Source organism: Malurus melanocephalus, unplaced genomic scaffold (assembly GCF_030028575.1).
Source record: "Malurus melanocephalus ecotype Western Australia unplaced genomic scaffold, MMel_1.1 scaffold_14, whole genome shotgun sequence".
NCBI classification, from domain to species: domain Eukaryota; kingdom Metazoa; phylum Chordata; class Aves; order Passeriformes; family Maluridae; genus Malurus; species Malurus melanocephalus.
Genome location: NW_026623246.1, coordinates 4,409,627 through 4,678,996, shown reverse-complemented (window position 1 = coordinate 4,678,996; position 269,370 = coordinate 4,409,627). Strand labels below are relative to the sequence as shown.

Below are 269,370 nucleotides of genomic sequence, written 5' to 3'. Positions count from 1 at the left end.
ATCACATTTAAAGGGCTGGTTAGCTCAAGAGATTGTTAATAGGATACAAAACCTTTAACATCTAACCCAGATCATTGCAGATGAAAAGCTATGACTATTCAACAGTTTTTTCATGTCCCATGACCTAACTTAGTTCCTAAAGGATAAATGATTGTATTCCTTTAAATTTACAGAATGTGCTTTTCAGACTCTTTTTATCTGTGTGAGTAATACAGAACATTTGACAAACATGAAAATCATTTAAAAGCACAGTGGTAATTAATGAATCCAATTAAATCTTCAATCAAAAGAATTTTGAAATTTTCCACTCCAAAACTGGCTCCAGTGTCAACAAGCCCTTAAGCAGAGGTAAGTGTTACAGTAATCAAAGAGCAGAAATTCCAGAAAGTAGGAACAATTTAGGAAACTGACAGTTCTTCACGAAAATGTGCCCCTATTGGTCCCTCTCATTAGACCCAGGAGCTGCAGAACTATTAACCTTTGAATGGTGATAATCTAACTCTTGCTTATTGATTCATATCCAGTAGGGAAAAAAATGTTACAATAAAATGTGTGAGGCCTTGTGTTGAAATTTCACAGCTGTTTCTRTTCCACAGGGTTTGAGTTAGCAAAGTTTTAGGATTTTGCAGGCATTATTTTCCATCTAAGAAAAGTCCTATGTTAGACTCATGTCTCAAATTCATTTTTTCTAAAGTGCTCTTGATTTTTTTCAAACAAAATAYAAGGAAAAGATGTATTGGAAAATTTGGGTTATAAAACCTTATAAATTTCTAAAAAACTGCACTAGGGAAGCTCAGGGACCAAGTGATAACTGCAGAGAAGTATGCAGCAATATGTGTCCTAGTGCCAGCAGTTACTTAGAGAGTTCCCTTATCCTTTYCTTAGAACACACGGATCACTAAAATAACATTAAAGGATTTTGCTTACATGCAGTGATGTCAACCAGTAAGAAGGTGCTGGGACATCTGAGGATTGCTGCATTCTGCATGCCTGGGGGCAATTTAAAGGGCCAATCTTGAAAATGTGTAGGTAAAGATCTGGCGTCACGGAAACTGCCATTTCCAAGTGTGYATAAAATATCAGTCAACCATGAAGCTGGCCTGAAAATTGTGGGATTAAAAAACTAAACTAAGAAATTAACACCACCAGTCACATGGTAATATTGGTCATGTGGGTTATCTTGTTAGTCACTTTGTTAATACAGCAGTTCCCAAAGTAACTGCTTAGAGATTTTGGGGTTGGCACTTCATAGTTTTTTGCTACATCTTTTTGAATCAGTTGTACGGGGGGGTCTCGCTGTATCCTGGAGCAGCAGTGCCTTCAGTTTGCCTTTGTGACATGCTGTGTGTTTATTGTTACATTTGTAGATCTTTACAGCCCCTGAAGGTTTAGGTGATCAGCAGTCTGACGTAAAATACCTATTAAATAAATACCACTATTGGCACTACTAAACACAAGCGTACTTGTATATGTTTATAAACTTTGGTATATTAATAGGACTGTGAACTAGTGAAGTATAAGCAGCATCGGTGTATTGATAATTGAAGCAGGTAAATTGATGTTTGATATGTGCATCCAATTAGCATCTAACATCCAGTCTCTTCAGTTCATTGCATTCCAGGTCCTGCTATTTAACCTTTTTTTTTTTTTTTTAATGGACAAATAAAGGTCTTTTATATCAGGTGATAAAAGAAGACTCAGTATTGAACAAGTGTGTTTTTTCTTCTGCCTCTGAAGAGGTCACAGTGCACAAATGGAAGTGTCAGCCAGCAATGATAGATGTGATTTTGTACGAGTGAAATGGAGAGGGAATCGGTCTTGTTCGGTAGCCAGAGCACACACATTTCTGTAGAGGCACTAAAGACATTATGGTTTACCCAAGACCAACTTTTCTCAAGACTGTATCAGTTCCAGTAGGCCTGGCAAGAGTCACAAGGCACTGGATCCTTAATCTGTCGATTAACTGGATGTTGAGATTACCATTTGGAAAAATTAAACTTCTAATCCTCATAATATGTAAGGAACTATAAAATGTAATGGGATGGGAAAAAAWTATAATCTAAGCATTTTAATGAGTTTTGTTTGGGGATACCTTTTTTTTTTTAAATAACTTTTTTAAAAGCAACTACCTTGATTTTGAATGGAAATGGCTTGTGAGGTTTGCAAATTTGAGGCTCAAAATGCTATTCTGAGACAATTTCAAGTTTTGAATACCACATAATGTCCAGAATACTGCCAATGGATAAAGAGAATGTGTTCAGCTTTTTTTTGTTCTATATATTTTTTTTCCCTGTTTCAGACATACCAGGAGCTTGCTATCAGTCTATTCCTTCCCTTGGAGGCAGAGATAATATGCACTGCCAGACTTCACGTGCTTTAAAAATACACACTTCATTAATCCCAAACAGTTGAAAAAAAAAAAAAAAAAAAAAAAAAAAAACAAAACCCAAAAACCTAGAAAATTCTTTTTCTCTCAAGGAAAAAAACAAGATACAGATGCAACAAGAGAATGACAACATAATCTGAGAATAACCTGGAAAGCTTGTTCTGAAGTTTTTCTCCATTATTCTGCCCATATTAGTTTGAATTCCTCAGCTTCCTAATCCAGAGGCACRCCATAAATGAGTTTTATAAACAGTTTCCTATTTGTGAGCCTGTCATTAATCTTTGGGGATGTTCCAAAGATAGCCCTTGGAGGATTTGGATTTGTCTTCTTTTTCTCTTTAATCCAGTTAGGGAGTATAGCAAACAGTGACACAAACAGGATTACGTTTGGAAGGGTTCTGTGCCTGGCTGTGTGAGTGGCACACAGACACAGACACACTGAGCTCTCTTTTCCTGCTCTCCAGTTTGCTGCCTTCCAAGCTGCTCCTCCTCTTCTTATCTGGTTGATTGCAAGCATATTTGAAAAAAACATATTTGTTTTGAAAAAAAWAATCAGATTTAAAGAAAAAAGAAATAAAGGAGGAGGAGAGAAGCTGTGTACCATCCTGATTTTAAACTTCTTTGATACCACACTTGTGTCCCAGTGCACTGATGGTTAGTTGGATGTGCATTTCCTATTTCCTGAACAAAAAAAAACAGCCTTGTAATCTTTTCTATTAACAGGAGCAGAACAAATGTCTTCTGGTCCCACAGAGTACTTTCAACATTTATGTGGTGACGGTTTTTTAGAACCAAATTGTCATTAGGATTTTGTARGTAATAAGCACTTTTTGAAATAAAACCATGTATTTTGAAACACTGAGGGTAACTTAAAACACTGAAATGAAATACAAAAGGTACTAGTATATTGTCCATCTCAGATTACCTTCAAATCAAGGCAAAGAATTTAAAACAATGAAAAGTTGTTAAAGCATCAATTATTCTGTTTTCCTGGAAGTATTAATTGCCTATTGATTGTGGCAGCTTGTGTGCTAAATGATCCCATTTGCTCTACCCATGATCATCTCTCTCCATTATTTCTAACTCCCTCAATTTCTTCCATTAGCTGCAAACTTTATCAGAAAATACTTTTGCTACCCAGCCATTGTCAGGAATAAAATTCTTTAGGAGAAAGACAGATTGATGCAGACTTCCATTAGAAACATGCCTGGTTTTGAATGGTTTTTGATCTCTTAAGATTTTGAAACCTACATGTAGCCAGTTTCCAATCTGTCATATGGTGATGGACAGATTTTATAGATGGRCTCATATAAGCTACCTAGAGTGACTGTCTTTGGTATTTCATGTAATTTGTTACAGGTAGCAAGGGTTCACATTTAAGAAGTTACCTGATAATATATTCTGTCGAAAACACTAATAAGATAATCAAGATAAATTTAATAACCTTTCATGTTTTTCTGACTAGATGCTTAGTTTTCAAATGTACCTTATCTGTACTATGTTATGATTTGCATTAAAATAAAAAAAAGTCACAGAATGCATTTTTTAAGTTTATATGTAATTTCTACATTAGGTAGTATTGATTTTGCTGCTATACACGTATGCCTCAGATGGTATCTGACATGATTCAATATGAATTGTAAGTCACAACAACATGGCAATGTAAATCATCCAGATTAGCTCTGAAGGTTCCAGTAAATAAGGTATAAATTAAATGAAAAAGCCAACATTCAAAACTGCAAAAGCAACAGTCAAAAAGAGTCAAGTGAAAAATTTTCTCCTTTACATTAGATAGGAAAGAAGACTGTACTCTGTGTGTTTGTTAAATAATACACCTTTGCAAAGCTGAGGTAAACTTATCTGGCTGTTCTTTAAAACATTTAAGTTGCAATTAGTATAATGGTCCAGCAGTTTCTGTGTCTAGCTGCCTTCCAGTGCCAGAGTTACATCTTCAGTTTGCCTTTTAAAATGGCTTTTGAAAAGGGATTGTTAAGGAAACCTGCAGAGGAGCTGTAATGGATGTAACCCTGTGGAAATTTTCAGTCCTGAAGGTGAAAATGGTCTTTATGAAAGTGCTCTAAGGTACAGGCTGAGCAGCAAGASCTGTTCCTCACACTCAGCAGCCTTGGCAGCTGCTAATGCTGAAAAGTCTGAGAGGAATGGCTCATGCAAAATGAAATTTTATTTCAATTCACCCTGAATTACAAACATCATGTAGGTGCTGGGTTTTTCCTTGTWGAGTCCTGTGTGAACTGGGCTTTCACAAAGAGCACACTGTCTCAGGGGGTGAGACAGTGGGGCTGAAAGTGCATTGCTGGAAGAGGAGGTAGGRCTGTTTCACCCCATGTTGCGAATGCAGCACTGAGAAGAGCAGCTGTTTTTAAGATCTGGCCTTATTCTCAGGCAGTCTTAAGCACARCCTTTTCTTGACTTTGGGATCATAGTAATGTTCTCTTCATCTAAGYTGTATATACTATATATAGTATATAATAAATATCTGTAATAATTTATAGTAACTAATGCTCTTCCCACTTTCGTCACCTATCTGTACACTATTGTGAATCTACAAACACACTTTTTGGAAAGACCAGACARTAAATTCTTATTCCAGATGTCAAGCCAGTCCCAAATAAAGAATTAGGATGAGAAAGTTTATATGGGGTTGTCTTACCTATTTCTGTCTGTTACAGTGCTTTGTGCACCTTATTTTGGTGGAGCTAAAATTGCTCACTGTTGGAGGCCCAACCCTAGACTGGCTAGCTCACAGGTTTGGTTCACAGCTGCGAAAATTTGGTGTTCCTGCTGCAGCTTCTTGGCCTCAGGATGAGAGTGTTTTCCTACCCTGTTGTTGCCTGACACAGTCTCCCGTGGAGAGCATCCTCAGCACAATCCACGACTGTCGCCTTCATCCCTTTTAGCTAAAACATACCAGCTAGTCATTGTTTTCACACACAATGGAGACAACAATGTGATTTTTGACTGTTTTGCTAAGCCGTGCAGAGGTCAGGGCTGCTGCTGCTATCCTGTGTGCACTGCTATMCTCAATCAGCCTGTCTAGTGCAGAAAGGCTGCTCCCGGAGATGGTTTTGCGTCCTGAGGTTCTGGTTTTGATTGTGGCAGCTGCCTTACTTAGCAGGCACGGCGGGACACGGAGAGAAAGCGAATCAGAGCAGCGGGGGAGGCTGGGGCTCACCGCCGGAGCGCAGCGAAGAGCAGGGCCACCCACCGCTCCCCTGCTGCCGTCTGACAATTGAGCTGCGATTGCTACCTCCAGCTCTGCTTCAATCCAAAGAAAGGAGCCATGCGTAGCAGAAAATTGAATACAAACTTTCCACAAACGCAAACAATTTATTTTTGGTTTTGTTTCTGGTTTGTTTTTGTGGTTTTTGTTTTGTTTGTTTGTTTTGTTTTTTTTTTCCCCTGGGTTTGTTGTTGTTGTTGTTGTTGAAAAAGGACTGCATCTTAGGAAAAATCAAAGTCTCACCTTGGAGAGCTTTGAGTGCATTTCCCATGCAATGCTCTGTTTGTGGGAGCCTGATTCTATGCTCCCTGGACCTGTCGGACTTGAGAAGAAACTCCCAAATTTGTTATGGGAAAGCTGTGTCATCTAGTTTAGTGTTCAGAATGCTATTGCATGCGAGTATCGAACAGAGAATTACTATGGTTGTATGAGGGAGTTCACTGTGGCACTGTTTTCTGACTGGGGAGTACGTCTGTTTCTGGTTATCAGATGCACAGATTAAAATTTACATTCCTARCCCCAATGCCATTCAAGGTAATAGTAAAACTTGTGTTGGTTTGGAATGGGCTGAGGACTGATCCTTGACAAGCAATACTTTTAAATGAAAATGAGTTGTTTCCCTTACTGCATTTTTAGATATGAGACAACAATAAGGAGCAATACTTTACACTTTCTGGCACTGTTTATTCCCAGGATTTATGAATRTGCTGCAGTCTACATGCACACCATCAGCCCATTGCCATAGGTGATGCAGTGGGCAGTAGAGATCTCCATGCTCACAGAGAGCAGGCAAGAATTGGTTTTTGAAATCTGATACAGAAGACCCGCTGCACAGAAAGCATTGGATGRCTGTCTCAGAAGGAGCAAGGAGCAGGATATGATGTGTTTTGCACCTGCTATGCAGCAGAGAACAATTTGCCAATTAATTCAGGTAGAAGAGATAACATGTCTTGGATTTCCTGCTCTTAATTTATTGAACAGCTAAGCCCTTGGGACTAATAAAAACTATTTCATCTGCCTGCAGGAGGTCTACAGTTTCTGATATAGTAGAAAAATTCCAGCTCTCAGGATTGCAAAGTATCATTAACTGATGCAGACTTTGCATAAAGAGCATTTCTGGTGGACCAATTAAATAAATGTTCTACCTTACCTTCAAAGTATGCTCCCTAATGGGCAAAATGATAAACAGCAAGGTACCTGGGTGAGCATTTACTCATTTTCTTGCCACTGTTCCTTGACCATCCATGAGAAAACAAGGAAAGAAATAGCCTTTCCATCACTTTTTTTTCTGGCATGTGATGCCAGACCCAAGACTTTCATTTCCTAGACATTTTTAACGTGAGATTGCATCCAAGGACCTAGGTAACAATCTCAATTGTCTTAGGTATGAATACAGAGGACTCGATGTGTTTAATTAGGAAATAACTGAAAATAATTCACAAAAGACTAACTCAGTTGCTAACTTCTCTGCAGCTTCATTAATACAAATTGGAAGAACAGGTAATACAATAGAAAGTCTTCTGGCTTGACAGCAAATTCCCAGAATCTTCTCACTTTCAAACTAATAAATAAATCAAATGTTCTTTATTCATGAAGATGGCAGTACCATCTTACAATGCTTACTCTGATGCCAGGTGCAGTTTAACTAAAACACAGGTCCTTTTTGTTTTTCACTTGGGTATAGAGGGCTTATGGAGGTCACCAGCTGCTCTAAAAGTGATAACATTTTTCTGAAAAAGGCCATTAAAAAAATCAATGTTGAGTAAATATTCTTGAAAGAACTGGGGTTTTTTTTAACTAATTTTAGTTTATACCACATGTTTTGAGCTTCTCATTTGGAGAGCCTGTACTGAAGCTCAGATGATTATGCATCTTCTGATTTGTGGTCTTATTTTGCAGTTACTCTAAAATTTATTTCTCAAGGTACCAGCGGAGTTACGATCAGATAGACCAATGAACCACTGTCCTGCCTCTTCTTAGCAGATGTGTTATCTTTTCCTCTCTTTTCCAAAAAGGCATCTCTTTGTTTAGTAGTTTGAGGACACATCCTCAGTCTGTAAAGTTTGTTTCACAATGTAGTGAGATTTAATCTCAGTTTTGTCATGAGATTCATGACTGAAAGCTTCAAATCAAGCTGCAGACATGTCTGGGTTTTAGTTGAAATAGTTGTGCTTTCTTCCACAGACAGCAAGYGTTATCCTCAGAGATGTGAGATGTGTCACACATGAGATTCATCTTACAGCAAACTGAGAACTAAACAAAACCTGTTTGGTTTGCAAAGTAGCTGATGTCWCACTCTATAAAACCTTCCAAGCTGAAATGCCTGGTGGTCAAGTCCCCTAACAAAGAATGAAGTGTTTTTCAAAGGCRCAGGAGAAAATCAGGTTTATGTCCAACCTCCAGCTTTCAAACAGCTTCTGGGAAGTCAGTGTGATTCATGTGGCTTCCAGGCAACCCTCACTGGCAGTGCCTTTCTTATGATTCTGGCTGGACCTGCTAAAAAAATAATTTCAGCTTCTTTCGGGCTCCTTTGTGTCTCCTTGATGTTGGTCACCCTAGGCCAGAGGCTCAGGTTTGTTGTAATCCAGGTTGGTTGCCTTGGATTTCCTTGCCAGCACCTCAAAGACTGCTAGCAGGATAAGGGCCTCTGCTTTTGTTCTCTAGATAACTCTAAATAATTTTTCTTCTCAGGTATTATATATTCTGCAGTCTCTAAATCCAACTAGGTAAAGTGGGATGATCAATCACATTAATTATTATTCATAACTTTGCCTCTACAACTTAACTTGAGCAGATTCCTATTCAAATAGAGAAACAAGAAAGTTACATTAGATAGTAGAAATCTTTGTATACAGTAGAAATCAGTGTTATAAATAACACTGAGGGTTTTTTTTTTTAGTTTTCTGTCTGTTGCCTGAAATCTTTCTCAAAGGGGAAAGTGTCAATGGAGTGKTTTTATTTACTATTTTCTTAATAGTTTGACATTTTTCCCCATGTTTACAGTGTACTACTCTTCGTATTTACTATTTCTCCATATCTCTGGATCTCTGGGTTGAGCTGTTRCTTGCTTTGTTGTTTTTTAAAGAGACAAAGATGAAAATGTGGAGGACAGAATTCAAGGCTCATTATTTTAGAGATGCTCCTCAGTGCCAATACAGCTTCACTCTCAGCTCTTCAAGAGGGTGACTTGTGAAGAATCCAGCATGGCACACTTTTATTCATTTTTATTCATTTCACACGGATCTGTAGACAGCTTCCAGCTGTTGCCAAAGCAGAATTAGGTCTGCATTGCTACTGAATGACCTGGTTCAGCACCACCAAAAGATTTTTGTGAGCAGCTCCTATTAATGCTATTAGGAATGTGACATATTAATCTCTCATGTGCAGATGAGAGAACAAATCCTTTCAGCAGAATAGAAATACTGTTAGTGTTTGAGGAATATAGGAACCTGGACCATTTAACAACAGCAACAACCAGCAGAAAAATACTTTTGTCTTGTTAGTACCATAGAGACTAAAATCACTACGGGTACAAAGAGAATGCATTATGTCCCTCCACTCTTCCACCTCTGCTGGGACTTTTTTTGTTGTTCTGGCATATTGTTAAATTGCAACGGCATTATTCCAGCTTCTAAGAAAACCTGGGAATGCATAATATAAACACGTAGCCCATTGTAGGGGCACAACTGAAGAGAAGACAATGCAAAAACAAACAGAAAAACTAAGGAAATAAAAAGGTTTTAATTATCTTTGTTTTTATAAAACAAACACATTTTGCATTTATTTATTTAAGCATGTATTTCCATGCTGTATTCACGTGTGCTTATCTGTAGTAATCAGCAAGTTACTSTCCAGGTATTTTCTGGTTTTATAGTGTGATTTCATACCTTCTTCCCAGTATTATTTGTTTACAGTTGAACTCCTTCCATASAAACAAAACAAAGATTCTTCCAAAATCCTGCATCTTTACTTTTATCTGGGAACCAGTCTTACCAGCATGTCTTTMAAATTTCTAGCTCTACTGTTAAAATTGTTAACTCTAAAAGGGAACATTATAGGGACAACTGTGAGGAAGATCTCCTGAGGTGCTTTCCAGGGGATGTGGAGCCTTGTCTGATTGACTTGTGGGCAGCACTTCTTACTGGGAATGGGGAGTTAACCAGCTCAGCCAGTTTTTCTGCATACATTTGAATGTCAAATATAGTGACGATTTCAATAGCATTTGCTAAATACATAAAATRTGACTTACTGCTGTAGCCTTATTCAAAGCCAATCAAAAGGACAAAAGACACCAGCTAAGACAAATCTCCCATGGTGCACTGAAATAAAAGTCACCCCTATGCAAAGCACTGGGTTCCTTGGTGGTCTGCTTTGGTGCTGGCTGGTGTTGAGTCAGGAAGAACATCTTGAGAGCTCTGTCCTGCTGTCTGAACTGAGAACACTGCCAGTGGGAGTGAAACTCAGAGTGGCTCCTCAATTTTTGAGGACCTACYTTACACAGCCTGTGGAGGCCTTGGAGGTCTTTCAAGAAGCTGAAGATCCCAAACAACAAAAACAGGCATTTCTTGAAGAAATGAAATAGCTCATAAAGGAAGAGCTGGCCAGCCACACTTGAAGAAGCTCTTCAAGCACTAAAATGAGGTGACTGTCATACWTTTCTTGCACTGCTACAGCTGCATGAAATTTATTTCTGTTTATACATTTTAATATACAAACCTGTGATGGTTCTGCATGGCCTGGTTCTAGGTAAGGCCCAGAGGTGGCTTCTTTTACCAAAAAGTGTAATCTGGCCCCACTAGAAAAAGAACGAACACTTGTGAACCCTTTCCAAAAAATAGTTTCAAAGTGACAGTACATCTTTCACTTACATCGAGTCCATTTACTATCATTTTCAAATCTATAAAATATATTTTCTTGTGATTTATACTGAAGTTTTTCTTTGGCTCCCCTAATTTGTCTTCTGGACTGGAATCCAAGCAGCATCCGTCATGCAGTTCTTTAGCTAGCCCTGAATCTTTCTGGCAAAGACAAATCTCAGGACTCTGGGAGTTTTCTGGTTTGCCACAACCCTGCTTGCTTTCCCATTCTAGAGCTAAGAGTGGGGCAGCTTCTGGGGCTAATTGACAGACTACCTTCTTGGTAAGGTAGTCCACCCTAAATGGACTTTCTAGGTTTTGGCTATATAAATCTACCCATAAGCTCCCACCTGTCTTTCTGGATCTGATCTAATACCCCATGGGCAGGTTTTTTGCTATTAAAAAAAGGAGTGATAACGTATGTGGATTCAATACCAAGTCTGGGAGTTAGCTGCATGGGTCTGGTTTGYCTTACTAACTCTCTTTATGAAGGACTCAGTTAATCTCAGATGTGTACAGAAGAAACAGGCATTATCAGTGAGCTGGAGACTGCAGTAGAGTGCTTTCTCTGTGGCTTTGATCTCCTCACCAGCATCTCAGACTTCTGGCAGGATCAGGGCCTTGGCTTTGGTAAGGAGGGAAGAGGCTGCTGTGAGATGCTTCATCTGTCACTCAGGCTAGTAGTCCTATAATTTATTTCCTTCCCCTTTAATCTGTGTCCTATAGAAGGTCTAGAATCTTCAATTTTTCACTTCTGCCTTGGAGCTGCATTCTTTCCCTATGAGCTGCTAAGATAATTTCTTTCAACTGCAGAAATGGGAAGAGGACTTTGTAATCATCTCGGATCTATTTTGCAACATTAGCCTTGGGCTTGTATTTGCATTCAAGGCCAACCTCCCAGTTTTTCCTGCTGCCCCAGTTTTGGCACTCTGTCTTGAGCATGAAATGAGCCAGGTAAGGTAAGTCAAGAAATAGCAAAGCCCTGGAGGATACACTTGGCTGAWGCTCAGCTCCTGTCTTGGCAGGGCCCATGGCCATAACTTTCTTTGATCAAGTCCTGTGAGGTTCTCTACTCAAAACTGGATTAAAAGGAAATAGCAACTTACCCACTTGAGAATACCAAAACAAAATTAATGGAAATGATGATATTCTGGGTGAAAAATGCTGTGTTTAGGAGTCCCAAGACAGTGCAGCATTASAGCCAGACACCTGGCTGAGGGTATGAGTCTGGAACATTCACGGTGTGTGTTTGTAATTTGGTAAGAACTGTCATCAGCTGCCAGAGACTGTGACATCCACAAATGAAATCCAGGGGAAATACAGAAGGCAAAGTATATAAGAATTGTCCAAGCAAATACATTTCTGTTTGTATCACCAGAAATTTCACAGGAGCAGGGACTAACTAATCACATGGGTTTGGACAGCCACGCACCACAGACCAGCAGTGCTGCAGTGGAGCTTGAACTGCAGTGTGCTCACTCAGCACGGCTTTCCAGATCCGCGAAAAACCCAGAGCAGCAATGGCCGTGGCTCCAATTTCCTTTGCTGCATCAGCTGACAGCAAATATCTACACCTGCCCTGTGCAGAGCTGTAGGAAGTCAAGGCCAAAGCAGTAAAGGGTATTTAACAACCAAGGCAGCCCAACAGATGTGAGATCCATATATTGAGCAGTGAGAAAAATGCATGGCAACTTTTGATGGAAGTTTTCAGAGGCAAAGGGCCAAACTTTCTCATGCTTGTTGGGTGAGAGACAATAAGTCCTGGAGAAGTTAAAAGAGCCATGATATGTCAGGAAACTAAGACAGCAGGAACTGCAATGAGACTGCCTAACACACATCCTGCTGCCACCAAGAAAGAAAATTGGGCTGTGGAGACAAGATAGAGAGCTGCAAACAGGAGAGAGTGCTGAGCCTGCAGGAAAAACAGAAAGCATCTTTTTTRTTTCTATCTGGTGATCCTTCCATCTTAGCAGGGGCAGTGCAGGCTGACCCAGCCAGGCTAGGACTGTGGAATAGCCACCAGAGTAACGGGCTCTGTGTGACAGAATGAGMTCTTTGGTCTTTCTGTTTTGTGAATAAAAACAAGCATTTAAAGTTGATCAAGAAATGCAGTGTTAGTACCTAATATGCTCACTGTCTCCCCTTCTACAGTATCTGTGCACAGTATTCCTCTGTGCTGTTGGATTCTTGTGCAATTAAATAATTGTACAATAATTTATTTCAGGCAATTGACTTTTACCAAATTTTTAAAAATTTGATTTTAATTGCTGTGTTAAAGAGTCACAAGTCAATGAGTAGCCAGGTTGAATGAATATTCAATGAAAATATAGGATAGTTCCTCATCTACAAAGGATAAAACCACCTACCTATGGTCTCCATTCCCACATCCCCACAGCTAACCAGCTGGCAAACAGAACTTAAGGGTTTATCAGCACCKCTGTGTACATTGTGCAGTGTCTGCAGGCAGGATTCCAGGCATTATTGATTTCAACATCCCAAGCGTAACAAAATAGCATTTTTAAACCAAACTTTTCATTTAAAAGTACACATATATGCATATACTGCAGGTGGAGAGGAGGTGGTTTGTAACTCTGGATGGCATTAATCAAAGCAGTACCTTCTGTCCAGGAAAAATCACATAGTGAACCRTAGGAAGAAATATTTCAAAGCAACAGAGTACCACAGAGGGCTTTGAGCAAGTCTCTCTAGAGCACCACAAGACAGAAAAGCCAAGTATCAGCTTTTTGTCTGTCAGTGAATTAATATGTTGTCAAAGGTCTGACCACTGCTAACCTGTCTTTGTATGGAACAGAAACCTCAGCAGCTTTTATCTCACTCCATGAGCACTGACTCATCTTTTCTTCCTACATTAAATATCTACTGRACTAATCTAAACCTTCTGTAAATGTCTCTCTTCCTTAAAAGAAAGGGGTTTTCTGCATTAGTTCTGGCTGCATTTTTATGAASCAAGATAAATGAGAGTTGTTAACACCCTCTTCAAGCACTTATTCAGGTTTCCAGGCTTGAAAAATCAAGCTAAGTATATCAGGAAGAAGTCTGCATTCAGCACACACAGCATCTCTATCACTGGATCATAATTCCTCTAYTCTGGGATTAAATTCCAATGGACCTTGTCCTGCAAATCTTACAGAAAGTAATTAATCCAGAGAGGCAATATGAAAAGGTATAATTTGGTATGAGAATGAAAGATCACATACAGGGGACCAATATGTATCTTGATTTCTCTCRCACTTGCTGARGTGTTAGGACATGAAGAAGTCCAGKTGGTCTGTTATCTCTGCCTTTTCTCTAAGTGCTCAGCTAAACTTTTGCTTTASTCTGCTCAAATCCCTCTCTGGAATCAAAAATCTATGACTTTAAGTAACTTTGTAACATCATCAGAACTTTTTTTTAAACTACTGCTTATAAAGAAAATAATAATTTTTCTATAAGCAAGAGATAATGTTTCCCAAATTATATCTGCATATACATATAAAGGTGTTTTCTGATACTGTTTTGGGTTTGTGTGGCCTGGTTTTGGTAGCAGTGGAGGGAGAAGGGGTCAGGCTACAGGGGTGGATTCTTTGAGAGTCTGCTAAAAGCTTCTCCCATGTCAGACAGAGACAATTCCAGATGGCTCCAGACAGACCCAACGCTGCCCAAGGCTGAGCCCATCAGCYATGAAGGCAGGGCCTCTGGGATAATGTGTTTAAGAAGGAAAAAAAAAGTTTTGCACAGAAGCAATTGTAGCCAGAACAGTGAGAATATGTGACACAATTGATTCTGCAGACACCAAGGTCAGTRGAGGRCAGGAAGGAAGGGTTTCAGGCACCAGAGCTGAGGTTCCTCTATGACACACAATGAAGGACAGGGTGAGGCAGCTGTGCCCCTGCAGCCCAYGGAGGATCCAGCCCCACACTGGAGCAGGAGATGCCCCAAGAGCTGTGATCCTGTGGGATGCYCAYGCTGGAGCAGCCTGTTCCTGAAGGACTGCAGCCCATGAATGGACCCACATTGGAGCAGGTCAGGAAGAACCTGGTGAGTGTGGGAAGAACTGATGGTGGAGAAATTCATGGATGACTGTCCTGTGGCAGGGACCCTCTTCCCCAACTGGGGAGGGGAAGAACTGCTTAGAGAATCAAACTGAAGTCCAGGAAGGAGGGAGGGGTGGGGGGAAGGATCTGTTTTACTTCTCATTATCTTACTCTGATTTTGATTAGTAATGAATTCAACTAASTTCGCCAAGTCAAGTCTGTTTTGCCTGTGATGGCAACTGGTGGGTGATCTCTTCCTGTCCCTATCTTAACTTATGAGCCTTTTGTAATATTTTCTCTCCCCTGTCCAGTTGACAGAGTGGCTTTGGTGAGGCCCTGGCCTCCTGTCAGGGTCAAAGCACCACAGACATACAGCCAGGTTGACTTCACAGCAGTCTTTAGRTTGGTTTGGGCTTTGCTTGACTACTTGGAGCTTTGTGGTTCACACTTGGGAGAGTGTACACATTTGTTCAGTGCGTGATTAATTTTCCCCTATTAAGATTCACCTTGAAATTTCAGTCAACAATACAGTAAAGCAGAACTGCAAATRCTCTGATCAGCTGTATCAGCACCAATGTTGGCAAAGGGTATCCTAAGGGCTTAATTTTGTTGCGGTATAGTAAACTGCTCGAGTCAAATGCTCTGCAATAGGGGCAGGTTACAGCTCACACCTGGCAAATGATGTGAAACAGGCTGAAAGCTGTAATGGGCCTACAATTACATGTGTCTTGTTTTTCAAGGAATTACTTCTGCCCACCCACAGTATTTTTTAAAGTGAAGTACTAAGTGAGCCCATAATTTAATAGATCTGTGTGACATATTTTAACAGTCTAATGYTCCAGATGAGGCAAGGGTAATGGCAAGTCGCTGTGCACATATGTGCAAGAAAAATCACTTTAGCCACATCTGAAATRGAGTTTGTTGCTGTGACTCCTTGAGGCTGATTACAGTTCATACTGAGATACACAGAGGATTACCACAACCAGGTGAAATTTCAGGGGGCATTTCACTACAACTGGACACATTTATGCAAAGACAAAATGGGAAGTTGAGCCTAATGATCCTTTCATATGCCAAAGGTATATGTGGTGAGAAATCACAGACAATCCCAAATTTCTTCAGTGCCCAAAGTACTTCTCCTTGTTTTATTTTTGACAGTAACATGGTACCTCTAAACCATTCTGAGGTGCCACATCAGACAGACAGGGAAGAAGAATGTTACCTGCTGCTTTTTTGAAGGATCCAAATCTYCTTTACTCAATCACTAACCCAGGCTGGCCATATTTATTTTAGAACTCATACAGTCACAACGTACCCAGGCAAATCTGGAGAAAAGCAGTGCAGCTAGAGATAATGCCAGGGATCATAAATAATAACACTTATTTATATAAAATCTCTGAAGACACCTGAAGGTAAAAAGTGGCTATGGTAATTTAGTGACTGTTAGGTCTTGTATATACCAGGGGCATATAATTTTATTTGTATGTTTACTGTTTCCTTTTTTAGCTGTATTGTTCTCCAGAATGCTGAGATATTTATTGATTACACTATGATTTCTATAATTTCAAACTCATTTCTTACACAGAGGTCTCAGGTCACTTTTCAGTTCTTGTTTCCTGCATGTCCACCCACAGTGAAAGGAAGAACTCTATGCATTCAGGACAGAAGTTATCTGCCCTGGCTAGTGAGAGATGCTCTGGAAAGGCTGCAGTGACAGTTGGCTACTAGAAGGCATTATCTACTGAATTACTGGCATTTCCAGACCCAGGAGACATAGGTGCAGTTTCAGCCCTGCAACCCCCAAAATGAAATGAGTAAAACTTCTGCTCATGTTCAGCCAGAGGTCTGCCCAAGGGGCCAAGAAGGGCAATGGCATCCTGGACTGTATCAAAAATAGTGTGGCCAGCAGGACCAAGAAGATTATTGTCCCTCTGAACTCAGCAGTGGTGAGGTTGAAGCTTAAGTTATGTGTCCAGTTCCGGACCCCTCACTCAAAAAAAGACGTTGGGGTGCTGGAGTGTGTCCAGAGATGGGCAGTGAAGCTGGTAAAGGGTCTGGAGGATTAGTCCTATGAGGAGTGGCTGTAGGAGCTGGGGGTGTTTAGCCTGGTGAAAGGGAGGCTCAAGGAACTTTATTGCTCTCTACAACTGCCTGAAAGGAGATTGTACACAAGTGGGGTCAATCCCATCTCCCAGGCAACCAGTGACAGGACAAGAGGACATGGCCTCAGCCTGTGCCAGAGGAGGTTCATGTTGGGCAACAGGAAGAATTTTTTCACTGAAAGGGTGTTTAAGCATTGAAATGGATCCTGCAGGGAGGTGATGGAGTCACCATCCCTGGAAGTGCTCTAGAAACAGCTGGGTGTAGCACTCAATGTTTTGGTTTAGTTGACACGGTGGTGTTTGGTCAAATGTTTGACTCAATGATCTTGGAGATCTTTTCCAACCTTAATGATTTTATAATTCTCAGGGAGCATGGCAGACTGCAAAGTGCCTGGGCTTTCCATGTCCAACCCTGTCTGCTCTTTTTCCAGTGAGTGGAAGAAAGAAGAGTCAGGACCTAAAGAGCCTTTCCTACACTGAAAGGCAGCCCTGCTTTAGAAATCACTGGTGCCATTAGGARTAATTTTTCAGACAGGAACCATCAGGTGAGAGGGCAGTTGGTGGCCAGTGGTGAGCGGGAAGCAATGATGTTTCTGTCTCCTTGGTGCCTGCAGCACTGTGCAGGGGGCCCAGCTTGCCCTGGCCCAGCAGAGGGCAATCCCAGCAAATAACTCAGGATTCAGTGCTGTTGCTGGGGTTCGATTTCCCTGTGAAAGTGAAAGGTTGAAGARGTAATACAGCCACAGCTACCCAGCYGCTTGTGCCTCCTGTGACCCCKGCTGCCTGCACTGGSCTGTGGGTGAGTGAGAGGTAGGAGCTGGGAGCATGGAATGTGAAGAAATGGCCCCATTTCTGCCAGTTTTGGGTCAGCGTGTGACCTCAGGTACTCCTCCTCTTTCAAACGTTTGTTGGGATCAAGCCCTGCTGGAAAGAAGARTTCTGAAAAGCAGCCAAATTCTGCAGACATTGGTATATGGAAAGATCCTGGAAGAACCCTTTCACACCTTGTTTATGCCTCCCTTTTCTTATATACCTCTTTTGGACAACATCAAAACTTTTCTAGGCCTGCCTGGAAAAAATATTTGCAAGTAAAAGAAAATCAGAGCAGCTTAGTAGTCAGACAGTTCCTGGGTGCTTATTTCCRCTAATAAATGAAGTGACTCACTTCTAAGCCTCCAAGTACACTGAGTTTACTTTCCCACGCACTGGCATCAGCAAACATTTTTACYGTAAAGCATATTAGCTTGTCATAAGCTTTTTTGCCTATAATTTAATGCAATGTGTGCAAACCCCTGCTCATCTGCACAGGTGTTTGTTTGTTTGTTTGTTATCCTACGCCGCTGATTAGCACTAAAAGCTGGAGATACCTCAGAAATCATGCAATACCAAGTGCCACTATACCACTTTTCTATATAGAAGGGAACTTAATTGTTCTTAGCAGTACAAACATKCATGAGAGATCACTGAAAAAAACACATACCTATTTGAGGTAATGTTGCAAGAAGGCTTTTGACGGTCTCTCCATCAGCAGCACTGCTCAGCGAACGACCTGAAACAGTTGCACTACAGCAGACAAACCTGGCATAGACAGAGTCATGGATGAATGCTGTAAGGTCTGCAGTCTCTTGGCCAGCCAAAGGTGATTAACAGCAGCACAGACTTGTGTACTGTTCCTTAAAAGCTGCTGCAGGAAAGCWGGCTGGACAGGGCAGAGATAATTCCAGGAAGCACCATCAAGTGGAGATCTGTAGCATTAGGAGAGGGGTCCTTTCTAGGGACACCCCTTGTTCCATGTGAGAAGGRGGCATTGCCTGGGATGTCTTGTGATTGTCGTACAGGCTGGCATTTATCCCACACTGCCAGTGGGTTCAGGAGAGAATAGTCAATGGCCTTTGAGTTGCATCTTCTGATGTTTTATTTCTGACTTTTAGTGACAAGATAAGATCCGCAAAAGCCCTCAACAAAGGAATACAATTGCTGAACCCATCTCTTCACCCCATCTTTGGRGAAAATTTACTAAGATGCAAGTGTTCAAGTAATTATTTATCCCAACCCTCCTGCAAACATGTATGTATGTGTGTGTGTGTATATATATATACTTATATATATATATGTGTATATACATATATATGCATGTGTGTGTGTATAATGCATATAAATGTATGTATTCCATATCATTTCCCTAAGAATCCTGTTGTACTATGTCTTATCTATGCTCATCAATGCACAATCAATTCAAATGTTGCTGAGATTTTAGAATTGTTTAAAACTGWGTTCATGATTAGGTACTTCACTGGCTCATTCAGCAATACTACTTCATTTCACAGTCAGCCTAATGTGAGTTAGAAAAYCAYGTAAAATCATCAAGCTCATCCCATAAAYCCTATAGAGAAGGAAATAATCACTAGAGAATCAATTTATATCAGCTGACTATTGAATTAATTAGTAGAACAAGAAAGATGAGTATAAAATTTCTACTAGAAATAATTTCTACAGAAATCAATAATACCACCAATATGTTGATCATAAAAGGAAGCTTGGTTTTACAAACTCTTGCACTGTAACTTTTATTTGAAAACTTCTTCAAAACAATTTTTTAACAAATGAAACAAGTATTTTTGCTTCATTTCACAGTGTGTCATTAGGAAACAAAGAAAAGTCTAATGCTGTCAATGATACAGTGAAATGACTGAATCATTTTGGAATATAAATACAATACAAGCATGCCCTTTCAAACCTTTTCCTTTATGCACTGTGTGTATGCCATTTTGCTGAGTACAGTGACTTTTGCTGAGGACTTTGGGCTCTAGCAAGAAAATATTTTGGCCACATATATAGTCACAGAAATTGGTAGTTTCTATCATTTTGTATTGAAAGAACAAGGAAGGAAAAAATTGTCATTTTCTCATTCCAAGGAAAGGGATGCAAAAAACAGACCAGAACAGACCAGGAAMAGACAGATTATTGAAAGTGTCATGATGGAAGGTTCACAGAGAACTGCAGAGATGGATTATTTCTGCTGTCACAGAAATAACTTTAAAATTTTTAAAATTTAATTTAAAATTATTTAAGATTTAAGTAATTTAAAAATCAGATAGTAAAATTTTAATTATGTAAACAAATCGATGTTCTGATACCACGGCAAAAGTGAAAACATGAGAAAACCCCCCAACATTTTGAATCAGTCTGTTGGGATTTTTGGGGGCTAATGTTTGTTCTGAAAGAAAAAGAAATTACAAATGGACTGGGTTGAAGCAGCCATTTTAYATTCACAGAATTGAAGATTGGCACCTGCCTGCTCCCTTCTCATGTGGAATTGCCCTTTCCCCAGACCACTGTGTTCATAACACTCTTTTTTCTGATGTGCTCCCAGCTCCTTCATTTTGATCACAGTGGAGCATGTGACAGTGGTTCTTGTCATGYCAGGCCAGAAGAAACTCCTTGCCMTCAAGCCATGTGTGTCCTGTGCCATTCAGAGGAGTGGTGGATGTGCTGATCCTTGGAGGTGTGCTGTGTCTGAGGCTGTGCCAGTGCAGGGYGGCTGCTTTCATACAGATTGACATCTGAGGCTGAGAGGTTGTCCCTTTGTGTTATTGTACAAATACTCTGCAGAAGAAAAAGGAAGACTGAATGTGCATTTATGCCTGCCTTCGATTTCTCAGTTTTCCACTTTGTGTGTCCTGGACAGACAGGCCCTGCAGCAAAAATGGCCTGCAACAATAGCCCACTCTGCTGACAAAGTGTGTGAGATGTGGCAGATCAAAGAACCAATTTAATGTATGGACTGTGGCAGAAATCTGCTACTGATAATATCTGCTCATGGCATTTGAAATTTAAAGATATCCCAGCTTCTGGGAGCCTTTCTCTTTACATTTTTGAGTGTCCTTTTCTTCCACAAACTTTGGTCATGACCCAYTATTTTGTCCTCTTCCTCTGAACTGTCAAATTGTCTTCAAACAAAGAAACATTCACAAAAGTTCCTCAAAGGGATTCAGCTCAGGARAATTCAGCCCCTTATGTCCAGGGCAGAACATGTCAGTCCCAGTATTTCCATCCTCCTCTCTGGTCATCCTGTGGTCCATTCCAAAGCTTTGACAACCCCCCCGCCTCCTTACTGGTGTGGAGAGGGTCATCATTAAACTTTAATTTCCAAGTATAACCTGCTCTGGTAGGTCCACATCTCCTCAAAATCCTGGCAAATCAGATCCTCCACCCCAGTTCAGCTGGGAACACATCCAATGGGAGTGCCAATGCCTCCTCCACACAGGCTGGCTCTGCCTTCAGGGCAGCTGCCAGATGGGCAACAGACTCATGACACAGTTCAGGTGATCTGTGCTGTACCAGGGAGGTGCTCAGAGTCAGGGAGAAAAAGTCCAAACTTGATGAGAATAACTGTTCATAAAGGAGAATGTGAGCATCATAGGAACGGTGAGTTTGGGCCATTGTAGGGAGGAAGGAGGGGCAAGAAAGGTGAAATGGCATCAGTGAAAACACTGGCTTTTCCATGGAGTGTGGAAATGGCACAGCTGATCCAGATAAAAGTTTAAAATATTAATTAAAAGAGTAATCTGGGAGGCAACTTCATACAGAGTGATGGTTTCAATGCTTTGAATCAGGGGATGATGTCACTTCTCTTATGAACATCTTTTTCYCTTGGAAGGAAACACAGGGTATTTCACACTGCCACAAGCCTGGGAACAGCTATTGCAGCACACTGGGACAAGCACAGAAACGTTTAGGCTGAAACCTCAGTTAGTTTTATACAGTCAAATACTTAAAGTCTCTTCTAGAAGCTGGTTGACTCCCCGGTTTTCACACAGGGCTTACCCACAGGCAGTGAATGGAGCTCAGTGTTTTGCAGTTGCATTCTACCTTTGAACTTGGTAATTCTCTCATCTCTTAATCTCCTTTTCTGTAGGAACTGGCAGCCTGCCCGGCTTTAAGCAGAAGCTCTGGCAATGATTTTGCATTTTTTGTGTGTGTGGCTTTTTCTTTTTTTTTTTATTTTAAATTTTTAGGGCACTGCTCAATCTTGAAGTTTGGATCTCCCTACTGATATTCAGCTGCAATGACAGATACAGGGAAGAAAACAGTTACAGTCAGTTACAGTCAGTCCAGTCTGTCTCACGGACAGCTGCAGTTATTCCCCAGATTCCTATGAATCGCATGATTTCTTTGATTGACATTTGGGAAAAGCAGCAGTGACAGCTATATATCACAGCTATCTATTGTGGCATGATGAACAGATACTTTCAATGATTGCAGCAGATCCCAGGGACGTTGTACACAAGATTCAAGGTATCTGTCCTCTGATTAGATGTTGTGCTCTGCTTCCTCCCTCATAGAGGTGGCAGACACAGCAGTCTTCCAGTTTACTTCCAGGTCAGATACATCCAACTCACATTTGGGCTTTCTGTCCTTCAGGTTCTCACTCCATGTTATTACAAAAGTTTTTGGTGGCAGGTTTTTAAATGTATGTTTTGAGATGTAAGAGAAAATCTGGAACATCTGGGAGTTAAATCAGAATTGGGGTCTTCCTTCCTGAAGCCACAGCTTTTTGAACATTAATCCCATGGGTTTTGTAAAGGATTTTTTTTTTTTTTTTTTTCAGTGGACATCAGGGCTCATAACACTTTCCCCAGACCATTAAAAAAGAGGAAGCAATCCTCTATCACTCCTCCAGTACAGCTTCTGAAGGACTTTGGCACATTGCTCCTGGATAAAATCTGCCTGCTTCCTGAAATACATCCTGATTCTGATGTGGTTCCTGATTCCATCCATCCAGTAAGGTACCTGATCTTCTTCCAAGCAGTGCAGAGGAGGATTTTCAAGGGTATGAAGAACATCTCCATCACTCCTGCAGCATCACATGAAGTATATTCTTAACAGAAATACTGTGGATGAAAATAGCATCATTGACTCTATGATGACAACAGCGCTTTTGACCTTGGGATTTACTTTTCTACTCTCTAATGTCCCCACTCCTTCAAAGTTATAAAACTGTACAAAAACCTTCACTATTTTTTGTTTCTTTTTTAAACAGCATCCACCCCACATCAACGGTGGGCATAAAAGTTGTGTCAGACTCACAGGTACAGGTACCAGTAAGCTGTGAGGTTTGAGAGATGTCTGGTCAGCCTCCCTGGCACTGTCCAAGGAAACCACAAGAACCAGTAGATCAGCAGGATTTGTGCGTTCTGTAATAAACAAAAATAGTTATTAAAACATCTTTCCTTTGAAATTTTCAAAAGCTCAGTGTTATGTCAGCTGCAATAGGACATCACCTTCAGGTTGAGACCTACCCTACCAACAAAGCAAACCATCCTCAAAAATCCCCAACTCCAAATATTAGATCTTAGATTTTTTTGGCTGTGCTAATTACAGTCAACATAATGCAGATCATCAGTGAGACACAGCCTGAATACCCCTTCTCTGAAAAGGGTGAGCAGAGATCCAGCCAAATGGAGTGATTTTTGTAAAAGAAGCAGATGTGGAAGGATGCTGACATTGATAAGTCTTTATCACACATATCAGCATAGAATCATAAAATATGAAAAATGGTGAAAACAGAAGTCAAAGGCAAACGTCTATGAGATTCATTAATCAATGATAAGGAATGGAAGAATATAAGACATATGAAAAAGCACAGAATAATGACTTTGGCACTTTATCACATAAGACTGCTATATCATTTCATAGTAAGCAAAAAACAAAGAAAAAAAAACCAAAGAAAAGGTTCACATTAGCACAGTTGACTCCTTCTGTCATAAACTGTGAGACGTGAAAGAATTGTTCCTGCAACAAAAAAATGGGGCTGTTACAGGTGACTGGATGGCAACAGTGGAAAGCCCTCAGCATGTGCAGGTTTCATCAGTGGTGTAATAGCTGAGAAAGACAGAAATGTAGAAATCCATAATAGTAAAAATTGTTCCATAGTTTCCATAGGATGATCATTGCCAGCCTAGAGATCAAACTGAAATTATGTGTGACTCAAAAGATTGGTGTTTCAAGAAAATATATTAATCAAGGCTTTTTAAAGCTGTGCAAGAGAATTAAGATGAACAAAAGGTGTGTGTCAGAATTCTCCTACATCTGTGGAGAAATTCCCAATGGAGTCATATTTCTGCCCAGGTGGCAAATTGAAAATGAAATTATGTGTTTTAAAGGCAGAAAGAGACCACCATCTTCCTTTGGTAATGACTTCCTGCATAATATAGCTGCAGACTTTCACTCAAGAGAACCTGGTGTCCTATACAGAATTTCCTTACAGGGAAAAAAACCAAAACAAACCAAAARTAGTTCATTAGTGTGTCACCTTGTCAGCAGATACTGAAATTTGCCTTTTGTCAACATGTTTCTGGGTAACATTTCCATCTCAGTCTGTAACAGCCACCAGTAGAACCTTCCTACCTAGGATGCATGTTATGAGTGCACTTTCTATGCAAAAAGAGTAAAGAGAGGGACGTCTAAAGTGAAGTAAACTGGGATGTTCTCTAACACTATTCTTGTTGCTTTTTCTGGAAGTATCTCCCCAGCTTGTTGCACCCATTAGAGCCACAAGCAAACAAGTCAGCAAACATCTTTGACTCTTTAGAAATATCAGCCACAGAAATTGTACTTCTATTCTATTTTCTATTCTATTCTATTCTATTCTATTCTATTCTATTCTATTCTATTCTATTCTATTCTATTCCATTCCATTCCATTCCATTCCATTCCATTCCATTCCATTCATCTTGTACCACCCTTCTCTGCCTGCCCTGTCTTGCACAGGGCACAAGTGTGTCCCTGATGTGCATGCCAAACACACGTTCCCTGCCATCACAGCCTTCCCCTGGTACCTAAGTGCTGAAACACACCTTCCTTCACAGCCAGCACCACCCTTCTACCCTCTTCATCCCCCAACTCCCTCTGCCCTGCACCACAGCTAACCCTGGCCCCAGCTCCTCCACACCTTGACCCCTCACTACTGAAATTCCTCTTGAAGCTGCAGTTTCTGGAACCAAAGAGAAATTTAGTGGATTAATAATATGTACAAACGTAAGTGGATTAAAGTAATATCTTATTCCTGTTAATTTTGTTTTATCTATGGCTGAAAAATASCTACACCAATCAGAAAAGAAAACTGCCAGTGACAAGGCTTTTGCTGGCAAGGCTATTCCTCTGCATATTCTCAAGGATTGAAGGCAACCCCATAGAGGGGGAGTTCAGACAAATCCTATCCCTCAAGCCGGAATCACCTTGAAGCTTTAAATATCAAACATTTGTTTAGAAGAGAGGCTCAGAATACGTAAGGAAGACCTTTCAGAAAGTGTATGASAAACAAAATGTCTGTATTTGGATTACAGGTTAAGAATGCAGTGTAATTTAATCGCTTTTTTTACTAGGGGACACCCAGTCCTACAAATGCCCTAAAGCAGCCCTTTACAAGGGGAAGGAGTAAATATGATCATGCAGCTGAACTCTTCCATTTGCTGCTAGATGCCCAGAAACCAGAAAAGGGAACTGCAAACCCTACTTGACATGCAAGCCCCTTTTGGTAAAGGAAAGCCCTTGTTTATGTAAATACCCCTTTCCAGTAATTTGGAAGCAGCTGATAACCACAAGTGTTTTAATTGCCACTGCACTATTTCAATTACTGATTTCTGAATTGTTCCCATCTCTCTATGGACATGTTGCAAATTATTGTAATTTGTTATGATGGACAGAATTAGAATGGCATCTATTAGCACTTCTATAGATGAAAGACCCTCATAATGTCTATTAGCAGCCCTTGCAGGTGATGACAATGATGGAGGGGAGGCACACCATTCTGCATCTACTGTGAGCAGTAATTCAGCTGCTCAGTTCTAAATAATTACTCTTTTTTTTAAATTTGTCTGTCTTTTCCCCCTTTGTCTCTCTTCCAGACATAAATATTGAAATGTGTAAGTAAACTCAGTCATCCTAAAATTTCAGTAAAAAGATTCTGCAGTATTTTACTACATCCAAAATTATTCMAAAATCTAGCATTTTACCAACAATGAGCTCCTCATATACTTAATGCTGATTTTTGAAAATTTGTTTTGTATATTGAAAGGGAATAAGTTAGGATTCTAAAAGGTAGCAGGAGGCCTATTACACAGTGGGTGGCAACACAGAGTGGCATAGGAGAGAGACAGCTTCTCTACAACCTTAGTGACCCCTGCAAGCTGTAAAAATCAATAAGGGAATCAAACCAATTAAGGGGTACTGTGAAGTTTACAGAGGCTGAAAATGGAACTRAGGGATACAGCCATTGATTTATTATCGCAGTGTGATCCCAAATAATAGATTTATAATTCCATTGTTTGCCACTGGATTCTTTTTCTTCTTTAAAGTAATCAAATACAAGGCCCTCTTCTGATGCAGGTGTATTAGATAATTATCCTTGTGAAAAGGTGCTTTTGTCCTTCTTGCTCTTTAAAATACTTGAAGATTCACTTAGACAAAAAACAAGTGACTGAAAAGGGCGTATGGCGCAGTAGGTGAGAGCAGCATTCTCGCTCTATTTCTGAGTGGGTGGAGGAAATGTAACTGCTTTTTAAGAAAATAAAATTGCAAGAAATGTGTTTCCTGCTATCAGTCCTTTGCTAATGATAAATTCAGAGAGCATTCTCCTGAGAATTATTATGGTCTTGGAGCCATGCAGAGGGCGGCACCAAACCCGCTCACTTCTGTGACATGTCCATTGTCCTAGTGACCTGGCAAGGGTCACACCTCTTCACTCAGCTGCTCTGTGCTCCTGCTCCCTCACAAGACTCCCTTTTTCTTCTATGCACCCAAACGAGATGGTTTCACTCTGAACCAAAGGGAMCATCCTGCAGCAAAGCAGGTGTGAGGTTTTCGGGGGGACTCTCTGGTTACAGTACAGGAGCAATGACTTGCTGAGGTGTTCTGCTCTGGGGCACTGGCTCTCTGATGTTCAGTCCAACAACACTGGTACAGGGCTCCCCCTTCTCTGTGTATTTGGCTTCACACTGCAGAAATGTGACTTTTTCAGTTTTGATGTTAAATAGATACACACTTTAATGAGGAGATCCTTCCCTCGGTGTCACAGCTGTGCTATGCAGGAGTGACAGATGCTTGCAACCAAGATATTGCAGCCAGTGCCYGAGGCAGCTGCCTCAGTTTGCTTTGAAATACCACCAGATTCTGGGGAAATGTTCCAGAATCATCTCATCTTTCAACCACTCTGGTTGCHCTTTCTCATTTTTTGGACAATGGAATGCTCCAGCCCAGTGTAGGTACYCTCCTTAGATGGGAAAATTGCTCATGTGTTGCCTTCCTTGGATCTCCAAACTCAAAGCTACTATGGAATACAGGATCACTTTGGGAAATTAATGGCTCCATCCTTTGCAAAAATCCCTTTCTCCACTTAGTATTTCATTAGAGATGTCTAGTTCTACCAAAGAGGGGAGACACAATTGTGTGGTCCATGTTGCACTGTCCTCTTTACTCTGGTATAGAGGACTCTGTACCTACACCAAAATGCAATTTCTACTCTGAACTTTTTCTGAACTCTGTTCCTTCTGCTGCCTGCCTGTATCCTTTTTCTTCCCAAACAAGATCTATTCACAGAAGGTAATTTTTCTGTCTTGCTAACACAAGCACAGGGAATGTCTGGAATAAAATACAACATAGCTGGCTATCACAGTACAGGCAAATTTAATTACTTAATCCTTTTCTAAGGGAGAGGGGCTATGAAGACATTGGAGAAGCAGCAGGACTAGGATAAAGGTAACATTGGGTTTGGGAATGATGGAAGAGGTGCACTGAAAGGTCATGAACACAACAGCTTTGCTGCTGCTATGTGAAAGAGGGCAGTAAGTGCTTCTGGGAAAATACATCACAGCTCTTCTGCTTCTCTGCCAGCCTTCACATCTTCCTTCCTCAATTCCAGGAGTTGTCATGCAGGGCTGTAGGGCTCAGCACAAGCAGAGCAGGCAGCAGGGCCATGGCTGGGTGACAGCCACACAGCGATGCAGTTGTTTACCTTGTCTTTGTGGGTCCTGAAAGTTTCTCGTAAGGACACAGAAAGTTCACAAAATCAAACTGGAAATTGTGTGTGTGGAGRTATCACCCTACATAATACAGTTTTCTCTAAAAATCAATCTGACCTGCTTGCAGACCCTTAAATTTTACCAAATACRTGTAGATTCTGCCTCAAGCGTCTAGAAAACACTTTAAATTACTTTGGCCGTGAATAATGGGAAGTCCYGAAGATTACTTAGTTATTCTTTGCAAATGCATTAAAGATAAAAAGTGCCAATTACATGTTACTAGGAACAATATATACACGCTTACRTGTTCATTTCTGTAGAGAAAGGGGCACTTTAGTTAAAGCTCAGAAAGTGAAGGGGAGGGCGTGCAGATGAACTGATTGCTATCAATTGTACTCCCCTCCAGTCAGCTGAGATTCATTTCCTCATTTTTTTGCCAATTTAACAATGCGACTCCACCAAAGCCAGGCACCATCACAACAAAACTGATGTATTTCTCTGGCCAACTTCTCTTTAAATTGCATCTTTATCCTTTACTAAAATAAAACCATTCATAWAGAGTCAATTCATTGATCCCAGTGACACTGAGGAGTTTCAGCCTTGCTAGAAGCTAAGTGGCACGAAAGTTATACTGAATTTGGGAAGCAGCTTATWTACATGGAAGAGCCTCATTGCTCAGCTATAGTCTATAGTCTGTGGGAATCCAGCAGCATCTACTGGATGTTGACACCCATGAACTTTGTATTTTTTTAAGTTTTCACAAAAGAACTAAAATAGTTGCCAGATACCAAGTGGTTTCACAAAGCCCTTRCTCAGCATTGCCATAATCCTTTTTATAAAAAGACAAATACATTTGGTCTTTTGCAACATACAGAACAACAGAAAAAAAGTAAAATAGCCCACATTCTCGCAAACACACAAAAAGGATTAAAATTACCTCTTGAAGTATAAATAAATTACAAAAATGGGGCTACTTCTTGTTAAAACAGGTCAGAGTTATGGCTTAGTTCAGTGATGATATACAAAATCAATAGGTGTAGCATATTCCCAGTGATGAACTATTTTCAGGTTTTTGCTAGATACTAATTAAAATGATAATAGCTATTAGTTTAAAACTGTCTTAACATGACTGATGCAGTTTCATATTGGCTAATAATATCCCTCCATTTGTTTCTCACCCATTTATATGCTACCACTTAGTGAAGTGTGACCCCACCAGATGTGCCTGCAGAACTGAAATGAGGGCACAGAAGCAGCGAAAGCCTTGCAAGCCTTTCAGCAAATTGACATTATTGTGTATATAGGAGGATGCAGGGAGAACAGCAGTTTGTTCCTCCACCAGCCTCCCACTGCAAACCACAGTCGTGGCATCCTGCTGAGCTGAAAYGCCTTTGTCAGGAGATATTCCCACTGGTTTTGTGTGAACTTTTAAGGATTCAAATTCTTTATTGACAAGAGGAGTTTAATCTCTACTATATTTACATATTTTATTAGAATCCAAGCAATTGTCCTGGGTGAGATTAATCTATTTTTCTTTATCTGGATACAAATTTTGAAASAGAGAGGATAAGAAAGATGTTTTCCTCCCCACACACCCCCATTCAAAGGCCACATCATGGGAGAAAATGCCAAGATACATTTTTTTAAAACCAGTATAACACATTATTGTCCAAATTATGTTTGAGTTTTTTTATCTTAGATACACAGCTGGTCTTTACATTACAAATACTTGTGGATGCTGATAGTAAAGTACAGAAGGATCATCCACTTTTGGCAGCAGCTCCTCACACAGGCTCAGTCCTCAGCTCTAAGGCTGAGAGATGTTTGTAAGTCTATGCCCATGTGTCAGAACTTGGTGGCAACACCTGGAAAACCAGTTTCTTTACTACATGCATTGCTTTGCTCCAGGTATCTCAGCAGATAATGCCTCAAGGATGCCCTGCTGGTAAACAAGCTGGGAAATTGCCTCACCACCTGCAGATGAGGAACTGCCTTTGCTTTTGTTCTGSTGCTCGGGGAAAGGAGCTTAACCCTCAGACTGCTTCCTTTCTCCTCAAAAACTTCATGTGTTTTATGTGGCAGGGACAGCAAAGGGCAGGAGTGCAGCCATAACCTGTGTATGAGCCATACAGACACAGCTGGGGGCTACAGAGAGGAGCTGGATGAGGCACTGGTTGGGCATGGATGGGGAAACCTGAACAAGACAGCCCTGCAGCAATCCAGCACCAGCTGGCTGCTACCCAGACTCAAAGGTGAGCAGCTGAAACWCAGCAAATGGAGCAGTTTTGAAATCAAACCTTCTTTAATCAGGGAGAGCAGTGGAACAAATGTAATACAAAATGTCCTTGTTGTCGCCTGAAAATGTAAAATCTTGGGTTTCTTTTTGAAATATTYGCCCTGCTTCCTCCAGCTTTTGCAGGTGTTAAGACTGGGTAGTTCAGATATTGTTGATGGGAGGGATCCTTCCCCTTTGCAAKATTCAGCAGTGAACACAGTGAACACAGCAGTCTTTTCTGCCCCTACAGGAGACTGGTCTGTTCGTCCTGTCACTCCCATCAGTTTTGTCTCAAAATACCTGTCAGTTTCTCWTCTAATATCATGTTCCTGACATGAGGAATGATGGATAACTGCTCTCTTTGTTGGCTGGATGAGTGGCAYGACAGTGGCACAGCTGATGAGTGAAGCAGTGGATGCTGAGGGACAGATTTCCATGCTGCCCACAGYTGGTGGCCATTTTGGGCAGTCTCCAAACATCCAAGGCTTATCAAAGCAGCTGAGGTGTTCCTGCAGAGCTCTGTTTCACCCAAAAGCAGGTTCTGAGTTCTCAGGATGAGAGGTGGTTATGATTTGTTTAAACTACAGTGGCATTGTGGACACACGTCCACCAGCATGGCACAGAAATGCCCCAGTGCAGGAGAAGCCTTGACTGTGATAATAATCAGCACTGGGTCCTCAAGAAGCAGGAAAAATYACATCTTGTGATTCCCATGGCCAAGAGCATGACACCTTGATATGAACTTTSACTTAATCAGTTTTGAGATGACAGCAGGATCTGGCTAATCTCTGGGACGTGTGGTTGAAGTGAATTATGTAAAAAGCAAAATATTTACAGCACTAGAAATAGGAACATTATTTCTAATAATGTGGAAGAAAATGTTGCTTAGTAGCAGTTCTTGTCTTCTCTTTAGCAAGGCTAATCTTAGTCTTCATTTGTTTTTCAAATGACATTTTTATCCAGTAAATATAATATGAAGCCAAGGAATAGAAATTGCACAGTTCCTGGCAAACTTTATTCTCATCTTGCTCAATAATYATGATTGTAATGATTTTATTCATAAGTCACATTAAGTTTTTCCCTATGATAAAATTAAATGCAATAGGAATTGAATGATCTGTTCCCTAATGCAAAGCTAAAAGCAATACATTTTGCTCCTACATGAAATAGCTATATTTATGCTCTGGATAGTCAATGACTGAGTCAGAAATAGCTATTCTGATGARCACTGGCATTCAACTCTTCCTTTTCTTTCTGTTTGATAGCAGAACAAAATGTCAGTCTAATAAATTAAAGCATAGAGATCTCTATCTACAGAGATCCCAGAATGTCAGAAAGATTGATACTAAATTGCTGGATGCAGAGTAATCAATGCCATCTGGGAAATCAGAATCCAAAAGTCAAACATGACACCGAACAGATTGATTTGTGTCATGTTTTATTATAAAACATGTGCCATCAGCTCTTTACATTTCCATCAGACTGAAGGGGATCAACTTCAGGACTAAGTTTGGTGTGAACATTTTGTTGAATTGGGATATCCTGTAAACCCAAAGGCTGAAGATATTTGGTTGAAAATTTTGTTTAATATGAAGTTCTTACAAATTGAGAGAAACTCTGAAAACCAGACACGCAAAGAAAGTACCTGGGGTCTGAGGTTAGCATGCAAAATGAAAAAAATCACATCTTCTCAGTACACTATTGCATAGTGAATGTACATTGTGCTGTACCAGGACACCTTCTGGAGGAAGTGGGATAACTGCATGAAAGCCAAATAGTCTTTTCCCATTGGAAGTGAAGCAGACRATTTTTGGAGGAGTAGGGCAAGCAGACCACACTCACTCGGAGCTTGACACAATCCTGAACCTGGCAAAGGAGTCAGAGAACAAGAAGTAGGAAAGGCTGCAATGACTTAGATCAAAAACCTGCAGCCTTGGGAGATGAGTGACTGATGTGTTTGCAAAAGGCATTGCAATATTTTTATATTTGCTTGGCATTTGTGAAGGGTCAGTCTTCTGAGTTCATATTTGTCACATACAGTAAACTGAGAAGATTTGAGGGAGGAAAACTTCATAATAAATCTGCTAAGGTTCTATGAGTAGAAAAGATTCTGTAATAAYAGTGGCAGCATTTACCTGAAATATCTGTATTATTCCAGAGAAATGTTCCTGCACAATTTATGGCTGTGATGTTCAGCAACTCACCAAACTTAAAACAGGTTTGATAATGCTTGAATATTACATATTTCTTTAATTGAGGCCATGGCATGTCCATGACACAAATCTTGGAGAATAAACATYCCCACCTGCATTTTGAAAGCAAAATTAGTTAAATGCATGGGATCATTGAGCATAAAGAGGATGTATAGTCCCATCCAGGTGTCATGGTTTAAMCCCAGTCAGCAACCAGACACACAYGGCCACTCTCTCACTGCCCCACCAGGTAAGGGTAACACCTACAAAACTCAGGGGCTGACATAAAGACAGTTTAATAGGGAAAGCAAAAGCTGTTCACACAAGCAAAGAAGACAGGGAATTCAGTGYTCAGCCATCTCCAGGAGAGCAGGGCCCCATCAMGYGCAATRGTTACTTAGGAAGAAAWATGCCATSACTGCAAATGTCCCCYATCTCCTCCTTCTCCCTGACARCTATCTAKAATGAGCATGATGTCATRTGGTTTGGAAWATCCCTTTGGTCAGTTTGGTCACCTGTYCTGGCTGTGTCTTCTCCCATCTTCCCACTGCCCCCCAACATCTTTGCCAGCGTGGCCCTATGAAAAGCAGACCTCCAAAGAAGAGGAGTCCTCCAAAAATAGTCACTTGCCTTGCTCAGGACTCTGTGTTCTGAATATAAACCTAAGCAAATAATGGCATCTTTATTAATTTCTCTGTCTTGTTTCCAGTGGRCTGGATATCAGGAATCCATGTCTGCCTAGTTTATGCTGAACTTGTGGCCATAGGAAAATACGATCAGTATTGAAACTACATTCCCTCAAATAATGGACTTAATCACCTAATTCAACAGAGAGCAACAAGGAAGCAACACATTCAAAAGAAAAACAAGGCTTTGATTAACTTACTTTCATGTCTTTGCATGCATGTGTGTGTTTAGTATGTGTAAAAGCTCACATTTATTTGCACCCAGTACGCCTGTGGAGTACCAGACACCACGCAGGAAAGAGAATGTCCTCTTTATTGCCATGAATTTACCTCTTGAACTACAGATRGAAGAACATTAAGATTTACAAAGCTATTACAACTGACATATTAAATTTCATGGGGATGTGTATTTTAATTGATAGCCGTAAAAGCAGTGCAATAAAGGTTATCTTGCAACTATATTTGGAAATCCCTTTCATAATATCACTTAATTCTTCTAGAAGATATCTTTAATCAAAGAAACTCWCTGCTGATATTATTACATATATTTTATCTGAAAGTGACCCTATTTTATCTYGTTGTGACCTTATTTTATGCATGAATCAGCAAGAATGGGAACCCATTTACTTCCCACTGATCCTTTTACTTCATATATCTTGCACAGATTTTCTATCCCCAAATAGATTAACACAAGAATATAAACATTGGCTATGACATCTGAAATCCCTGCTCAAAAAATAGCTGGCATGTAATGGTGTCCTCGAGCAGCTGAATACAAAATGTTAGAAAATTATGACAGAAGGCTGATCTTTCTCCTCCTGTTTTCATAAAATAAAGATTTTCTGGGGGAAATGTGTGTTGACAGAAAACTGAAATAATGCTGTAGTGTCACTTACTACATATAGCATGAAATTGTTTTCATCATTAAAAATAGAAGAAAATAAAGACTGCACTTTTTAACTTGCAAYCCTGGGGTCACATCTGTCCCCAGCYGCTGTTGGACAGCCAATGTTTCYYCATCAGTACAGTCTGTCCCTCTCTGCTAACAGGTATCTACAACCTGAATAAACGTATTGTGAGAAACATCAATTTAAAAATCTCCCTAGGCTGTGTAAGAGCATCCCCATTTCAGGGAAGYATAACAGCTTGGAAGGTGATTTGAGTGGCAGTTGTTGTTGCTGTTTCAGTCTGTGCTTTCCCTCCTCCTATATTAAACACAGTGTCTGCTCAGCTGTGTGTGGCTCTGGGGAGGCTGSGCCATGCAAGGCTGCAGGGCTGTCTGTAAGGGTGTCTGTAGGGGTGGCTGTGGTGGTGGCTGTGAGGGTGTCTACAAACATGACACCTTTTCCTTTTTTCAACATGACAGTTCTTGTATTCATGAAATAAMATATCCAGCTGTCAGCAATGAACATGTGTTAGGAACTGTATCCATATTGTTCATGAAAGCATAAGTGTTAGAATCACTTTTAGAAATGAAAAAGGTGTGAAATGAGAGCCCTGGGTAATGCTCATGTTGTTTTACCTTCAGTGCTCTTGTACAGCRTGTGCCCCCAACTGCCCACGCTCCATGTCCTGCTTGCAAGACATCAGACCGTGCTAGTGACATCTGSTTACAAATAGATGTGCAAAAACATAATGAAGGGCCAGTGAGCAAAGTTATGGAGCAAATAAGGACAAAGCAAACTAAAACACCTTGATAAGATCAGATAATTTCCAGCCAKCATCAATAGATCTAGACACCAACATCTATGGTGTCACGTATTTAGAACACAAAAGTTCTTTGATGGCTACTGGACAATGGGCTTGAACAACAAGAAGTTCACCTACAATGGAGGAAGAAAGATGGCCCTGGCCTCATCATGTTCATTGGTTTCAAGGTACAAAAAAGAGAATGAGAATAAGTCACCAGTTTTAATGGTAGAGGTGATTATCAGCAGGGTCTGAGTGGTGCAGCATGATCATAGACAACCTGGAAATGGAATGAGAAAGAAGGTGATGTGGTCTGCTGATAACACAGTTGTTCAGAAAGGAAAAAAAAAATAGGGCTGGTTATTAGGAGCAGCAGAAAATCCTGAAAGTGATGATGGACTGGAGAAAAAAAAACTTAGAAAATTAGGTTGAATGCAGATAAATGTAAAGCATAACAAAAACTTGTTTGACCTGACTTAAGCAAAAACTTGGGCTGCAAGTATCATATTAAAATTGCAAGCTCAAAGTTCAACAATCAAAGAAATGCAGCAAACATGAGGAGTTACAAGAAAGGAACAAAAATAAAACAGAGAACATGGTTTTGCCTCTGTTGCAATGCATGATGTATTTGAATTTGTCTTTTTAAATTAGTTCTGATCCTCAAATTTTTGCCCACTGGGAASATAATGGAACTGGAAATTTAAACAAAGGGAAATAGAATGGTTATTGATGTAACACAACTTCCATTAGAACACTAATTACACTAGAATGCATTTGCTTAACAATAGATGAAAGAGTTACTGTATAAGAGCACAAGAGTCCTGGACAAGGTGAACATAGCAGTTGAAGAAAGAGTACATCATTTTTCAGATGAAAATTTCAGAGGCCCGAAGCAAATCAAATAAGGTTTTTTTTTTTTTTCCCCATGATGTAGAGTAAAACTGTTATTCCTTGCTGCAGAAYTATGACTTCCAAGTGTCATTTCCACAGGACCAACAAGACAAATACCATGAAGAAAAATCCACTGACAAAAATGAAATACACATTTAGTTCTCTCTCAAGTAGTGCCAGAGGTGYAATTWTTCAGAGGCTGGAATGGTAGAGYTGGAAGGCCTTATTCCAGGCTTGCYCTGTGCTTTTACTGCTCTCTAGCTGCTGGGTACTGCTCAGGACAAAGCCCTGGGCTGCTCGTGGTTGGTCTGGCCACTGATAGCACTCTTGTCAAAAAAGTGTTGAACAATAAACACGCTTTCCCACATTTTACAATCATTATCTAAATACAAATATAAGAAAGGAATTGAAAAAGTAGTGAAGTGACAAATGTGTTACCATGCAGTAACAGGTCCTGTGGTAGTTGCTGTCCTGCTGGGGTCTGTCTGGGAGTCATTATCTCTATGTGTTTTGTCCCTCTGTTGTGGTCTTGAACATTTTGACCAAAGATCAGACTGGAAAAACAGACACTTTCTGCAAAGTTAACCTGCACTGTTCAGTCTGGTGAAGAGGTCAAAACTGGTATTTTTTAACTGACCCAGCTCTGAAGATCTAGACTTTCAGAATCAGTTCCAATTACAGAACTAATTGGARCCTGGAGGACCACCATGCTCATATTAATTTACCAGCTAGGATAAATTAAAATTTTTTTCTTATATAAGATAACCAAATTAAATAATTGCTGGCCTTTATGCTACTGTTTGCAGAGAGTGCACTGGGGCTTTGTTATTCTTCTGCTATTTCTTAAGATTAATTCAGATTAATTTGAAAGCTTCTGAAACCTTTACACAGTATTACAGAGATCATGCCAGTTCATCAGCAACTTTAGTCTCAAGTTTTTTGACTGCATAACAAGTATATATCCTTTCCCTAACCCCTTTTAGAACTGTACTTCTGGTAAATTAAACACATAGAGGCTGAAAGATTCAGAAAAGTAAAGATGTATTAGGGAGGAAAAGAAAACAAACAAAATTGAGCTCCTGCTTAGTGGCTGCAGAAACATATAATCTCCCTTTGGTCCCTGGTGAAAGGCTGGRCAGCCATGGTGATAACCTATCTGACTTAAAAGAGGAACCTGAATACTGGAAAAATYTGTTGTACAGAAAACCACAAAGCATTGCAACGCACATTTTGAGGGGAAAATGAGTGGATTAAATATGAAGAAACAAGTATTCTCTTGAGAGTGATGTTTTTATTCCTCTTCTGGAACCACATACCGTGTGGTTTGTTTAATATATATATTATCTCACAGTTGTGGGTTCAAAAATACTATAAAACAATATCCTACTAAATATTGATGTACTTTTCCAGAAAATAATTATATCTACTTACTGTTGTTTTCTTGATGCGTGTGTTCTTTAAAGGTTTAAGACTGGCTAAATCTTTCTTCTTCAAAAAACAGACATTGAGAAGACAGCACTGCCAAGAAATCCTAATCAAGATTTAGAAGAGCCTGTTGCTATGGAAATAGCCATGGCATCCTGTGTCCAATATGACTTCTGCAGTGCTAAAAATAGGTTCAAAAGAACAGGAAAGTCTGGCCTGAGTAAAATAAAACACAGTAAATGAATTGCATCAATGATACATTAATGGTGCAAATTTAGCCTTTATAAATTATGCTTTCCTTGGCTCATTTTTGCTTGCAGGCAGAGGAGCTGCCTCCCACCAGGCAGGGTGAGTGCAACAGGGAGGAATGAATTGTCCCCAAGTACCCAAAATGAGTTCACTATTTTGCTGAGTATATATTTAATTGGAGTGGTTGTATCTGCTCTCACTCAGCCATGCTGACACTGAGGGTTGAGAAATCATGACTAAACTCTGCAAAAAATAATGTAGTTTTTGGAGAGCAATGGCCCCCTGCTCTGGGGGAGTGTGTGAATATGGGCTGCAGTCGGGGTTCTGATTGTTCTCATGAATTGGTAGGGCTCCATAAAGTCTCAGCCCCACAGAAAGCCTGCAGCAGTTTATTCTGCATCCCAAATTAAACCAGATGCACTATAAAGGTGTAATTTCTATCCCAACTCCAAGACATGGTAAATCTGCATCTCCAGCCCACCCATCTGACAAGTTCCCTGTGCCAGTTCTGTCCTTTCAGCTCCATCAAATCCCACCCATTCACTTAATTTTGACCTTCCAAYGTTCAATGGCTGTGCCACTTAAATTGATGCAAAAGCATCATGCTGTACTGCAAAAATTGGCCACAAGTTCAGGAGTAGTAGGATCTAATCCCAAGACTATTGCAACATCAATTCTTGAGGCTCTCAGAGCCCTTCTTTAGTTTGATTCTTAGTTAGAATCAAAGATTACTGAAGTTGAAGATACAAATTATCATTTATGTCTGGAGAATTAATGTCCTTGGAGGTAAATCAGGATGATTTGCACCTCCTTCTGGTCCTGGCTCTGGATGTTTTCCATTGCAGGCAGATCTCATCACTTTGATAACGCTCAAGAATGTGGAGTCAATTTAAAGATGAAAGCTCAGGTTMTGGAGTGCCAAGCACAATGTGCAGCACATCCATTTTGGGGCTGTTCGTGGACATATGGAGACTGTGGGTGCAATGGTGACTGAATTCCTCACAGCAGGGGCTTTACAGCACTCCCACATGCTGGGCAGGATTTCCCTGTGCACATATAGTGCAACTGTATGTACAAAGTGCAAATGCTGCTTTCTGTGTCTCCAGCACCAGAATATCTGATTTTTGACCCGGGCAATCATCTGACTGCTGCAAAACCTTCCAGCAGAATTACATGTTTTAGGAGAAAGATATGATATTTGACCCACAACATGGAAAAGCCCATATATAAAAGCCCACCTTTATACAGGGTGCCTAAATCTAGTGTTGGCAGATGGATCTTTAAAGTCTTTGGCCTGTGTATTATGAATTCATGTTTTAATATCCAGCTGATCCAATGCAGGTCCTTGTAAGCCATCTTATGCCAGTGATGWCTACAGTGAAACTACTTTTAAAAACTAGAACACAATTGTCTACTCATCTCAGCTGAAATTTGCACCTTTAAATTTTACCTGATAYGGCCTCAGGATCAAAAAATAAACAGGAAGAGTTAAGTCCAATGTTCCTACAAGGACATGCTCTAAAAGCCTGATTATCCAGATGGAACAGATAAATCTGTTACTCTTTCTCTAAATATCAACACTGCATAATTAGCAGCTGCTAAAATAATGGAAGCCAATTGAAGAAAAACATGGGATACTCTACATTCATTTATTAAATACCTTATGTTTCCAAACAGAGCTTCCCATATTTGCTGCAAAACTCTGTAGCTTCATGCTTTACACAACTGAGCAAAGATGACAGCACTGAAATGAGCTATTACTATTTCCATCAGGAAGATATGGGGAACTAGTCTGTGTCTTTGAGGCRAAAATATATATTCATCAAATGAAAAAGCTTTAAAAAGCGGTGCTATCTAAGATATCAGCATCCCGTCTCCCTTGGAGACAGCTAAACCCCATATTTATCTAAATTATCTTGGTAATATGACAGAGTGATTGCTCACTAATGGTCAGTAACAGTTTTCTTTGTCATTTTCCTAGTCATTACCTCCTCAGAATGAACTCCAGAATAAACTGCTGATGCATCGTGACTAGAATATAAAGCTTATCATCACAACAGAAACCATTTCTATTAAACTCACAAACCTGTACATTGGACTTCTGACATTTTCATTTACGAAAAATAATACCCCTCTATTACAAASTCTAGAGATGAGCTCTAGATGAGCCTAGAGATATCTTATTCTTAAAACAGAAGTAAAGTAATATTTATTTTGCAYAGCTGTCTCCTATTTTCTTTCTTTTCACAGGTATTCATGCATGGGAGGCACATTCTGTGCAAAGCAAAGAGCACAGTTCAAACCAGGCTAGTTTTGTAGATACTGTATTTCACAGCCCATTCAGCTGCATTTTTAATTTGGATGCTTAAGTCTATTTGCCCTTTTTCAGGAGCTGGAGAGAATCACTGATTACACAGTCTGCCCGAATCTCATTTTCCCTGCTGAGTCTGAGAAAAGCCCTCACAGAAGCCTTGTGCACGTGGCAGCTGCTTTACTCCTTCTCTCAAAGACTGGAAATTTTCACTGCTGACATCCATTGTCTTTATTTCAAATTAAATGGAGCTGATTTTTTTTTTTTTAGCTGCCAAGGCAGAGGAGACAAAAAACTCAATCAGAAGGATACAAAGTGCTGCCATGTGTAGCAGCCTGACTTTGACATAGTGCATCAASCTGAAAAACAGTGTTAGGATGACCATAAAGGAGGACCATAACCTCACTGTTACAACAAATGGATGTGTACTGATTCTTCAGGGAGTCCTAAAGGACAAAGACCCGGGGAAATGCTGTGGAGCTTCTTTCCGCACTGAACTGTTTGACTTTCTTTTCTACAGGARGGGATCCTGTCTATTTGATGGGCAAATGGTCACAAATAAGCTATACATGTAAAAAGCTATCAATAGTTTTTTTAAGCTCTGCTGTAATTAGAAGGGAGGAGAGAATCACAGCTCGCTCTGACTCCCAAGAAAGTGAGGCCCTGAAAAGTCTATATTTCTAAGTCATTAGGGCACAAGGAATCAAAGAGATAAAATTTTTCTTTCTCTTATAACAGGCAGCCAAGCCACATGATTTCTCTTGAAGTAAAGAATTTTCCATTTATCTTTGCTAGCCTAGCTTGACCACAGAGTTCAGGTCAGGACCATGGGRGTGTTCAGATCAGCTTGACCATGAGCTCAGGTCAGATTGTTGGGGTTCATGACTATGGAGTTCAGGTCATGTCCTCAGTTTAGCTAAACCACAGGTGCACAATTTGCAAATGAAAAAGAGGGCACAGAGCTTCCTGAGGTGCCTTTCACAGCTGAACCCCAAGAACAGGCAGTGGTTACTTTAATGCATCCAAGTTTTCCCCAAAAGTGCCATCTGGYGACACCATGAGTGCTCCTATGCCCAGACCACTGGAGCAGAGAGCTCAGGGAGGAGCAGCCTGAGCTGGGCTTCTCTGCTGAGCCACACCCTGGGCTGTGCAATGCTCCCCTCACAAGGTTTGGCTTGCTTGTGACAGTGGATGATGCCMAACACATGCTGCCAGCAGCTTTCAGGCACAACTTTCCAACAAATACAGATATATTCTTTCTTTTTTTAAGGGAGGGAAAGACATGAAGCTGAAACCTGACCATGATTGGCCTTTTCAAGTCCAGCTGCTTCATTTCTACTGCCTTCCCTTGGAACTCAGTGGTGAAGATTTGCACATTTCTGTCTGTGTGCAAAGAGTAGATCTCCTTGGCAGCAGGCAGTGTATTTACCTGACAGGACAATGAAGGACTGGCACACAAAGGAAACATTTTTCCCCACCGAAGTGTTGGTGCATGTCAATTTAACYTCTGTTTTCTTATTTTCAAAAAGCCATCTACCATCTGAATGTGATCAGTCTCCTTGAGGACTAAGAACCAGGAGAGTGAATCTGTTTCCTGTGCTGAATGGGCCATGAGGACAGGGGGAGAATGTTGTCCTGAGCCTCCCTCCAAGGAGGGAGGGAGTTCTGCCTTCAACATCTGCAGGAAGAATTCCCATTATATCCATGGATTAACGTGAATTTACTTGTTATTTATTATTCTGAAACTGGATTAATTTATAAATTTTCTACATGGAGGGTAAGAAACACAGCAGGAACCTGAGASTGTAAGACCAAACAGGCTGAGCTGGACAAAAGCTCAAGTGAGCTCATTATTGTATCTCCAGTGCCCAGCATTGCATGGGTATCCACATTTGGCATTTTGTGCCAGCACCCGATTCCACAGTTTAATTATGGATTCTGTAGCAAATTACTTCATCTTCTGAGATTTGCTGGAAATGTCATTCAATGTCCTTTAGTTGCTGCTGGTGAAAAACAGTCACTACCTTTTCACCTTCCCTATACGTCTCTTTCCTAAGTCAGGAGTTTTAATCTGATCTTGTATGGAACATATTCCCATAGACAAGATTTGAATGTTAAATGACTAATTTGCAAATCAAGTAAGTTAATGAAATGTTTTTAAATAAAGCTAATATGCCTCGGAAGAATACCTATTTTAAGATGGAAATCAGTTCAGATAGCACTGAGATAGGTAGGATTATTTTCACTGTTTGATCCTTTGCTCTTGGGACAAATTAAAACACTCAAATATTTGAAAATATATAGATTGCAATAAAGAAGCAGTAAAAATATCAGCAGGAACCACCTAAGTATGTGTGGGAGAGGTGAGCGAGGGCGGGAGGAAAGGGAGTAGGAGTTTAACCTACCACAGAAAATTCCCTCCCCAAAATCATTTGAATGAAAAAAGAAATGGATCTGTTCTATATATTTCCCATTATAATGAGCTATTTTTTGCTTCAGGCTGCCAATCAATTCTGCTGACAAAGACTCCAGACTTTCAAATATCTTGCATCATGCAATTGCACAAACTAAAATTAAATGTAACAGAGGGTTAAGAAAATATATTGAATYTTTTGCTAAATTTATGAACTAGAAAAATGGCAAGGGCTAATTTATAAGAAAATAATTTAATTCTCCAAGGTGATTTAGTCTTTCATGACTGTTTCTGAGAAATGAGTAGGCTTTGTAAACAAAATAGCCCTTTTCAAAATGTGCAGTAGATCTGCAGGCAGATGCTTTGATCCTTAAGGAGATTTTAATCCATGTTTGCACAACCCTGAACCCAAGTTTCCAGGTGGCCTTGCCTGAGGGGAAAAACAAGGTAGGGAAATAGGAATGCATGAAAGAAATACCACTATCCCAACTTGGTGAAAGAAGTCTCCTGAGAAACCAGCCCCATGGCTGGAGTATGCCCTGCTGGTGACACCAGGGTGCCAAAGGGGATTATCACTCAGGAACAAGGGCTGGGGGTACCTCAGGGCATCCCCTCTGGCAGTGAGAGAACACCGTAGCCACTGCTGATCACATCGGGTGCTTCCCTTACTAGTGAGGCCTATGAAGTGGACAAAATATGTCCTAACCTTCAGTATTACAATTATGGATGTATTTGCAGGGAAGCTGAATTTGTAGGAAAAGAAGTTTTGGTATTTTCAAAATTAATGGGWGGCCTTTTTGACCTTAAATGACATGCACAATTCTCTAATCCTCTCAGAAGCAGCCTCGTCACACCACACAAACCATTTAGAGGAACTCCAGGCCACTCTAAAATCAGGGGGCATATGATTAGCATTAAACCAAAAAGCATTTTAATCCTGCTGCAAGATTAAAAGGGTGCTGAAAAACAAAGTGGTCTTCCGGTTTCCCTCTGAACAAAACATTTCATTTCACAACAACAGGAAGCCCTCAAGAAGAAACACGTGCACATTGGGGTGGATGAGTGTGTGGCTGGAGGACTTTTCAGCTTTTATACATCCAGCTATCAACTCCAGGGCAGCTGCTGCAAATCTGCATTGGTGTCACCGAGAGCAGCCCCTGGTCTCCAGCCATCAGACCCTGCTCAGTTCTCAAATGGCTTATCTGTAGCTCCCTAATAGAGAGGCTTACAAATAAGTGGCTCAGCTTGGTAAAAGCCACTTTATAAGCTGCCTGCTACAATACAAAGCTTCCTTCTTTGATTAAAAGGTACTAAATTTATGGGAAGACAGCAGTGGTACGCCTTCCTGACATTTATTGAGAGCACACTGATTTATGAGAGCCGAGAATCCAATAAAAATGTATACTTGTGTCAAAATCTTTTTGGTGGAGCTAAAAAATATGCTTTTAGATATTTGTAAATGATAAACTACTTCMTGGACTTAGAGATGCAAACTGAGCACTTTTAAAAATCTCTCCCTACTTAAAAACTGTGAACACAGGGCTGACATTATCCTGTTTAATTATTACAGCTGGCTGACCATCARCAGCCTGGGCAATCTCTTGGTGCCATGGGATCAGAAGCGCTCTGAAGGTGACTATTTATGCAGGACTGAGGGACCTGGTGTGATCAGGCTTCTGTTTTTCACAATGTACAAGAATACCTGAAGTTCCTAAATGCAGGTCACATGCTGAAAATATAAGGAGGCATTACTGCCATGTTGCCATTCCTTTTTATTTTACATGTTGAATTTGGTCTTGGACCAAGACTGGATAGGGATTTGACCTCATTGTCCATCAGTTTGTTCTGTGTCTGTAACACATGMCATGATAAGGAACAAAATCCAGAGTGCTGTGCTACAATGGAGCACCTGTATTTATTCTCCCATCCATTTTCTATTGTTCATGGCAAATTGCCATTGCAGTTAGTGGAAATTACTGTATATTGATGGAAGATGATTCAGAATCTTGAGAGAGAGGTGATCAAAAATCAAAGGGAAACTTGCAGATTCAGCATCTTTATTACAATATAATAATATCAGAGTGCATATGTTCTTTTGAAGACATCCCATGAACATGTCACTTGCTTTGGATTCTTGGATTTAAGAAAAAATAATCTTAACCAGCACTTGATGGAAAATGTGCTGCAAGAGACCCTGGTGCTATGGTAACAGAGCTGCATGCCCGTGTGAGCTGCACTGAAGCAGGAGCCATCAAACACCGGCTTTGCTCCCATCGAGATCAACTGGAAGAGCCACTGTCATTTCAAGCATCATGAAATCACTCCTTTTGTTTCTGAGTCAATGCAGGATAGTTTTCCTCCAGATAATTTCCCTTCAAGGTAAGATTTTTAAGGGAGCATGCACGCAAATGATGCCCTTTAAATTGGATTCTTTGAAAACCCCTCCTTCATTCAGAGTTGAACACCCAGACACCTATTTCTGCATCTTAGATTTACTCACGGCTCTATTGCCCTACTTTGCAAATACTCCATAAAACACAAAGATCTCCGTTTATGTGCCAAAGATGTGAAAACGATGGACACACTTTGCTCTTTGCTCAGTATTTACAAAGCGGCTAATGGCCTTGCAAATCGGGGTTTTTGAGATCTGATTTCAGGCACCATAGTAGGTGTGTGCAGGCAGATKGCAGTTCCTTCACATTAAACCTCAATGACCATTGGTCATTTCTGAAAATGTAAGCTGCTGTGTGCATGCAGTGCTGGTGGGATCAGGGTCCAGTGGTGATTGATAACAAGTGTCTTCGAAACAGTTCCCAAATCCCTAGGGAGATTGCCTGACTTGAACTATAAACCTCTTCATTTTTTTCCTAATCTGCACTTACTTTCAGACCCTTGGATAGTTTTACTAATAACAAACAAACAAACAGACTGAAGTGCTAATTTTACATTGATTGCAAATGCAGCAGTACAACTAATTATGCCTATTGTMATAACCAGATAAATGGGTCACAGCAGAGACAGAAGGGAATCCAGCAGCTCTGTGTTTCTTGGGTATAAGAGAGGTAGATTTAGTCTTCACTTTAGGAGTTTAATTTGGCTGCTGTGCCCCCAGAACTTTAGGGCAGGGATTRCTGGCTCTCCCAGCTTCTGTATTCCATGGAGAAAGGTGTTATAGGTAGAGAACCCATCCCACCCAGGTGAGAGCCCCACTCCCTGCATCGACTGCTTGGGGAGGCCTGAGGGACCATTGTGCAGCCACTGAAACCTGCAGAGGAGGCAGCTGAGCCCCTGCTCCAGCCTGGTGAGCATCTCATTCATTCATGGGACCAGAGATCCAGCAGAGGTGAGCAGGGGATAAAGCACAGCTTTAACATACTTTGTTAAAGAGAAAGAGCCCCGTGATTTTAAAATGGTTCTAGAGTAAGCCAGTTTTCATCTTTTATCAGACAAGACAGTAGCACTCATTTTTCCCCTTTRAAAGAAGACAAATGGAGACTGCAAATAGCATTGTGGCCCTTAAAAAAATGAAGGTACAAATATTGAAGAGTGGTACTTAACAGCCCTTCARTAAAGACCTCCAGAGACATGAAAACCAACCCCAGTGTGATGTTGGAGACAGTTAAGAAACAGGATTCAGCTCTCTCAGAGAATTTTTTTGGAGGGAAATTAATCTTTTTGTTTGCAAATTTTTCCTCAGAAAGTTTTGCCGTGGCCTGCATGCAGCTGTAGTGCTCAGGATGTCATGGCAACAGTTCCCTCACAAGTGAGGCATAATTTGGGAGCAAGTGTTTACACATGCAATGTGCAATGCAGCAAGTGTCAGTGCAGAGGTGCACAACAATAATAGGATATTGCTGATGCAACTTCCTTCTACTGGTTTTGCATGTTGTTAGATCCTGGTGGGACTTCTCAYTTGATAAAAGTTAAGCAAGTGCAGGGAGTATAGCAAGAAGTGGGCCCATGTCATGATAAGAACTTAGACCATGGGACATCTTGAAGATATTTATGATGGCTTTCACCCTGCCCATGTTTGTGGTAAGGTGCTGCCCTCTCTGTCCTCTTACCCCTCTCCAGTTTCCTCCACAGTGCTCAGGCAGCCACTGCTCTGCTGCTCTCAGGAGTGGAAACACAGAGGAGTCATCGCAGGGAGGAGCAGGGAGCTGCTTCAAAAAGTCACTGAGAGACGGAGCAGCTGAGAGCAAGCTCCCATCAGTCAAAAACGTGTGTGATGTGCTGATCTAAAAATAAGCCTGCGCAGTCTGTGAGAGGTGACAGCCCATTAGAGCTCCACCTTGCCTTTGCTCTGTGTGTCCTCACAAGGCGCAGAGCAGTGTGGCTGCAGGGGCTCACAGGGTGAGCCTGCCTTGCCCTCCCGAGGAAARCAAGCAGCCACTGAAAAATGAAGGCAGATCCTGTGTGTGATGGTGTGGTGGTTCAGTGCAAATAGTTGTCTAGGCAGCAGCCTAAGACAAATCAATACCTGCAATAAGGCTCMTCATGCTCCAATAACTGCTGCAATCTCCATAGGAAGACTCGTGCTGGATGGAGGGGAAATGTGTGCTCCTGAGGGAAAAGGCACTTAAGAGTAAATTCTCATTAAGTAAAAATTATTTGCTGGTAAAAGACTAAGCTGGTTGGCAACTAGACAAAAGATGGCTGTATGGAAAGAACACATAATGTTTTTTAATAGATTCAGCTGAGGTTGGTGGTGGTGATATTCAATGTAAGCAGCACAAAAAAACTGCAGCTTTGCTTCCAAGCATAGCTACTTTTAAATTCCTTTTTTAAAATTTTCCTAATGTTCCTACAGCAGATAGCCAAGATAAATCTCTCAGAAAATAGCTGGAGAGACTATTTTTATATATTTAATTAAATATTATAAAGAAGTACACTTCTGAGAAAAAAAATGTTCTCATATTATAGTGTGTGTATGGGGGGGGGGGGGTGTTTCCCCAAATGTGTGGTTAGGCTGTTAGAGATAAAAGCATTTATGATTTTCCATATAGATCTGATGAAACAGCTTCTTCATTTACATTTCAAAGAAGGAATTGGATGGGTGAATTATGCACGAAAAGAAAATAAGACAGAAGWAAAAGAAAGAAATCAAAGTGAGAGGAGCTTCATACAGCTACAAATACCTCCCGGAGTTACCCTGGAAAGAAGTGCTCACAGCTCACTGTAGCTTCATGCCTGACAAATGGCAAACAAATTTTGACCATTTTGCTGTGGGAACAAGAGTATGCATCGTGGTTCAGGGATGAGGGGGAGGATTTCAAATGCTTTTATTACTGAGTATTGGCTTCACACCGCTAGTTAATGGCTCTCTAGATGTTCCCCTGGGAAATAACCCTTCCTCGACAAGCCCAGGGAGTGGTACACCCATGCAGGCAGAGCCTGGCTCCTGTCAATGTCCATGGGTCCTTGGGAAGCTGGATTTGATGTCCCTCGGGATGTTGCCGAACCGATGTCTCTGGCAGTGTGCTCCCGCACACAGAGGGACTCGGCATTGAGACTGCCGGGGACGCTGGCACACAGGAAAGATTTTCATCCTCCCCACTTGCTCTGGCCACAAATAAATAACTGAAAGCCAGGGTGGGGAGGGTGTCTGCCTGCGAYGCCCTGCCTCCTGCCACCTGATCTCGCAGCCACTCATTCCTCCCTCCGCTTCCATCCAGCAGCAGGAGAGAGCCCCAGCTGCAAAGGGAACAGCCTGCCCGAGACAGAGTGAGTACAATCATTTCAACGGAGCGAGCTGGACAGTTGTCAATGGAAAGGAAATTAGTTGGAAYCTAAATCTAACTAAAAGAAACTACCCAGATTACCGACACTGTGAATTGGATTAAAATTAAGTCCTACGGGAAAATCGATGGGAAGAGATAAGCAAGTAAGTCAAAATGACAGCAGAAAGAGGCAGACGTTCCCTGGGAGCTTATTCAAGAGAACCAGTCAGAAGTAGAAAAGAACATTTAATTGAGCCAATCCAAATCTAAATGGCAGAAAAATTAAGGGAAATCAGAAGAGATTAGAGAGAAAGCCCAAGGAAAATATTTTAAAGAAGGTTATAAATCAGTACACAAAACAGAAAATGGGGTGGAAATGAAAGAAAGGGAAAAGGCAATTTTAATTATGTCTTAGWGTAAGTGAAATTAAGTGYCTGGGAGTAGGTTTTTATAGGATGCATTTGTTTACATGAAAGTAGACTTTAATTGACATGAGGATGTCATTTTTCTGAAAACCGTCTGCTTTTTTTTTTACCCATATGTGCCATTACAAAGCCTCTGAAATGCATGTGTTCTCACTCCATGCTCTAAAAAACACCTTTTTTTTCTCTCTCTTTTTTCTTTTACAGGTTCATCCCTTATAGAGGAACTGCTCAAGCCTGTAGGTAGCTGGAGCTGTCAGCATCCTGCCAGCCTCCCACGAGGGACCAGGGCACAAGGAGACTGTCCCAGGGTGAAAGGCTTTACCTTTCCTTGGCTACACCTACAGTACCACTGGATGTCACTGTTGTTTCATAAAAGACAAAAATCTTACTGTGATCTTTTTGATAGATKATGTTTAGGACATAAAGATATACACGTATTTATATTCTCTTCCCCACAACTTTTCTGCCTGAAATTAGAGAATGCCTGTGCAGCCTCCTGGCTCTTGCTCATATTTTTGATGGCTATTTTTATAGACTGTGATTATGGGTCCTTTTGTGGCACCCCAAGAGGTATCTCTTCCCTAAAGGATTGCTTCCTGTAATGGTAAGATGTGGAGTGTGGCAGAGCTGCCACAATAGATTTCCACTATTTTGGAGTTTCTTTTCTTCCATTTTTTATCTCCAGGCAAGCATTTCAGCTCACCTCGGCTGGACTGATTGAAGCTGTGTTGGGGTGGAGGTGTGACCTCCCTGTGGAGCAGCAGCATCCACTGCTGTTTGTGTGGAGCCCAGAGTGGGCACTGCCAGGGCAGCGCTGCCCCTAAATCAGGAATATCCTGGAGGCGTCTGCTTCCCTGCACTGTTACAGATGAGTGTGCAAAGGCTGCCCCTAAATCTCCCGTTCCTCCTGTACTAAGAGTCAGTGAGAAACTCAGATCCTATTCCTTGCAGAGGAAAAAGCTCTTTTTTCTTCCCCATTGGTTGCCTGAGGTGGTATTTAGCTGGCCAAATGAAGACAAATAACTCTCTTTAAAGTCAGTGGAGAGGAACAGGCAATTCCAGGAAAGTGATTCATCCATCTGAAAGAACACTTGTAACAGAGAGGTGAGGTAGGTAAAGGCTTTTAGGCACCTATTTCTGCCGAGTAACACTGCAGAGACCTTCAGTGACCAGTCACACAGGAAGATTCCTACCCATTTTTCCTGGTACAGGCACTTCTGCAGCAGGGGTTTTGTAAAAGAATATGCAGACCTTTTCTACATAAACTTCACTCCATTATTAATCATCTTTGAGGCAATTTCTACATRTTTCCCTAATGCTGAACACGCCAGAAAAGGCACACCATGCCCAGTGACTCACTCCAAAAGGCCCATCAGAAGCTCAGCTGYCTCCATCCAGGGACTGAGAATGGGTCAAGAGAGCCCTCGACAGCCCCTGCTGAAACACACCAGGAGCTGACCCAACAGTGTGGCAGTATGGACAGTGGCACTGCTGTGCCCAATAAGGCTCGGTGCCATTTCATAATTAGTGTTGCAGCTTAGGTGAAGAAAAAAAAAATCTGTCAGTGGCAGGTACACAGACCTCAGTTTCATTCCCCAGCCCCCAGAGGTTTATGTGGCTCACTGAGGACAACAAAACTGTTGTTACATATTACASGACATGAAACGTAATGCTGAGAAAGTGATCCTCTATTTGCATGAAAATAGCTCAGCTCTGTAAACTGTTCTCCCTCTCACACCCATTCCAATCAACAGTGTCACAGACTTCTTCAAGACATCATCGACCTTGCCCAGCATGACTGGTCCCTGCAATGAGAGAGCAGCTGTGGACTTCTGTACAGAAGCAGAGTATCAGAGTCCTGCTCCTCTTAAGGGCTCTTAAGAGGTCAGGCAAGTCTGAATAGGGTAGGTAAGGAGGATAATAAATTCCTGACAGTTGCCTGTGTCACTTAATGGGAGAAAATGAAAAGAAGAGACAAAGATTGAGAATAAATGCCTAATTATTCCACTGAGGAGTTAASGTGTTTGGGGCTAAAGGTCATGAATGCAGGCTGGCCTAAGAGATTTGCCAATTTTAATTAAAATTGTGTTAAAACAGCAAGGAGGGATAATGTGTGCTGTGCAAATTGAATGGGAACACTCAAGTCCCTGCTGTTTCTAGCAGCACTCTTTTAATTTTGTATCCATAAATAAAGGATTGTGGAAAGGCTGCTGTCATATAATATCGCACAGCAAAATGTCTGAATGATGCAATGTTGGTTTCAGGGAATTAAAATCATAGGACATTCCTAAAAATAAGGCTTTCCAGGGTAGCTGCTCGGAGTGGGGTTCCCCTGGGATGTGATAGGTAATTCCCCCATTTCTCCTCGGCACAAACCTCTGTCATCACCCGCATCTTTTGGCTACTGGTACCTGCAGACAAAGGAAGGAAACTTGTCTCCCCAATGTGTGCACGGCACGCCAGCTGCATCTTCTAGGTCTTACCAGGAGGTTTGTACCTGCCAGGCAGCCTCGGGCACTCTGGACTTGCGCGGTGTGCGGGGCTCCAGCCCGTGTTCCCACAGCCTCGGGAGGGGGATCCTGTTCACACCCTGCTCGCTGTCGGGGCTGAGGCCACAGCCCGCGTAGCTGACAGGCAGAGCTGCGGACACATTGTGTGCATAAAATAAAGCAGCCTGCAGAGTGCTCAGAGAGACGTATGGGGCAGGATGAGATTCCCGCTGCCTCCCCCAGTGCTGTGGTGGCCGCATGATATCCCAGGGATGCAGGGAGCTGAGTAACAGCCCTGCACCCTCGCTTCTTCCCCAGCTCCGGGGCTCCTCAGGGCAGAAGGCAACACTAAAAGTATCAGCTTTTCTATATTTGTGACTGTATGCATTTTCCCCTAATTTGTTGCCATTATTCCCATCACTCAAAACGTGYTTTACAGAAGATGGAACAAGCCTGATCCTGCTCTCATGTGTTTCCTTCCCAAGCTGTTTCATGGTCACATTCCCGTGGCACCGTGGAGATCTAATCCGCCTCACGCTCGTRGCTCGGGCACTTGGAGATTGTCACGGGCTGGGAGCTGGGAGCCCTTGTTCCCTCACGCTCCGCAGCGCAGGGAGGCTGGGAACAGACTCGGGACCGTGGCTGAGCCCTGAGCGGGGACTCAGCCGACGCGGGAGCTCCTCCTCGCGGCTCGCAGAGCCAGGCGCAGGGACCCCCATTCCCGCTGSGAGCGCTTCGAGGCGGGGAAGCGACACCCCGAGAGCGAGAAGCTGATAGCATCGCTGCGCAGCATCCTTTTGGAAAGCTTTYTGCCTTTGCTGTTATCTCCACGAGTCATATGTATGCAAATTAAACACGGCTGGTAGCCGCTAAATAGGTATTTCTTGCCAAAAATATCTGCTCTATGGGATCTCCACCCTCTCGCGCTCGCAAACTGCATCAGATGCCACATAAGACATCCTCCAAAATGTGCTGACACCGATACCAGTATCAGGCAAGAAGTTCCCATCCCTCCACACTTTTCCCTTTTAATCTTTCTCTTTTTCATGATTTTAGGTTTTTACTTTTACATTTCTAAGCAATTAATTTTTTGGCTCCCATGTAGGATCAACAGGTGTGGAATGACTGATACGCTCCATCTGGTTGCTGCTGATAAGGTAATCCTGGGAGTTGAGGGCAATATCTCCAATAAGCTTAAACCGCAGCAGCCTAATCTATTTGCAAGAGAACAGCCCTGCAGCCAACATTGTTATTTCACGGTAACAACTGGGCATAGACAGCATTTTCACAGCAGAGGTAGGAGGGTTTTCACCCTCCTATTTTTCCCCTGGGAGCGATGATTCACCCGGCGTATCCCCTCTTAGAAAAAGGAAAAGCTTTGATTTGAAATTAGCCCCCCAAACCCGTGATTTCTGAATCAAATCATTGCCTTGMTTCTTTACATCCCACTCATGGGTCCTTATTTAATCTTCCCCAAAGCAATGGGGAAAGATGACTGTTGGCTCTGAGCTGATAATAAAAATTATTTTCGGTAACTGCCATAAAGCGACGATAGCTGTCGAGTTCTGATGTGGGGCGTGACGAGAGCAGTGGGGTGAGCTTGGGGTGCCCTCTGCAGATGAAGGGCTCTGTCATCTCCGCGCAGGTTTGGGTCTGTGGTGACAGTCAGGCGGCTGTCGCCACAGGCACACTGAGAACCGCCTCGTGTCCCCTCCGGGYGCTGCTCCGYGACACGAACCGGCAGCGTCGTGCCSACAGCATCACAAACCTACGCCTGCGCCTTTCCTGGCCCCATTTCGTGGGATTTCAGCCAACAGCTTTGGGGRGTTATTTTATTGWTGATTTCTGTTCTTAGCTCTCACTGTGTGCTCACCCTGTTCAAATACCTCCTCTAGCTTTCCCGAGCGGGGCTGGCAGCCGAGCCGAGCCGAGCCGCCCCGCCGACGGCAGCCAGACGGCCCTGCTGCCGCTTCCTGGGGAGCCACGGCAATTAACCCCGTGTCCCTTCTCCTCCGGGCTGCGGGAAATGCAGAGGGCATTTTTGAGCCGGTCTCTACTCACAAAAACGAGCGGGCGGTGTTGTGGCAGACACGTTTCGCGCAGGACGGGRTGATCCCGCGCCCGTCAGCCAAGGACACTGGCGTGAGGGGGGCCCCTGGCTGCGGAGCTGCCACCCCGTGCCGGACTCTATGGTCCACAATGAGCACAAGCTGTGTCACCGCAAACACGACACAGATTGCGCGGGCGGGAGTACGGCGTCATCGCACCACACATTTTGTACCTTTGTCAGCCACAGCCATTCCTGCTGCCAGCGAGCACAGCGAACGCGCTCGTCTGTGTCCGAACGGGCACAGCCAGCAGCGATCCCGCAAACGGAGGGCGGAGGGGAAAGGGGAGCATCCGGGCTCTCCTTCATCAATAGCGAAGCTTTTCCTGTTTCATACCTCGAGCTGCTTCTGTTGTCAGGCATTGCCCCACCTGCTGGTGAGCAAAGCAAGAAGCTCCCAGCGACGAGGGGGCAGTTTCTGCATCGTCCCCTCCCGCGGCCATTTCTGGTGCCCAGRGCTCCCCAGGGGTACTGGGAGCCTCTCGTCCTGCCAGTCCACTGTGGGGAATCCTCTGCCTCCACCTGCTGCGCCAGAGCAAGTACACTTTTCCTGCCCCCATGGTTTATGGCATTCCTGGATTTACCAGAGGAGAAATTAAGATTACTAGATTAAATATACATAGTTGATTCTCCGGACAGACGTTAATATCTGCTACCTGCCTTCTAAATCCCCAAGGACATCTGGACACAGAGACAAGACTTCCAGCTCCCAATAGGGATTGCCTCTGCCAGCACTTTTAACACTGACACTTTAGCAAAGTATCTCTTCCCCCTCCCGTTACCCTCCTACCCAGCCCCAGGCAGCCGCAGCAAGAGGGTTCCGGCTGCACCCACCCCGGCATCCCAGTTTTTTCATGACCCTGCCTACTCCCTGATACCATTGAGCCAGCACTCATATTGGGTGCTCAGCTGAGATGCTCCTGTTTGCAGCAGAGAGAGCAAATGAGGCAGGAGTGAGCCTCAGCAATTACATGAAGCAGTTTATGCGATGTTCACATACACGGCTTTTGGGACAAGCCCAGGAGAGGTGATGGGAGAGGTCTGCATGCTGTCAGAATAAATGAATGAATAAAGACAAAATTCTGATTACTTTTGCACCTGGGTAGTTTCACTGGTGTTAATTACATAGTGGAAATGGAGGATCCATGTAAGCAAGATTCAAATCAGTCACTGATATTTAGCTCTGCTTCAGGTCCCCTCTATAGTGTTGCTTCTGTYGAAGTGAAGAATGAAACAAAGGGGAAAACCTAAATAGTGATTAATGAAGAACAGTCCTTRTTTAATCACAGCTTTCAATTCAGACTTTATAATTTAAACTTCAGCAATTGTCTCCACAATTTTGGCATCTGCTCATCTCAGCCTACACACTATCTTTGAACTAACAGCACAGCTTATCTTTGCAATTAAGCATTCAATGTAGCAACAAATCTTCAATTTGGTGTGAGTCACTCAGCTGCTAAATCAAACAATGTGTCACTAAACAAACCAGTTTCCTCCTGACCTCATAGGATGATAATAATAACTTGTGCAACCATCTTGAGATTTTCTTGGTATAATTTGCTGGTACTTTCTGACACATTCTTTTTCATAAATATAAATGAGTTTTGCATTAGAAACAAACAATTGAGAGTTGTTATTACCATGAAAATGCAAAAAACTTCCCTCAAAACTAGTTGCTAAAAAAGCAAAATAATTTTCTATAAGTAAAAGCTATAAGTACAGGGTAAGCCAAAGTTGCAACTGCATCARCCTCGGTGGGTGGGGATCTGGACTCCTGTTATGGGGGTTGGCAGTGCTAAGTAGACAGAGTGGACATTCCTGGTGAAAACAGGAGCCCCATGAATCCATAAGCCAGACACATACCTGCTGCTCCTCATAAAAAGTGCTTGTATGGTCAGTCTGTTAATAGAAGTAATTGGTAATCCTCATCTCAATGCAGTCAAGATAACATTTGGTGCCAATAAGTACTCAGAAACTCAATTCCTGCACTGAACCAGAGAACAGCCATGCTGGGGTGGTTGTGATGTGCAGTCCCAGGGCATGGACTGCCACTACTGACTGCCACTACTGTTTCACACACGGGAAATTTCTGAGAATCTGGATTTGGAGTCATGGTGGACGCAGGTAGCTGCTTACATTGGCAGCACTGCCTCACTSCAGGATAGATGACATTCACCACAGAAAAGGCAACCACTTAGAGAGACCCTAAAAGGATGACACATCTCATTTGTTTTGGTTATGTGCATTTTAAAAGTTTAATTTTGCAAACCTTCACCTTCATTTGTACCACTGACTTGAAAGGCTTCACTTCAGCAGCCCAAGATTTTCAGGAACAGAGTCCCCTCTAAGTCACTCTGAGTTTGGAAATGTTGCAAAGTTTCTGAACTGTCTCATTAACAGACAAAAATTGAAATGAACTGATGCCCTTTACAATGTAAGTATGATGCGTACTTTCAGTACYTTTTTGTACCTACTGATCGCTCTTGCATTGTGTTTTCAGATCTGTCTTCACAACTGTGGTAATTTTTCAGAAGGTGAAAGCTGCAATGTTCATCTATCCTATGTCTCCAAGAGCTGGCAGAAGCATGCTGCATGTCATGATAAAGACAGGTCCCACAGCTATAGGACTGCTCATGCCATGATATATAGTCTTAAGGAAGTGGTACTACACAGATCACACCTCTCCTAGACAGTTCAAAAAGATGATTGCAAAGCAATTCCCTCCAAACTCATGTCAATATTATCAGTAGAAAAAAAGTAACTTCATCCAACCCCCATCAGCCAAAATCAGTTTAACCATTTTGCATAGTAGGTTTGGGTTGGGAGGGCACTCCACGCTTCACTGTGTGCTCACCCAGSCCACCACAGCTGGTGTGGAACAGGGAATCATGAGCAGGTGGGTGGCTGGGCAGTGCACAGCCTGGCACCAAAGTCACATCCTTGTTCAAGTTTTCTTCATCCCTGTACATGTTTTCTCCACCATCTCTTCAATGCACCCAGGAATGCAGGGTGGGAGRGCCACCCTCGAGAATTTGGGGCTTCATCAGCAGAGCTTCTTCATCAGAGACCACATGAGTGGCCTCTCTACTCCTAAACAGACATAGCTTTGTGAGGAAACTGCCTGTGTGTCCCACCTCTGATATTCACTTTACAATTTACCTGCTGGGAAAAATACAGGAGCAGGGAGATTTCCTTGCAGAGCTATCCCTGTAGGCACATGGGTATGGGAACATGGCAGGCACAGGGCAAGTGAGCCTTCAAAGCAGTCCTTCAGAGTTCTCAGAAGAAAAGTGGGCCAGACCTTGCAGCTCAACCCTTCTGGGACTTGACTTTAATTAAAGTGTGAGAAATCAGAAGTTCCCCTCACCCAGACGTACAGCAGAGGGGACGAGCTGCTATTACTGCTCACAGATTCAAACCCCCAGGGTGGGAGTTCCTCTTCCCTGACCACTCCTCAACTCACACAGAAACTTCTCTGGTGGCTTCAAGAATCCCTTCAGCTGATGCCCAAATGACATGCCAGGTGGAATGACACATAAAGGTGTTTCCTTTACACTGCTGACCAGAAGGAAGCTCCCCAGAGGGAAATGCCATATTATCCAGGCAGCTTTACCTCCACAAAGCCCTTGGCTGAGGCAGTGCATGATGCTGGGAGGTCCCTGTGGAAGCTATCAGGCCACTGCAGAGCAGAGGAACAAACCATAGCCCCAGTCTCTTCAAGCAGAGATAGGTATTTCATCACAAATTCCCATGGCAGCTATGCAATTTATTGTCTCTTAACAAGAAATGTTACTAAGTTATGTGTCWGAGGACAGTAAAATGCTGACAGTGAGATGTGTGGGCTGCTGGAGCTGGTGGCAAGAACTGGAAACTGATGTCACAGTGAATAGTGTGCTAATAGATTACCTCATTTTCAGTACATGAGTTGGATATGGCAGCCTTAAAGAAAAGAATTTCAACTGTTTTGTGCAATTTATTTTAACTTCTTATCATGTCAAAACAGCATTTTGCTCAGACTGACAAAGTTAGTACAATTTTATTTGTCTGTTTATGTGTCTGTTCTACCTGTGCCAACTCTCACAGGTTTTTCCTTTAATATTTTGTGTTCTTCTAAAATCTCATTTCCTGGAGATTAGGGGCATCCTTAGCATTTCAGTTTCTGCTCTACTGTATAAATTCTAGCAAAAAAATTTTTAAATCCTCAACTGCAATATTTGAAATGCATTCTCATAGTTTGGAGGATGATGTATTTTTTAATACTTAACATTCAAAATATTTATTGATGCTACAGGAAGGACTGAAATGCTCAAATACTGTGATTTACATGCCAAGTATGAGTTTTATGTTCTGGATGGCAYATACAGCCTTATGCAAGCATTAGTCTATATCTAACTACTCTGTATTAAACAACTGCAATACCATTGGTAACTTTTCCCCCTCTGGAGTTTTTAATTATCCTGAAGTTCTGTTCATTTGGAAAGCATCATTTAAGYCCAGTCAGCATTCAAGTGAAGCTGATAAACCCTCAAGTCCACCAGTAACTTACAAATTTTCTTACTCAGAGTGAACTGAAATCTTCAGTAAGTCAGGATCAGCCTGTAGAAGTAGCTGAGTAGGAATCCACAACTTATAAAATCTGTATTATCAGGCAGCTGTGGGTTACCCTGTAGGTCTGAGTGCCTCTGCGCTGCCAGGATGGTCTCACATCTGCCCCTTGTCCCTGTCCATGGTTTGTGTGGCAGTGTCACTCTAACACCTCTGCTGGGTGCTGCAGCAGGTGCAACTGGTCTTTCAAACCTCACAGTTCACAACTCTTCCCCAGCCAGAGGGGAAGGGGAATCAGCACCTTCGTGAGTGGTTACATCTGCTGTTGGCTCTGCTTTCCTCCCTTCACATCCGTAAGCCTGAATCAAAGTGCCCTGGATATGGTGGGCAGGTAGAGGCTGCTTAAATATCAGCAGATGCTGCCAAGTGCAAGAAAAGGAAGTTTGTTGAGTTTTGCATGATTATCATCAATTTCACCTGCTCAGGAATCCAAACCCACAGGTTTCATGTGACAGAGCTCTGACAGTTTGCTGGGATTCACCTTTGGCCAAAGGGTAAATGGGTAAGTGCTATCAGAATAGTGACAGCACACCAGCACGGGCACTGCTGATTCACCTGCTGGTGGAGCACAAGAAGGAAACCAAAATGCATCATAAATCTCTATGGTGGAGTAGCAATACAAGAAGGAAACCAAAATGCATCATAAATCCGTATGGTGGAGTTGCAAGGCACCCTTGCTCACAGCTGGCACAGTGCAGGATGTTGAATCGCTCGGATTGAATACCCGTAAGGAGAAGCAAATTGGTGATTGCAGTACCTGATTTAGACTGTCACCATGCCACATGTCCTAGAACATTTAGTCACCTACTTAGCATTTGTWCAGAGATGCACCAATTTTAGGAACAAACATTTAAGGTGGAGCTTTTTTAATTATTATTTTTAAATGAGGCACAGCAGACAGTACTTGTGTTTGGGGCTTTGACACGGCCTGTCAAAAGGAAAAGCTTACTAGGCTGGCTCCATCCTAGTGGTAGYACAAAACATATTTAAGAAATGAGATAGAATTTAATATCTTGGGGGGATACTTTAAAAAGATGATCTAACAGCCAGCTAGCATATTTTGCAGCTGGGATCACTTACACTCATTTGGCAATAGTGTTATGGCCATGCTGGCATCTCCTCAGCATAGCAGCCTGCCTTCCTATMATTTTTTTCTTCAGCCTTTCAATGAGGAAACCAATTGCAGTTTTGTTGTGTGAGTGCAGGAGCATGGAGGAGAAGGTCAGCCAAGGAGAARGGCTCATCCTGTTGTGTTCTGACAGTCATGAACCATCTGGGTGTAGGTTAGTATGCTCTGCATGCATGGTATCCCAATGTCRGGTGAAGCAATCATGATCTGACTTGTGCTATGCAAGGGAGAAAACACGAAGCATAGCCCTCTAGATGTCCTCGATGCAGAAAAAACTGCTTCATTTATTCTTGTTTTGAGGGAAAATAAAGAAGCCTTACAGCTCTAAGAAGAATTTGACCATCTTTTATCACCCACACAGGGTTACATTAAGTTATTCCAGTTGTTGTCCCCTAAATTTACATCTAGTACTATAATTAAGCTGAAACTCAGTGGCTTGGCTGTCTTTGACTACTGGGCCTTTGTGAGGGGGTGAATTCAGCATGAGAGTAATCCACATGCAAACCTAGATTTCTGTGTACATGTGTATCTGTGAGCTAAGCATGTAACCTGCACTACAGCAGAGTCAGTAATGTTGGTGAAGCATAGGGTGTGACTGAGGCTGTCCCAGATCTCTTTTCCCTGGCAGACTGGGCTATGTCCCCCTCAGGYTCCTAGGCTGGACTGCCACAGCCACATTGGCTGGCTGGGACTCGGGCCATGGGACTGRGTCAGGCACCTTTGCTCGCCTTCATCCTGGTGCAGCTGAAACTACTGGAGCCCACTCAGTAACTGTGATGTCTCATAAGCACAATCCCACTCTGGGTGCTGTGTAGGGTTCTCCTTCCTTTGAAAACCTCGCAGGGCCTGGATTTCACAAACACAAACACAAACACAAACACAAACACAAACACAAACTCACTGTGCCTCCACATGGGGCTGACCAGCCTGACTGACTGACCAGCACCCCCGAGGACCAAAGCACCCCTGGACATCCCTGCCAACTCCCCTGGCTCAGGAGGGGCTTCTGGCACTTCACTGGTTGAATTGAGGCTTTGTGCTTGCCAGAGGCTGCGTCTGAGCTCCAAGTGCAGTTATCTTTGAATTGAGAATGCACATGATCAGCTGAGTAGCTTTAACGTTTAGCAAGCAAATCTTATGCTGCAAATAACTGGTTAATAGAATGATTTAAACATTAGGCAGAGAAAATTCTGCTTAAGCAAAATGATATCCTTTTCAGTCTTTTACTGCATTTTGCCATCTACTGTGGTGCTTTCACAGGGAGTCACCCCTCTGCTTCCTGGCTTTTGTAGAATACTGTAATTTTTTAGGATCCTTCAAAAACTGTGTAATTAACATTGGTTTTTGTTTYCCTGTTTTCTCAAARAAGGCTCTGTGAGTTGTACMTGATGGCAGACAGCTTTCAATGTGYGTGATYTTATACCTGGGATGAGTGTCAGCTTTCAGGGCAATTTATATTAACTACCAGACAAGGCTCCTTGATGATTTGGTTTATTCTATCAGTAAATTTGCCTACATTCCTGAGGAACCAATGCTGAGCTGGCCAGACTGGCTTTCTACATGAAAAATCTAGATACATATACTGACTCTCAGTTTGTGACTGTTAGAACAGTCAATGTAGGAAGATGTGGTGGTGTTAATTTCTCAGGGGCCATGCTAAGTTTTCAAAGGAAGCAGAATGTCTAGATAACATTGCCATTGACTAAATTCCAGTTTTGGATTAGGGGAGCATCCAATGGAGCAATTTCATTGCTTGCCTATTACAGAATGTCACAGAAGGGCAACTTGCAAATGGTAATTTGTGCTGAGTGATGGTAATAGAAGTGTGAATGATCTTCCATAAATAGGCACTGTAGGCATCACAAATGTCTTCTCCATGTGTACTGATTTTGGCTGGGATGGAGTTAATTTCCTGTGTGGCAGCCCATATGGTGCTGTGTTTTGGATTKGTGACCAAAACAGTGTTGATAATACACCAATGTTTTGGTTATTTCTTAGTAGTGCTTGCAAAACATGCCTACCTTCTACACCTGCTCTTTTTCTCATGCTCCCCCCTCAGGAAGCATGCWAGCAATGGCCAAAATGCTGGGYAGGGACAGARCTGAGACARTTGACCCTARCTGACCAGAGGGATATCCTATATTGAATTACATGGTCCTCAGCAATAAAATATGGAGGTAAAAAAGAAGAAAGGGAGGATATTTGGTTGTTGTCTTCCCAAATAAGYATTACGTGTGATGGAGCCCTGCTTTCCTGGAAATGAGAAATTTTGGTTCTGGGATCTATATATCAGGTGCAGGAATTGTTGGTCTRATAAAAAGAAAAAGAAAAAGAAAAATGCTGTGTATCTCAGAAGAATGCACTCAAAAGTATCTGGTTTTCAAACAAAGAGAAACTTTTCATCTCCATCCACATATACACCTCAAAAAGATTAATTCAGAAAATACACAGAAGCTTGAGCTCTCCAGCCTTGCTGACAACAGTGTGGGTCCTGGATGGATTTCTGTGCTGGGGTATGAGTGAGCTCAAGCAGCACTGCCAAATGATGTTCGTACAATGACTTGTGGACTCACTGYGATCTACTTGTTACTGTGTCTTTCAAAGTAATTTCTTTGCAATGTCAAAGGTATTTCTTGACATTGTCCCCAGCTTGTTAGCTCCTGTGAAAGAGACAGGGAGTTGAATTTGATGGGGATTGCAGAAAACAGAGAACTGGCTGTTTTCCTTCAAATCCYTGGCAGGACTGGTTCTGTGAATTGGCAGCGTGGGCAGCCACAGCAGGAAGAATGGCCAGAACCCTGATCCCTCTCCAGGGCCACACAGGCTCTTCCACCTTTCCTCCTCACTCTGCCCCTGCCTCTTGGATACAGGATTATTCATGTTTTCTCATATATTAGGATGGATTTTTCTTTGAGTGGATCAAAATGTCAAAGATTGCATCTTTTTGAGAAAATCTAGTTTCTGATGGGCCTAGTGTTAATCTTTTCAGAAATTAAAAAGAAATAAAATAGACTTAGTGTCAGTAAAGAGTATTCCTACACTGCTGTTTTTACAGGAATACTGTAGCTTGTTTTAACTTATATTAGAGAAAGACAGGAAATACTCTGGAGTCTTGAACTTTAAGATGTCTSCATCTCTCCAGTCATCCTTGGTATTTCTGTCGTGTCCATGTCTGTGCCTGTGCTGTTCTCTGTCTGTCCCTGAGATTTCTCTTGTGCAATTTAGGTAAATCAAAATGCAAAAGTTTCAGCTGAATTTTTTTGCTACTCGAACTCTGTCTTGTTTTCACAACTGAAATGGGAGGGAGCAGATGATGGGCASATAAATGCTGAGTGTTTTAAGTTTCCCCAGATGCAGATCAGAGACATTCCAAGTTTCAAATGTGAACTAAAGGGGCATCAGGGACACGCAGCAGCTGCCAAAGAAGGGCCAGCCTGGTCATCCACATCCCTTCCCATGGCAGATGCTCTGTGATGCCCTCCCAYGTCAGAGCAGAGAGGAAACCTGCACTGGGGACCCAGCTGGCCTTTGCTGCCCAGCACATGTGTCAGAGCACMACTTGTTTTACTCAATTCTCACCCATGGACTGATGGAGAATAGGGAAACACTTCCTGGGCAGTCACACCCATCTCCAGGGCTCGTCCTGTCACATAACTGCTTGCCTCTGTTKTTGGCATGTTGTGGTGGTGTAGTGGTCTTTTAAATTGTTATATTCCGAATATTCTTGTTTGTCATCTTGGATGGAATTCTTCTGGTTTGGAATTTATAAGGGTGAGATACAATGTTAAGAAATTGGGTTTTGGACTATTCTCACTCTGGCCTCCTACTGAACTCTCAGCTGAATGTCTCTTACTGAAAGCTTTCTTTCAGCTCATTGAAAGATGCTCTGATCTGCCTTGGCAACATCTTATTAGAATGCCAAGAACAAGATCAACAGCTGTGCTGTGATTTCCATTTCTGTGCTCYAAGTGTATGACATTTGCTCACTCCAGCCCTCCTGCCACCACACACTGGACTTCTGAAGGTCACTTCCAGYCTAAATGAGGCTCTGATTTTATATCTGCTCGAGCACAGGCTTCCATACACAGSTCTGCAGCTTAAACTGAATTACATGTAATGAGGGCATTTGTTAAACAACRTGCCCTTTTGAGGTATGTCAATGCTTTCATGTTTCCTTCCATAGACTTTTCCTTGAATAGAAAATCTCACAATCTTTATTCTAGTCACACAAAAGATTTATGCATGTCTTTTTCTGAAATGAGTGAAGAGAGGCATTCTCTATGAAAAAGGGGCAGCAATGCTTAATGTATTTCCTCTTTTTTATATTGAAATTAAATCTWATGAATATTTTATATTTAATTTATCACCATACTGCCTTCTAAATTACATGTGCATGGAAAATTTAGAGACCTTTGCCACWCTCCATGTCTCATTTCTTTCTTCATAGAAACTAACATATCTTGGTATTTCCATTGCTCTTTCAATTTCCATTGCACAAGAAAATAACTAATGCAATTTTAACTTAATTTTTGGGCCTCTTTTTCATTATATGGTTTACTACAACTCAAAGTCAGGGGGCAATTTTTCATAGGGAGGCACTTGCACCAAAGGAGGGAGAATTGGTACATTTAGAATATTTTGCTTTGCCACAAAGCAGATTTGGTGTATGACTTTGACGGCAGACTGAAAGAAAGTGAATATTCCTCATAAACTTTCTGTGGAAACCCAACTTCACATGACTGGATGAGTTTGTACTAAGCCCACTTCTCTCCTTCAAAGCATGACTGAAATGCACACAGTCTCACACTCTTTGCTGAAAGATGAAAACTTGAAGCTCTAACAAATACCATCTCCTGGTCATCTGATACCTCACTATCTCTTCAACTCCTTTTGCCCTTCCTGAAAATTCGCACTGCACAGGTTCTGGGCTTCCCTGTACCCTTCCATGCCATCCCTATTCAAGGTGCATTTTAGTCCTCCTTGTGCATGGCTCAGCAGAGAGCACCTGTACAGCTCTGTCAGACCACCCCTGCCACCCAAACCTGCCCATGTCCATTTTATACAGCATTAAAAACATTCTCAGTTTGCTATTTTCATAGTAAGTGCACATTTTGAAACTGAGGCAGAAAGAGCATATAATAGCTGTAAGAGTAACAGCTGCCACTGTGAAAAACACGGCACCAAATCCTCAGGTTGAAATTTCAAACACAAAGAAAATGTGTGTGACTCCGAGGGTTTCAGCCACAGGAAGGAGCGATGGCTGTTCCTCCGCTCTCCTGTGCTGTCATTTCTGYCGTGGGTGAATAAAAAATTCTTTAAAAGCCATCATTTTGTTTTTAGTCCTTTGTGTACAAATTTTGCAGGGTGACTTCCAGCTCTTGTAGGTGGAGCCTKGCTGAATAAATGCTCCCCTTGTAGAAGCTGTCACCTATGAAATGTTCTAGTGTATCTCCCTTTGATCATCATGTTTTCAGTGATACTGTCTTCAAACTGTAGCTGCTACATACACTGATCATCTTAAAGAATACCTTTTAAGGCCTATTTTATGCTTTTATAGTGTGAGGAAAGAAGGTGGCTGCAAATTTTACAGCATTTACACTCTGGCACGTGGCATTGCCTCTTTTAGTTACTACTGTCCCACTGTTGATTCCTTAGTATTTAATTTTCCTCTTTGGGTGTTATGGGGAACAGCACTGAGGTTTTTCTAGGACCCTGGGAAGTTTTTCTCACTGTATGTCTTTTGCAGATACATTATCCTGAAAATTAAACCTTTTTTTTTGCTGCCATTCCTTCCTTTCAGGGTCTCAGAAAGCATCAGGASATGAACTGTACATGCTGTGGTTTTGTTTTGTATTATGAAGTCCCTTGAGCCCAAGGTGCCTTGCACCCAAGCAAAGCCCRAGAAGTCCATGGAGCTGCTCCTAGGAGAAAAAGAAGAGTATTTTATGCCTTTGCCCTAATTTTTTCCCTGTTCTTTATCTTTTGCTGTCCAGTGCTTGCAAACCCAAAAATGTGCTCTGGTGACTTGCTCTTCACAWCCCAGCCTACTCGGAGGGGGCTGCCCCATGGGATGATGAAGCGCTGTCCACACAGTTCTCTGCACCAGGGCTGCCCTCAGTGCCTGTGCCCATCCTCTGCAGCCTGGGCCAAGGGCAGCCCTCGGGAAGGGCATTTCCCTGGCACACTCATCCCCTAAAAYCCAGGTGTAAAACACCTGTCCTGGGAGCACAGGCAGTTCCTTTTATTTTGATTACCAAAATGCCACCTAGAACTAACTGGGCTATACAGTAAAGAGGAGAGGCATAAATACTGCGTAACAATCTTATRTAGTCACTCACTTACCTTGCATATCTCTGTTTTCTATTATTTTGTAACCATCATATATAAATAAAGGAATTTTTCCTTCCACCGCCATCCACATCTTTTACTTTTTGTTGCAATAGACTTGGAAACCACTTGGGGGAACTTTTCCCATYGCAGTTAATTACAGATAAAAGACTGTATTATCAAAAATACCTACTGATCTGACTCAGCTACTTTTATGAGCACTGAACATCAGAGAAATCCAGCAGATTTCAGAAATAACTAATACTTGGGAGGTTTGCAGATAAAGCATCCTTTAGATTGGTTACTGTGATTGTATAACTTGGAAAAGTTTGAGTTTGAATGCTTAATTAAGCATCGAAATGGTGCTGAAAGACCTTTTAGAGCCTTGAATCATGACCTACACAAATGGGGAAATGTTATTTAGTTGCAAAATAGGACTTCGTGGTGCTGTAAGAAAACTGTGAACCAGTTAATGTCGTGCTAGAGATTGTTCAGCACACATCAGTGTAAATCTTGTGTGCTTTATCCCCCTTCTAAGTCCTTTATTTMAAATCCTTTTGGGGCCCTCGTGGGCAGCAGGAGCGAGCGGGAGGAGCCGCAGCAGCGGAGCCGCTGTGGCCGAGCCTGGGGAGCGGCAGCGCCGCCGCGGCGCCACCGGGGGGAGCCCGGACCCGCGGCCAGCCCCGAAAACCCTCCCGAAACAGCCAAACCCCAAAATCCCCTCTGCCGGGGCGTCCTACAAACACGGGCCCTAAGGGACGTCCTCCCAGGTCAGATTTCTGTGCTCAGTGGTGCGGTGCTGCCGTGCCCGGGCACGGGATGGGGAYTTTGCCGGGAAGTGCCCCGTGTCCGTCACCCACAGCCCTTTGACTCTGCCGATCGCTCCCGGGTCCCAGCCTGGCTGCAGGAACCCGGCACTGCCCCTATGGCTTTTCCAATCGTTTTTCCCCTCGAATGCTCCCCTCTCTCCTGCCCGCCCTGCCGGTGTGTGCAGCTTTGTCCCGCCAGGCTGCCCGGAGTTACCTACCAGGACCACAGCATTCCTCGGATCCCAGGATCACAGCGTCTCTCATGCTGGGATTTTTTTTCACTACACACTAACACAGCAATCYAATATGCTTCTAGGAACGGCAGGATTTAAAAATTACTCTGTATGAGGCCAGGTCACATCCCTTAATACCTCAAACTACATCTAACTTCAGGAACAGCTTTACTGAAAACAAATSGACACTTAAGGCCTTAATTTATGTGGTTTTACACATATCTAAGTCCCTTTACCTGTGGCAAATCATGGCAATATCTACATACGTTTGAGTGAAACCAATGGAGCTAAGGTTCGGGGGTGACATTAAGCATGCATCTGGTTGCTATCCAGGACTGGGGCCCCGTCCCCTTCCCCTGTCCCCTTCCCCTTCTTCCCCTCATGGGGCCAAGGGAAAATGCTCTGAGCAGAATATTTCTTTGTGAGGCTGTTGAATTGTGTGGCCAGAGGCACCCTGTGCCAGTGCCCAGAGTGCAAGTGGCTGGAAGAAAAGAATGGATTTGTGTGAGAAAGAAAAGAGGAGAGGAGAGGAGAGGAGAGGAGAGGAGAGGAGAGGAGAGGAGAGGAGAGGAGAGGAGAGGAGAGGAGAGGAGAGGAGAGGAGAGGAGAGGAGAGGAGAGGAGAGGAGAGGAGAGGAGAGGAGAGGAGAGGAGAATAAAAAGAAAAAAGAGAAAAGTGTCTCTTCCAAGATTCTGCACATCTTCCAAGAGCCTTGTCAGAGGAGGCCAGAGGGACCACCAAAGTCTGTTGCTCCCTCATGCACCCCCCCAGGGAGGGAGCAGACCTGCAAACAGGTGCGAGGAGTAACAATCTAAAGGAATTTGTTAGCCTTTGCCATAAGGTAAGTATCTAGCATTGAAAACAGGAGACTAAATGCAACACATACATGCAAAGGTYGTTTCAGAATTTAGTTTTCATTTGCCTTTTTAGGTAAACACTAGGAAGTTCTGATGTTCACTTGCAGAAATCATTGCTCCCCTGGGAACTGTGYACCTGCAGAGTAGCTGAGACATTTCATGGTCTTCTGTAATTGAACCTGAGGCACCCTGTGGTGGCTAAGTGCTGTTGAATAATCTGGGGGTGTCATGTCAGCTTTTTAAAGGCAGGAGAGCATTCCTTTAGGCTGGGATGAAAGTCTTTGAGCCACGGCCATAGATGCACAAGAGACTCACTAGACCTCACCAACAGCCACAAGTGGGGGAAAAGCTCCACAGAGTGAGGAGGGAGGAGGCTGAGCACAGCAAGCACAGCCATCCTTTCAGAGAAGGGAAGGTTGGAGAGCTGGGGGGAGGAGTATCTGTCACTTTGCTGCTATTTTAGCACTCTGCATCCAGCAGCCAAGCTGATCAGAAGCAATCAGGACAGGGGTTTGATGGCCCAAAATCTGCTTCTGTGCAAAGTGGATTTCATCTGTGCCTCCCAGCTGCCAAGTAGTGGGAGATGTTCTGAGAGAGGGACATGCACACAATCATCATGGAATATTTGGCCCTCCATACTGCTGCTTTCCTTGYTGAAGCCATGGCAGCACTGTTCTTTGCACTTCCCATAATACAGACAGGAAGGGGAAGCACCCCAGGAAATGTCCTGGCTTCTCAGTTTAGCCACCTTGTGAACTGTGACCAGTGGTGATGGTCCATTCCTCTGGCTTCTTCCAAGACACACAATCACTTATTTATTTATTTATTTATTTATTTATTTATTTATTTATTTTTAAGATAGGGGTTTTTGGTAATTTTGTGGTTTTTGTCAGGTCATTGGATAAATCTCAGTGAGTCAAAGCAGCTGCCCTTGATGGAAGGTCATCTCTGGGATTTGCAGAAATTTGCGCTGTAAAGACTTGACTTTGACTGGACCATCAGGAGATTTATGCCCCAGAAAACAACAGATTGGCACTTGGTATCTCCCTGGTATGACTTTACACAGTTAACAGGAATCAAAAGTCATGACCATGCTGGAGCTCAGAGGCCCAGAGCTGCCTGACCAGCTCTTGCCAGGATTCCAGTTTGCCCAGCCGCATTGGTAGAACTAATGAGAAACTCCTCAGCTTCTGACTTGGACATCTTGAGCCTGAGGATTTTTATCACCCTTTGAAATGTTTGAGTCACAGCAAACATTATTTCTATTATGACAAATTTTTGAATAGAGATTGAAATGATAATTTTTCCCCTTGCTGTAGGAGTACAYGTTTTCCTTTGCCTCCTAGTCTAGAGGCTTAGGGTTGCCTGGTTACTCTGACTCAGAAACTCTGTGAGGTGTCTCTTGGTGAAGGAGCAGATACARTTTGGCAATTAGAGAAGCTTGATTTGTCATCTAAATGTAGAAATCCKTAGGAAAAAATAACCATTTGAAGAGCAATTATACAGAATCCACAGTGAGAAAACCCTCAGGACATACAATGGTACTGAACATTACTGGTTTGCTTATTGTAGAAGCATGAAGGTCATTAATAATATATGCAATAATTAGGATTTTTTTCAATGTTCAATTAATAGAATCCTGTTCATAGCATATATGAATTGCAAATGATATSAGAAAAACATTTTTGTTAAGAATTTCCCCATGGACTAGTGTTATAAAAAGACTCTATTCAGCCTGCAATCTGTTAATCTCAGGCTGGAGTTAAAGGTACATGATATATTCAGGYGAGGGGCCCCAGGACAGGCAGCACAGCAAAGCTAAAATGTGTCTTATCTGCTTAGGTGCACATGTGGCTACATCTATATTTATATATATAGTACAGGTGTGCCTATAAATGTGTGCAGATGTTCTTACAGTGATACATTTGTGCTGATTTGGAAATTTGTGATTGTAGAAATTATTTTATTCTGTGAAGTATTTCCTTTAGAAGCCATATTGTTTTCAACAGTTGCTTCATAGATGYTCTTTAGTTGTTTGCATTTTGATGAACATCAAAAATGCTTCAAGAACAAGGAGGGTCATTTAATGATCGGGAAGGTGAGGAATGTTTGATGAAAAAGTGAGATCTGTGGACCAACAGTTTGGCTATCCAGGGTGCAGAAAGGCTCAGCTAGCATCAACTCTAAAAGRTCAGAATTTGATTTAATGAACTTTCAAGACAAGAAGCCTTTTTCATGCAGGATATCTCTCCAGGCTTGCTTTATTCAGCAAAAAATGCAGAACAAATTGAATGACAAAAAAGTCCAGGTTTGTATATCTTACCATGTTTTTAATCAAGTGTCACAACTATACACWTAGGGTTAAATTTTGGATATCTCATGGTGTATTTAGCAGGAGTAGAGCATCATCTGGTTCCTTTATAGCCTTATGCTATGYTCAGTATTTTATCTTACATCACCAAGATCTGAATCATTGTCTGCAACTTCTGCACCACGTCTGCTCTCAGCCTCACTTTGGACACGGCCCAGCTGCAGTGGGCTCCAACACCTCCATGCTGTCGGGATCTCCCACTTCTCAGTTTGCTTCTTTCAGCTCTTAAAATGCAAGGGCTGTAATAGAGAAACGGAAAGCAACAGGTGTTTATCCTTATTATTAAAAAACAGGGATAACTCAGGGGAAATGCACATCGCTGAGGATTATTTCCAGAGGTATATAACTTGCTGCAACAATCATTTTAAGTGTGAAACTGTTAGGTAGTTATGATATAATGAGATTTTTGGCAGATCTTTGACAAACAAGAATTGTGGCTCTCTTACATAAGTTTTTTTGGGGTTTGTGGAGTTTTCTGTTCATATTTTTTTTTACCAGAATCAAATTATATTAATGAAAAAATCAGAATACATATATTTTCAGCCAGGCACAAGGTAAGCCTCCAATATTGTCTACAGGAATGGTATGTAATCTACTTACTAAGTACTGTGGAAAAAGACCAGTAAAACGAGATAATTGCAGATGAAACTGTACCCCAAAAATATTTACATTAAAATATGAGAAACTGAGAAGTATTCAGGAAGCCTTACTGTGTGAGCAGTGAGGTGGGACATACTATCCAGAGTGGTGGTTGGCAGGAATAAYTGGAGTTTATATTAACCTGAATTAGTACTGCCAGTTAAAAACTAGGTGTGCAGTTCAGATGCCTGAGGTGGATCACGGATTCTCCACTTGGTTCATTTCTGAGTCAGTCACTGGGTCAGAGGTGTATTTATGTTTCTATATTAAGGTTCATCCATATTTAACATCATTATTCCAGCCACTATTAGAGTTTTGACTGGTGTATCTTATGTTCTGTTTTCTGAASATAATATCCATGTTAACTCTTGCAATCACAAAATAGAAGGAATTTCATCAACCTATTTTGTATATTTTCACTGACCTCCTGTGTGCAATATAATTTGTCTATTAGATATTTTATTAGATAGTTTATCTAAGAGGACTTCAGAGAAAACTGCATATCAGAGATACATTATATTTTTATTCCTGTCTGTAAAAACTCCTTGTTTATTAAGAATTATATTTGTCTTGAGTGAGAAAATGATGTGACATCTATTGCCAGTCATGTTTCAGCTTACAGAAGGTGCCATAGTAAAGAGATACATTGCATTTCCAGGTTGTCTTTCTCCAGCAAATGACCCAAACATGGTATCCATAGGATTTTGGTGTTCCCTATTGCAGTGGAGGAAGGAAGCAATAACACCCAAGTGGAAAGCCCAAGGATAAGAAGGATCTGTTTTTACCCMAATTTCTCACAGCATCAAGTGCTTCTTTGCAACATGGCAAATATGATGGTACTCCAGGAAGATTCATTTAACAAAACCACCCGAAATATACACAAATTTGATACAGAAAAAACTTTCAGCTTCAAACTTGGATGTAAAAAATTTACAGAAAAATAAAGAAAACACAGTGGAGAGGAGGCTGACCTTCCAAACCCTGGGGCATTGGCAGTCTCCTATCAGAATAAGTAAATACAGATGCCTCAGTGTTGACCTAAACTGCAGCCCTTGGAACAATTAGGCTGGTGGCAAGCTGCTCTTTCCTGCATTTCTGATTTAATTTTAATACAAGAAAAGAGATTTTATTATTGCTCTTTCTTGCCTAATGAATAATCAAAGTTTTCCMCATCTTTGGATGGAAACATGCTGGGCCTAATGTTTTTTTTCCCAGTTTATGGCCACTATTAATGCATTCACATATGAATGAATCCACAGCCTCACAGGGGTGGTAACATTATAAGGAGCTCAGAGAAAGAATAAATAAATTAATAAGAGACAGTTGTAAATACACATCCACATCCACAGCTGTGAGGTTCTGGCCTCATAATTGAAGATCCTTTTTACAGATTTATCCACAGCCTGGTACACTTCTGGCTTCCTACTGTGAATTAGTTTACCCTTTTTTAAAAGTCACTTTGTTACCTATCTGGTGCATAATATTAATGATGTTCTCAGCAAATGAGGAGAATTCTAAGCACCAGTGATGACGGAGGAATAATCAAGGATCAGGAAGTTTCTAATGGGAAAATGGAGCCTCCCACAGAGAATTCTGCTTAAAATATCATCATTTACTAATTGAGACAGTCACTGGTGTTGAAGATGTTGTTGTTTTGCACCTGATTTATACAGAGTTCAATGAACACTTAAATCAGACCAGGAATCTGAAGTGTTTATTGTGTTTTTTCTGAAAGAAWATTGTGAAACGAGTATTTTAGAGATGCTGAAAACTGAGCAGCTRACACCAGTGATGCCCCAGCTGTGTGGGAAAGGGCTGAAACACTGCAGTTTCATATTTTTAGATGGCCTAACTATTCACGCAGGTATATCCACCATGAAGGAAAGATTTTGATGATTGCCTGAATTGTTRCTTCCCAGAGACCAGTACTACTGGAAAAGGAGGAGGAGATTAGAAGATTTATCTCACCGGTGCAGTGAAGGAATCCTCATGAAACCTTCAGTGGGGTAGGCATGGATTTGTAAGATTTCTGAAATGTAGCGAAGTCCAGGCTGAGTTTTCCAGGCTCCTCTGAAGGATTAAATGCACATTGCAGTGGATTTTCTCGTGTGTGAAGCTGTGAATGCAGWGTGACAGTATTCACACAGGACCCCTGGGACCCTGGAATCCATTCCTGACAAAAAGTAGGCTGCATGTATGTGTTGCTGCATGTAGGAGTTAGCTGCTTCTCTGCCGTGGAAGTATCCTCCTCAAAGTTATTTTTGTATAGCCACTCTTTCTCTCARTATGTGCAGAGCCTAAAGTTTTAATTGCCTCTGATGTTTGAGTCTTCAGGATTCATGTTTTTATGATCCTCTTTGCAGCTATTTATTTCATACAAATTCACGTAAACAAAAGCGGATCTTTTCCAATTAGTAAAGTTCCTTCATTTAAGTAAGGAAATTAAAGACACGCATTCCTATCAAGGAACTATTTATTTCAAATGTCTTCTTGCATTATTACTTAAGGGTGTAGGAGGAGGAGGAGAGGGAAGGAATGCATTTCTCTCTGATTCAACCACAGAGGTGCAAAACATAAGTGAAGCCACCCCTCCAGCTCCCTTCCTGGCAAACAATGGTTCTTGGACACAGCTTAGGATCACATTTTCATCTCATTGTTGACTTCCTCAGCATTGTTGACTTCCTCAGCATTAACTCTGAGGAAGAGAAGTAATGCCACACAGCGATCTGGCTTAGTGGGAGATGGCAGCAAGAGCTACAGGAAGCTTTTTAATGCGTTTTTGAAAGCAGCATATCAAAGAGTAAAAGCTAAGCTACAGAGGATGCTCATTGTGCCAGGACAATAGCACAGACACCCTCACTTGAGATGGTTAAGGTTTATTTTTCATGAAGCCTTTCATACTGCTGCCAGAAAATGCCATCCCACTGAAGTTGTGATTACAATGTACTGATGCACCTTTCCTYAGTAGGAGCTTCTTGAATTCATAAATACATGTGGCCAAACAAGAGATGATAATGCTCAATGATGTTGCCATAATTTCAAAGCTGCAGTCACTCTTCCCAGATTTTTTTAATTAAGCTTGGAAAAAAAAACTCACCTAAGCAAATAATGACACTCTCCACAAACAGGGTTTTAATTTCTGCAGCTCTTCTTAGTCCTTCCCTAATGGCAACACACTGTGTGWCGGCTCAAAGTACAGATGTCTCAGAGAAGCTCTATCAGGAAGAAGGAAGGTGGATTGCTKTTGCTAGAGGGGCAGAGCTGGGCTTTCCAAGGTACTTTAGCTATGAATTGCTTTGCTTTCAAAGATGCTCGTATTCTAGATTTTAAAAAGAGGCTGAATTCTTAAGTTGCTACAGGTTTTTCTTGTAACTTAAACATTTTAGTTCTCTTCAGACTGCTGCCATTTATGATGAACCTTAACCGTGTTCAGTACAATCCCAAGAACACAGCATATTGCCAGCATCAATCAAGACTAGAGCTGCAATACCACAGTCATCTATGACATTCATGTACAAAAGGTACATGCATTTTGTACATTGGTAACCTCTAAATGGGAAAGTTAACACCATCAGAACATCCCTCTACTCTGGAAAAAAAACTCTTCCAGATAGGATGAAATAAACCGAGACAGAAGCTGCCTCGGATTAGCATCTCACGCAAGAGTACATTAGAGTAGGTTGGCTTCTTTTTACACAAAAGGATTTCTAGAACAAGGCTGATGTTTCAGAGCTCCTTGATGTTTCAGTCTCTTGTCTAAAGGTCTGCCTGCAAAAAGCAGTACTTCACTCCATAGTGACTCACTTCAGTGGATAGAAGACAGAAAACCTCCCCAACAGCACTTCCTTCTGAGTCACAGTTTTCCAAAGTRGCATCTATTCAATGTACATGGACTGACTGTCATCTTACTTGATCAATTCAAATCTGGAGCATTGCATAAACACCACTGAAGAAAGGTATAGCTTGATGGATGTGCAACTGCAGTGGTGATGGGATACATCTGCATAACAGGAAGGTTACCATGCAGTATTGGCCTCCTGTTTTAGAGATTTTGGTTGTATTATTTTAAAATAACTGCTGTTTTATGTCAGGGTCTTTAGGCAGCACCTAGGAGATGAATCAGGGATAGTTGGATAAGGCTGTGTATGATTCCATGCCTGCCTATGTGTGTATTTAAATGCACATAGATACATATATGCCTCACACACAARTACATTTATATACATTTTATCTATACACAAACACATGCACAAATTATTTTTATACACAAATTGCTATGCATTTTGGTAAGCTACTCATGAAAGAGAGAGCTTGAAGACTCTTGGCAGAGAGTTGTGATCCACTGCTGTCAATTGTCCCAGATGGATTCTGGCTGAAGTCAAAGCAGCCTTCATGGGGCAGGAGAGCACAGGGAAGAGCCCAGTGGTGAGGGACTGCAGGCACAGGGACAGCACAAACAATAAGRACTTCATTCACTACTGACAGTAAACTAATTGCATTGGTGCACACTTCAGACTCTCACAAACTTCATGCAAGTGTTCCAAGCATATTTTTAAAAATAATTTAAATGGATGATTATCATTCTGGAATATTGGGGGAAAAATTACAGTATATCCATTAAAGGTCAGTGGAAGTTTAGCAATTATAATTATTGACAAACCTGACATACAAAGGTGTTTTAACTCATAATTAAGTAGCAATCCTGCTTAACAGTATTCTGGGGGGGAAATGTGGCTTTCTCAGTAAACACGACAGTGGTGGCTTTTACCCCAGTTAAACTTTCAACATATACATTGCCAGCWTTGTTGGTTGAACTTGAACCTTGACATCCTTCATGAAATCAGTAGCATCACGGAATCATTTAGGTTGGAAAAGACCCTTAGGATCAAGTCCAACTGTTGACCCAGCACTGGCAAGTCCACCACTAAACTGTGTCCCTATCACATCCACACATTTTAAATACCTCCAGGAACGGTGACTTCCCTGGGCAGCCTWTTCCAATGCTTTGCAAGAAATTTTAGGGGGATGTTTCATTTGATTCCTTAGATGTGGTGTTCAGGAGAGACTAATTGTGCCCCAGACTCCATCAACTATTCTGATTTGATGTGTGTAAAGGGGACCTAGGGAGACTCCCAGAGATGTTGGCTCTTACTCAGATGGATACTGCTTTGGGTAGTCTTTGCAAAGAAAGTTGATAATGCTTCCCAGGTTTCTTCAGTTCCCTTCCTCATCCCTCCCACACATCTCTCATGGTGGAGTTCTCTCTCTTGCTGCTTTTTCCCTCAATCCCTGCAGCACATGAGAATCTCAGCTCCTCTTGGTTCCCAGCCCAGATTTGGCTGGAATGTGGTGGGAGGGGCAGTTCTCTTGTGAACTCCTGTGATCTGTACAGCAGGTTTGACAGAAAGCTCCATTTACCTGCCTGCACTGGGCTCAGCCCCTTCMCCAACCCCCCATGTCAGATGTGAGAAAGGTGTGAGAGGAGCCTCTTTGTGCACTGTGATGGCAGAGCACACCCCAAGGCTGCGGAGGCCTGCTGCCATTCAGAAACATTTGGTGCCATTATTGTATTCCTGAATKAAGACATTGACACAGGAGAGCTGTCCTTGCACATTTAAGTAGGGTTAAACAGAGGGTTTAAGTAAGAAAGCCATGGTGCTCGACCACAGTGCAGWACTGAGGCAAATATTTTACAGCACTGAGGTTGCTATGGACTGCAGCTATAATAYAGGGCAAAACACAGCATTCATGCACAGAGAAATGTATGGATATTCCTTTCTCAAAGAAAGAATGTTGCTTTGTTGAGCGGTGTAGAAGATTGCCTTCAAMAGCAAGCAGACCAGCTCTGTATCTTGGGAGGTGTGATCACACTGCATATATCACACTTGTGCTATGCCATATACATTTCTGGGGAAGAGAAAGAACTGAAATGGCTAAGTAGATGTGCTGATTTACCTCAGTGATAAGTGACATTTCAGGGRCAGAACAAAGGGGTGGTTGGATCTCTGAGTGGGTTGGAGTATGCTGTACAGTTTTCACCCTCACCATTGATGTGGTGAATCTCAGCTGCTCCCCATAACTTTACAGGAACTGTCCAGCTCTCTGCATTTGCTTGTGCATGGAGCATCATTAAAGCCTTATCTCTTATTTAGCATGACCTGCCATGACATTAGCCATATAATCYATCCCCTTCATGGATATCCATTCTCACTCTCATACAGACTTTCAGCCTTGGCAAATTATAGATCCCAAATTCATCACATCCACATTTAAGTCTTTCCAGTGCTGGAATAATACTGTACTACCTAGCACTTCATACCTATGATTAATAGCCTTAATATTCATCTCACTATACACACACATTTTACCTGATACTGATAGTATGCTAACTCCCTTAATTTCACTAATTTAAGGTGTTATTTCTATGTTTAAGACCAATACCAGTTTCAATTGAAATTGCAATCCATATATTATTTATTTTAAGCTTACAGTCATTTTACATGACATCATTTCAATTACATCCTTGATCAATACAGAGAGCATTTACTCATAAAAGAGTTAGTCAGATGTACAGAGTTTTCAAGGTCACTATATTGTTAATAAAACTTGTTAACTGACACAGGCATTAGTCATAAAGCTGAGTAAATGTAATGATTAAGCCACTCACAGCTCCTCACCATTCTGTTATATCCTGTCTTCTAAAGAGACAGTTTTTATTGTGGGGCCTAATTTAAACCTACTTAAGTCAGTGGAAAAACTGCCTGTGGCTTTGCTGGGCTTCCTATCAGGCTGCCACTAAATAACAGAGCCACACTCATGAAAGGAGCAGACAACAGGCTGGTAACTCAGGCAGACTCCCACACATCAGCTCCTGGCACAGTCTTTAGCTGTACCGTTCATCTCAGCAAGACAGATGGAGCTTGACCAAGCTCTAGGTGGAACTGTAATTACATTTTATTCCTTCAGACACCTCTTACTGCAGAAAGCACAATGTTTTCCCTGCTGTAGAAAGAGTGGAATAATTATTGTTTGGACTTGATGGGGGCTTGGTGATGCCCCAGTGGTAGGCTGGTACCCATTTTCTAGGGGAAAGAGACCAAATGAGAGAATATACACAACATGCAACCATACAAAGTGTGCAATAAAGAGAGTGATCAGTGCCCAAATGGAGACACTTCAATTTAACAAAAACCCCACTCAGCTCCTGGGAGAGGTCACAACACATAAAGCTCCCTTTTAACAATGAGAAGTACATTTCCATGTACATGACCACTCTGTACTGAATATTATCARGTACTATGTATTCTGTTTAAAACAAAGGATTTTGTCTGGCCTGTGTCTGTTCTGCATTACTCAGTCACCAATGATGTAAGATCAGGCATTTGAATTATCCTTGCCTGATGAAAAGTTAGGAGGTTGGAAAGAAGACTAAGGCATTGGCAGTGCCAATATGTACAATATAGGATGAATCACGTCCTATGTGGGATCCCACATCTCACCTAGTATGAGACATCTTGGATACCTCCAAATCTGAGATAGTCATCCTAATCTCCCTCAGAAAATGGAAAGATGGCAGCTACCTCCAGCAGGCACCATCTTCAGTGTGAAAGGAATGAYGCCATCGACACCAGGGAATGCACTGAGTGGGTCTCCATTGACCATACAAGGGCCCARAGAAGAWTCACCCACGTGTAGGTTTCTATGCRGGGAGATCCATCCAAGGCAGTCCCAAACACCCCAAAGCATCTGCTGCTGGGTACCACAAGGCAACAGAAACACCAAGTTGGCAGTGCACAATGCCACCAAAATGGGCAGAATCCTTCCTTGGCAATGCCAAACCWCTGCAATACACCCCTGAGGAAACTGAGTCTGCCTCAGACACTCAGGGAGCACAAAATCCTTCTATGAGTAGACTGCACTGCAGTCCCRAGTAGAAGCCCCATGTAGGGCTGCATACAAGAGAAAATGTCCARTTAAATGGACAACTCTCTAACCACAACCACATTTACATAACATGTATAAAAGATGTCTACAGACTCCAAAGAGCAAGGTATAAAATTCACTGCAAAGTAGCCAGAGACAGGCAGCACCTCATCCAGAAAGCTGATCTGGTTAGGAGCAGCAAGACAGAGAAATCTGGCATTACACAGAGCTGGGAAAAACAGAGCATCTGAACAGTGTCATCAGAACGTCACACAGCAGAGGGACAACAGCAGCAAGGTCAAAGGACTCCTCCTCCTGGTAGCAATAATAACAAGGGAGCATTCAATACAAAACCCAAGACACWCAAAAGATGTATCCGGAAGGTACAGCACAACAGCAGCAGAGACTTTGTCCTTCRCTGTGATTCATTTATCAGCACCACAGCCCCTGCTACAGCCAGCTGCCTCTGAAACAGCTTTTTCTGAACAAAGCAAATCCTAATCCAGCATGGTCCAAAKAAAGGAAAATCATGGGTTTGGGAGCTGAACTGCTGAAAGAAGCATCCACATGGCTACATTGCTGTCAACAAAGCGTTTAGAAAAAGGAGCCACAAAGTCTCTTAAGAACTTATGTAGTTTATGTAAGTTAAAAGCATGGAGCCTTCCTACATTATTGGAGAGTTCCTGGTTCATGCACAAATCAGCTTTGTCAACATAATTATTTTAATAATTTAAAATYMTTTTTATCTCTTTTACATTCTATTTTTGCCAGAAAAATACTCTATATATTTTCAACAACATCTTAACAGGCAAATATAGCTGAAAAAGTGAGGACTATATTTTTAGTGTCAGTGGTGTGTTCCCTATACTCACGTGATAATCATCCCTCTTCCTCTTTTGCTTTTGTCTTCCCATAATCGTAGGCTGTAAAGGCTAAAAAAAGAAGAAAATTGGCACTTAATTTTGCATGTGCATTTTCGTACAGCTCCCAGCACAACCTAAATTGATGCAATGATGCTGTCACTCCTGCCTGTGCTGCTCAGGGAATTCAGAAAGAGTGGGGAGGAGGAGGCAGAGGGGGGTTTTGCTCAGGTGAGCAGCAGTGTCTGCAGCAAAACATCTGTCCTTGGGAGAAGAGAATTCAGAGCAGATGTCAAAGTGAAGGGTGATGAATGTTCGGGTGTCAGAATGGAGCACATGTATTTTGCTATGATTTTGAAGCTGAAAGARTAAGAAAAAATAGGGGACTTTAGCAAAGGCACAAGCACAGACCTAGTGGAAAAGGCAGAGGAAAACTGTAACAGAAAGTTTCTGTGTCAGATGGAGAAGCTGAGAATAAAAGACAAGGAAGCAYGAGGGAGAGATGGGGAAAATTACATTTTTGAGAATACCTAAATTCTTAGGGCTTCTAAGTGTCTCCTGTTTTCAGTGTCCTACTTGGAAGCAACGGGCAGAGCTAAGAAAATCCCCTGAAGGAGAAGAGCATGAGCTCATTCTGATCACTCTTTGTGAGAGAAGGGGGAGAAAACACAGCCCTTGAAGGAGATCAGTAGAGAACACTAGAAAGGAGAATCAGGAAATGCACCTAAAGCTTTCTTCAAGATCTGAGTCTACTATGCATGCAAGTTGTGACACTGACATTRAACACAAACAAGCTGGATGCTTACAACAGATTTGATCTCCACATTGTGCACAGCACGTTTTTCTTCTGAGCAGAGTCAGCTCTGTTTAACAGACCCCAGCTACTTTAGTTAAGGATGTAAAGAGGAACAGCCTTTGATATTATTTATTTGAATTTACCTGGCTCCACGGAATTGAACAGAAGCAAAGACCTGCTGAAATTAAACAGACATATAAAACTGTACCAGATGTACCAGAGACACAAATACCCAAGACCCTTCCTGTGACATTTGGATAGTATTTGAAGAAGCAAGGAGGATTTTTAATTTGCTCTTCATGTGTACACAAGAATGCTGCAATAGCACCAGCAAGCTGTGCAGGTGGGCAGGARAAATTCTGGACAGCTCCTGACACTGGTGCTAAAAACCAACAAGTATTCATTTCCTACATATAAACAACTCAGGAGACTCTATGAATTCTAATATAGGAAAAGGTCAGGGCATTTCAGCTTTGGGTTTGTCTGGGTTTTATCTATTTTTCTAAGAAAAAACGCAAATTATAAAAGAGCCAAGAGGAAATTTCACACARTCTAAAATCACTTTCATTAACCAAGCTTCCATAACCTGAAAGTCGATAATAACCTGCTTTGCAAACCACCTTTTACTGTCATTCAACACTGTATAATCCTTGGCCATGTAGAAGGTGAAGGGCAGGATCATACATGGGTTTCTTAGTGCTATTAAAAGTGCCTGAAGACTACAGGATTTTAACTACATCCTTCTTTTCATCAGTAGGAAGCAGTCAGGTCTTTTTCACAGTGATGGAAAATCAAGGTACAGGGAGCCTGGGAGCCAGATCAGTACCTATGTAAAAAAATTGCCCCTTAATGGCTTGCCAAATATTACACTGGGAATTTACAGCTGGGCAGAAAAGTGAATGAGAGTGGGTTTGTCCCTTGTTTGGGACAGGGGAGATATTTCACAAGGATGGCTTTCAGTATGGTAGCATGTTTTTTAAAAATAAAGTGGAATGTTTGAAGGARATGAGGATAATAGCATTGCCATCTGCCCAGGACTTGAGCTTGGGAAAGTGATTAAAGGGAGCTGAACAGCCAGGAGAAAAAGCTGAAAAGAGCTTTAGTTTTCAGCACAATGCTTCTGGCCTCTGGCTGAAAAGAGAGCAGAAGCAAGCATGAGCTGCAGCGACATTTCCAATGAAAAGGCAAACCTTTTGTACTACCTGCAGGGTGGCAAAGGGCAGTAAGCACCTGGTGGGACCTCCAGCTGGAAAGCAGGGAACTGAATGGGCACTGGCAGCTCTTGGAATGATGAATGCTTTTTTGTTCCTTAAGGGTTTTGTGTCAGGCGGATTGCTGACAGCAGGTTTCTGTTTCCCTGGTATGAATATGAACCAGATCCTGACTTAAAACACGCCAGCTCATTCAGTGGCCTAGTTTGTGTGAGCTTGTGGCCTCTCCATCCCAGTCTGGCTGAAAAGGTGCTTATGCCATCAAAAGTTTTCTTTCCTGTTTGGCTGTAATAACTCTTTGCTGATAATGCAAAATTAATTCTGGACATAGTGAATGTGTGGTYCTGTGTGCTGTCACAGTTTCCCATGCCAAGAGCCCACCTGGCTTCCTATCAGCTTTTGTCTCCCCACCATTGTACAAGGGCACAGATTCTATTGCTGACTTTGCAGATTTGTTACTGTCATTTGTAAAGATTCAGCACAGCATTAAAACCAATGATCCAGCCTGTCAGACTGGAGTTTTCAAAGAAGTCACTGAATTCCAAGAGAGCTKGAAACAAAATTCCTCCTCTGGTGGCTTTGAAAATCAGTAATTTCTGTGTTAAGAATTAACTCTTAGTTTGACTCTCATTCAGTAACTGATAACCTCTYGTCCTCTAAGTCTTCTTTTGGGTCATATTAAGTTACGTAGAAAATATATTTCCCATGTGAGGAGACAAGAAGCAAGCAGAGGAGAGTGGGAGCTCTGCTTGAACAAGCCCCAAAATGCTGCATTGTTTGTGTAAATGTATTTCCTCTTATAACCTACCTGCTTGACACTTCAAGCATGCACACACTTTTGAAGAAACAATATCCAAATTATTTAGTTCCAGAAAAAGGCAATTTCCTGCAAGGTAAAAGCAGCATAAAATGGTGCATAAACCTCAAAAATCATAGGCAAGCATGGAACTTTAATATATATATGTGGTTTCTGCACCTTCTGTTGAAATCTATCCCCATTGAGTGATTTTTACCTTTAGTAAAAATCGAGTTTGGGGCAAGAACTRTAAGATACATACTTGTTTCACCTGAAATCACAAGTATTTTAAATAGATGGAATGTCCAGAGCAGTATTTGATCAACCATCAGAAACATACAAAAGTTTTTTCTAAGCTCCTTAATCCTTAAAATAATTAGTTCTGAAAGTGAAAGTAATAAGCAAAATCCTCATTGTTTTGTTCTGTTTTCTTCCCCAGAAATGCCAAGATTTACACATTTTCATTATCACATTTTTAACAAAATAAAGAATATGCAGTTTTATCTCATTAATTTTTGATTGTTATCTGCTTGTCCATTATATTGAGTTATAATGTTGTTCCCAAGGAATTAAGAGTACTATCTACAGTTACAATTCAGAAATTGTACCTACTACAAAACTACCAAAAGAAGTAGTTCAGCAAGTAGTTTAGTTTGCGTGTAAAAATGCTTGTAATACATGGATGAGATGGCAAATCCAAAAACCTACCTAGGCAATGATTTTGTGTAATGACTTTGCAATTCTAGTTGTAACATAGACAACAAAGAGTTGCATGGAAAGGTCATGCAATGCACARTTGTGATCTACAATTAATCATAAATCCTAGAAGGAAAAATGCCTCTAAATGACACCTAGCTAATGCAATGACACCTAATTAATGCAGTTTTTTGTTACCAATTCTTACTTAGTGCAATTTTGKTGGTCATGAAAACAGAATAAATAATTAAGTAATCAGGATAAAAATAAAAAAAGCTGTATTTAAAATTATTTAACAGTTTCTGAAGGTAAATTCCATGAATTGTGAAACTATTCTTTCTGACTTCAAACACAAATAATTTTATGGGGATAATGCTGGTCTTGCAAAGGAGCAAGATACAAATCAAGTTTAGTAGCAAGTTTCTGTAAAAGAATAAAAAAAAAGATCATCACAGAGAAAACAAAACTGGTATAAACAAAGAGARACTGAAATGTTGTAAACCAAAAGCATTAAAGTGAATATAAACATAAAAGACATTRCATACAGAGTAACACTAGCTGGCTTACACAAATCCTGTGCATTTGCCAAGGAYGTCATAAAACATGGTGTGGGACCAGAGCTGGACAGGTGGCTTCTCCAGTGCTGCTGTGATTTTCCTTTGATGATSTCTCCAAGATGACTGCTTTGGAACCTCACAGTTCTTACCCCCCTGCAGCTTAAAAAAAACTTTCATGACAATGACATCATTATAGGATACTATTTTTAGCATTGAAGTATGTCAAATCAACCTGGTTTTTATCCGTAGGACTGCACCAGTCTAAACTCCCTACCAACATCATCTGTCGAGCACTACAACTGATACTGCTCAAACAGACCCAGGCAGCCTCCAAAAGCCTCTGCCCTGCCTTGGCAACCCTATAACATCCAAACCCACCCCATGGCTGCTGCTCGTCACCTCTGCAGAGTGGGGAAAAGGCACCGCAGGGAGCCACCACTGTGGGTRTGTGCTAAGCTGATCAGCCAAATACAGGATTTTAAGTCTACTCCATGATTCAGCATCATTAAATAAGGGCTTAGCAGGTGAACAGAGAGCAGGAGAGCAAGAGGTCACAAACGTGGGCATGACAATGCGCTGTGGTGGGACCAGTGAGGCGCCTGCATTTGCTCTTCCTCTGAACATCTCCCCAACAGCCAAGAAGCAAAGGCACAGGCAAGCCCTAACTTCACAAACATTTTATACCTATAGATCCCAAAGACACTCAGTGGTTTGAATTTCATTAAAAGACTTCCATTAAACAAGCTTAGCAACCTTCTCTTTGAATTGTTTCTAAAAGCAGCTACTCACCTATCAGCAAACCTTGCCTTCTGCAGCTACAAGGCTGCAGGAATGATTCTGTGCCTTGTATACAAGATATGTTTTATACAGAAGATCATAAATGCACATTTCAAAAAGATATATGGCTATTTTTGGGTAAAATATAATTTTTTTCATGCTTTGACACAATGAAAAATTTAACCTGATTCATATATCCAGAAATCTAAACTCCAGTCATTTAATGGTAAAATATCCAGKGTTTGATTTGTTTGTACACTTTCAGTGACTAAAAGAGCTAACTCATCAATGAAAAAGAAAAATAAGAAAAATAATCTGCATAAATGTTTACTTTTCCAGGTGTTAAAAGAACCAGAAGATTGAATACTGCAACATGATAGCAGCCTGCCAACCCAGTGAAATGATCAGTACCTTTTACTAAATTTCAAGCACTGCTAAAGTTAATTTCTGAGTTGATGAAAAAGCTCCTTCAGAACAGGAAAAAGTCGGCTTCAACCTGTCAGAAATACTATTTAATTGTAAAAAAGCGCATTCAACTTGAAGTAACTTCTCTGCAGGCAGGCAGGCAGGCAGGCAGGCAGCCCTGTAATCCTGAATCGAATCAACTGCCTTTTTGAAGAATTGCATTCACAAACCAACTCCCCCCCCCACCCCATTTAGAATTTCTTTAATGGTTCCTTCAGAATCCAGTACTGATTTTTAAAAAATCCTCAAAATGCTAGAGAAAAACAGTACAATTTTTATAAGGTTACTTTCTACTGAGCTCATGTAGTCACTCAACATARGCAGTAAACCTCTTCCCAACCAGATCTAAACAAAATCATTTTCCTCTTCACTTTGTTACCATGGTAACTCTGGGCTGTGGGGTCAGGGGAAAAGCCAACTGCCTTTCTATTTCAGCAGCTGGTGTTTGCTAGGAGGGCGTGCCCAGAGTTCTGTACTGTGTAAATGAATGTGTGTCCTKTGCTTCTGGGCAGGAGCCCGAGCTGCCTGGTCTCTGCTTAGAGATTTTCCAGAGAAACATGAGGAGAGAAACAAGTTCTAGTAGTGAACACTCTTGGTAGGATGATAGGATCCTTCAGGAGGCATCCAATCCAACCTGCTGCCCAAAGCCACAAGATCAGGGCTTTGGCCAAGAAAAGCTCCAAGGATGGGAACAGCACAACCTGCGAGAGCAACCTTCTCCACTGTTTGACTTCTCAAGGTGAGAAAGTTTTCTGAGTTTTCATTCTGAGCTTCTCGTTTGAATCTATGCCTGTATCTCTCTTCCTCCCACCATGCACCGCTGTGAAGAGCCCATGTGCCTTCTCCATACCCCACCCATGGTGGGACACCCCCCATCCAGCCTCTCATGGCTGTGCAGGTGCAGCTACAGCTCCCTCTCAGGAACTGTAACAGGAGAAGCAAGAAGGTGTGTGGAAATACATCTCTGGATGATTTCCAAAGCCACAAAACTGTGGAAACAACTTCCTTCTTAAAATCTGTGAAAACTTCAAAAGTGGGGCTCAAAAGGCACCCAGCACCTGAGAGAGCAAAGCTTCCATTAGTTTGAGCTGAGCACCATGAAGGGGTTCACTGAAAAATCTCCAGACCTTATTCTTCTGATCTCTGGACTTGCTGCTTTCAAAGAACTTGTTCATTTAAAGAGCGTAAGTCATTCCCTCCCCTTCTTTCTGCCTCATGACACCATGACTCAGACTGGTTACCCAAATGACAGCATTCCAACCTGGGAGACACTGGGAGAGGCACAAATGAACACATATAAATGCTCCATGCAGGAAGCTAGCAGAACTGATCAATAGTCAGTCATTACAAAACACTGGGATGAAAATTGAAAATAAACTAATTGAGCCTAAACTATCTGAATTTATGCASACATAAGAGCATTCAGAGGTTTTGCTGGATGAAATGTCCATGTCATGTAGCACCATATCCAGGAGTGGGTGATTAAGGTGAGAGATGTGGGTGATTATGCAAATAGAATTATACTACTCATCAGCCATCTAGAGGTTAGAGRTTTAAGAGTTTTCTACCCACCATGCTCAGGGATCTTGATGGATTTGCCTTTTGTGACCTCTCCAATGATTTTTGAACCCATGATATGCATAGTGATCTGTTAAAATGAGCTCCACAATTTATTTATGACATATGCAGAAGAAAACTTCATTTATTTTAAGCTRCTGCATGATGGCTACCCTGGGTGTTCTGTAACTCCCGCTTGACAAAATCCAGCAGATTCCAGTCTCCTAATTACTTTTGAATCATTCAAAAATTTTTATGGGTCTCATCCCTCTTTCTGAGTCATCTCCCTCCTAAGGTAAACAAGTTGCACTTACACATCTGCCATTCTCTGTCTCTCATATTTTTTGTTACCACTCTTTGTATCTCATATTTGAGACAAGGAATTCAGSCATGTGCACACACAGTACAGATAAGCTACAGGATTTTTACAAGGGCATCATAAAATGTTGTCTATTTATTTCCTGTTGTTTTCTAACGTTGTGGTTGCCATTAAAWTCCAAAGAATATAGAACAGACTCCACAATTTTGACCTCAAAATTGCAACGACTGAGAAAACAGAGCTGTTTTCTTAGCCTGAAATCTGGAACACAGTGCACATCTACTCTGAAGAAAATAGAAGGAAAATCCAGAAAATGCTAATGACGTGATCTGATCACAGGAGTTGTAAAGTTAGTTACTTTACAAGTTTGACAGRAAACCTGCTCAGTTTGGATCAGTAACGACTTTAGAAAATCACAACACRAAAGCCTGCACACAGATTTAATATAAATGTGCTTTATTGCAGAGAAGTTACATTATTTACATGCTGCAACACATTACAACATAAATCTATCAAGTATTTCATGGTGGATGCTGTTGGTTGCCAGATAACATTGTCATAAGAACCACATTATAAAGTGAAGAGACTTACAGCTTTATATACTCTACAACTTGGAGTAGCTAAAATTTCAAAAGTCAAAGGCAGTGTTTGCTCAGGCCTGCCTGTTGTCATATGCATGCAAAAGCCTAAGGAGAGCAAATATAAAYGTCTTGTCCGGTTTCAGGTCTATGATGCCACCAAAGCTGATGAGAAGTGTGTACTGATTTATAGTTTAAAGCGCATAATCTTGCATAAATTATACAACTCTAATAAGATTGGTATAAATCTAATCATTTATAAACCATGGCTTAGAAATAAAGGAGAAATGCAGCTTGCACATGCATTAGAAGGACAACCTAGCAAATGTTTGTGACCTTCATGTTTACTGTCTTTTCTGTTAACAGATCTGCTAGAAAACATCTTTATAACATCTTTACTTTAGAGTTGCACTTCTCTTGGCTGAACAATGACAATGAAATTCCAGAAAAAGACATCTAAGCAATCTAGTCAATATATGCTGGTGGAGAAAAACCTATGAAATACAGAACATTATTTATGTCTAACTTAGTATGTCTTCATTAAGCAATGCTTCTAGCAGCATCATAGTGAAATAGAATAGTTGAGTGAAGTTTGGCCCCTCATTTTCTTAAATGTGAAACAATTTAAGTCCCAATTGAATCTGCAGCCCAAAGATCAAACGCTTAATAAACTGGGGAAAGCTCTGTTKTCTTCAAAAGAAAAGTTCTCCAACTGTGTCAGTCTTAGGGGATGTGACTACAACGAGCCTAAAGAACCATAACAGACAGTTTATAAGAAGTGAGGGAAAGGGTCAGGATGAAAGAAATCTAAATCAAATGAGAATATACAAGCCAATGCCTTCCCTGGTAAACCAGTCATCACTTTTTGCTTGCTCTGCAGCTGGTCTGTTTTATGCCAGCCAATGAGTGGGTTTTGTTTCTGTGTTTCTAATGAAGTTATCTTTTAGAAAAGAAAGAAAGGGAAAAGAAACGGAGCAAGTATTGATACACAGCGGTGGCACAGACACAATCATGCATGGAGGGCTTGATCCTGCCAGGAATGCAAGGGGCAGTGGTACTGTGCAGACACTTGGCCGATGTGGATCTCTCATCCCTGGTGCACACTGTGCCCCTACAGAGCTCCTGCAGAGCAGGGCATGGGCAGTGTGGCCTTGCTCAGCTCCCAGGTAAAGGATGGAGGGACAGATGAGCAAGGGCACGAGGGCTGGTGCCTGCTCCTTGCAACCATCAGTCTCCAAGAGGCAGTGAGTGCATACAATATCTCCTTCCATGATCCCTCCATGGATGCCCACTTCTACCCTCACAGTCGGGATCCCGTGAGTGAGTCAGGGCAGCCTGCCATAAACTGTCCCACCAGCCCCAATCCCAAAAATCACTGCTGAGACTGCAGAACTTCCCTTCAAGGGTGAGAGAGATGCAAGGTAGTCACCATTTCAGCACGTTTAAAATTGTGTATTTCTCTGCTCCTGGAGAATTGCCAGAAAGCTCTGTTCCTAGGACAGACTTCTTCCCATAGAAATACAGTTACTTTCTCTCAGAAACCTGATCAAGTCCCCCTGAAGCTGACAGACAAGTTACAGACAAATCCCAYGAGTGTCTGGGACTGGGAAGGGAGAATCTGAGCACACAGATCTAATCTCARCTCTTTTCCACACTAAGGACAGAGCTGGATTTGGGCTGCACAAAGTGTGATGTCCAAAGCACCCAGACTCGTATGCCTGACTCCCTTTCATGGGTGGAAGAGTCAGACAAGGCCAGGKTAACAGAGACCTAAGTCAGCACGTCCCCATGGTGGAAATGAGCACTGTCCTGGATAACCAGGTTGGCTGGGGCAGTTTAGCCACTTAATCTGGAGCTAATGAGCAGAATTTGTGAGGTAACATGTTTGGAGAGCACCAAGACCTGAGTCAACTTGTCCCCAGCTGGCTCAGGTGTTGGCACATTCCAGGTTTGGGCTTAGCAGCGGCAGTAGGAAAATCAGATCCATCTTGACCTGTCAGTCTAGACATGCCCACAGACTCCTCTCCTTTTTAAAGGACAGAAGAGGTCCTCCCCAAGCCCAGGCTGTCCAAGTCCCTCTGCTCATTGCATTTTATCTTAAGCCACTTTTTTATGATGCCACAAAAAATCAGTTTTACTACATACGTGTATGTGCATGTGTGTATTAGATATGACATTTATATATATATATTAAACATATATAAATATCTATTTTTATATATATTATATATATATTAAACAACACATTCTATTCAGTCATCCTCCTTTCATGTTCTTCCACTGAATCCCATCACTTCTCTCAAATTGCACMAGTTCTTTAGGACTGTCTGTTTTGGAGTACACATAGTATAGCCAATTCCTGTGAACAGCACTTTACTGGTACTGCATTGAGATGGCTGGGGCTGATTCCTTACTACTGATTCTCCTCAGAATCTTCAAAAAACGTCCTCAGGCCCTGATGGTGAACTGTCACTGAGACTCACAGTTGTGAATGGGCCACCTATGAATTAAGCTCATATGCACAATGAGGACTGTAGCTATTGCTGAAAAGTAGCACTGTATCAAACACTGACTTTTACTGTAAATGTACATATAAATTTTAAAAAAGTCAAAGCATTTTGGAGAGCTGGAGAGAGATGCCATCATTTCTGTTCCCAGTATCTCTTACATTTGCATATATGGGGGAAGAGTAATATTTTGGACTTCTCACTCCAAGGGCCAATCTTTGAGGTTTGCCAACAGGGATAAACAGTACAGTGTTGTTTCATGTATGCTAACTAATATATTTGCCAGAGCTGTCTGGTTTTAGTAGAACAGGTGATAATTTCTGGGGTATATTCATTGTCATTCTTACTTGAACAGGATAGGTTCAGTAGGAAATACTGAACAAGATCATCACCATCAATGTTTAAAGTAGGATTTCTGGTTTCTTAAATATTTTCCAGTCAGTAACAAAAACCCAAATAAATTGTCCTAAGACTTACCAGAATATGCAGCTAAGATGACTGAATTGCTGCTATTAACAAAGTCTATGAGCATTAACAGGGAAGTGCATAACTTACTGCATATAAAACCCCTGAATAGTACAGTATCAAACTATAAATTTAAATAACAGGGAGTAAACAAAACAAAAAAAATCACTATATAAATACATGAAAGGAAAAGAAAAAATCTCCACAGCTCAAAAGAATTTCCCAGTATGAATTACGGCTTCCATAGCCAGTGAAAGATTACTGCCTGCAATTACATATATAAACAGAAATGTCTACAGCAGGTATTTCAACTTGCAATTAGAAGACACTATCTGCAGGTTGCATAAATATGTTGTTGTGTCATATAATATCAAAGTTATTTGCAAAAATTATACAATCTGGAATGCTTTAATATGAGACACAACAATTTACTTGAACACACATTAATAAGAAAATGCGAACAATCATTTTATAAAATATTTTTGGGATACATGGAGTTAGCAGTGCTGTTTAGATTAAATACATAAAGTGAAAAGTCGTCATTTTAATAAGCTGCTCATTGATACCCCTTTTTGCCATCAGGACACTTTCTGTGCCCTACTTCTGCTGGATCTTTAAAGTCCCAAGGGCAAGGTACAGCCAGTTACGGCATCCAGAAATAATTTGGTTAAGATCGACACTGTGCGTTTGTTACCATCTTACTATTTTTTTCTTTTGAAAGAGAATTGATTTCACAAAGGCAGATTTCTTTCACTGACACAGTAAAATCCTTGGAGCAGGGACCATATTCTGGGCACTGCTAATCACATTGTTGGCACTCAACATATAAATAATAACAACATTAATGATAATTTACTTCACTTAACTCCTACTTATTTGTAGTGCTGATTCCCTTGATTTAAGTGATGCTCCTTAGGAATTTTCAGATGGTTTTCGCCTAAGTCTTCTCTGTCTTTCCTGCTGTCTTTCTTCTCAATGTTGCTACTCTCCTCAGTCCAAAAGCCTCTTATTTTCGAGGTGCTGCTGTTTTATTTGCACTTATAGCAGAGGTGTTCAATAAAGCTACACTTCTTTCTGCATTTGGTAAATCTGCTGTATCATACTCCCAAGGGCAGACTTCAGCTCGAGATGCTAAAGGTTGTTGTAAGTAACTACTTGGCTTATGGGAGTTGGATGAAAGCACATTTCCCTCAGAAGAGGCATTTTTTTTCTGTTCTGCCAATTTATTGAGGTTTTCCTTTTCTGCTCTTTTCTGGGGCAGCTCCTCCCGCTCCCCAGCATAGGTATTAGATGTATACCTATGAATATTCTCACACTTCTGCCCAGGAGAGACCTGGGACTTGGAATTTGACTGGTTTTTCTCATTTTCAAAGATCTGCTGCTCTTGTGTCTCCTGAGTGGCTGCTTCCACCTTCTCTGAACTCTTTTGATTTGACTGTTGGTGCCCCTCAGGTGTCTTCAGCTTGTGATGAGTCTTCCCCTTTGGCTGCGAAGGGTGGTTTTTCTCTGGCTCTGAGGAAGCAATAGACACATGTTTTTGAGCTTTAGAGTCAAAAGGCACAGGACCAGGAATTTGGTCATATATCTCCCAAGGACAAACTTCTCCTATGTCGAAATTGTCCTTGTGCTGAGACTTACCTGGGCCTGTGTCTGTGTTTGCAGGTGTTTGACTAACCCTTTGCTGTTTCATAATTCCAGATTTATGGGTTTTCTTTGTTTCCTCAGAGTGGGTAGAGTTTTTCCGCTGGGAATCCTTATGTTCCCCTTTATCGGAGGCGGAGTGCTTTTTGCTGGCCTCCTTACCCTTCTGCTGAGGTTTATGAGATTTAGTGCTTTCTTCTAGACTTTGTGTTTTACCCGTGAGTCCCAGAGTCTTTTCCTTGGCACTGGCAATAACACTGAGGGATTTTTGTAACACGGATGTTCTTGGATGCAGAGGCTTCTTATCGGCACTTAAGTTATGTGCACTCACTGATTTGCACACCAAAGGGACCGATTCAGTGGAGACAGCTTCAACCATTTCAGGAGCATTTTTGGTTAATTTGTTACCATCCAAGGAGTCCAGAAGCATTTTCTCAGAAGGTATAACTTCTGCACTTTCTGTAGTTAAGCCATTTGGTTCTTCTGTTTGATCCCTAACATGATCATAAGTGCTGTGGGACTTCTTTAAGGAAAATACTCTATTTTTCAAAGTCTCTTCTTTTGGCTTTGCAGAACTTGTAGAATCTGGTGTGTTTTTCTTCAGAGTGGCCAAATTCTTCACAGCACTGTGCTCCATCAGGTCCTTCTCATCCCTGGAGCACTGCCTGGTGACTGTCTCAGGGATTTCTGTAATACGCCGCATTATCGAGCGCCCCAAGCCCTTCTTTGAGCACCTTTTTTTCTGGAGATGTGGATTATTAGCAATCATCTTTTTCCTTTTATAGATTTCAAGCTGAGCATACAGTTTCTTCAACTCATCCTGCAAAGCAAAGTGAATGGCAAAACTAGTATGTACACAGTGCGTACATTCAAACAARCAGCCTGATGAATGCAAGACCTATTGCTCTAAAAAGGGCATTAAACTCCTTTCACTGWCTTTTCTAGTTCTTGAATACACCATTTTCATCAACTTGAATCCCATTTTTTTCCACTTTAAATAAAAGTTCAACCCTCGTGCACAAAYATGTTACTTTTTGCAGCATGCACAATTCATATTCATTTATGCTGTTTCAGATTTCAAAATTCTGCTGAACTCTATAGCTAGTTTTGTTCTCAGAACATAAAGTCTTTAATCATGTAAAATAAGAATAAAGCAGTTTTCTCCATTAATCACTAATCTTTATAGTTATGTATGCTTATGTATATGTTACATACAAATGACTAATTACACTGAACCCAAAAGCTGTTTGCACTTCAAGATAATTCAAAGAACCTATGTCAACTGAATAACAGCTCTTGCTGAGGAGGATTCCTCCTCCTTAGCCACCACTATGACTTTTACTCCAACTAGTAATGCAGCATCTCTTCACATGAGTAAATACTTTCCATGAGAGTATAAATGACCTGATATCACAGTCATAAAACATCTAAGCTGGCATTTTTCAGCTGATATCTGCAAAGAAAAACATATGCACACCAAACTGGAATTTTCTTGTAAGAGAAAGTGTTCTTGAAAATGAACACTATTTAAATGAATTCTATGTACCCGAATATCTTCAGGATCCAAACTGTGTTCGCTCCAGGCTGAGTTGATACTGCTGTTCAGATAGGATCCRGACCGACCCATATCAAGCTCATCTTCATAAGCTTCTGTAGCTATATCATCTCTTGGGTTATTGCTTGAATGTGAAAACTGCAATAARTATTCACAAAAAATACGTTGCCATGAGTGCAAAAGTTTGCTTCAACATCACTGTAATAGCTTACAACAGTTTTTATGGTTCAATGACCCTTCTATTGACTTGATGTGATTCTCAAACTCAAAACATTAAAACATTACTGTAAGCTTCATTGGTTTAAGTAGTGTCCTATGGAGTCTCAGTATTGTATGGAAGGAACTCTTATTAATAATGGCTTAACTTGATAAATCTTAGAGATTCACAYAAGTACAAAACATTCCTACTTATTTTGATACTTATTTGAACCTCCTTAAATAGCATTTTAATTAAGCTGGCATGAAAATACACTTTCAGACAGTATTTCCAATTAGGCTGTGAAAACGGTAAGACACTATTTTATACTACATACATCTTAATAATCCTGAAGAAAGCAATTCCTCTATTTTAGATCCTTATCCTGAAAAGGAAGACATAAGGTAGAAAGAAAAACAAAAAAGAGGAGAAAAACAAAAAGAAAGTATTGAAAAAGTTTTTTTTTTTTCTCTTCTATATTTAAGCAAATCCTTGAATCAGGAGTTGGATTGAGGTTGTCATTATTACTTTGTTCATACAATTCACTCATCTGTAGTTACTATTGTCCACATAGTCATCTGTCTTCAGGTCTTTATGAACAGAACTAAACCTTGTGAATCTTAATTATCTGAATTCTTTGGTGTGTTGGAAGAAAAGTCTGCGCAGTGTTATACAGATAATAAACTAAAAATGAAAATGTTGATTAGTAGTTATGAGTCAGCTTCAGAAAGGTCAACAAATTTTCTAGGCTAGTTTGGAAAGACTCCCATGAAGATATGTAATAAAGTACATGAATATAAAATAGAAAATACAAGACTGTTGCTAAAGACCAGAAAAGTAATTTAAAACAGAACAAGGWTATGCAGTATTAAGGCTGCCCTTATTATGATTGCTCAATGTACGTATATTTGACAGTTATCAGCGTACACTGTTCTGGCACACAGGAAAAGAGGAACAGCAGCTCCATTAACCTGAAAATTCTATCAACTCAACTGCTTAATGCTCTTTCTTGATATGCAGCATTCACCTTTACTGCTTTTGATTAATAGTCATTTAAAAAGCCATTAGAAAATCATTCCTTTTGCTGGGGTACTGTCTTAAGAAGGAAGTTCCACTCCKCTCCTGGGGACTGTTGCTAGGACAGGAGCCACCTGCAGCTCTCCTGCCCCTGGTGAGAGGACACCAGGGCTTTGCTCCCAGCACCCAACAGATGTGTCCCAGCTGCAGCTCAGGGGCTTTCCCTGCTCTCCCTGACTCCTGCCATCCCCATCTACTTGTGCCCCACACACCAATCCTGGCACCCAGCACCGCTCCTGGCACTGTGTCACGGGTGTTTCTACTCCCAGGGTGCAGAATCTGTCTGTCCCAGCCTCTGGTGGCAAAGGGTTCTCCTTTCTCAGCCTGYAGCTTCCTGCTTTAAATCCCTGCCTCTCTATCCCATGGCTACTCCAGCCTCCTGATTATAGTGTTTAATGCCCTTGCCTAAACTCTTTGTCTGATCTCTGCTAACTCTGGCAGCAGCACAGTCACACAAATACCTGGAGAAAAAGCATAGTTAGGTCCTATTCTTTCCTTCTTCCTAGGAAAGAATTCTTTCCTTCTTGCATTAATCAAATCAAAATTTTAAGTACTTTAAACTCCTGGAATTTTGAAAGCTAAAAGAAAGAATCTTTCTGAAAATAAATACTTTTTCAAAATAAAAAAATACAGGTTGTAAAGTAAAATAGCCAAATTTTACATTCTCCTTTTCTATCAGTTGCTTGTTAGCTTTATACAGAATTGCTTCTGCACAACAACGTTTCTCTTCTTGAGTCTTAGCAAAAGAAAAGAGACAGAAAACTCAAATACCTTAGGGATCAGAAGTAGCCCAACAGTGACTGTCACAGTCAAATGTGTGTGTGCAAAGAACAGCATCAGCATCCAGTCAGACTGAAGTCTTGAAGCAAGAATGAATCTGAAAATAGAATTCAGGGTTGCAATTCACTGCATTTCTCCAGTGCATTAGATTTAATATCTTTAATGATCCTTAGGTTTCTTTTCATTGAATGGCCAAACACAACTGGTTTTGTTCTGTACTGTTTTCACACAGACTAAAAATTACATCCATATGCTTTCCCTATTTGCTACAATTTCAAAACAACTCTGAAAAAAAATCAACAAACCAAAATATATAAAGAAACAACAGACCTTAAATTATACTGCGTATTCCATATTTCCCACTCTACTGAGCTGTCTTTTTGTTTTTGCTTATATTGTCACAGTTTCTTTGGCCTGAGTTATGGCAGCTTACATACATTAAGGATCTGAAGCGATGATTTTAGGTTAAGTAAGCACATGTGCTATGATGAATTGCAGTGCMCTTCATAAACACAGGATGTCCACAGATTGCAGCTACTGAGTTCAGCTGATAAGCCATCCAAGGGAGAACTGAACTGAAAAGCATTTCAGCAGGGAGCAGGGAAATGCTCTTTATTGCAGGACCGCCCAGCTCGCCCAAGAGCCTGTGAATGCTCGGAAATGAGTGGCTGAACTTCTCCAGCAAAACAGTTCCTTGCTGAGCTTTCTAAAGGAGTGGTAGAACAAGCGGTGCAGTTAAAGCTGAGCATGCTTGGCTTGCCTGCTTTAGTGARCTCCCAAAGATAGAAGCAGTAAGCAATGCAATGGATGAACGGATGTACCRCTGGCTTGCAATTTACAGGTTTACAAAAATCATTCAGATAGAAATGACATTWGCAACTTATCCAAGTTCACAGATGCACATTTTGAAGAAGCTTTTGTTAACAGAAAKAGTCTGGCATGAAACACTGGCTTACATGCTGCAATAATATAGTCATAATTACTTGTTTAATACTTTGTAAATTAAATGTTTYATGAACACAATAAAATATTCCAATYAATTATTTCTTAGAGMGATGTTGCTTTGGGGCACGTGGGAATATGAGGAGGCTCAGGCCTGAAATTTAGCATACTGAACACAACTGAACTGATGAAGATGACATGAAAAATTGACGGGTTTCTGAACGGGGAAACTGACATGAGAAACTAACAAATAACAGAGCAAAAAGTGAACAGAAGTTACAGAGAATGCTGTAAGGGATGGCAAGATTTCACAGGTGGTTAATAGGGAGTCATTTGAAAGATGGCCAAACTTCACAGGTAATTGAAGGACCTTTGAGGGAGCAGAACTTGCAAGGACAGTGGCATGATGGAACCATATCAGCRGTTAAGACTGTGATTACCTAGCTAATGGTATCATAAATGACAAATTTGAGTACAGATGCAACAAACTGTGACCAATAGGAAAAAAATAATGAGGGTGGGTTGTTTATTTGGGAAAAAAMCAAGGACTGATAGGGGATAAAGCAGATGGGGGAAAAACAAGGAAGGGGGGAAGCAAGGGGCATAAAATGGATGCTGACAGGGAAGCAAGTTGTCACTACGCCCTGTGCCTGAAGTATCTCCTATCTTCCCATTAAATCCTTCTAACGTGTGTGAGATCACCCTCTCCATGGTGCACGACTGTGTATGTGTAATTGATGAGCAAACCTCGGGCAGCACATGGGTGACATGCCCTGGGAATGCCCAGGGTCTCAGCCCAGACCCAGCTGCAGAGGAGGAGCAGGACCAGGCTGGGAGTGCTGGACCTGTGCTGCTCCCTGTGCCAGGTGCTGTGTGGGACTCCACAGACATGGATTTGCTCAACCTGCAATTGGAACCAGCAGCAGCCAGATCCATCAGACAGACAAGAGAAAGCAGCCACATCCTGATGGACACTGGATYGGGTAAACCTTTTAACAGATCCAATCCTCAAATTCTGTGAAGGCTTTTTTGCCTGTTTTATGCTCGAGACTTCCATTAAGGTATGCATGACATACGATGTCCTCAAGCACAATCACACTTGCAGTAGCCATTCAGCCCTAGCAAAGATGGGATTTCTATTTGAATGAGATTTTTTCCATATAAATTTTGKGTTTCTCAGTAATTTAAGAGAAAGAGAAATGCAGGAATTTGTTATTAYGCTGATCTGAACATAATCCAGAATCCTCTGCTTCTGAAATGGGAATACTTTCAAAGGAAAACAAGATGCAAACAGTTCAAGGTTTTACGCAGTGCTCACATCAATCTTCTCTGAGCTTTGGGAGTTTTCAAACTGGATGGCTGCCTTGGTGTCCTTCAAGGTTCCAGTACTTTCAACTTCATGACAATTCAGATATGTCATATAAATCTAAGTTTTATGTTTCTGCCCTTTCAGTTGTATCCTGAATTTGGCAGGGAAGATGGAAGCAAAAAAAAAAAAAAAAAGTAAGGAAATGGATTAAGAGCTGTGCATGCAGAAATGGACATAGTTTGAGGAGGGATTGTGTGCATTTTACTCAACCTTATCTATGAACACCACATGATATTTCTTCCACCTATCAGCACATATCAGGCAGATGCCAAGGAATCAATACAAAAAGCACATTAAAAAAAGAAAGAAAATAAGGAAGAGTAAGATCAGCAGACCTAAGGCTGCAGGCACGGGATCGTCAATAAAACAAACTGAAAGACTTAATCCCTTTGTGTCTCCTTCATAAGGCATGTATTAAAATGCCGTATTTTCCTCTTTCCCCCTCTCTTTCATCCAAGATTACATGTCTCCTGTTGTATTGTTACAAGAACCTTGCAGCCCACAAAATAGCTCTGAACTGTGTCTTCTAACATGGCTCAACACACAGTTTAGGAATATGAATTAATGAGGAAAAATTGAATGAGATGCTGTCATATTGGTTAAAATAAATTCARAAGTATTGTAAGTGATTTTTACATCTATCAGGAATGAAAAGAAAAAAAGCTTCYGTCAAAAAGAGATTTTAAACAATAACTTTGCAGATGTCTGTTTTAGGGAGTATAGATTTTGAGAATATGTGGATGGTGAGATACAGGGTTAGGAGAAGGTGAACAAGAAAAAATTGCAAGCCTGAAAAATGCAGCAAACCGCATAACAATGTTAAGAGAAAAGAGCACCAGGAAGGAACAGAGATGAATGATTTGCTCTGTTGATGTTTACTCAGAAAAAAACATGAAAGCAAGCATCAAGAAGACAGGGAGAAATGTTAGTACCAGACAGACCCAGGAACAGAGAAGAGTATTTGAAGACTGTCAATGAAGGAATGTAAAAAAAAAATCTTAGTAGATAAGGTCTGTTAGGAGGCAAAAGAAAGTGTGAGAATGTCTGAAGAAAGTCTTAAAGAGTTTTTACAGGATGGGATGAAACTCATGTTATCTTGCTCTYTTGCATTTTCAAGGACCAATTCATTTTTACACGGTAGGAAAGGCAGATTCAGTAATTTTCATGTAGCTCTAGAAAAAAACCCTTCTTTATTTGTTACTACCCAAATGATTTACAAGCATGAAATGTAGAGCTCATTACAGCCTTCATAAGAAACATGGGCTTGATATTACTAATACAGCATCATATACATTTCTTAATGTCAGCATATAAAACACTGTGCTTCATGCCCAAACCAGTACAATATCTAACATACAGCTGCAGCTCACCAGTCTGTTACACACCAGCAAAGGTTCATACAAACCAACACTCTTACCTGCTGTTTTTCTAGGTATGCAAAACAGTGAGCAGTGCGTAGATGACTGAAGACAGACAGTCATTTTGCTATACCTAATTTAACATATATACTGAACTTTGATCCAAGAAAGTATCACTTAACAATACTGAGAAAGACCCCTAATTATACAAYTTCATATTCTTGAATCCCCTGGGAACAGTTTTCAGTTTAGTAATCACTTAATTTGCAGAAACAAATATTTATAAGACCTTTCATTATGCATCCTATCCCATTCACCCATTTTAAGTTACACCATATGAAACCTGAAAGATAAATGGTTAATTACTAGATCTACAGATCACTTGCCTAATTGTATGGAATATAGCAGAGATAATGAGCTCATTGTGAACTGCAACAGCCATATAACGTGGCTCATGAAATGCTGATGGGACTGTCCGCACTGCATAGCAGAGATAAACACCCCACAAGAGGAATAAAAATTCAGCTGTGAGAAGAACAAAAAGAAATAATTTGCAATTAGTTTTATAGATGGAAGAAAATTTGAAGCACTACAGTATCTTCTGTATGTGTGAGTATCTAYGCAAAGACAATACACATATATATATATGTACACACATAGGCATTCAGGCTTTTTGGATACTGTACATGCTACATTTGGTTTACATTTTACACACCTTTTTCCAGATCAGGAACCTTTACATTCATRGTGTTTCAGACTTTCAATGATGAACTTTGAGATAATGTCTAAAAATAGCTTACTTGCTTTTATAATTGGTACTAAGTAAGAAGTTTGACAYCACTTCAAGTAACAAATATTTTTAATTGTAGCTCTGGTTCATGGTTGAGAGGCAGATATGGTGCTACTACCGGACTGTACGCTTTTAAAGACAACACTTTCATTTCAAAGGTTTATAACTTAGATATAAAAATATACTTTGTGTTAAAAAAATTCCTCCGTTCATGATAATTAATTCTGCTGGTACCCATAATGTGAGTCACTCCTGAGGATCTAATATAATTACAACAAATGATGTGTTTCTGTTAGCAGAAAAATGAGTAAAGGAAGAAAGGAAAAGAAGTAAAGAGTCAGGCTCAGCCTAATCTATTCAGTTAGAGCTAACTCATTTGCACCCAGCAGTATGCTGACTTCAGTTTCCAGTGGACAGTCTGATGTGACATCATTTTGATCTTGATACGAATGAAGTTATTTCCTACCCATATTGAAAAAATTCCCAGAAAAAAACCCCTGCAGCTCTGCCACGTAGTCATGAATGGAGCTGGTGTAGGTCCCTCTTGCCTTGCAGTCAGGGTTGACAATGGCTGAAGTGTTTGAGTGTCACCAGCAATGTGCAGTTCCATGTTAGACTCCTGCAATGCCAGCACAGCTCCAGACCTGCTTCGGAAACTGAGTGTGACCCCATTGCTACTCATGCACTGCTTTTTCCTTGTTGAATTTTTGCCCTAAAAACTACAATTAAATGCAGTATAATAGAAAATTAATTATTTTTCAGACTTATTTTTGCCAATAGTTTTTCTGTACTGTAACCAAACCCAGCGATCAGTGGCACTACCCTATGGAAGTGATCAGCAAATAATTCTGGGTCAGGTTTTGGTAAGGACACAAATGTTTGTGAACCCCACCATTTGTAACAGACTGAAATATAATATCAGTGCTGGATACCTCATTAGTACAGGTCCTCTGGTTTCTCTSCTTTTAGTAGTCCATGACTGCTGTAATTCGCCTATATTACATTGTTATATCGTCTTGAAACTTCAAAGTTTGCTATTAATTTCTAAAATCRGTAAGTGACAAGTCTGGATAAAATTAATTCAGTTACACAGATCTCTCTGTGCTATGATCAGAGTTCAATTTGAACTCTGAATAACACTTTGCCTGTTTCTTAATGAAAAATAGATGTCCCAGTTCCAAGATCATAACCTTTACTAGAACACATCTTTCACAGACCCAGCAGCCTTACCAGTTATATAAACCCAAACATCAGATGGRATATAATCTATTCATACTTCAAAACTGCTGGTTTTGTGTTCCTCCTCATCAAATCCTAACAATAATAAACTTTTTGATCTTTTGACTATATAATAGCATTACTTAGGATCTTACTGACTGTCATAATGAAAAAAAAACTTGGTATGAATCTTCTGAGACTATATGTGCCAACCTGGTTTTGAGCTCAACAAAAAGCACACTTGCAGGTATGTTTGTTCCAAATTCTCCCTACGCTTGGGCAAACTGGTTGCTACTTCCATTTCATTCAAAATTACCTACACTGTCGATGAAGTCTGTCATTCTGGTTTCTTAAAAACTCCTGCACAGMATGACCTACCAAGCCACCTTGATCCTGAAGTCTTTCCTGAACAAGTGGAATACAAATTTGGCTTCAATGAAATAAGAATAAAGGGTTTTTTTTTACAAATGTTAGCAGTCTAAATTCTTTTCTTTAGGTACTTGCCTCAGATATGCAGATTCATGGTACTGAAATTGCTCTTCAAAGAACTGTAATTTATTGCTCTAATTGCTCCATAATGATTTAGAAAAAACTGAAAAGCAGGAATGGTTAGAATTAGGCTGCTAAAGCCAAATCACTGTCTTACTGCACTATCTTCTATGGAARCACTTCATACTGACAGTTCAGCAGAGCTCCTCTAACATGCCAGAAAACATCTTTTCTCACATTTTGCCTTTCATCCAAACTTCCCCTGCTCCCCAAKACTAGCAGCAGACCTGAAGGGATGAGCGGATAGTGAAATAACAGGCATACTCTATGACATCATCCATGGTCTGCTCCCCTTCCTCTGTCTCAGCTGAAGTTAGGAGAACCCCAAGTCTCTTCCTGACTGAAAAGATCAGTTACAAGTGCTAACAGAGGCTGAGAGTTTGAAAAGGTTTGGCTTTCAAAGGAATCAAAATACCCAAGTCAAATTTCATGTGCTGAAGGTATTCTTMYGTGAACTAAAGAATRAGGGTCAAATTCTGCTGGTTTTTAAAGAAGTAAAATTGCTGTAATTTGGACGACTTACAAGAACTAGGGGGTTTCTTTTTTTTACATAGTGAAAAAGTGAAGGATAATGAAAGTGAAAAAGCCACACTTTACATTAAAAGAAAAAGCCCTACAACACAAACATTTCAATTAGCTGGGCTAAGTAGGAAGGCAGGTAGCATTTGATCTCCAGATCTGATTAATTCTGAAAATGTCACAGTTTTCAGTTTCACAATCATGGTTACAAAGACTTCCTAAGACAACAGGCAATTTCAAAGTATTAATATACTGGAGCATAACAGCAGTTTGTACCATTCAGTGCACAATGCTTTCAGAAAAACTTTACATTTAGAGCAGAGTTGGCATTCCTGTCTGCAGATAATAATTAGTGTGACATCTGGTATGGAACACAAATAGGAAAGAGTTCTTAAAACATAAGGTAAAATAACAGAGTTCCTTTACTTGCTGAGTCCAACATTACAATAATTTCATTAGCAATGACAAAACAGGACAGACTGATAGAAGACCAATTTATTATCTAAACCACTAATTAAAGCTTAAATGTATCATGTAAAAGCTGGGTTTGAGGGGGGAAGTCAAGTTCCTATAATTAGCTACAGACTATTAGTGCAATTTGCAGTAAGAATAGGAAGGTGYTATTAAATTTTGCTGTATTGTTTTTCCACGTGGCCTTTTTTTTTTCTCAGTATGAAGTAAGGCGATCTATTAATGTTAATTAATATTAACCTATTAATTTGTTACTCCAGTGAAAAACAAAGATATAACTAACTGACTAACTAACTAACTAACTAACTAATGATAGATAGATAGATAGATAGATAGATAGATAGATAGATAGATAGATAGATAGATAGATAGATGATAGATAGATAGATAGATGGATGGATGGATGGATGGATGGATGGATGGATGGATGGATAGATAGATAGATAGATAGATAGATAGATAGATAGATAGATAGATAGATAGATAGATAATTGAGTACATCTGGCCAGTTGCTGCAAGGTTCTGATGTACAACTCATCTCTGATTAGGTTTGTTTATGGGACATTTGTGACTGTTTTGCATCACATATCTTTAATGATCAAAATCTGTGAAATATGATATGAAATTTATCTATTTAGTCTATTTGGCTTGCTGAACAACTTTCCACTAAAAGTCTAGTGTACAAAAGTGACTTTCTGACCACTAATGGAATATCTTAGCAATTTGCATACCTGTCAAGAGCAAACTCAAAGCTCAAAACACATGATCTTGTTCCCGTAAGTACGATTTAGTACAAGGCATATAAATGACCCCATTTTATATGTCAAGCACAAAACCAAGAAAACTTTCCTTTCCCCTTCTGAAAAATTATGAAAATTCCTAGGAAAGAGGGCTGTCAACTACTGTCTGGACAGAAAATGCGGAGTCAAAACARTAAAACATTAAAGAGCTCTGAAAGAAACCTTGCAGTAGTTGCTCTATATTTGTCCAAACCAGGCACTCAGATTTTGGGAGAAAATCTCTGRTAGATAAGAGGTTAAGAAAAGGCACAGTTGCTTTAAAGGCATAAAGAGATGCAGATATGAATGGAAGGTACGAGATGAAAATGTAAAGTGACCTCAATATGTCATGTRCACAAATGAATTAGTCTTTAAATATCTCTCTTCTTAGTCACTATCCACTTCTTATCCACAGAACCTTTTATCTGGTCTTTGCATTATCTGATCAACCTGCTTAGTATATTCTTTGGTGTTTAAAAAGGAGGATTCTTCCTTGTCTTCATGATGCTGATTATGTTTTTAGAAAATGAAGCAATTTGGAGCACTTAGCTTGATCATCCAATACACTGAGCCAGACTCAGGGCTGATGCCACAGGCTTGTTACAACAAAACATGTCTGCTCACCTGAAATCTTTTTAGGCCATTGCTCATATTCTACATCTTAGAATGCAGGAGAATGACATACATTCACAGTTTGTGGTATGTATCTGTTTCATAGAGAAGGACAGACTCAGGGTTGTTTTTATAAACTTTAACTTTCTCAAAGGATCTAGGTTAATATATTTTCTAGGTTTTGCTAAACATGCAGTGGTCTGTGTTGCTCCGAGCAGACGGAAATCTCCATGTCCATCACTGTTTTCACTCCTGCTATGCAGATGTCTGTACCTCACCTGACTGCACAGAACTACAGAGCAAAATTCAAACTGAAAGCAGTGACCAAAGTCACTGTCCTCCCTTTAGAGATTCAAAGAAGTCATTGAGACTCATACAAAGAAATATGAAAAATCAAGAAATGTGAAAGTGCACCTTGGAACATGCCTTAAACACCAACTCTTCTCGGAGGTCTCAGCAAAGAACTCCACCCTTACTTCTACAGCTTTGGTGTGTAAGAACTGCCCAGCACTCAGATAAAAATACCATACCTGCAGCCTTTACTTGCTCTCTTTTGCATGTATGATCTTCAGCTTGCCATATTTCTTAAGAGACCAGACTCATTTAATGCATATGACAGAGCATTTCCAGGGGTAAATCAAGGCTGGCTAATGAAGAAAGCTCTGTAATTTGTTGCAGATATCATTTAGATGTCTAGTGAATGAGAGAAAAGACTGTAAGGGGGGGAGGTGGTCTAGCACACATGCACAACCGACTTGTAACTCTGCCTGTGCTTTCAGCTCCAATGCACATGAAAACAGCCCTCACTTGGGGTCCTCATTCAATCCAAACTTTGCAGTGGTGATGATTTTTTGCAATGGTGGGAGCATTTTTCTTGCCATTTGGATGCCAAATAGGCATTTTTGCTGTGATTTGCAGCAAAAAAATAAGCATACAGGGCTGTATTTGTAGCCAGTGAGACAACACATATTGTTACAAATACATTTGACTAARCTCTGTAACTAAGCCAAAAGCATTGCAAAATGGACACCCAGGTTAAATGGACCATATAACCCTAATGTCACTGTGCCTCAGCTTTGCCTGTGTAAAATGGGGATAATGCCCCCCTGCCACTGCAAACTGACAGTGGAAATAAATTTACCCATATTACTTTACCCAAGTGCAGAGCTTAAGTCTTAAACTGTGGATTTCCTTCCTGCCATGGTCAGGAGAGGAAAGTGAGTTATTTCWGACTGTCCTGGCTGCTTCTGAGCCCTCCTGCCCTGGCAGAAAATGCCTTTCTCTYCATTTTCTTCTTCATGCCAGCCCCTCGGTGAACATGGCTGTGGGCACCCTGGAGCCAGGACACCCATTCCTGTGYCCTYCTTGCACTCTGCTGTGCAGAAGCTRYTTGCAAAAMCAAGACAGCCCTGAAAGATTAAAGCCCTTTTTCATGACTCGGTATGAAGCCATAAGTCTGACCACACTTAATCGTTTAAAATCACTATCACAGGCCAAGAATAGGCCACTGCTCCCCAGAGATGGTGACATTAAAGCTCAGGAACTTGAACTTGTGACTTGAGCAAGTTCATTCGGTATTCTGAACTCCACACTGTTGTAGAATAGCACTGTTCCAGCAGTTACAGCATTTTTTYCCCCAGGTTTTAAACTCAAATTACTGATTACCACTCTACTTAAATCCATAACACAACCACGACAACTCATCTATTTCTCTACCACACTTCACTACATTTTAAATCCTGTTTACAGAAATGAAGGGAGCTGTGGATCTGGAAGCACAGCTCTTCCATCCGTTCATTCACTCAGGGTGCCAGCTGGAGCTGAGCATGCACCATTTTAAAACTGGGAAAAAATCGTGTCCTCAATTGCTCCTGTGTTGCCAGCCAACGCAATCTCTTTCTGCATCACTGTGTCCAATCTCCCACCTGGAGAGTTGCACCATGTCAAAGGAGAAGCTTTTTTCTTCAACTGAAAGGATTTTTATATATTTCAATGAACTGTGATTACAACTTTTCAGTGTTGAGTTATTCCTAGCAAATTATAAATTACCTCTATAAATTAGAGGTTTATCTGTCTCTCCCACCACATCTCAGCATCATTTTAATTACCTACGCACAGCAATAAAGAGACCAATGTGTGGAGAATGAATTGATGGTGCCCGATTCAGACTTTTTCTTTCTACCAGAATTTCCATGGCCTGTGGGACTGGTGGGAGAAACAGCATTCCTGTCCCCACACTGGCACAAGACTGCCTTGCAATGCAAAGGGACATGCTGACCATGGTCTGTGGGTCCCATGGGTTCAGGGTGCCCTAGAGATGGCTTTTGCTGGCAGTGGAGACATATACACTGACTTGAACATATGCCAGTGCTCAGGTCCCTAGGAGCTCCCCTCATTTCTGCCCTTCTTTYAGCCCTTATACTCAAGCATTTTTTAATTCCTCTACACAGATATGCTGTCCTGCCTCATGACTTCCATAGCTTGCTGTTGTTATTAAAGTCAGCTGGACACTCTTCTCMTCTCCATGTGCCCCGTCATCCTCTTCTCTTGTGTGTGGATGAAAGAGGGAGAACAGGATCAGCTGAAAACTGGCTGAGTGTGGGGCCTCTTCTCCCACATCTTAAAGRGGATGCAAGCAAATGCCAATGGTGTCCAAAGTACTTGCAGTGCTGCAAAGATTTGGAGCAGTACAAATAGTGGACTCCAAAAAAGCAAGGTGATGCAAAGACAAGAGGAAGTCAGAGCATCTTCCAGCTTCTCCCAAACCACCGGTGACTTGCAGAAGCAACTAAATATGGCATTCACCAGCATGTAAACATGTGGCTCAGGCAACACAAACATGGTTTCCTGAGCAGAAATACTTTGTAGAAATCATGCCTCAATCAAAGATTTAATCTACCATGTAACAAGGAAAAGCAACGTTACTGCAGGGGGTAATGATACACAAACTGCTGAGGCTGGGGGTGCCAGCACCATTCACTATCTTTGGTGCMGTCTCTCAAACTGTTCCAGGTTTATCTTATCCTGGAGATGCGTGACATAACTGCACACGGTGCTGCTAATGAGGAGTGTGAAAGGACTGCAGAGAGCTGTACGTGGTGGCAGGAGGAGGAGTTTACRAGCAGAAAAGGGACAGAGCTGAAGGTACTTTGTAAAACAGTGTTCTTTTCCTATTTCTGCTGAAAACATTTTACACAGGCCTTATCACTTAGAATAAGCTTTTCACAAGTGATCACTATTTTTAAATGAGAGATTTTTTGAGTATCTAATGTGAGAAATGAAGCCAGATCCACACCAGTGCTGAATTCTAAGCATCTCCTGGTTCTGCTTTCCACACAGAGGAGGCTATAAACAGTAGTCTGAAAAACCAGTCCCTCAATGTCTCAAGACAGACACTGAAAATGGGTAGCTACTGTTGACAATTCTGGCTTTAATCTTTGTAYACTGATGCTAAGGGGAACGTGCTTAAAACGCCCATTTGGCAGTTCTTTATTCACTGCATGCTCTGAACAACAMACCCCAAATATGGCACAGGGCCACATGAAATGGGGGGAACAAAAAGAAATAATAAGCACTCATTCACTGATTGCAGCAGAGGACCTGTAGAAAATTTAATAAAGGGCCTCATCAGGATGTATTACAATGCCCTAGCTCAAAACTGTACAGGCAGTCTTGATGCCCAATTTGTCAGAGCTTGTCCTGGAAMCTCATGCCCTCTTTAAATACGAAGATTATATATATTAAATATCAACAAATGACCAGTGGGAGGGAGTTCTTCTGGGWACAGTCCAAAATACTCACTTTGTTCCTTTTCCTGGCTGAAAGCATGTGATTATCATGTGGAAGCTTCGTATTTGAAACCCTCCTGATGCCCAGGACCCAAAGCATGAGCTACAGATGTGTGGGCCATGGCAGCAGCTGGACCTCAAAAAGGGGAAAAAWTTCTCCCTGTGCTTAGTTAACATCTGTCATTCACTTCTGGGCCAAATAAAAACTGAAAAACACATAGAGAATGCATAGGGGTGGGTTTTAAAACTGCCCTATCCATTCTGGGTGAAACTGGCCCTGCTGAAGTCAGGAACATCCACCTGTCAAGACTTTACCTCTGCTTTTTGTGCTTTGCATGCATGTTTATCTCTCTGCCAGCCTCTCCCTGGGGCTTTGTTCATTAAACTTATTATATTGTCTCTTTTTCCAGTTTCTGGGAAGCTCTTTTAAATCCTGCGCCGGTATCTGTTACACTTACAGGATGTTTTCCCCTCAGGATAAAGAATAATAGTTTGATTTGCGACACTGCAAGCCCTTAGGCACCAGAAGTTTATCACTTGTAGTTTTTTACTGAGTCAAAATCTTGTGGTGACAGGTAGAGGTATAGAATTTATTCAGGCCATAGGAAAAGGGCTTTGTGGGTGAGTGTTTTCAAGGCCTCAGGTCTTTCTCTGCAATCTCAGAGTGTCAGCCATGCCACGGCTTGTCAASGAGACTGATGCCCTGACCTTGAAAGGGATGCAGAAACTAACACAAAGGAAATAAAAGAATCTGGGCAAGTAACAAATAAGGTAACCAAAAGTATCCAACCCTAAGGAAATTACACACTAACTTACACTACATTATGTAGATAAAGTAAGATTTACTGAATGCTAATTTTTCTCATCAKCATATCACAGAGTACAGAGGCAATGCTAGAAATGGTGATAGCCATTTCTAGCCATGTCTAAGTCCCTACTTCTCTCACAGAGAGCATCCTCTTAAACTTAATGGAAATGTAAATATAAAACATTCACAGCAATAAAAGTCTCYGGAGATAGAGTCTAAGTAGCGTGATTAGTATGGAAAATGCTTCATAAATCCCAATTCCAATAATCTCTGGTAGCATAAAGGATTCATCTCATTATGACTTTCAAYAGAGCCTTGTTAATTCTCACTTCACTAATCTGCGACCTTGAAAATTCCCTGTCCACATTKCAATGAAGTGTTGACAGCTGAGTGAAATAGGGAGGTATTCCAGCAAGGGCTACAGGTGACAGAATACATCCCAAAACACTCACTAGATTTACATAAAGTACTGTGCCTGACTAAATGAAATTAAATCAAATCACAAGTCTTAAAAAAACTACCATCCACCATTTTTATTTTAGCATTTCAAATCAAATGGCAGAATCTATCAARTAATTTATTACATAGTATATTTTGCAAGGCTGCTGCCATAGTAATAAAAGGAGTCCTGCGTTAATGACATTACTTCTGACATATTTCTGAGATGAATTATCTAATTTTTGGGACTAGTTCCTATTGTCTGTAAGCTTTTCAGGCCACTGAAGCAATAAAAATCTTGAAGCACACAGGCACACACGCATATAAATATATATACATATATATATATACACACACACACACATTACTACAGTCTTGTGCACACATTTCCTGCTACCACTAATGAGACTGCACGGTTTACTGAAGACTTGCATTATTCTGTTCATGAGGTTGTGTGGGTAAGAAGACAAAATGACTGAACAAAAGAAATTCTGTCCAGTTTTTCAGGCTCCAGAGCTCATTTGCTTCTATTACCCCAAGTGCATTAAAAACATTAAAAAAAAAATTAAAAACTCTTCTGAAAGTAATGTAAATATACCTTAAAAAAAAAGTCCTTATTTTTTTTCAAAATTAGGCAGACAGCAATTTATGTAATTTCTTGCCAAAATTGACAATTGATCATAATTAGGTATTAAAATCTGAATCACTATTGTTAATCACCATGCCACTAGAATTATAAAATCCAGAGACTAAAAACATTTGTTGCCATTATGCAAAAATCACCACTATCAAAATAACAATGAAACTACACTGGCAAATGCAGAAAAATTTTGATCTAAAATGGGTTAGTGCAGATGACATCATCTAGTGTTTCACATTTAATTCTTTTCTGTTATTAATTTTACAACACCTTTGGCAACACTATTGCTCCATTACTGTAAAGTACTCCCTCCAAAAGGACCCAAATTGAGATGCATTTCAAAACAAGCTCCTTTCTATTCCTCTCTATGTGGTTTACTRGTGAGCATATTGACTGATGGGGTACCTTTGCCCTACAGCCTCTGAGATCTTACACAAATCAGAGAAAAGCGGAGCACAGGGGCACATTGGAAGCTCCTTGGTGGAGCTGGCAGCAGTGTTTTGCCCCATGCATTCTCATGCTTTGGCACTCTGTACACCACTCTAAGAGAATAACATTTCTCTCCATCTCATCTGCACTCTCGTGTGGAGAAGCCACCATTACCTCTTCCTAATCCTCAGCTGCAGAGCTTTGTCTGTGGGATGTCCATGGGAGAAGCAGGGGAAGGGCAGAACAGTATGAATTTATGTCAGATTTGAAAACACTGATGTATTTGAGACATTGGGTGGCCTAGGATGGCTAGCCTGGGCTGTACAAGAAACACTGACTCTAGGGGAAAGCACTGAAGCTGTGAGGCTGCGGGAGAAAGCACATTACACTGTTTAGCTGAACCCTGGCACACAGAACCCACTGTTGGTTGCAGAGTTAAGGAAACAAAAACGGATCCTTTCTCACCTTTGTACGACTTCTGCAGGGTGTCATTCTTTAGCTCCTGACTATTCCATGCACTGAAACCACATCTAACAAATACATTAAGCTGGTGCATCTGATGTTAATTTCCTATTCCCTGTACTTTGATAGGAATTTCTGTAAGATTGTGAAAGAGTAGTGTTGGAAGTTCTTTCCCTCCTCACACAAGAGCTCTGCCCAGTTGKGTGGTGTAAAATCAAAAAGCCTTCATTTATCTAGCCACAATTTCTCATTTCAGTGGTAGAACTATTGAAGAGCTTCAACAGTAGAAGAGCTACTTTTTCCTTCTGCCTTCAAAGATGAAATGTCTTGAGCACCCATCACTTTGTTACTACAATCCAAGTTACAAACCTTTGAAAGTCATAGAAGCGGCAGCATATTTAACTTGTTTTACTCCTCAACCCATTTAAAAAATACATATGCTGATACTTCTGTAAAAGCTTTTCACATGATATTAGGCAGTCTGACAAAACTTTAAGATATTCTAAAAGAACAAAAATTAAAAGGCAACAAAGCCTTTCTTTAGAAATTCAAGATAAGCTAGAAAATTAACATACCAACAGCCATCATGTAATCCCAGCGGTCTATGAGGCACATATTGAAGATCAGATGGTCAGATGTTTGCCCTTGACCAATGAGTGGAATGTTTCTCTCCAAATTTTGGGTTATTGCAGAAGTCCAGCCAATGAGAAACCAGACGACTACCAGAAGAATAACAGACAGCATCCTCATCACTCTCCCACCTGTCATATATGGAATACGCTGAGCCGTTCGGGACAGGAATACCTTCAAAACCCTGAAAAAATCAGACAGTACAGAATTAAGAAGAGCACTAGTAGTGTCACAGGAATTAGACTTTCATTTTATTTCAGTATCAGATCATTAAAAAAAAAAAACAACAATCTTTTCTCTGGCAGTATATACAAGAGTGAATTTTGGAACATTATTACTTTCATATTAATCACATTTTAATGGAACTGATTGCTACCCAGAGAGTGTCACATAGCAATRATAGAAAACATTAGCTATGCTGATGTTAGAGACACACATTTACAGGCTGTGTTGTCAAGCTGTTTTGTACCTTCCATCTCCCAGTGGAAGACTTCTGCCTTTGAGAAATGAAAGGTCATTTCCATAAAACAGCAACCACGTGAGATTTCATTCTGTTTTGATGCTGCCTGTCTGTTCAGCCCCAATCCTGCTATTTCCAGAGAACAAATTAACACTTCTTGGATATTTTTTCCACTGAGTTTGATGGTGCTGAAACAATAACCTATTCATCTTAGAAATAACTGTGGAAGGCAGTTTGCTAATTAAGTGGGGTTTGATTTGTTTAGCAGCAATGACATGTTTTTTGAGCTAGGACAGAACCATCATAAGAAAGGCCCCACCACATGTCAAGCACTTATACCATGTAGCAGMTACTGAGAATGAAACACTCACTTTAAAAATAATTGCACTTACTATTAGGTTAAGTTTACTCCCACCAAGAAACTGTTCAAGGAAATAGCACCTGTGTTTTCTATCCATCACCACCTGCTAATGCAGAAGAAGGCCCTCCTGGGAGCATGAGAACAACCAAAATTTGAGGAAATCCCCTCGGGAAGAAGGAGTAGTTTGATTCTTCACGTAGCACAAAATGCCTCTCTGTGCTGCCTGCACATGGGATCACCCAGAAGGATCTTCTGGGAGCATTGCAGTGCTTCTGACTCAGCCCTGCTAAGTTACCAAGGATGAGCACTGAGGAAAGGCTGCCATGGAAGTTTTTATGTACCCAGACCTTCAGAAGCAGACAGGCTGAAGTTTAAAGGCTGTTTTAGAGACTGGGGTGAGGGGCCTTTCAAAGTGAAGAGGTAAGCTGTTTCAGTGATTTTTGTCCTCAAAATCACAGTGGCKCTGGACTCCTGAGCATAAGCGTGTCCAGTATTGATAACCATGAAGGGACAAATTATCACTGATGTTTTGGGATCTTGATTATTTTCTTTTCCTGAAGTTGAGTTTTTAAATGGCCTTGTCAGCTCTTAAGTTATTTCAGTGCACCAAACATCAAGCCACCCTCAACCTTCTCAGCAACACAAAATCACACTTCAGATCAACATTTAGGCTTATATTTATCTTAGGGAAGGCAGAAGCAACCAGTGCTGCCTCTCAAACAACTAATAGAGCAGTGTCTTTAAAGGCAGAACACAAAAGCTTTTCCAGATGCACAGAAATGAATCAGCATTTGACTACAAACACAGGCTGCACAGTGTGCATTAGGTGAAGTCAGGGAYCTGAATATGTTCAACATTATTCAGCCGTTTCCCTCCCAACAGTCACTCCACAGGGAGTCACAGTTTTTGATCTTTCCATGTTTGATAGATGTTCTGCTCCCCCTTTACAGATGYTAAGTGCCTTATGCTGGAAGCAGACTCCCAAAGACCTCAGCCAGAAGAGACAGAAAACCCCACAGAGCCAGGCAGGCCATTTGCATCCACACTGCTCAGCCATAGCACTGCTGTTCCARGGCAGCACTGGTGAGCCCTCATCTTCTAAACTCTAGAAATCAGGAAGCCAAGGCTTCCCTCCTCCCCATTGTGAATGCTGGTCAACAGTTAGCTTCTCTGAAGGGAAGAAAAATAAATTCTTTTTTTTTGGTAATGAACTGGAAAATTTCACAGCTATAGTCTGCCATTTGAGAAAAGTCTCATTGTACGTTTTTATGAATATTGAATCATTAGAGAAATCACACAAACCAGTTGAGAACTATTAGAAACTTTTTGTATTTTGGTTCTAAAGTAAATTCTTGATGATTCTACTGAAAGTCAACATGTGAGCCTTTTATGGACATACCAAGGCAGAACACATCAGATTATTTCCAGGACTCATTTATTAACTGCTGCCTGTGAGACAGCTTTCTAAGGGAGAGGTGTGGGCTGCTATTAYATTATTTACCTAAGCACAGTGACACAAGTAATATTTTGCCATGCAGCAGTCAAACACCCTCCAATTTGGATCAAATCACATCTATTTTTTTCTCCTCTTTTTCACAAAAATAAGCATCCCCTGCCACAATCATTTCTACCTCGGCTATGTAGGCTTACATGTAAGCCAACCTTTAYACTTCTATTTTCAAACATTTTTTTTCTGAAAAGCTGCAAAGAAAGTTGGGTTAGATTAGTAATGTTGCACATCTCCTTTTCAGAGGTGGTGGCATAAAAGCGCTCAAGCAGAACACAATCTCCCAAGCTGCAATTCCCTCATCCTCTTTCCACAGTGTAAATCCRGAGCCTCACTGCTCACCACCTCAACACTGGGCTTACATGCTCTGTYTGCCCTCATCTTCCATGTATTATTGAGCATGTATCAAAGCAGAAACAGGTGCCCAGGAGTTCCCCCTCAAGGGCACACCTTCTCACCAGGTTGAAGGGTCATTATCCTTCCTGAACCTCTGACTCATAGAATCAAAATTCACTGTAAAAAAGTTGAATTGCTGCAGTGTGAGACCGAACTGCCTTCAGCAAACACACAGTGTGATTACTGGTAGCCTCTRTCAGAAAACAGGGGAGTTCTTAATTCAGCTGCCTGCCCTGATTTCTGGGTAGACAGTGTTCAAGCCCCCTTTTCCACTCAGTTCAATATCTCTATATTGGGTCAAACTAGCTATTGAACAAATGAGACACAAGAAGTAGAGCTGGTGGGCTGTGTCAATTCCAGGAAATTARATATGCCCAGGGTCATTGCCAACTGGCACAGAACAGCCAGCATCCATACTATTACCCTCAGCATCACAACTCAGCAGGACAGAGAATGGAGTCCCAATGTCCAGGATTGTTCTCAGGTGCTACTTAATTTATGAATATAGATTTTGCCCCAGATTCAAGTTCCTGAGCAAATGAATGTTTAATTATGAGTATCAAGGAAGACAAAGAGGATGGACTCCTCCTGTTCTATSTACACCCAGAATTCCTGGTAGAGCCAGTCAGTGCCCTGGTAGAAGCTCAGGGGTCTCTTTGAGACATCTGATCTCCAATCCATAGCAGAAGAGGAAACTTAACCATGTTCCTCGGCATCTTCTAGCTATACTCACTCCCACCTAAAGCTAYTCAGCAAATGCAATCCACTTCTCTCTGCTGTTGTTGGATAATCAAACAATCATTTCCAGTGACATGTCTTCAGCTCCATTTACAGGTAGATAAGATAGAACTCTGCATGTRTTTTACCTGCTTTTCTGGAAGACACAGTTGCCTTCAAGCAAAGCTGACCGACAGACAGGTACAGCCAGCATCAAAACTGACATGCAACAACCTTCCTTTTACAGAGAAAACAGAGGTGATGTTCAGGCTGAATGAACTGTCTGGAGACCACTGCACACAACCCCCAACTCTGCTGGCTGTACTGGCAGGTCTGGGGATAATTAAGCTACATGGGCAGAGGACTTTATTCAAGGTGCCTGGATCCATATAAATGCAGAAGAGGAGGGCTTGGTTGCAAACCCAGAGAACCAAGGGAAGCCCAGCAGCTGGAAAGGGAAGCCATGCTGCAAGTGGATCTGAAGCAGAGGGACAAGAGCACGCTGCTTCACAGAACCAGCTGGGATCACCAGCTTGGAAACATCGAGTGAAGCACGTGGCTGCTGCTGTAGTTATATCCTGAGATGCAATGCGTGATCTTATTAAAATCATATTCAATTTTCATGCCGAACTACCCAAACTACCACTGACWGCATAAGCAGCAGGAACAACAGGTGAAGGATCCTGCTTTGACATCAGTGACCTCGMACAGTTTGTTTATTTTTTATTTCCAGCATCTGTCATTTTGTGGCTCTACTGAGTCATTCTGTCAAACTGTTCTGTTCCAGACTGCTGATTTTTATTATGATACAGAAGCTACATCAGAAAGATAATGGGTCAAGCTCTTAGGAAGTATACTGCCCTCCTACAGGGCAGGGATTATGTTTTATCTACATTTTCTGCACTAACAGGGAATATGCCACTAGTTACTCTGAGTTTGTAAACTGCTGTGACTCTACTAAAAGTGAAAAGGTACCAGTGGGAAATGTATGGCACCATATCGATACAAAAGAATGCCTACACTTCACACTTGACACACAGACACACACACATACACAAATACTGAGTGCARGTATAATTTCCACATCAGGAAAGATGACTGAATAAAGAATATCAACACTTAAGGCCCAAGACCTCARCAATCATATTTAGAAACACTCGTACCATGAGTTACTGGCTCTTGCTGGAAAGGATAAAACCCAACTGAGAGAGAGAAATTAACAGCTTTCTAAACAACTTCCCAACTGAAAGCATTCAAATTGGTCATTGTCTAATTCGCAAGTGATTTCTTAAGACCTCAGCACAGAACAAACTAGAAGAAGATGACTGAAGAGAATACTCACTGAAATGGGGATGGTYTTTTTATTTACTGATTCTGACCACAATGAACCTGAGCAAACCTGGACTGATGGGCATGCCACGTCAACAGCATGACAACAGGATGGCAAGACCTACATCATATGCATCGTGTCCTGTCCAGTGAAAATGTACAACTAGAAAAGAAGTTTTGGCAATTGTGTGGGTGTATGAATACTTCTGAGAGATTCCACTTTGTGCAGAGCCAGCAAACTTGGCCACATATCACCGACAGCCATCAAAATATCTGAATTCCTTCACACTAGGCATGCAAGAATTCACAGTGTAGATAACAGGAAATCTCCCACGTTTTTTATTTCAGAAAAGAATTTTGTAATAGCAAATACAKGTCAGGAACATTGCCATGAAAGACAACAAATGCTTTCCAAATGCACTGGATTTTGCAATAGGTAACAGAGCACAAGTGTGCCCTTGTGGCCAAGCAGGCCAGTGGTGTCCTGGGGTGCATTAGGAAAAGCTTTACCAAGAGGCTGAGGGAGGTGATCCTGACCCTCTGCTCGGCCTGGTGAGACACATTTGGAGTGCTGTGTCCAGTTCTGGGGTTCTCAATACAAGAGACACATGGAGCTCCTGCAGTGGCTCCAGATGAGGGTGACAAAGATGATGAAGGGGCTGAAGCATCTCTCTTATGAGGAAAGACCAAGGGAGCTGGGCCTGTTGAGCCTTGAGAAGGGACAGCTGTGGGAAGACTCCAAAAATGTCTGTAAATATCTGAAGGGAGGGTKTTAGAGGATTCAGGCTCTGCTCAGTGGTGCCAAGAAATAGGACAAGAGGCAACAGGCGGAAATTGGTGCATGAATATAAGGAAGAACTTCTTCACTGTCCACCTATCATASACACCACAAGCTGCCCAGGGAGGTTGTGGAATCTCCCTTGCTGGAGATATTTGAGAACCATCTGGACRCAATCCTGTGGCATGCACTCTAGGGCACTGCTSGAGCAGGGGGGTTGGACCAGTTGACCCACTGGTCCCTTCCAACCTGATCCACCCTGATTCTCTGAAGGTTGTCTGCAGATCACTGACAGCATCATGAGCTTGCTCAACAGTTACAACATAAACCATAGGTACCAATCATACTGGAAATGTGGAAAGGGAGATTGTGCTGCAKGATTGTCCTCTCTGTACTGGAAGGATATCTGACTTCAAATCCTTACCTGGAGGCCCGTGTTTAATAAATGGAAATATTAATCTGTGAGGATACCTTGATGGCACAGTAAAAATKACCAATCAGATAATCTTGTGTATTGAGTAATGAGAGAAACAGTGCTGTCCATYTTCTGTAACAAATCATATTTACTTTCAAAAATCTGATTTGAAAGTACAGTTTCCTTGACATCTTCYCTAGAGTTTTAAAGTGATTTTCTATTGTGGGAAATTAATGCAATACAAATTTATAACGTATGTCCAGGAAAACAAGCWGTGAAGATATATTTTACCTCAGTGCCTGGTAAAATCTACCACTAGTAGGCAAAGAGGCTTGTGTTATGACTTAAAGCTAAYCTACTCAGCACAGTAGTTTCCTAGATTAGATTTAATGCTAAATGTATAAAGGTTGTCCTGCAGTGCCTAAATGAAAGCTCCTCTCTTGGATCAACACTGATAGTTTCCAGGACRTTTGAGCAGACTGAGGAAGGTGACAGGGAAATCACATGCAGTTCAAGSGAAGGCTCTGGGTATTGGGAGGCAATGGGACAACAACAGGTTTCCCACTGCAATCAGAACCACTCACTCACTCCCATGTGAGCAGCACTGGACTCACATTTTCTTGCAYATTTAGTAACATGCAAAAAGTCTAMRAAWATTATTTGATTYGATGAAAATTTATTGATTTGAAGTAGCTTTTTTTTTGCCAATCTGCAGGTATGCCTGGAGTGATCAAACAACATTATTTYGTTAAATGCAGCCTAGGATTCTGACATTTTTCAGGCTATGAATAGGTTTTATTTTCTCCTTTCACCTACAAGTCTAAATTCCCACCTGAGAAAAGCTCCATTTCCTGGTGGATTATAGAACAAAAAGCTTTCTCTGCCTGCAGCCTGTTCCAAGAACTGCAGCTGGAATCTTYTGACAGACCAGCCGAGCTTTGCTTTTCCCCAGAGCCTCCTTGCTCCCCAGCTCACTGCCCTGCTGCATCTGTTCCAGTTGCCTGCCAGTTCCCACTGCAGGAGATACTGAAGCTGTGTCTGTGTGTGAGCTGCTTTTTGAAGTRCTTTTGTTTATATCACCATGCCATCCAGGTAGGTCTCATCAGAAATGGCTGCTCCTCAGCAGGATTTGCCCATCCGGAATGGGTGCTGATGGATGCGTTAAGCGCTGGGGAGCTGAGAGGTAAGAAGGCTCAACAAGGGGACTTGCCATGTCACGTAACTAGGTTTCAGTGATGCAGACCAAGTCTCCTTATTTATTAAATCCTCATCTGCTTTGTGCTAATTATCTCTTCTAATAAACCACTTACTGCACTAATACCCCCACGAATCCTGCTGAGATTAGCAGAACTGCAGAGTGCCAGCGAAATGTCTGACACTCCGCTGTCAAACTCTGACGAGGCAGAGCTGCTACAGAGCATTCCGTAAACCATTAAATAAAAAGCCCATCAAGCTGTCCCCAGACAACTCGGAGTGACATATCACAGAATGGTGAGGTTTGGAAGGGACCTTAAAGATGATTTCATTACACCCCCATGACATGGGCAGGGGCACCTTCCATTAGACCGAGTTGCTCAAAGCCCCATCCAGCCTGGCCTTGAACACTTTCAAGTCTCCTGTTTGTCAACTGCTTGGGCTTAAGGTTACATCACACAGAGCTCATGACCACAGAATCTGATGCCTAAAGCTCCCAGGTCCTTGGAAAAGGCACAAAGCCATCTCTTTCCACGTCTGCTACTGAATGGTTAACATAGCCATTTCAATATTTCCTCCAGACAGATATGCTTAAATAACTACATCCCTCACTCAGTGAAAAATGAGGCCAGCTCCTCAGACAATTTTCTCCATAAGCAAACTGATCTTGTTGAAGTTTTTCCTTCATTCAAATTTGCAGTGACTTTGTGACAAAACCTTAACTCATAGATCCTTAGGATTCCTGCTGCTTTGGTCTGAAGATTATAAATCCTTCAGCCTATACAAGCTTTGGGAAAGTTAATTATTTGCTTTTTAAAATTAATCAAGTGGTTATTATCTTTTTTACAAATCTAAAGCCACTGAGTTCTCTACCCTAATCAAAGACTTTCAGAACAGGCAGTACAACTGACCTCAAGGTCACTATCTATCAGGAAGCTTACACTGGGAAAACAGATACAAGAACTGCCTCCTGCTTTTCCTACAACAGATCAAGAACATTTTCAAGGCTTTCCTTCGAAATTTGCTTCACAGACCCCGGTGGAGCTGAATGTACAAAAGTCAACTCTCCTCCTGAACCTGGCTCACAATGTTTCATTTAACAAAGGCTGATGAGTAAAACCAGCTGGGATGAAAAATTCCCTTCCTTGTTAGTGCTGCTCTATCTACCACTGATCSTCTACCACTGAAAACATTCACAGACAATTTCAACAACCTCTTCAATTTTCAGAGACATTTTCTAGCATCATCAGTAAGGTAGCTGGGCAAAAACTCATGCCAAAGCTTGTACTTTTGTCCTTAAAATAGTCATACCATTAACAGGGAAAGTCTTGAAATGGATGAAGTCCAAATCCAAACCAAAGTAAATGTGAGAGGCTATTAATACTGATATAGAAAGATCATGGTGCTAATAACACCAAGGTYGGAGTTCGTTCCCCTCATGGGCCCTTCAGTCAAGTGTTGGACTTGGTGATCCCTGTGGGTCCCTTCCAGCTTAGAAAATTCTGTGATTCTGTGATTTTCTTTCCTTTCTTCTCCTCCTTATGTTCACTGGCAAGCACTGTATACTTCTGATCAGAGAATGATAAACCCCACTTAAAAAAGACAGTACATTTCCAGCATTTTTAATGTGGCCAGGAAACCAAAACACCTCACTGCTTTAAGCTAAAGATGGTAAATATTCTGGTCCACTTGCATGATGTSAAAAATTGCTGCTTTAATAAAGATTTAGTAAACCACTGCAGATGTATTACATGTTCAACCACTTCTAAAAATGTAYGAGATTAATTTATTCACGTACATATAAGAAGAATATAAGGCTTTTCACTGGATCAAAACACAGTGAATAAAAATTCAGTGGACTTGAGTGAATTATAATTCACTCTACTAGCAGTTATTTKTTATGAAGACCAAACTATACATCCATAGCATATTTAAAGACCACTATACTTGGTGTTTTGAGAACTGCATTAAACAGTAGTTGGCAGCTGAAGGAAAGCAGCCATAATTTCACAGCTAAATGTTTTCATGTTCACAGACACCTCATTGTTTTACCTTTTGTATCCTTCGGTAGTGGTTAATATGATAATGTAACTGTTAGTYTGTGTGTGCTACATTGCGGATTTGAACAAGATAAAAGGCTTTCACTAAAAATATCTCATCCTTTACTTATTTTTAATCCTAATTACATAGCAAATTTCTACACTAAAGAAGAATAAAATGAAATGTRTTACTATGTGATCTCCTTTGTCTTATTAGCTGTTTTAACAGCATTAAAAACTATTGAATAGCATTCTAATAATATCATGGAACTATGCTACTGAATTTTCTAAAGCAGCACCAGAGATCCTGCAGCTCATAGGGCAGATCCAGCTTTGTTTCACCAGGGCTCACAGTTCCTGGCTGACATCCCTGGGACCCCATTAATGCACAGACCGGTACAGGGGTTTGCAGGGTCTCCACAGCCCCAGCAAGGAGGAACAAATACATTGATTTACAAGATCTAACCACAGAGCTTGTGTTTGGACTTGCCATCATAGAAGCTCCATTGACCTCATGATTTTTCATGAACATTCCACTTGCAGGAGATGAAAAGCAGGACAATTGATTTCTCCTTAGGAGTCAAACTGTATTTCCCTCATAAAGTTTCTCATGGTGATGAACTTTTCTTGTGGAACTTCAAATTCCATGTGACATCTGGCATTAGTCATATTTGTCAGACGTTAAGAATACAGTTATTTCAGAAACAATGGTGTTAATACACCTCTCTGACAGAAGTGCTATTTCTCTGTTGATCTATGGACTGCTAAGCAAGCTCACACCTGGGAGACAGCAGCAGGTAACAGTAGGAGACCTGGAGCAGATGCAGGAATCTGGGAACAAAATTGCCAAGAAACAGAGAAGACTGTGGAGAGTTTGATACAACTTCAAAATTAATCTGATCAAATAAAATCAGATCAAATTAATAAGYCAGATCAAATCAAGACCACCTTGCAAGAGCACATGAATCAAGAATTAGGCACAAGCACTGCTACTTCTGGTCTGATGCATCTCATTGCCTTGGGTTTTTCCATTAAAAAAATAAGTCACCTTGACTCACCAATCAGATTTTCTGAGTTTTGTCTTTGACTTTTTGGAGGAGGATTCTGCAGGAGCAGCTGCAAACAACTCAAAGGTGTCACTGACTGTGGGTCCAGCTGCATTTTCAGAGGATGCTYAATGGAAGTATTTTGCAAAACTAACTAGTTAAAGCATACAGCCTTGAAAAAAATTCCAGTAAAAAGAAGGAGACTAGGAAAAGAATTGTATCTGTAAAGCAGTGACCAAAGCACCACACACAAAATCTTTCRGCACCAAAGTATCACCTTGCAGATTTACTTGCAAGCACTTATTTCCTTTTCTGCTGTGAAATGACCTTCCTACACACTACTTTAAAATGGCAATTCATTATTAAAGATGCAGGAAGCAAACATCAGCAACTGAAGAGACAGGAGCCTCTCCTGTCTTTATACACTGCAACAAGCCACCATCTTTTGGAGTGTTCTTTTCCTTTCCCTTTCCTTCTGTCAGAGTGCTTCAGTGTGAATCACTGAAATTACTGTGAACTGGCTAAATTGCTTCCATTTTGAATGACCAGAAGCATGTGAATCTTTACATATCCAAATGAAGCCATATAAATGTTCACTTTTTTAACACATCATGCTCCTAACCTTATCCCTTCATTGATAATCATAAACACGCATTTCTTTTCAAGCACAGAGGAGGAGGATAAACTGAAGGGTCCAGTCTTTGATATGCTGTGCTCTCACTTAGGTACTCTCATTGCCATAGCAGACAATCAAACAGTTCAGATGTTGCTGAAAAACTTGTCTTGACTATTTTACTTCCTTTAGATGTGAGAAAGAGCAATAATCACACCCACTGGACAYAATCCTTCTCTCAGATCCACAACACAGACTGCTGTACTTAGCAGAGCTCAGAAGAGGTGCTGGGTTGCCAACACCCTCATTACACAATGCCAAGTTGACAGAAGTTAATGAAACATGTACACAAAGACATGTAACTATTATTTTGTTATAATATTTGTTGCTAGTTGCTAGTGTGCCCATTTTAATAAAACAAATGTTTACCAATTTATAATGTGATTGACAGGCAGCAGTGTTTTGTATCAACTCTACTGCAAAAGAAGCCCTTTATCAGCATTGTGTTCTCCTTCCACTTGTGGAATAAATATTAAYTTTATCTTGTGGTTGTGCTTGCAGGCATCATGGCTAAGGCCTTCATGTGTATTTGAAAGGAAAGTTTATTCTTCAGCTTGCCTGCAAAAGATAAGATTCAAACCCCTTTTATAACAGATAAAATCAGGAACATCTCCACCTGTCACAAGATGCAGCAGTGTCAACACCAATAGAAACTGAGACCATAAACAATGTTAACTTAGTTGAATAAAATTTCCATGTTAYAAAATACTGTTATTATTAAAATATTCCTCTGTGAATGTGCACCTGGAATAGCTTACACTGAAAGGAGCAAAAATGCTGGCAAGGGTATTAAAGCTCATCAGGCATCTGGGGAGTTATTACGTGTCTGGTTGATTAATTCACAGAATAGCCAAGGCTGGAAGAGAGGAATTGAGAAATTCTCTAATACAGCCCTGATGGAAGCTGGATCAATGACAGCAGGTCACTGAGGACTTTGTACAGTTGGGGTTTGAGGTGTTAGACTATGTCAAGCATCTCCTACAGAGGGGAAAGTGAGAGGCCAGCTGCTGGCATGGAGGAGCAGTGACCCTCTGTAGAGCAGAAAGTCTAACATGCAAGCTAAATAACAAAGGCTTCCACAGAAGCTTCGTGACTTTCACTGCAAATTCCAGGCTCTCAGGAGATACTTAACTTGTAGGAACAACATCACAAAATAGAAATATGCCTCTAATCTACCAATACAGATATGGCTATTAGAGGTTGCAGTACTCCCCCACCCCAAACCTCCCCTTGCTCTAATTGTCATCTTATTTTACATTCTCCACTCTCAAAAGCAACAACAAGGGTTCCAAGCCTTCATTACTTCAAACTCCCATCTTTTCTTCTGAACACAGATGATGCTGAGGACAGACATGAGTTCATACCAAGCTGAGAGTCACATCAATTTCTGACAAATTGCTCAACTTGTTTCCTTCACTAAGAACTCGGGGAAAAAAAATCGACAGTAAAGGTAAGCAGACCAAAATAGAACTTTTTTAGGCACTTTAGCACGTCAGCCACCTCTCCTGATGGAGSAACAAGTGCCTGTGCAAGAAAATGAACATCAGTATGTGCAAAACAGTTTCTCAGCTAAAGCAGAAAACAAATTCTGGCCAGAACAAAGCCAAATACCAGTAACTAAAATCACAGCAACCAAAAAGCCAGTTGTATAAAACTGACGCCTGATAAAATGCATCCCAATGGACTCCTGTGCTCGAATCAGCCTCATGCAAGCAGCACAGTACACAGCAGTACGAAAGAGCCCTGTGTTTTGGTATATAAAATAAARCATAAAGTTACAAGAAATTTAAAGAATAGTAGCCCAAAATCATTGTGTAGTGTCAGCTGYATCCGAGTAAAATTAATTTTTTTATAAGCTTCCATGATCTACGGCCAGGTAAATGTTCAATCAACTGTGTTTACTCTCATTATGTGTAAGCATGAATGGCAATCAGAAAAAGCTGTTAATTAGGTCAATCATGAGCACTTCTGAGGAAGTCACATTTTCTTGGAAACTCGTTTCTGAATGTCTATTTCAATTTAAATTTTGTRAAAATAATTAAAGTTGCATGTCTCGACAATTACTTGCTGTGCAAGGACAGTCCCATGCAGCAGCAGATTCCAGGGACTGGCTGGAAAGCAGCTTTGCAAAGATGACTTGGGGATACTGGTGGGACATCAAACTGAGCAGAAGCCAACAAAGAAAGCCAACAGCCTTCTAGACCACAGCAGGCAGAGCATGTTCAGCAAGCTGAGGGGGGTGATCCTGTCCTCTACTCACCATTGGTGAGACCAGAGCTGGAGTGCTGTGTCCAGCTSCAGGCTCCCCAGTACAWGACAGACATGGACATTGTGGAGATTGTGAAGGGCCATGAAGATGACTGAAGGATTTGACTGCCCTATAAAGAGAGAGGCTCAGAGGGTTGGGACTGCTCAGCCAGGACAAGAGAAGGCTCAGGAGAAACTTATCAATGTTTATAGATATCTGATGGCAGGGAATAAAGATGATTGAGCCAGACTCTTCTGAGTGGTGCCCAAAGTCTAGATAAGAGGCAATCGGCGCAAACTGAAATCCTGGAAAATCCATTTAAATGTAGGGAAAAACCTTGGAGAAATTCAGAACCTGATTGTACATGTCTTGGAGCATTCTGATCTGGCTGAGCCTGCTSTGAGCAGGCGAGTTGGACTCTATGATCTCCACAAGTCCTTCCCAAACTCACCTTTTCTGCCACTCTGTAATCTTTGTGAAATCAGTACACTTATGTATAGATGGAAGAAACTACATTTTCTTAGTATGCCTTCTGTTACAATACTTTTTAATCAGACTTTAAATCTTAAGATTTAATAAGCTTTAGAACTGCATTAGCATTAAAAGCATAATTAGCAGTACAAGCTCTTTTGTATAATTTGTTCTATGAGCTTCTTGTGAGGTTTGACTGAGTATTCTACAAAGCATCACAAATGATGCTCTCAGGGGTCCGCTAAACTACACATTTTCACTTTTATTTTTCAAATTTATTACTAGACAGTACTGTCACCCATTCTAATGAAGAGGGCAATGCAATTACTCATACTCSTCTGCATGGTGAAATACATCACTGCAACATACAACTTCAATAAATAAATGAAACATTCTCTTTATTTGTCATTCTGCAATAAAACACTCAAGTTAAAAAAGTCAACTGCAAGAAATACTGTATCTCATCCTCTGTGTTTCCTCTCACACACAGAGGAAGAAATAGCAGCATCTGACAAGCTGAATTCCACAAACTGTTGTTTTCTGTTTTCACTATAATGAAAGAAATGATAATGTAAATTGCAGTCAAAGGTTTAGTTGTCAAGAAAAGCAAGAATAATGCTTCCATTTAATGAGACACAGGAGAACTAATCTAAATGYCACAATTTTCAGGACAAAAGAGGAACAGTTGATTGCTATGAGATAGATAAAACGCTCCAGTATTCTCACTAAAATCAAATGTAGAAGATGTAAAAAATACAGACACAGGCAATCTACCCACAGAGAGCAGTGAGACCCTATTGCAAACAATGTGGACTGAACAGAATGGGAGCAAAATGTTATAAGCTTGAAGCTCCATACAATCTGCAAAGATAAACTAAGGACAAAGAGTCCCATCTTCACTCTGTGGTCACATACACATTAGAAGTGTTGATAGCCATGATGTTTTTTAGAAAGCAGTTGYTTAAAAAGAAATACGGCAATAGTGCTAAGAAATGCAGTGGCAATGAACTTGCTTCACAATCAAATAACCCGAAGAAGTAAACGGGAAAAAGGGAGGAATTAATAAGATTCCTTCTTAATTAATAGTCAGACATTGACTCAAATTCAGACTTGGCAATAACCATGCAACATGGGCTAATCACACAAGAAACAGATTTGGACTCTTGAATATAACAAACAGCTTAAATGTGGTGTTTCATATAGCACAAAGATGAAAATAAATGAGCCCAGTCTAACTGAGCATGGAGACAAAAAGGAACAGAACACACTCTTTGTTTTCACTGAAAACAGCCTTGGTACATGATTTGGTTCCTGTACTCTATCTGATAAGTCTTGCAAATGACGTTGATGACTCTGAYTTTTCATGCTAATGATGCATGATGRCAGACCTGAGGCTGTGCAGGGCAGGGCRTGCTGCCAGCTCCTCACACATCCCAGCCTGCTAGGGCTGCATCCAGGCTGAGAGCCCAGCAAACAGCTCAGCTTCAATGCCCATTGCATTCTGAGGAGACAGCTACAAAACCTGTCTCATTACTTCTGCTTTCCAATATCTTTCAGGGTACTCAATTTTACTGTTCTTGACAGTCTTGTGTTTAGTCCAGARATTGAGGAAATTGAGAAATTCCACCCAGGAAACCATTTTGGGATTTGGGATAAATAGTTGTTTGGGTTTGCAGAATGATCTGTGTCAATGGCTTTACTACAGTCACTACACTTAGAGTAAAAAGGTGCATAAAACAWCTACAAAGTTCATTGACTTGATTTATAAATTCTACTTCTTTTTCTTACAAAAATAACCTCACAGGTGAAATCTCAAGGTCTTTGGGTTGGGTTGTTTTTTTTTGTTTGTTTGTTTGTTTGTTTTCAGAAGGTCTGTGCACTCTGGCTGGACTGCAAATGTCATAGACACAGGATTTTCTGGCCTCTCAGTACTGTACAAGAAGGTGCTGGTCAGCTGAGGGGAACTGCACCTTCAGGAAGGTGTGGCAGAGAGCCACTGTAGCTGGTGGCAGTGCCCCTCCTGTCACGTCACACTGGACTGTGCTCGCTGGGTAAAGCAGACTTTGGCTCTGCATGATTTCYAAACACTACAGGTGGAAAACAAACAAAACACAGACAACTCTGAGCTCTCTGTGGTCAATCTACCTTTCTCAGCTCAAGCAGCAGGTTCGGTGTTTCACGGTGCCTGGAGCCAAACCCAGGCAAGCTGTGCATGTGCAAGCAGGAGCACTGAGGCGTGGGCAACAGGCAGAGCCGGCGGCAGAACTGCTGCACTGAAATCTGAAAGTGATATTTCAAACAGACACCCCAAAGAAGGTGGGAACAAGAGAGTTTGTAACATACCTATGACAAAGAATTGGTCTTGTCATTTGAGGTGGAGAAGCTGAGTCACAGACCTGGTTGACATCCAATTAAAAAAAAACAAACTCTGAATGGAACTACTGGGATCCCAGARGTAGCTCTTTAAAACGCACTAGAATTGGTCTAACAATTAAATTACCTAAACAGAAYTTGGAATCAGAAGACCTGTGGGACAAAAAGGCATGTGAAAAAATCTACAATAAACACTGCACTGCACCAGGTGCTAGACCAGACATCTATCTTCTTCAAACACTAATCATAGTGTTAGAAGAAAAAAAATGCCTTACCTAGAACAATGTCTGTGTTTGAAGGAAGGCTGAAGAGTGACMCAAGCCTGCCTTACACCCTGCACAGGAGTAAAACAGCAATGCTGCTGGCTCCACAGGAGTGATGAATGAACACTRCTGCAGTGTTCCACTGCTTTTAGGTATTCACATGACGTAGTATCTTGTGGAAAAAAAAAATCAAGTGATAGCATTTTTTTGGTAGTCCTGCCCCATGTTTCTATGCATGGCACATACTTACGTTGTCCTTTGGGAGAGACAGTTTATCTTGGGCATACCTGAATTTTCAGCCAGAAACACAAAAGCGATTTGCTAGCACAAAAACCATGCAGGAGGAACTCTACAATAGTTCTAATAATTATCCAAGACATGGAGAATCTTGATGAGACCTGAGCATTCTGAGCAAAGATAAACAAATACCAGAATGCCACATGAGAGAAATAGCAAGCACAGAAACAAAGTTCAAAGACAAGTATAAACAGACAGTGGGCATCACCATCACATTTACCACTCAAATTAAAGAGTATGAAAACAAACAGAATGGTCAACAAGGATTTTGTGCCTTGCTCACATCCGTGGTTCTGATGGTGCAGCTGTGCAGCAGAGGTGAGTGCAAATCCCAATAAAGAATGTGAAAAACAGTACGAGTTTGTTCACTGTGCTTCCAGACTGAGACAACATCTTAGGAAGCAAACAAGCTGAATTGAGCACCAGCCAATATTCCTGAGGATACACACTGACAAAGTTTGCTTACAAGATACTGAGCCACAGACAATACTGAACATTACACAGCATATATTCTTGCAAACCCTACAATTTCATACATTCATGCAGTAACAGTCAATGTCTCTTTTTCCTGGGTACAACAGTGTCACACTATGTATCAACCAAAACAAATAGCATTTGCTCCTCACAGGCCAAAGGCAGCTGACACTCACCAGAAGCCACCAATTGCTACTTTAAAACAAGTTTGACAAACACCCACTACAAGGATCCCAGAGCAACACAGGCCATTTTCTCAACTAGSAAAAGTATGATTTGCAAATCGAATAGAAACTTAGAACTGAGATTTGGTCATTGCAGCCACATTCTCCAAAGCACTTGAAGAAGTGCAGAGGAGCAAAGTCCAGAGCTGGATTATGTTAATCCGATTTAGAAGAAAAAAAAAAAAAAAAAGCCTGTTCAGTCTAAGATAGAAGGCAGACTTACTGCTGAGGCAAGATCCTGCATAAAGCAATTAAGGCTTTACTAAGGGATGGCTGGGACAGTGTAATTYCAGCTCTTTYATCAGTTTCAAGGCTCTCAGCACTRTATGGAGTTTTGTTCAAAGCCAGCAAGTGAGTGATTACTAAGGTGGTAGAGAAATATCTCAGGAATATATGATGGTCATTTCAGACTGAAGGAAACCATAGGACAGCTAGAAAATACATGGTTTAAGAAAAAATAATTTTTAATATTGAGCTTACTACATAACTTCACAAAACAGTAGCATGCAACAGGTTCTGAAAGCTTGTCACACGTAAAAACTAGAAAAGCAAGTCAAGGAAAAGAATAGAAGATCTGCAAAAATGTGCTCACAGATTCAATTGCAACATCTGGCACTAAACAGTTCATAGATTTTTAGCCTTATTTCAGTAAGACAATGGTACCAAACATGYTAATACATATCARCTTTCTTGTTTCCAGCCAGGTAGRGAGGCCCTGCAGAGAGACCTCCACAAATTAGAGGGCTGAGCAATCACCRGCCGTATGACATTTAAGAAAGACAACTGCCAAATTCTACATTCAGGATGGAGCAACCCTGGATGTACCAACARACTGGGGAACACGATGCTGGAGAACAGTGCTGTGCAAAGGGATCTGGGGGTCCTGGTCCAYRGCAAGYTGAACATGAGCCAGCAGTGCCCTGGTAGCCAGGAGGGCCAACCCTGTCCTGGGGGGCATCAGGGACAGCATCRCCAGCCRGGCAAGGGMRGGGATTGTSCYRCTCTGCTCTGGGCTGGGGTGGCCTCACCTCAAGTGCTGGGGGCAGTTTTGGGCACCACAATAYATAAAAGAYATTAAAGTATTAGAGAGTGTCCAAAGGAGGGCAACAAGGATGTTGAAGGGCCTTGATAGAAAGGTGTATGACAAGCAGCTGAAGTAACTTGGGCTGCTCAACCTGGAGAAGAAGACACTTAGAGGAAAACCTCATTACAGTTACAGCTTTCCTGTGAGGGRAAGAGGAGGGACAGACATTGATCTCTGCTCTGTGGTGACCAGAGACAGGACCAAAGGGAATGGCCTGAGTTTGTTTCAGGGCAGGTTTACATTGGGTATCAGGAAAAGGTTCTTCACCCAGAGGGTGGTTGGGCACTGGAACAGATTCCCCAGGGCAGTAGTCACAGCACCGAGCCTGGCAGAGTTCAAGAAGTGCTTGGACAACAACCATGGTGGCATTCCTGGTGCTGTCCTCCGGGGCGCAGGAGTCAGACTTTGATGATCCTTGTGGGTCCCTTCCAACTCAAGATATTCTATGACTGTAGTAAAGAATACTCTTCATTACTTTATGAAACAAAATTTAGTATTTTGSCAAGCTTTGTTATCCACAAATTTTATGAGTAATCATTTTGTGCTTGGTTGTTCATTGCAATGAAAAATGCTAAATAGTATCAGGCTTACTCCTTATCCTTCAGGTAGCCCACCAGAAACCTCCTCTCCAGTCATGATTCTTGACATCTGAGAGGCCTTGTGATACCTGTGGATCATTACAATGTACCTTCCAACCCACGGCTGATTTTTTAATAATCATGATAATGACATAATTGAATATTAAAACACCAGATACTTTCTTTATCTTCTCTTTAAACTTCCCTAGCCAAACTCAGTCTGCTATGATAAAGCAGAATGTTTTGCTACGTTAAGGTGATTAAAAAACCAGCACATGGAACCGTACAGCTGTATCAACAACATTTTTCTATAAATTAAATATGAATAGAAATATGGATGAGAATATTTTCAGGATCCCTGTGCTCTAATAATCTTAAATACATTACATGCTGCCGATTTTTTCGCTTTAAAATAATGTTTATTAGCCCCACTTCTACATGGTGCTCCAAGATTAATTCTGCACTGTGCTTTTTAACAGCTGCGCTACATTTTACTAGTTTATATATAAGAAAATAGATATTTTATTCATAAATATGAAACTGAAGCAATATACTGTCTAGTTAAGGCTAGTTATTGCTTGAGAATGGCAGGGATACAAAAAAGCTAAATAGGATTTTAATAATGCAGATTATATTGAGAAAAAAAGCYACAACACAACAGAATGTGACTCATTTAATCAAAAAGAACTGCAAAACCARGAATTTCAACTTGAATCTGCATCAYGGARGATTGCAATATGAAATTTACTGTCTGAAGCCCTGTTTTGTTGCATACCATAAAAAGAAGTAAACAAAGTAGCAAAAGTTTGCAGCAGACAAGAGACAYGAATTGTACTCATGAAATGAATTAATTAGGTTAAGACATGTTAACAAGAAAACAGACATTTCCATGACCGGTCTAATTTCCAYGACCGTGAAACTTCATTCCTTATGAACTTCTGTATGTGCAGAAATTTTTTCAGCAAGTTGAGCYGCTTCCATTCCTAACCCACCTCCCAGCCTTTCACTCTGTCCCCAGCCTTAAAACCCTCATTTCTCTGCTGTTTTCTCCAGCAGCCAGGCCCAAGGCACGATGTGTGACCACCCAGGGCACACCAGGCAGAGAAGAACCTGCTGGTGCTGCAGGTTTCAGCCTCTGCTCTGTGGGAACATGCAYAAGGTCTGCTTTCTACCCCAAAACTGTTTTTCACAAAGCTTTGTAGGACTCAGTGCATACAGCCTCAGGTGCTAAATTATGCCACTTCTAGAGAGGAGATAGGCAAATCATCGGAATAATGATAGAAAGGTTCTACAATGTAAAAATCTCAACAACTCAACCAACTATTCCTTTTCCTGCCTTGCCAACAGACTGAAATACCTAATCAGTCAGGTCAAAGCAGTAAAAACCCAAACAATTCAGTAAGGCAGTATTACACTAGCACTCTGGACACTGTATTTCTGCAACAGTCACATCTACCTTGAAAACAGATTTTCTTCCTTTCATTTCATGTGAGATGACAACCACTACAGAAATCACTACAGACCATATCCAGTGGCAAAATCCAACAGCGAATGCATCTGTCTGAAACTCTTGCACTCTTACCGTCCACAAGAAAAAAGAATAATTCAATAGGAATTAAATCCTCCCCATTTTTGAGGGCCTGACATTTTAAACAGGCTGGTTCACCACTACAGCTGATGCTCATCTCACTTCGTTTGCCAATTTAAGCTGAGKTACCCAGTAACCACTTCTCCAAGATGAGACTTCTCTCGGCAGTGTTTCATCACTGTGCTCCATTTTACTGAACCCCTGGGTAGTGGCGTATTGGCACCATGGAACTGTCACCTATTGACGCTACGACCTATGAAATACTGGCCTAGGCATAATCCAGCTCTACAGGTTCCAACTGCCAAGGCACGTTCTGCACCTTTGTGCACCACATTCCCACCAGACACTTTTACACAAGATCATCCGAATACTCTTTCCTGGCCCTAGGAGGCCTAGGGGAGGTCATATATGCCATGTGTTATGGTTAGGAATGCTATTCCCCAGCTTAGCGTACTAACATCCCAGATCACACAACGCTTGCTCACTTCCCCCTGCTCTCCCCCTGTGGCAGGATGAAGAGAAGAATTTGAAGCACAAAAAGGTAAAGATCACAGGATGAGATAAGAAAAATCCACCAGAAACAGCAAGGAAATAAGAAAACAAACAGTAACAACGATACCAATAAGGAGTGTGTAAGTTAGGGGAACAATTCCCACAGACTGCTCCCCATCTACCACCCAACCGCACGCCCTGGCAAAACCTCCACCCTGGGTCTCCCCTGCATGGGTTCTCTGCTAGCGTAAGTCTCCTCTTTGGTAAAATTCTGAAGCAAAAATGAGAGAATCACAGAACCATTGAATTGTTTAGGGGGAAAAAGACCCTTAAAATCATCAAGTCCCACCATAAACCTAACACTGCCAAATGAGCTACTAAACCATGCTCCCCACTAAAACATGCCTCAAACACCTGCATACCACCCACACTGCTTTKCTCCTCCTTTCTTTATCACCTCCAAAATCTGTAGGAAGGTCCACTACTTGCTCCAACTGTACCAGATGGCAAATCCCAGCAATGTAATCTTAGCACAGCATTTAGATGAAATGCAGAATTGCATCATAGTGTTAACATCTTRTTCTCCCACTAACACACCCATCTCACCATCACTGCTTACAAAAAATCACAGATGATGTCACTGTCATGCTTCCCATACCTGACACATTACCTTTTCCACACCTTYTCATTCTCCTCACTTTCCCTCTCCTCTGTTTCTCTTACTAATATAGGAAATGGAGATTCCCACTAAATAGAGACCCAATTATTTGGTTTTCTTTTCCTAAAATATCTGAAAGCTATTCTATATACATACACACATATGCATACATTTGTCTGTATGTATGTAGCTYTCATTCTTATGCTTTAGTGCTCCAGAACTAAGGATTCTTCATTAATACTGACACCAAGGTGACAGAAGTTCACACGCCATTAAAAATAATGAGATTATCTGTTCATAAAATACAAAACTTGAAAAAGGACATAGTCTTCAGTCACAGAAATATACTGAAAGGTGCAACATCAGCAGCTCCTTTAAACCCAAAAGGTTAAATTGGAAGCTTCATTATTTCTTGAGAGAATTATTTTGAAAAATGTATTGTTAAGCAAAGTATTGTATTTTATGTTCATAGCTCTCCAGCTAGGTTTCTTAAATTAAGCTCATTTCCATGCCCCCATCCTTCCACCCCCATAAACATCAGCTCGTTATTTTAAAAATGCACAGAGAATAAGAAAGAGGCAATTAAGGATGAGGCACTGTAGAAATTGACTGTGACAGGTGTTCAAAGAATGAATCAGTACATGACTTCCCTGTTCTTTTACTCTTTCTTAAGCATCTGCTCTTGCCTTCTTTTCTCATTTCCCCTTGATGCTTGACCCCAACAAAACCTCTGCGATCTCCTTAGGAAGCGAGGAGCTACAAGAAAATGAAAAAAGCTACAAAGAAAACAAGTRACTCTGACCTGGCTTTGTTTAACCTTCACGCTCCAATGCTACTCAAAGCACCTCATTTGTTGAGAACTACAGCAGTAAACTTTCTCATTATCATTAATAGCTACCTTTACACAATATCSGTTTTCCCATTTAACTCAGAAAAATCACAAGTTCCTTGCTGGCAATTGGTTCTTCCCCCAGGCAGGACACAGGCTAGCTGCAGGAGGGAAGSAGTGCTTGTTATGAGTATTTGTGGTGTCTGCAGTAAGCCATTCCTCAACCCTGTAAGAACAGTGGATTGGATTAGATTTGCCAAAATTTTCTACCAGATTTCTATTAGCATCACATTTTTCCTAACAGCGTAATTGCTGTGAGTGTATGTAATAAAACATCAATAAAAGTTGACTCAATCTTCTGCAAACACACTCTGGGACGGAGATATTCAGTACCAAAAAAGACCACAATATCACACATAAAGGAAAAGAATGGTCAGGATATCTGGGTGGAAAACAAAAGATGGATTCCTAGAGCAAGTAATTCTAGATTAACATACTAAATAGGTTTTTCCCCTCTTTGCATTACTTAAAGAAATACAGAATTATTCAGGTTGGAATTACCTCAGAAGGCCATCGAATGCTCACAGCAGGCTTAACACTGAATCCAGACCAGGTTGCTCAGGGCTTTATCCAGCTGGGTCTTGAAAACCTCCAAGCATGTAAATTCTTAACTTCATGAGCAACCAGCTCCACTGCTTAATCACCCTGACACTGAAAATTCTTTACTTGTATAACACTGACCCTGATATTAATTCATATTGTACAAAKTTGAAATCTCCTATTTCAATTTGTCATTGTCTTTTGTTCTCCCAATATACACTGCTGTAAAGAACATGGCTCCACCTCCCTGCAGGTGTTGGATAGCTCATGTTAGGTCCTTAAAATGCCACATTTTCTTCATGCTGAACAAGCCCTGTTARCTCAGCCTCTCCTTGCAGGACAAGTGCTCCAAGCCCTGACCATTTTGATGGCCTTTCACTGAACTCACCTAAGTTCACTGATGTCTGGACACATCATTGCAGATATGGTCTGAGTAAAGGAGAATAATCACTTCCCTCAGCCTTCAGGCTACTGTCCCTTTGATACAGTCCAGTCTGCTGCTGTCCTTCACTGCTCTGTGATGATCAAGGATGAGGATGTAGTGCATTGTTGCTTTCTTACTCAATTTTGTCCTGCTTGCTGACCCTGTCAGCACAGGTGACAAGGAACATCAAACAGCTGAATGAGCAAAGCCGAAGTGCAAGACTTTCTGCCCAATTTTTCAGCCTGTCCTCACTTCATATGAATGGAAGATCAACTGCCCAGTCAGGATCGCTTGCTTCCTCACATCATGTAAAATCATATAAACAACCTGTTTATAGGGCTGTGACAACATGAGCCACACACAGTCTCAGGCTGTTTAGCTACAGATAACAAAGCTGTAGGTAACAAAGCATCCAAGCAAAGTCACCAGCTCCCTCTCTTCTMTAGTGCTCTAGTTGATTTACTTTTTGCATCAGAAATTGTTCATTCCAGAAAATACCATGAGGTTGGGGGATTTTCTTGATCAATTTCAATGCAAAGATGTGGCCAGACACAGAATTTTACAGAGTTTACTAGCCTAAGTGTACACTTGTAACCAGGGACACAAATAAGAGGGAGCTGCAAGAAGGAGCTCTGTTTCAGTGGGAGAACAGGGGTTTCCACCTAAAATGTGACAAGTCAATAATGCATCATGAAACACAAGGTATTTTTAGTTCTCATTCAGTTTATGAGCATAATATCAAACCTCCTCTATCTATGCCAGGACAGTAATGAAACTAATATAAAAAGATGAGTGAGCATCCTTTATCAAGTATGTCCAAGTATCAATATACTGCTTATTTCTTTGCTTGAATAAAAATACTGAATGTATTGGKAATTTTTTCAATAAAGTTTAAAGAGGAGAAAGTGTTAGGATTTCATCCAGCATACACAGAAAAGGCATCAGTTTTTGAGGGGACTGTAGAAGCAGAAGCTGAAGCTGTGTCTCTGAATCTTAAATCTCTGAGTCACMTGTGAATGCATTGCCAACCCCATGGAACCCAGAGTTTGCCTCACGTTTCAGCTGGCAGATACTGATGATTGTGAGTGTGTGGCCTGTCTGYTGTGATTACATGAGGAAAACAGCCCTTGATTGAAGAGCCATAAGAAAACCATAGGCTACTATTTTACCCACCATTGCTGTGTCTCAACACCTTCAAAACATGCCTCTATGAAAACTTCACTGGGAAACTTCTGAACACTCTGAACACTTCAGTATTTTTATATTCAAGGAAAATATATTTACCTCCTGTGAAAAGGAGTTATTGCACAATTTTACAGTTGATGTGTACATGATTTTTCATTCAATCCTGCCAGCATTCACAGCTCTCAAACGGGATTAGTAGCATATAATTTGAGCAGGAAAATTGAGGAGAAACACACAGTGGGTTTAAAATCAGAAACGGCACTTGTTTATGATAATATTTGCAGCTCTTCCATCTAAGTACCCACACAGATTGCACATACTCCCACAGAGATGGAAATTAATATGCGAAATACCTGTGCAGCTTGAGTGTCACAGTTCCATAAACAGTAGCAAAGCCCAGAAGACGAACCCATCTTAGGAGAACACAGCGAAATATACTTGGCTCAAAATACAAAATGACAACCTATAGAACAGAAAGATAGAGAGAGCTTCAGTACTGCTTTCATGAGAAAGTAGTTCTTCATTCAAATGCAGAATAGTTTGCAAAACAGGACAGCAGACACATTTCAGCTCGTACTGCTGTATATTTAGATTTTCTAGTAAAGCGTCAGGATGATCAGATCAACCAGCTGGCACAGTTCTAGGCACCAATTCCTCTTTGAAGGGAGCTGGCAAAAGCCCTGTGACAGACTGTGAAGTGACAACACTTTTAAATGCAATTCCACTGACTTTTCTTAACTGAGTGAAAACATGTACCCAGAGAAGAGGATAGAACAGACAAGGACATTTTCCTTGAGCTATTCAAGTAATATGCAGCTGGCTTAATTCTGGTTTGATAGGCTGTATTTACTAGGTTACACTTCAAAGTCAMTCCTAATAAACCTAGCAAAATGATAGCTGCTCATTTTACTCTGCCAAACTAAAAATGATTGCACTAGCCTCTTTCTATCCAAAATATAAAATATTTTGACACATTTGACTCTCTCTTCCCCACATATTTTTGCCTAAGCTATACAAATCTCCCTGTGCATTATCACTTTCTTAAGGAAAATAACCTCTTTTTGTTCACCTACATGTTTTTCTAACCACAACAAAAGAGGTCCTACCAGACTTTAGCCCTGTCTACCAAGGACCATGCACAAGGACAACACTCCATAAGCAGTGACATAAAGCTAATTCTGTAGGTATAGTGCTTATAGAAGCTTCTCTATCCAGTAAAGTACCASTCTTCTCTACAACAGGGCTGCTCAGTGAACTCAGTCGTGATATGAACCTGAAGTCTATTTCTTCTCATTCCAACAGACATTGTCCCTGATGTCCTAAGGGTTGATCCCATATTCCTTCCCACACATTTGGCCCCACCAGGAGCCTGCTGCCCCAGGGATTTGTTGGTAAGCTGCCTCTACCCCACCTGTAGACCCTGCTTGGTYCAGCAAACTTAGATCCCATGCATTCAATGTGTCTGACCAGAACTTGCTAAAACAACCCAATGCACCACAGTAGACATCAATTAGGTAATCCTGGTCTAGAGAAAGCAGGCACTGAAACATTTCAGGCCATCTGTCACAGCTACATTTACAGTCAGTACATTCTGGCAGCAGAGGTAGTATTGTGCCTACTGGCTGCCACATATTTTCCTAAGTAAATGCTCTTCTATGTGGGAATTCAAGTCCAGGATATTGGCCAAAAGCCCAGGACTACATCCTTTGGGTWACATAGACTTCTTCAGAAGAGTGGGGGCAAAAATGGCAGATGTGGGTTGAGAGAGATGGAGGCTGCTGTGCTTCACTGGCAYGCTTTTTTATACAGCAGAATCAAATTGTTTCTTTTAAAAATATCATTTGCTGAATCAAACTGTGCTGCAAAATTTAATCTGTTTTTTTCACTGTTGTTAGACTGACATAGAATCACAGAATATACTGAGTTGGAAGGGATCCACAAGGATCATMAAGTCCAACTCCAAAAGTCACACCCTKTGCCTGAGAGTGTTGTCCAAAAACTTCTTGAACTCTGTCAGGCTTAGTGCTGTGACCACTTCCCTGTGGAGCCTGTTCCAGTGCACAACCATCCTCTAGGCGAAAATTTTTTTTCCTGATTTGACATGCTACAAATTTTCAGGAATTCTGATAAATTCCGCACATAGGAAAGCCAGCAGCCTTTTTCTCCTTGAAGAATCAGCTGGAAAACCAAAATGCATCCACACTGCATGACCATGCTTGGGCAAACTGAGCAACCAGCAAAAAAATCTTTAGAAATACCTGAAGGGCAGCAATGACCTCTTATCCTAATATACAGTAACATACATTAGGATAGTTACAGAACCTGAGCAAAGTTGGTAGCTCTAACTTGTCTCCTGAGTTTTGCCAGGGGGTAGAAAACACCACATTTTATCTTTGAGTCTTCCAAACAAGGAAAACAATGTAAAAAAAAAAAAAAAAGACTGGCATACAGAGACTCTGAACATTTCAAAGTTGATTTGAAAGCAGAATTTCTCAGATAACTGAAATGGGAAGGTCTGAAAACTCTCCAGGCATAGAATTTTCTGAACAAGGGCAACAGCTCTCTTTGCCATGCAATCTGACACAGCAATTTCATCTGCTGCTGCTTGCTGGAACATTAACTGCTTGTGTCTAGAAAATCTCATTGATTTGCATTGAATCATTTGTATGAGCAGCTGAGGCATTTGGCTAGATATCAACCAAGAAACCACCACTTCAAATGCAGCCTGGTGTGAGCTGGCATGGGACAGCTCACCGGGAAGGCTGAAGAGGCAAGGCTCTGCCGGAGAAAACTGTTCTCATTTTCCTATTTGAAATAGATACATCTTAGCTGCTCTTTCACCCAGTGGGGATGGATGTTGCAGAAGTAAGACTTGATCCAAGTTTGAGTTCCTTTTGGATCTTCCTGTGTTTATRTGATGGAGAATAGATACAGTGCCTTCACAAGGGCCAGTGTCCATTTTCACCCATTCTTGCACACAGTCTGTCAGGGTCCCACGCTTTGAAGAGCAAGAATTGCTATATGTACATTCTGCTTTCTTAGGCATTGCAGAAGGCTATTCTAAAAATATGTCATTCCCATTCCGAACAGGGCTCACCAGGATGTTCAGGTAACTGCCTCCTCTAAGCTCTCATCAGCATTATGTCTCCTATAAGCATCATGAATTTTAGAGGCACAATTTTTAAACTGAAAAATCTTTAATGGATTGGAGCCAAGGGGATAAAGAGACACTGCTATGGAATCCTGGCTCAATTTTCTGATCCAAGTGGAATACAATCCTTGCAAAGAATGTGGCCCAAATTATGGCTGCTGCACTGCACCCCTCCCTGTCCCTAGCTCAAAAAAAAACCCCAAAAACCCCAAACCAAAAAAAGAGGAACATAACACAGACAAGTCTTGGATCGGCTTCATATCAGCCTCTTGTACCTTAYCAAACCTCCCATTCTCTACTGTTATCCCCAGAGCTAAGCCTTCTTCAAGTGACAGCAAATATGCAGCAAAAGGTTGTTGAGCTCCAAGTGAGGAGTGTAGGATGAACACCAGATTCACCCACATACCCAGGCTGTTCTCAGAACAAGGGAATCCCTCAGTTCTAAATGACTACCCTGCCCACCAAAAATCTGACAACATTTCATTTTCCCTTTTTGCATTTATGATGCATTAGACCATGTTCTCCTCAAAAATGCTGGGAGGTTTTGCTGATGGATGTAACAAAACCTCTTTACTGTACATAGAGAAATGTGTTATTATCTGTTTTGCCAGTTTCTGGCTTCCACTTAAATACTAGACACCAGTTTCTGTTACTTTAACAACAAAGATCTGGGGAAGAACTGTTTGAAAACCAGAAGAAGATAAGCCAAACAATGGCTGTTCATGTCCCAGTTACTGCAGCTGTGCGTGAGACTTCATGAACTGTGGCTCATCTTTGTCATTTGGACAAATGCATTTAGATGTTTGCTTTTAAACTCAACGTGGTGGTTTAAGCTATTATTATCCTTGCCAAAACATTGTTCCAGTAGTCACGCTACCACTTGTGGAGTCAGAGATKGAAAGACTTCCTGAGGTCACCAGCTAACTGTCAAGTGCGTTTAGAGCTGGAGAATTACAGACACGGAAGAGGGACTTAACTTGCTGACACAGTGATCAGCCAGCTCAGTTATTCATCTGACACGATGAACAGACACACAGCTCTCTGCAGACAACAGCTGAAGTCAATAAAAGCACTCCACACATTACAGAAAATTTTCTTTATTGGGACAGTTGGAGAGTAAAAGTGCAAAGAGAACAAACTGGATAGTTGAACATTGAAAAACATAACAGAGTTCATCCATACAAAAAACTGGGAATTAATGGGTTTTATAGGTTCAGTGCCTATAAAAGTTCTTAAAAGATAAACAGCAACTAGAAAGATTGTTAAAAAAAGAGCCCTATAATGTTAATAATGAACAAAACTACATCGCAAAATCCTCTTTTGTTTTTCAGATTAACTTTACTGAGCACATTAAATGATGGTTAATTCTGCCCTTCACCTTGGCACCTAATCCAGGCAAGAATACTTTAATACTGTGCMCTTCCCCCAGATGCACAGACTGGATTCAGTCTGCCTAAATCAAATATATAATTTCTTCCTACACTGTTTAGTAAATCTGGCCTATTAATGCGAATTCTATAGATAACACAAGGATAAAGAACGGTACCTTGAAGAAGTTCAGCTTCAGCTACTTGGACAGAAGTTTGGCCTAAAGGCTTCAAGTATGCATCTCCATTGACTAGAAAGGCACTACAGCATTTATTTTAGGCAATTTGCTTCACTATATGTCAATTAATAATCTGCATCAGGAGGACTAAGCCAAGCACTTTGCAGCCAGCTGTAATGTATTTTAGAYGAGCACTTTTACTTTAATTATTAAGCCATACAAGTCACACGAATAGATCGAAAACTCATTTTCCTCTACAATCATCRAATTGCTGTACTTTGTATTGAGAGGGAATGGGCAACACTATAATGTCTCAAAAGATCAGACGTCAAAGAACTTTAAACAATACATGTACTGTCAGTGCCAAAAATCCTAAAGCTAAACATGAAAAATTTTGTGCAGGACCTTAACTCCAAAAACCCAAAAGTGTTCAATATTTTTGAACTCTTCTTATTTTTGCCCTTTGTTGTAGAATCATACTAAGGTTTAGGTTGGAATGGACCTTTAAAGATCATCTAGTTCCTAATGCTGTGGACAGGGATGTTATCTGTGTTAYATAGATGGAAATGAAATTCAGAGCTTAGAATTTCTGCATCGGCATCATCTGCTTACAGATCTGAGGTGCAACTCACCTATTTTAGACAAAAGTGACGCAAAAGTTGTTTTTTATTCTCATTCGCAAATAATTGAATTAATCTGAAAATTGTGCCCACTTAACCTGAAGAMTTTAACAGGAAAACGATGCACTTTTTCAAATTGAACTTCAGAATTTTTTGCAAGTGCTCGGCACAGTTCAATGCAGGACACGACACAGCCAGTGAAGATAATGCCTTTTGGGCTAATTCCATTAACAAGCATCTAGGAGATAGTGTGAAGAGATTCCATCTGATCTGTTCCACTGCCCAACACCATCTGCCCTTGCCTGACTGCAACAGCTGTCTAGAGCCGTCTCTAGGCAATTCTGCAACAGAACAAGCCAYCAGATACTTCCTCTCAATATCCCGCTGTGCTGAGGGATGGGCAGCCTTCCTTCTGCCATGTTTCAGTAGTTTCTTCCAACATGCAAAATACCCTCCAGGGTACATCAAGTCACCTATTAACGCTTCATTCCTAATACTGAGGAGGGATTTCCTGCAGCAGAGATGCTGTTTGCAATGTTAGATAAGCCTGCCATCCAAACTCTGTTATAACAGTCTGGCACCACACTTCCTAGGAAAGGGACCAATGCACTCGTATGTGGGCACAGTGCCATGCTAACAGATGGGATGAATGAAGGCATTCATGAGCCTGTGCACACCACGGGCACCACATTCCACTGTTGGAAACATGAGTCACAGCTCGGATCATCTGCTTAAATATTAGCGAGTGCACAACTCCTTATCCAGCCCTCTACTATCCACAAACATTTCCGGTGCATCCACGCAGCATTTCAGAGGCATGAGAGCAGCTGAATGTATAYTCAGGCTAATTACCTAAGAACACTTCCTTCCATTTCCATCCCATTTTTTTAAACCACGTGTGCTTTTTAAGACATTACAGCTTATCATAATAGGCCTGTGAGCACACAGTGCCATCAAACCCTGCTATGCTTGCAGATCTCACCATTTTAAAGCAGAGCTGTGCTGGATCATTAGCTCAATGCCTCTGTAAAGCACACATTTGCGGCTCAAAACCACAGTAACTACTCAGTAGGTTTTATTCTTGCCTCTGAATTGGAACTGAATCAGCTTYCCAGTACAAAGCAGTGGAATCACTCTGCTGCTGGGGCAGTGCATCTTGGTTAAGATGAATGTCATAGGCAAAATATTTGCAGCCTTTTAAGTAACATCTTCTGGGTTTCTTCATAAAAGAAAACAATTTTTTCCTTGTCACCCACACAAAGTCCATCTTGAAATTCTGCCTACTGAAGTCCTCTTTTCCCTGCCACTGCACTTTCAGCTGCAGCTATTGCTGTTTTCTTCATTGCCTATCTTAAAGTATCTATTAATACATATTATACCTCTGTCTGTGTTTCACCAAGGACATGTCTCGCCTGTAAAGTCTTTTGGAAGACCATGACCCAGCATAAGCACATAACCACCAGCACCAGCGTAAAATAAAAGGGCAGACTTCCCAAACTTGATTCATCAGAATGCTTTGCTATCATTAGGTTTTATTACACTTTGGATTCATCCCATCAGGCAGTAAAAACAGATCTCTAAAGTTCTTTATGGAACACATATTTTACAGTGGAGCTCATTTAGCCTCCTGAGGGATTTAACTGGAGATTAAGCAAACAGAACCTTCAAGATCATTCTGGTTTGACAAAACATTGCATATTTAGAATGCCTTTTTTCAGATAGATCTTCAATTATTTTCCCTCTTTTTTTCCCCCTTACTCTGTTCATAAGGAAGATCTCAACTAATTATTGGCAAGACATCCCTGAATAGGTTATTTGGAGGAAAATAAATACCCGTATGATTTCCAAGATGCTGTCACACATTTCCTCCAATTTAAAGAGAAAAAGTGATATGCCACAGATCCTACCAGCTCTGGAAATACTTATAAATAAGTGACTTGAACACATGGCCTGAAAATGCATTTATTCACCATAAATTCRAGCCTTTGCTTAAGCCTTAATAATGATCCAGCTTCACTGTCCCTATTTGCTTTGGCCTAATGAATTGTATTCTAAAGCCAAGTAATAAAAAAATATGTAATCCACATTTATTTTAAAAAGAGATATGCTTACACTCTGTAGACAGATTTGATCACAACAAATGAATTCTTATGCCCAACAAGGTTCACACAGTAGAGAAGAGCAATCCAGGGCATCTTCCTGTTAAAGGATAAAACYTTGCCACAAAACATTTAATTAGCTCAGGAGAGACATCAACTGATGTCCTTGCTGAATTGATTATAAATGCTAAGGGTTGAAGGGTACTCCAAGTGTCAATTCACAACCAACAAGAGAAAAGCGATACAAAGAAAGACGGCACTCCTGGTCTGTACCCTCTTTGGGGAGAAAAAAAAGCAGAAAAACCAGCATTATCAAAAGAACTAGACCTCTACTCCAGGCTGCGGTGGGAACCATCTGAGGAACTGAGGAGAAATAGAAATCACCTTGAAACACTGGATTATCACATATGTTCTCTGTCTCAAACAAAGAGATMATATTTAGCTTTTCATTGTAATAGAAAAAACTATATAGCTTCAGCTACAARCTCCTGAAATACAAGGAGAGGTTCGGTGGTACTAGCCCAGGGARTGGTGATAATAAACAGATAAAACATGATCATTCAGGAAGTCTGAGGTCTTACAGCCCAAGGGGCTACAGGCACTGAGGTGCTGGAGGTGGCAAGTCCAGATCTTAGGGGCAAATGTTTGTCCAAGAAAGGTGTCTTCCTGACCACTGCTGGTTATTGGATGCTTCTGTGGAAGCAGTACAAGACAGGGAGAAGGTCTGAGGCTCCGAAGTTCCACTGAGATCATGCCAAAATGTAGCACAATGAACAAATCACCTAACACTGAAAAATCCAGGCAAGAAAAAAAAATCTGTTCATTTTAATCATGTCCCATGTCAGGAAGAAGAGAAAATAAAGTCTGAATTGCGCACTATGCTTTCTTTTTTCTCACTCAAATGTACTTCCGCTTCACCACTACCATAAAGCAAAAGAAGTAAATAAATATTTTTCAGTGAGTCCAAAAAGTAATGAGCTTGGTTGGCCCAAATGACCTCCTTACCCACCTGCTTCAATGTGCCAGTTACATGCTAGCTCCCTCCTAACAACCTCTTTAATACAGTTACCCTAAAGGTAGCCTCAACAGCCTCAGCAGAAGTCAGTCCATAAGGACTTGAGAGTTGGCTCACCTCAGCAATTCAGACACTTCGAATTGGCTGGATGTGGGCTTTCCTGGATGTCTAAGTTTCCACTGAAATCCAGACACTGCCTCAGAAAGTTTCAAATGTGTTTAAACAAGATTCTTTAAAACAATAATAACTGCTGTGTTTGAAAATTTAAAGCCTACCAGAATCCATGTAGCTGTGTACAGAGCAAAATGCTTTTCCTGACTCACACAGGTCACCAGCCACAGCCTTGAAGAACAAAATTAATGCACAGTCATTGATCTGACTTTAAAGATACTTAGGGGCTAGCAAGRGAGTCAGGAGCCTTTGACTTCACTGAAAGGCAACTACCCAAATATTTAAAAAATATCTGGCTTCCTGTCTTCAAAGAGTGCTAAGAGCAGTGTAGATACCACTGATGTACTKCACTCTTTCATTTGATGTTTTTTAAACTTATATGAAAAGATCTTCAATTACTTTCCAGTTAAATACTGAAAGATACATGAAAATGTGGGTTTCCTCTTCAAGCAAATGGCCAGGTTTAGAGTGAAGATCATTAGACGTGATCTGTCAGCAGCAACACTAAAATCAAAGATGAGCAGATGGGGCATTCAGGGCTTCAACCTCATGCACACTAAAGCAGAAAAGAGAAGCACAAGTGAAATACAGAGGAGAAGCTGAGCTCCTTAATCATTCAAAGCTTCTATTTCACAGTTTGCATTACATTCAAAAAACATAATACAAAATTAAGAGAAATAATTTCATCAGAATGTTTTATCTAGGCAATGTATAGGCACACCAAAAATTGTTCATGCTGATGCAAAATGATAAAAGTGGAAAATCAAAAGAAGCTGCAAAGTCAAAATATCTTCTAAAATATTTGCTTCTTCTGCCAGTTAACTTTTATAATCTACTGCTTCTTTCATCTGTTCAGATACATTTTCTTCCATGCGACGTGCCACTTGGGTAAATGACAGCAGTCAACTGAATGTTCTAGTTTACCTACTTTGTATGTGAAAAACCCCCCAAAACTTACTACTGGGTGCATTACTATAATATTTTCTTTWAAAAAAAGTGGTAACCAATGAATCAGAAAGAGAAACATTGTAATGAGCTGAACCATCTCTAATGAAAAAACCCTGCCATCTCTTCAGCCTACTCATTTGCCAAACCACTGACACATTTGATTAGTAATTTTAAGGATATGTTTTTTCATTCTTTTATTAAAACCAWGGAAAATCTAACAATTTATTTTAAGACCACATCTGTGATTTTAAGAAAAAGAAATCTTTTAAAAACACAATGGTTAAGTAGTCTATATTAAAATAAATCTTGCAAGAGTTGCAGCTAAATCAAGACATAATAGACTAAATTATTCAGAGCAATTTGTCAAGTATACTTAATGCAAGACACAGGTCATAAAAAAGACTCACACGGACTTTTTTAATTTGTACCACTATAGCTACAAATATACAGGGTAAGGCTGGAGGAGGGGGTTATTCRAATATTTTCAAATAGTGACTCCTACCTGGGGAAAACATGCAGTATTCAGAGTTCCAAAAATACTTCTCACCTTAATCTAACAAAGACAGAGAAGTATTTAACAATGACTTTGTGAGAAAAAAAAAGCTGTCTGATGGTTTAGGTTCTTCAAAAATATCTATTTCCTGGCTGCATGCTCTCTCTGAACTACATATTGGCAGGTTCATGAGTCAAGGTAGGAATTTTATTGACATCAGCTATTAAGATGGTTATTTGGAAAAGATAATGGCGAGAGGCGAGGACTTTGAAACACCCTGTTAAACCACAGCAAACAGCAGGACAGAACTGTCTGCTACCATCCTCAGGACAATTTTTGTTGGTATTTATTTTGACAACAAGCAATTTAGAAAAACTCTCTCCACAAAATACTAGCCGGACACCTCAATCCAGCCCGTGCTGATTAGTTTACTGCAGACATCACTGCTGGAACTATTGACTTTTCATTTTCAGCTTATGCACCCGCAGCAACAACAGCAGTGCRGACAAGCCAGAGACCACGGTGTGCCCAGCCTCCAGAAGAAGTGCTGGGAACACTGAACACTCCATCTCCTAATGTTCCCTAATGAAGAATGGATGTCTGTCTGATAAATCTGCATTAGGTCAACTGATGCTACTGATGTAACTGGATGAATAGTAAAAATGGCATWCTCTGCTGGCATGATCTATATTAATCTTGCATCTGCACTAACCATATCAAGCAAATTATGTGATTAACATTATTAATTCATTCTGGGTAATTAATGAGGTCCAGAAGAAACCAGCCACATCTGCAAACTCAAAATTCACTCCACAGCAGAAACGATAGAAATAGGAATGAAATGTTATTTTTCTTCCTAGAAGGAAGACATCCTTATAGTTCTTATATTACAYGGATAGGAACATTGTTACCTTCCAAAAAATTGTTTGGTCAGTTTGCTTGGCTACAAGGGCCAGAGTACTCATACTTTTTTATTTTAGTCAAAAGGAAAAAAAAAAAAAGTTTAATAGAAATGTATGCAAGGAAAATATTTATTGTGTTGAGCAGATATTAAAAAACTATTATGACTGGGAAAATAAAATAAATTTAACAAAATAAATCACCTATAGTCACCTATGCRACCCAGGTGATTTTCAAAGAACAGCATAAAATTAATCACATGCTTGTATAAATGTTTGAATACATATCCACTTAGATGCAGTAATCGATTTGGTGCATTTGTTGTGGTTTCTTTTTTGCCTGTAAAATCCTGATTCTCTTTCAAAAGTTAGGCACTTTTCATGCAGATTCTAAAGCACATTGATTCCAAAATAGCAGCATAATTTGAGTGTATCTGTGCCAATGTTTTCTTCTTTATGAAAAGCAGCATAGAATTTGATTAGTATCAGTCTCCGGTGATCCTAAGCAACCCTGAAAAACACTATTGCAGAATGGTTCATATGGCATSTCCCTGAGCCATAAAACACTCCTTCACGCAGTATGTAATTCTTACTCTCTATATTCATTCTCTTCCCCACATTCAGCTAGGGTGATTTGTTATTATAATCCAACTATTTCTATCAGGACTAGGAACCTGGAGTGGATGCCTACACACCTGAGCAAGGGAAGAAAAGYGAATCAATAAATGCCAAGACAGCCAGCCCAAGCTCCCTCTGTATTCCATGGGGAGCACTGAGGGCAGAGGCCAAACCACAGCATCATTCTACAGGAACCTAAGGCAGGTAATTACCTAAGGCTGTCCTCCAGAGGTGCCTGCTTTCCTCCACAGGCTGTAAAGGGAGCCCAGGGTTAAATGTGATGTTCAGAGTCAAAATTAAATTTAAAAAAAAAATCCCTGCACTGCAAATAGCCACTCCAAAGTTCTACTCAGAGGTTTCAGCACTGCCTCTTTCTCAAGTGCAGGCAGCAGCTAGTAACCTGTCAGACCATATAAAGCCCATCCTTCAACTCTGAAATACTATGGAGGAGAACAAGCTGGGAAAAGCTTCAGAACTATTTGGCCTAATTTAATATTTATTGCTGTTTTAGACTGGGTATCTCAAAGGAAGCAAAGAACTTTAGAACATTCAACTGATTTGGAAAGAAAAGGGCCTAGAAACAAAAGATATGTTTCATGGATTTTAAAACAACTCTCAGAGAATGCGGAAACATAGAAATAAGATGGTATAGAAAATAACAGAYATAGCACATTGAGAGCCACATTTTTAATAGACAGGTGTCATTTCCATTACAGAAGAAAAATTAGAAAGTCCTAAAATGGAAAGTACTGATCTCAAGCTTAGGCATACAAATYGTCAAGAAGCAATCTCAAGCAATACATCAGCAACATAACTGGATGGACTGAGAGGAACCTGAGAAGAACTCTTCATTACAGACCTCAAAAACATTTCTTTAAGAGGTTGAAAACAACATATTTGGCTCTGAAAGAGCAGTCTTCAAAAGCTTCAACATGTGTAGGTGGCAATAAACTAAACAGAACAACTCAGAACAGAAATCTCCCCTTGGAAACACCACATGGAAGTGGAAAGTAGGAGAGATGAATCTYGGAGACTTTCAGGAAATTGAGTGTGGACTTGGAAAACTTCAGTGTCTATGGAGGTCAATGAGCAATTAATGAGAAGTCTGAAGAATAACGATGCAGGAAAGAGGGGAATCAAGTTGCCCAATGTGAAATTGTTGACTGGGAGAAACTAAGAGTAAAACATTCTCCYCCTCTGGAAAACAAAGTTTCATGACACCTCAATGATCTGTATAGTTCCTCATCACCTGAACAATCAGCTAGGGTAAAATCCCTAAGAGCTAACAGGCACATCTCATGTTCCAAATATTGCATTTGCTAACCTTTGCATACATTCAGGTTTTCCAGAATACTGCACTGCCAAATGCACAAGTAAGCTTACTAAAGAATTCTTAATTGTTTGAAATGGGCAATTTATTTTTCAAAAAGAAACAGAGACACCACAAAAACATCTGAGATGCAAGGTTGTACTAGACAGTCATATCTTTGATACTTAATATCTTTTCCAATTATCATTTAATCTTGAATCCTTTTCGTCACATGATACGAAGTCTTTTCAGATCCTAAAGACTTGAGCTCAGACACTCAGAACAACACCAGGACTTGTAGTTTGTTTTGCAATGCTTCCTCTGTAACTTAGGGATTGTCGAATGTGATTATAACTGCCATCTATTTCAAACATGCACATTAACTAYAGAGAAAGCAATTGTGTATAGGGAAAAGAACCTCAGAAAAGCCAATGTTTTATTATTTTGAAAATTTAGTGGGATTAGACAAAACAACACACCTGTCCACAGTGCAWCAATTAGAAGGTTTCTGAGGAAAGCTCCTGACAGTGAATGATTTAACCTGGAAAACAACCAAATTCGAGCTATGTTTTTTCGGTGACAACAGTTGAGGTCCATATGCTACTTTCTGCTCATACCTAAAAATAACTTAACCATTTATTGAAATAGTTATACAGCCAGGACACCACATTTTAACCAATATGTAATCTAACCAATGGGTAAAATATGTTTACTGCTTCTCTGTAGCTGGATTAATATTGGTGCTTATACCCATTTACTGCTGCTTAATGAAGCAATGTGAAATGGAACAGTATCAGCACAAGAGACTGGACACCTCTCATGCTAAAGAGAAAGCAGTAAATCTTTCTTCAATATGGTACAAGTTTGCATCTTCTGAGCCAGAGAGGGGAACAGAACCCGAGTGTCATACGCAGAAGGAAAACATTAACAAGTGGGATACTGAATAAAAGCAGTGTCTGCCGGCTGGAATTTCACCACCTATATTTGGTAATAAGGTTTGCATGGCATACCAGAAGGGAGGGTTTGAGTTTGCAGCCCTGCTGAAGGAAAGCATTTTCCCAGGCAGAAAAACTCGGCAGCTGATAAACACAAATCCTTGTCTCTCCAGGACATCCAGCTCCCTAGACAAGCAAAGCAAGCGTGCTGCTGCCTGTGTCAGCCTGAGCACACAGCCCTCTCGTGTAAAGAGTACCTCACCTGACCTCAAGGCACCAAAACGGAGCACTGCAATCTGCAGTAGCAATGCTTACCCCATGGTAAGTTGAGTGCTTAAAACATTGCCATGATAAAAATTGAAGCTGTATTAGGAAACAGATTTCCTACTAATGGCTGAACTATTCAACCATCTTTGGTCTCCTCCTTTCAGAGACACCAACCAAAATAGCTGCAGCCAGTACCTGCTGGTTCCCTCCTGTTGCTGCAGCTGCAAAAATAAAGCATTAGAAATAGCAGCCTTCCYGGGCAAGATTGCTAATTTGCATTTCTGGCACATCTCACTTTGCACGGTCCACAAAACGCGTTCATTAACAGATAACAAAACAGCAGAAGGAGGCTTTCTCCAAATGTTCCACTCCTTCCTGAGCACAGGGGGAGTCCTYCAAACATTTCTCTGATTTATCAAAGAAAAGGTCCACCTTCTAGCAGRAGAGACATATTCCACTGCAATTTGTTGCTAGGCAGTCCTCTGCATTTCACTGCAATTATTTATTTATATGAACTTCCTTCTCCATCCTCCCTACCAAGATGCTTGTGGTGTTGAATAAACAATTATACAACAAAAACAGCATAAAAGTAGAAGGGCAATACTTAAGAGCGAAATTAACAGTTGTCATCAGAACTAAGAATGAGATGGCAAACAGAAAMCAAAATAACTGAACTCCAGGGGACCAGGGGGAGACACAGCAATTTTTAAAAAGAGAAGTCAGGCTAGGCTGCTAAGATAGACAGAAAGATAGCAATGGGATAAACCAACCAAGTGRTGAAAACCCATATGGGAGAATGCCCAAAACAAACATTTCAAGACTCAGATTTAGTTGAGGAGCTGTGAGTACTCAGAAGGCCATGACCTTCTTTTTCTTCAAGGTTCTTGAACACTTACTATATATAACAAGTATTCATGATTTAAAACAAATCCATTCAGGCAGATTTTGACAGGATTGCTTGTGACAAGTCTGAGAAAAATGCATTACTTTAAACAGTCTGAGGAAATGAACCTAGCAGATTCAATGTATCATGCCACAAAATTGCATCTACTTTATGAAAAGCATACAYGGAGGGAAAAATAAAACCCATTTCTTTGAACTTGCTTAAATAACTACAAAATCTCAAGAATGTCTGCTGTGCTCTCTAGACCAATAGAGCAGTCAGTGTTTAGCAACTGGAACTTCTCTGTGCTCTATATGTTTTTCTCTTTCACTCTGAATGCTTTCAACTTTTTCCTGTTCTCTAACCTATTTCTTAATGATTTAAGATTAAACACTACTTGAAGTTAGATCAAGGTTCCGAACTTTTTCTTTCATTTGTTGAAAGCAACAGAGAATTTTCCTCCCCTTTTTACTGTCTTCTCAAGAATTCATTCTGTCAAATTCCTAGTTTAATCTGACCCATTATTATTATTATAACTATTACAGCAACATATACTAATTATGGTATAAAATATAATTAGTTAACTATCAATTTCATGTCTACAAGTTCTTGATCACATCTGATGTCTGCTATACACACTGGTGAGTCAAACCAGAAATAAGTGCCTTGCACAACTACATCATTTTATATGAAAGGCTTTTGATGTTATCAGGTTAGCCCAATTCATAGGCACTTGTGAAAAATCTAATATACTAGAGATTTTCTTTTCAAATGCAGTAAGCACTGATGTCACTTACCCTACACAGACAAGATATCCTGCCTGAGAAAAGAAGTGCTCCTTTTTATTTGTTAACCCCACAGCCAACTGCAGTTACTACAGCCCATAWAAAGTCAGCTCAGCTCACGATCAGAACAGATCAAAGTTTCTTGTCCTGCAAATCTGCTGACTTGGAATGTGTTTGGGTTCCAGAAACTCATATAAAGAGATTTTCTACATATTCTTGGCGACATCTGATATTGGCAGACACCTTACTGYTGCCAATGATAAACTTATTAATCTTTCTTAAGCCTTACATGGTTAAGTGTTTAGTGTATGTTTCTGATTCAGTGATCTTTCAAAATTCMTGGGTCTTCCAACAACTGAGCATATGATACTCTAACACAGCCTTATGAATTGAATTAATGGTTAATAAACATGTTCCTTAGGGTTTTAAAATACTTGTTATGACAGCATTTTGCCCTCTTGTAGCAACAATTGGTGRTTACTTGAACAGACAGTGCCTGCTACTATAGCAGTAACTTATTTTAATTATGATTTCAAAGATGTAAATATGCCTTAAGGCTTGGAAAGTAGATACAAGTTTAATAAGTATGGGTATAAATAGCTGACTAAATAACCCAGTACACAGACTTTTATAGATCAGCTCTCTACAGATTTCAAGGCAATGCCATCAATAAAGACAGAAAAAAGGATGAGCTGCCTCCATGGGCCAACAAACTCTGTCAGTTTTTTAAAAAACCCCTCACATTTCAAGGGTTCAGCATGCTGGTGATGCCAGATTAGGAATTTAAGAGAGAGTTGAACATTGAGAACACTTGCCAGCATGCCAGTATGTGCTGGGGATTAGGAAATKAACAAATTAAGTAAGAATATATTCTGCAATACATACAWTTTTTTTTTACTCTGACTAATGTGACAACTTATACACCTGTATTGACATAGAAGAAAAGATCTGAAGAATAAATGACAGATTCATTTTTTAAAAACAGTGGCTATTTAASTATTTCCTATAGAAAATTCTGAAATTTAAAAGGAATATTAAAGCCTAAACAGGACACAATGCTTCAAGGAAAAGGGGAAAGGACTTCCTTACACCAACACAAATTCCTTTACTTTTCTTCCTAAATGTCACAGAATCACAGAATCACAGAAAATATTATCCTGAGTTGGAAGGGACCCACAAGGATCATCAAAGTTCAGCTCCTGGCCCTGCACAGCACAACCCCTAGAGTCACACCATGAGCCTGAGAGCATTGTCCAATGCTTCTTGAACTCTGCCAGGCTTGGTGCTGTGACCATTTCCCTGGGGAGCTGTTCCAGTGTYCAGCCACWCTCTGGGTGAAGAACCTTTCCTAATATTCAATCTAAACCTGCTCTGACACAACTTTGGGTCATTCCCTTGGTTCCTATCTCTGGTCACCACAGAGCAGAGGTCAATGTCTGTCCTTCCTCTTCCCTTCCAAGGAAGTCACAGCTGCAATGATGTCTCGTCCAGAGTGAACAGACCAAGAAACTTCAGCTGCTTCTCACACGGCTTCCCTTAAGGCCCTTCACCATCCTCATTGCCTTCCTTTGGACACTCTCTAATAGTTTAATATCTTCCTTATATTTATCTGACCTTTTTTATATTGCTTGTATTAATTTCATCATGGTCTGCATAAGTACCAGCATATGCTATATAAAATATACCAATGTAAATTTAAYAGAAAAAAAAAAGAAATTAAACAAAGAACTATTAAGATCTCTATCAAAAAATGTTTCTTCCCCAAACATTGAACACACATCATGAAGCAGAACCAAACCTCTTTGCAACAGCCACTCAGCTGGTAAATGCTGTCAGAGATGATGCCCTGCTGCTGGAATGGCACCTGGCCACGGCAAGAGCACAGGGAATGCTCTCCTGTCAGAAATTCCTAACACAACCTTACTGCACTACAAAGCACCAGGACCACAGTGCACCCAAGGAACACTCTCTGCCTTTGTGGTGGATCTACCCACGTGCACCAGTGCAACACATCCACAATTTGTCTGAATTTATGTGTAGGCCATGATTATGGCTTGCATTTCCCAATGCATTTGGCCCATTAGATTACTTATTAAGCCAATGACCCTGACACCGATAAAGTTTCCAGGCATTCCAAATAACTGCTTAGGTTTACTTTTGCCTGTTTTTTGGCTTACTGCCTTTCTCACCAGCCTTGAGTCAATCTCACAMTAGACATACAAAGCAAGGACCCTCTACTGTCTTTAGTAAATAAGAGAAAACCAGAGAAGTAACCCAGTAATCATTACTTGCCAAGGTGTCTAAGGCATCTAAAGGACTAGCTTGAAAACTGACTTGCTGCTGTAAGCCACAAAAACCTTGTCTAGCATGGACCTGAACCCACCCAACTCACGCCAGTAACAAACTATGCCACGTCCAACTCCCTCCCGAGCCCTTTTCAGCTGTCAGTGTCTTGCTGGCAAGGCCAGATCAAGGGACTGAGTAATCCTGCTCAGGCTGTGGAAAAGTGGTGTTAAATTCCTGGTTAGTCTGAGAGAATCCCAAGTCCCTTATGTGTAAAGGCATCCCCCCATGAGGCAGCTCAGGGATCTGAGGCTGGCCTGTTTTCACCCCACACTAACAGAGCAGTCCAGTTTACATGGAATGCTTGAATGCATTCACTGGGACAGTCTGTACCTTATGTGCCCTGAAAATGGACAAATCTGAGTTACCAATTCATCATTCCATGTCCATTCAGAAGACAGACATTCGAGTAGAACTGGGACCTCTTCTTGCTGTTGTTCCTTCACAGCTTTCCCACTGCTCCCTGTTATCTTAAATCKAACAGATGGATGCTTTCTACTGAGAGCAATCAATTTTCTTCTGCTATTTCCAACTGCTTTGTTTATCATCTAATGCATGTCCTCTCACACAAGTTTGATGCAGTTCCACAGAAATTAGTAGTTTCATGTGGGACCAGTATTAGATTTTTTTTCTACTAGTATTTTTATGGCTTAGTCTTTTCAAGAACAACTCAAATATTCCCAGGTAATTCTCATAAAGTACCTGCACTCTCTAGCACTAGAAAAACAGTTGCATGCTACCAGTCCTTAGAGCAGATGAGAAATTCACCATTAAATGTGTCCTTGCTCACACCTTTAATAAAATATTTTTAAACACTTTCACAGTTATTATTAGTAACAGCCATTTGTAATGTGATTCGTACTCAYTGATCAGGACCCTGCTGTGCACGGCAAACATCCCTGTACCAAAGGGTTCATAATTTAAATATGAGATGAGAAACCACACATCAATACAGAGGAAGCAAAAGGAAAAGAATAAAAGATTTATCTTCTACAATCACGTAAGTGGCGTTTTAGAAAAGGAAAAGGAAGCTTGCAAGGAGTAGTGAGAAATAACTGTATGCAAGCAAAGAACAGCACTGAATGTACAATCTGGTTTTKTAAGTATCTTCTATAACATGTAGTCATGACAATGAGAGTCCTTACTGTATTAAGGTACAAGATGTCATTTGTGTCTTGTTTTCATTTCTACACTGTTTGGTTGCTCAGTTTTGGACTAATTTTCCAGCTATATTAGACCTTTTGCTGTGTTTTAATTCTTGGGGGAAAGTTCTCTATTCTATTTTCTCACGATCGTTCTTTTCTCTTTTTCTTTACATTGTTTTTACTGACTAAACCACAGACAATAAGGCTCTGGCATCCCAGCTTATTTAAAATATTAACATCAAATAGTAATGAAAATTGTGGATGATTTAAATAATTTAAGTTTGATAAATGTAATGACATGTAAGAGTACTTTAAAAAATGTTATTTTCTTGACTCACAACCTTTTGTGCAATGAAAGTCTCATTTCATCCTCTTGTTTTCTACAGGTATTTTGTCCATATGTATTACCACAGAACTTTAAATCTTTTTTTTTCGTTTTAGTTTGAAAATCCTGCCATCCATTTCTGATAAGAACTGTGATTGAACTGACATAATTCTCTTTCCTTTCCTTTCCTTTTTTTTTTCTGTTTTTCATTTTTTTTTTCCCTAGGAATGTGCAGAATGTACTGCACAACATCATGCCACCACAAGAAATCTACTTTGCATTCAGATTTCAGAGATATCAGCACATGGATACAGTATATTAGTTATGAAGAACATGGTATTTCCTAATAGCTTCCTCAAAACTTGCATATATTTCCAGATCCATGCTTAGTCCCACATAGGCAGAGGACCTAGAAATTAAATGGTTTGTATAAAACACTATTTGCTGAAAATAGTGCTTTTTATATGATAAACAGAGTTATATCCAAGAAATCAGAAAATTTATAGCACATAGGAAAAAGCAGATTTCTGTAAAGACTAATTGCTTGCTCTAATGAGTATTTTTGCTGCATCTGCAGCACTTTTGTTACTTCCAAGAAGAGCAATCTCATCTCTCCCTACTTGATGTGATGTAGATTTAGACCCAGGCACTAGACTTTTGAATGCCTCATTTTCAGAAATCAATCTGGCTGCTTTTGTGGCAAATTTTTTAGGYGTTGGCCTCCAACTTCATTTTTTTAACCCTGGCAAATTGCAAACTAGAATTTTGATATTTTTGTCAGATGACTCTACTATTATCAATACTAGAAGAAATACAGAATATCTTGTACACTGTTACTTGCTGATGCGTTTTCATAATTCTATATTGCAACTTATATGTTATATTGTAAACTTGTCTCTACTCTCATAAGTGCTTATAATACTTTTTCCAGTTCCTCTCTACAAGTAAAAAGAAGCTAATTTCCTATTTACATCAGATGATACGTGGTCTTGGGTTCAAAGCACTGATTTAAATTCCACTGATCTCTTATCTCAGAGTTTAGAAATGAAACGTTTAGAAGTGCTTCACAGTAATGAAAACTTTCCACTATCAGCATCATAATTCTGTTAAACTTTTCCAGTGCAAATATTTCACTAGTTGTCATATAATTTTGACTGCAAACTGCTTAACTTCTGGCAGTGGATATCAAAAACCATAAATAAACCACTGCCTGCATCTTCACAGTTCTCAATTTGTAGGACAAAGGCAGCTTCATCTCTTATGGATGAATCTCCTTTCTTAAGGATCTATTCCAAAAACATGAACTCTTTTCTTTCTCCATGGTAATGTATTGAATTTCTTATCTCTCCTAATCATTAACCATTAATCACCCTTCATGGTGGAACATTTAAAACTCTGAGTAGACAGTTAGGAAATACCTAATGCATTCATACATAAAAGAAGAGAGACGGAGAAGAAAAACCAAATGAGAAAAAAACCCATAATCCAGCTCTTGTATTATTCACAGGGAACAGGCTTTGAGATGGAGACTCTGTCTTTTCCTTTTCCTCTGTGTTGATGCAGAGTACACTGTYAAGTGAATGGAAGCTGGCAGGAAGGATATCCATGTTTTATCCCTCACCTGTACATTTTATACTGGTCTGTGTCTTAGCTTTAATAACTCAACCTCACATTCCAAGCCATGGTGAGTTATGATATCACCTGTTTCCCTCTGACAGCACTGGTTTGCATTGCACTCAATWTTGTACAGAAACAGCATGGCAGTATCAGCTTAGCCAAGTCAAGCCTTCCTTAGGCATGAACTGCTTCTGCTTTCATTTTGCCTCAGATTTTTGTTGGTGCAGATCACAACAACCACAAAGCAGGCCACAGATGAATCTAACAAGTTCAGCAAGATTAAAGACAAYCTACAGGCCTTTCACTTGACTGTAGCTGCTGTTCCTTGGGTCTTAGCTATTGAAAGTGTGAATAAAGAGAAAAGGCTTTTGGTGRACAAATATGAACTTGCCCCTAACTTTCACTGAAAGACACTTGGATAAGGGAAAAAGAATGACTGAAATTTATCTCCCACCAACCTGCAGTCTCTCAGGTGCTAAACTAACAAGTGAAGATAAATCAGTGATGCAAGGACTATGCCCCACAGAGAATATGCACATGGTGACTACCATTTTTAGTATTTTCCTTTCTGGCACAGYTCAATCCTGGCTCATATATACTATCAAAACCTCTTGCCAATTTACAATTGAATAAAAACATAATATATTCTCTTTCAATATCTTTCCTATAAAAGTTTTATCACATATTTTGATCTAATACATGAGTGACTTTTTTCATGGGTTGATTTTTTCAGAAATTTACGTCACTATAGTAAAATTCAAATGTGTTCTAAAGCATCATGACTATTGACTCAGTTCACTTGCCAAGTGATCAATATGGTCATCAAAATGTTTGGCTGAGAAAATRATTCCAATCCTTTCTAGCTGATTTGCACTGAGACACAACAAGGATTATATAAAAGACTATACATAGACGAGTTATATAAAATACTTTCTTCCTGTTCTCTAATTCAGCAGAGACACTGGGCCAAATGAAGACTTTCACTGATTAGATTTTTCATTTAGGTGTCCTTCAGTAATTCTTTGGTGTGGAAGTGGCCCTGTTGTGATCTCCTGCTCACATGCTCCAAGCCAARCACCAAATGGCTCAGCTCTAGAGAGCAGAGCAATGAGGATGGATTATTGAAGCATGGTTCCAGGGTTTAGTAAGGAACATACCATGAATRTGTTCAGCACAATTCTCCTCTGTATGAATGTACCCACAGTTTACCCTTTCACAATTTTTGTGTTTCAAAGATTTCTATGATCWAAAAAGAGTTGGGTTTTTCAGGACTGTAGTCTGGTTTTATATCAGTTCTTCGAACAGAATGTATTAATGTAGCGTTTTATCTACAAATTCTTATATATGTAAGTTAATTCATGCAAGTTACTTCAGTGGAATTATGAGTAAAGAGGAAAGATCACAAAATCTTGCTTTGCTCCACTCACCACAAGATTAATTTCTCTGAATGAAGGGCTGGCAAGACCGTACCACATAAGTCCCTGCAAGCTGGCAGTGCAAGATATTAATTTAAAATAAAAAGGTCAACGAAAACCCAAGGTGGTAGTTGGCTCAGGTCACTGGCTGCTGTCCTTTTCTCTCCTATTCTCAAGCCCTTCACACGCACATATACTTGGCTTTTCAATGATCCCAGACTCTGGTGAACTCAGTTCTCAAAAAAGCTTTCAGAGTAGCAAAAATAACAATACCCTCCTACAATACCRTACTGCACCTTCAAATCCATGGAAGGGGAAGATGGAGTTTTGTCATGGTATCACAAGTAATGTCACAAAGATGAGCATGGGAGTTCAAGATGTGAAAGAATAGTAACATCCGTACCTGTGCTTTCACGGACCTGTGTTCAGCCTGCCATTTATAAACCCCACTATATGTTCCAGGAACATCACATGTTTTATCACTATCCAAAAAACCTAAACCTTGTGACTTTATTGTATGCCTGCACACTGTCTGGTTGAACAGTCTCTATCCTTGCAGGTTTTTAAAACCTGTTGGTTAAAGTCCTATAACCTTGTCTTATAYAAAGTCTTAAAGTTGACTGTGCTTTGCACAGGAAGTTGGACCAGAGGCCTCCTGAGGTCCCTTCCAGCTTAAGGAACACTGGAACAGCWCACAGACACACACAAACACAGAGAACATATACACATACTCCTCACCAAATTCCACCTGGATAATCTCTTAGAATTTATGATGTTATAGCTCTACTGAGTTTCCAATACCCTAAACTTCTGTTTACAAAAGTAACTATATAGTTTACTCCTATACACAGAGATACCAATATCTAATCAAGATCAGGAGACATACAGCTCTGCCTAATCACAGTTCTTAATACGGATAATCATATGTACAATAGTTATCTCCTTGACCGTAGCTGCTAGAATTTTTAGGATAGCTATGTAGATTAGTGACAACAGAACCATGAAGAATTATCACACTGTGTATCTGACATTTCAAATCAACTTATTCAAAAAGCACAAAATATTCAGTGCTTGCTTCCTATAAGTAGAAACAGTCATAAACATTTTTTTTTTTGTGTAGTCCAGGGCAAGGACACACCTAGGAGGTTTCTGTACTTTGTAGTCTGTAATGCAGAGGCTACACCAGCTGACTTCTGTCTTTTGCATCCAAAGCGAACTGGCTCTCAAATAAAAAGCTCTTGGTTTATGGGYTGCATGTTAACTTCAAAAAGTATGCTCCTATGACAAGGACATTGACCTAGAGAGACTACTGCATCTTATGCCCAAGCATTCCAACGTWCATATAAAATCCTTGCAAAATGGTTATTTAAAAATCTGCCTTTTGCATTGGCTGCATATCTAACCCACGATGATCCAAATAAAATGGAAAGACCCTTTCCTAGAGCACTATGGAAATCTGGAGTGATTATCTCAGCGCAGGTACACTCTGTTCTGACACTGTGTCYTTGGACTTCTGTGACATCAATACCAAAGACAGACATGTTCTTTACCCAAACAAGAATAAGATGACTGTTCATTCTAGAAGTTTTAAACACTATTTAGTAAGTAAAGGCAATGATATTATACCCTGGAAAAGAATCAGCCTAAAGCATCTGGGGTATGAGAGCAGGCTTCCAGTGCTAAACGTGTTGGAAAAAGCAAATCTTACAGCTGACCTCACTGCACATCAATGTGCATGGAACAAACAGCAATTGTGCTTTTGTAACACATCCCACATTTCAGGGACAGGTTCATGAAAGTATTTTRTACTGTTCCATTTTCACATTCATTAATGTCAAAACCAGAGTTTTCCAGCGACCTTGCTCTGCTCAGGATTGCTATGACTAATGCACCTACCACAGTCTCATGCTCCCACCCCTCATGGCTCCCTTCTTCCATGCTAATGCACAAAAAGATCACTTGAGAGGAAAAAAACCCCGTATCCATATCTATCGTATCCATACGATAAGGATACGTATCCCGTATCCTTATCTGTGGGGAGAAGCTCCACAACTCCCCACTTCCTATTATGTGATTTCAGCTTGAGTATGAACGAGGAGTAAGGCAGCCCCAGAAAGTGATCTCAACATGTAACACATTCAACAAGATGTCTAAGCACAGAATTTACTCCAGGATTACTACTGAACTATTTCATGAGCATTGGGAAGCCAATGCCCYCCACCCCATAGCTCAATTTGTCTTAACTGATAACAATATTACCTTGTTATAATTTGCAGTTTGGAAAAATGGGGGAAGGTTGTAATGAATTTGGAATTTTTAGCCAAGGGAAGAGAGAAAGAAAATCCTGTTTTTAAAAAGAATACTCTGCAGCCTCCAAAGCTAGTCCATCTTATGAACTAGCTGACCTCAGTGTTGTAAGATTCAGCCTCACTGTCTAACAACTTTCACTTGCTGGAATTTAAACCTAGTACTTCTTATCTGCCATATCAAGAACATGGAGAAGAAATTATTCCCTTGGTCTTTGCATCATGATACTCACTACCTTGTATCACTGACTGTAGAAATTATATCATATCATTGTATCATGCAATCCACTGYATGCATTTTGAAGTTTCAGCTGACAAAGACTAGCAGTATGGGAATTAATTAATATATCAGATAATCCTAGTTGCCCTGGGCAGAATCCATCACCATTTGAGACAAGTACCTCAAAATTCACTTACAGTCTAAGAAGTGTTGGCCATAATGCACTTCAAGTTCCAGGCCTAAAACAAGTCATAAAAAGCTCAGTTCCTCTTCAGGATTTTTTGAGCATGGGGTGACTGTCTCAGCTATGGATTCATATGTAAGAAACAGACTCACAGAATAATTTCATTCGCAAGGGAGCTTCAGAGGTCATCTAGTGCAGTTCCCATTACAAAACAGGTGTACCAGGTCAGATTGCTCAGAGTTGGGCCCAGTCAAGTCCTGACACCTCCAAAGATGGATATTTCATGGACTCTGGACAAAATGTTCTGGTAACTGAACCCTCAAAGTGAAAGAAAGTTTCCTGATATTGTACCAGAATCTCCTGGTTTTCAACTTGTGTCCATTACAGATGTCTAAAATCCCATGGAGTCTGACCCCTAACGCAAGAAGCTACCCTCTTACAACACTGGGCTAMTGCTCACTTTATTTGAAGGATTTTGTAGCAAGTAAAGTGTCTTTAAACTTGTTGTAGTGTGTTCCAAGCATTAGTAAGACAGGGAGTTAAGAAAGGTCTAAAAGTTTCAAAATAGTTAGCATTTCTGGAAGAGGAAAGTAATGAAAATCCTCCCCTCAGATGCCAAGTACAGAAATTAAAGGACTCATCCATAAGATAGTTGGGTTTTGGCTTTCTGTTCAAAATCTAAGAAAAAAGAAATATACACAAAATCAATTAGAAACCCTAGTGTTCCTTTGGAGGAGATCCATTGATAATTGGAAAGACTAAGGAAAGGGAAAKTAGAGATTTTACTATGAGACTACAGAAAATACAAGAAATGAGAGCTTCAGAAACGTGAGCTGCCCAGCAACTTCTGAATAAAATCTATGCAATTGTAATAGACAAAGCTCATCTGCCTGCTTATAATTCAGGAAAGAGCATTGTTATTATCAGTATAGCAGAACTTGAATAATAAATTTAGGTGGAGACCATCATTTGAACTTCCCACTTGGTTAGAAGGGCATTGTAACAGCTGCTTTTCTCACCAAAAGCAGCTGACTGGTGATATTATTTTTCAATTAATGGTGTTACACTATGAATAGATTACTGCAAGTAAGCATGAAAACAACAACAATTAGTGAAAGAAATTCAGCAATGCAACAAAGTAGGTTTTGGTTTCCATTTAATTGGAGGGTAGGGAAAGTCAAAGAGCAATAAACCCCTTACAGACACACAGAAATTTGTATGCTGAAGGCCCTCAAAACAATCTGAGACAGACTGAGTAAACAGATCTAGAAAAAGCGAGAATTAGGGGAGTGTAGAAGAGTGGAGAACAAAGATGACAAATATTTAAAGCAGYGTTGAGAAAATCTAAAGGGATTTTGTTTTATAAGTAAGAATGTAATTTTGCACGGAATCCTCAAATGAATAGAGATTTCAGTTAATTAGAACTGAAATGCTGTCACTCTGTTACTTTACATTGYTACATGCACTAAGCCAAGCTGTGTAATTCCACACTTGGTTGAGTGTGAAAGTAAAGCTTTCCAGTTTTACATTCCAAATCACAATRGAACAGGAGGTGATCCAAAAGGACAACAGCCTTATGTCCAAGAACAACATCCTACTGCAATGATGCTTGTGAACTCCATTCCGTATTAATCTGCATTTCATCCTATCTGTGGAAAGCAGAAATTTGGGTGTATAAGATGTGAGATYTATATGAACTAGCCTTAGAGTTCTAATGCACTCCTCTTGCATAAAATGAGGACCAAACCAAAAAGATGACCTCTGAGCACAAATTACTGAGCCTTCAACMACATCTCTAAGTCACAAAATATTCCCAATTCTTCTTGGAGCAAATAAAAACACTAAATAATATGAAGAAGTAAATAAAACAATGGTTATGATCTAGGAAAAACAAAATCTGTGTTGAAGGTTCATGACTTATGGTCAACATGTAAATTGATAATATATGCTCTGCACTCTGTTATAAACGAATATGTGCATRAATGTCAGCTGGTGCAAACAAGACTGTTTAGAATTTGGGTTTTCTTTCTCATGTCATTCTGTTCTGCTTTGTACTCCTTTCCCAAACAACCAGCAGGTGAGCACATTTAGATTCTGTCCATGTACAGCAAAACATCGAGTTCACATTCCAAGGACTCACCTCTCCTAATTCACACCTTGCAGCTTTTCTTTCTTAAAAAGACTATGCTTTATGGCTTTCACACATTTACTGTTTCACTGTCTTGCCCTGAATCAGAAATTGATGAAAACTTTCTTACARTGATTTGAGGGACAGGGATATTGAAAAGCTGATCTTTCTGATTTTCTTTGATTTTACAAAACCATATTTTTCTGACAGATAAAATCAGGATTAATTTCTGTCTGAACATTAATATGACCTCCCACTATCACATTGGCTACATCCCTCCCCAAAATCCCTCAAAATAGAAATGACAGATATTTTTTTAATTGTTTTGTTGGTTTTTTTTTGTTTGTTTCAGCCTGTAGGAGTAGCAGCCTGATAAGTAATTTTCTGTGTAAGAAAGGAAGAGTGCCCCAACAAAGMGTGTGGGAACATAAAACTGCGAGAAGAGAGAAGCCAAGTCATACACTTTTCCTATTCATTTCTAACAGAATGTGTTCTCAGTGGACAGTTTTACATAGTAGAAGTTTGAGATGTGCAGAGAAAGATAATCTCTGGTAAAGTATCTACAACCCATTTGGGACACAGACTATTCAGGAATTTTCAGCAAAAATTTTTGTCCTCATAATATATCAAATACATCATTTTGCACTTACTGTACCTTTAAACAACCTTAATGCCAGTGGGAAAAAATAGGGGAAAATGCTTMAATGTCAGTGAAGAGCTGAGGGGATGCTTGGGTTATTGAACTGCTCCCTCCCAGAACCACTTCCTTTCTTCTCCCACTGCATTTAAAGGTTGTGGGTGGCCACCAGTTCTTGCTTCCAACAGCACAGTCCTTCAAGTAAYTGCTGGGAGAAGCCTTTTTCCTCAAGCAGTATCTCAGTATCCCTGGTGCTGAGCACTAAAGCCTGAAGAGACAAAGCCACCAAAGGATGTTCGTCCTTTGTGGAAAACAGCAAATGGAGGACCAAGGCAACAACAGGGAAATGAACTGAAGAATGGGTGACAGGAGAGCACACGGCTCTGATGAGCTGTGATGATGGCTCTGGCACACTTTGGAGCTGAGGCTGTACAGACACTGACTGGTTCTAACTGAGCATCTGCCTGGGGAAGCCGCTACCTGAYCCCAGGGCTCTCTGAGAAAGCAAAGAGGAGACAGCTGTGGAAAGGAAACCAATGTCTTGTTATGAATTTCTGCAAATGTTCCACAGCACCAGTTGAAGAAGCAGTGCGTGGGCTTTCTGTTCTRTTCACCGGAAAGAAATATGAAAGAAGCTCTGAAAACCCATGGGAGATATATTTATTGCAAGTTGTAACAAATACTTGTACAATATGAAAAAAATGCAAACTTTTGTTTCCCTGATATCTGCGAAGTGAAATATGAAAAAATAAATAAAACTATCCTACAAAAGCACACACTTTTTCTTTAGAACTTGAAAGGCCCACACAATTTAAAAAATAATGTATTAAAATTCCATCAGGATTTGTGTTTATTGCAGTATTCTTCACACATTCTACTGCAGTTTATTTCCTACTTGTTTTTCAGCTACTGAAGAGTTTTGTTATCCAGCTCATCTTTCAGTAACTACATGATGGTCTTTAAATGCACAGAGAATTCTGACTACTGAGGGAAAGACAACATAAACATATTTTAAAACAGTCCACAATTCCATCTTCGATTGTCTGATGACCTGCATGCTTTCTATCAGCTTTGTTCAATTTAAACTTTGATGTCTTGCTTAATCTAGTCATTGTTTTGGGTTTATGAGGCAATTAAGGAACTCAGCTTTTCTGGGACTTTTCAAAAGAGAATGGACACATACTTCTGTGAGTTTTGTGATATATTTCTCAAGCAACTGTAAATTTATTTTTTTCCACTTACAGGGTAAAGGTAATTGCCAATCAAATTTTCCCAAAGCCAGGGTATTGGAGATACCACATACCTTCACAAATATCAAAATGTATGCCAGTAATGCACTGAAATAACCAATCTCCTTTGTACTACATTTCAGAGAAATACTTGGTATAATCAGTATCTTCCTTTTACATACCTTGKTTTTTTTTCCCCATTGCACAGATTAGAGAGGAATTGTCTTTCAAAGCAAAAACTCAGCTTAACCCACAACACCCAAAAACTTCCAATTAAACCACTGGCAATTTTACTAAATTACAAATGGAGAATTATTACAAATATAGTAAAACATTTTTAAGTATTTTTGAGTGTTTTTAAGAATATTTACAGAACATTTTGCAGTCAGATTAAAATAGTAATTAATAAATAGTTTTGACATATATATTTTCATCAGTGTCATTCATACAATGTTTTAAAATGTCAGCAGAGATATAATTTTTTTAAAAAGTTATASTTTGACTTACTGGGAAGTACAGAAGAAGTGATCCAAAAAGAATGGTTTCCAACAGCACCAGTCCTGAAGCCCTGATACTCTGGAAGACAAAAGCCAAAACAAAATATTAGAAAATTCTCTCTCTGTGCCATTTAATAAAGGTTGACATTTTTTAATAAAAYCTTCACTTTTGTCAGTATAACACTTCCACAGTAATGTTTATTAAAGCACAGTATTAAGGTGACTGTCATTCTTGCATGATCCACACTCCTTAATTCACAGGCCTGTTACAATGCTTGTGCTTTACAAAATTCARTTTAAATATCACTTTTTCCTATGTTAAATACTATTCAATACACACTACCCRAATATGATTTCAAACTGCTAAATTTGCTCTCAAGTGTCAAGAATTAGGGATCATGGGAATCACAGACATGAATTTAACTGTAGAAATTATTCTGCACTGTTTAAATTTCAAGAAGTACCTTGAATATTTTTTACTCATTCAATATTAATGACTTGGCTTCTGTAATAAGTATGAATAATCCACAATTTTACTGAATATAGAGTGTGCTTTTAGACTGCAAGTGCATTTACTTTTTCTGAAATTTTGGTACAAAGCTGTTGATTCATTAACTTGTCAGGACTGTAAAATACTCTGCCATCTCCTCACTGACTCTAATGAAGTCTCTCCAACATGGTTCCCTTACACCTTAAAATTAAACAAAACAAATSAATTATTTTCCCTAATACAAAGTGCATTGCAATAAGTTTGATGATTTATGTACAGTGCAGCTGTCTTAAAGACAAAACATTAACACTTGTGAGTACCTGAAATGTTAAGGGTTAATGGCTTAGAGAATCCCCCACTGCAAAAGCWGGGGTGCTTTGCTGACGGTGCACGAGGCACAGCCCAGGTGCAGAGGTGTGAGCATCACAGGATGACCATCACAAACCAACCCCTGTGCAGCAAAAAGCTGGGTTTCAGCCACATCAGGAAAGAAAGAGGCCAGTAAGAAGCAGATCCTGAGAGATGGGACAATGTTTTTTATCATGGCATTGTCCTCCTTTACACAAGTGGCTCCAGCATCGTGCAAGGCACGGGCARAGATCAGTGAACTCGTGCCTCTCATGACTGAGCAACACTCAAACTATTGAAGAATCTTTTCTTCCTTATTGTGTAGAATGACCAGCAAAGCAACCAAAATGAGTTTCGTACAGAGAAGATGAAAATGATCTGAAASATCTGGTGTCCGTGTAACTTCTGTGTGGACATTGTTTTCTAAACAAGTCTTTCACATCCTGATAAGTCTTTTTTTATCAAGTTTTTTTCTGGGCAGCATGATCATAGGATAACCTGCCAAGGCARAGAACTTCAGCATTTYCAGTTCTTCTTCCATAACAATAAATTATCCCATGATTTCCTGCTCATCTGTGTTCCAGTAGCGACCATTCTCTATGAATTTTATCTATGCACTTCTGCTTTCTAAAAGTGTGGTTTACAGAGCAACACTGGAACCCAAAATGAGCTCGAATCCAGGTTTTGACTGTACTTTCACCTTGCTCTTTGATACCAGAACAGGGGGTTTCACCCAATGTTTACAGATATCACAGCTCTTCTACACAAGAGTCCTTRGMAAATGAATAGACATTCCACCAGAGATGAATGCTATCCACATTGCATGATGAAGAGAAGCTCAAAACTTCCAATACAAAACAGTACAACCATTTCTGATTAAGTGTAGAGAAAGAAAAAAAACAGGTGGGAAGTATAAGAATTCTCCACAACTACATTTTTGAAACTGTTGGTTTTCTCTATGGCAAAGAAAAGGAGTATTTTAATACTTGATTTTAAAATACCTTTTTTTCTTCCATAATGACCACTATAGCCCAAAAAGTCCAGGAAAAAAAAAAACCCAACTATCCAGCACTGAAGCTTTAATAACAGAGACTAACTAGAGAGAAGAAAACCAAAACTAAAGCAGAAGGTTTCAAAATTAATTTATTAAAGACATTTTATATTAGATATATAGGTATTTCCAGCAATCTCTAAGTAAGARGTTTTTTCCACCAAAAGCTGAATCTTACACTGTACAGCCTTTGCAAATACAGGTCCCTAAGGCATGGCTGGGGGCAGGATCACAAGTTCTTGACTTCATGGGCATCTGCAACATACACAGCAGTGAATATGCCCACGCACCTCAGGAAAAAAAGCCCTTGCTCTTTCAAGAAAATAAACAAAAGAAAAGAAATACACAATAACCTAAAGTCTCCACCAGCTGGTGTCTATCTATACAGGCTGCACAAATAAAATTCAATKATGAAATTCACAGAAATCAGTGCATTTTTGGATAGAACCCCGAAATTTTACACAGTGGGGATTTCACTTGCATTTAATACTTGTCCTTTTTTTTTCCCCCCTTTCTCTTTTTTTAACAGATGTTTGTGAGTTTTTGCATCTGTCTTGCTTGTTGGCACTTATTTTGGTTTTACTTATTTATTCCTCTGGCTGCTCATCTGGTGTACAGTTTGTTTATTGCCACTTTGTGTGTTCATTTATCTTCCAGGGTTTCATTTCTATGTTTACTTATTTGTGTCAATAAACTGTCCTTTCTGGATTTCTTTGTCTCACTCAATGGTTACACACTGCTGACACTTGAGTAGTCCTGAAATTTGTTTTGTTTCCAGCTTCATACCAACTTTCATACTAAACTWAGCTACCTATACCATTTACTTATCTAGGCCTGCAAAGAGTACTGTTTGTGATGGATTGAKTTATGCCTTGGGAATTGCTCAGTCTTCCATCCATCCATTCCATCCAGACCACATTTGAGATAAACAGTCATTCCTGATACTTGAATCTCAGGAAGTAAAACCATTTCTGTGAAAAATCACATTGAGAAAGGGAAGTTATACATGCCTCTTGGCTACTGCTAAAGAGTCATAAATAAATGCTTAACAATTATTTGCATAAGGGAAATTTTTTAAAGTGTGGCTGCCTGAGTTACATGAAGTGTAACAAAACARAAAGCCAAAATTATGTATACACAAGTACAGAAGATACTTAATTTCCATTGTCTACGGTCCTAAGCAATCCAGCATTAATTAGCACTGAATTCCTGAATGTTGTCAATAAATATGTCATAGGAATGTCAGAGTATTTTCACAGTGAAGGAAAAAAAAAATTAAAAGCCAAAATAAAACAAAAGTCACCCTGTATTTGTTACATTGTGTAATACTGAATTAACTGAACGTTAGACTTTTGGTGCCAGTCCAGGAAGACTGCAGGTTCCTCCAGGGCCACATGTCACTGTGTATTATATGAGCGTGGTACCATGGAAACATAGTGAGGGGAAAAGGTTGGCATCTTTTGATTTTTTTTCACTGTTGTTAAACAATTTCTGCCACCTCTTTAATATAAAGAATGACCAAACAGGGCTGTGATTTACAGAAAATTTCCTTTTATGAAGTTGGTTTCATCAAAATGAGCTTGCCTTTCAGACAAATGAAGCATATCAGAAATTATTAGTGAAAAAAAAAATCAGCTTTCTTCTTAGATCTCAACTTTGAATACATTAATATTTATTAAATTGGAAAGTCTACCTACTACTCCATGTAMAATTATCCACATATGGATACATGACAGAATGGTAGACAAGTAAGGAAATACAGAGAATAGGCACAGGTTTGCTCTGCTGCGCTAAGCTGATGTATTTGAAGTGACTAGAAAAATTATCATGCAAAATTGTCTCAAAACAAGTGAAATAAAAAGTGCAGCTAAAGGTACATGTGAAGGCAATGTGCTCGCTCTGCAGAGCTCCCAGGAGGACCCCGGTGTCCCTTGGGGTGCAGGTCTGGCAGATCCATCCTTCTCCACACATGAGGACATGGGAATGTGATGAGACYTTACAGGACTGTGTTCTGAGTTCCGTCTCACTTCTCTGAAAACTCTTTCTGTTCAAATTCTATTTTTCCTGGTACAGGTGGTTCTCTACTTCCATTAAATAACAGAAGTGAGAASAGATTTTTGTCAAGTTGAAAATAGGTAATCTGAAGTGGGGCTGGTTGAAATGTTTTATTACCAGTTGCTTTTCTTACTAAAATACGCCTTCCCAAAAAATAAATTCTTTCCATTATGACTACATTTTTATCTTGATTTATCTTGATCTTATGTGCTCTTTTTCTAAAGCCCATTGAGCCTTTTTCTCCTCTTTTACCCCATACACCTTTTCCCAACTACAAAGATATTGTTATCTTTCTTAGTGAAAGAGCTGTGTGGAAAAACTGAAGTGCTGATTTTCAGGAATTTTATCTCAATTAAAGTTTACTTTTAAGGAATAGAATACAGAGATTCTTCTTTCTGTCCTTGAGGCTGAGCGACAGCAAGATGTTTGGCTCTTCTGTTGAGAGGCAGAAGCTGGACTTGCCAGTCCCAAGACACTGACATTARGAGTTGCAGAAAAGAGTGAAACTGCATTTCATTGAGATGGTTAATCCTAATACTGTTCACACCTGGAAGAGGCCTACTGGGGACTAAAGAATGGGCACAAAGGCAACTGGAAGGAGTCCCCGGAACCCTGAGTTAGTACCCTGAAGCAATAGTTTCATATGTTATTTATTTTCTGGATAATAAATTCAGGGACTGGTTAGGACTGCTACCCAGGAGAAGGGAAATGTCCCTTGGCTTTAATTTCATTATTGTTGGTTGAGGTACAAAATTCAAGCAACTCATTCCCAGATAACTGCAGGGATTATTATCCCTTTATTTCTAGGGAGAAAGAGTTGTACCCCTTTTGAACATTTCTCTGCAAAATAATGAAGAGGAAATTGTGTGKCCTGCTCAACCTTTCATCACACTGACACACATTTTTAACCTATTTGAATAATGGTCTCCTAATAGAATATAGATTGCAAACACAGAAATATTCATAGCAAAGGCCAGTTTTCCAAAGACAGGCCTATGAGCTGCCACTTAAACTGTATTGACAAATTGTAAGAATTTTCTGGCATTTGAAGGTTTTGTGCAGTATTACTAAACCAAATAAATATAATCCTCATGTCCTTTAACTTCCCTTTCAAGCCTTTGAAGAATACTTACATGAAGGTCATTTTTTTTTCCTCTTACTAATTATAGCTGAGCTCAAACAGAATATAATTATTAGATTTACTTGCTACTTGAAAAAAAAAAATCAGGAAAAGCAAAGGCCATCAATCAAAGCAATTTCATTAGAAGTGCACAAGATGTCAGGCATCCAAGAAATCCCCAAATACTTTATTTTTCAATCCACGTGGCCCTTGATTCTTTCTGTTATACAAGTGATGAAACCTGTTAGGATATATCATGASGAAGGTCAGGTGTTCTGCATTCAGAAACACAGGCACAGCTGCATCGAAGTCGCACTACACCACCTGCAAGACAGACACCGGAGACAACGGTATTTGCTGGTAAAGAACCCTCACAATAAAAATGGTTAATGCCCCAGGGACATCTTTTCTTATAAGGGCAGAAATTCCTTCCTTGGGGCCATACTGCTTAGACCAAGATAACCTGCTTCTCATCAAACAGTGGTGAATATATACATGAATGAAAATCAGTAATGAGGCAAATATCACCTAAGTTCACTTTCAGTCTATTCACAGCTTTATGGTTAATTTAAAAGATGAATGTGTACAATGGCAACCATCAAAAATCTGGATCACTTGAAGTGCTGGTTTCACTAGGTTAGGCATTCAATTAACACAGAAATTAAATGAAGATCCAAAGACATCACTGGCAAGAATAAAATGCACTCTAATATTGATAGTTGCTTAATCACCAAGATATTTAATGGAATACACAAAAAATCTGAGAGAATAGGAAGCAAAATTTCAGAAGCAGGAGGTGGAGCTCAGTATGTTCCCCTGTTTAGTTTACAAATAGCTTCAGAATACCTGAAATGAATTTCAGCTTTGTTATTCAACATGACCTCACCCATTACAGAAAATAACACCAAGCTCATYAAAATTGTCTGTATAAATTGTAGTTCAATCACACAGAAATAAATAGTTTATGGTAAAATACAGGATAAAAAACCCAACCTGACTGCAAAGCTCAAGATCCATAATATCTCATAGGAAACAAACTGAGAACAATGTAAGAAGGGTTAGAACAAATCTGATAAAGGTAAAAAAAATCTTATTATTCTTTTGACTTAGAAGGCAAATGATCTACAGATGAAGATCATGATATTAATATCAGATCAGTCAGAACCTCATAATTCTGAACATTTTAAATCCAGCTTCAGTTTATTTTATTCTCTTTTACTTTACAAGAGCCTCTGCAAACTAATACTTTATGATTGGATCCAAGAAACCCTGATCCCAAAAAWGGTGAGATTTTTCAGCTCTTCAGAATTTATTATGCTAAGTAATATGTCATTAAGTTTAGATCATGCAATATATGCTTCACTGGAAATAAAAGCACATTTGTCTTTGAAGGAAATATGGCTCTGTATAACTTAATCTGAATTCCTGAAAGACCCAGCCCCAGGGAAGCTTCMAGTTAGTACTGACCCTGCCCAAGGAGAAAATGAACATGGCTGTGCCATCTGCATAAAGTTAAGTGTTTAAGACAAGGGACAGCATATGGAYAAGGGCAGATCAGTAGAACAATGGAACAACAAGGCAATACCACTTTTTAGAACTAGCAATCAGTAGTCCCAGACTGTCAGTTTCCCACTCTAAGTCACATACTTTGTCAGCACTTGAATCTGAGGATACAATATGGAGAGCCAGCACCAAGCATGAGGAAAGCATGAAAGGAATAAGAAGTGTTTTTTGGAAAAGCTAACCGGACGAGGCTGGTGTTAACACCTGTGCATCAAAGAAATGGCATTAGGAGAGAGAAAAAAGCTCATGTGGGAGTTGAAAAAAACAGATACACAGCTCATGTATGATGTCAAGAGGGAGATGCAAGAGGACAACACAAAGAGGCAGAGCAGCAAATGATGYGCAGCATCACTCAGAGCACACAGGAGCTGGCCCTGACTGCAGCTGCCAAGGCCACCTGAAAGGACACTACAGTAGTCAAGACACAAARCACCACGCTGGGACAATAAATTTAGGACTGCAGACTAGCAGGAAACATGCATTAAGAGGAAGCTCAGAAGGAGTTCAGTGAGGCTCAGACATAGCTGGAGGCACAGCGAGCTCCAGAGCCCAAAATGACGTTTGGGAACAAGCAGGTTGCTACAGTAACTAAGGAAGCAGAGCTGGGATGTCCTAGAGGGAAGCAGGAGGAGATCAAGGCTTCTTTTCTGCTACATTGAAGTTGATGAGAAGATGTCAGAGAAAAATGTMATTGTTTTGCTCCAGACAGGGGGAGGCATGGCTGGGACAAGGAAGGCAGAAAGCAATCTGACTGTGTTCATGGCACAAAGTCCTTACAAGAAGCTGACAAGTATGAGCCTGCTCCTAAAAACCTTCAACTTTCACCCAAAGAAAKGAAGAAAAGAATGAAGAACAGGCATATGTTTTAGTCTGAGTGATCTGTGTTCAGCCTGTACCACATGATACAGTCAAACCCAACGAAACAAACAAACAAAATGCTAAAACCAGCACAAAGTTTCTCTGAACATTCTATCATTAACTAAAAGTTTTGCAGTAACAAATATTCAGAAAAAATGCAAGACTTTTCCTAGAATAACATTTCCAATACAGTTTTATTTCTACTATCTGAAAGTTCTCAAGCTACATTTCTTTTCTCTTTTTCTCTTTTCTTCTCTCTGAATAAAACTTCTAAAAAATCCCTATTTTCTCACCTTCATAAGAGCTTCTCCTTAGTTAAAACTGGTTTTTCAACATCAAAATGGGGTCCTACTATTAATCCCTTAAAACAAGCCCCTTCTGCTTCAGATAGAAGTCTGCTCTTGGAGAGGAAGGCATGCCAAAGACCTCATGCAAGCCACCAGGGACTTTGCTATTGCTRTTGATTGTACAAGGAAGGTTCACAGCAGGATACAACTCCAAGACAAATAKCAGGATAAATAAATAATGTCGCTCTTATTCTGCTGACATGATAGGAAGTCTCTTCCCAGCAAATCTGTAAATGCCCATTGACGAACCCAAACTAAACTTCAGATAAATGCAACTGCCCTGATGTTGTTGCATCAAAGCATCAGTGGGGAAAGCTTATTATCATGTGACAAACCATTTGGCCTACTCTATATATACCCTAAAAGGGCTATAAATACAAGACTCAGCAGGAATCAGAGAGGAACAGGCAAGCAAAAGTCTTAGCAGTYTGTTCAATTTAATTTGTGACTCTGAAACAACTTTGGAAAAACTTCTACATGCTATAACAGTTGTCATTGTTGGGAAATACTTGCTGGAATTCAAGAATTCAATTACTTAATTCTTCATAGGYTGGTTTTTAAGTGAAATCATAGTGTAATAGAATTAAACAAATACATGCTTTCAGGGCTACAACAGTTTTATCTTTGGTGACAGCTATATTCTTGGCATGAAACCAATGAACATATTCATATCTAGATATTTATTTTCTTCACATTTCAGTCTTTATTAGGAAGTTCCTGTATTTTATTTTTCCATTCACAAGTACTTCATGCCTCTGAACTGTGCATTAGAATGCAAATATAAACTGCTGTGAAACCTTTGGCCTCATGAAGTGAATACATATAATATCCTGCAAACACAGGACAAACCCACCACTGCAGCCACACRTGCCAACGCCTGCTGTCCTTGGGAACTCCAGCAGCCACTCCCTCCTCCCTGACACTCACCTGCTGCTGCAGGGTAACAGCCCCTCCACTTCTTATCTTYCCAAAATGGCACTCTTAAATTATTTATGCAGGACTCAAGGAAGTACAGCATCCCTAAAGGCACATCTTTAGCTACACAGAAAAATTGGAAGGGACATGCAAATAACGGAAATGCAAATTCCACTAAAAACAACCATTTTTAAAACAACATCAGCAATGTCTTTAAAGCTGCACAACTGAAGACTACAGTAAACTTCCYGAGGAATCACAAGAAACTAGGCTGTCATCCTAGCATAGGATGAGAAAGAATGTGTATGTGCTGAGTGAACTATCAGGTATGCCCACCAGTACAGCGTGTAAAGGCAGCTGCTCTATCTGTGCAAGATCTCTCCTCTCTATCAAGTTTCCACTTCAGCTGAAATGTCAGAAATTGTTGTCTAGGGAGAAAAAAAGCAGAATGTGCATCAAAGATGAAAGGAATCCAGGCATAAGCACATCAAGATGCCACTGTGGAGTCAGGAAAAGGGAAAAAGGATTGGCTGATTTACATTAGAAAAAGAGGTATGTTTGCAAAGCCAGCATGCTTTAATATTTAAAGATGTAAAGATGCATCAATAGCCCATGATTACCTCACTCTGAATTACTGCCTCCTATCATGGCTGCAGTAAGGGAGAAAAGACATTCTTGATTTCTCAGTATTAGAAAGGGGAACTACAGCATAAATTTGCATGTTGCCTTTCCATCTACGTGCAGTTTTGTGCAGTTTAAAATTGCACTGTTTAGGGACTATCTTCACAGTTTTCAAATCATATTTAGCAGAACACTTGAATATATTTACACTAAATTGAAAAATGGGATAGTGGTGGCAGAGCATATCTAGCCACCCTGAACTCCAAACTGAAAATCTGTATTCAACAGAATAAAAACCATATAAAAACAATCTGCAGCTACTATTTGCCACATTTCCCTCAAGAGAAGTAAAATTATTAATTCCTGTTGATTAGTCATGTGGTCCTGTTAACTGTATTTCCCTTGATCAGTGTTCAAGATGTGTATTTTCCTCCTCTCATTAAAAATATTTGCATTCTTGTATTTCCAACAGTTCTTGAGAGTTCACCAATTGCGGGTAGGGAGGAGGGGAAGACCAGTACAACAAAAGGTCATTTAGTTAAAAATTTCCAATAGTTGGGATTGGGAAATATTTGGAAATGGTCTTGAATGGGACAAAGCCCTTCATTCCAGTGGGCTCTCTAACAGTCCTTCATCATTGTTAATGCCATATGACACCACCATTCCAAATTTCTGTTGAACTCTAAGCATTTTGCCCATTCTTTTTCAGAGCTGAAAACAACTCTTCTCAAGAGTGCTCCTTGCTACCAATTTTACCTTGATATGCTGGATTTACATCCAGAGATGCTGGCCACAGGTGCATCAGGAAGATGGAATGACTGGATCCCCACACTCGCCCTCGACTCACCTGTTTTCAGAACCTGGCAGCACAAAAAGGTGGTGACATGCAGGCAAAGTAGTTTGGCTTTAGTGCAGCTACTCTGAAGCCTTTAGCATTGATCTGAATGAGAATTCCCAGCAAACAAGACCCTTCTGAAAAATTCTAGCGTGAGTCAAGGCTGGCAGCACATTCTCATCTCTCCTTCATCCTAAAGTAGCAATTAGTCTCTTCCACTCTATGGCTGAGATCAACTTCTCTGAGCTCCTTGCCAGTAGAGGTTCTTGGCATTTCTTAARGGCACTTCCAATTCCTCACAGCAGTTGTATCCTACCTGAGAGCTCCCCGTTTGAGCTGGTAGGCTGCTATCCAAAGGTCACTTATTTTCAGCTCTTCTTTCTGATTCATTTGAAAAGGMAGCCTCATAACTGATGAGCCCTTTAAGTTCTTTGCAGGTACTGTCCTTCCACAGTCCAGTACTTTTATAAAAATATTACAACACAGCTGGTTTTCTTTCTAAGGGTCTGGTAGATTTTTAGCCCTATGTTAAGTATAAAAAAAAAAAAAAGAATCTGATTTTTATTTACAGTTATTTAAATGTCCAGTTTCTTTCTGGTAGCTTTGCTACCCTTACACTACATGTGATCAATATTGCAGTTGGTCACTTCCTGTTTGAGCTCTCCATTGGTCCACATAGCACTACTCACACAGATGAATTCTCCTATTTTCTGATGCTTTTTCTTACAAAATGACTGTTCAGCTTCTCACTTTTGAGAATATGTTTTAACATCCATGATTTCTGCCCTTGTCTAACCAGCTATTTCTGTTTGCTCCGCCTCATACTTTCTGGATGTGTTTTTTTTTGTAGTGATGTTTGCATTATTCAATCAATAATAATGCCACAGCACAGAAAGATGTTTGCTAGTATCACTTTGAACTGTTTTGTTCCTTAAGTTGTCCAACTCAAATTATGTTTTGCACCTCTGTATACAGCCATGAAAATCTGACTTCGTAGGACTGGAAATGGTTCTGCAAGATCCTCTCGTACTCGTACTCAGTCAAAGCCTTTGAAAACCAAAGAAATGAGAGGAGCCAATTCCTTCACAGACTCCTCTGATTGCTAAGACAGATAAGGCCATCAAAAGCACTGAGCCATTCCTTGTTTTGCATCCAGTGTCCCTTTACTTCTCTGACACTGCAGAAGCCTCACCATCTTCCCAGGTAAGATTCAGAAAAATCACTCTGCCACAGAAGTCTAATAGAATTCCAACATTTCAACCATTGAGGAAAAAAATCTCTTTTTCCCAGGCTTCATCACACAAGTCCCTCAGTTTCATTAAACTGGTGCTGTCAGGCTTTCTGATGGCATTTCACAAATTTTCGTCTCCCTTGAGTTTTTCAGGCTCTTGCACCTTGTGTCAATGCCAGGGCCATGGTTTACAGCTTTCACTACTGATCCGCATGAGGGCTGTCCAGAGTAAAGACCTCTTTGAAGTGATCCACACATCTGATTTCCCTTCTGTATTAGCTTTGAATAATTCTTCCTCTTTTCTCTTTGTCTGGCACATTTCCCCCATTTGCTCTCCTGCTGAAATGCTTCATCTTTTCCCATTATAGCAGTAACATCTCTACTTTATCTGTTCTATTTTTCATCTTTTTCTGTCTTTCCCTACAAAGCAGGAAACCTAGTGGTTTAGCTTCTGCTACTCGTTCTGTGCCTTCTTCCAAATTTCTTTTATTCTTATCAGTTTGGAGTTCTTTCTTCTTTGGCAAAGCGCCACATCTTCTGCCTGTGACTTCCTCCAGTTATGACTCCTGCAGTTTAATAACATTGCTRCTGAGCTGATCTCAGGGCTGCTGAGTCACTTTCACCTGCGTTTGACAAAGCCTCAAATGAATTCCTCAGCATCGATCTGAACTTTGTCACAGTATCTTTTTGCCACAATATCTTTTTGCCATTCCATTTTGCTCTTTTGGCCAATTTCAACTGCTGTTTGAAGTCACAATTTTGCCATTACATTTATGAGTTGGCAATAGTCAGATTGGTCAGTGGCACCAGCAGTTTGGACCAACTGTATATTGGATGAACAAGTTGAATTTTGTTTTGTCACCTATCAAATGTGCAAGTCTACATGAGTAACTACAAGGTTTTCAAGAAGAGACATGAAATCTAACTTAATGACTCTTTGCCAAGAGAACAAAAGATTTTCTGATTGAGACTCCAGAGTCCTGCCTCACTTCATGGCCTGTGCTGCATTATTAAAAAAAGCAGAGTGATCCTTCCCTACCTATCCTCACAAGTTTCCAACAATAAAATCATGGCCTTTAAGCACCACATGTTTCACCAAAACCACTGTCTTTAAACACCCTAGAAATATAGAAATATATATAAAATTATATAGAAATATCCTGCATGATTCCTTCCTATTTGAATTGCTTTATACTTTGGGATCATGATACTCTTTGCCAATGAGTGACATAAAGCAACTAAAAATTGTGCAATGCAGCTACTTCATTTTTTAAAAACATTTGAGAGATACCTTGATCCTTAATCCCTCTGGCGATACCATAAGAGGAACCATGAATATGTATGTGTTCATACATCAACATCTCCCTGCTGTACATGATTTTGTACCATATTTCCTGCCCTGTCTTTTCCTCTGTCATCCCTTGGTTATCTACAAAGAGTGCAGCTCACCTAACCCCTTAAGATCATAATTTTTAAGAGCTTTTGGTGGAAGACCTTGGAAGAAGTACTCTCACAGCCACATGCTCATAGTCTTCCTTCACAGAGCTACAAACACATTTGTAGGGTATCACATTCTCACAAAAGCCCACTTCCCACACTTGCCCATGGACCCAATAGTACTATTATTTACTGCCATTACTCTGAATTTGCAAGTATGTGAGTTGGATCTACTCATCTTTAGCTCCTGTCACTATTAGGGGAGTCTTTATAAACACAGATGTCACATTTCCTATCTTCCATTGCTTCTAATGCTATTAATGTAAACTTATTCTACAGTTAATAGATCAGCAATTTTCTAGACAAAAGTCTCAAGAGGATTCTTTAGAGGAACCTTAAGAAGTTCTAGAAGAACAGATGCAGAACTTCAAAGACTTGTAAAAGTTCCTCTAAAGAGAAGCCTGGTTTGTAAAAGCCAGTCATCTGGCTTGCTAGGACCTTTGCCTATTTATTACATGCATTTTGTCAAGACCTTTCACTTGTGGGAACTCACGAGCTGRTATTTACCAGGTTCTTGTAGGGTCTTATTATGACAGCCCAGGTCAGTAATAAAGATCATGATAAAATGAAAGCTCTTTCATCACATTTTGACAGGAATGCTTGGGCAGTAAATGTCTCAAAGGTCCCTGTTCTCATTGCCACTCTCTGTGGTACTGCAGCAGTCCATCTTTTGCCTGTGGCTGGTCTTTCAGTAACTGCCTTGGATCTCACACATATTCTGCACTTTTGACAAAACTAGGCTGATGGCAATTTTCCATCATAACTACTGCTTGGTCCTATACCTCTGAATAACTGAGGTATTTCTTCACTTCCCTAAAACACTTATGATCTGCATCTGTTCTTACTGGTATGTTGATTTTTTTAGGACAAAAGTCATCACTGCTGTCATAATCTAAAGGATGCCTATGGGCCTTTATCCTTTTTGTGAATTATTATACTCACAATATCACTGCCAAAGAGCCTGGAGTGTTTCATCCCAAGTGCTTTCTGCTGGCAGACTGTAACTTTTCAGGACGTTAGCTTTTTGAAGGTAGGCTTTACCGGCAGCCCCCCCTGAAATACAAGCACTGAGAAGTCTTCTGAAGCCACTTTTAGTAAAGAGGTAACCTGATCCCACTTGCCTTCAGATTTTACTGATCAACAGCCGGATCAAAATGCCACATAACTACTCTTCTTCCCGCACTGAAAAGGCCTTAATTTAACATCTTTTATCCTCAACCCCCATCTCTTGCTCCCTTAAACACTCTGAAGTTTGCTTCTTGATATAGCAGCAATACACCATTCTTTCTGTGAAAGCGTTGCATTAAAAACTATTTTTTGCAACCATTTGAATGTTGTAGTGCTATCCGTGGGAGAGGATCCAAAGAAATTCTCTTCTCTGACACCCACACAGCACAATGGAAATGAGCAGTTTAACACAGCAATTTTAATCACCGACACATATACCAATCTAATTGTGGTTTGCTTTACTAACAGTCAGAAAATCTCAAAAAGGCAGATGTTTTGAATATACTTCAATATGTGTTCTTTCATTTTTTATGATTTTACCTCCTTGGCAGAGAGTACATGGTAACCTACTAGTTTTCTTCCTTCACTCCAAATTTCTGTCATTATCCAGTCTAACCAGCAGTTTTCTTATGCAAATACTCATTGTTCTCAGTAAGTTTGCCCTTCATACAACTTCTCATTTCATGGTAAACACACACGATCTTTACCATGGTGTACCAGCAAGATAAAGAACACTAAAGGAATATCCAAGAAAAACTCAACTGAAGGACATGAAAAGCAATGAAAAATCTATCAGTTTTTATTCCTTGAAAACATCAATCATAATGGAAAGGTTTGTTAATGACCACGTAATTTTTTTTGGTCTTATGTTTCCTTCCCTCTTCCTTGTGAGATACAYGTTTAGAGAAAAGTCAACTTTATTGTAAGGTACCAAAATTGTAATTGAATCCATCTCTGGCCAACTGAATGAACTGCAATGTCTCAAAGGCATCAGTTCTCTTTCTGAGAAAAAGARTGCTGTGTTTTATGCCTGGTTCTCACTCACTCAGATGTCATGATTTCTAATAGGAAGAGGGAATCTGGAAAAAAATAAGCTCAGACTTTTTCTTAATGACAGAATCAATGAAAGATGTGTATATGCCTCTTTAGTATTGCTTTGGTAGTAAAGATTCAGATCCCATGTTTTTCTTTACTCATAGACTACTTTGGAGAAATGATYAATCATCACAAAAATGAAAATGTGCTTTTCATTACTAGCAGGTTTTGGGAAACCCAAGATTTCTGGATCATGTCTAAGATATACCTTTCTTTTTACTGTGGCAGACACGTGTATCAGAACACATGCAAGTGTACAAGTGCAAGAGTGCACACAGTTTTACRCATGTCTGATCTCAAGCTATTTGTGAGAAAACATAAAAAAATCTTATAAAACAGTATTTCAGTGTGTAAAAAAGAAGTCAAGCCCAACCTGCAATACCTGCACATCACTTTGAAGGTTTAGAAACAGTTTTCACTCAGAAGTAATGCTTCTTTCATGATGCTGTCTATGACATTAAAAGTGAGTAATTTTACCAGATTAAAACCTCACAAAAATGGAATGAAGTTCTTCTGCTAAGTTAATGTCAAGCAACTAAACAGATGCCTRCAACAAACTTTTTATAACAAAAAACTTTGTGAATACAATTAAGTCTGCAATTTGAATCATTTAATGCAATGTCATTAAATACAAAGACACTGTCAGAAAAAGAAGAGGGGGGAAAAAAGGAATGTTACTGCTTGTTCTGTGATTTCCTGCCAGGATATTAAAGTCTTTCAAAATGAGCCACACATTTGTAACACAGACACTGCAGGACCAGGAAGACTGTGAGATCAAGTGTTCCAAAAACCAAAATGGAAATACTTATCTAGTTATAGAAAGTGGATAAAGCTATTAATTTCAATAATATAGCATACTGTGTGCACACCTACGTCTCCCAAATGTAGGCTGTGAATGTATGACAGCTTCAATTAATTTCTTTTTAGTAAATTTGAAGTTTCAGAGGATATTCTGCATTTACTGAGGCAGCAGTGACATTCCATGAGACGTTACCAGATTTTCAGTGAGGTAAAAGGAGAATGTTCATTAGCTTAGTACACAAATGCTGCACCAGCRATTTCCAGACACTCCTTAATATACTCATGCTTTAGTGAAAAAGATAATAATCTTTAACCATAGAATCACATTTAAACTCTCTAGGAACTAGAATTATTCAGAAAGATTTCTCTTTGCTGTAATTATTTCCCATCTAGTCTCTCAAATATATTGAAACCAAACATCAWTCCCAGTAGTGGTAAAACAGGCTTTCAAGATCCCAAATTTCTGAAATCCCCATGTCCCCTTAGATACGTGCATAATTGGCCTGATTTTCCAAAATTACTTTGAACATAATAGTTTCCTTGATTTTTGCTGAACATCTACAAATGTAAGCATATTTCACTGGAAGACACAAATTGCTCAGCTTCTTTCCTTTTTTTTGTTTTTTTCCAAAACTATATAAACAGTTTAGGAAAACATTCCCATTTGGAAATCCCATCCTCYCCTTGAGCTGAGCTCCCTGCCTGAGAAACTGACTCTAAACAGGGAGCTATACACCCGAGATAAATGAGTGTGCACCACCCAGCGAGCAGGAACATCGAAGGAGAACAGCGGTTTACCTTTGCCTTGCGGAAATGGTAGACCACCAGCATGCTTATGAAATCCAGCAGCATACAGAGCGTTTGGAAGGAGATGATCGCCAGCCGTAAGTATTTGTCCTCCTGTGCATAGCAGGGAGTGTCATCTGTGCAGAAAGAACATCCTTCTCTGCAGGGTAGGCAGGTGTAGATTTCCTCCGACAATTCACCACCAGAAAAGCGATTTTCTGCGTCCTTTTCTGAAARTATCAGAAGAGCAAGGGGAGACACCTTTAGTTGTACAGGATGGGGAGTTCATCACTGGTCCTCTGTTGGGCTTCCTTTACCTCCGTTCTCTGTCATTAGGTTACAAAATAGCTTGGCCAGTTCTGCTTTCTCACTGAAATATCCTTTGTAACATTCAGAAAACGCAGACCAATCTAGACTTGAGAGAAAGTGAGCTTATCAATTGAGCTTTTATTTCATTGAGCTCATCAAATGCTTTCCTGTTGTATTTAAAGTGGGAGAAATCTGCACAGGAGATTCTATGAAGAAGAATTTTGAATGGGGGAAAAATCACATGAAATATTTGGGAATAAGGAAAGGATTTTACACAGACACATGAAGGGCAGACACATTAACTACCTAATGTTTGTAGTACAAGGTCTGATCCCATTTCAGWTTGTTCCTCAACTTTATAAAAATGCTATCTAGTGAATTAATGAGCTTCAAATAAGATAAACCCCTTCTTAATTAACATTTGTTCAACATGCTGTCGCAGGATTGCACTACTCTGACCCCAAAGCAAAACCAGTGCACTCAAGACTAAGTATAATTTTCAATTATTCACACAAGCACACCAAGAGGAAAACCTATTGGAAAGTTAATATTTTGTCAAGGAAAATCAATGACTCTTGAGCTGACATCTCATCCATCAAAGTGAATCCATCAACAACATGCACAGAAGAATTCCTAATTTTTCTGATCCATGACACTTGCCCATAACCCCCTGTAAGGCTGCATACCCTACAGGTAATGAATAGTGAAAGAGAAAAGGGGCAAAAAAAAATTGTTAAATGAAAGGAAAAAATTGTTTTGTTGAAATGTATATGACAGGCAAGTCCGCCTTAGGAGCTCACAATAACAAGAGAATGTGGCTGAAGGCAAATCAACGGTGGGTTAAAATGTGTGATAACTCCTCCCATATTTCACAGTTCTAGAAAATTGCTTCAATTTGTTTGATCAAAACTCTCCCTGTSAGTGAAAGTAGTGAATCATGCATTGCTGAGTCCAAGGCACAGCCTATTCCACCTGCACTGCACATGCACACAGGCTTATGCAACTCTCTCCAGACTTCTAGCTTGAAACAACTGAAGCAGAAGGTTATCTACAAGGGTAATTACTTCTTGCYTTCTCAAATCTTTGGATTTGCAGGAGCAGTCATCTGCTACCAGGCAAAGCCTGGGAAAGGGACAGAGGCCACATACCCAGGTCTGTTTATCTGGCTGCTTGTTCAAGCAGCCCCATGTTCCTTGTCCTCAGTGTAGGATACTTCACTCCCACATYCCATAGTGAGAAGAGAACAGGATGGTATTTCTCATTATGATTGTGAATTTCTCTTTGGAGCTTTATTCTAAACTAATATGCTGGAAACCTGAATATAACAGAGTAGTGCTGACTCATGCTGGAAGTCAGATTTTTAGATACAAGGAGTCAGCAAGAAGGGATCTCATGCTTTTTTGACCCAGACTGTGAGGCAGACATGGAAATCTTGGAAAGTAACTATGCTTGGGCATAGCAAGCAGATGGAGAACCTCTAAGGAACACTGAATTTGAAGATACCCGAGGACTGGAACTTCTTTTCAGAGCACCCATGGACCTCAGCCCATTATCATTCCAAGAGCTTTAACAGAAACCACCTTCTCCAAATCCAAAATTAGATCCCTGCTTTCTTAATTACAGCTAGAGCAACAGACCCACACGGTCCTCTGTCAGAGACAGAAGTCAGTCTTCCCACTTCCCATCTCCTTATCCAAAGCTTTCCGCCTCATTGCCTCAACATTCACAACCATGTCAGCCTGCTTTTCCACCATATATCTGTTCCTTTACTATTTCCATAGTTGCCCTTCAATTAGCTCAACTCTTTAAAACCTCACATTTCTGAGCCACATGAGCCATTTTTAATATACTTTTATTGTGTCAAATAAATTATTTGCATTGTCACAAAATTGCAGTATAAAAACTTAAACACTGAAAAAAATATAATTTAAAACCTACAGTTATGAGACTACTTGTCACAAATATTATATGAATATGGCTTGATAATTCTGCATGTTCCTAAACTTGGTGCACTTAATTTATTTCAGAAATGTCTAACCTTGAATGTCATTGCAAATACATTAAAATCAGTTTTGTCAAGCAGTTTCTTACATGAATCATATGTGGGACTTTTTTCATGTGGATGCTCATCACATACTGTAGGGATAACAGTTGCATGTTTGAGTAAATATCCCATGGGTATGACTTCATAACACAATAGCAAGCTTTTGTTTAGATGTGTCTGCTGTCATGTTTGGAGACTGGGATGGGCTGCCCAGGGAGGTGGTGCAGTCACCCACTGTCCCTGGAGGTGTGTTTAAGGACAGACTGGACGTGGCACTTGTTGCCATGGTCAGGTCCATGGTGGTGTTTGGTCACAGGGTGGACTCAGTGACCTCAAAGGTCTTTTCCAATCCATGGATTCTCTGATACTGGCTCTTGTATACAAGGGAAGATCACTGACAGACACCTTCTGCACTGTCTGGTCTGCCAGCCAAGGCTGATTTTTCTGTGAACATCTTTTGACTACCAAATGGAGGTGCAGGGGTCCGAGGAACAACTGTATGTGGCATTCAGTGATCCGGTCTGGTTAACAAGGTGGGGATTGCTCACAGGTTGGATTTGGTAATCGATTTGGTAATCTTAGCAGTCTTTTCCAACCTACTGGATTCTGTGATTCTGTGTGAYTCTCCCTTATAGCAAATAAAGGAAAGATTGAAAAAATAGCATCTATGTGAGATTTTCCACAATGTGATAGGGCACAGTTAACAGTTCCYGTTTTTTCCCCACTTTTTTTTTCTTTTCTTTTCCCTCCTTGGCAAAAAGAAAGAACATTTTTCAGACCCTCTAAAATAAATTCTTGGAAAAGAACTGTTCATTGCATAAAGCACTGATTGGGATCTTATCCACCCACAACCTTGCCCTGACTATATGTCTCAGGGCACATAGTTGAACACTTCTGCCCTTTTTGTCTGGTCCTGTCCCCTCACCAAAGACAATGTAACATCAATTCAAAACACAAACAGTCCAAGCCAAGCCTGGAGTTACTGCCTCTCACAGCACTGCTATGTTTCATTGTGCCTTCTCCTATCTCAGCAGCTCTTTGAGATTACAAATCTCCTGCAGGGAATAAAAACAGCTTTTCCTCCTCAAAAGATGACAAAAGATTCTAGACACTAATAAGATAGATGGACACGAAGTCACTTCTGCTCTGTGTAATGCAGCAGCGATTTTAGCACTGACACAAATGAGATGGAGGCAAACACTGTGCTCCAGGAGTTAAAACTGAAAATGAGGAAGGTGTAAAAAAATGCCGCTCTAAAGGAAAGAAGAACAGAAAAACAACCAAAAAATAAAATGGATAGAAAGAAAGGAGAAAAGAATCAAGGCAGATAGGTGGAAAGTAGGAATAGGGACACAAACCAACATGAAGTACAATAAAAAAAACCAAAAAGCTTAAATGTTTCAGCTATTCCCACTCTACCATGTTTTTTTCCTAGCTCTTCTCTCTTCCATCCCAGTCTTATTTTTCTGTCTGATTGGCCCATCTGTTTTTGAAATGTTCTCCTGAGGGTAACTGTTCATCAGCTTTGGTTCTCCTAAGGACACTTTGCCACGCAAGGGATGCCTCAGCAGCTGTGACATTACCAGCTGAGATCTTCCTGCAAAGYAAGAATGGCACCACAGACTGCTGAGACCCAGGGCAGGGATTGCTCTATCCCAAATCAAATCACCCCTTACTGCAGTCAGAACTCAGCACATGAACACAGAGAGCACAGTGCATGCTGAGCACTGCGCAGACCAAAAGACAGATTCTGCTCCTGCTCTATAACAGAGTAAATGAGGAACACTCCAGTTGCATCAGTGATGTGCAGTAACCTGGTGAGAATGCAGCTGAACCTCTTGGCACCAAAATCTGGTCATCAGCCATGGTCATAAGCCTCACCCCACAAAGGGATCACTGAAATCAGTGACAACCTTCATATGAACTAAGATATGCACATGCAAGGTTCTGTTGAAGAACCAAAGCAAAAGGTCGGGTGTAAAAAATGGGAATTCTTGTTGAAATGGAAACTACTCTTGGAAATTTTTATGCGATCATAGCAGTGTTAGAGACAGCACAGTCCCTTATTCTTACAAAAGAGCCACTGCTGGTGCAAGTAACAGCAAAACAGCAAAAGCTGAGAATTTCTGCAATGGATGGAGGATGCATTGCTAAAGAGCAAACTTCAAGGTTGAACAGAGCACCATTGTTGTGCTAAGGATTTTCCAATGCAAACCTGATTACCCCGTGAGGCAGAGAACAGAAGAGCTTCAGAGAAGGGTGTTAGAGGAATGTTAAAATGTAAGTTAGTTTATTCTACCTATATTAATAGTGCTACCTAAAAATGAGCCATTAGGAAAAAGTGCATAATCATGTACTAAAGCACTTACAGGTTAACACAACCTGGGTACATTAAAGGTGTTTTTTTCTAAAATCAATTTCCAACTCAAAAAAGACTCTGGAAATATGGTAATAACTCTGTGCCCTTCTAGTACCCAAGGTAATAATTAACACATGCARAAAAAAAAAGAAAGGTTTTACATATTTTGGCACCATCRGTTCTGAAAAACAAACCGAGACTTGGGAGGGAAATACCTTCCTACCTGGCTTCTTTTTCAGTAAAAGAAAAGCCTGAATTCCAGCTGTGCCCCTGTCCCACTCACTGTTTGGGAGCCTGCAACATGTGCAGCCTCCCTGGGAGCAGCAATATCATGATGCTTTAAGGCACAAAAGCAACTGATTTGCAGAATCTTTCCCACACAGGACACTGTTTATGTCACGTTGCAGGTTCCCCAAGGGCCACAGTAAACTATGTAGCATGTCCAATGTCTCTGCAAAGACATATAAGACAGCTATCTTTCAGACTCAAACCAAACCATTTAATCTGGGCCTAAAGCAGAACCTTTTCCCAAAAACTTGACACAAGTTTTAAATGACACTTCAGACACAATGTGCAACTGTAGTTAACCATATTTTGTTGTGGTGCAGAATCCCAGAATCATTTTCAAGATACAACACAATCCAGTTTTTCAATTGAGTGAAAACTGGTCATTTTTCTATCTATCTTCTTTCTTATGTCTTGAGACCTGCAAATCTTTGATTCCTCTTCATTTTCTCCCACTAGGAATACTTCTTAAATGATTAACATTCCTATTCAGTTTCATCTCTTTTATCATCAGATTTCACCAAGCTATCTCCACAAAGAGATCTCCAGGTCAGACAGCTTCTGTCAAAACTGCTGGCAGAATTCGTGTCTAGAATTCCTGTGTTAACACCATTTCGAACCACCAAAAGCATACTACAGTATTTTAGCTATGTCATTTTTTCTCTTCTTTTTACCAAATGCAGCTGTGTGACAGGGCCAAGCTTCCTTTGAACCACAGACTTTTACATTACTTTAGTTGTTTCCAGTCTCACCATCRCTTTTTAAAATCATCTATACTTGGCAGAGGGAGCTGCATTTGGATGAATTAAAGCAGTTCTTCATTACTGTTTCCAAACTTTGGTTACCTCACAGCAACAAAGGCTCAAATCAAACTGGCCCCCACATCCTACAATAACAGCAACTACAAACTTTCTTGAGACAAATCTCACTTTACTAAGAGTTAAATAGTCACTCTAAAGAAACTATATAGGCTCTTTATTTTGTAGCAAATGGAGAAAAAATGGAGGTATTATTTTTTCCATCTAAAGACCAATCACCCTCCAGGGGAGCCAGGTTCTTGATGCTGGCTGCAGTTGAAACCTAGGTGACTAATACATAGCAAGCATATGCATTTTGAACAACTGCTATCAAATAAAATTCATCTCATCTCTAATGATCAATGTTGTTATGATCTCTGGCCACTTTTTTTTGTGTTTGTTCTATGGCACTTGATATGACAAAAATCTAAGTTTTTCTTCATATGGTCTCTCAAGCAGTTAAATCCTAACTCCACCAGGGCTCACTGTACTTCAGGAGGAACCAAACATCATCCTTACTCTATCAACAGATTCACACAGCCCAGAGAAACAGCACTGTCACAAGGCCGCCTTCTGCAACACCTCACAATATGAAAACACAAGGGAAATACGCAGCAGACAAACTGTTGAACAAACTGCTACTTATTCTACAAATCTATACAGGAGACATGATATTATATATACATATATATATATATATATATATATATATATATATGCACATCAAGTGTTGAATAATACCAGAGGTATTCCTATAGGGGAATAGAAAAAGCTATTTTCACTCAAGGGAGGAGACAATATACCTGGTCCTGGACCAAGCTTGGTGCAAGTTACTCACTGCCACTCCCTGGATATCTCACACAAACTGAACTCACAGTGAGAGCTGATGACATGAACCTCTGGCTAAAGGATGGTGCAGAGAAGCTGGGCATGAAATGAGCCTGAAAGCAGGAGGCAGGGAAGGTGCCCTGTTACACACCCAAGCATCAGCTCTGCACCTGTGGCTGCAGCAYGAGCTCTACCAGCACAACTGCAACAATTTCAGCACAAAATCAGTACAGGTTTCGTTTTACAGTGACAGTAACAGACATCAGTTCTGGGTGTGCAGTTTTTCTGTTCTCCCTGCTGAGCATCAACCACGGTCTGTTTCTCCTGCCATGGGCAGCTCAGTCTGGGCACATACGATGTGTGTCCTGRGCATGTGTAGGACGTATGTTATCCGTACATGCAGCTCAACAGCCTTCCAGGCTTGAACCATCTCTGTTACCTCATCAGCATGTATTAGAATTTGGATGCTCCCTTCAACTCTCCTTTGCAAATGAAGTATAAAGAAAATAATTAAAGCCCACACAAAGCGAGAAGCTGGGGCATTCTCATTTCCTCTGGCTAAACAGAAAATGAGAAGATTAATTTCCAGAATACTTGTGCATGAGCACAGATGCCAGAAATCTCTATTTCCCCTTCGTAAGGCTTCTTTTCATGTTTTTTAAATTTATTTACAAATCAAATATTCTTCAAGTGGGTATGTTTTACAGGATCCTCAAGAGTATCATGAATGACAAACCAAAGGGCTAGAACTCCTTAAGTGATTATATAATCCAAGAGTTGCAAACCACTGGGATTTTACTGTATAACCCTGGCGAGGATAAAAAGGCAGCCCTGCATTATTAATGCTAGGCTCTGTTTCTTTTTTTTTTTTAAACTCAGGCAAAGGCACTTACTCTGAAAGCTGTTCACTGAGAAGATGTTGGGATGATAGAATCCAGCCTTGCAAATACATTTGTAGGCTCCAAGCACAAATCCAAGGCCTTTAATTGGCATGCACTGTGAGAAAGGAAAAAAAAAGAAAAGTCATGCAGATGATCATACAACTGTATACTCAGATGTACGTTCAAGCATAAAAACATTACAAGATACTCTGCACAGACTTCTAAGAATAAACAGACATTCCTTCCAGACTGACAGTATTTTCTCAGCAGCTTTTCCCATMGTCATCTATCACTCCTTTTTTTTGGCCTTGTTGTTTACCTCCAACAAACAGCAAAGACAGCTCTAATCAAGCCTGTCCCACTGATAAACTGACCAAGTGACAAATTTGAGTCTTGCACATTCRATCTAGGCAGGACATCAGACAGCTGTGTTTTTTTCCTGGAGGGTTTCCAGCACTTTTTCCCAGCAGAGCAGGTGGGTTTCAGACAGCTRGAGCTCACATCAGGTGAGGAAGAACATGAACAATTGCAGCCAAGCCCCAACCTTCTGCTGGCAGCAGATGCCACTGCCCCTGGCAACCACAGCAAAGTGGGGACAGCCCAGCTAAGAGAAAAACAACTGGTTAGAGAAAATAGCTGCAGACACAAATCTGACCTGGGCGAAACAGAGGAAACCTATGTCAATGSGAGCCCCATACTCTTAAACTCTCTTGCAATTTTAGGTAGTAGTATGTGATAAAAGTTTTGTTTATACTCAGCTTCACTCTTGCTTAGTTTTGGGACTTTTGACATCAGGTCAGCACACAGCAAATTTATTACCATGCCAGAACAACTACTGTCATTTCTGTGCATCAAATAGCCTTTGCCTACYACAGAAGGAAGAGACAGTCCAGCAACATAAAAGTAGGAACACTTGTAAAATGATGTTTCCCAGTACAGTTTATTTCACTTCATCAGATGAAAGCAGACTACTATASTGCCTTCCCATGACTATAGGTGCCCCTATAGTGTAGGTGTAGCATGAACATAAACTAGACACTAGCAGTTCCTCAGTGACCAATTGAATGATTTAACTAAAACAGCCTCTGTCCTCTCACCTCCATATTTTTCACTTTATGCTTGTGACTTTAGGTGTGCTTCAGTATCTAACTGCCTATGACRTGAGGAAGGTTTCAGAGGACAGGGTTCATTAAAAAATACATGAGTGTAAAAAAATCAAATGTACACCAAGAAGACAGTGTGCACTGCAAGCACTTTAGAAAAACTCAGAAAAAAAAAGTTAAAGAGTTTCTTATTATCTCAAATTTCAGCTTTGTGACATAATTCTCCCTGATGTTAGGGAAGCTACTTAGCTGTTGTTTGCCTCAGTTCCCCAGACAGCATCATCTCTTCTCGTACCCTTTGCCAATGATGTCAGTGCAGACAGTGTGGGCCTGTGGGTCCTATTTGAAAACAACTAATAAATGGGAATCTGGTATGAAAGAACACTGAACATTCATTCAGCCTTTGTATAAACATGAAAGAAAGCAGGAAAAAAAGGAAAGAGAAGGCCCAATTTTTTTTTTTTTTTCACACTTTATCTTCATCCTGCAGAAATGTGACTGTTGACAGAGCGGAGTACCGGAGAAATTGAAGTGGGATGAGTGTGTGTGCAAGTCCAGTGACACCCAAACATCTTTTAACTAACCACAAAAARGCAGCTAAAGTGGTAAAAAGACTTTTTCAGAGAAAAATTATCTTCTGCTTTCTGGCTTCTTTGTACGGTGAAGATACACACCTCTGGAGAGACTGCATTTTCTTTTTGAAGCAAAGGAAGAAAAGAAGTAGCTCCTACTGTAACGTGTGAACACTGCAGCACCCCTAGTACTATATTCAAAGTCCTTTGCCACTGAACAAATTCACAGAATCACAGAATTGTTCATATCAAATATTCTGCACGCTCTTGAATCTGTTCTGCATTAATATGAATATATTCATCCAATATTCACACCAAATAAAAGTGTGAATAACTCTTATTTTATTGTCACTGGCCAGTCTATAACTTGAAAAAGGACAAAATACTTCAAAATGCTGCTATCTTTCATTGGTCTAGAGCATTATTYCTGTTTCCAGACTTTGGCAGCTGTAACACACCTTAAAAACATTCAGTCAAATTGCTTCTTGCAGTCCACATAATCCCAGGCAAAGGTTTAATAAAGATCAGAATATCATGTTGARAGGTGGGATGGAGAGGAGAGAAAGAAGCCTAGATCCTTCTAGACGCAATCTCAAACTCTGAAATTCCASTGTGCTCAACATTGCATGGAAACAGAACTATTTACAGCCTGACTACTTAAAAGAAATTGCAGCATCTAGGCAGGAAAACACATTAAATACCATAAAGCTAAAAATAGGAAATTATTTTCCCTGGAAAGAAAAAATTTCACTCTTTTTACAAAAGATTTAACAGGCAATATTTTATTAACCAGTGGTAGTAAATATTATGGTGAAAAAGGTAATAAATAAACTGAGTATTTTCTGCTGCACAAAAATTTAGCAAACAAAGTCCAGATTTGTTTGTAATGTTTATTTACAGACAGAGGCCTTTCCTGGCTGTCTGCAGGTGAATCTACACCATACATAGCAGGCACASGCAAGCAGCTTTTGTCCAGTGGCCCCGTGGCAGAGCCTGAGCCCAAGCCTGGCAAAGCTGAATGAGCTCAGCTCACAGTACTGGGCATGGGCTCAGCCTTCCAGGAGCACAGGGGCTGAGTGATGCACAACAGGCTCTGCAGACACAGCCAGTGAAATATTAATCTGCTGCTAAGTTACTTAAGATTTGATCCATATAAACTTAGCATTGAATAAAAGCAGATATATGAAAAAGATCTGCTTCCACATCAGCAAAAAAAAAAAGGAAACATAAAACAGACCTGGTTTCAAATTTCTTTACAAATGTGAAAGCAAAGCACTGGGAATAAACCCCACCATATTCCTGAGTATTTTTGCCTCACCAGTAGCCATCAACTCTTAAAAAATTTAAATAAATTTACTTTACTCAATTCATAAAAGCAGCTACCCTAGGTTGGATCAGAAGCTCCATTTAGGCTTGTACCCCACCTCCTGTGTGCCCAGCAGCCACTGTTGAGGGAAACAGTGAAAGATGGAGGCAGCAATTGAGTGATCCTTCACCTACACACCCTTCAGGACATCACACTCCTAAATGGAATTTGTATCGCTTTAACTTCCAGCCATTAGTTCTTATAGATGGCTTGGTTACAATTAAGATCAGCTTTATCATCATGTTTGCTAAAGAGAGAGTAATAGGTRTCTGTAGAATTCACACAGCACATTTATTCCACCTGTCTGTTCCCTGGTATTATATYTTTAGCTTTACAGSATTMGTATAATGTAATGACTGCCAGGCTYAATATAGTAAGCTTTAAATCACAGGTTCAACTAAAAAAAATTAGATATWCCATGAATATTTATCTTTAAATTATTTATAAATAAATAGCTTTTGAATCAACACAAGAATCTAAAACAGTTAAGCACAACATCTAAACCAGTTTTTTMAAAGTCGTATTGGTTTAATTTTATGCTGCTTGTTGTAAAGGACAAAGTTGGCAAAATCTAATGCGATAAAGATTATCTCTGTTGGAAAGAAAATAAACCCTCCAAATAACCTGTGCAATTGCTTTGGAAGTCTGAGCCAAATCTTCCAGCACAAGAGAGACAAAGCCCTTCATMAAATCTGATTAGCCAGAAACCAAGTGACAAAGTATTCAGCAGCCACAYAAAGCAGGTGATACATCCAGAAGGGGAGAACAGGGCAAAAACAAATTAGTAGCTTAAAAGAAAGCATGTGGCATCATGTCCCACATGTAATTTAGAAACTCAGACAAAGGATTAAACAAATCCATCCTGTGGCATTCTGGAGCAGAGGGGGTAAACCAGTAATTTTAGAATTAAGAAAAAAAAAAAGAAAGATATCTTTTATTTTTTTTTAAAGAAAGAAAATGGGGCGGAAAAAGACTAAAATTGCAGCCAGCCTTGAGTTGGGTATTTCATGTTTTTCAGAGAACAGCTTTCAAAAATCTGTATTTCCACATGTACACAGAGATGAGAACACCTCCCTTTTCTAAAGTCAAGTCCTTGTTCAAAGAACATAATAAGAGCAATGCCATGATAGATAAGCTTGACAAAGATAGTACCAGCAAATCCCTCTTTCTTTGCTCTGGTTAGGGGCAGCACATAAGGGATATGCAAAGAATAATTTTGTGCCTGGCACACAATAGGAGCAGGTTGGTGTCCTGCAAGAACCCAGGAGCATTTTTCTGATCCTGTTTATGACCTGTGGTCAAGCACACTCATTAAAAAAAAAAAAGTGTCTGCCTAAGTCAGTGGCAGCTCTGTCATTGAAAAGGGTTTACCCATTGTGTTTTCTCACTTCATTTACCCTTCAAGAGCCGAGTATTGTGTTACAGTGTGTTTGCAGCCTCACACGGACCACTGAGCACATCCACGCATCCAAGAACCTTGTGAAACACCTGGGAGGTCCTGCTTGCCTCCAGACAGCTTGGTAGGCAGCCAGCCTGCCAGCCACACTACTCATTAACTTTTCTTTTCAAATACATGATTTTGTCTCAAAGAGACAGGACAGGGTTGGCCACTCYATACTTTTTCTGGAGAGTTACTCAGGCACCTGTAGCTCTTCTCCTTTCTGAGTGCATTGGTGGAGTAAATTATTTTTCATATCCAAGTTAAAAATGTGTTTTCCAACAACAAGGGACTTAGAATAACATGAAGTTGTTTAAATCTGAGTCAGTCAAAGCACAGCAAMAGGTGATCTGATTCAGCTTACAGCAAACGTAGCTGTAAGGACAATATTTCTCTTTATAGTTTGATGCTTTGCTAAAAACTTCTCAGTACTTTTAGATTTGATTTTTCATTACTCTGGTTTCGTGAAGCATGGGATGAGAGTAAAAAGTGATGGAAAGGAGTCTCAGCTCATTCATACAAATAATGATAAATGACACATGACTACTGACAAACCAYGACCAGAAAAGTGAATGTCATTCACCAAATGTAAGGGACTGTGGAGTYATTAACACCAAATTAACCTCTTTTGAAACATGGCTCAGTTTGGTGACCAGGCTGTATGTTTGAGGACACATAGGATTGGTTCCCTTCTGGTTCTCATCCCCTTCAATTCAAAGATGATGATGTTATCAGCCCACTGATGGACAAACAGTACAAAGATGCAAGTGTTAGTGAAAAAAAAAMTGTGGAAGTGGAGCATTTTGCAAAGAAATGAAGAAAGGAGACCAGAAATATGTACAAATCATTGTACCTTCTTGGAAGGTGGTGAGGGGCAAAAATTTAATTTAGCAGTGCTTGAAAGCAGGTTACATGGGCGCCATGGTGGGGCTAAGGAGCAGAAAACTCATCAACAGCTGTTGTCATGAACATGGAGAACCCATGATCAGCTCACAAACAGTCAGGATCCTTTACAGACAGATCAAGTACAGCAATTACAGCAATTTTCAGAGGACAGGTAGCTTGGACACTCGTAAGTTCTCAGTGATATTTTTTAAGACAGATTTTTCATTACTGCTAAAAATACTATGCAACCTACGATCAGACTACCTGAAAAATAAAGATCTCTTCATCTGATTGTCTGGAAATGACACTGGTAACCTGAATATAATTTTAGAAYTCGTCAAACTTTGCTTCTGGTTAACATACTAAACAACAAAATTACAATTTCTCCTCTCCTAGAAAACTGCACTGCAATTAGAGGGGAACCTGTTAACAGACACCAAAGGGACTGAGAATTTTATGGCCATTAAATAATGCAGCGTAATTAATTTGAAGGCACTTTCTCAGGGCCAGATATCCTTGGCTTTGAAGATGAGTTAAGACATTTTTCACCATTAGCACAGGTTAAACTTAATTTAGAGCAAAGTTTAATTCACTTCCTTRGTGTGTTAACTAAAAGAGAATTCTCTTCATACCGACTCTCTAACCCGTTTTTCCTATCACTAAGGTAACTGCAGGCTTTAGACATGAGCAACACTGGAAATATCAAACATTATCTGCAGAACACCTTCCAGAAGCTGTCAAGGAATATGCCAAAACACACAGAGGTCCTTTACCTCTGGATGTCTGGTTCTGCCAGCTACTTCTGCATTCATCTGTAGCTTGGCAGCAACTCTTGTGAAGTTTGCCTGGAAGATGAGCCACACAGTGAGACAGGGGATTAAAGAAAGTTGCCAAAATCTGCAAGAATGTGAGTCATTTCCGACATTATTTGGGGAGGGGGGCGGAGAGGAAAGCTCTCTCTAGYCCTGATCCCAACAAAGGATGCAGTGCTTTAAAAAATGCAAAACCCCTCAACTTCACATTACTTACTGATGCCAATTTTTTAACCAAATTCTCAGTTGGCCCATCTCTGCCAATAAATGCAGTTAATGGTCCTATGACAATGCAAACTAGTTCCACTCTGAAATMCATTTTTCACATTTACAGAGTACATTAAAAATATTTATTTACAATGCTAAAAACAGTCTTCCAYRTTTTCTTCCAAAGACCAATAGGAARTAYTAGAGAGGCCAATCCAATCCAGTAACTCATGAAGAGAATTGTGGTGCTTGAGCAAAGAAAACTTATTCAGAGCGGGAAATAGTAACAGGGAAATGCACAGCTCATCTCACAGAAGGGCACAACCAAACACCCAGCACACTGTACAATTCTTTGGAAAGTCTGACTGTTGAAGTGCTTCCAGCATGGACAGCCTGCTGGTCCTGCTAGCTGAAATGGGAAAAAAAATTGCTATAGTTTGTCCAAAAGCTAACAAATAGCTGCTATAATCAGTAGGTAATTTAGCTGCACAATTAAAAAATGGTGGGAAAAAATGGTGGAAAACAGTGCACGACATAAAAAGTTAACATGGACAACATTGCTAAACCCACATTTTCTAGTCAGCAGATAGATCTGTCATTTCCATTGCATTTCCTAGCAACCATTCATGTAATTACTTCTTYATTCCTAAAGCATGATTTTTAGGCTGATTCCACATGCTAGTACTACACTGGAAAAGATCTGCAACAGTTTGTGTCTATTTTCCCAACCCACAATCCCTTCTTGGACTTACTGCCTGGTTCCAGACAGTGCAGCAGGGATCCGAAATTTGCTAAGTTCCCACAAACTTCATGAAAATAACATCCTGGTAGAGAAGAGATACCCTCTGAGCACTCTTGCTGAGTGAGAGACTACATCAYAAGGACACACCTGTTATTAGACACCAGAGAATGCTCCTTGAGCACACCACAGTCACAATGAAAGCTTCAGCTGGCACTGGTGCTGTCCTAGACATCAGTGAACATCCTCACGGGAAAACGCAGGAAGTGTGGACTGGATGAGTGGACACTGAGGTGGACTGAGAACTGTCTGAATGCCAAATCCCAGAGGGTGATAATCAGTGGCACAGGGTGTAGCTGGAGCTGTCACCAGTGGGGTCCCCAGGGTTCAACACCAGGCCCGGTATTGTTAAACGATTCATCAATGGCCTGGATGAAGGGGCAGAGGCCTCCTCAGCATGTTCCCTCTCCACATCAGGCTGGGAGCAGTGGCCGATAGCCCAGAGGGCTCTGCAGCCCTTCAGAGGGACCTTGGCCAGCTGGAGAGATGGGCAGAGAGGAACTGCCTGAAATTCAACAAGGGCAAGTCCTCAAGAATCATCTGGACACAGTCCTGTGCCATGTGCTCTAGGATAACCCTGCTTGGACCAGATAACCCACTGTGGCCCCTTCCAACCTGATGCATTCTGTGATGTGTGGTAAAAAAATACCTTTGGAAACCAGGCTACAATAATCTGATGTCCCTGCTCCTTGGTGTTCAGCCCATATTTAGGAGTTCACTGTCCTATTTTTCCAGACTACTAAAAACTGCCAGGAGTCTTGAGCTGAGTCCAACTGTGTAAAGTTGAATAAATTATGCTCCTAGTTATAAAATTAATTCTTACTAAAATTCTACTTGAGGATTTAGTGTGAAACATRGTTCAGAAGACAGCTACATAAAGGCTCAAATTTTAATATATTTGGTCAATTTTAYGGCATTCCTTCTCATTTATATTGGTATCACATTAGACAAAAATTGAAGGAAAATACCCACCTCACTAATGCTTGGAGGAAGACACAGCATCTTCTACTACAAACAGAGTCTGACTTAGTCAACTACATGACTCTTTCTGTCTGTTTGGTGATCATTGGTAAAACTCTCAGTTATGTTCTGTCCATCAGTAGCATGCACTTTTATAACATATTTCTTTAATTTGAGAAGACAACCAAGTCCTGCAGCAGAGTGCTCGCGCTGTCCGCAGCTTGATCAATATCCTTTCATTAATTTTGTTTCATTCTGGACTGTAGCCTCTAGAGTTTGACAATGTGTCAACTCATCAGGAATATTAATCTTACAAGACACTATCAGAATTTAAGTTTTTCTACTTGTCAAACTTATCTCCATGTTCAGGCACAAGTCTCCCATCCTCAGGGTAGGCATGTCACTCAGAACTAAAGTTCAGAGCARTTTCTAGGTTTAACCACAATCTGAGCTCTTTCAAATTACAGATTCTTCTTGATTGCTTTCAATCCCASAGTGAGAAGAAGCACCATATTGTTGCTGTCAGAAAAAAACCTTCCCCAAATCCCACTGCTTGACAGCAGCAGCTTCACACTGATCTCCAGAGCCTGGATCTGCACGCTCACTCATTACGAGCCCCACAGAGGTGCTGCGTGTCCCACTGGCACCGTGAAAACAGACACCCACTGTTTGCCAGCTATTTGACAGCTCATTCCACCTCTTCTTCAGCACCAGGCAAGCACAAGGGGTTTAAAAAACGCTTTGTGAAAGACAGTTAAACTTTTGGRTAACAAAATCAGAAACAAAATGTTTATAACAACCTAATGTGAAATTAGCAATATCCTTGATAAATTAATACCCGTCTAATTGCTTATTGCTTCTCATCCAGGACACCTCAGAGATCAGCCAGGAGAGCACACCATGAAATCCTCCTTCTTGCTCTGAACACTTGTTTTTTTCCTGCAACCTTTATCAGATTTGATGAAAAACACCCTAATTCTGAGTAGTAACTGTTCCATAGGCAAGTCCTCACTTATAGGTCTAAGGTTATATATAAGGCTAACCTTGAAAATATTTCCTTTATTCTTCTGCTTCACTTATTTCAAATCTAGATTTTTACTTTTTTCCAAAGCCAGTGCAGCCTTGATGACTCATATCTCACTCCTCCATTGCCTTCTGGAGCTGGAGGGTTTGGCCATGGATGTAAATTACTCAGAAGTCTCATTCTAAATGGCTGCTTTTGATACTTAATGATGCTTCTCTCTGCCCATCATTATTYTTCTTTCAGATCTGCACTTATTCCAATAAGGCTATTCCTGTGCCCCGGTGATTAAAAGCCACTTTTCCCTGTTCTGCTCGACTGCCATTTCCTGGCCAAGCTGAGCTCCTCCTTCACACAAAGCTACAGCCAGCTTCCATTGACATTAGGAAAGCCACACACTGTAAAGCTGTTCTCTGAAGGTCACAGTSTAACACGAGCTTTGATACAGACCTGTAAAGAGCATTCAGACTAAGGGTTGTGTCCCCATATCTACAGGGGTGCAAATATTCCCTTGTCCTGTCTCCAGCGGGGAGTCCCRTGACACAGAGTCCTTCCTCTCAGATCCACAGAAATTTTAGGTGGGTATCTGCTGGAGCACATCACCCACAGCTTGAGTGGTCCCAGGCCCTGCAGGGRCTTTGGGGCAGTGTTGTGCCAGGGAATCCACGGAACAGTCCACTCATAAGGATACAAAAGCGGTTTAAAATCTTGGTGGCAGCCCTCCTCTGCTGTGAGATCTTTAAGCAGGACASCTTTCTTCTTATATAAATATGAAGTACAGATTCCTGCATCTTGAGAGCTCTTTCTTCTGGTATAAACCCATAGTACAACTGATTTTTACCACAGAAGAATAGCCACATTTAATCTTCTGAGACGTATAACACTACACATTCCAAAATGGAGGTAAAGTTCAAATGTAAGCTGGAAGGATTAAAGATACTTTTTTTTTCCCCAATTTGTTCAGTATTCTGCTTTCCCCTGGTTTAGCACTGCCCTTTTYCTGAGCCAAGGTCCCAAACCTTGAGACAGATTGCCCAATTCCAAAAYGAGCTCCTGGCTAACCCAAACAGCAGATGGCCACACCACAGAGATACAGGGCGATGTTCTGGCTTGCAGCACAAAGCTAAAGCAAATCATCAATCTCTGGAAACAGAAACTCTGGAACTTTGTATTCCTTCTCYTGGCAGGGTAACTACTGATAACACCATTTGAAACGCATGCGACTGCAAATTTGGGAGCCAGTTTCCTAGGAACCATTAAGAATGTAAGAAAATTCAGCAAGTTTGCATGTAATTATTTCTTCCACAGGTATCTGCAAGTATACAGTGGCAGAAGAGCAACATCAAAACACAGGAACTGAAGTGGCCTTCAGGCAGTAGAGTACCTATCACTCACCAATTCTGTTTCATGAACTTGCATGAAAACAGGGCTTAATGAGTAACAAGTAGCATGGTACATCAACTGAARAGAAAGCAAGCTGGTGTTTTCTCTCTATTATTCAGCAGCTGTCGGGAGCTGKTTCACAAAGCATGATGGACTGGATCTGTTCTGACATCATTAAAATTAAAAGTGAAACTGTTTTCCATTATTAATTATAGAAATGTCCCTCCTGTTTTCAGAGTTCTCAGAAATGGTGAAACAGCATCTGGTAGCAGYACACTGTAGACATATAAACCTCTGCAGACAATAGGATGCTTGGAAGAGTTTGCCTTAGACTGAACAAAATGTCAAGTTTACTTTCCATCTGACAGAGCAAACTCATTTTTATTGGAAGCCACTACAGAAATAGCACCAAAGACCTGCCAGCCTTAATGTGACACAGGCGTGCACACACWGGCCAGCTCTCTGTCATTACTTTTTAACTCTCATTTGAAATAACTTGAAGATGTGGCAACAGTTACCACTTCTATCCAATTGCAAAGATGGGGAGACCAGTGAAACCACAGCCAGGACAAATGAAGGCAGAACCAAGTCCTTTCCCACATCCATGGATTTTAGTTGGTAACATGYGGATGTTGTAAAGGTCACAATGGAAGAGGGAACAGCTTACAGGTTAGGAGAGAAAAGTTTTGATTACTAACTTCATTAACCTGCACTTTAAAGGCATCAGATTTTGTTTCATATTTATAAATGAATAATGTTCACAGTTTCCTGGGTTAACAGTTCCAAAAGAACAATATTATAGCACACAGGATTGTAAAATCACCTTACTACTATGTTTCCTGTCATTGCTTTCCCTTCTCTGTCCTTTCTTCTCTCATTCTGCTGCAAAATGCAACACATCGCTAAAGATATGGGACTTGTGACCCACTTCCCCAGAAAAGCCTCCCACCTCTTCTCCAGGAATGACACACTCTCCATTTGCCTCACTCCAACACACTCATATTTCAAACCCTTAAGAAGCAATACTCAAGTCCTGGAACCAGCCCGTTTAGTAGTCTGAAGAGCCTTCACAGTTCAAATACATTGACCAGTATTTTTCCTWATCTTCTAAAAGGGCAAATAGGACCCAAACTGGGTCTTCCAGATTTCTATCCTGAGACTTCTAMAATTCCATCTCAACCATTTCCTTTATTAAAGCAAACAAACACAAACACAAATCAGTTAAATTGTGTTAACAAATTTCTGTACAGTAAGCAAATTATAAACCAGCAAAGTTTGTAGACAAGAGTTTCTATTGAATTTTCTTGAGTCAGAGCAAATTCTCAAAAAGTACTGTCATTGCTTCACAGATTCCAGGAAGTTTCTGAATTCTGCATACTAAAGTTGTAATTCTATAATAATTCTAAAATTCTATAGTGAACACAATCCCATAATATGATAACGAAATSCAAAAGTTCAATCTTAGTTATTTTATTACAGGATTGCATTCACTGTATTATAGAATTACAAAACTGCATGAATGGACCATGGCAGAAGCTTATGGTGAAATCCTACTCTCTCTCACATCCAGTGAGTCAGCTGCAGAATATGTAATGAAAACCCTAAAACCCAGAGGCAATGTTTCAAAAGCTCTAAAAATTCAGAAAGATCAGACAAAAAAGCAAAGCAGTCTCTTTCAGCAGCATGAGAGCCCTGCAGATCTGCAGAGCCTGAATGCTTCCAGGGCAAGTTCAGAGGTTCTTGGCCAAGTTCAAAATGTTCAGAAGTTCACAGGCATGGTCGCTCCAGGACAAATGCTCCAACAGACTGTGACTGTGACTTACCTACTAACAATCCTCATCTATCTCTCACCARGGAAATGGTTCCTTTGCTTATCTGCAGGCTTCTTTCTCACTTTCTTGTGGATGAAACATCWTTTCCTTATCTGTGGACTTCCCCARGATGGGGGACTTTCTTTTTTGATCCCACTCGCAAATCCTCAAAACATGTCAAGATAAGGGATTTCATACAGCCTGGTACCATGGGAAATGTTTTGGTGAAGTAGTAGATATYCCAGGCTGTTTAGTCAGCATCATACCCAAAGGGAAATAGGAAAGGGAAAGAAAACAAAAATTAAGAAGAATTAAAAAAGRAAGGTTTCTTGCCCTAAAAAGTAGTAACTTGCATACTGTAATGTAATTATTTTGAAAGTATTCCTGTACATACAGAAAGTCACCTGACAAGCTAAATTGTACTTGGGTTTTGCTAACTTTATTAGCTCTTTTTAGACTGCTATGCTACTCATAATTACTCTGACTTGTTAAAAAAAAAACCAAAAAAACCAAAAAAAAACCAACAAAACAGCTAATGTTGGTAGTGATGCCGGTACTAACAGAGCAAGTTATAGATACTGAAATTAATTATAGTCAAACTAAAGCAAATTTTGGAAATGTATTGGGATGCACTCAGCATTTGGCTGCTCTTCAAATTACAATCCACCATTTTTATAGGCTTGTGGTAGAGCAATTTGTTTTGTGAACACAAAGTTCCCTGTGTAAGGACCAAATGGAAAGAAGTGAGTGGGCAATTAAACACCTCCACCCGCAGAGCACATCCCTGCAGCTGCAGCCAGGTGAGTGCAGTGCCCCTTCATCCTCCCCCAGCTCTCACATGGAGACAGGGGAAGGCTGGGGCTGTGTACACTGCGCCCATCCTGCTTGCTCCCTTAGGGTTTCCACAGCTACCAGACMGTTGATTTAACACAGAAAATACCTTCAACTGAATTCTTCAGCACTTTACAAAATATTATCCAGGTATCCATACAACTATTAGTATTCTTAAAACTGTCTTTCTCCCTAGAAATATRCCACAGGCTCCTCAGCCACATCTCCTAACCCCTATTATAAAACTCCAAAATAAATACACAGAGAGTGAAAAAAAAATCTAATCTTGTACTAACTTCTTAGTAATAAAAGTAAATACTGCTGTTAATTTACAATAATAAATAGGAATTGTACAAATTCACAATTGCCAACCATATTAAGTTAATATAACAAAAGGACCCCGTCCAGTATCTCCCTCCCTCATACTTCYGGTAATCTCTAAGTCTTCCAGGTAAAGCCATTTATCCTCTACTGCTGAACCCTAAACTAAAACTGAGGAAACATATTTGAAACGCAAACCAGCTTTTAGTGGCATACCAAAAGCAGCTGAAAATACACAGCAGTTCATCAAAAAGGACAATTCAGGAAATGATTAGTGGCTATTTTCAGAATCACAATAATGTGCTCAGAGCTGCACAGAACAAAAGGCATATACAGTCTCTGCCACATGAAGTTTATTGCAACAGACACTCGAAAGACAAAATGAGAAGGATCCAATTGTATTCTCATTTGCCTTTATTTTAAATAAAACTAAATTCCAGTGACTCCAATGCTTCCAGTCACCTCACTGAAATTACTGGCTAATGATGCTCRAATCAAACCCACTTGGCCTCCTTATGCCTCTATAGTTAATTTATACTCTATTTCTTTAATAAAAATTCATTGAGACTAGTAACTTATAAAAATGAAAGAATGAATATCACCTCAGCATTAAGTCCCACCTTCAACACCAGCTTCCAAGATTCCAGGAGAATGAAAAAGCAGGGCAACCTTGCTACTGTTGCCAATAATCAAAYAACACTCATTAAACCACATGATTTYCCAGGTCCMCATCAAATTCCAGCTTCGTCCATGAATACCTTCCTAAAACTGCTTAATGCCCAAATCCTCCTTTTCAATCAACAGCTTCAGCAAGCCCTTCTCCTTGCTGTAAAGTGTAAACCTGCCTTGAGGCGCCAACCAATGGCCAAGTTTTACCATTGAAACAAGTGGATTTCAGCATTAGCAGGTGGAAAAAAAATCCCTGAGATATTCTAGAAGTCAATAAAGTGGATTGTGAGATCTTTGAGGGTGGAAGAGAGTTATATGATTGTATGAGTGCTAACAGGACTTGAACTGTTATTATTTCTGAACGCACTCCTCACCATAATCAATTTCAGAGATAATGGACACAGCCTGTACTTYACTGATAGGACTAACAAAGACAGGCTCTCCTCATGAAAACCAAAGATCCTTTGGAATATTTATTTATAGYATCACTTGAGGTTACAGTAAAAGCTGGCTCAGAATATARTCACAGAATRGTTAAGGTTGGAAGGGGCCACTGGAATTCTCTGGCCCAACCTCCCTGCTCAAGCAGGTTCCCCTGGAGCACATTACTGGGGCTGTGACCAGATGGTTCTTGAGCATCCCCAGTGATGGAGACTCCACACCCTCTCTGGACAATCTATTCCAGWGCATGGTCATCACACAGTAASGAAGTTCTTCTCATACTCAGGTGGAACTTCCTGCACATCAATTTCTGCCTGTTGGCTTTTGCCCTATATCTGATTCCCTTTTTATTAGACAACCAAAACTGCTATTAGGTTGCAAAAAGCCTGTGTCTGAAAAGAGCACTAGCAGTGACAGAACTGCTGACAGCCTAGAGACACCTTTTTCCTGTCAGTAAATTAGCTGGTTTTACACAGCAGTAACACCCACCTGAGCTATGAGAATTTCACCATTTCAGTTATCACCCAGATCTCTCTATGGACAGCATCCTCTCCCTTTACTGTGTAAACCCACTGTGCTTTTCATACCCTAAGCAATTTCTCATGAGAGCTGCCTGCTGGACTGGAAATGCCATCTGCTCCAAGGCACAGGTTGGGTTTGCCCTCTCCCTCTCCTATCTGCAGGAGTTTGCTGCCTTGTGAGGTTTCCCTACCTGCACAATCTGTAATTGTTCCAGTTAAAGCTCTCTCTTTCTCTTGCCTGCTTCACACACTCCCCTTTTCAATTCAGTCCAAGACATGCTGTTTAATTTAAAGCAAAACTGGGGTAAAATCACTAAACATTTTTTAGGCAACCATCCTGGAATTCACATTCCTCACRCATGTCTTTAACTGATGTGTCAGCAGCTCGTTAGATATTAAAATCATTAGACTATTCTTCCTATTAGGATCACAMAGATTTCAATCAGGATTCAAAATTTCATCCTTTAAAATAACTTTGCAGAATTCTTTTAAACCTTTTCACAGAGTTAAGAAGCACTCTTTACTTGAAGACACTAACTTCAGATATATTTTCTCCTCATTTTCTCTAAGGAGCTGTCATGGCTGCATATGTCTTATTGCYACAACAGAAATTCCTTCTTTGTATGTGAGAATCTGCCACCTTCCCTACCCTGGTTTGCTTCTTACACTGGAATAACCCCTAGGGTTCTCATRGTTGGAATAACCACTTGGGCTCTCATGGTTGCTTTGATGGTGCAAGAAACCACCATAACAAGCAAGACAAATAAAATACAGCCCTAAAGTAAGGTTCATAACAAAGTTGTTATCCTGAGAAGATGTCAAGCATTTCTCAGATTTTGGAGGAATCATTTATACAAATATTTAAGCCCTAAAACCCAAAACATTTACCAATTATTTAGACACAATCATCTTGTCACTTACACAGAGCTCAACAAACATGTCATTGAGGAAACCCCACAGTGTAATTAACATTGGGTTGAATGACAACTGAAGAAAAACATTATAAGCAGTCTCATTCAAACCTGAAAGGCAGTATCTACTATGTCAACACTCGCTTCACCAAGAAGATTGATTTTCCCCATTATTATTCTTAATTGTAGACATGTAGCTTTCAATTTAATTTCACTGACTATTTCAATCATAGCTTGACTTTGAGGTTTTCTGTTTAGTAGTGCAGTCCAGAGTTTCACTCTCAGGAAAACAAGAGTTCAAGCCACATTGCCTGATGCCACATCTGATCTGATGGTCAGAATGGAGAGGAAAGAAAGAAAAACTTACTGTAATTTTTAGTAACTTCTTATTTTATAGGTAAAATTTTCAGAACAGTAACCAACAGTAAACAAACAAACAAAACAGTAAGCGCCAGTTCCCCTCCAATAATCATTATATTGTTTCTAAATGTACTGTCCAGTCTTCTGAAGGCCCCCAGAGGTCTTATTTTCCTGTCAGTGTTGTTAAATTTCATAGAGCAAAACAAATTGCAGTCATGTTTACCTATGTTATAATAATTTCCTCTACATTGACTGCAGAGATGCAAGCAGAGCTGTCGATGTTTCATTTTAAAATAAAGACACAACTGCTCTCTAAGAGCACAGCGCTAAGCTCTGAGATGCAGCAAGCTCTCACCAGCACATCTRAATTCTGCATAAAGTACTATTAGTGTCTGATTAAATATTAATTACAAGAATGTAGTTGYACAGCATTTGACTGGGGAAGGGCCATCAGCAAATTGCAATTTTTCTGCCAAAAAATACCTAGCACAGCACAATGTTACTTTCTGCCCTATTTAATGCGGATCGCAAGGAGCTAGTAAGTGGTCTGAAAGCATCAGTYCCACCCAGGGGCAAAGGCTACAGTCCATGGTCCTCTCCAATTTATCCCGACAGAATCCTGCCTAAAAAGYATGCCTGGGAGATGTGAGTTATTTATTTCAACAAGAGCAAGAGGAAAATGCTCCTGCCCTCCCCCAGGCTTCCCTCCCCTCCCTGGCTAATGGGGGGTTTGGGCACTTGCCCTCACACCCAGGTATCCTGCAGACTGCACAGGACCACAGCCATCTTTCCTCAGGAGCAAAGGACCATCTCTCCAGATACCCATACACATTTCTTGCAGCCATCCTAATCAGCAGATCAAACTGAAGACCCTTCCCCAGGTCCTGTTGTGCTCAGCTGCTTCATGCCCTATCCCATGTATGTGCACCAGGTCTGCCTGAGAGTGATGATGGCAGCAACGCAGCTGTGACGCCGCTTTTTCCTAACAAACCTATGCCTTTTAATGGGTATATCTCAAATACTTGAATTCTACCAACCGAGGAGAGCAGAAGCAGGGCCTCCATTGAAAAATCAGGGCTGTTCTATTTTGCTAACTTACAGCTATGAGATATAGGGCTGAAGGAAAGCTCTAGCACTACATTAGGGCAGGGCTGAAAAAATACTTTTCAACTATTATTTGCAAAATAAGAATTGTCTGGGTCATATTTRAATTATTTAACTGTCTGGATCCACTCCAGTGAAAAAGTACTGCTGAGGAGAGGGAGAACTTAAATTTTGTATGATTAAAACAAGGATTCAATAATGGCTGCAGAACTGGTCATCTCCAACTGGGCACTAAAAAACCAGGAAAACCTACACCTACATTGAACTGTAGGCATCACAGGCCTACAGGCACACAGAAGGCAGGTCCTTCTCTTGTGTTGAAGGACCCAAACTTTCACCTCCCATCCCCAGAGACTGCTCTAGCATACAGAATTATTATGGAAGTTGTTTGTCTCAGGTTCAACAGAATGGTGTAAAATAATGAATGATCTCTGGGCATTTTAGTTCAAGTCTCTCAATGTGCCTTAGAAAAAGCATCTCATCTCTCAAATGCGCCCTTCAGCTACCAGRCCACTAATCCATTCACACCTCCTTGGTGCTTCCATGCCTCATGGCAGCACTCTTAAGTAATTTATTAAGCGACACTTAGTAGGGTATAGTTGGAGTGTCCCATTTCCTCACACCAAAAAACCCTGTTACATTTTTTATCACACACTTCCATCCTCAAGGTGCCCTCTCAGTTTTCACATGTTTCACCAGAGCACTGAAATATTTTATAGCACTCACGAGAGCACTGGATGGCAGAGACACATGATCCCTGCCCAAGCAGCTCACAGCCTGGAGAAGCAGGCAGGGACAAAGCAGCAGGGCAGCAGGAGCMGTCGGTATCAGAATTCCTGAGCTCTGGGATATACCCTTCCCAGGCTTTTGCACTTAGTGCTGCATCCTCTCCTGTCTGCCCTCAAGAGCACCTGCCTTTCAGAAAGAGGAATCTTCACAGTCCTGAGCTGCATCTGCAGAAATTGCTCTGCTGGTATTTTCTTTTTTTTTTCCACTTTTAAATTTAGATCAATAGTTTGATATGATTACTACTTCTGATTAATGAACGAAGGACAAACTCAATCACACTGTTCTTCCCCACAACACAAGTCACATGAAATGCTTAAGAGTTAAGAAGTCATCAAACAGAAGTTTATGTGAGCTATTTTTCAAAGAAACTACACAATCTAAAAAGAACAGCAACTCAAAATGCATCTTTACATTTGGCTGGACAAGTTGGGCATCCTGAGGCAGGATGAACCAGCTCCCTACAACCCCAAACTACTCCTGTCTGCTTCCCCAGGCACCTTTTCTCCAGAGATCTGTATCACATTTAGAGCATTTTTGTGTCATCAGAGCAGCTGCTAATGGAGAGCTGGTAACACCCAAGGGGATGAGAAACAAGGCAGGAAGCCTGGTGGAGCCCCAGGTCTCTGGGGGAAGTGCTTCTCCCAGCTGGGGTCTGTAAAAAAACAGTGCTGCAAACAGCACCACGTGCAGAGGTATGAAACAACACCTGGGGACAGACTTGCAGAATGTTTTTTTTCAGTCCTCTCATTCTTTGCTTGCAGCTGCTGTAAATAGACGTGAAATTGTTCCATGTGATCCAACTTTTTCAGTTCCTACAATGCTTTTAGAGTAAGGGAACCAGCTGAGTTTGTTATTTTTTATTTTAGCCATTGCCTCTGCATTAAATAGGTTATGCTRAATGCTAAGGGAGAATGAACAAGAAAGATTTCTTCTTAAAAGCTGTCAGAGCAGGATTAGCCYGCTAGGAAATGAATGCCAAGGAATCTCTCACCGGGCAGCCTGGATTCAGGCACTCTGGAACTGCAGACACCCTGGGACACCACAGGCTTTTAATTGCAGACACAGTGGATCCTAGCTTACACTTGTAATTATTTGTTACTGCTCATCTCCACAGAAATGAAAGGATTTACATCTTTTTTAATAGCCGCTTTAGAATTTTCAAATACATTTTACAAAGACAATTAAAAGCATTCAGCCTGCGTTATCTAACTTCTCTGCTAGAGAAGAGAAGCAAACAAACCAGTATGATTCCCCCTTCTTTTACTAATGCATTTTTATGTTCTGCATACTTTAACTTTTAGCAATGCACTTTTTAAACTGRTAAATGGAGATCTGCAAGAGCTATTTGAAGATGACACCTAAGAGTACTGTGCCATTTCTCAGGAGTCACAGGGAAGAGTTTAAATTTTCTTCTGCAATTTTGCCCTCCTTTCCTTTCCTATGTCGTTCAACTTTCTGCTATGGTACTTGAAAACAATACTGACCAAKAAAGACCAACAATTAATTCCAGAAGCAGTGACTGCAACAGAACGTTTGTCCAGATTTAAAATASGCTAGTGCTCCAATGTCCCTGCCTCAGACAGACAACAGTCATAAATCCTAACTCATTCTTTGAAATCAGAAGCAGGTTGCTGATACAGACAGATCCAATTTCACCTGGGAGGTAATGAGGTGAAGTCATTGCATGGGAGAGAAGAAAAATACATCCAGCTGACTATGCAGCATTTAACTCGATGGCTCCCTGGTGGGAAGCATCAGCAGCAGGGGTGCAGCTCACAAGTGAAATGCTGCTTTGTGTAACACTTTACTACCCATTTGTGTGCTATAGAAATAGCAAATCRTCAAAAGGCCACAGAGGAACAGAGCTCCATCAAAGCAATCTGCAGAGGTACCCTTTGTGGTTAGTAGRCAACAATTCAGCAAGCTCATGGGCTGGCACAAAGCTTTGTCCCTTGAATTTTGTTAGAAATTAGTTTTCTGAAAAATGCCTGCCCAATCTGTGCAGTGCTTTATAGTACAGACAGAATATAAAATCCCTGCTTTTAGACCTTAGACTATATAAAGGGTGCTTGACAATAGGATTTAACATCTCTCCTGCTACTCTGGATGCCATTGTTACCATCTAAAAAAAATCTCTGTAGTCAGTACAATGAGGGAAGTCTGGTTTCTTAACAGATGTACCTCATCCTTCACTGTGAGCTCTACTTCARTCATCTCACGTGGCTGGGACTCTGACATCTCCTGCCCGAAACACAGGAAGTCACCCCAATGTCTTTTGCCTCATGAAGAGCTTTCCCTCTCCTCCACTCCTTCTCTTCATAAAATACACAGGATTAGAAAATATTTGTGATGACTTCACTGTCACATTGACRAATGGCTCAAAATTTTCTGTGTGAGATGACCTGACAGTCACACAACATGGCTGTGAATACATCTTTTCCAAGGGAATTCAGGCTAAAATTACAATAGAAATACATCTAACAGTAACACAGACTCCCCCTGCTCCTGTCACTCACAGAGCTAGGTTCTGTGCTTATTATCCCAGTGAACTATGGGCCTGTCCCAGCTTAACCTGGATGGCTGGCCTTCCAAGAGGACTATCCAGAGTTTTAACAATTATTAGATAACTTCACTTAGGTAGAGTTTCAGTTTCAGAACAGAAACATTTGAATAGCAAGGAAACACACGAATTAAAGTATCAATTTATTAAGGCAATGTTATAATTTAAAAATAAACAAGATGAAATTCAAGGTCGACTAAACCATTATTGGGTTTTGCCATTATCCTTACTGACAGATAAAAATGTCTTTGATTTGTGTGCTGTTACTCCTTCCAGCGAAGATATAGGTACACATTTGCATTTGTGCTTAGCCTTCTGTTTGAACTTTAGATTTGCTTTTTGGTGTATTGGGARATTCTAATAACACTCTCATAAGATTTTTAATTAGCAGATAGGTATTCACACTTACAGCTAAATTAAGGATTTTTTTTGTCTGGGAATGACATGATTTTTCATTTAATTTCTCAGTGGATGCAGACTGAAAGCATGTAATGCTGATATTCTCCAGCAGTRACTATCCTTAAGAGGATTTAAATTTTATGTACCTTCTTCATTTTCAGTTATACAGCTCAAAAATGCACTTATCTAGAATAAAGTGCTTATATTAGGATCATTGTATTGATTTAATAAATAAGAAGTTATGGTTTCTTTAACTCTCTACCAATATAAGTAGCTATCATTCCAAATATAGATTATCTCTATCATTATAAGAATGGTTTGAAATCCTTAAATGGAAATTTGATATCTTTTCACAATAATTTTCACATAATACTCTGGAATGATTAAAAATTTCAATGAATTGTTCATTATTTAAACTCCCACATAGAAACAGCTAAACAGTTTACCAACAGAAATAACAGTGCAAACAATGAAAASCAAATGACAAATGCCCAATAGCTGGATATTTGTAAGATAAGTAAGTATAGAACATATGRGACAAATATGTTCCAAGAAAACCAACAGAGATGGCTTGAACTTGGATTATTACATTGTGGAAAAAAACGAAGAAAAAAATATATCTACAAAGTCAATTTTAAAAACAAATCTGTACATTTTTCAGGTTTTTTTTTTAATTTCTAACTGCTATGCATGAAATAAAAGAACAATACAAAAATTGTGCAATAAAGAATTTAARTCAAATACAATCAAAGTTAGTGGTAAAACTCCTCTTGCCTTATTACAGCATTTGAACCAAACTTTAAATCAGTATCAACATGAAGACCCTACAGATTTCTGCAGAAAAATAATTCATAGCATTCTATTTTCTTTTTGCCTTACCACATAATTGGTTGCACAATATTGTTGCTGTTTGTTGTTTATTCCTTTCCCATTTCATCACTCCTTTAGACTGCTACACTAAGGTTACTCAAGTAGTGGTAGCTTCCTTCTTAGAGTTWTCTTTTTTCCTTCCCTCACAAGATTAATTGCATATTTATAGMCACCACAAATCTTTCCCAGACCATATGGGAATAATTTCAATCTGCCCCAGRATCATTTCTGTCATTATTGGCTAYTCACTCCCATTAGAAGCTGTTACCMATGTTGTTATWCACCATAATAGTGAAACCCAGTATTATCTACTCAATGCCTCACAGTCATGCTGGGGTTTGTCTCCTGCCTTTCGAGCAATTTGTGGCAGCAACAAGACCACCACCTTAGAAGGTTTTCAGAGAAACTCTGCTCATTCAAATGACACAAAGCAAGTCATCTCACTCAGTCAGATATGTTGCACAAAATTCTACCAGCTGCATTATTAGACTGCAAGGAATAGCATTTTGTGTATAAATCAGTGATCCTGGAGCGTGGAAACCTGGCCATGGAAAGACTAGAGACCATGGGTCACTCTGCCCCCACTTCTAGAGTAAAAAAAAAATCATCTTCCCCTATTTAGAATCTTTGCTCTTGCTTTACTTGCGGAAGGCATGAGTCTGTCCCACACACAGTCTATACCTGACACACGGCATTTCTGAGGACTACAGCGTAAACCATGAACACTGTGTCCCCAGCTCTGACCAGCTCGGCCGCAGCTTCTGACTAATGGGAAGGGGCTGCAACTCACCCTGTGTTTTCAGCCCCAGCCCTGCCTTGTACCATCGCTCCCAGGAGTCCCCTGGGAGGACACAGTTCCTTCCTAGATGGGACATCAATCACAAATGTTGTTCCTGGGAAAGTTGGGGAGAGCAGCCTCACTCCCCTCTTGTGGTTCCCTTTGCTTTCTGGTTTTTCCAACACAGCTCAGCAAGATGCACACCATGCCAGAGGACCATTCCTGATCCCCATCCTGTGACCCTCCTGGGGACACGCCAGCCTTGCTCTCCATTGCAGATTCCCCGGACTGTCCTTTCATGGCCATGCCAGTAGCTGCACTTCCAAATACCCTGTACTGGCTCCTTTCCCTACCATTTTCTCAGGCTATGTACCATAAACATTACACATCTATTTGTTTTGAATTCCATGACTATTCCATTACAAATCACATCCAGAGCTTCCTGTTGCCATTTTCAACTAAATTACCTGGCCTTCTTTTGATTAATTTTTTCACATAGCAATAGACTTTCTAGGATGGCTTGTCTGATCACATCTTCTACCTCCACCCCATGGTCCTGAAATTCATATTTCTGTGAGCCTTAYAGGACTGCTTTATCTGACACCAGAAGGAAGGAGACAAATTTAGGATGGCCCAGCACACACTGAAACAAGCAAGAATATCACAAGATAGTGTCTACAATTGTACAAGTCCAAGGCAGTTGCCTCCTCTTGATCCAGGACACAGGCTAGACCTGGATTTGGGACACATCTCAGTGCTGACAGTGCCTGCTCTCTGAGTAACCTTTGCTTCATTTGCTGCTGTAGTTGACCAGGATGCTGTGAACGAGGCAAAGCATTGGAGCACTTGTAGGATGGTTTCACGATTTGGGTAAGTAGGAAGAACAAGCTCCGATTCCAGTCTATGCTKCAAAGGGTATTGTAGTCGATCTGGCAGACTTGAGCTCACCCTRCCAGTGAGCTGATCCAAGATTCATCACAACCAGAGCATAGAGCCTGGGCTCATATGCCCTGTGCAGGAAGTCTCAGAGTCTCAGCTGCATGTAAAGTGTCTGAAGTCAGTAGAGTGAAGTACTGATTAAGAACATGACYTTTTCTACTGAGGTCTGTTTGGCTGAACCCCATCATAGTCAGGGATAGCTCATGCCCTGTCTCAATAGCTGCTGCGAGGAAGGTGTGCTGCTCAGGGCATTTCTTTGAGYCCTCCTGACAGCTATCCTATCACCATGTGGAAAATAGGAGTTTTCCAAAAGGCAGAGATCTGTTAAAGCCTGGGCACAAAGGATATTGGTTAAATACAGCAGCAGAGATCAGAAGAAAGGAGTAAGTGGCCAGCAGATGCCATTGGAATTGCACATTTTTGCTGCTGTGAAGGAAGCCAGCTGAAGTAGACTGATAATCACACACGATATKATCAGCCAGACAAGCATGAACAAGAAAATATGGCAGACCAACAAAGCCGATGAGTAAAAAATGGAAAATAATTCCAGGGAGAGCTGTCTTAACARTGCTTCTAAAACTTCTGCATAAATAGTCCTTCAAAGGTTGCCTCATGAGAAATCTGAAATAAATGTGAGTCAAGAGTGCTCAGCAGCCTGCAGCTTTTCWCAGGTTAGGAGCCTCCTGCACCATCCTCATGGATTCACTGGGCGCYCGTTCACCCTCCCAGCCACACAGCACGCACAGATCCCAACACCGCCCAGCCCCGGCAGCAGGAACAAGCTCTGCTGGCTTCCCTGCACGCTCTCTGGTCCCARAGCACTCTGCACACACCATCTACAGCTGTGTGGAGGTCACCCCCATCCCTGCCAAGCCTTTGCCAAGGGATCATAACAGCTGCACTTCTTCCTCTGTATTTATATGTACCAATACTGCTCCACATATTTCTGCATGGCCTAGCAAACACAAGGAGTGTTGCACACTTGGTTTTACTTGYGTAGTGCTCTATCTAAACTACTACTCCCAACGGTGTCTTATAGTTGAGTTAACCTGTAAATATTCTAGGATGCAGACTGTGCTGGTTTATTTTTAAACAGGCAACGACTGCATTTCATTCTAGCAAGCCTTTCCCTTCATTCTCATTAAAGGGAAAAGYTGTTTTCACAGGGGTTGATAGAAACTGAGTAAAGGATGCTATATATATCTTATGAATCCTGCGTGATTCYCAGCCTTCACAAGCCTTCAGAGTTAACAAAAAGCAGGAAACACCCAGCCAACATTTCAATCCATTTAGAAAAAAAAAAAAAACCCAAACTCAGAAGTGTTGGGTGTTAATATATTCTTAATGACTCCMGTAATAACCTTTGAATAAAGCTCTGAACAGTTTGATGATCAGATGGCATGCATCAAGGTGACAAGAAGTGTCCTCAGTCATAAGTCATTGCTTTCCTCCCCCTTCTTGTGATCTCTGACCCTGCTCTGCAGAGATCATACACTGCAGTTTTCCTTTAATCTAAAAAAAAACMCTTGAGAAGGTTACAATAGGTGAAGTGATAGTGCTGTAGACATAGCCTACTTCTCTTCTTGTGTGGCAGTTCTCTGAAATACTCATAAAATATGCATGTTTTAAGCTTCTTCATGGCACTGACTATTGTGCTAGTTAGCTTGATGGAAGTACTGCAATAACAAATTTAAAGGGACACCATCAACCAGATTGACTCGAATTCAGCATGTTTGGAGATGCTGGATGCTAAACAAGTCTACATAACTACGAAAATGCATGTTGCAACAAATRACAAACTTTAATTCAGAATAAACTGAATTCCTAATTACCTTCCATAAATTTGTGAAGCCCTTTCCAAAACATGACAATGCCAAAACAAGTATATAKTAGAAAGAACCATGCAAACTCTGTTACATAATCAAAATTACWWAATTTTTAAAAATTACTTAAAATGTTTTGCTATTTTTGCAAACATTCCCAAGCACAGATCTTTCTCTGCTCCACTGTTGCTGTCTTCTGAAGAGATTGGTCTAAAGAAAAGGTAATACCTCAGGGAAGTTCAGAGCTTTCCGAAACCCTTTTCTCCCATCTGATTCATCTTGAATCCTCAGTTACACAAGTCAACAAGAAGAAAGGTTAGTGTTCCATCTAAGAACAGCATTAGCCAGGTGGCATCTTACTCCTCTGATCTACTGGTTTTATATTAACTCAGAAAGAACAATACTGGACCATGGTCTCCTTCTTCTTGTGTGAGAACGCTAATTAATGAGCTATTGCAGCACGAGCATACTCACTGGAGCTCTTCTTCCAGCTGTGTTTTAAATTTAAAGTGTGATGCATCGTGAAGTTCCACAAGAAAACATAAAGAAAGGCTGCTCATAATGCAGAGGGACCTGAGGAGCGTGGAAAGAAACCTCTTTGCTACCTTCAGGGACTTGCCAGAAGTCATAAAATGGGTCAGAGTAGGGAACTGAACCTAAATCTGCCTCCTAACCCAGTGCCCTTTCTGCTGCACCTTCTGACCTCCCAACTTCCAGTGCTGAAGCAGAGCTCAGCCACCCAAGATTCCCCAGCTTTGCTTGAGTTTGCCTTGCCTTGCTCCTGAAGCCCCTCAGCACATTTACTCTTGGACAAACCCAAGATAYACACACACAATTCCTCCCCTGCAGCTTTGATGCCTACGTTCAAAGAGACAACTTGCCCGGCTCCTGGGGAGCCCTTCCAGAGTGCATGTCTGTTGTCACATGATCAAAGCAAAACCATTTTTGCTGTGACCACTTTCCTCTAAGTCCTTTGAAGAGAAGAAACAACAGCTCACAAAGAAGGTAAATATTTACCCTTGTAGTTTATACAGCACATGATCATTATCCAGTTTATTTGGCTTTTGCTATACCTGCTGACATGCTTCCTRCAGCTACTGGAAGGGAGAATGACTTCTTATTTTCAAACATCAGCTATTTCAGCCTCCTAACGACTTTTCTATATCTTTCTCATCATAACTGGCGAAGAATTTCTCTTTAACAGTCTCCTCAACTGTTGTCCAGGGAACCTGGCAGTCCAAGGAAGAACATCAGCGAATGTCACTGATGATTATAGAATAATCTATATTTTATCACCATCATCTTCTTCCTCTCTCCAAGCAGATAAACCAAACTCCCACTTAAAGATTTTCCCTCTCTTYTGTTACCCCTCTCTATTGCTTACTTAAAACTCTGCTTCAGAACATTTCCAGTGTACAGCAGATAACACACTGCTAGAGAGTAGGACAGTCTTAATGCCAGAAAATTTGGAGTGACTCATCTTCATGAAAGCAAGCCATGTGAGTCACAGCCATGATGACTCAGAAGCCTGAGAAGAAGGCACCTTTCTGGGAGAAAGAATTGAAATTGTCCTACTTTTCCAAATATATAACTTAGAGAGGAGCTTCCCATAGGGGCAGACTGAATCAGGGAAATGGGAGGAACAAGGAGTGATGTGGAATTACATCATCAAAAAGTAAAGGGACAACATGTATATTAATGAAAGAAAAGCAACCCACCAGTTACATTGTGACTTGTCATATTTTCATTATTAGATTTTCCATTTAATTTATAGCATCCTTCTTGTTATGGAAAATTAAATGGACCTAGGTTTTCTGTTGAAGTGCTTGGTTGCCTGACTCCATTGGGCCTTCAGAAATTATTTCATGAGTGACCATGGAGAAAATAAAACTTCTAAGACCTGCAGTTCATTAAAACTGTCAGCAGAAGTGGATAAATATGACATATTGAATAACAAATTTCAATATTTTTAGATATAAACATGATTAGATATTTATTCATTATGCTTCACACGTTGGCAGTAAAAATATCAGACAGGATGATCTGAAACAAACAGCATGAACTTAATAAGTCTGCTTATCATAATTTATATATAAAATAGAAATTATGAGTCTGCTTATCAGAAACTATGCAGAAATCTAAAGTCACAACCCAAACATGATGGCAGAAGGCATGCTAATTCCCATCTATGGACCACGTGTGAACCACAGCGCATGACAGTTTCCATTTTTAAACAATGTGAAGATGGTCTCATTCATTTTTTACTCTTGCCCAAAGGGTCTGCAATGCTGTTGATTAAATTGCCCTTTGAGTGCTTCCAGTGTTAGAATCACTTTAGTTTTCAAGATTCAGCCCTTGCTGCCAAATTTGGCACTAGAAATCTGATTTTTCTTCCTTCAAATTGACCATCTTACCCGTGGCTGTTCTGGCAATGTTCTTTACGCACACTGTCGCACGGACTAGACTAATAAATGGCTGTCTCTAAATACCCCCTCTTCAACCTGATTTCCATTCCCCTAAATCTCTTTTTATGTTTCAATTCCCCATATTTGACTTAAAGTTATGAAGTAATGCAGCTTCACTTAAAACATCATCAAAAAGGTTAAAGCTAATATATTTCACTCAGGAATATCTACATGAACTCCTGAGGGCCCTTCCAGTCTGAATCACTCTGTGAGTCTATCAGGCTGATAGTCAGTGTCTCAAATAAAAAGCAGCAGTCTGTTAGCCCAACAAAATTCTGACATTTGTCTGAGACCACATTACCATTTGAAGGCACAGCTTACAGCAAAGGCCTAAAGCACAGGCAATCACACAGAGGGCTGTTCAAAAGGCTGGCATAGTTCAGACACCTCACAAGGAGAGGAGGYACATAAACAAGCTAAACAGACAGGTTTCACAGATGTTCCCTGGAGARCCTACCTGTTGTTAATTATCTTGAATATTTAGGCTGACAGTCGGCAGGGCTGGCTCCAGCTGCCACTGCTGAGGACATTGGCACCCTGGCTGTTTATTCTGACTCAGACACAGCTCATGTCTGTGCCTTATCCTCATCAGCTGGCAAAGGTGGGTTTGCATTAAAGCTCAGGATGGAAAATCGATGTAAGTATTGTACCTGCCCACAATCTCTTGGCAGCACCTCATGGCAGGGGTGTAAGTCTCAGATAGCAGGGACGTGCAGAAGGCTGGGGGTAGCAGTGTTTCAATCTACCACATGTAGGTTTGCTGGGAAACAMCTGTCACATCCTGCAATTTCCCTGGACTTAAATTCAGCTAAGTGTYTGTCTTTCCATCAATGCAGGTGGAGTAATGCTCCCTTCCCGCATTTCTATTAGTACATCAAAGGTATTTGTAGAGCTTGGTAACACTTCCTACAGAGGCCTGCTCTTGTATGTGCTCCGATTCCACGATGCCTCAGCTCAATGCACCTGACTAGGAACTTTTAAACACATCAAGTCTGTCTCCAGAAGAAAGTCATGTGGAGGAAGCTGAACCCCCAGGTCCCTCTGCACAGCCAAAAAGTCCCTCTGCACAGACAAAACATTCGATGTCTCCCTGACTCTTCTTCATTAAGACATCTGTGGCAGGTGTGAATCAGCAAAATTTCCACTGGCTTATAGAAATTTTCAAGCCATCTTCTTACAGATTTTCTCCTTCAGTCAACACAGACATACTGCCCTTCAGTTCCCTCAGTTTTCCATATTTTTTGGTTACCACTTAGAAACAAGCTTGAGGTCACACCACAGAACATTTATCTTGAAGCAGCAAGTAAAGACAGCTTAGAAGAAAAAGCAAAAGTTCAAAACAAGCCAGAGTGACTTGCTAATCTGTGTGGATGTATGTGACTGCATAGTACTGCTACTTTTTCTGACTCACACTATTAGAATCAGTGGCTTGAGGGCTGCCTGCAGAAAGAGAAGCAATTGATTAGACATCCACACAATGCTCTGACACAACTGTGTTTGTATTTATAAAAGTGCTATTTCCCTGAGCACAGGAGGAATCAAACAGCGGGAGACAGTGGGTGTGTTGATGCTGCAGGACGCAGTGCAGCACACAGATACCATCTTTAACCAGGCTGGCTGGCACACCGGGAAACCGCGGTGCCGCAGCAGCGCAGGGCTCCGCTCTGGACCAGCACATCCACCCAGCTTTGCACACTAACCCCTTAAGACTTTCAAAAACAATCTTCTTCGTTAATCCCTAGCTCTCTGACTGTAGTGTTAAGTCAAAGAGTGAGATGRGGCAGGCTGAAGCAGGTTGCAAACAGTGCTGTTCTCAGCCAGTGTGCAAACCATGTGGAAAAGGTTCAAACAGTAGCAGAGGCTGAGCAGCCTGCCCATGCTCTATGCACAACAGTCAGGCAGAACAGCCAGGACTGAACTCCAGGCTGCTCCAAGAAAGCACAAGTTTCCTGAGCCAGAGTGACTCTTCCCTGATTTGGGGGGTCTTTGATATTTAAGCATCTTCAATGTCACTGCATGTCTCCCTGCTATTATTTCTCACTACCCAATGTAAGTTTCATGAGACTTCATTGCAGTAAAAGGCTGGATGTGAGCAAAGGGAGTCACTGTAGCTCAGAAAACACACTTGTATCTTGGCAAGTGCACACATATTCTTAGGGACAACTGATAAACAATTCCAGCAGCTCCAGGAGTTAAAATCTGGATTAGGCTTAGGTTTGTTCATGCTCTTGGAGGTCTGTGAGCCCTCCAGTCTCCCAGTGCAAGAAACTTTGCTCTTTCCTTAGCTCTTATCACTCCCTCTGGAAAATCTCATTCAAAGATGCTGAGTGAACAGTGAGGACACTTACTACCCCTCTGCACCACACCCACCTTTACAAGCTGCTTCTGCCAGCAATTGGTAAGATCCTGAGTTACATCAACAACAGACATGGGCGCTGCTGCCCAGAAGTGCTAAAGCCTCTAATAATCCACAGCCTCCATGAAACCAAGGCCAAAATTCATGGTCCTCACTTCCAGGAGACTCCAGGCACACACAAATCAGATATAATTAGCAAAGACACCAACACTATTCAACACCGAAATTACTTCAGAACTTCAACTCGCAAAGGCTGTATGTTTTAATTACAAAGCTATTTATAGCCTTGATAAGAGGATAAAACTAAGTCCCTTCTGCCTATCCCTGGCTGCTGAGCACATGGATGCTAAAGATCCTTCTTGCATTCAGGGATCAGGATAACCCATCTGAATTCTCCAAAACAACACTGCCAGCAAAACTAAACTAACAACTGTTGAAATCACTTTTGAATATAAATAAATACTGTTGGGGACATCTGTCTACACCTTAAGGTACTAGAGCAGTGTCTTGTTAAATTGGAAATAAAAGTGAATTGCTTTCTCTACTTAAGAACACAGCTCAGAATACAACAGTAAGGACAATAGTACAGTACAATAGTAAGTACAGTAGTACAATGTGTACAGTAAGTACACAGATAATTGTGAATGTGTTCTGAAGAAAATTTCTTTACTACCAAAACTATGCAGAAACAGATTGTATGGTGATTTTTTTTATTTACACAGGCACTGAAACATAATGTAAAGCTATGGGGATAAAAGAGTATATTTGAATGTATCTTTCAGCATCCTAGATGTCGGGCTGCACTGCAACTAGAAGAACCTGTGGGAACCTGCAGTACATCATATTCAGGAATAACCACTTTACAGTTTATTAATTCTGACAGAGTAGTTGACTGTACCAAAAATGGTCCCCATGTTGCAGGCTGGAATTACAGCATGATAATTTATTTGTACTCAGATTTTCAAAGAGAGAGAAGTGTAAGAGAGAKGGGTGACATTAGGAAAAACAACCCCTCCTGAAGTATTTTCTGTTGCAGAACATTCTTGAGTTCAGCATCCAGAAACTTTAACAGTTAACAGAAGAGTTACCAAAAGGTCAGGTAAGAATCAGTGAGAAAGTAAAAATAACAGAGCACAGCAGACAAGGAAGATGCTAAATTCAAAAGTCTGAGATGTGCCTTTCAGCATCCTGCCTTGCTAAGCCTTCCTGAATCAATAAAGAGATAAGTTAGATAACTTCCTATCACCTTGTCCACAACTCCTAGTTCAAAACATAGGTAAGTTGTGCAGCCTTAAATTCACCATTGCATTGCAAGAACTAACATCCTTCTCCCTGTCCAAGAGCTTTGCAAACAGAGCTTCAAGAAATACCATGCATGATGAGCACAAGTTCCAAAACATTTGGATGGGACTGCTCAAGGAAACATTAAGGACATCTGTTCAGAAAACTAAACTCRTATTTGTGTTTTTATATGAGTAATATGCTAAAAATGGATCGTAAGTGGCCAAATTCTGTCCTCAAACTGAAACGACTTTGGTGGTTTCAACTGCTGCATAATTATCTCAGCTGATACGCACCAACTCTGCCCATTGGCAAAGATGCTGCAATATTCATTATATTGCAGGACGAGGTGTTTTCCATGGTTGATATTCTCTCCTTTCACTGTCTTTTCCCTGGTAATTTTATTTCCTGCTAGTCTTCAGTCTACTGTATTTTAGTGATTTCACATCACTGTGCACATTTTTCATCTGTTGAGAACTACAGCTTGACAAAGCTGCACTAGGAGAAAGGCAGAAATGGAGAAAGGACATCATTAGCATACATTTAATCCACTCACATAAGTCCTTCTTTGTTCAGCCTAACCACAGAGTATAAGTTAGTCAGGGCCGTGAGTAACAAAGGAATTAAGGAATTTCTTGATGACTAGTCTTTAATTTCAGATGGTACGTTTCTCTCAGAGATACTGAGTTCAGCTACAATTTATCAGACTTGACAGCTTTTGCGTACATCTTAGAATAGATGTATTTCGTCCACAGCAAGAATTACTGAGTGACATTCTGTGCTTTGAATTATGCAGGTGATCAGACCAATTTGTATGTTCTCTTTGTGGCCTTGAAATCGGTGAGCCACAGCTAAGGCTATGATATGTGATTTGATGTGGCCTAGACTTTCCAAATTAATGTGTCACTTTACAGAACTCCAAAACAATTTTAAGGTGGCACACTTCATCAAGTTACCAGGTCCTGATTACAAGTCCCGGTATTCTTGGATAGGAACATGTTTCTCAGTTTTGGTTTAATCCAAGTCCAAAATTAGGAAATATTTCATGTATGCACAATCCATAGCCGTAAAGTAAATCAATTATCGTGTTTAGACTGTATGGGGCAAAGGAAACAAACCCACCAATATTTTCTTTCAATAACATTAGTACATTCATTTTTATAGCTATTACCCTGCAATTATTTTGAGAGAGGAATACTAACTGATTTTGTAATCTTTACCATATTACTTTTATGTCTTTGAAGAGCTCAAAGATTAAATGTTACACTGCAAGATTCAGTGAACTCAGGTTTCTACAGCTCCCCATAGAAAATCGTTGAAGGCTGGGAAAGTTAATATCTCACAGGCCAGCAGCAGCAGAACACTGCCTGTGCTAATGGAACACAGCAATTCTCAATTACCAAATGGTAGAAAGCATTTTATTCTATTTCTAGCAAATGGCATAATAGCAGACGTTAAAATCACATAACTTCATTTTTATAACATTTTTACTTTCCTTTCCCCTTATTTCAATTTGGATGCAATATTAGCAACCAATAATTCAAGAGCAGCCAGAAATAGAAACCAGATCCTTGTACTAGCCAAGAATAGCTTAAAAACATTTCAAAGGCTATGAAGCATTAACCTTCTCCTTTAATTTTTTTTTAATTGTTATGTACTGGATCCTCAAGTTATATCTGAACAGGGAGGAGGCAAGATTAGAAGCAGATATCAAAGGGTCCCATTTCACAAKTCACAGTAAATAAATACTCTGGCAAAGGCATAAATGATACAAGGTTACATAAGAATTTCCAAGTATACCCTATAAGCGCTTTCTGTAGCTGCACCATAAAGCACTTTGTAACCAACTGCAATATATTCCTTGTCTCATTGCTTTTTACACTGCAGTAACCACCGTAATGAAGAAAATATCATTAAGGCTAAATTTGAAAAAGGGAAGTAAACAGGGACCACATTCAGTCCTCTGTATCACACTCCAGTGGCAGCAAAAGGGGATAAGTGTAAGGCTCTATTCACGCCTAATCTAGAGGAAATTTAAATCTGTAGAGTTAAATCGAATTGTCCTACTTTCTGTCTCACTCTAAAGAATTCTCAAAATTGAGGAAAAAAAGATTAGAATCTCTTTCAAAAATTCATAGGAACAAAACTGAGGTTGTAGCCATCTTCCAGTGATCCCACAGCACATTAAATTTGAAGTCTCTATTTTTTCAGTACCCACACTGAGATTATCAAAAAAAAGAAAAAAAAAAAGAAAAAAAAAAAAACAAAGCAAGGATTTTTATTTAATACTTTGATTTTAACAGTCTTACCTTGTTCCACTGGTGGTGTAAAATTATATTTTGAATTTTGTAGTGCTACTGTCCAACCAATGCTTCTGTGAGAAACCATGTTCAAGTCTCCTTTAAAGCACAGTGCAAACCCAAGATCATAGGAGAACCTGGAGCTTCTCTCCATACCAGAGAAAGGATTTTTCACCACTTTGACATTACCACGAGGATCATCAAAGGTCTTAGGATCTCCTGATCATTTTCACCAAAAGAAACCACTTAAAGTGACTGAAGGATGTTGCCAGCTGCCCATAGGGATATCAGGCAGTGGGGGTTTTGGCTGTGTTATTATGACAGCTCAGCAAGGTCTGAGTTTGATATTGCATACATTAAAATAACAGATAGTCCACATGCCACAGGCAAAGCTGCTTTCCAATTAGGAGGGACTATGTTAATTGCAGAAATCTGTAGATGAGTTAAACTGATAATGATGATCCCAGTRGCACAGACAGAGTGGAAGAAACAGGTAGAGCTAGTAAAGCTAACAAAAAATAACATGCTTTCAATTAAAATACTGTACTTCTTGCCTTAAATGAAAATAACTATATCTGGAATCACAGTATATATTTTTGGACACCATAATAAGGTGAAACAACTACAGACTTTAGGTATACACAACCCATGAAGGAATAAAAGAAGGAAAATATAATTTGACATATTTTTGTGCTGGGCACAGATGGGCAGGTGGAGTGTGAAAAGGAGCAATTGCCTGATGTGACACACTGGGAGGTGTACTGGATAAGAAAAGAGCTATAAACCAAGATGCTGGATAACAAAAATGAAGCTGTGTGGGCTCCTGGAGGTGCTGCATCTATGAGGAAATTCTGCTGTTGAATCACGTTCGCATCTTAATGGTCCTGAAATTGTGGAGTAAAAAGACAAGAGCAAGCTCACACCTTGCCATGGAAAGCTGCATCATGCAGAGATGCTGCTCAGCTCCAGGAAGAGAGTGCCTGCACACAGTGAGCATTGCAGACACATTAGTAAGCCCCTTGCTGGCAGGAGTTACCAGCTCAGGACAGTCAGCTCAAAAAAAAAAAAAAGCAGAGGAAACAAGAAACAGTCATCTACTCCTTTTTCCACGCTGAAAACTCAGGGTCACATGAAAGAGCCTGTTATCACCTGCAGCACAGTCCCAGAGCAGCAGATCCAGGGGCCAGCCAAGCATTAGGAACCACTCCTACCTTCAGGGACAGCACAAGTTGACTGTAGCAGAACTCAAGAAGCTGTTAGCCATAAACAGTCAAAAGATAATCACATTTGCAGTAGACTTAGAGCAAATTAAAATGTAACCATACTCAGCTGAAGGATAAACTTTCTTAATCTACCCATGTATTTTTCTGTGACTTGTAGCGTAGATTTTCAGTCTTAACACAAATTTTTATAATGTTTCAGCCTCTAGGAGATCACTATACAGTTGTGTGTGTCCTGTCCAAAATTTGCTTTTAAGAGATCTCTTAAAAAAAAAGCATAGGTTTAGGACTCAGTAAGGTGTGGTGATAGAGAACAAGGGGAAGACTTGATTAAATTAGGCAAAAGAGAGAAATTTGCTATTTTTTTAACCCTTCTCCATAAAGCCAGAAAGCTACACAGTACCAACAATTCTCCTATTTTCTGTTCCATACAGCCAGAGACCTCACCTGGTGTTATGAGATCCTATTTTGAGCATCCTTTAAAGAAAACTGTCAAGAGGACAGGACAGCCACAAGATGCGTAGCATCCAGTCTGGCACCATGGCTAGCAGGAAATGCAGGAAAGCCCATAGGGACTGGAGTAACATATAGCATACTCCTCTACATCACTCTCCCAACTTCCAGCTCGGGGGAAAATGCAGTATTGCTGAACTTCATAATCCCCATTTAATTCAACCCCCATTTGATTTTGCTTCCCCTTCCTGTGTCCAGACAGTTCTTGAACATATGGGAATTTTTAGCCCCCACAGCACTCCCTTGTCTAGGAATTTCAGTGCAGAACTATTCAGTAAACAAAGGAATCCTCTAATGCTTGATGCATTTAGTATCTTCCTTCCCAGAATGTCACTATTATGGAGAAAGAAAGTATCTCTGGTACTTATTCTCCACTTGTGGGAGAAGGACGATAAAAAATCAGACATATCTTACAGTATAGTAAGATATAACAACAAACCAGTGTTGGAAGAGGACAGTGAAGGATGGTGTTCTCCTAACAACTCATACAATAGACCTCTTTTCCCCGTTGCATCCAAAAGGCTACAACAAACAATTAAAGCCTGTTTGTAATTGTAGTCAGTAGCAGAATTTGCAGGGCTCTGCCTCCTTGGGCTCTCATAAGAAAGTCAAATCACTGTCACAAGTTTCACAGCCAGAGAGGAACCTGAATAATTTCTSGGTCTGTCAGCCTCTTTGGGACTGATGAGGGGCAACACTGAATACACTTAACAGACTAATCAGTAAAATTACTCAATTCAAAGGAGTWATGTACATGCTCAAGTGTGTATTTATATCCAGCCACTTAACAAGAATTTTACATAAATGCTGAAAGAATATTCCTGAGAGAAACAGAAATGCACAAAATATTTTCCCAGAAAACTCCTTCCCAACTGCATTTCTCAGGTGAATATGGCAGGCAATTAAATAAGTATGTGAGGGTCAATGAGGATGGACTTAGGAAATTTAACTAATATAGAGCGAGTCCCAAGAAAGGGAGTTGAAAATAATGAGAAAATAACCAGCCTACAACAAGAAGAAAAATTGCAGATCTTTTGTCACCACAGGCATCCAATAATATCATACCATCTTGGGAGACAGAGAGTAGATTCTGCTTAAAAGTGATCATTGCTGACACACAGTGCGCAGGGCTGACCCTGCTCCCTGTACCMGAGAGGCCAGGAATGGCACAGTCTGTCTGGTGGCACTGGCAGCAGACAGGTATCAGACACCATGAGCATTCCTGCCCCATCCCAACAAGGAATGCAGCCCTGCATTTCTTACACATTACACACAAATTCCCCTGTAGACACCTAGTCCACACTATACAGAACTGGTTTTTAAAAATCTCTGAACTTCAGAGATATTCACCTATTTTAAAAACAAAGCTCCACTTTGATTTTGATGCCTATCATGTTTTAAATTTCAATGGTTTTGCATTTGTCTGTTTTGTTATTTGGAGAAAGGAATAAATGTCCTCTTCTATTAACCTTTCTTGAAACAACTGTTTCTCCAAAACAAAATACAAATCTTCAACAGCTATGTTACATACACACATATACACACAGAGCCATGCCTTTTCACACCCACTGTTTTAAAGAMAGCCCTCAGCCAAAATCAGGCACATTCCTAAGATGACTGCCAACATTCTACCCATTTAAAGAAAAATCGTGTTGTTTTCACTAATATAAAACAAGAACAAAGATGTGTTCATCAGGAATCCAAGATTTCTTCTTCTTTGCTCTCCATCTCATTTGGCTATTCATTTCTTGAGCATCTCACACTATTCAATCTCACACGAAATTCAATTTAATGCTTAAATAGGAAATAAAAATAACCAGACATTCATAACTAGAACAACTTTAGATTTTTTCCTTCTGATTTTATTCCCATTTGATTTAGTTTCAATTACTGTCTATTTACTTTTTTAGTAGCTAATTGAATTTGGGAATGATGCTTGATGACAAATTGTGCATTCTACTCTTCAAATATTATCCAGCGGGGTCTGCTGATGTTTACCATACAAGAATACATGTATTCCAAGTTGTGTTTCACTGACTCTCCAGCTTGACAAAGGCCTGCTTCACTGGAGGTATTATAGACAGACACCAAGCAAGCAAACAAGGAGATAAAATTCACCYTTTTTTGTAACACAGCTGGAGGCAGAAGAAAGCTACTTTTTCCCCACAAAAGGTACTATACCAAGCAGGGGTGAGGAACTGAGACATTTTACCCCAGTAAGGTCAGCACTGAACTCTGATCAGCCTTGATGGATTCTGTGCGTCTTGATTTTCACAGAAAAATCACACACATGTGAATATTAATAAATAAAGTTAGTGGGTTTGTTGTTCTCAGCATAGTAGAGTGTCAGTTCTAGGAAAACTCCTCCAGAAGAGCAGAAACAAAATTTCATGAGACTGAAGGCCTTTCATATGTTCTACAGAATTATCTTGCTTCTGTTATGTTAGTGAAAGCCTAAGTGAATCATATTTGCTTTCCTGAAGTTTTGAAACGTGCCTATCAAAACCCATTACTACAGCAGCAGMCATTAGCCAGCAGGAAATAACAAAACTGTTCAGACACAAGAAAGAAAAAAGAGCAAAAATTACAAATGTGCAGAGACAAGAAAAGGATAAAAATATCAATGAGCAAGTTTCCAAATATAACCAAAAAATAGTCATAGAAAACATCCATCTCCCAGCAAATGTTGATTCTACATGGGCAATGGTCACTAATTAAAAGCAAAATATATACTATACATGGACAGAGTAAACTTTCAGAACTTGGCTGAAAAAGCTAAAAATACTTCTGAACATCACAGAGATGAACATCACATCACTGAGATCTACTCTTTCTGCTTCTCCCAGGTCAACAGCTATTTTAGCACGCAGAACTGCCCTAACTACAGACTGAAAAGGATTCACCATTTTTCATGCAGTTTTCACTTTGCATTCATGACAGGATTTCTTGTGACTCACCAAGTTACCCTTTTGAAAATATTTAACTCCATCACAGCRAAGAGACGGAAGCGTTTTACTTTGGATTACAAGAGTAGCCCGGGRCAGAAGCAGGTCAGCATCTTCAGGGTAACCAAGATCCAACTACTCTGTTTGGAGTGTGGGCCAAGACATCCAGAAAAAATCATTACAACAGATACAGTCCTAACCAGCCTGCAAATGCTTCCACTGCTGATCTTAAATGGTACAAGCTGATGGAAGTTATAACCACTCACCGTGATGTGYATGCTCCAAATTACTGACTGAGGAAAAAGTGCCTATGGGTGTCTCTAACACAGAAGAAAAGCATGGTGATATGGCTACAGAGCAGACAAGAACAGGACRCAGCATCTCTTTAATGACTCATTCATTTGGCTGGACCTTATTAATTTGTAGGTCTTCAAAATTAAATGCWGTCAATTTTAAAAGGCCACAGAACATGCAATAATCAGTTTTACCAAGAAAGATTTATAATGAACAGCAATAGCTAATATTTAGAGGCAATTCCAATGCTCAGTGGATAGCCTTAGAAATACAAAGTCTTTTCTTCTGTTACTAAATATATATGCTTTTTCTTTTCCTGTTTGCAATTTTTGTACATTTTTTCCCTGTATTCCTTATGGCCAAATAGTACATGTGACAGGGACCTGTTCTGCATCAGGTTCCTTAATCCAAGGCAGTGATTACATTTCACATCCCAGCCCCAGAAACCACTTAATTTCTACAGCTGCAGCTGGAGGGAAGGGGGTGGAGAGAGTAGTTTGCAGAAAGAAAATCTCACACCATGAGAAACAGCACAAAACCAAACTGACCATTTCCATTAGGATGGCAGGACAGTCTGTTTTCAGCACTGTCCAAGCCAGACAGGGATGTCTGGACATGTTCTGTAGCTACTACAGACATGAAGCTTCACTGTACCCCAGTCACTGGGGCTGCCTGTACTGCTGAAGCTACAAAAGAAGGAGTGTACATCCAAAAGGCTACCCTGCCCTTCTGCTACAGAAACATCTGCAAACATTGCCCACCTTTGTAAGAAGAACAAAATTGTACCCAAAATGATGCAAAATTCTTCTGTTCTGAATAGCAAGCATTAACTCCTAGAAGCAAGAAATCCACAGCCAGYAGTCTGGGTAGGATTATTCAAGTCTTCTGATATTTAAACGAAAAGGAGGCTTGGCCAGGTAACTCAGATATTTGTTGAGGATACCTAATATGAATGAATAAGTTCAGTCACCTTCTTCCTCTAGTAGCAAATGCAAAAGAAGTTAATGTAAAAAAGYTTTCACTTTGAAAGAGGGACATATGGGAAACTCCTCCTGATGTTCTAGGAAATGTGGAGTTCAACTTGGAAAACCACTGTTTAAAAGGAAGGCATAATCTAGAACAAGTGCTACCAAGACTACATGGGRAAAACAGGAATTTCATTGCCAGTGAAGGAGGTTCACAGAGCATGCAATCTGAATTTTACACTTAAAGGAGAAAGGAGCTAAAGCAGATGAAAGACAGTGTCAGAGAAAGCAGTTACACATGACTGAAGGTCAGATCTTCAGAAAATCCACAGAAATCTGCTAATCACTGAATTTGAAATCAGCAAATGGAAACTCTAAAGGACTTTGGAATGATTGGAAATCAGTGATCAAAAATMATCACCAATTACTTTTGACTGCTATATCAGCAGAGTTAATTCTGACATATATTAAGGCAGGAATATTGCAGGAGTGAAGAGATGACATTAATGACATTCATGAAGTCATAATTAAAAGGCAGTGTCTTGTCTAAGCATCCAAATTTCAGAAAAGATATGGACAAATAAAACAAAAGTCTGAAAGAGCTACAGGAATGAGTCAAAGGTTGGGAGGTAATAATGATGTACTTTATTAAAAAATAAAATAACATTCAATTATTTTCATAAATACTTTCCTGCCTGACAGACTTGAAGTACTGGCTGCTTTTATCTAATAAAATGGCCTATTTTCAATTATTAGAAATTTAAGTTACATAAGCTCAAAATGTAAATAAGTTTACTATTTTTGCCAGACAGACTTTTGAAGCAACCTGTTGCCTCTTGTGGTTGGTTGAAGATGACTGTACGAAATTCAGTCATGACCAAACACTTTTACAGAAACCTCATTGAAACTGAATGAGTAATTACAAACATGCTGTAGAGACAAATGAAGYTTTTTAACTGCAATGATATAAAAACATAGTAGTAGTTCTCTAGAGAGTAGTTCCTCTCACTCCTAAGTTGAAAAAGCCATTTTAAAAGTTTCAAAATTCAGTGCATCAGGGCAACTYCAGGTAATTTATCCAAGACTCACTTCAATACCCCTGACAAGAAGCACTGGCACAGTGACTCTGACTTACATATCATAGCTGACAACATCCAGTTCAACCTGAAGTAAATATACTTGGAAAGTTTTAAGGAAAAATTATACCCACGCAGCTATAGTGTTGAACATTGCTGCCTCAGAAGGGTTTATTAAAATTAGGCTTAATTAAAATAATTTGGTATGATGCCATCTGCTATTTTCAGTTATACTTTTTAAGTTCTGTGAGATGTAACAGACATACCAGTGACAGGYCAATCAAAATTTCTTACGGTTGGTTCCAGTAACCCACCTGCTCAGGGAAGCACCCTAGATAAATACTGAAGCATTTATGGATTTGCAAGTGCAGTTCACTTCAAATTTCCATTTCTTTTTCATATCAGTTACAGATATAAAAACACAGTACTTGCATGTAATTTAGTTTCTCAAGAGCAGCAAAGAGCTGAGTTAAAATATCAATGCATACGAAATTTATGAAAACCACTTCCTATTTCATTAAATGCTACATTCAAGGATACCAATCAATTTTTTTTAGTTTTTTCTTCCATAAGTTTTGATCCACTTGGAAGTCAAAATATGTAAAAAACCTCAAAGGTAAACATTCCAGTCACTTGAAAGATGAATAGATAGCATAATCTTTGACTATCATGGAAGGAAAAATATCAAATAGTGAAGCAGGGATATTACATCATCTTCTCAGAATTGAGCCATGGTGAAGCACATCCTGGGATGTGTGCCCATTCTTGGTATATACATTTTGGGACAGGTCAGCAGCACACTGGAGTAAATTCAAAGAAAGAGCCATAAAAATGAGCTGAACACCAGAAAAGGGGCTCTACAAGAAGACTTGCTTCATGATAAAAAAAGTCTAAATAGTTTTTGAAATACATTTTTACAGATTTAAACACATTTTCACAAACAAGGCAAACTTCATCCAATTACCAAGTATCTACAGCAGAAGTTAGCCAATAGTAAGGGAAATACAGAATAAGAGACCTATTTTTGCTGAAAAACCTACCAAACAGTACAGTCCCATTTGAAATCTAAAAACAAAAGGGGTCTAAAAATGAGAGTCTCACAATGTTCCCTCCAATGAGGGAGACTCCTGGGTCCTGTACAGGGTCAGGAGTTGGACTYGATGATCCCTGTGGGTSCCAACTCAGCATAGTCTGTGACTCTGTCAATCTGTGCTGCACAAGTGGATKATGGTTTTTGGCTTTTCTCAGGAAATTACTGCACAGAGCTGTCTCACAAAAGACAYAACAAAAAATGCCTGGGGTATTCTCTTTTAGTAATAATATAAGAAGAGAATGCTTCTTGCTCAGTCCCTACCATTCCATGATTTTTAATTCTCCCAGTAATTCAGCTGGTGCCTTTGATTTCTGTTTGCTTCACCTTGAAATACTTATAGWCTTTGTGTTCTGCAAAGGTAGGAGACAGTGTGAAAGAGCAGCTGCAGTCTATTACAATGATAATACATTGAACACAGCCATGGAAACTTTCCTGAGAGCAAGAGAAAAACAATCTGAAATAAAAGTAACAGCAGATTGATGGAATGTGGCTATTCCTTCTGTAAAAATGAATGGCAGAATCCCTTAGGGGTTTTTGACTTAAAAATATGAGTCTCTTTTTAAAGTTCATAGGTAAGGCTAGTTGTGACTAGGGTGACAATGAGAATCATTCCTCCTTAGAAATAAATCAGCATCACTATTCATTAAAAATAAAATTAGAAGTCAAAAAGACGCACATAAAATSATGTACTTTTCTTGCCCTTATGACGTTTTATTGAAATATGAATYTTTATTCAATGGCAAGCCAACTGATCTTAATCAGAACAAGCTGTGGATGCAGAGGGCAGTAGATCTTATCTGTGTTAAACTTCTAGTAAATATTCTTCTTTCCTTTTTCAGCAAGGAATCCCTAGGAATCCGCTAATGCCAGACCTACCAAAAAGTACTTYACAGCCTGAAATGAATATATTTTAAGAAACTGAAGACTGCCAAGATGTGAGAGTGAAGGTGGAAGGATAAAAGAAAAAAAAATGCTTTAAAATAGCTTTCAATAATTTCTCATTAAGGAAAAACTCAATGTTTTAAGATATACTCTATATTGTGACAAAGAAATCAGCATTCCTAGATTCTGCAAGTCTTACATTAAAAACCACTTTTTTCTGTATCACCAGGCTATACCCATTAGAGCTGCCTGCAAATTGAGGTGTAAGCAGAGAAGGGCAATAAGCATCTTTCTCAGAGAATGCAATGGAAACTGTGCTGTATTTCTTTAAATTTATATTCATCATGCTTCTAGCAACAAATCCGAGATACACTTTACACATCTTTCTGAGTACATTTAAAATTTCCGTATTTCTAATGAGCAATGGTAGAGACAGCGGCCCACATTTATTTTCAAATAAAAATGGCTTGCTTTGTGTCTGTCAGACATAATTAAATTACTTAGTGTTCAATTACTGAGACAAATGCTGACACATCCATTTGATTACCACAGACAAGGCTATGCCATCYATTGTGGTATTTCCCTCAGGATTTTTTCTCTCCATATTGTTCATATTTTCTGGACTTTACTTATGAGGTGTAATATAAATCCTGTATGTATTTATGCAACACTCAAGATATCACATCTTCGGCATGAACATGAAACTACTCAGCTGCCTGTACATAGCCAGGCAGCATCAAGAGCTGTGTAAATTGGAGCTTATACAAACTGTGTTATGTGTCTTTCTTTGCTATTGCTGCTCACTGGGCTAGACAGATGAAAGTTATTTTACGGACCAACTTTTGTCACTTTTATCCTTATTAAAGTGTGAAAATACCTTTGCCTATCAAACAATCCTTTTCAGTAATACAGTGTTACATTGCTTCCTCTCCWCCTGGAGGCACATAAAAAATTCACTACAAAGATGGGTAGCCCACAAATCTAAAGAGATGCTCTTGTACACTTTCATGATTTCATGAAGGTAAGTTTTACAGTGTGATGACCTCATTTCTTCAGTCATTCCCAAGACAGACTTCATATCAGGAATCTACTTAAGCTTGAGCTGAAAATTAAGGTGGCATTTCAGTCCCACTGAGGTTTAAATCCTTCTCTGCTGTTCCTAATGTGTTCCTGACCATAGAATCAGAGAATGGCTTTGGATTGGAAGGAATCTTAAAGATCATCTTGTTCCAGCCATGGGCAGGGACACCTTTCACCAGACCAGRCTGATCAGAGCCTCACTCAACCTGGCCTTGAACATTTCCAGGGACAGGACATTCACAACTTCTCTGAGTCTGACCTAGGGCCGTGAACCCATCTGAGAAAAGATTCAAGGTCAGAGTTTTCATCCAAGGGTGAAAAACTTTAAAAGCCAACCTAAAGGTTGGCACCTTTATTGGTGGTTCTTGTATTGTCCCCAGTGTTACACTGAAATAGGGCTTTCAAGCCATTCTTTCTAACATTGTCGGGTCTTTTAAAATAGTGATTAAAATCTAACTACCCTACAGCCACTAAAGACAACACAGATAACTGTAATTAAATCCCTAAGAAAAGCAATTTCTTTATTTTTCAGTACATTCTTAAGAAAAAAAGTATGCTCAGAACCTATCCATCACAAAGGAACTGAACTTTCAAAGTCCTTAAGAACTGAGCTCTGCTTCTAAAAAGAGTTGGTGTATTTATAGTCATGCTTTCTGACCTCCTTTTCTTATTTTCTGGTGGGAATACACAAACAAAACAAAACAAAATAAAAAATTTAATTATAGTAACGGTTCATAAATAAAAATTCCATCTTGGTACAGTCAACCATATAGGGTAAATCATCGCAGCCCCTTCACAGACTGCGTGTACAAATTAGTTTGCTTACCTTTCACTACTGCTATTGCTAACTACTGAGTAATTGACAAATACTGTAGGCAAAGTGCATAAAAACACTGGGGAAAAGCAAGTTCAAAACAGCAATGACACCTGGAACATTAGAATACTGTATTGGAAATTGTTAAGATGCATACCTGCAGTTAATACTCAGTGTTAGACAGTACTGAATTATTCAAGCTATGTGTAAGTTTTGTCCTGCAATAGACCTGGATGAGAGGAAAGTTCAGGAAATTTTCCCCCCTAATTTTRGCAGTAACACACAGACAACCTCAGAGAAAGATACTCCTCAAGTTCCTTAAAGATCAAGCAATTTAGTTTCAGGTGGATAAATGAATTTAATTCTTATTTCTGCGTTCCATCCTTGGTATGCAGAAGTATCTGTACAATACAATAGTATAGTTTGACAAACGTAAACCTGATTTTGTCTCATATAAAGAASACAGAGCACAGATTAATTTTAAGATCTTGAGTTTGGATGGGTAGAAGCTAGAGTGTAGAAAAATGCAAAAATCATGAACATGGAAATCAGGTAGTAGGCACAAATATAAAACAGCAAGGAAGGAAGTAGCAATAATTTAAGATGTCTGAATCGTGTTTTAACACTTTTGGGGGAACAAAACACCTTACACATGGCAATTGCTAGAGCAATCCCTCAGGTTGAAATTGCTCAGAAACACAGGGTTTGGTGATTAATTCACAGCCTAACTCAGTTGCTTGGAATCTGCAATCAAATGCAACTAAACCCTATGCTAGCAAGGGGTAAAAGTAACTCTTTAACAGCCTATCAGTATTAATTTCCAAGCATTCTACAATTCCTCCTGCCAAGGTAAAAGTGAAGTGTGAAACAACATCAAGATATGCTCCCTACCACACAGGCATTTGTTTGGGTTTTTCTTAGAATGCTTAGTTCCCAAATCAAGTGTTTCTCATTCCATCCAAGCATGCAATTATGTATCCATTACCATCCGAAGCAGCGAAACAAATCCCAAATATTGAGTCCACTGCTGGAGTTCTGAATTAAAAGCAGATCCAGCCTTTTTGTTTTGGGTAAACTGGACACCCTGCCCCTGGTTTGACTTTTTTACCAAACAGCATTGGCAATAACATTGTTAAAATTAAAAAAAAAAAAAAAAAAAAAAAAAGATGAAAAAAGAGCTACTTAGTACAGAACCAAGGAGGGTTTATCTCCGTCATTAAATGGAAAGAAATAGATCATATACAAAATGCATGAACTGGGAGCGACAGAGATGAATAATGCATCCATTACTTGTTTGCATAATGGAGTTATTTGATCTACTCTGACTTCTCAGGCAGAGCAAAACCAAAACATAATAGTTTTCCCACCTTCTTCCAAGAAAGCCCTCGGAACTTCTGTCCTTCGAAAGGCCACAGGATGCTATAGAATAATAATGAACTTCCTGCTATTGTAAGTACAGGTGTAAAACAGCATAGGTGATTTTGCCCCCTGGGAAGACAGCAATCATTGGACACCTCTGCCTGATTTAATGAGTGAAGCTCAATCACACATTCAAGAAGCGACAAGTGTCCATTTGTGCTTAGATAGCAAGAAGAGAGAATTTGCACAGAGAAAGAAGAACAAAGGTATCTCAGTGAGGTTATTTTAATGGGTTTAGCATCTTTTTGCCCATAAACAACGTATGATTTTGTAAAAATTTAATACAGCAATTTCTCTCCAAATAAGCATTTTAAAAAGCTCTGGAAACTTCTAAATGCTTTYAAATGCCTTTGTCGTTATGGCTGTTTGATAATGTTTAGTCTTTTGAACAGCAAAATTCTGTAGTGAAAAGTTYAGTCCTAAASTGAAGTCAAGGGCATTCTCCAACGAAGAAAAGTTAAACACCTGACCAGACCAGCTTCTGTTGATTTTACATGTAGTAGCCACACCTSTGCAGGTACACATGGTACTGCCCACTTTCCCCCCCTTCTTTAATATTTTTAACTACCCTTGAAAAGATGGCATTCACCTCAAAACCAAAAGACACACTTCCTCTCTAGTTCCTCTGCAGTAGGGAACGAATGTTCTGCTTCTCTACTGAAGTTGCTCCACTGTCACAAAAAATTACAGCCAAACATCAGTGACAAAGAGGTTAAACAAGACACAACTCTTCAACCACAGCGCATTTTTTTTTTCCTCATTTCATCCCAAACCATAAGTTACCACTTGCCATATATCTCTGGTCATTCAAATAATGTTTAAAGGTTTGGTCCAGCAGCTGTGCAGGGCTGCCTGGCCTGCCCAGACTCTCACAGAGGCATATGGTATAGTTGAAAACCCTGAGATCACACGTGGACAAGCTAACTTTACAAGTGCTCATTAGTATCTCCATGGGAACAACTTTCTCTGCTTTATCTGAAAATTGCTTAGGAATCCTTGGYTCCTGTAATGGCAGAAGGATATTTATTAGATAAAAAACATCATATTACAGAACAATTTCAGTATCGCTTTCATTCCAGCTAATCGAAAACTAACATTAAACACAGGGATTTACCCATAAAAAAATACTGCCTGAGAGAAATTTATGTGAGCCTAAATTTAGAGTCTAAAATATAAGTTAGTTCTAACTTGGTAATAACAGCTTTCTACATAGTGCTCTACTGAATAAAAATGGTTCACTTATCTTAATAAAAACAATTACATTAATAGGACTGCTTTTTTCTCAGTTTAAATATTTGAAACTTAATAAAATGGCTTTTTCCCCATCTGATTTATTTAGTTAATATCATCACTATGCTCTCTCAAATAATTACATCTTGAAGTAAGAGGCTCCTGGTATTTATCTCCCATTATATAATTTTATTTTTTTTAGCTAAGAACCCTGCTGATCTCCTCCCCTCATTACTTCTTATACATGAAAGCACCTTTCATTTACTGCTGTAAATATTTAAAAAAAAAAAACCTAAGAAAGGATCTCCTCACTGTGACCTAGAAGAAGCTGAGCTGTGTTTTACAAAGCAATAGTGCATGGCTTCAGAATTTGACTGGGTGTATTGAAAAACTGGGCATCAGTCCTTTCAATGTACATTCAAAAATGAGYATTTTCCTCAGCACTCCTTCAAAATAGTGTTTTCATCTACTCCTCTTTCTCCCAAAGGATAGCTTGTCTCTGTCAGAAAGCCATTTAGTGAGATTTCGATTCTGATGGTCCTGAACATTGAGGCACAATCTAATCCTCACAGGAAGGGTCTCTCATACTATCTCTTCAGGAGAAATGATAATGAGGATGCATTTTGTAATGTGACATTGTGTGCCAGAGTTGCTCTAGTTCTACAAAGCTGTAGAAAAAAATGTTAAGAACTCCTCCCCAAAAAGCCCATTTTTACTGGAAAAAAATTGTGATGGGTTTTACATCACAGATATAAGGAATACAGACATCTTTATTGTCACAAAAATAAATGTTCCTAAAAACAATTGTAAATCAGACTAGAAGAGGTTGCAATCAAGTAGACTGYATTCAAGCTAAGGAAAAGAGAGGAAGCTTGCAAACTGCTCTTTCTTGAGACTTCACTGAAAATATTTCTGAATACAGCTAACCTTAGCTGAACTACTCTGTCAGTCTGTGTCCCTGAAAGGTATGCCATTAACTTAATTCTTGTATAAGGACAGTAATTTTAAAAGAAGGCTGTACTTAGCAGTCGCTTTTGAAGCAATTTAAGYATCTTTAGGTGTTTTGACAACTCATCAACACTCCAAAACATAACCTTTTCCTTTCAGTCAGAGCAGTTTCTTGAGTCAACTCTCACAAGATCAGTGCTAATAGCAGTTTAACGGAGAACATACTTCATACAAGTCGAGAAAAAGAGCAAAAAAAAAATTTAGTCTAATGCTCACAGTTCTGACTCTGAACTTTTTCCTTACAGATGGCCACGGTGATTTGAGGCAAATGAGCCAACTGTGCAAGCTGCTTTTAAAAGGCTGTGGAGTTTCTTTTGTCTATCCTAAAAAAGATTCACTCCATTTGTGTCTGTAGAATTTCCTCTGCAAAAGCCAAACTGCCAGTCTCAGGCAGGCATCCAAAATCTAGTTGTTTTTCTTCTTACAGACTTTTCAGGGAGAGATGTGACCACTCCAATGGTGCTCCCCAGGAGGAGCACAGGACCAAAGATATAAATGATAAAATGATTCATCACTTCTGAGATTTTATTGAATATTTTATGAGAAAAGCAAGATGACATAACCTGACCACCTGTAATAASAGACCCCATAAATTCAAATAAAACACCTCATCTGGATCCCAAGGGCATGTGAATGGCTAATAAGGATTTTCCAGGAAGTTATCTGGTCTGCAYTTAAACACCAGTGAGAGAGGAGGTTGGGCCATATTTGTACTTGATTTTCCTGGTTAACAATGGAAATACCCCCAGCATCACTACACRTTTGCATTCACATTCATCAGGGCAAAAKAAATAATCTTAAAAAGAAAAGCTGCAACTCCAAAGCCTTTCAGTGGGTGGTCAATAAAGAAAGGAGAAAAGCAAAACCAGATTTAAGGCAGAGTTGTACATAGGTACCAGAATTTACATCTGCCTACTTCCCAAAACAAGGAACCTAATCTAAACCCAAGGCTAAGCTAAGTAAAAACTCCAATTTAGACTATGACTGCAGACTCAAGAAAAATTTATACAGTTGTTTGGGATTGGTTTCTTTTCCAGAAAGGCAAAGCATGCTGTGGGATTTGGTAGGGGGAGAAGGTAAAAATAAAAGGGTCTGATTGTCCCAATTACGACATTGTATCAAAAAGCAAAAATAATTATTGGTAACATCCTTTCAAAAAGAGGAAGCAGGAAAAGGCTTCTTTTAACTTGCATAAAGGTACTCCAGAAGTCAGAATGAATGCCTGCCAGACACCAGTCTGATCTTAACAATTTGGAASATGTCCACAGAGCTACATTTACTAAGAGTATGTTGCTTGTACKGATGGCTAAACTGAACACAAAGATCAATAGTACCTGAAAAGGTGATAGAAAGAATGATCCCCTGAATGGTGAGCTGATTAGCCTTTGTTACAAGAGGGAAGAACATATCCCACCTGCCTTCATTCTCCCTCCAGGATCTAAACTGTCTCTCTACAGAGGATGCTCACAAAAACAGTGGTCATAGAACAAAGCACAACTAGAGTTCTGAGGGCCAACACAACAGGTCAGCAGCTCCACTCCTCTCTGCAAAGATCACAGGCCTCTGTTCCTCAGCATCAGACAAGGATTCAAATGGTATTAGTGAGAACTGTCTGCATGTTACAGACTGAAAAACCCATTYCTAATGTAAAGCTACTGCTATAAAAACATACCACTCTGGATTGCCTGAATAGACAATTGTAAACATTCTCACATTTGCAACCCAAAATTATTTGGGACTTTATCAAGGCGAGAAATAATAGGGGAAAAAAACCTCACAAAACACAAGGACTACTCTTTTCACCTTTTGTATCTTTGGAGAAGACAAATGGAGCAAAGCAAGAGCACAGAGTCAAATGCTGGATGTTTACAGTGGACAAGTGAGGTATTCCTTAATGTAATGAATTATTGGCAACAATGGTATCCTTTCATGCAACTCTTACTAAAAAGGGAAGTACACAGCTGTTGTACAGAATTAATACTTCTCAAGCCCTCCTCTTCTTCCATCACTCTTTTCTTGATAGGACTTTTGAAGGTTGTAACTGGCCCCAGTTTATGGGGAAAGCTTCTGTGGCCCCAGGGTGACACACACATGGTGCTTCCCATGCACACCAACTTCCCCTTCTGTCACACACCTGCGAGATATGGCAGTAACTCCTCGCGTTACACTTCTACAAACCCAAATACAGAATTAATGCAAAGCCTATAGAAAATTCAGTGCGACATAAGAACTGCAAAGTCGATGCATCTCTATTACAGYTATTTCAACATTTTTAAGTTTAGCAGCGTTACAACAAAGATATACAAAAAGAAGAAACACATTTGCTTGAGTACAACACAATGACAAAGATACAAAATGTCTCTCCATACAATCATATAATCACCGAAGAAAAYATTTTTAGGTTACACTTGTAACAAAAATAACCGCTATAATGTACCCTTTTTAACCAATTTTAGAAAGCAGCTAGAATAATCCACTTATATATAATTAAAAGCAACTCTCAATCACCTATGGAAATGAAACATAAATGTGCATTAAACATGCAAAAATATTTCTTCCTTAAGTAGCTTACTGAATAATACTTCATGAAAATTACTTTTTATAATTCATAGTCTATGTAGCAATAAAGTGGTCCCTTAGAAAGCAATCATTATTATGGAGTCGTATCCTGCAAGAAAACTCAAATTTAAAAATTAAAATTCCTTCTAATACCATGAAGAGGAAAAAAAAACAACCCAGTCTTTCCATTTTCACAAAAGTATTCCAGAATATTCATATGAAGATGATTGCAGCATTTTATTGAGACATTTATTTCAAACAAGCATCATATATTTGTTATCCATATAAAAATTATATAAGTAAGCTACCAAGAAATGCCTCCTTCAGCCAGTGTAATGCAGTATTCACTTTGACAGGCAGTGGAAAAATATGAATTGCAGAGCTGAAGCTCTGCAGGGCAAATATTTGCCCTCACATGGTTAAAACTAATTTGTGCCATGTCTTGTAYATATTGGAACCATATCATGGTAAAAGTTTACAAGTTCTGGAGCGCTGCTTTATCTGACTTCCTTTCTTGGAAGAGAGAAAAGCCGTTTTGGCTGAGCTAAAGGAACACAACAACATAAGATAGACATGATAAGCGATAGAACTAGACAAATGGCATTAAAAGTTTCTAAACTTTCCAGAGGAAAAGAAGASATGCTTTTAGTGGGACTTTGACTGGTAGATAGGTTTACAGACACGCTCACAGTGTGTTACAAAGCTGCCTGCATTACCATACAATAGGACACTCTCAAAGTGTCTTTTTTTCAGTTCTTCCACATAAGGATTAAGAGTAATACACATCTCTAATCAGGTTTTATCAGTCTTTTAAATTATACAATTTCCTAGAGATGCTACCTGAAATACGTGTTTTCATATTTCAAAACCAACACGTTTTAAAAATTCAGGATAATTCAGCACTGCTGGTATTGCTTCACTGCATTTCAGGATGAAAACAAGTATCAAAATGTGCTAATTTCAAAAGAGCCTGTAACAATTACTAAACAGCCCTAGGAATTCTCTTAACTCTGGGACAGTTTTCTATATCTTGTAGTCTATTTGGAAAAATCACATTTTATAAGGCAAAATTTGTTATCCAATTAAATGCACCACCATATCCGTAGTTTAGCTCTTCACTCAAAAATTTAACCATTCAATACTTACATAATATATATGAAGGGATAAAAATTATTTGAAAACCTTGCACAAGCAGCAAACCAGTATAATTTAGTGTTATCTCTATTAAACCAACATTCAAAGAAGTTCTGAAAATAAATAAGTTGAGATGTTTACAGCTATTATCTAAATAATAATCTGGATATATCGATTTCTTCTACTGTAGTAGAAGCAAAATGTTGAACTTGTTACAGAACAAGTGTCTAAAGCAAATGATTTCTCAAAAAGTCCTCACACACTTATTAGAAGTTTAAAAGAGAAAAGTGATGAGCAAAAGCAGTTGGCCATGAAGGAGAGTCTTGRCATAGGTATAAATAAAGCAGAGTGGAAATGCAAAGCTCAAAAGCAAGGGCATGTTTTCTGGGCATAAATCAGACAGKAAAAATGAACCATGCAAAGGATGAAAGAGCTGCTGAGCACAGAATCACACAGCAGCTGAGCCTGGAAGGCACCTCTGAAAATCATCCGGTCCCAAACCATACTCAGAGCAGGCTCAGCTAAACCAAGTTGCCCAGGTGCACGAAGACTCAGGCTCTGAACATCTCCAATGGGGGACACTCCACTGCATCTGTGGACAACCTGTCCTGGTGCCTGACAACCCTCACAGTGTAATCAAAAAATAAAAGGGGATTTCACTGTTTCAGTCTGCAGCACTGCCTCTTGCCCTGTCACTGACCACCCGTGAAAAGAGTCTGTCCCCTACACACCTTTCCATCAGGTATTTACACACAGAGAAAATCCCCAAAACCTTCTCTTGTCCAGGCTGTACAATCCCAGCTTGCTCAGCCTCTCCTCATTCAAGAGGTGCTCTAAACACTTGATGGCTGTGGTGGCCCCTTGGCTGGACTCCCTCCAGAACATCCAAACCTCTTGAACTGAGGAGCCCAGAAGTGGACACAGCCCTCCARAGGAGGCCTGGAGCAGCTGGCAAAGCTCTGCCTAACACAGCCCCAGAGGCTGCTGGCTACAAGAGCAYAGTGCTGGCTCATGGTCAGTGTGCTGTGCACCAGCACCCCCTGAGCTCTGCYCTGCAGCCTGTCCTGGGCCATGGGGTGAGGTRCAAGGCAAGGACCAGTATCCCCCCAGCCTCTGTAACATCTCATCACAAAGCTGCTCCAGCAGAAATGCCTCTGTGCAAAGGACTWAATAGTTCACAGCTCCAAATACACAAATATATAAACTTTCAGATGTGCATTTATATGATGCCCATATATGTGCACACACACGGAGGTTAGCTCTGAATAAACATTGATATAAAAACATATACACAGATTTTAGGGTTGCAAATATTTCATTTTATTAGCTGTAGAGAAAGCTCAACTTGTTGCTCAGGTCATGCTAATGCAGTTTGTTTTATTTTGAAATATAACAGTAAGACTACAACTGGTTAAGATGAAAGACATGGGACTCACTTTGTTTAAGTTAGAATGCATGGTTATCCCACTTCATGAATACTTTCTTCCCCTAGCCAAGCATATTTCAGAGAGGAAAAGATTATTAGTGTTTAGATGGAATTGGTGGTGACAAAAAAAGTAGCTATTACACTCTGACAAGAGCTCAGTAAGCAAATCCTACAATCTATTTCATGCAAGTAAATGAAAACTGATTGCCTTGAGAACAAAAGTTGTGATAAATCTGGGGACAAAATTTAACTTCAGAGGGATTCTGATCCTGTGGCAAGAAAAAAACAGTGCAGTTTAACAAACATTAAACTGTCTGATTGTCCTCTAAGCAATATTGACTTTCCCACCCCATCTTTTATAAGTTAAGGAATAATCAAAGACATAAATATCTTATTTATCTTAAGAAGTTTGTATGCATAAAATGATGTGAGGAAGCATTTCCTTTCACTACTTTCTCACTGACAGAAAGAAGAATAAAACCCTAAGAGGAGATGAATGACAAAAAAATGCAGTAGGATGATGCTGAGTAATGGCTTACAAAATAGCCAAAACATGGAAAAGCAGTTATACTCAAAAACCTAAAGATCAAAAATCAAATATTCTGCATTCCCATGTTAGTACTGATACTGAGTGCACTCATTATCTCAGATAGCAAYAGGCAAGAAAGTATTAAAGTAACAAAGAAGATGATACTAAGTAGGTTAGTAAAGAGTAGGACATTTCCAGACCAGTCCCTGATAGCTATCAGTTTACAGTCCTGGCAGATGAAAACCAGAATTAAAAATCATATGAATTACTGAGATTTAAATAAAAGCATAGAAAACCCAAAAGCAGTAATCTTTCATTTGCAAACAAGTAACCACCTCCTACCAGAAGTCACCAACAAAAATGACTGTATTTGAATGTCTAGTGCTATAAAATTGTGCATAAAAATAAAGCTAAATTAGAGGATTTTTTTCATTAAGGTTATTACTGTGATTCAGTATATTGTTTCGAATATAAAGATTCAGCAGCTATTGTCACCAGTTTTTCATCATGAGATCTTTAATATGTCTTCAATCTAATTTTAATTTGTTATAGAAAAAAGAATAAATTTTCTTTGCTAGGTTTAATTAAATTTGCTTCTTGTGTAGGTATCATGAAGTATTAAAAAAGCAGGATAAATATTTGCTACATTTGATAAAAGCTTTTTAAGTAAGACAGATAATAAGTTTTTTCTACTGGTTAAAAAAAACAGGGTTTTTTTCAAGGAAAAAAATTACTGCAGTATGTATGCATGAGCAGAATTTTCCTATTTTAACAACAAAAAAACCCTCTGCAGTGTATCACCTGAGTAAACAGATAGTTAATTCAGGCAACTGTCTGCACAGTTCACAGGAAGATGCATCCTTTGCAATGGCAGCAAGGGTATCAACAGTGTGTTTACCTAAGACGATTTTGAGTGACTTCATTTTTGACCAAAATTCTATCACAAGTCAAGATTACTAAGAAAATTATGACATTCAYCAGACACAGGTTTTAAAAATGCATCAGCATGCTTAACTCTCGCTGGAAGTATCTGAAGCATGGTGTGGGTACATGCTGTGATGCACCCTAAAATCCCAATCTGAAGATGATCCAGCCCAGGCCCTGGCTGGAGCACATCARGACTCTCAGCTCACGGGTTTGACATGTCTTTCTGCAGAAATCAAACTCTGGAAAATGTCATTCACATGCCTGGAGATCACTCTTCTATTCCAATCAGGGTGTCTTATCAATTTAGAGACAATAATCTTGCCTGTATCCCAGCTGTATGATGGGGGTAATGGTCTTTATATAACCTCACAAGGTATGGGAGTAGTCGTGCACCTTCCAAGATAAGCCTGCCAAATCTCTCTCAGAATGAACCAGATGCTTTGAAAGCAAAATACTGTTTATTTATCTAATTGCATATATCTAATTGTGCTCAATGCTACTAGAGGCATTTTTCAGACATTGTACRGTCCCGTGAATGCAGTGGTAACAAATGAGAACCCTGAATGAAGCCGTGCTCTGCTGATGCCTGGATTTGACACAGCTCCTCCCACTTCACATCTGGGAAAGGCAATTCACAGCCAGTCTGCCATGAAAACGGTGCATCCTGGCTGCAGTCCCCAGGCTCCTCACTCAAAGACTTTCTGTGCTTCCCCTGAAATTCCTTCACCTGCCCCAGCCTCAGTTTCTCAATCTCTCTCCTAGGAAGAGCTCTTCCCTGAACCCACATCCCCCTCCTCCACAACTTCCCCTTTGCTCCCCAGGTATATTTTGCTCATGTTCCACCAGCCAACTAAACTTCTGGGCCGCACCTCTTCCCTTCCCAAATCCAATGGGAAGAAGCACCAGTAAAATTAATCAGCATTGCCCAACAGGATTCAGTAGAGAAATACCCAAAAACTGCAGCCATAAATCTGAAAGAACTGGGAACAGATGCAGTGCTACCATCACCTGTYATACAAACCAAATACCTCCCTGCTATTTTAATTTCTGACAGACAGCACAATTCAGCCAACCCTCTACCCCTTTTCATGTTTTAACTCTGGGGGAAGGAAAAATAGAAGCAAATAGAATTGACCCAGATGAATTTAAATGCTCAAGTTAAGACTGCTAACTAGGATGAAAGGAATCTTTGCAAAGGTTTTCTTCTTTGAAGAAAACACTGATAACCAAGATTAGCTCCTGCAAAACACAGACTCATTTAAATTTTTTGTCTTAAAAGCAACGATGCTGTAGCTAAGCAACCTGGCTCTTCCTTAAACTGAAAGCTGGTTTTCACAGCACCTTGTTTATCACTGAGAACTCTGACAAACCTCCACCCTATTTTATGTAACAGTGTCTGGGGGAGTGCCAGATTAGATCTGGTTTACTGTCATAAGGGGACTTTTCCCATGAATGCAGATGATGCAAAGTTATTTTTAAAATATCATCTGAAATGTTCTTTGTTTCTACTTCCTGCTCTCCAAATACCCAGAGCTGTTGGAGAGAACAGATACACCTGTCTGCTTCTGAACCCAAGAAGTGCTGGCTGTTTTCTTTACCTGCACACTGAAATTAACCACTGTCCTTTCTGCCTCAGGTTTCCCCTTCAGCCCAGGATTTGACATAGCATTTAGTATTTGTTTTCTACCACTAAGGACGTTGTTTTACGGGAAAATATACCCTGACGTACGATCTCTGCTCTGGTTGGGTACTTGTCCTATCTTGAATGCAATCTGTAGYTTCAAGAATGACTATTATTTCTAAATTAGGAGCTAACTATARTTCATAAACCATTCACTCAGATTGAATCACCAAACAGCTTTCCTTTCAAATTCTACTAATTCTGACTGCACTTTTCCTAATGGATAGGACAGAAAATACATGCAAGTAACAAGTAAAMTCAGTGATCCTGAATATGACCCAGYGGKTTATSACTTCAGATGCTAATTTCTTGCCCTCCTTCCCCTCCCACAGACTGTGCACATTAATAGCCTTTTCCCAATCAGAYAAGGGCACTGAGAAGCATTTGCTTGAAAAACCTGGAAATCATTGGCTTTTTTCCCCGCAGTCTCCCCCAACTCAGTCCCCATTATAATTCTGTTTTTAATCAGCCCCSGCCTCCCCTTTTAGTTGCTTGTAACCTCACATACAGTACAATAAAATATGATGGTCCCAAATGTTTCGCTAAACTACAGAAAAATATTTTGGCTGTACTGCTCATTTGTTTCTCCTTCTCAACTGGTTTTGTGTTTGTGCAGAATAAACACACACACAGTAGGCCTGTGCATCCTTCTACAAACACAGAGATGCAGACACTGTACACAGACAGCAATGCAGCTTTCTTGTTTACTCTGCCTCCCTCATTTCCTCTGGATATTTTTGCACGCTGTCATATGTGGAACATTGTTGAAACCCAAAGGGATGTCAGCTGAGCCTGCCTCACACTGCAAGCTGTTGGCAGGCTCATTAAGGCCGGGGAACAGCGTGGAGCTGCTGCCATTGCTCACACACCAATCCTGGCAGGCAGGATTTGGCCCAGCCGATTTCTTCAGATGCTCCTCAGCCTTGACATTGTTGCTGGTGTCTCAACAAGGACTCTAAAGCTGTTACAGAAAGTGCCAGCAGTTGCTGTCAGCATGCACAGAGAAGAAATCCAATATAATAAAAGTCTTCAAGGGTTTCACACAGGGTAAAAGTGCAAGTTTTCTTACTCCCATAGTCAGCTTTGACTGTGCAGCGCACAGCACTGCCTGTACAATGAAATTAATTTGCCTTTGTTATTGGGTAACTACATTTTTTCTGTTTGTTAATTTCAGAATTGTCTGCATAATTTTATTATCTACCCATGTTAATTATTTCTACCTCTACAGATATTACCTGTCATATCTGTTGCAGCCCCAGAGAATCCAAATTTCTTGCCCACATAGCTTTTGGAGAAGCTGTTGCCAATTTGGGTGTCAAGGCAGAAGGCAGGAAGCAGAATGGAGCTCTCTGTCACAAAAATAATACCTGGCAATCAGCCTCCTTTTGGCTGATACAGTTTCTTTAAAAAAGGGAGAAAAAAGTCACAACTGAAAGAGACTTTAGCCATGGCAGCAATTTGGCTTTCCTGTGTTAAGTATCTCCTAACTTCTGCCTAACTAGGATGATCAGAGCCCAGGTACCCTGAGATTAAAGGAGGGCACTCTTGTTCTTCCAGTTCATCTAAACTGTTATGAAATCAGGGATTTATTTGTACCATCCACAAAAGAGAACAAATCAGGAAAAAATTTCCCTACACATTAGGAATTTRGATAGTTGAATTAAAAATGGGCAATCCAAAGTTCTCAATGCTTGTTTTTGCTTTGTATTCAAGCATACCAAACAGAAAGCAAAATATTTAAGAGCCACCAATCCTAAGGAAGAACACCTAAATMTAAAGGCAGATAGAAGCTTAAGGAAGATGAGAACGTCTCAGCATTTTGCCTATTTGAGACATAATATAGTGTGTGGTTGAAAGATTTCAAAATTTTTTTTTTCAAGCAAGGACCAGCACTACAGCTATTCCATCACAATACGGTTACTCTTGATGACCTTCCAAAGACGAATCCCAGTACCATAGTTAGCATCTTCTCCTAAGACTGCTGCACCAGACTATGTGAAGGCAATACAGTACTTTCAACAACAGTCTCTGTTTTCTGGTAGAACTTGGAACCCATCCACACTTTCCCTTTTTCCTGTCTAGCACATACAGACCACTGGCTTACCATACGTTTCCATAATGCACCTCCATCTCCCTCAATTCAACTGATTTTTATTTTGAAAATAAACATTTCAGAACAGCACAGAAAGCAGAAGAATTTGTCTGCCACATGTCTAGTAGATTTTAGCCACTATAAAATTAACTGAAATATAAAACAAAGCATTTTGATTGATCCATAACTTCGGGTTTTTTCTCCATTCATTAAGTCACTCTCTATGTTTTCACATCATTAGCAAAGAAAGGAGTTGTATTTCTGAAATACTGAGATTTGTACCTTTGGTTTAATGGTATTGGTAGCCTGGCCACATGGTATAGTCTAATACTGAAGTAAATACAAATCAGAAATTCACTATGGCTTCAAGTCACCTAACAAAACTAAAGCAAGGAGGAAGCAGAGCCAGGACAGCTGACCTGAACTGGCCAAGGGATATCCTACTCTACAGAATGCCATGCTCAGTATAGAAGCTGGGAGAGCTGGGCAGGAGAGGTCATTTGCTGCTGGGAGACAGGACAGGCATTGGTCAGCAGATGTACTGTCAGCCACTAATTGTGCACAGGTTTCATTTTCCATTTCTTCCCCCCATCACTTTTGTAGCAGCATATTCTATTATCATTAGTATTATTATATTTTACWTTTTGTTTTCCATTATTAAGCTCATTCACCAGTTTTATCTTTTTTCCATCTTATCTCAACCCACCAGTTTTATCTTTTTTTCCCCAATTCTCTTACCCATGGAAGTGGGGGCAGGGGAAATGAGTGAACAACTGCATGGTACTTAGTTGCCAACTGAGGCCAAACCACAAGAGACCTAGGACTGGGTTTTGTTTCCCTTTTGTTCTTGGTTGMAGAGATGCAGCTTACAATCCCACACCTCTGATGACATATTTTGCTCATAAGACAACAGGAAAAGAAGGAGAACTTGCCAAAGTACATAATCACATTTGGGATAATTAACACAGATTAAAAAACAAGGTTTACCAGACCACATGGGAAACAATATTTTCTTATAGRAAGAAACAGGAACTATTTAAAAAGTGTTCCCTTGATCTCAGAAGTCAAAAAGTGCTTGATGAAGAAAATCATATTTCCATTAGCAGAAATATTTAGTCTTAAATCAGTTTTTATCAAAGACTTCATTTCTCATTTCAAGTTTATTTAAAGAAAAAAAAATCAAAGTGAAAAATACACAAAAAGATGTTTACAAAAATTCTGAGTTCTTCTTGCTCAAAAATGTTAGCAGCTGAATTCATCAAAACCAACTGTTTTTCTAAATTTAGAAATCTTGGCTTTGATAAATTGGCATTTTACAGCAAATTAGGAAAACATCTCCCGACTTCTGGTAGATAAATGTCAACTTTCCTACATTTTAATTGTCCTTTCCAAAAGCACAGAAGTGCACAAGGTGCCTACTTTCACGGAACACAAATAGGTGCCTTTGAAATCACCTTGAAATTACAGAATTAAAAGAAAAATCAGAATGTATGTGGTTTTAAAGTGTCATTGAACACATATGACTGGCCAGAACGATCTATGATTTGCTGACAGACGCAGCCAGACACAGACCTTCAGAAGAAAGGGGAAGCAGGAAGGAGCTGAGCAAAAACATTTTAGTCAGCTCTGTCAAAATGTTGGCATTTCTACTAAGAAGGAATTACAGCATCCAATACTGCCTGTTATTCTCTATCACTCCAGAAAAAGACCATGTTTTTCTGAACGATTACCATTAGCATTTCAGCTACCTCTACTATATTTTGCAAAGCTGTCCAAGCAAAAGTGACACTGACATCAAAAACCTATTTAGATCTTTAGTGCAAAATAATTATTTGACTTGCAAAGTAGAACCTCATAAACCATTTCACTCGTAATCTTTTTTCCTGTAACTGTTATCTGTTCACAAATAACTTAGTTTGTTTTATTTAACACCAACAATTCCGAAATTTAGGCACTCCTGAAACTCATGCATTCCACAACACCTCGCACAGAAAGATTTCTTCAGCCCTACAAACCACATTTAATGTCTATAAAATAAATAACATTTATACTACAGAACACTGCCCAGTGGAAAGATCTGTCATTGAAGTGAGGTCCCTTAGGGGYAGACATACCTCAGAATTGTTGAGATGACACCTGTGTGTCCCTGAGAACCATCCCTCGCTGGAACACTGGTCAATGTCCACCTTCTGCAGATTGATGTCGACTTTGACAACACCTCTGAAAACAGAGAGAAACAGTCTTGAACATAACTACAGAAATAGGTTAAACTTCTTTATGATGCTGTAGCCTGAAAAGCAGAACTACATCTTTCTTCTAAATATGGAATTTGATAGAATGTCTAAAACCAGAGTTTTGTGCTCCCAGAGCCATGATCACAGAAACACATTCTTATTTTAGACTTTACTGAGATGYATTATGACAAGAGCTCAGTAAATCTAACACATTAAGAGTAGGGTGGCAGTTAAGAACAAGTTATATGTTCAAACAATGTAATGCCCTTCACATTTTACAGTGCAGCAAAGACCMAAAATAAATACAGTGAAAGACCTGCACCACTTTTTCTGAAGCCAGCAATCCTCCCAGCCAATTCTGAGTGCAAGGTACCAGGCACTGCACCTCACCCCATGTCCAGCAAAAGCCACATTCTCCCCTTTGCTCCAGGGAATCCTATTTCCCAAAATAACTGKCAGAAGCCTTTTTTTGTACTCTCCCCAGCCTCCAGAGACATTCAGGCCTCTTCTCCGCATCTCAACATCCTCCTCCAGCAGGCACCCAAACCCTCTCCCCAGCACACCTCTGCCAGGTGGTCTTGCAATAAAACCTGATACAGTATCAGAAAGCTGCACAAGCCAGCAATAGGATACTGATGACTGTGAAGCCAAAAACAAAAAGTTACCTACACATACAGGTCCCTGAAGGACTGTCTGAATTGTTTCAAGACCCGTACCAAGAAGTCTCTAGGATTCCGCATCAACAGTTTACCTCAAATTCTATTGAAAGAAAAGCTAACAAGCCAATTTCAAAGCTGACAATCTGTTTTATAAAAAACTAGAAAATCATCAGAGGAAAAAAGGTATAAGACTGTAGCTGCATATCTTAAAAAAAAAATTWAAAAAAAGCCTTCAAAGATTTCAGCCTTCGGAATGACACAGGACATAGAATGACACAAGACATTTACAGCACCATTTTGTGAGAACATGTCATTTATGGATGCTTTGCAGTGGCCCAGACTTGACAAAAATGTCAACATGCAACTTCCAGTTGCAAAATCATTACACAAACTCATTCATAGTGTATAAATGCTCTGTGCTGATTTCTTAAATCTAGAATTCCATTTCTTTCAAGTCAATCATTTCACTTGGGACAAATGTTTTCATTTCCACAGTCTGAACATCACAACTACAAACACCATCGTCCTTTCTCTTAGGCTGTGAACTAACAAGGGCATGGCTCAGCCTCTATCTCAGGAGCACCTCACCTCAAAGTGTGTTCCCTCTTCTAATTAATGCACATAACAAATTAATAACAGTAATAAAATAGCTACAGAGCCATCATATTTGAGAAGATACTTACAATTAGAACAGGCATAAGAGTGAGTTTTATCAAAACCAAGACAATACTGCTCCCACATACCTGATCCCAGCACARCAAGAGTACACAACTGCTAAATTTGGACATTCATCTCCAGACACACTATACAGAAACACAACCACATCACATAAGTGGCCAGAAGAATGCATTAGAAAATTACATAAAACAGACAGTAGAAAGTTGGACAGTACAGGAGCACTTCATCCCCCCCAGTCTCCTGCCTAGAATCTAAACAATCTGATGCTGGGCAGATTTAGAAATTACTTGAAATATTTAAGTGCTGGTTTTAGCAAGTTCAATTTAAAATAGCATGCACTGCACTTCTAGAATATTCTGATATATTTTTAGTTTAGAGCTTTGTGCCTTTGTACRCTTGTTTGGAACAGCAATTTCACCAGGGATGCTCAGACCATACTTCTGCCCCAGATAACTGTTTTTTCCATGTTCCAGGTGAGCAACAACCTCAAGAGGAAAAACTGCCCTACTGCACAGCCTATCTCTGTAAGATGTTGCTAACAGTGGATTACAAACCTAACCTGGCAAGAAGGTGCCTGACTCAGTAGGCAGTAGAGGTAACAGATTACTCATCTGGTCATGTGTAGATCCCACCAGGTAGGTTTCTAATATTTTCTGGACCTTTATGAGTCAATACAAACAGTAACATGTGGGCTGAGGACAGGACCTGTTCTGCAAGTGATTAATCTCCCCATGGCTGCAKAGAGGCACAAAGACAGCAGGACCAGGACCAACACTGCTCCTTGCTCTCCTCATTCATGTGATRCACCAGTCACATTGGCAAAGCTATCAAGGATTAACATCATCCTGACTACTCCAAAGAAATCAGTTTACACAGTAGGAAAAGCAGTGATGATTCAACTTTAACAGAAATACAACCCATTCTCCTGGGAGACCTCAAGCACCTTAGGAAAAAAGGTTTTACCTCCTTTGCACGGAAAGCTTTTCCCACATCTACATTTTTTTTTTTAACTTGTAGGAGAGGAAACTCACCTTTCCCTCCTCAAACAGTTCTGCAAAGAGAAGTACAGATTGCAAATAAAGGACAAATTAGTCATTGCTAGAAGAGAAGAAACACCTTTAAGAGCTTGCTGTGCGGTATCACAAGCCATCCTAGTAGGAGCAGTGCTAGCAAAGAAGGGATATAAATATTTTTGAAAGAAAACTTACCTAGAGGTTACTTGTGAGAAAGACAATACACACAAGCCAGAGAAATTAGGGTCAGTAAGGGCACTGAGAAAGCATTTGAGTATGGTCTYGTACCAGAAGTGGTGCAATTTGGAGATTTCATGGCATGATCTAGTGGGACAAGCATCAGAAAGCAGAAGAGCATCCTAACACTCAGAGCCACRTACTGGAAAGAAAGGAAAATATTTCTGGACTTCTCACATCAGAATTAACTAAGGAATTCACATCCTTTGAAAGCTCTTTAATACAATTATTTTGTTAAAAATAGATATGAAAATCAGATTCATACAGCAACTGTCATTGGAAGAAGCTTCATGTGATCATTCAGCACCATCTCAGCTCAAAGCAGACTCAGTTAAACTGGGGGGGTTTATACCTTCAATAAGGCAGACTTCACCATCTCTGGGAAACTTAATCTAGTGACTGACCAAACTCAGTGTCAAAAAAAAGTTTTCTGATGTTTAAATGAAATTTCTTGTATTTCACTTTGTGCCTCTTGGGCTTTCTAYCCTTTCATTGAATAAGGCTGAGCAAGGTCTGTCTCTCTCTCCTTTACAATTTTTCACTAGGTACTTACACATAAAATGCTCCTGGACCCTTTTCTTCTCAGGCTGAACAGCACCAGCTCACTCAGTCCTTCTTCTCTGTCAGAAGCTCCAACCTTTAACTCTCTTCTTGGCCCTTTGCTAGGTTTGTTTCAGTACATCCATGTCTCCCGAGCTCAGGAGTCCAGAAACGGACAGAGCACTCTTGATGAAGCCCCCCCCGCCAGGCTGGGTGAAGAGGAAGGATCACCCCTCTCAACCCACTGGCAGGACTGCCTCTCACAGACCAGKAGGCTGCTGGCTTTCCTTGCCACAAGCACACATTGGTGATTCACGTTAGACTGGTGCCCACCAGGAGCACATCAGTAGTGACTGACCACCAGATTGACACTGGTCATCTATACACAGAAGGCTGCTGAGCTGGTTGAACACTACTTCCCTCTCACAAATCTCTGCTGACCACTCCCAGACACATTCCTCTACTTCATGTGTTCCAGAAGGGAATGATTCCACAATGATTTCCTCCATCACCTTCCCAGGGATTCAGGTGAGGCTGATAAGCCTGTAGTTCTTGGAAGATATCCAATACCTTGGACTTTTCAGCAACCTTTGTCACAAAGGATTTCACTTTTCCACTCAGCAGAAAAGACCTTGAAGGTCATTGAGTCCCAACCATTAACCCAGCATGGCCAAAATCACCACTAAACCACGTCCCTAAGTGCCACCTCTAAACAACATTTGAATATCTGCAGGGATGGTTACTCAACCACCTCCCCGGCAGTCTGTTCTTTTGCTTGAAAACCCTTTCAGTCCCAGGTGACTTTTCCTAAAATCCACCGTAAAACTCCTCTGGCACAACTTGGAGACAWTTCCTCTTGTTCTACTGCTTGTCACTTGGGAGAAGAGACTAACCCCTACCTTGCCCCAGGTTCCTTTCAGGCAGCTGTAGAGAGTAATAAGGTCACCCCYGAGCCTCCTTTTCTCCAGGATAAACAGCCCCAGCTCCCTCAGCTGCTGCTCACTGGACTTGTGCTCCAGACCCTTCCCCAGCTYCACTGCCCTTCACTGAACTTTCTCAAACCCTTTTATGTCTTTCCCACAGTGAGGGGCTCAAAACTGAACACAGGATTTGAGATGTGATCTCACCAGTGATGAGTGCAGGGGAATGATTACTTTCCTGATCCTTCTAGACACACTGTTGCTGATAAAAGTTATTCATGGTCACAGTCATGCTCAGACAGTGTCTCCATATTCCTTCCAGGTTACCTGGCCCCACTCCCAACTGCACTAGCAATTTATGCTCATGTTTTGTCACAATCTCCCTGTAAAGCCATGCAAGCTTGACAATATTTTCATAATACTTCTTCCAGAAACACTATCAAATTCTCCCATTTCAAATGAAATGCATGTTCCTTTTGCTTCTCTTGCAMTAAAACTTCTCTCACAAGAATGTCTTCATGAAGTCAATGCAAACTTTTCTACATACACTCTTCTCCCATCTGCAGCTCTTCTACTGCACAACCTGAACTTCTAATAGGGTTAAGCTGTTCTGGTTTTCCCTTTTCTCAGAGCTTAGTGAGCTTCTGGGGTGAAAATCTACAGGAAGAAGAACCAGGACACTGCAGGAACAGGAAAACAATCTCTCCTAACAATTACAATCTGCCATAGGATTTCAATCATTTCCCCTCATGGTGCATATACTTCCTTTTTTTACTAGATCTCTGCACAACATATTTCATAGTAACATCCCAGTTCTGAAGTAGTACCAGGGTCTGAAACTAATTGAGGATACAGTGCTTTCAAAAGCAAAGTTTCCTTAAGCGTATATGTGGCATTTACAGAAAGTATCATGATGGTACAAGATTTCYACTGCGTTCATTTCAGATCCTTTGCCATTTTCAAGCACCATCTCAGACTCACAYCCCACTGCTATTACACAGAGTACACCAATATGCACACAGTATATTTTTGAAATTCATCTGTGATTAATACAGTAGCTGGCACAGCCTGTTTAGCCACCCACATTTTCRGTTATTTTTGATTCAGCATTCGGAAAATGGAACATATGGAAGAACACATCCTCCTAGAACGTATACGGACCAAAACTCCCTGTGTTATATTTATCAAACTAATTGGGAATAATTGCAGTGTTGCTATCTTGGTGGAAGCAATCAAGACAAATATCAAGGGTGTAAGAGTAGACTCTGCTTGTCAGCGTAACACATTGATCCACACTGGCAATGCTGCCTGGCTGAGCCCAAGCCACAGCCATAAGTTAATAACAATATTACTGGTAATTGTGGACCATCTGGCAGGTAAGCATATTTTGTTAATCTCCTTGTAACAATAGATATGTGTTTCCTGCCACCGTTTTACAGTCATTACACACAAAAATGAAGAGATATTTAAGGATTGCACGTCAGTGTTAAACATGCAGTTAAGAAGGAATTCGTTGAATTATACATAAGATAATCATTGAAGAATGATGTCACCAAGGATTTTCTGTCAGGTCACAGGTTTGATTTAAGAGGCTTTAATGTCTGTCTGTATTTCCAGCACTACTGTTTGTTGGCACRCTGTTCGCCTTGAAATCTGTGCCAGAAATTGATTTAAGCTTATTTTCCCAACCTACTAGCTATCTTGATAGTTTCAGTAGTTATAATATTTCATTGTAACAACATGTTGTAAAATCTATCTACAGAATAATTTTTTTACCTCTACTGTTACATCATAAAAAAAAGGCAGAAGGAGCACCTTCTCTTTCTCCTAGTCAGCTTAAGCCAAAACCGTACAAAATAATAGCCTRCCAACATTTAAATGGTGATAAACAGTATTATCCTTGTCCTCTAGACCTTCAAAATCTTTTTTGGCACAGAGGTCACCACAGCTCAACCAAACAAGCAGTTTGTCTTCTAAGTTTGTAACTTATTTTAGTGCCCATAAGCATTGTGAGCACTCATAATTAAGGTATAAGGCTGGGTTATCACACACTGAAGTGGACATTACCCCCCACATGTAAACAGCKGCTGAGATTCTTGCTGCCATATTCAGCCCTCCATGCTGTCCTTCATAAGTCCTGCTTACCACAAAAAAGGAGATAAGGAAAACAAGTTCTCTACAGCCGCCAGAAATCTGCAAATGCCCACTCCCCTAGACAAATACACACTGGATTCAGCACAGCCAAAGTTTTCAGGGCAGATGCCTTTTCTCACCACTCTCATTTTGGAGGTTGCCACTTCCAATGCTAATCTTTCACATTAATCTTCAAATTTTGCATACTACCTGACACCTGARGCTCCTCCAATGTACCATCAACTCAGCATCCAAAAATAACCCTGGTGTCAAATTCRTAAATGAGCTCCAGCTACAAGTCTTGCTGATAAACAGCACTTCTGCAGGTTCAGCTTGCTTTTAAATGTTGAGATTTAGGATTCTGCACCACTTAGACATTGTTAAACATGTAACTGTGCATATCCAGCCAAATTCATAAAAGGCTACTGGGACATGACACGCAATTTTGACCTGGTCACAGAGTTACCACCAATTCCTTACTAATAGGACAGACACTTTCCTAATTCCTCAGCCATAGCGTGACTGCTGCTTTTCAGCACAMATTCTCATAGCAGAACCAGCTTTCACTAAAAATAAACTTAACTGAAGAGTAAGGTATAGCAGTGTGGGCACATACATTAGTATTCACCTGCAAAGAAAATCCCTCTAGGCCCTTTAGAAAAGTACTACAAGGGGAGAATACTGAAAGCTGAATTCTCTATTGCCTGAAAAATTATTTTGGATTTAAATCTGCCTTCAGATTCATGGCATGCAGTGCTGCCTGCCTGGGGATTTCTCTGCAGTTTAGTCAGAGAGTTTCTGAGATACTCTGAGRGGCAGGGATGGTTTTGGTGGTTTTTTGCTTGAGGATGTTCAAGTTGCTGCTAGAATCTTGACTCTGTCACAAAGCTTCACCTTCTATAAGAATGCCAGGCTTCAGTGATGGTAGAGTGGCACTTACATTAGATTATCCCTTGAAGCCAAGTTCAGGTTACTTTTTTTTTTTTAATATTTCCATTACCATCCATGGGGTCAAAGAGGCAGGTGGAAAGAAAGAGTCCAAAGGAACAAAACACAATAGAATGAAAGGTTAGGAATACAAAGAGCTTTTGAAGTAGAAGAATCCTACACAGGAGGGATGRTCTCAGCCTAACTATACCAAATCCTGCAACCTGAAGATTTATTTAAAGGTAACAAGGTCAAAAGTAAATGGAAGCCAGCCTTAAAAAAAAAAACAAAAAATTGGAAGGCAAAAACCTGGGCAAGGAGGAACGTACAAATTACAAGAATGTAAGACAAAACCAAGACATTTTTAGAAACAGCATGTTAAAAGTGTAGGCTCTACTAATTAAAAACATTTCAAGTACCTCAGAAAGTGCAAGGCTGAAGTAGAATCTCTAACACAATACACAACCAAAATATAAAAATTACTCAGAGTAGAGACAACTTTTGACAAAAATGAGTTGCTCTCATTACTCTTGAAAGAATCAATGAAACAGAAGTCAGCTTTCACATGCAGGGCAGTTAACAAGCTGGACTTCAAAGCTACCTCTTCTTTGTTTGGCATATTCACAATGACAAAGGTGACCACAAATGGGTAGCCAGTGACAAAGTCTACAAGTTATGAAAATGCTTAATATAACCCACATCTAAGCCTGGCTGACACAGAAAAGATGCCATAAAACACTTTGGAAAGTGTTYATTCAGGAATCTGGGATCTCCCAATGAATTTAGATTCATGTAGGGAATTTAAAACCAGAAAATTMTGACACCCATAATAGATGGATATTATGTAATAAGTAAATATATTATGGACTACAACGACAAACTACATTCCAGAAGACCAAAAGTGCTAAAGCATGAATTAGACTCATGAAGGTCAGTTTAATCTATACTTACTATCCAGTCATTCGGATAAAGTCTGAAAACAATTTATTTTCATTGCTTATTATTGGTAAATTGCCTATAACAAAGATAGGAAAAATTGACATTTTCCCTTCAGTACCTGCCAGAAGCTGCTTCTGGAACAAGAGGTATGGAAGGCTTTCATCTGACCTGACACAGCAATACATTTTTTCTTACCYTTAGGAACATTTTTATCTTAGCCTGTGCTCACAAATAGACAGAACAGATGACAGTCCTGGAGCTGAATCTGAAACAGAAAGGACTGCCACATGTCCATCTCCTTCAAAAGAGCTTAGATAGCCTGCTGGGCCGGAAGTCCTGCCCAAAGGGGATGGAGGTGAAAAACAGAGGAGTTGGAAACAGAAGTTTGACCCAAAAAAAGAATAGTTCCTTTTACTGCAACTTAGCATGTGCTACGTAATTGTGGACATAAAAGCAGTTTGTGTTTCAATCCTCTCATGGCCATATTTAATTTCTTTCTTCAAAGACCCAYTTCTGTTTCTCCAATACTGAATAAAGCTGAATCATGGTTCCAAAAAGAGAAATCCCTATTTATTATTCCTTTCCTGTGTTTCATCAACATTCGATTTTTTATTTCTATCCATGACCTCATATGAAAAAGGCTGGCAGGGATATAAYTGATTGCCTAGAGAAAACTGAAAACATACTGGGGGTTTCCAAAACAGATAGTAAATCATAAAAAGCTTCTTTAACTTCTTTTTGGGAACACAAATCCAAAACCTTCAGAAATTCTAGGAAATTAATTATTCCTTTTTTATTTTTGAAACCTGTTCTAAATCTACCCACACATTCTATCATGTTAAGAGCCAGGATGTGTGATAAAAAAAAGTCAACCTCATCATTTTAAAGTATTTTCTGTATTTATACAACTAATGCCACATCACAATGGCACAAAAAATTTAGAAGCCTCCAACAATAAAAATCAATTTTCTTTTTTAGCTCAGTATTGAGACTAAACAGATTGGRGGAAACTAAAAAAGGGGACTAAAGGAAGAAACTAAAGCATGTTTAAAAGAAAAAATAACCCATTTTCAAAATTTCTTTTTTTCATGTCTAGCTCTGTTTTGGTTCTTTTACCAATCAATTTAATAGCTGTGAAATAGTTAGCAGAATATGAAATCATGTATAATCTCCAACTTACTTATTTGTCATAAATACTTCTACCTCCATAGTTTAATCYTCCTTTAGTAATGTTTCCTTAACTAAGAGTCCCATTATAGTCCAACACCAGAGTGGTCCAAGTAATTGTTAGTAGTGGAAATCACATTACACTGCTTTTAGAGAAGGAATAGCTCAATTTAATTGTGCAGTAAAAATTATCTTTGCATCAAGCAATATCTTTCCAATAACTGAGAGAAGCATCAAACTTCTGGAAGACAAAAGACATTGAGATGTAGCAGGATCTGGCCAAACTTCAGGAAGAAGTTACCTGTAAATACTTCACAACAAGACACTATTCAAAATAAAGTAAAATCTAAAAAACAAAACCAAAAACAAGCAAACAAAAAAAAAAAAAAAACCCAAAATAAATCAAAAAAAAAAAAAAAAAACAACCCAAAATTATCGAGTACCTTTTTGCCAAAACAAACATTATTCCATCGCATTCCCCCTAAAGTCCTTAAAAAAGATAGTAAATGCTGTGGTGGGCTTTGGTGGAAAACTTGCTGGCATATGGTGGGAGGGAGGAAAAAAAGTCAATGGCCATATCTTGAAGACAATTTGACCTCCTAGATGAGAAATCATGCAAGACCAATGACCAGCTCCCAAAATGTAGACACAGTACAGCACAGTATCGAAAAAAATGAGAACAGCACACAAGGGAACATTTTGAACTGCAAAAGCAGCAACTCATTCATCAGAGTTTGGGATAATTGATGTCATTGCACAAGGCTGAAACAGCACACACAAATCTGACTAACCATGCTCAGGAAATACTGGAACAAGACTTGAGAGGAAGGACCATGGCAACAGAGAGAGTTTATGACAGGGACTAAAGAAAGCCAGTTTGTGTAGTCTAGTAAACAAAGGTGGAGAAGGGACTGCTGCCTATAAAAAAGTCAGGGCAGTAAACACCAGCTAAGAGTGCTAAGTCAGATGGCAGTCAGTTCTGGACCAAAATAAATGGATGAGAACTGACTGTGAATAAATTCAGATCAGAAATCAGGAGAAGTTATCCAACCATTAGGTCTGGCATGCCAGTGAACTGAAGAGTCAAGAGGAAAACCCACCTACTTTAAAATGGAGATTTATCAACTGATTATATTAAGTGGGCTTGTAACAGCAGAAGATTGACTCAGGAGGACATTTTTTTAAACTCGTGCATTCGTAGTAGCTGACTATTTGGTCATCTTTCTTCTAGATGAAGAAGCGATCTTACCCACTTGTTTCCTGGAGCACTAAAACAATGAAGACTTCCCATTTCTTCTCCAGGGATCAAGAAAATAGTTTCAGAAAAGGAATTGTGCTTCTCACACTTTTCCACTTCTTCAGCAGGGCTGCAAAGAGGACAGTTGGGCCATCACGTGCCATAAAATATGGTTCAYTGTCATCGTGTGACAGACTGAAGCAGAGGAGGGGCACAGAGGATCTGTGACAGATGCTCCTGTGCTCTACCCCCTGCAGCACTGTAGTAGTAGAGTGATTAGGCACATTAGGTGGTGAATTTCAGCTGCAAACTGCATCAGTTTAGACAGAAGGGATKGTTAACATCGAGTGATTACTTCCAGTCTCCGTGAATCCTCATTTCTGAATGGAGCCTACACTGCATCTTGCAAGCAGGCAGTAGTAACGTTCTCTCCGTGTACTTTGGGTGGAAAGACCAGCCAATGTAGACAACAAAACACCAGCAAGCACTGCTGAGAAGCTGCAGCCAGCAAGCAATGATAGCTTATCATGGTACTAGGCTAATGTGGCTCCACTGAGCCTGAGCAGCTTCTGGTACATTTAYCAGCACAATCAAGATGCCTTTGGCTTCTCCACTTCATCTCAGTATTCGTCTACAGCATTAGCCATGGCAAGACAACTTAAACAACCATATTCCCTCGGCCTTCACTCTGGGCAGTCTGGCAGTAACCCAGTAACCTCTTGGGAATGGGAGAGGTGAAACTGAAGRCAGCTGTGTTTGCAGGAGCCCCCTGGCCTGTAACACCCACATCCACAGGCCAAAAGCACTGTACCTCTTCACAACGTTGAGAACAAAGCTTGCTGCTCTTGGCTGCCCTTTCAGAGTGTCACTGACAGCAGCACTGCAGCAGCAGCACACACTGAACATCCCCAGTAGCAGTTACTAGCACAGCCTTCRTTAAACTCTTTCCTCTGCTACGCCACATGAACAAACCCATCTGTTACTGCCACAGAAGGGATACCAAGAAGGAGCAWTGTCTCTTCCTTCTGTAATCTGAAAGAACTGTCTTTCACAGATAATCATGTTCCTGAACATATCTCACCCTATTGTACCATACCTTAAACCTAATGTAAGCAAAGAAAGTACACAAACTGTTAGAATAATATTATAGGGGCATACACTAAATTACCGTTAATGGCATCATGCCAGACTACTAAATGGAAGGAGAAAATAAACTGATTCATTAAAACGTTTCTAACAGATGGTTCAAAGATACATTGTTGGGAGAACCAAGGTAGCTGTCCCAAAAGGTGGAGGTTAATAAACACTTTATCATACAGGTCTTAAATAAGAATTTCAAGTCAAAATATTGTGTCACTCGAAGACTGATGGTGAGGGGAAATGAAGCTTACTTCAAGAGGCATCTTATAGTAATTCMCACCAATTTTCCAGTAACCACACTAGATTTTATGTTTCTATTATGTGCTCATACTTTAAACCATTTTTTTCCTCTTAAAAACTCACACTGAGGCTTTGTACCTATCAAGTATTGAAAACCCTCTGTAAATATTGAGATAAACTACAAGTCTTGGAAGAAGMCTATTTTGCTTCTGAGTAGCTGAGAAATTACTTTCTCAATATCCCATCCTATATTAAAGCCCATCTTTCATCCAGCATACCCCAAATCGGGAACACAGAAACTATCATTTAGCCTTGCCAGAATGCSTGTGTATGTATTTATAATTTTACTTGTTCCATCTGCTTTTTTAATAGTTTGGCAAAAAAGGTATTAACCCCTTTTTCTTAGAAATGCTTACAAACTCATCTCTGTTGATACAGCAAAGCTGTGTTAGCTTTATCCTAACTGTTTAGTATGACAGCGACAGAACCCTTTGAACTTGCACAGCATACTCCATCTCAAGATCTTCTAAATATGAAGTGGTTCCCCAAGCTTGGATGAGCTCAGTGAATGCCCTTCMAAGTATCAGAGTTGGAACAAAGTGACCCCCACATGGCAATCAGAGGCTGGGAAGATGAGGCAAGGAAGGCAGTGCTCTGTACTGCATCCAGGAGGACATCTACTGGTTGCCTTAGCTGGCCAGGGTTACTCCAAAACAGACCTGGTGTGTTCTGCACACCAAAGCTACCACAGCAGAAATCTACACCACTGAGATGCTTCCTGCCATCACAGGATCTTGGCATAGAGCTGGGATTGAAGCTTTAGACTCTTTGACTTAAAACAATGGTTCATTTCYTCTTCAATTAAGTCAAGATTGAAGCTTCTTTGAGTTAAGCTTTATATCAAAATTTATATTCTCAGTGAGCTGGCTGGTGGCTGCCACCACACCTCCAGCCTAGTGGTTCTGCAGGTTCTGTGAAACTCTATCCCCAACAAGAGAAAATCAGTCTACATTAACTTTCATCAAGGTAAAGAACACCATCCTGAAGTTCATCAGGTGTTGAACACTGCATTTCAATGACCTATKACGAGTTTCCTGACTGCTCTGGATTCCCCAGGTCCAGAAGAGCTCGACAGTAGACCTATTCCTGGGTTTTGGTCTCAAAAGGAATTCAGCAATAAACCTCTTCTCGGGTTTTGCCTTGAGAGGAATTCAGCAACAGTCTACATATGAGCTCATTTTACCTTAACCCTACCATACCCGTAAGTGTGAACATTTCAGAGCAAAAAGTTATTCAACAGAGAAATAAGCAGCCATTATCCATTCAGCAGATTTTCGGTTTCTTCAGGGATTTATGACTGCACTCATATCTCTTTGATCTCACTGGATTTCAGCCAAGAGAAACAGCATTTAAAAACACTACTGCCTCACCACCTAGGTGTGGCAAAATCTCTTTGGTGTTTGCTATGTTCTTATCTATCTTCACCTACTACTAATTCAAAAAGAGAAATTCTGTGCTACTCTCTCATCCTGACAAATGCCAGCTGCTTCTGGGCAGRGGGCATTCCCCACTGGACAGACATACCAGTGAACCCCTCCCAAAAGTGCTGGGGAAAAATCTGGCATCTTGTACTCTACAGGTTGCTCTCATTCTTTGAGCAAATCTGTCTTTGCTGCCAAAACACAAATACACGAGAAAGAGCCTTTTTCTATCTTTCCCTCTGCTAGTTGCAGCTCAGWGGCAAAGTACATAGAAAACAATAAAAAGTATATAAAGCAATAAAAAAATAAGCAAATCTTTAAATATGCCAGGTATTAAATATAAARCCATGCAGCTGGTGGTGTCCTAAGGAAAGCTTTCCAACTCCCAGTTCAGGCTATAGCTACATGCACTATGATAGCACTGCAGTCACCAACACTTATTTCTCCCTACAAGTGTACTGACCACTGACCGGGCTCGAGCACCCCGCAGTGGATGTGCTCTGGAGACCAGAAACAGCAGTTTACCAGCACAACAATGTTATTTCCCAGCTGGRGTCCAGCTAGCTTTAATCATGCAGTATAGGACCGAAATAACACCTCAGTGAACATTTTCTTCTTGCAGAGATAAACATCAACTGGCAAGTGCTGCTCTCCTCTCCCCACCACAAGCACACCAGGAAGGTAACCCACATGAGCACCTGCTCCAGTGGGAGCAAGTAAAGCAAGCGCTGCCTTACGGAGAAAGACGAGAGCGATTCTTTTACTGAGCAACAGCTCCCTGAGGCACACGAAGGTACAGCTCAACAGGAAGGCCTGAGGGTGCTCTGCGGTGTGACTGAGCAGCAAGTGCGGCAGGGTTTGATCAGGTCACCCATAGACACAGAATGCCCTTCGCAGGGAGGGCGGCAGAACCAAACCCCCATCCTACTTCCCCCCTCCCCTTCTCCACAGAAAGCAAGCAGAACACTCCTCCTACCTGAACTCGGGCAGGAGGTTTGGCCGCAGCCCATAGAAAGCCGCCGAGAGAGTCACCAGCCAGCCGGGTTTGTAATTCCCATTCTCACACTCCAGGTACGGTGAAGACCACCTGATGTGGTTCTTATCAGCACTGAAGCTCTCCCGTCTCTTCCAACTGTTTTCCAAAGTTTTGGGGCCCGTGTTTAAGACCTTCCTGTGCAGATGCGGCCTCCACTTGCGCTTCAAGCCGTGGAACCACTCCGTTTCCACAGAGGCGTTGGCCAGGCGGTGAGCCGAGGAGGACAAGTCCTGCAGGAGGACCTGGCTCTCGTGCCTGCTGGCCTGGAGGAAAACCTGGGGAGTGGAGGAAAAAGGCTCCGTGCTGAAAGTGATAGCGGCCCTGGAGATGTTGGGGTCCTCCTCCAGCAGGCTCCTGATCAAGGCGCGGTACCACTCCAGGTCCTCCTGCAAGTTCTGCTCCCGCGACTTATTGCTCTGGAGGATCATGTTGAGTAAGTTGGTGGCGTGGGTGAGGGTGCCCAGGGCGCCGTGCAGGGACGGGTGCGAGGTGAAGCGCGACTTGCCGGCGAGGCTGGCCAGCTCGTACCGCCCGGAGCAGTTGGCTCGCCGCAACTCCCGGGAGTCGCCCGTGTAGAGGAACGAGGCCACGTCCTGGGGCACCTCCTCGGCGAGCCGCTGCGCCAAGATGGTGCTCTCCGAAGAGCGGCTCCGCGGGGCCGGCGGAGGCTCCCGGCTCTTGATGTGGTTGTAAATAGGCTGCCTCCCTCCGAGCGCCCGCTCCCGGCCGCGCACCGCCTGCCCTTGGTCGGCGGCAGCCCCCAGCCCGCGCTGGGCGAAGAGCAAGAGGAGAAGGAGCYGGAGCAAAGCCATGTCCCCCGGTGCTGCCGGTCGCGCCGGCACGGTGAGGCGGCTGAAGATGGGCTTCGCGCAGGCAGCCGCGACGCAGGGGTGCGAACGCGCAGAGGCGGCCGAGCGGCAGCGGGGCGGAACGCGACCCCCGACCCRCGAGTCACCTGTGGCGGCGCCGCCCGCAACCTCCCCAGCGCGGGGCTCCGCACAGCCCCACCGCCGGCGCGGAGCGGCGCGCAGCCCCTCCGGCGACGGCAGAGCCGAGTCCGCCTGCGCCTCCTCCCGCCGCGGCCACCGCGCTCACTGAGCTCCTGCCCGGCACAGCGCGCAGGGGCGGCGGCGCCCGCGCCCGGCGCAGCGGAGAGTCCCCCCGCGGCGCCCCGCCGCCGCCCGCGCTCCGCCGCTCCGCATCCTTCGGGCGCCGCTGCCGAAGAGGGGGGCCCGCGGCGCGGGACTGCCACTTGCTGCGGSGATCGGCGGGCGGGACCGCTGCCGGGAAGCCAGCGCTCGGCTGCGCGAGCGAGGACGCCCGGCTGTRGGAGGATGGATGCTCACCGGGCGGCTCCGCCACGGGCAGCCCCGCACCGCGCGGCGCCCCTCGCCGCCAGCCCTTATAGGTGTACGCCAAGCAGCGGCCGCCCTATGTGGCCGCCTCGCCTGTCAGTCAGCCGGCAGCCACTCACGGGGCAGGAGGACGGCGCCGTGCGGTGCCGGGGGAGGCGGTGCTGCTGCCGCGGAGAGGCGTCGAGGCACCTCGCTTCACCTGCAGGCGGCTCAGCTCGGGACGGAGGCGGGGGAAGCGCTCTCCGCAGTGGGAGCCGTTCCGCTTTCCCGGGGCGCGGGGGTCGCGGGTGGAGAGCCCACGGAGGCTCCGCGGGCCCGGGCTGGGGCGCGGGGGTCGCCCGCGGCGCGTGGCAGCGACACCTGGTGGCCGGGCCTGAGGCGGCGCCGCTGCGGTTCGCGCCAGGGGCGAGCGGCGGGACCCGCGGGAGCGGCTGTGGGGCGAACGCAGCAGCGGGGGCCGGGTGCCCAAAACGCCCCCTCCGCCCGCCTCCCTCCTCCGCGGGCAGCAGGAAAAGCCCCCGCGCTCCGGGGCAAGGCAGCTCCARCCAGATCCGCAGCGTGGGCTGATGCGTGTCAGGGCTACGTGCCGCTCTGGGGAAGGCGCTCTTGCTTCTTGCAGCGTTTCTGGGTGGATGGCGGGGGCACGGGCTGCTCCTCGGCTTCCCCCGGGACTCGTGGGGCAGTCGGGATGCCCGGGAGGGAGGTGCTTGGCGGAGGGAACGACGTTTGGCTGAGAATCGGCAACTGCGCCTTCGGCATCTCCGGGCCCGTCGCCGGGCGCCTGGCGGGGGTTGCCCCGCTCGCCTCGCCTGCCCCCGGCATCCCGCCGGAACGGGCACGGAGCCACTTTCCCTCTCTCTGCAACTACGGTGYCTTACTGGTTGTGTTTCTGTAACCGTAATCTTTCCTCTTCTTTCCCCTTACTGTTTTAACTCCAAGATGRTAATTCCTACTGCTGTTTTCAAAACTAAGCCCTTAATCCAGCGGCTTTTAACACTGACCTGCAGAACACCTGTGTGAAGCCAAAGCAGCACAGGCTGATCACCCAGCTTTCCTCCTGCTCYGTGGAAGCCCCCCTTGGAATAACACAAATGCTTAGCAGATGTAGTTAGGATTTTCAGGATAAGCCATCATGATCAGTAATAAGGATCTAGTTTAGTAAAGCATTTAAAYATGTGTTTAACTTTGTGCATTTTCTTTGGCATAAGTGCTCACCTGCTTAATATCTTACTAATGGATGAGGGGTTTGTGACAGGGCGCAGCAAGGGGTGAATTTTAGAGGAGGTGGGCCACAGCAAAAATCTCCTAATTACATTCCACTCTCGTTTAATATACATTTCCATTTTGAGATTCAAAAGKGCAGATGAAAAGAGTAGTAAAAGAGGATTTTTTTCTTTCTCTCCCCCACACACGTGCATGCACATCCAATAAGGAGCAGGTTTGAGTTACACAGAATATATGATCTAATTTTAAACCACTGACAAGCTATATCTCCTCCTTAAAGCATCATCTTATTTTAGAATTATTTGAAACAACACTTAACAAAATAGTCACTGTAACATAGCTAATGTAAATTACATTTGCAGTGTATATATCCTAATGATGTTATACACTTTGTCTTTGCCTATGGATACCTTTATTAATTATATCACKTGTTGGTTAAGAAAAAAGTTATAAATTCTTTTTGTCTCTTGCTGCATGCAGTTGAAGAGGATAATTCACCAAGTAAGAATAATTTACTTGTACTGAACTTACCCTCAGGTGACCAGTTTGTGAGATTATTTAGAAACTGCTCGTACTGAGCAGCTCAGAAGCTGGTATTTGCCGTTTAGCACAGCACAGGGAGTCTGTATTTCCAAGTCTGCTCTGAGCAAATACCTAAAGATTCTTCATTTGCTGTGGATAAGAGAGAACTGGGGCTTTTGACAACAGCAGCTCTCAGGGCTGAGCTAAGCTACCATGGGATCTGTTACATAGAATGATATCACTGGCAACATAAATAAATGCATTTTTTAATGGTATGCCTGGGCTGATTCTCTTTATTGACAGGCAAGGGCTGCTCTAAATCAGTTCTCTGATTGAAATTCACTTCCCCTGCTCTAGCCTGACTATTAATACCTATCTGRATAGCACTAGGCCTGCTAAACGGCCCCATTTACACGTTCCCAGGATAATCAAATACCCCTTTAGTGTAKGTGCATGTTAAGTCCCTTTTATTTCCTGATCACCTCGCAATCCTTCCACRTACCCTTCTCCAGCARTACCCACTGATCCCCCAGCCCCTTKCCCGTCACTAACACCCCAGAAGTTGTAGTTCTAAACCCAAATGTTTGCCAGAAGCAAAGACCCAAACGGATTAGCACACATCTCCAATTGCTGGAAGTCTCTCTTAAGCATTAGAAGTCTCTTTTTTTCTTGTCTTATCAGTGTGCTCTGTGTTTGGACTCTGTGCTACCACTTCTGAGTCAGAGGGAGAGGATGRGGGGTTTAATGAGGACTTTCTCATTAAGGGTGCCACGATCATGTTTGAGTCTTGCACAGCTGTGTCACAGAGGATTCAACGAGGCTTTCCTTGTCCTTAAGGGTTCCTTCTGCAGTCAGCTCAGAGCTGATCCCAAACAGTGACTGTGTACAGCTGGTCCAAATTGAGACACGAACAGATTTTAAAGCCACTTCAAATGTGCATCTTCTTACAGCTTTGTAAACACTACACTATAGGACCCAAAGCCTACCATTCACAGCTCAGATCCAGGAAATTGACAGTATGGAAATATGGTATCCTCATAGATTAAGGACATATACCAAATATTTCATCTACTTGAGCTTACTAAGGACTGGAAAAAATGTAGAAACCTTTGATCATTGTATTTTTATGTTATTTTTAAAATGTATTAATGTTGCTGGACTATTATTTGTAATCAGTTGTGTGTCAGAAGTCTGTTCAGCTGTGATCAAGACAATGTGAAAATGGGCTGGGAGTCCCCTGAGACACAAGATTACTGTCACTGAATAATGTTTCCTATGCTTCTGCCTCAGTTCTGCCAGAGGTGTGGCATCMAGCCATCCACTGGTGAGGAATCAGGAGGCATCTGACCACGGTCCTAAATATTTCCGAGTTCTTACAACTCTTGCAATTGCTGCACACAATGTGCTTGTACTTGAAGGGTCTCAATTCACTGTATTACCTATCAGAATAGAAGTCAGCTCTACRTGAGTCTAATTACAGTGTAGAAAAAACAGTAGTGCGAAATGTTAGCTGTTATTAACAGACTGGAGCAAGTGTAACCTACTTTCTTCAAATATGGCCTTTGCAAAAATATCTTGGTTTATCTGAGCTATTTGAAATGCTAAAAGCATCAGAATTATTGCATAGTTAAACCAGTTGGAAGCAAGGAAAKATTATTGTAGCTGTGAAAAACATTYAAAGACTCAGTTATTTATTAGTATTTGTCCTAAACTATTAAGTTATATACTGGGTATGCCCTCAAGATTAAGTGCCAAAACTTTTTAAATTATGTCTTGTATTTCTCTCACAAAACAGAGACAAAATGTTTATCAAAATCACTGCTTATGGTATTTAAAAACACATGAAATATAAGTATTCTTAAAAGTAGTCTTAGCCCGAATACTTAAACAAATCAAGTTCTTGCAGCAATATCTTTTGTCTGTCTGCCAATGATTTCTGATCCCTTTAGTTCATTTGAGGTAAGTTTGATAGCGGTCTACAAGCTTCTGCAAATGTCATGAAACTCACAGCTGGATCAAAGAAAGTAATCCATGTTCATTTTCATGCTGAGGGAAAAGCTTCAGAGTGAATTCAA

At 40.5% G+C, this 269,370-nt stretch overlaps 1 protein-coding gene across 1 annotated transcript; it reads right to left on the bottom strand.

Annotated features, from left to right (window-relative positions):
• Window positions 1-85,883: 85,883 nt before the first annotated feature.
• GPR158 (G protein-coupled receptor 158) lies at window positions 85,884-265,164 on the bottom strand. Its single transcript, XM_057384046.1, has 11 exons — window positions 264,135-265,164; window positions 249,728-249,833; window positions 188,664-188,766; window positions 181,161-181,378; window positions 164,538-164,606; window positions 135,096-135,205; window positions 109,985-110,223; window positions 98,293-98,431; window positions 94,229-94,334; window positions 92,176-92,322; window positions 85,884-91,449 (listed from the first exon to the last, which is right to left on the bottom strand). Exons 1-11 carry the CDS (start codon window positions 265,004-265,006, stop codon window positions 89,995-89,997), a joined length of 3,564 nt encoding a protein of 1,187 aa, XP_057240029.1. The 5' UTR covers window positions 265,007-265,164; the 3' UTR covers window positions 85,884-89,994.
• Between the last annotated feature and the right edge of the window lie 4,206 nt (window positions 265,165-269,370).